A 260,293-nucleotide genomic window follows, 5' to 3' on the forward strand; every position below is an offset into this window, starting at 1 on the left:
CTCTTGGCCCGTTATTCTCTAGTTTCACTGGGGTGTAAAACTGCCCTCTCCACTCGATCGGAAGTTCCTTGAGGCCAGGAGCTGTCCCTGTTTTTTAACAGTGAAGAGATGGAAGATCAGGAAGTTCTTGTCCAAGTGGACACCAGCCATCCCTGTAGTTAAGATGGACCTGTTTGTAATTCATGTGGTGATTCTTGTCATGGAAACTAGACAATGGAAAATTTTCATTCTCCTTTAACTAAATAATGCCAAGGTTGTTGTTGTGCAAGGAGTGGGTCAAAGTCATATTAACAGAGGAAATACCCTTTCTTCAAATATCATGAGACTGTGTTGCCACTGGAAAATAGTAACCCTCGCTTGAAGTTGCTTATTTCCTCAGTAATGGATGGAAAAAACCTGCCACAGCTCTCACTGGTGGGAACCTGCACTGCGATCTGATCACCCACCAGCATCTTCACCTACTAGACTGAATCTCTCGGAGCTGACAAAGTTGGATGCAGGAAAAACCACAGTGCCAGTGGAAGCTGTAAATGTTGGAGTAAGTAGGAGGCACCATGAAAGGATTGAGGAGGGCACTAAATACGGGGGCAAAGAGATGGGCTTTCCCAAGAAAGAGTAAGGACACAGGACTGAGGGTGTGAAAGAAGGAACTGCAAGGGTAGGACAGGAGAGAGGAGTGGGGCACACTGAGGAGCAAGGTCAAGAGATGGGGTTAATCATAGAAGAATCCCTCCTTCTTAGAACCCAACTGCGCCATCTTCCCTGGAGTGGGACAGGATCACAGAATCAAGTAAGGAAAAGTCAGTTTCTGGTCCTTCTTCACTCAGCTTTTCTATGAGGTTCATTATCATTCTTTAGTAACAGAATGCACTCTCTTAACCCACCATTGGAGGTGAGTGTTGCTATGTGAGGGCTTGGGAGCCAGCCAGCAAGGGCCAGGGCTGACTCACTGAGCTAAGAAACACAAAAAGGAAACCCAACATCCATATGCTCCTGCCTTTGCTTCAATCAGAGAGAGCAAGAAATACCCTTGTGTGACTGAAAAGAAGGGGCCCTTCTCCTCTGGAGCCAAGTGATATCACTTAGACATGCTCTTGAACGTAATTGTTGGCACTTCATAAATAGCTGGTAAACAAAGACAAGCATGTCTGTTAGATTGTGTGGCACACTTTATCCACAGTCTCAGGAAGGTACAACTGTCTCTTCTGAGTGACCAGGCTCCTGCCACTCCCCCAGACCATGGCTGACTTACCAAGGAAATCACTGTGATCTCTGGGATGCGAGGCACAGCCTCCAGCCCTGCGTTTCTAATGCTAATTTGCACTTCCTTGGGCTGGGGTTGCCCTCAGTTCTGTGGGGATCTACCATAGATCCTTCTTTTTACAAGGTAGCTTGGGTGGGTTTCTGCTTCTTTGTACCAAAGGAGCACCATCGGGACCCAACGCTCACGGGAATGCTGACCCCAGGAAACGGAGGTGAGGTGGGTGGTCACCAAGACTCTCTGTCCCTCCCTTGAATCTGTACAGCCTTGCGAGCTTTGCTTTGGCCCACAGAATGTGGTGAAGTGATACTGTGAAAGTTCTTTCCTAGGTCTTAAGAAGCTTGCCAACTTCTTTTTTCACCCTTGGGGAGCTCTGAGCCATCGTGGAAAGATGTGCTGTATTCTGCCATGTATAATGTGTGGCCATATTTTTAGCCCAAACTTTCAGGAAAAAAAATTCTTTTTGTTTTAATTTTTAAAGTCAATTATTTATTTATGTATTTCTATTTAGAAACAAAACCATTTATCATATTCCAGGGTATTATTTTGCATATAGATATCATTATTGCTTTCTACAGTTACTTTGAACACATAAGCATAAATCAAAGAATTACAAACATTTATATAGATACAGAATTAGTACTACCCATGTATAATGCACACTCTTATTTTTTCCTAAAAAATTTGGGCTAAACGTGCATCTTATACACAGCAAAATATGGGTAATTTTCAGAACCCAGTGTAAAATGAGAAAGCAGGGCCCCTTGTTTAAAAACATCTCAAGGCAGTGGCCACAGAGCATCAATACAACCAGGGGCTCTTCTGGGTGTAGGGCCTGTGTGAGTGCACTTGGTGCCCTCCTTTGAAGCCGGCCCAGCTGGCCACGCTGATGGAGTGACCTCATGGGAAGAGAGATCCTGGCCAGGTTCTACACTTCCAGCCATCCCCACCTGGATGCTTGACCTGGGAGTAAAGCCCCCCTGGACTTCCAGCTCCAACTAAGCCTGCTGATGAGATAGATGCATGAGTGCAGGAATGGCTCTAGGTGAGGCCAACCCAGGCTGCAGAACCACGAGCAAATACCTGGTTGTTATTCCAGTAGAGCTCACTAAAGCACGGCAAATGGGCATAGTCCGCAGGGCCACTTAACTCGGGGCGGTTTGTGTACACAACAGGTGACTGAAACAGGAGGGAAGAATCCAGTGCCTGAACACCTGCTGTGCTCCTGGGCGCGCGCTGGTGCTCGGCCTGTGCTGGCTCAGCTGGTCTGCACAACTGCCTGCGCTGTGACTTCCATGTACAGGAAGCTCTCTGGGCGAGGGCCTGGCCCACTGCTCCACAGGCCGTGAGTGGCAGAGGCAGAATTTGAACCTGGGGCTGACAGATTCCATAACCTCTCTAGTATACCTATAATGAAACAAAGAAAGGTCCAGAGAAGGGGCATGGACTCTGGAGACTGTTGGGTGAGGGTCTAATGCAGCCTTTTTCTAGTTTCCTCACAAATTGCGATGGGCTGAAATGTCAGACAGGACAGCGATCACCATGTGAAAGGCCCCCAATGGGGCACCATCACAGCTCAGCTCTATCATTCTGTACTGCACCTCCTGTGATGGGGGTGGGGGGCAATGGAAGTGCCCTACAGTGGGGCTTACTCTGGCGTTCTGATAGGGAGGATGTGAAGAAAATTTGATGTGGTTAGCTAGGGGTAGACACTGCTTACTCATATGTGCGTTATCCCCCAACAAACCTCAGGCGTCCATGGTCACCCAGGAATGTGTCCCGCCAATGATCTTGCCCTCAGAAAGAACAAGTGTTGTTTTCAGCGTTAGACTAAGCCACAGTTAATTAAGAAGCCAAAACAGCTGGCCCTATGTGATGGCATCCAACAAAAAAAGACTTTCTATTTATATTAGAATTTTATCTGCGGAGCCCTCTTGAGTGTCATCAACGGGTGAGTGGGTGTGTAAGTAGGTGCCTTTCTGTCTGCCTGCAGGTCATGAACTCATCACGCTAGGTCAGCCATGAGCTCAAGGTTAAATGCTAAGTCAGCCTCAAGCAAAACAGTGACATTCCACAGCACAGAGGAGATGCTAGGCAAGACAGCAATGTGGACGATGAGTGCAGTTCCGGAATCCAAGGTACACTGTTGTTTTATTCTCAGGCCTCCCTTTTACAAATTAGGGATTGCAATGAACTAAATGTTTGGGGTCCCACCCCCCAAATTCTTATGTTGAAACCCTAGCCCCCAATGCGATTGTACTAAGAGGTGGAGCCTTTGGAAATTCATCAGTACAGGAGTGCAGAGCCCTCCTGAACGGGATTAGTGTCCTTGTGAAAGGGACCCCAGAGAGTGTTCTCACTCTCTTTGCATCATGTGAAGACACAGAGGGAAGGGGGCCAGCCAGCTTCAGCCTGGAAGAGGGTTCTCACCAGACACTGAATCTACCAGTGCCTTGATCTCAGACGTCCAGCCTCCAACCGTGGGAAGTAAACTTCTGTGGTTCATGAGCTGCCTGGTCTACAGTGCTCTGTCTTAGCATCCCAAACAGATAGAGGGAAACAGCGATGTTGGGCCAATTGGCAGGTTTTATAAGCCTCCGCCTCCTGCTTAGATGAGATGTGTGAGGGTGAGATAACACGGACACGTTCAGCACGGTGCCAGGCCTCAGACAGGGACCTAAGAAATGTCAGCTGTTGTTTTGTTTGATGAACTAAGGAACACATACACTCACTCTTTGGCTGCCCCCTACTTCTCCCCTCGTCCTTTCTCTAAAAGTGTGTGTGTGTGTGTGTGTGTGTGTGTGTGTGTGTGTGTGTGTGTGTGTGTGTGATTCCTGCCTTCTCTCCACTCTCCGTCACCCGCCGCTTTGTTGCTGCCTCTTGCTGCCTGTTTCCCCGGTTCTCTCTGTCCCCAAGTTTCTTCTCCTTCTTCCTCTGAATTGGGGTTGACATGGGAGAGGTCAGAGAGGACAAAAGGCAGAGAGACATCAGTGTCCAGGTGACAGTGCAGCTCTCTGGAGCTGCATTGCCCATCTCTGAGGGTACCATTTCCCCAGGACTCCAAACAGAAGAGACTTCAGCAATCTGACGATGTCCAACCCCCCCCCTTTTTCATGGGTAAGGAAACTAAACCATGGAGAGGCACTTACATGGCCTCCCCACAGAGCTGGCCAAGGCTGAGCAATGATCCAGGCCTCTCCAATTCCCAGCCAATAGAAGGAAAGGCCGACCCCATGCTTCCAGCTCGCCCGGGGTCCCCTGTCTCCCAGAGCACCTTCTTTCTTGCTCGGCTGTGGAAATAGCAAATGTACCATCTGTGCATACTTATGTGCTCATCTTCCTGGATGAACAGCGATATTATAAACAATAACCATTACCTGTTTTTCCTGCAAGCTTACTATTTTCTAAGGAGTGCCTTAAGTACCAATTTCTTTAATGGATGTTTTTCTTTTTGTGTTTTCTTTTAACTTGCAGCATTGGAATTAATGTCTGACTTCTAAGCCAAATTGAGCAAAAGCAAAAAATACAAATCTGTTTTCTAAAGTTTTATTGCCCCCAACTTAGTTTTGTTATATGGCAAAAAAAATAGCTTTCCCATGGCAAAGGATGGGCCGGCCATCGCCGGTTACCAAAATGAGGGACGTGGCTTGGACTCAGACGGGTCTGCAGGGCCGCCACAGTGGCAGCAGGGAGCAAGTCACAAGGAAAGACCCTGAAGCCCTGGTTGAACCAGAAAAAGCCAGTTTCCTTAAGCACAGACATCAACAAGTCAGGGAGCCAGGTACCCAGAGACATTACTAAAAACATCGGCACTGCCTTAGTCAGCCAGAGCTGCCATAACAAATGCATAGGCTCGTTATCTGACCAATCTGGAGCCCGGGGAGTGTACGACCAAGGTCCTGGATGACTCAGCTCCCAGGGAGATGTCTCTCTCTGGCTCCTAGATGGCCGACTTCTTACCGCGTGCTCAAATGGCCTTTCCTCAGTGTGTTCCTACAGAAAAGGAGTAAGATCTCTCCTCTTACAAGGCCATTAATTCCATGATTAGTGGGATTAGCCCACCCTTGTGACCACACCTAACCCTAACTACCTCCCAAAGGCCCCATTTCTCAATGCCATCATGTTGGACATCGGGGTTTCAGCATGAGAGTGATGGGGACACAAACATTCAGTCTCTGACACCAACCCTGATCACAGATGTGCAAACCCAAAGCTCACTCTCTCCTGTTACCACAAGGTCACACACCTGTCACCAAAATACACCAAGGGATCATCTTACAAAAAAGGGAGGAGTAGCCAGTTACCTTAAAACAAGAAACCGAAACAACTCTTGAAACCAAAAATTTCCTAATGACAGAGACTAAGATCTGGTTAATATTGGTCAGTGCAGCGAAAGCCAAGGAGGATTGGAGGCATCTGCAGGAAACAAATCAGCCACATTTACTTCGTACACCACACGTAGTTTGATAAGTTTTTACCCTGTTACATGAAAGGAACAAATCACCTGTGACTCTACTATCCTATCCACTGCATCTTTCGGGTATTTCTTGTCTGCTTGTTTTACCTATGCCTGATTATTTTAAATAGCTGCAACACATCTCCATGTAATTTTATATGGTACTCTTTGTAAAATTCATCACGATCGCTTTTGTCATGCTGCTCTGTGGTCTTCCTAATCATCAACATTACTGGCGGCATAAACTGTCAGTCTAAACCCTTGCAGCTGCAAGCAGCATAAAGCCAACTCCAACTACCTCAGGACAAGAGGCAAACACTGGAATTGCTGACGGAACTACAAGAACCAGGCGGCCCTGGACTCCTAAGTGCTGGGAGCCAGAGGCTTGTGTCACCGGAGTTCTTACTACTCATTCTCCTTCTGGGCTTCTCCGCACGATGGGGGCCATGCCACCTGCAACTGTGGGGTCAGTTATACAACCCTCCACCAAGAAGGGAGGGCAAAGTCTTTCCAACAGAGAAATGTCAAGGAAGGCCTTTGACCTGGGTCATGTGTCCGTCGTGGATCAATCACTGTGATGAAAAAAAGGGATATGGAGGCTCTTTCTGAGTTGATTTTCCAGTTTCTTAATGGGGAGGAGGGGAGGGTGGCATGTTAATAAACAGGGGTGATTCTGCAACGCAAACGGATTGAAACAGCTTATTGTTTTACATTTAGGTTGTATCTGATTCTTCCGCTGTTTGAAAAGATGCTGTTTCAATGATTTACATGCAGACTTCCTCTTCTTTGGGATTTTTTACTGACGAGAGAAGGGAACCTCTGTGTATTGGTTGCCACTGTGCCAGGAGGCCAGCTGCATTGGGCACCTTCCCAGTAGCCGTGCTGCACAGCAGGTAAGGAGAGGCCAAGGGGGTTAGATGGCTCCCTTGAGGTGGTTTGGTGACAGTGACTTGAAAATGTGCATCTTAATGAAGATCAATGGGTCACCGCAAATACTTCTGAAAGAATATAAGAAAAGCTGCATAGGATAAAAACATTAGATTTCGGGGGGGGGGGGCTGCAGATGAAGGAGAAAAGAAGAATCCTAATAGTTTTTCCCTCTTCCCACTGTGGCAGTTTTCTTCTCACGCTAGCAGCCTGGGATCTTCCTGACCTCTGGCTCGCCCACAAGAAGCTCATGATGACATTGTTTTCAGAAGCCGATACTGTATCCTCCTGTCTCTACTTGCAAGAAAATAACTGGGCTCCCAGTAAGTACGGTTGGTGTTAACAGTGATTTATGATGTACCCAGTTCTCCAGATGGCTCTTCACATACAGATTATTTTTCCTGAAAACAGAAAAATACAGCACTTTTTTCTCATCAGGTTATAACAGGTCTACAATCCACTCCGTCAAAACTAGAACCAAAAGCTTTGAAAGAGTTCCCTCAAGACAGAGAGGAACACAAAAAACACATTCCAGCTGGTAAATAATTGCTGGGCTTGCATTCCTGTGCATTCAGGCACAAGCTGACTTCTGTACAGCATAAAACTGTGAAAATGTCTAGGTTTAATGGGGCGTTATGAGATAAGATCTAGTTAGATCGATCCTATCCTCAGATCACATCCTTCTGCGGTGCTGGTACAGCCTGGGACTCTCAACTTACCCAGAATCAGATGAGCTCGACAGACATCAGATTCCAAGATGCCTGACAAAGTTCAGTCGTAAGTACGAAAGGTTAGACAGACACATGCAGCCAGGATTCCACAAGAGTGAAGACAAGTATTTGCCAAGGTCATTTCCGGATGACCACAGTTGCAAAGTCAAATGTGGTTCTCAGTTCCCTGTCTTCTTCCTGAAGAACAGGTTAGAAAATGTTCCTAAAAGCCTGTATGAATCTTGTGCTGGAATGCCTGGGAGTGGAAACGGTATTCAGCAATCACCAATGAGCTACCAAAAGGATTTAAAGTAGTTAACCTATAGTAGGTTAATTTCAGCTGGTGGCTTTAAGTTATGATCTTCATTCAGGAAGAATTCTTTTAGTCAAAGCTTTCCACCAAGGGAACCAACTTCCCAGCACTGACACCACAGGTCAGGAGGCTTCCACTACAAATAAAGAGCAGAGATTTATGAAGGGGTCTCAGGGTCTGCAAACCACGAACACAGCCAAGCGATGTACCCAGAGTGTTCCAAAGCAGAAAGAAAAGCGAAGAGGTCTTGTACATTCTTGAGAAGAAGCATGCTTCGCCTCTGGATTGGTCTGAGATAATCCATAGTCTCCCGGGTGTGCAGGGTCTTGGATAATGGTTGTCAGGTGACCTGGACACATGACCATTCTTTCCTAAGATGCCTTCGGGGAGTGAGCAGAGGGTTTTCTGTAGAATGGATAACTGGGGAGTTAAAAAGCTTAAGTTCCCAAGCTAGTTAAAGACAAAATAGAATGATTTCCTCATGCCTCAGCAACTCAAGTTTAGTAATTTAGCAGCTTGACTACAGTGACTCCATTTTATTTTTTCGTCTGCTCTCCATTCTTCATAAGCTGCCTCTGGAAGCATAGGCAAGAGGGCGAGTATTGGAGATGTTGTGGGGAAGACCCAAGAGCTTGGGCAGCTGGACTTACATTTTGGCTCACAGGCTCAAATGCCTTTAGGGGACAGGCAGATAAATTGTATAAAATATTAAGGCATTAGGAAGTAAATTAAACTGCAAAGGACTGAACAGGCACGTCCCACCTATAGGCACCCAGACTTAATATTTAAAAAATCAAGGACTGGCCTGGCCAAAAAAATAAAATAAAATAAAACAACCCCATCTCTGCAGGATTTGGCCTGTGGACCAAGAGAACATTTTGCCACTTCTGTACTAAAATACCCTTAAGCCTTCTTTGACTTCTGGGTTCTGTGATGTACATGGATATAATGTACTCTTATCTCTGAAGACCCAAATACTTGTGTTAACCTTTGTGGTAGGAGGAGGCAGGGTATGAAATATAAAAGGTGATCTCCATCCTCTAGAAACTCAAAAGTATCTTTAAACATGATATGCTCATACAAAGTCTACTAACAATGCTTGGCAAAAATCATATCAAGGCCTGAATTCACGCAGAAGAAGCTCTGCTAACTCACATCTAGATTAGTCCACAGAGACCTGCAGAATAGGCAAGGCTTAATTTGGGCTGAAAAGAATTAGCGACATTGAGATAAATGGATAGTAGACTTGTCAGATGGTGAGAATGATAAAAGAAGAAAAAAGCCAGAAGGTAGTGGGGAGAAGAAAGGTCCTTGGATCCTTGTAAGAGACCTCACAACCTTTTCCCCAGACTCTGGAACTGGCTTCCCATCACTCACTCTGTTCTGAGCCTGCATCCTGCAGCTCCTCAGCCTCCAGCCTCCCTCTTACCTGGAGCCGAAGCTTTTCCTAGTACCCCAGCTCCCCAGTTCCTCTAGCGGGGCCCCACCACCTGCAGGCAGAGCCCTTAGAGCTCCCCTTCTGTCGATTGCTCCACCCTAATCCTGTTTGCAGACTCATCAACAGGCTGCAGATCAGCCACCTCTGGGACGTTTACCTGCACTATGGCAAATTAATTCCATTTTCACGTGAGTAGGGTAATTCTATTTTTTCACTGATGAGCACAAAGTGAGGAAGCAGAACCCATACTCAGAATTTAAATTTGCCTTTGAAACTGCTTGTTTGTAGCATGCACTTAGTGGCGTAGCAGTTGTCATCCGTGGCTGACAGTGACTCACTACTCACAAGGTGCCAAAGTCTGAGCTGAGTTCAGGGCGCACACGCCTGCACTCGCCTCCTCATAACAACCTTTAAGGTGGGGCCCGTGATTATTCCCTCTTTAGTGGTGAATACACAGAGGCTCAGGGGGGTAAAATAAGGTGCCCCCCAGTCATATAATCAATGAGGGGCGCAGATTCAAACCCAAGTCTTCTGGCTACCATCAGCGATTGCACGAGGCCACCTCCTGTCACTGTGCCTTTCCTGTGAGTGAGCCAACCCACACTCCACAGCTCAGGGCCGCTGCTGGCCAGGCATATGATGTCAGCGTGCCTCAGCTCCCCCAGAAGCACCCATTGGACATGTAAATTTCTATGTTTTCATACAAATAAAATTGTATGAAATTTCATACAATTCACTACAAGAGCAGTCATTTGCTCTTCAGATAGTTTCACATTCTGACTACATTACAGTCACCTGTAGCATTTAAAAACTATTCAGCCACCACAGATGCCTTCCCTCCAGCCCCTAGAGACTCCGCTGGACTTGGGTTTGAATCAGACACTGGTGTCCCTGAAGTTGTCCCCTGGTGACCCTGTTGTGCAGGGCACAGGCAGTGAATAGTGGTTGAGAGCCAGGGCTTGGGATCCAATTTCTGTAACCATGAGCCAGTTATGGTGCCTGGGGGGCCTCAGTTTTCTCCCCTGTCAAATAGGAATCACAGCAGTGTATGCTTTGTTTTATTGTATTTATCCTCACCTGAGAACACGCCTATTGATTTTAGAGAGAAGGAAGGGAGGGAGAGAAAGCATCAATGTATGAGAGAATCATCTATTGCTTGCCTCTCCTAAGTGTCCGACCTGGTACCAAACCAACAACCTAGACATATGCCCTGACTAGGAATCAAACTCACAACTTTTCAGTTTATGGGATGACCCTCCAGTGGAACCGCACCAGCCAGGGCATAAGTGTACACTCCAGAGGGCTGATATGAGGATCAGATGAAATGGGGAAAAATGGTACTCAGTGCTGTTAAGTCTCCGGGCCTACCCCTACAGGCTTCCTTGATCCCTAATGAGACTGAAGTTTATAGTTTCTCGTGCAAATACTCCACTGGTTGCATAAGAAAATGCATTTTTCCTATTTTCCACGCAGGTCTCCTGACCACAGCACAGAGAAAGGGGCTGGGCAGGCTCTCAAACTTGTTAGCTCTTTGGGAGGTGAAAGGCAAGTGCTTTTGAGTGGCAGACAGCTGACATACAGGTGCGAAGTGACTGGGTAAATGCTCTGCGGAGTGCCAAAATCAGGGGCGATGCCAGAGAAAGTTCTCTCAAGTTCACTAAAAACAACAGCGGCTGTGCAGCAACATGGTGCCAGCCCCACAGATCCATCTGTGCCCATCTGGAGCAGGTAGGGTGTCAGTTTGCACCCCTGGGAGCTGCACCTTCAGTCTGCAGAACCAGGTCAGTGGCTGCTTACTGCTTCTGCCCCAGGTGAGCTGAGAGAAGCCACTTCCCTCCCATTGGAAGCCAAGGGTTTCAAGGACACTGGCCTTGACTGTGAGTGGGGCCTGCCAACCACATTCGGACTTGTTAGAAGCCGACAGTAGTTAAAACTTCCGCCTCACAGACAGACAAGGCAGAAACCCCTGCAAGCCCAGCTCTGCCTCAGACTAGCGGTACTGCCTTCATTTGCATCTCGGAGGCAGTGTGCTCACCTGTGAAAGGTGGACACGATTATCCTCCTTTTGAGGTTGTTGTGAAGATGAAAAGAACAAGGGACACAGCGCTCAGCACAGTGCCTCCACTCTCAGCACTCTGGATACGTCCACTTTTGTCCGATGTCGTCATTCTTCAGTCAAGCGAGAAGAGCCTAAAGCCCTGTCTCTCACTGTGCCCTGGAAAATCAGTTAAACTAGAGCTATACAGCTCACTCCAGTGCATTACCTCATCCCTCTTTGGGGCCCATAGTCACGAGCATTGGGAGTCAAGTTTGAAAGCCACAGTGAGAAGTGAGATAAAGGGTGTACAATGACCAAAACTAAAGGTGGAGGATTTGTTTCTGGTTCGTTCTCAGGGAGCATGGGGCCGATGGCTTGCTGAGGGGCACACGGAAAGGTGATGCAGGACTCCTCCCACATCTCCAGCCAGCCTGCCACGGGTCCCCACCTCGGTGCCTGTGCTTTGGACAAAATTGACTTTGTCCAAGTCTCCTGGGTGTGCACACGGTACTCGGGCCTGGCCGGCCTGAGCGTCACATTGTGTCTGACCCAGTGACAGGTTCAGCAATGGGCATGTGACCCTACAGAGCCAAAGAGATACAAGAAAAATCTGTTTTTAAATGGCTTTATTGCGGCAGAGCATATACCATAAAATTACCTTTTCAAGTATACAATTCAATGATTTTTTTTTAGTATATTTACAGAGCAATTATCACAACAGTCTGGTTTTAGAAGATTGCCACAACCCCCAAAAGATGTTTCACACCCATTTGTGGTAACAAGGAGACTTTAGCTGAGGAGCTGGGAAAGATTCCCGCATTCCTTCTGGCTGGGCCTCTGCAGTGATGTTGGAAAGAGCCTGGAGCCACGAGGGGCCACGTGGAGAACTGAGACTGAAACAGTAACTGCAGAAGGAGGATCCAGGAGGTAGAGAAAACGAGTCCTGAAGTCAAGAGTGGAGACTCTGATCAAACCAGACCTGAAGCCTGTGCTTCCCTTGGACTTTTCAGCTGCAGGGGCTAAGAAGTTCCCTTGTGTCTTAAGCCAGTTTGACGTGGGGCTTTCAATCTCCTGCTACAGGAATAATTTCAGACTCTAATGAGTCTGATGCCTTGCTGAAACCTTTGTGAACTGAGTTGACAAAGGCCCATGTTCAGATCTGTTGTAATTACAGAATTATTTTACACACGGCCATAGAGCCGTTTAACAAATGAGAATTCAGCCCTGCTGGGAAAATTGCTTTCCCAGGACACATGGCAGCATCTGAACAAAGCCTCCGCTCTGTGTACTGCTGGATTCGATCTCGTCTCTCTGCCTCCAGTTATCATCATCATCATTGCCATTATCTCTCATAAGATGTTTAATATGAAACAGACCTTATTTAAGTATTTTGCAAACATTAAGTCACATAATCTTTACAACCAACCACTCTACGGGTAACTTCTGTTATTATTCCCATTTTACAGATGAGAAAACTGAAGTCTAGAGAGACTAAGCAACTTGTCCAAGGTCTTATAGCTTAGCACAGCGGGGCAGGACTTGGACGCGGGTCCACCGTCCGCAGGGGCCATGTAAATGGCCTTCCTGTAAATTCTCACCAACGTCACGGCAGCTTTTAATCCCCATTGCGCTGGTCTTTTATTCAGAGGCACTGCCTTTCTCTGAACTTTTAGTTCATTATAAAAATAGAAAACAAGCAAAAGCCCCAAACATATTCAATAGTCTCTTCAATAACATAAAACAGTTTTTAATCTAGCCAATTTCCAGGAGTCATAAACTCTCATGGTTTTTACGGCTTTGTCCTGCGCTTCTCAACACACAGTGCAGATAAGGATGATTCATGGCAAAAGCCTTGTTTTATGCCTTCTCGTCATGGAGCACTAGGGGAGGGCTCTGCCTTTTTCATTTTAATTACTATTTAATGACATAGTGGTTGGTATTGAATATTATAATTTTATATGAAACTTTACATTTCATATCAGTCAACTGACAAAAAAAGTTAAAGACCTAGAATTTAAGAAACCACTTATTGAAACAAAATATACACATAATAAAAGTAAAATAAACGCTTTCTCTGATACTTTGAAATCACACGAGAAATGCACAATGCTTTGGAAGCTCTGAAATGCTACATGAATGTAACATACCATATTCTTCAACATTTTGACATACATTGTCTCAGCTGAGCCTTAGCTAAATTGTGTGGTTGGATGGGGATTATCTGGTGAAGAAACGTTGGTATTTTTAACAGCAGTTCTGTGGAAGGCTTTTATTCTTATGTAGGGGAGTGAAATTTATTTTCATGTAGGAGTATCTTGGTCCTTTAGAAAATTCAGCTGGTAGGCGCTGGCCAGTTCGATTCCCCATGGGGCATATACCTGGGTTTCCCTCCAGGCCCCCAGCTGGGGTCTGCAAGAGGCAACCGATCACTGCATCTCTCACACACTGGCGTTTCTCTTCCTCTCATCTCCCTCCCTTCCTGTCTCTCTAGACATAAAGAAATAAAGTCTTTGAAAAAAATTCAGCTGGTGGTGTATGTAGGATGATTGGGGGTGGAGGGTTGTAGAGAAGAACCATTGAGAAGGCTGCTTTCACAAATACCTCAAATATGTATGTTTTATAAGTACAGGGTCCAGCAAAAGTAACACCGGCTTGAGTGTGGTTGGTAGAGTAATAATGTGGGTATAATAATTTATAGTTTTAATGTGAACATTTCACCTACAATGTCATATGGTGATATGTTACATAATTACATGCTTACGGTTTTTTAATGAAAGATTTTGTAATAAAAAAGGGGTGTTATTTGCGCTAGACCCTGTATGTCGAGTTCTGACGCAGTCTTTGAGACTGACTTGGATCCTGGGGGGCAACAGAACTTCGTTTGGAGTTCTAAGCCCTCGTTAGAATGAACAGGTCATCAACAGGACACCTGAGAGCCTTAAGCAGAAGGGAGAGGTAGATAAGTGGAAAACTGGGGGATGCGTGTGCTGGGGTGGGAGTGTGGATTGGAGGTACTGAGGTGGAACCTGGGCAGATTATCCTGGGCAATTCTGCCCAGTCTTCCAATGATGGAGGTGGGCTAGAGCCTGGCTTCCAAACCCTCCCCCAGCGACCCCTTACTGCTGAAGGCAGCCCAGTACCCACAAGGGGCTGGGGTACAGACTTCGGCAACTTAATTTTTAATTCTTCCTTTTTTGTTGTTGTTTCTTTTTGTGTTGTAGCAGTTTTATTTTTTAAATTAGTGTGGAATTTGCATTTCAGTGTGCATGTAGCTTGTATTTGACTTCCTGATGAAGGGAGTGCCTGCCTTGGGGACTCACGAAAATTTGACAAGAAGTCAGCATTTTGTCCTTCAGATCTCAAGCCCCATTTCCCCAAACTCTCATTTCCAGGTTCCTTCCAAGGCCTTGCGTAATTATTCCATATTCATCCTGTACACAAAACAGTCCAGTGTGCCCACCGGCTTCCTAGGAACACAGTGCTAACTAGCTAATCTGCTCTGTGAATCCCGACAAATATGGGGGCACCCTGCGGACGGTTTGTGGGTGACTCGTGTGCATTTTGATGGAGGTGTTTTCTGCCCTCGGTGGAATGCCCTCACACGGTCCCCTGTGGCAGGAATGTGAAACCTGAGAGGAGGGGGCAGAGCTGCTGGGGAGGGAGGCTTTGCAGCAGGCCCGGTAGTGTAGTGCCGGGCTGGTCACAGCAGGCTTCTTCCACCTTCACTGCCCTTTCCTGCAGGGGGAGGAAGAAAAGAGACAGGCTAAAATTTTCATTCATCCTCAGATTATTTTATTCCAACTTGGAAAGAGAAATCCTGGACTTGAGCCCTGTTTCCACCACTTACGAGTAGTTTGAGCTTGGCTGTGTGAGCTGATCTCAGTTACTCCAGCTGCAAAGGGCAGTTACAGTAACATCTTCTCTGTCTCCTGTGCGGGAGAGAGGGTTATTGGGAGAACACAGAAGTCAGGTCACATGGGAAATGCTTCTCATTTGCTGTGTAAAGAATGGAATGCCAGTAGTGACCGCCACTCTCATTGGAGGTCAGGATTCTAATATAGCTCTCTGTGGACATGTCGAACTTTGGTGTTATGGGTACCAGAGAGCCTCAAACAGTATTAAGTGCATTATTCTAAGAATGGCATGGCTTCTGACACTGTATTTTGCAAACCACTGTAAATTTGCAAAAGACTGTAAATTTAAAGATAATACAATGCTGCATTGGCTTGTGTGGCTCAGTAAATTGAACACAGGCCTTGGAACCGAAAGGTCGCTGGTTTGATTCCTGGTCAGGGCACATGCCTGGGGTGCCAGCCAGGTCCCTGGTTGGGGGGGGGGGCATGCGAGAGGCAACTGATCGATGCATCTTTTGCACAATGATGTTTCTCTCCTTTCTTTCCCCTCTCTCTAAATGTAAATAAATAAATTTGTTAAAAAAGATAATAGAATGCTAAAAGGGAAGTGTTCTGGAAAATTGAGGACCTATGGTTGGCAAAGAGGTATTTTTTTTTTTAAAGTACTGGGCTACGGACTAGGAGACTTGATCTCTAGTCCCTCCTCTGTCAGTGACCTTGAGCCAGTGTGGCACCGTTCTGGGCCTCTCTTCCCCCGATCTGTGAAATAAGGGTGCTTGACCCACTGTTTCTTCACAGGGATGAACTGGGGAGTCACCAGGGAAGATACCCAAAGGCAGAACTTTATTTTGTTTTTCTCGCTGTGTTTCCAAAGTATATGAAAGCAGTAGACACGGGGTAGGTACTCAATAAATATATATTTGTAATGAATGAATCAGACATTTTGAACATGCATAGGCCTGGCTCCACCCCTGAATCCTCGTGCAGTGCGGGGTAGAAGCTGTACCTGTTCTGAAGAAGCCCTCTGGGTCATTTTGCCAAGCACCCCTGGCTCAGAACCACTACACTCAAGAAACCCCTAAGGTTCCTTACATGTGAAGTGGTCAGATTTAGCAGATAAAAATACAAGACATTTGAATTTCAGATAAACAATGCAAACTTGTAGTATAAATATGTAGCATGCAATATTTGGTTGTTGCAACTTACAGGATTAGGTAAGGCTACCGCTTAGGCTGAGGGTTAGGGCCAGAGAGCGCACTGTGACACTGGCCCAGACTTGGGAGTCGGGCAGATAGACTTGGGTTGAGTCTCTGCCCTGATTGTGTTCTTGACAAATGGCTTAGCTTCACTGGACTTCATAACTACAGTATCTGTCCTATATAATTGCTAGAAGTGTTAGAGATAACACAGGTATGATGGCTAGCACGTATCTAACAAAGTTTAGGTGTTATTACTGAAGTCAATACATTAAGTTGTTTTAAAGAAAAAACCTTAATATTGATGAGACCTTTATTGAATGGACTGTTCACTCATAAACTGGCCTTCCGAAATGACCAAGCTTATAGTTAATATTCCAGGTAGACTTGGAAAGTTAGACTGATGGCTGACCTTCCGTCTAACAATACCTCTGTGCCCGGGGAACAAAGCAAACCGAGCAGTAGTGGATTATACAGGATAAATAAAGAGAGGAAGTTCTTTCATTTCACTCCTTATGAAATGTCATTTGCTGAAGTTCCTTTCTCTAATGTCAAAGGTAAATATTTGTTCAGGTTTTGTAGGGTCACTCTACAGAGGGGTAGGCCATTACTTGGGCAATGGAAGTACTTCAGTTCTGACCTAGCTTATTTCTTTTCTAGGTTAAAAGCATCTTTTGTTTCTACAGTTTTTGTTGTTTTTAGAAATTTCTAATACATCTTCTCTGGTTAAAAAATAAACACATATGCCAACAAATGTGGAATGCTCATTTAAAAAAACCAATTCTCTCTAGACACATGTATTTGGACAAATATCTCTAGATAATTTCATTATCAAATTTAAAGAGGTATGGCTGGAAAGTAAATTGACCATTAAATTTTCAGCTGAGTTCATCTGGTTGTCAGCTACACGCATTAAGCTCCCTCCTGTCATTACATTGTTTGTCTGACACGTCGTATTTGTTGTGGAGCCTATATTGTATAGCAGAGACTGTCGAAGGGCTAGGGATCCCCAGTGAATGAAATAAACCCAACTCCTTGCCTTTGCAGAGCTTGTGTTCAGGGTAGACAGAGACATGAAAGCATACTAAATGAGTGCATCCTGTAGCACATGGGCAAAGGAGAACGAGCGATGGAGCATGGGAGTGAGTGATGGTGGCGGCGTCGCATTACGGTAAATGGTGGGCCTCTTGGGGAGGGTGACCTCTGAGGAGAGGAGGTGATGGAAGGAGCCGTGCTGATGCTGAGGGCGAGAAGAGGAATGTTCAGCACACATGACCTAAGGCAGGAGCCGTCTGGAGTGTTCCGAGAGCTGCAAGGAAGGCAGTGTAGCTGGGGCAAAAAGAGGGAAGAGCAGAGAAGGGGGAGAGAAGACAGGTTAACCAGTGTAGTCTTAATCATGATAAAGGCCTCAGGAATTTAACCTCCAATTTTTACTCTTTATTTGTTTACTCCGTGACTGCTAGGAAATTCTGAATTACTTCCTAGGAATGATGGTCCTGTATTTGTAAACCGTGAGTAGGTTAGAGATGTTTCACAAAAATATGACTAGAGGGAATCAGTATAGCTTAGTGATGATATATGTGCTTTAAACAATCTGAGTCCATAGTCTGACTTACTGTGCCCCTGAGCAAGCCACTTAACCTCCCTGTGCTTCAAGTTCTTCCTCTGTGAAACGAAGCAACCACAGTGCCTCCTTTGCAATTGTGAGTCGTAGGAGAGGGTCCACGGAAATTATTTAGCATAGTGCTTGGCACATTGAAAGTACTAAGGAAATATGTTCATTTTTACAAAGCATAATTAGGGGGATTACGTGTTTTTGAAATATCTATTTCAGTATATATCTGAAATGTGTATTTAATAACTAAAACATGCTTTTGAGCAAAAAAAGTCCTATTATTGTTATTAATAATTGTGGTAGCCAGCCTCTAAGATGATTCCCCAGTGATCCCTGTCTCTGAGTATCAATCCCTAGCCCTTCTTTAGTCTCCCACATTGTCCCAGGATCTATGAGACCATACAATATAGCAGAAATGATGGTAGGTCACTTTTGAGATTAGGTTATAAAAGCCCAGGCTGGTGTGGTTCAGTGGATTGAGTGCTGACCTGTGAACCAAAGGGTTGCCAGTTTGATTCCTAGTCAGGGAACATGCCTGGGTTTTGGACTAGGTCCCCAGTAGGGGGCATAGGAGAGGCAACTACACATTGGTCTTTCTCTCTCCTTTCCCCCCTCTCTCTCTATAAACAAACAAACAAACAAACAAACAAACAAACAACATCTTTAAAAAATAAATAAAAGACATTGTAGCTATCATTTTGGCTGTTCTCTCTCTCTCATTACTTGCTTTGGGGGAAGCCAGCTGCCTTACCAACAGCAACCCTGCCAAGAGGCCCTCTATGGAGCAGGTGTGAACTAAGGCCCTCTGCCCATACCCGTGTGAGTCACAGCCTTCTTGGAAGTGCACCCACAGCTCTGGACAAGGCTTCAATGACAGTAGCCTTCATTGACATTGTGACTACGGCTTCATGCGACACCCTGTTAGATAGATAAAAGATGGACCACACAGAATGGGGAGCCCTCCTAAGGCACACAGACTAGAACAGCGGGCAAACATGTGCGTTGGTCAGATAAGCAAACTGCCCTTGAGCCAGCCTGAGATGGTGAGTGCAAAGGAGCTGGGTGCACTTATTGGTTAAGATAATAGTAATAATAGTTTTCTAGAATTCTGTATGTTTCCTGCCATTCCTAGGAATGACAGTAGACAATAAAATCCTATATGTAACTGCCTTGGCTCCAAGTCTCAAAGCTGAATTTCAGAGAGGCTGCTGACCTGAACTAAAGCCATTGGCCCCAAACCCTGCGTCTGCCTCCTCCTCTTTCACTGTTCTTCTCCACCGCTTTAGCTGTGCTTTATCAGGCTGTGCAATTGTGCCTGGAAAAGAAAAGTTGCCTAAGCCCTTCTTTGTTGGAATTTAACACTATGTTACACATACCAGGTCTCCTTTGAATACGCGTTTGGTAAAAGGCTCTGATGTGACCAGATCAGGGAATCCTTGTTTCTCTACCTTGGTCAATCCTGGTGCTCGACCTTGGACTTTACCCACCCACCATCCTGATAAGTTTTGAGGACCGCTAGGTAAACAAGCTATCTTTAACATTTAAAAAATAACTAATGATTAAATGGAGCTACACTTAACTGTATCGAGGAACATTAAATGTGACTAATTCTAAAACCGCATCAGGCTCATGCCCATCAGTTTATTGAACTAGATGAAGTCCTGCCATTGGAGAGAACAGTCAACAACACTTCTTTAGTGACAAGACTGAGGTTATACTGACATCATTGCTCCTTACCAGGTTTCAACTGTGATAATCTAATTGTCATTGAACACGGGGCAGCCTCAGGGCCCCACCACTCTGGAAGACTCCCCAACCCTTTAGCTTCACTCAGAGAGCCTTCATTTTTATCTCCCATTAAACATTTCTTTGACAAAAAGACTCTGAGGCTCAAAGGCAGCTCAGTTATATGAAAATTACTGGGTTGGAGGATGGTCATATGAAGTCAAAGTTAAAAGGTCACCAGATCAAGGTTTCCTTGCCAAGGAAGAAAAAAGCTTCAGTGACAATGACTCAGTGCAAACTTATCACCAAAATTTTTTAAAGAAGGCTATGCATATGCCATCCCAGATGGAGGTGACTGGTGCCAAGTTCCGACTCTGCACTCCGGCCGCCTGCCTTTGAGTCCTGCCTCTGCTGCTTCCCACAGTGTCTGCCTGCAGGTATTTCAACCTGCCCAAACCGCCATCTTTCATTTTACAAACTGTGGATAGTAACCATGCCTACCTCACAGGAGAAGAAAGAGCTCAATAAGTGTTTTCCATTATTAAAATTACAGTTTAAACCATAATAATACTTTGTATCTTCCTTAGGCCAAAGTTAATTTTGTATGTGTGTTAATTCCCCTAAGAGACAAGTAGCTTCTTGGGATTCCTCATGTCCTTTATAAAGCTGAACCTAGTGTTTTGGGCACAGTAGGTCCGCAATAAGTATTTGTTAAATAAGTAAGTGTTCTATATATAGTTGTTCTGCAGGGACAGGCTTGTACACCTAATCCCTCCACTTAGCTTCCCAGAAGAATGCCCTATACCTTTTGAATCCTCTATGAATATTTTATAATAGTAACAATGACATAAAGAAGATCCTAATTGTGAATAAAGATTACTCTTAGCTCAAACTTCATGAACTAGGGTCATGTCCTTTAGCAACACATAAAATGTATTCCAACAGGGCTCCAGCTTAGCAAACTGAACACTTACTTGCAACATAACTAAAGCAAATGAATCAATGCATCCTTTACCTTCCAAAGCGTTAGTTCCAGGAACCATAAGGGTGAGACTATTGTGTTATAGGTTGAAATAAATTAGGTCCTCTTTTTTTTCTAGACTGAGATAATTACCTTATGTGTTTTCTGACACCGGCAGCAACTGGTTTTGGCGTCCATTTCCTAAGCTGAGTAGGGCCACATGATGTCATTGGGGCAATCTCAAATAAATAAATAATCTATTAAAAAAGGGCCCCAGGAAATTTGCTATGATCTTAACGGTCGCTATACCTAGGAGATGGAGCCATAAGTGATTGGCTCCACTGTAAGTTATTTTTTCTTTATCCTCTTAAATATTTTCCCAAAGTTTTTTTTTTCTTATAATGGGCATGTATTGCTCTTATAGTCTGAAAAACTATTGTGTTAGCTTATAACATCAGTGTTAGCTTATGTTATAATGTAAATATATATATATGATTATAAAATTAACATGTTTCAAAGGACACTATCATGAAAGTGAAAAGACAATTCACAGAATAGAGGAAAAATTTACAAATCATATATCAAACAAAGGACTAGTATCTCTTATCAGATTTAAGTAAAGACCTCTTACAACTCAATGATAAAAATTTTTAAATGGGCAAGGGGTTGAATAGACAGTTCTTCAAAGGAGATATACAGATGGCCAATAAAAATATGAAAAGATGCTCAACATCATTAGTCACCATGGAAATGCAAATTAAAACCAGAAGATATCACTTCATACCTACTAAATATAAATGATCAAAAAGATTAGAGTAACAACCGTTGTCAAGGGCTCGGATAAATTAGGACCTTCACAATGAGAATGTAAAATAGTACAGGCACTTTGAAAATTTTTCAGTTCCTCAAAAAGTTAGAGAGTTACCACTGAGCCAAGAAATTCTACTCCTAGCCCTGGCTGGTGTAGCTCAGTAGATTGAGAGCGGACCTGCGAACCAGACAATCGCGGTTCGATTCCCAGTCAGGGCACATACCGGGGTTGCAGGCCAGTTCCCACAGGGGATGCACAAGAGGCAACCATACTTTGATGTTTCTCTCCCTTTCTCCTTCCCTTCCCTTCTAAAGATAAATAAATTAAATTTTAAAAAAATAAAAAAAAAGAAATTCTACTCCTAGATATACACTCAAGAGAAATGAAAACAAATATTTACACAAAAACTTGTACATGAATGTTCATAGCAGCATTGTCCATAAGAGCCCCAAAGTAGGAACGACCTAAAATGTCCATCAATGTATAAATGGATAAATAATGGTATTATCTGTACAATGGAATATTACTCAGCTATAAAAAAGAATGAAGTACTGATACATGCTATAGCATGGATGGACCATGCAAATATTATTTTAAATTTAAGAAGCCAGACCCAAAGTCTGCCCTCTGTATGAAATGTCCGGAACAGGCACATGCATGGAGAAAGAAAGTAGATCCCCGGTTGTCTGGGGCTAAGCGTGGGGAGGGGGTGCTGGGGGGCAACTGCAATGGGTTTTTTACTGGAATGATGAAAGTGTTCTGGACTTAGTCACGAGGGTTGCGTAACTTTGTGAATGATGCAAAGTCAGTGAAATATACCCTTTAAGAATACACTTGTGGTATATGAATTGTATACCAATAGAAAAGTGATGAAAAGTGAAGATATTCAAATATAAATCCAGTAAAAATTCAGAATCTGCCACACGTGATTAGACCTGCCAACTTTTGAGGGTGTATGAAATAAATGCTTACTAATAATAAGGAAGGAGAAATAAAGGGTGCGGGCACTTTGTGTAAGCAGGAGGCCCCCTCATTTTCATTCCCCACTCATCACCTTGGGAAGAAGGCTTTTTTAAAAGTAGAATCATAGATATTTGGGGTGGGGTGTATTTTAGAGAAAACCTACTGAATCCATGTACCTATTATACAGACGAACAGACTGAGGCCCAGAAGGAAGAGTTTATTTACTGTTGCCCAGTGAGCTGGCAAAGGACCTAAGACTAAAAGTAACATTTCCCGTCCCCAGTATCTTTGAGTTGCCCTTCGCCTGTCCCCTTAACAGGCAGGGACCATCAGTTTCAGGAATTTGCATGTCTTTTGCCATCAACAAGTGGAAGAGCGCTGATTTCCCCATCTTCCCCTCCCTCAGAGGCCAGCATTTCAACTTGTGAGGTTCGATGGCTCTTCACTTTAATCTATTTGCAAAAAATACTGTGACGTGTGCAAGGTCCTGCTGAGTTGCGCTGTGAAGGAGCTCTTAAGAAAATCAGTAATTAAAGAGCTGGCATTAATGTTTTTTGTTTTAGTAATACTTGGTTTTTGTCGGTCCTCCTGTCCTGTTTATTGAAACTGTCTTCGGATTGAAAGACTCAAGTCACAGCTTCTTAACCCTTACTCAGTCTCTCCCGCGCCCACTGAAATTGCTCCGAATCCAGTGTCCTAGTTCAGTCCTCAGTTCCCGAGGCAGGCACCGCGTTTTCTTTGGAGTTCCCCAAACATCTGCGCCCTTCTGGACACGCACTTTTTCCTTTCAACGGAGAACTCTGTTCTGAGGCCAAGCAGAAGCGGACGCACGGAGACATAAGGCCGGTCCAGGGAACAGCAGGAGGTTTTTAGCCGCCTCTCAGAGACTCTCTGGCTCAGGCACCTGCAGCGAACGAGACTCCTGCACGCTCCGGAATCCATCTCTCAGCCCGGACCAGAAAACAGGCTGGCAGCACAGTGCGAATTCTTAGCGGAGTGGAAGGAGGCGGCAGTAAAAAGGCACTAGACGGGAGCGTCGGCTTGCCACCCCTGCGGCGCCCAGGGTCAGAGATAATAGATCCGAATTAAGGCAAGTTTCACTGGGGGTGGGGGGGTGGCGGGGTCGTGAGGGCGCAGGAAGAGGTAGGGGGGATGGGCTATTTCCCTCCGCTGTGGGGAAAAATAAACACACGTGGGCAGAAGGAACGTGCCGGGGCGGGTTCCAGCGGTGCGGTGGCCGGAAGGCCGGGCGCGGCCGGGAGGTGCGCTAAGGTGCTCGTGGGCGCCGCGGGCTTGGGGCCGCGCGCAGGCGCAGTGAGGCCCGCGCCGGCCGGTCTCCGGGTACAAAGAAGCGCCGCGGAGAGCCCGGTGCCCAGGAGGTTTAAGGGGCCGCCTGGGGTTGCCTCCCGACCGCTGCGGGACGCTGCCGCAGTCACTTCCCATCCGGCGTCGGAAGCTTACTAGTCTCCCCCAACTTTGCTTCGCCTTAGTTGCGGGGCCCTGGTAAATACCCTGCGTTTCGGAGTTTAATTCTGGCGCTGGCCAGCCGGGGCCGGCTCCGCCCCCTCCGCTCCGCCCCTCCTCCGAGTCCCGGACCCCGGCGGAGCCGGCCAGCCGCCCTCCCGGCGCGGCAGGTTGGGGAGAGCGCCTGGAGGTGAGTGGAGCAGTGGTCTGCACGGCGCTGTTTTCACCTGCGGGGTGGGCGCGGGGGCCTCGGGGCTCCGATCTCTGCCCGGGGCCGGCCTCAGCCCAGCCAGGCAAACTTGGCGCGCGCCGGGGCGCACGCCGGGGGTGCTGGAGCGGAGAGGCAGCCCAGAGGACTCCCTAGCCCTCCGTCCCCTCGGCAGCTCCGGAGCGGGACTTAGGGACGGAGTCATCCCTGTGTGGCGCGTGCACTGCAGCCGCAGGGCTCGGCCTGTGTGGAAAGGTAGCGCCGCGCGCCGGGCTCCGGGCAGCCGGGAAGTCCTGCCCCGGGCCAGGGCGCACTGCACTTTGGTACCTCCAGGCCCTTTAATCAGCTCGGGATGGGGCGAGAGATTCTCTGAGACGTCTCCCCGCGAGTTCTCGACCACAAGAGGGACTGGCGGTCGACCCCGTTATTATTCTGTCCCAGAGCAGCAGGTGGCCTGGAGTCGCCCTCAGCTGACTCAGAGATTACTCGGGTCGGGGGTTGGCGGGGCCGGGAAGTGGGGGAGGGGTGTGGGAACTTTTGGCCTCCAGTCTCACGGAACCCGGTCTGAACAGCGTGGGCTTCTGGAGCATCCGCACGCAGCAAGTCGAGGGAAGGGGCAAGTGTCCTTAAGCGGACTTGGTCCCTTGAACGCCCACCTCTAACATGCCACTTAGGCAAACGCGCAGGGAATGCTGCGCTCAGGGCAGCTACCTCCTGCCCTTGACCGTTCATCCCCTCCACCTGGATCCCTGTGGAGTTTTCAGAGGCAGCTTTTCGCGGTGAGTCCTGCAGGTCAGCTAGAACTGCGCTGCACTGGGGGACTTGGTGAGGGCTTTGGCCGAGTTAGCGTGAAAAACAATCTATGGCGTCCCCCAGCGCTCGCTCTGTGCACGTCGTCTCCACGGAGGTTCATCTTGTATTCAGTGTTAATGAAATAGTATGTCAGAACGAGGGTGCTAGACTAATAGGAAGGTTAATGATCCAGATCTATAATTGTGCAGTTTCTTGCCTTACCTTCATCCACCGCCCCCCCCCCCCCCCCCCCATCGCACCTCTGAGCTGGATTGAAATCAGGGCCGGTTTTCTTTTTTCATTCATGAGTTTATTCAGCTTGGTTTTAATTTTTTAATTAACTTTTTTAGTTTTATTAATTTTAGAATAGAGAGACATTGTATAATCCCTGACCGTGATGAACCCCCAGCCTTGGTTATCTGGTCCTTCTAATCAGTGGAGCTCCCCACCAGGGCTCAACTTGAACTTTAGGTGGTGTCTAGCATTTTACCTGGTGGTTGTTTGTTTCTTCTAGCTTCTTGTAAAAAAGTTGGTTGTTGGGCACTCTTCCAACTTTAATTTATTTAAAAAGTGAAATAATAAGCATGCCATACATTTGCCCTTTTAAAGTGTTATAATTCAGTGGCTTTTATCATATTCATGAAGTTATGCAGTCGTCCTTACTACCTAATTCCAGATGCTTTCCCAAAGCTGCCCTGTACCCATTACCTGTCCCCGGTTAGTAGTCATCCTCCCTTCCCCCTCCCCCAGCCTAGTACTCCCCCATTTTAAGGTGAAGTTTTCCCAAGATAGAGATGAAGAAAACTAAGCAATTATTAACTTCAAGCCTTTTCCACCCAGTAGATTTTGGGAAAGAAAGGTGCTGCTACTGAGGCAGTGGAAGAATAATTAAGTATGGGCAGTCCTATGGCAGGATGAAAATGGCCAAGGGTGAAAGAGAAGCCCCATCCTTGGCCAGTTTAATCTTCATACACAAATTAGGAATGTGATTCATCCTCCTAGGATACAGGGGTGCATTGGGACACTCTTTTTGCTCTCTAGATTTGCCGAGTCCACAGATTATTCTAGTTGAAGTTCTGCCTCAGCAAGAGTGTTTCGAAGGGGGGGGGGTATTTGCCTTTGCATTGTGGAGGATGAAGTTAGGAAAAAAAGGGCTGAGGATTTAAAAAATAGTTTTGTTTTAAATCATCCACAGTGGCCCACAGAAAGAAATTACAAGCCAATGGCCACTAAAATCTATACATTCAAGACTTAGGTTCATTTTGTGAGTCTCAACATCTGCTCACAGATAGTCACATGAACTAAACTGCTCGTGCATTAATCCCCTAGTCCAGCAGGGAGGAGGATGGGAAAGGGTCTAGTTGGAGGGAATTAAAGGAATTGGGGAAGAGGTGGGGAATGGCTGAAAGGGGAGCGTTCCTGGGAGCTGAGGTCTGTTAAAACAGAATAGCTGCAGGATGAGGGATTCAGAAGCAGCAAAAGGGATTTCAGTGAAAAATTTACAGATAATTTGTTGGATTATTTGTGCATGTTTTTTAAATCACATTTTAGTGAGTAGAATTGAAACTAGGTAAATTGTGCAACAACCGCTGCATTTCTCTTCTGCTCTCCAATCAAATGAAGAAGCCAACTTGGTTGCAAAGTTACAGGAAACTTTATGCCTCTTGTGTGGGTAGCGTGGCTTATGCCATCTTTTCTTTTTAAGTAGTTAAAAAATTGAACTATAACATACAATATGACAGATTTTTACAAAATGAGTATAAACTTACAACCAGCACCAAGACCAAGAAACAGAACATTGCCTTATTGCAGAAGGCCCCGCCTGCTCTTTTCCCATCATTCCCTCTCCCCGAGGGCTAGTCTAACCATAGATTAGTTTTGCCTGTTTTCTGCTCTGCATACACAGGATCAGTGGGCTGGTGGAGTGTGAGTGAATCTTGTTTCTTTTTCTCAACATCGCTTGTGAGATTTATCCAGAATGTTGCACGTGGCTGTAGTTCAGTCGTTATCATTGCTGGTCAGTATTCCGTTGTGTAATTACACCTGGATTTGTTCATCCATTCTAGGGTTGATGGGCATTTGACTCCTTTCGGAATTTTGTCAGTGGTGAATTGTGCGACTATGAACGTTCTAGTACATCTTGGTGCACGTGTGCATGTTTGTATTGGGTATGTACTTGGCAGTGAATTGCTAAGTTCTAAACTAGTGTTTAGGTTAGAGGATACCGCTAAACAGATTGCAGAGTAACTGTACAGTTTATACTTCTACCAGCAATGTATGAGGTCTCTGTCCTATTCTTTTATTAAATTTCAAAAGCAGCAGACTTACAGAGAATTTGGCAGGTGGGCAAAAGGTGACCCATGTTAACCCATCTTAGCAGACCGATTATTTCTGTTGTGTTCGATTCTAGTACTTTTCCATGCCTGTTTATATTTTTATGAAGCCGTAATCCTAATATTCAATTTTGAGTCTTGTTTACATCTTGGTACTGTTTAAAAAATATTTATTTATTTTTAGAGAAGGGGAAGGAAGGGAGAAAGACAGGGACACATCAATGTGGGAGAGAAACATCGATTGGCTGCTTCTTGCATGCCCTGAACTGGGGACCTGGACTGCCACCCAGACATGTGCCCTGACTGGGAATTAAACCAGTGACCTTTCAAACTGGTGACCTTCCGGTTTCTGGGACGATGCCCACCCCCCACTGAGCCATGTCAGTCAGGACTTGACACTATGTCTTAAAGTTGCTCTTGTGCCCATGACTGTTTAATTCCTACAGTCCCACGGCTATGTTTCCTTTTAATCTCCCCAACATTGGAAATGTGTTAAATTCTGTAGTTTTACTGGTATACAGGGTGGGACCAAAAACAGTCATACAGCTGTGAGTATGTGAACTGGCTTTTCTTGTATTATTTATTAATTGTTGTATTTCCACAGGAATAATGGTAAACCTACTTTTGCCCCACCCTGTGTATTGCTGTAGGAGTCATCTTTGTCCCTGTGGTTTTTCCACTTCTTTCCACTACTTTATAAACTAGAGACTTTCCTTTTGAGGAATCTGGATCCTTATTGTTAAACCGTTTCCTGCACAATCAAGTTGTCCACGAATCTATTATAGAATTCATTAAAGAAATCTTAAATTGTCAATATGTTACTTGCAAAAGGTGTCTCATTAGTTTAACTTGCAAATTCTCAAAATAATGGTGAGGTTGGCCATGATATCTTCTTGATAAATAGCATAAATGTGACTTTTGTTGTAATTTGACTTACCAATCATGTAATGTTTTTCTTTATAGGTTACTTCTTTGCACAGCTACTGAGCTAGGAGCTTTAGGGAATATAAAAGGGATCATACCATTGAGTAGTTTATGGTTTAGAAATTCTGTATAAAAATTAACAGTACCTCCTAGGCAGAATTCGCATATGAGACAAAGGAGTGTTTAGTTCAGTTAACAGATACTGAGTGTTTATATGAGTTCTGAGTCACTAACGAGGTCTTTTTTGCCTGGTTGGTTACAGTTGGCTTCCATAAGTAATAAGACTTGAGGTGAACTTTAAAAGGGTCTTTAGAAAGTGACTAGGGGGTAGGTATTTCTGAAGAAGAAAAGACCACTGAGCTGTCTCAAGGGGGAAGATTAAGGTCTACAGACCACTCTGGATAATGGGGTTGGTTGATGCTGTTCCCTTACCATTCTTTGTCTGGAAGATACTGAAAATAAGCAAACTAATATAAAGCTGGAAAAATGTTTTAAGCAAAGAGCCTTCCAGAGTTCATAGTAAGTGGGGAGACAGATACAGGGTTGTGGCAGGTGTCAGAAGGATGAAAATAGCTGATATAAATGGCTTATTCTGAAAATGTAGGGGATGGAGAAATTAGTGCTCGGTGGAGAGATTTGGGTGGTATTTAGGGACACTGGGCCTTGAGACCTGTACAGGTGGAGATGAAATGGCGTTGGTGTTTAGGTAGTAGCTCTGAAGAAGCAGGGTAGTCCAGCAGGGCTTGACATACAGTACGTGTCAGTCACCTGCTTGGATATCCAGGTGAATGGCAGTTTGAGATTGTACCCTTACTCCGTGGCTTGTGACTGCTGATCTTTGTTGAAATGTAGCTCTGGACCCGGACTTACTAGTTTGAATCTAAGTCCTGCCACTTGATGTGTGATCTTGGTATAGTTACTGAACCTCTGTACGTCTCATCTTCCCATCTCTAAAATGGGCACAATAAAATCACCCCCCTCGTGGGAATGTTGTGAGGATTAAATGAATTAAAACACATGGAGTACTTAGAAGACTGACTGATATACAATATGTGCTAAATCTGTTTGTTGTTGTTTCTTTAATTTTTAATTTTTTAAAGATTTTATTTATTTATTTTTAGAGAGGAAGGGAAGGAGAGAAGGAGAGAAATATCAGTGTATGGTTGCCTCTCGTGAGTCCCCTGTTGGAAACTGGCCTGCAGCCCAGGCATGTGCCTTCCTCATTGGGAATTGAACTGCGATTGTGTGGTTCGCAGGCCCGTGCTCAATCCACTGAGCTACACCAGCCAGGGTGTTTCTTTAATTTTTAAAATTTCTTTTCCCCAGCTTTATTGAGGTATACCTGACAAATAAAATTGTATATTTGAAGTGTACATCATGATGATTCGATGTGTGTGTACATTGTGAAAGAATTGCTCTCATCTAGTTAACACATCACCACTATACATATTTTTTGTGTTAGGACACTTAAGTTCTACTTCCTTAGCTAATTTCAGTTATACAGTACACGTTATTGAATTTCTGAAGTCCTGTCCGTACATTGTAGGAATGCAGTAAACAAGGAAGGGTTTAAAATGCAAACCCATACCTGTCACTCTTCTCTGATCCCAGTTCAGAGTATAGTGTCTTTTCGGGTATCTTACCTGATGACTGTGTATTTACTTTAGTTCTTCTGGTGGTTATCATTAAACAAACTACCTTGAAATTTCGTGGCTTAAACGATCATTTCATGGTATTCTGGCTTCTGTGGGTCTGGGATCCAGGTGGGGCTCAGTAGGGTGCTTCTGCTCCGTGTGATGTTAGGTGGGGTCTCTGCGGCACTAAACTGGTGAATGGGCTGGTCTGCGGGTCCGAGAAGGCTGTGCTCCCAGGTTGTGTGCCTTGGCGGGGGATGGCTGGAAGGCTGGGCTCAGTGTTGTCTGTTGACCAGAGCCCGTACATGTGATAATTTAAGCACAGTGGCCCTGGATGGTCATACCACTTGCGTGGCCAGCGGGTTTCCTCCATGTACAGTCATGTTCCATGTAACGATGGGGATACGTGCGTCACCGGGTGATTTCATTGTTTGAACATCAAAGAGTGCACTTACCCGAACCTAGATGGTATGTCCTACTACACACCTGGGCCACACCTGGGCAGTCTGGCTACTGCTCCTGGACTACGAACACCTGCGCAGCGTGTTGCTGTACAAACCATGAGATTAAACCAAGCACCAGAGCAAGTGACGCAATCCAGGCAGAAAGTGAAGGCAGGAGGCCGCTGCGGGTCGACAGGGCGTAGTTGGGAAGACCACCCAAATCGTGGAGGGCAATCTGCTTCTCCCCAGATTCACTCATGAGAACGTTAACCTCATCTCAGAACACCCCTCGTGTTGACACATACCCTTACCTCAAGCTGCGAGCTTACCTCATGGGAGCCAGCTGGAAATTTCATGGCCTTTTATGACCTCGCCTCCGAGTAACGTGACTTCCCTTTTACTGTTGTAATGAGCAGTCAGGGAGCCTGCTCAGACTCAAGGGGAGGGACACAGACCTGCCACTCGACGGGACGAGTGTCAGAGAATTTGCAGCCTTCATTTTAAACTGTCACTGTCCATACTACTTGATTTCACAAATTTGACCGTAGCTTTTAACTCCCTGCTAAGGAAGAAGGGAATTGATATTGCCTCTTATTTCTCTTCTCTTGCCTCTGCTTCCCAGTATGCTCTTATTTTTATCTTACTATCTTTAGTCCTCTTTTTGTTAGCTACCTTTATAATTTTAAGTAAAGCATTTTATACCCGACAGGGCCCTGGAGAGGTGGAAAACCGGGGTTTATTGCGGCGCGTGTGTGTATGGTGGGGGCAACGGAGGAGAACACAGAGCTGTCCCGAATGGGGGAGCTGCTGGCGAGGCTCTTACTACAACAGTCCAGGCCTTGGGCGAGGGAATTGCCTGTGAGCCTGCGCTCTGCACGAGTGAGCAAGCGAGAGTAGCACTTAATCCAGCAGTGTTTATTTCCCCCTTTGGCTTTTAAACTCAGATACTTGCTGCCTTTTTCCTTTCTTGGGCTTTTCATTTAAAGTATGGATGCTGGAAGCAAATGATATTCTCGAAGAATCTTAAAACAAGTAACCTGTTTGAAATAAATATTCCCGTGCTTTATTCATTACAGAAGCAATCAGTTGATTGGAAACAGTTCTATATTTCAAAGTGTCAGGAAGCCCGAACGTCTGTTGTTGGTTTTTTTTTAATTTATCTAGTTAATGGAATTGAGCAGTGGGGCTTAGTTTAACTCCCAGAAGACACACTAACCCCTTTTAATAATTATCTGATGCCCTGAGAAGCACACAAGGACCTCTGTTATCGTTGGGTTGTATGTGTATTTTTTGAGAGACAGTTTATTTGGTAACAAGGTGTAAAAAAGGAATTCTCAATTCCTTTTCTCTCTTCTGGTGACTACTGCGAGAGTCAAGTGGACAGCAACGTACAAGAATTCCCTTGCAGTTCCTTGGGTTTTTTTTTTTTTTTGAGTTTTCAAATCTGTTTTTAATTTTATGAATGAAGAGTCATATTATGCTTAAAAATACATAGGAAGTTTTCCAGCATACAAACAAAAGGAAGCAAAGAGACACAATGAAGGAATGCCACAAAGAGGCTCAGAGATAACTTAAAATTTCTTCTTAAAACATTATCAAAATGTGTAAGCAATGTGTATGTCCATACATATAAAACTCCTAGAATAATGGAAGAAGCAGAATTCAGACAACTTCCTCACTGTTTACTCAGAGTTCCTGTGAACCTTTACTTTCCATATTCCTTGTTTTAAAAAAAGATTTTATTTGTTTATTTTTAGAGAGCAGGGAAGGGAGGGAGAGAGGAAGGGAGAGAAACATCCACATGCTAGAGAAATATTGATCTGTTGCCTCTCACACCACCCCCTACCAGCTGGGGACCTGGCCCAGAACCCAGGCATGTGCCCTGACCAGGAATCGAACCAGTGACCTTTTGGTTTGCAGACAGTGCCCAACCCACTGAGCCACACCAGTCAGGGCTACCTTCCATACTCCATGTTTCAAATGATCCAAGAAAAATGTCAAGGTATTATAGACTTAACACCTTTAGGTCAATTATTTATAGACAAAGTTTAAACTTACATTTGATTGTTCCAGCATGGAAAGGTAGATAAAAACTCATTGTTTTGAACTCACATGTTGAGGACCTATAGCATCTGGCAAGTCCATGTTCTTTCGTAGAAATGCGAAGGGGGATGGCGGTGGGGGGAAGGGGGAAAGGAGGGGGAGGGTCTGGTCAAGGAACACGTATAAAGGACCCATGGACGTGGACATCAGGGTGGGGACTGACTGTGGGGGTTGGAGTGGGTGGGGCAGGGGGTGGGAATTGGGACAGCTGTAATACAACAACAACAAAATAAAATACAATGAGAAAGAAATGCAAACGTGCCTGAGTTCTATGACTTGAAGTTATCATTTTCTAGACAGAAGTGCCAGCCGTTGTGCTTTCCCGTGTATCAGCAGTTGCTACGTTTTCTTTCTTCGGGTTTCATGGAAGGAAACAGTAGCACTTCTTTGATTTCATTGGTGTCTGTGAGAAACAAGGTGACTCGGTGCACGCTCGTGCCCCAGCCACTGTGGGGGGCAGCCCTTGACATCTGTGAACATGGCCTCATCATCGCCAGCGGCCTTGGCTTGTTCTTCAGAAAGCTACCGCATGGGGTCATTCAGCTCCTGTAGGCATTGCATATTTCCTTCTTCACGACAAACAGTTCAAAGGACTCAGTCAGGCCCTCTTCACAATGACACCATTTGGCCAAAGGGCTCATTATCTGGGGTTGATCCCAGATTAATGTGGGATTGATGTTGGTCACTTCCAAGCTTATTAAGGAGCCTGGCTGTGGTCCCAGGGGTAGGGCATTCAGTGGCTTACACCACACAGATATCATCAAGAATTTTGTTTATTTCTTCAGTTTCAAAGAGTTAGTTTCTGGGAGCTTCTCCCCGAGGGCTTTCTCAAGGTCTTCTGTCATGGTGACTGTCCAGAAGGGTAGGGTGAAGTCACTCTCCTAGGCTTGGCCTTCCTGGCCCTCTGGATGGTAGGTGACCTTGTAACAGCCTGTCATGTGCTACACCATTCCTGAGATCATCTTCTCCGTGATTTCTGTGAGATCACTGTAGTCCATGTAGACCTTATAGAGCTCACAGATGGTGAACTCAGGATTGTGAATCGTCAATTTCTTCATCCAGAACTGGCGTTCGATTTCCTAACCCAGACAGTGCCACCAACCACCAGCATCTTATGGTAGTGTTCTGGAGCAATTGTATACACTCAGGCCCAGCTCATGGTGGTGGGTGCTGGGAGGCCTGGCCATGCCCCTCTGGGACTGCACTCATCACAGGATGATGATATGCAGGGATCCCAGTTCTTCCAAGAACCTTCTTATAAATGTGATGATCTCGGAATGGAGGAGAACATTTTGACTCACAGGCTCATTCAGGATCAAGTCTAAGTGTCTCTGATGATGTGTGTTTACATACATTGCATATTGTAGATAAAACTTCTTTTAATTTATACAGTTTTTGGCTTGATTAGAAGGCAAAGAATGTAAATTTTTGATATTTGTGTTACATTTTTGGTTAAATTTGTTCAGATCTCGTTTGAGTTATTCGGACTGCTTTACCCTTTGACCTTGGGGAAAGGTCACGGGGTAACCATGAGAAAGTAATTAGAGCAAAAGTAGAAATTAAACTTGAATTCATTCATTTTCTCCTCCGATCCCTTCTTTCATATTCTTAATAGAGCTGCTTGTTTCTATTAAAAACTGATTAAAAGAGGCCCTTTTGGGGGGCTGCGATTGCTCATATTGTCATGATGCTACCACTCACTTTTCTGCCAAATACTCCTTCATGTCCTTTCCCCAAAATGCCGTGGACCCAAGCTTGCTCATCTTCGTCTGCCCCCTTCCACTCACTGCTCTCGCCCAAGGGCTGTCCTTCTGTGTTAGAGATTGCTGTGGCAGTTTCCGGACTCTGTGTGTGGAGTCGCGGGCTGCGCACTCTCCTGCGTTTGGCTTCTCCGACTCCCACGTTATGTTGGTGAGAAAGACGCGCTGCAGTCTGTTCATTCCCATCACCACATTGTACTCCTTGGTGAGAATGTTCCGCTCTTTATCCATCCTACTGGAGATGCACCTTGGGATGTTTCCAGTTGTGGGCCGATGTGGACGGCGCTGTCATGAACACGTGTGTGCGTTTTCTGGTGAAGACATGCAGACATCGATGTCGGAAATGTATTCAGTAGTGGGATTGTTGGGCCACACGGTGCAGCTGCAGCAGAGTCTGCCAGAGAGGCTGTATTAATATATATTCCCAACAGCGGCGTGTGGGTTCCAGCGGCTCCATGTTCTAGCTGGTACATGTTATTATCTGTTGTCTTACTTTAGCCAGTTGGGTAAATGTGAGTCACTGAATTCTTCAGACTAATGAAAATGAGCACCTCAGAAAAAGGTTTATACATTTTACTTTATAGCGTAGTGAAATAGAAAAGCGAGACCAGTTAGGGAATTCATCTGGAGACTTTATATCCATTTTTAAATTGGTCTAGCTTTTCTATTTCTCCATGCTATAAAATTCACTCTTCATGGTTTTTTGTCTTTTAATTTGGTGGGAGATGCATCTCAGGAGATTTACTAATGGAACTGAAAAGAGCAGAGTTTATGAGCAAACCCTACCGGTTGTGAGAGTCGGTTCTCTGTGTTTGAAGACTGCTCCTGCTGTCTCTTTCAACTTTCCCACCTTGTTAAATCAGTCTGTTGGTTTTTTTTGCCCTTCACTGTGATATTTTTAGGAGGGAATTGGTCTGAGTCATGCTCTGTTGTTGGCCAGGAATTAAATTCCCACATAAACATGTACAAGAAAATTTGAGTTCTTGGTGCATAATTTTTAAAAGGAGAAAAAGAAGGAGGTTTGTCATCACAGGGATGAGGGGCAGACTGAGGCTGCAGCGGCAGTCCTGAACGTTTCTGCCGTTTCTGAAATGTGATTTTATGAAACTTAGTAACATATGATTTGGTGTGCTTGAGTTTGTTCGGATTGATTTCCTGTTGGCCCTTTGAGAGTTCACCCTTCAGCTTCTGTTTATAGCACTTATTTTATCTTCTCAATTGTTTTTCTCCCAAGGACTGCGTGCTTCTTTAAGAATGCAGTCCAGTTTAGTGCTGATTCTGGATACCTGTTCCATCTTCCCTTAAATGTTATCAGGGGTGTTGCTGATCAAGGGTCAGACACCGTGGGTTTTAAATACCTTTAAGGTACTTGTGGGGCCCCTTGGTGGCAAGGTTAAATGCTGGATGGCGTACTGAAGGTGTCTTTGGAGGATCTGGGCTTCTGACCTTGACGACCCAATAAGCTTTCTCTGCCTCCAGAACCACCGCACCTTGATCTCCTGTCGGCATCATAATTCAGAAGCGGGAGGAGAGTCTGCTGAATCCCCATCAAGGAGAGGAGTTCGGGAGAGACATTCCTGAAGTTTATTTACTACAGCTGAAGGTTTCTTAGCTCCACGGGGGTTTAGTGACAATTTGGAGAAACAGTTCAGATAGGTACTGATATGAAAGTTTTGTCCATTCAAAACACTTTTTTAAATATTGAGGGAACTTACGGTCCTATGAACTGTCTAGTGTTCTAGTAAGTTTTCATTGGCGGGAAGAAAAGGGGAGCAGCTGTGGCTCTGGGGTGGGATCTGAGGCTTGTCCGCAGCTCTGGGACTGACGGGGTGGGGGGTACCCTGCAGAGACCGGAGGCGCAGCAGGGGCTTTTTACGGAGTGGCCGGGTGGGAGTGGCCGGGTGGGAGGCGGGTGGGAGGGGAGTGACTAGGTTGTGCTTCGAGGGATTAAAAAGTAGACATTGAATGAACATGTGTGACTTCATCAGTAGCATACTAAAGCTGCCACATCTGCACGAAGGCACCGATTCAGTTACCGATTCGTCAGGTACCGTAGCGGTGCAGGTGCCCACTGCGTGGTGACCTGTCCTGCGGGTGATCAGGAATTCCATGCTTCTGACAGCTGAAGTTTAGACATTTGGTTAAGAAGAGATTTGACCCGACCTGCCAGGTACGTGTCTGGGGCGGGTGCTTGTTCCCCACCAGTCGTCTCCGGTCACACCTTTTTGTGTGTGGACTTACAGCCATGAGGGGACTGTAACTTAGCCTCCCCAAACTCAGTGGGTCCTTTTTTTTTTTTTTTAAGGAAACTTTTAATCATTTTTTAGGCTAATAAAGAAAGAAAACTGTTTCTTTTGGGGGACGGGGCGAGGGTGGGGGGTGTGAAGTGTGGGAGTTCTTTTAGCCGGTCTTGGGAAACAAATTTGGATGCTCACGGACACCGGGACACCTAATCGGAAGGCCTTTGTTCTCCCGCTGTGGGAATTCCGGGTGCTCACACAGCTTTTTCACGCCTTCCCGATAACCCAAGCCTCTGTCACTCAGAAACAGTGCCACGGTGTCCGGGCTCAGGCCTCTTGTTACTGGGAGGGATGTGCCAGCGGTGCGCCTCTTGAAGTCAGGAATGAGCAGGAAGGCCTTTAGCACTCTCGGTCCATAACAACTCAGTGAAGTATTTGCTTTAGTACAATAGAAAAAACTGTCACTTTTCCCTGCTCTGTCAACTTTCCTTGCAAAAGGGAGGAAATACTGTTGAAGGGACTTGAAGTTTATGTGGTTTATCGACCATTTTCTTGCAGAGAGTGTTGTGAACCCGTGGCCTCACACCCAATCTCACCACATACCTGTGTTCGCCTGTTTACCTGGTCAGCGTCCTCACTCACACGGGACGTCTGGGTCTGATGAAGCCTGGCTCCGGGCCAGATCAGGGCGCCCAGTCCAGGGAAACTGCTGGCTCCTGAGCATCTCTTTTCTTTTCTTGACCCTCATTGACTCAGAAGAGCTTTTTCTTTTCCATTTCTTCCCCATGTTTGCCTTTGTTTTTAGTCTGGTCATTTTGAAGGGAGGAGGTTCAATATAGGGCAGTGGTTAGACTCGGGTTCTAGACTTGGAACTCTGTTGCTTCCTGCCAGGCATGTTTCTCGTGCCTCCGTTTGTCTGAAAAGAAACAATGTCACGAAACCATTGTGTTTGTATCTCGTGTGCGCATGAGGTGGAGTGGGACGAGCAGGGAGTGAAGATAAAGAAACACTCGGGATGTAGTATTTCCCGACCATGAAACTCCCTGGGAAGTTTTAAGAGCTGCCTTTTCTCTTGTAGCCAGAGGAGCAGAGGGAGGGCCGTGATCTCAGGGAGCGCACAGTGGATGTGGGAAGAACCCTGGGAGCACATGAAAGGGCCAAGGCCAGCTCAGGGACCTGGGGCCCAGGGGAGACCCCAGCTCCTTGACGTACCACCAACCTTCCCTCTCTTCAAGAGGATCCGTGAGGCAGTAGATGTGTGAGCCTCACCCACAGGTTGTTGAAATCTGCTCACTCCAAGAGAAGCTCCTCCTGCTGCCTCAGGCCAAGGGAACTTTCACTGGTCGTTTAGAACAGTGAGATGGTAATTGCTGGGAAGTCGTTGAGGTGTTAGGTACTTGTCTGTGGGGAACATCTCTTGTGAGGGTGGCTATGGGACTCTTAAGGGCTGGTGTGGCCAACCATGCACCATTCATAACAATGTTTCCAGGGTATAATGCGTAAATGCGGTTGATCAACTGGGCACACTGCTGGCTGTTATGTTGGTGCGTCCTTGTATCCGAAGCTTTGGGGGAGTGAGGATAGTGTCATTATATTTACCGTGTAGGGCTTATGCAAAGGCCGGGGCCCATAGAGTGAACTTTCCTTAAATCAGTGACTGTATAGACCAAGAGGACTGGGTCTATTTCTCAAGGCAACATGCATTCTATTGCCTATTTTCGAGTTCATTGCAATTAAGAACTTTCATTCAGCAGTACAAATTAAGAGTGAAAAGGCAAATCACTGAGTAGAATGTATTTGTCATCCGCGTATCCAACAAACAACTTGTGCAGAATCTGTACAGAACAGCTACAAATCAGTAAAAACCAAAAAAAAAATCTAATTTTAAAAAGAGAAAGTCATCAGGAAAATGCAAACTAAAAACTACTCTAAAACACCAATATATACTCACACAAATGGCTAAAATTAACAAAAAAAACCATAACCAAACATTAATGGGTATATAGAAAAGTTCCAACTCACACACACTGGAAGTGTACGCCGATTTAACTTTGGGCACCTGTTTGGACTAATCCGTGAAGCTGAACAGGTGCATGTAGCTCACATCCCAGTGCGTACCCTCCTAGATGTGCGTGCCCAGCAGGGACGAGTGCGCATGTACAAGAATGTCATAATGGAACAACAGAAACAATCCGAATGCCCACGAATGGGTAAGTACGTAAATTGTGGTACGATTATCTAATGAAACACCAAATGGCAATAAAAAAGAACAGATTACTGCCACACAGAACAACACGATGAATTGAGTAAAGAGGCGAGAGACAAGCACACATGTGTGATTTCATTTATATGAAGCCAAAAAGAGGCAAAAACTAAGCAGCGGTGACAAGTCCGAGCAGGGCAGGCGGTGGCACAAGGGCTGCTGTGACCAGGAGGGACGTGGGGCCTCCCGGGTCCTGCTGACGCGCCGACTTTGATCTGGTTGCTGATGACATGGATGTGTTCATTTAAAACTTCATCATGACAGATACTTGAGATTCATGTATTTTATTGTATTATGTTATTCTTTAATTCAGAGAGTTTATTAAGATCAAGCATAAAATAAATAAACCAGTAAGGCTTACTGGCTGAAAAAAAAACCCATTTAGACTGGCTTAGACAAATTAGCATCAACAATAAGGAATTTGTTGGAAGGAACCCATGAAATCCAAGACCACAGCAGCCCAGCCAGTCCTCCTGGGTATTTGGGGAGTTAGGGCCTAAGTTGTGATTTCTTCGGGGCCCGTGCGGTATCGTGTCTGCACCATTCCTTGGCTTTTCTCTGGAGACCATCTTTCTCTGCTTCAGCTCACATTGGGTAGAAAACGGCAGCCCAGCCCTGCCTTACCCTGACTTCCCATTTCAAGCCCATCTCCTTTTCTTATTATAATTGGCTCTTTCTAGTCCTTTCTCCCTCTCTGTTCCTTGGCTCGGCCTATGCTTCCCTTTCCACGGTGATTCAGCCAGCTGTGGCAGGGAGGCCAGGATCATGTAGAAAACGAAGCAGCCAAAGTTAAGGACAGGTGGGTTTTTCCAGAGCCGGAAATGTGTGTGAGAGAAAAAACGGTTGCCACCTTAGCACATGTTCTCCTGCTGAATGTCTGCTTCCTCCCATTTTCCCAGCTGGTATGGGGAGCAGGGGCCGAAGGAAAGTCCCCAGAAATACTTTGATCCCTTCCAACCAAATCAGATTCTCAGGTCTACTGCCAAACAGGACAGACACCCCTGCAGCTCGACCTAAGACTCTCCTCGAGTTCTGGTTTTACCAGGATCAACCAGAAATTTGTCTTTCAGAGGGAGCTGTAATTACCTTGTACCATTTTGGGATTATGACAGAATTGCCAAAATATGTGATGGTGTCACACGTTCTGGGTATTTACTTTGTTACAAATTGTAGGAAATACTGTTCCTAACTCGATGGAAATTTTGTAGTGCAGATAGCCTTTCTGATACTTATTATGGGCTTGCAGAGTCTTGTGGAGATTGGGCTTCAGATTCATGACTTTTCAGGGCAGAGTATAGCATTATGTCCCTCCCCATCTCTTGGGAAAACTGTAGATTTACAGTTTTCAAGGTCTGTAAACCTTGACTTAGTTTTTGCCTGTATGGGATTTCTTAGCATTGCTCTTGACCTTTGACTGGGCACCTTTTCATTGCTCCTTTTTTTCATATGTTTCCTACCAATTAAAACAGATTCTCACCACAGCCCCTGGGTGTGGCACCCTTTCAGCTTAGCCCTAGTAAGTTTCTAAGTTTCTCTGGACTTACAGCTCGTCAAGACCTCATCACAAATTGGCAAGTCGTGATGCTGAATATTTTTCCTTCAGAAATTAAGTTTTAAATGAACTTATGTTTTTTTATCAGAGTGGCTATGAAAGGAGTCTTATCTCTGGGCATTGTTTTTCTTCAACTTCTAGGAAAAAATTGAGAGTTCTAGTAATTTTTATCAAGTTCTGTTTTAATCAATCATTTGAAAAGCCATTTGTATCAGATCTTACTGGTAAGATTTCCAGGCAGGGACTGATACTAAAAAGCTAAAGTGAACCTACACTTTTTGTGGAATGGTTTCTACTTCCCATAAAATCCCAGACAATTACATTTCCTTGTTTTGCTAGGAGACTGCTGTGCAGGTGGAGTTTATAACCTTGATTCTTGTTCTGTTCCCCCTATCAGTTAGAGATTAATTAATTACAAGACTGTGGAAGGGTGAGCTGTTGAACTTTATCATCTTTGAACCTACCATTGTTCTCACGAAGGTCTTCTAAAGGTCAGTAACTTAAGTTTTCCCCTTCCCCCCAGACACACCATTTATAAGACAAAAACTTCAATTAGAAAAAATCCCATGCTATTTTCAGTTTATTATATTTGCTATGTAGATGGCTAGCCTGAAAATTTCCTGGCAGTAAGACCTATATGTCCATTTACCTTACTTAGGCTGCCCTAGGCGTTTATCAATCATTCCACTGAGCATTAAAGCATTTTCAAAAATAAAGTGTTGGTTTTATTTTTCAGCTTGGATGCTCAGTGGCTTAAAACAACGTATTTTAATTTCTCGTTCACTTTACATGACAGCTGTGGCTCTGCTTCAAGGGTGGCCTTGACTCTGGAGCCAGGCTGAATGGGTCACCCTCGTCTGGGACATAACCTCATGGCAGTAAGAAGGGGCAAGAAGGGAAGTGACCAGTCCCCGAAGCAAGTCACGTGGCTAGGCCCACCAGCAGTGAAGTGGGGAAGCAGGATTGACGCTTACAGGTGCAGACACTTCTTCCCAGGAGACTGGGAGGAGTAATCCTCTTACGGGGAGGGCAGCAAACAACTGAAGCAACAAACTAATCTGCCACAACTCGGACTGTATGTAATTCAGAGAGGTTTAATGGCCCGTATGCCGAGGCAGAAACAGTTTTTAGAATTGATTAAGTCTGTATTTCAGGGTTTATTTGGGAAAGGTTATGCTTCAGAAATCTGCCTCAATACGGAGAACGAGGTCTAATTTTTGTATAGAGGACTGATTAATTTTGTATGATCTGGAAAACTGTACCCACAGTTTGGTAACTTTCCACTCATTGTTTCTCAAAGGTGTGGGTCTGTATCTTAATTAAGAAATTACTCATTGCATTCATGACTTTTAGTTTATGATTTTTCATGTATCACTGCTATCTCATTGGTCATTGTTTTTTTTTAATTCCTTGATTAATACGGTCTTGGCCTCCAATTAAAGGCAGATGGTTCTGTTAAGAGACTGGTAGAGAAATGGGGGCTTTTGTTGAAAATAAAAGTTATTAGGGCCTAGTAAGTATGTTCTGGTATTTTTCTTTCAAAAGTGAAATTACTGAGCTATTGCTAATATCCTCACTGGGAAACTTCTGCTTTATCTTTTAAAAAGTAAAAGATCAGAATCTTTTAAGAAGGATAGCAAATTATAATTATACCTCCTGTGAGGTGTAGTACTTCAGTGCCTGGCTCGGTCTTTCACCATCCACATGTTGGGTAGATTGAGGACTCTTTTTTATTTTTTGGTGGGAAGGGGTCTTGGCCATTTCTACGGGTTTGCCCTCACAACTCTGTACGTGAATTGGGGGTTATCTGTTTAGTCAGGAGTCTGGGATAGGTTCTGTATTTTTACGTGACTTGTGACGTTTCTGCCTGGCTGCCTTTCTGTAGGCGGACCAACCCTTGCTTGGCGATGCCACGTGCTGCGCTCTCAGTTCTTTCTGGGTGCCGGACCCGCCCCAGCTATTAGAGAAAACTTGTGTTGGAGAAATAGTGTCAATTCATAAAATTCTGAAGGATTTTACGCACGAATTCCATCAGAATACTGGGTACCTGGAACGCTGTACTTCCTTTTCCCTCTCATCTCTTCTCGAGTCAGTACATGTGAGGTCCTCAGCTTACACCATCGAGGGTAGGACACAGGAGGAGAAAGAGTCACAGGACACTCACAGCTCAGGGCCCCTGTCCTGGCTCTCAGCAGCCGTCTTTGTGAAGAATCATTAGAAAAGTCGCTGTCGGCCTCAATAACAGGCAGTGCTGGGACATTTCTTGAGAAAATATTTGATTGAGTGAAGAATGTGAATCTTGTAAGAAATTGTGATAGCTGTATCTGGCCAAATTTATATCTCACTGCTAAACAGCCATGCTGAACTTTATGATAGTCTTTTTTGCTTACCTAATTTAGGTCTCATTTACTATTCATTGTATTTTCCCTTGTTCAGCATTTAATAATTGTTTCTGTTTTTAAAATTAAGGTAAATAGAGTTCAATTTAGTTTTAAACACTTGCCTGAAACCCTTTTTGGAGCAAGGTTAGATATAAGTACATATATTGCGCTTACTTGGTATGTTTGAAAATTGTAAGAAGGTCCTGTTTTTATGAAGTGCAGAGAGAGAAATACAGAGAATGAGTACCACATCTCACTCCTTCACGTGCTCTCCTTACCTCCTTTGTCGCGTGCTCAGGGCCACACTGGGGTCTCCATCCCTTGTGTTCAGGGCAAGAGACTCTTTCTGAGCCCTTGTACTAATGAGGAAGGGACTACGTACTCACTTTTGGATTTGGAGCTGGTATTTCCCAGTGAGCTGCTTTGGCATCAAACCCAGCTTACTCTACAAACTCATGTGCTTCTTGGATGAGCAGTGCATACCTGCCTGTGCTCTCCTGCCCTCCAGCCTTTGACCTGCCCTGGCTTTCCCTTTACTACCCTCCCTTGGTGCTGACAGCTTGTGGCAATCAAGCCAGAGTTGACCAGAAGCTAAACTTCTGAACCATTGTGCAGTAGCTTCCCACAGAAGCATCTTCCCTGAACTTTGACTTGTGGCTGTTCCTTTTGCTCTTATTGATGGATAATATGAAGCGTGACCATGTTAACTTTTTCTGTACCTGCTGGCTTTCCTCCTTGCTCGCTGGCATCTGCTTCTCAGCTTCCTTTGTTGGCTCTCCATCTCCTTGGCTTTTGGAGGGACCTCAGGTCTCAGTCCTTGATTTTTTTCTTTTCTGTAGACACTCCCTCGGCAACCTCATCCCATCTCAGGGCTTTAGTTATTTTCGGTTCAGTTCTGGTTGTTCTCATTTATTTCTCCAGCCCTGATGACTCTTTCCCTACCTCCATGTCTGCATATCCAACTTCCTTCTCGTACCTCCATCTGAGTGTCTGACAGCCACCTCAAACTTGACATGACCAAAGCAGTTCATGGTTTCCCCCGTCTCATTCTCTCCAGGGTTCCCTGTCTTCATGGATGGAAAACCCAAAAACTGTGTAGTCATCTTCACTCTCCTTCCTCTCACACTCCACCTCCAGTCTGTTAGCAAACCCTGTTGACCACGCCTTAGGAATGTATCCAGAATCTGTGCCCCCTCCCCCCCATTGCTGTCCCACCCAGATTACTGCAGTAGCCTCATAATTGGTTTCCCCTCCTATGCCCTTGCAGTTCATTCTCAGCAATGATCCCTTAGAAACTTGGTGGCCCGTGGTGACTTGAAGTCACATGGTGGAGCTTCTCTGCTCAGACCCTCTGCTGGCTTCCTGTTTCCATAAGAGGAAAAGTTTTTACTGTGAACTCCGTGGTTTTCTTGACCTGGTCCCTTAGTTACTGTCTTAACTTCCTGTCTCCACCCCCTCCCACGCTTCCCGCTCCTGTGTGTGGCCTCCTTGCTCTTCCTCACATGTGCCTGCGTGCTTTCCCCGAGGGCCTTGGCACTGGCTGCTGCTCTGCCCGAAGCAGTCTTCTCATCCCTGGGCGTGAGCGTGCTCAGTCCTTGCTGAGGCGTCATCGGCGCAGTACCTTACAATTCATAATTATAAGCTGCCTTCCGCTACTTCTGAACTCCCTTATCTAGCCTGCCCTTTACTTCTGTCCTGGAGCATAATTATACAGTTTAATTTACCTATTGTGTTTAACGTCCATCAACCCCAGTAGACTGTGGGCTTCCCGGGCCCTTCACCTGGTTCATACCTTTGTCTGGTTTGTTGGCAGATACTCACCAAGTTGCTAGGGCAGAGCCTGGGAAGATAGAAGGCACTTAATAGATATTTATTTTGGAATGAACTGCTCATAAGGATTCACCATGCCTTCAGAATCCCTCACGTCAGGAAGTGTGTTATGTTTTAGTTCACTGTTAGGACAACATTTATTTCCCTGATGAACAAGGACATTTTATCCCCCCCTCCCATCATCAAAGTTGTAATAAGTCACATTCTCATTTCTGCTTTGGCTGCCATGGTGCCAGAAATTATTTTATGCCCAGTTGTGATTGTGACTCTGCTTCAATATGTAGGTAAACTAATACAGCCCCTCCCTCCTTTCCCCTTACCCCAGCCCTCTCTTGATGAAAACTTGTTCTGCAGTTATTTCCATTTATTTTTTTGACAATAGCTGGGACTTGTATTGTTAAACTTTAAAAGTAACCTTGGAACAGAATGGTGTATAGGAATTCAAAACCACTCTCCAAAGAGAAGTAGCTTATTAAAGAGATTTGTTGGTCTTACTGGGTACAGCCAAGTGTGACCGTGGAGTGGTCAGAGCTCTGAGTTCTCGGAGCCCACAGTGGGTGGAGGTCTCATATCGGTGTCCAGATGGAATCCTTATCCGACTCGTGTCCAGACTCGTGGTTTTGGGTGTTCCAGGCCCTCCCAGGGGTGCTCCTGTAACAAACACCCCGTTAGCTCAGTCTTGATGTAGCACATGATATTACCATCATGGCTGACAGTGACTGCATACTGGGTTGCCAAAAGTATGCAGAAAGTCCGCTGTTCTCTTATTCTGTACAGTTAGTGAGGCGATGTCTGTGTCCCCAACCCACACGTGGTAGCAGTAGGTCAGCACCAGCGGCAGCAGACCTAGCAGCCGTAGGCTGTTTGTAGGTACTGTCCGAAGTACGGCTTTTACCATCATGCCATCCCATTAGCCCGTCATTGACTCTCAGGTATGAAAAACCTTACCATTGTTTTTATGTGTTTCTATACTTTAAAAAATCTAGTGGTTCTACAGCATTTGTAAACAAAGACAGTAGCTTCTGCCCCACCTCTCCCAGTCTGATTCCTTCCAAGTAACTGCTTATAAATCGTTTATCTTGTAATGTTGTCAAACTATAAGAAAAGGCTGATATTTGACTGGCTTCGACCTGTGGAAATGCAATGTTTTAAGAAAACATGCTCATAATTGTCATTTCTTGATTTAAAAAAATCCAAATTTGGATAGTTACTGTGTCCGTACGCTGGAAGATGAGAATAGAACTCTCGACTCTTCTCCTAACACTCTTCTCAGATTCTTCTGGTGTACAGTTTTTCGTTTGATTGGGATAGAAAATTTTTATTGTTGTGACTATGAAAGTAATTCACAGCTGAGACATGTAATTTGAAGATTTTCTTCCTCATAAGCTCATTCTCACCCGGAGTTAATAATTTTGTATATTAGCCTTACATGCCTTTCAGTGGCTCACCCTCAAATTGAAGCCTAACCCCTAAAACCTCAGGTGGTAATTAATCTGCTGGACCAGTTCCCAGAGGCATCCCTTTTGAAGTGTCTTCCTCAGTGCAGAGATGCTCTTCATTTCTCTTTCCTGGATCCTGTGGCGTCATCTTTCCTCGTGGTCTCTCATGGTCTCTCACCTTGGTAGAGAGCATTGACCAGCAGCTCCTGAGAGAGGCTACGTGGGATACATGTTTTTGAGATTTGGCATCTTTAAAATGTCTCCACTGTCCTCCTCAATAGTTAGGGAAGTACACACTTTCAGGTTGGACATCCTTTCCCTCTACGAATTGGAAAAGATTGCTCCCTAACACTTCCCTTCACTTTAAAAGCTTTTAGGGTCTTTTTTTTGTCCCAAGGCTTCTGATTGAGCTATGTTCATTGATTTTTCTGGGCACAGAGTGGCCTTCCTAATCTAGAAATTTATGTTTTTTTAGTTATTGGAAAATCTCTTGGATCTCTGACACTTTCTCTCCTTTCTTTTGAATGAATTCCTGTTTTCACCTTTCTGGAATACTCCTCTGATGTCCTTACCTTTTTCTCTTATATTTTCTAGGTTGTGGCCTTTTTATTCTGTTTTATGGTGAATTTCTTTAGCTTTACTTACAGTTGTTTTGCTGAATTAAAAGTAATCTTCAGATGGATAATACATGGCTCAAATTGAAAATATTTTAAAAGGCAAAATAGAAAGCCTCCCATTTCCTGCTACAAGCTCCCATATTCCCTCCTCAGAGGCAGTTGGTGCTCCTCTTTCCAAAGGGATGCTCTGTTCTTGTGTAAAAGGTGTGTGCGCATTATCGCATTCTTGCCTCTTTAAAATCGCCAATAATAACATACTTTACATATTGTTATGCACCCTGCTTTTTTTAATGTCACTGTACTTCTTGAGATTCCCCTATGCAGGTACAGTTTTTACTTTTTATTTATATTTTTAAACATAGGAGCACAGTGTTTCTTTTTACAGATATTCCATATTTTGTTGAATCCATTTCCTCTTGACTTTACTGTTTGCAGCAGTACTGCCAGGGGAAACCTTGCTCACACATTATTTTGCTCACATGTGGTAAAATCCTAAATATGGAATTACCGGGTGAAGGGCACTGTGCCTTTGTTCTTGTGATAGCTGTCACCCCAAATGTCCTCCATACTCTGAGCAGCAAGGCACAAACGTACCTGTCACTCCGCGTCCTTGCCAGCATGGGATGTTAGGAAACTTTCATCTTTGCCAATCTGATAAGTAAAAAATGGTATCTCGTGTGGTTTTAATTTGCATTTCTCGCAGGAGGTTGAGCATCTTTTCATGAATCTGTAAGAGCCTTTCAGTGAGCTGCTGGGCTATTAGTTATCAAGTTCTGTCACTTTATATATAAGGAAATAAGCCCTTATCTATGTTGAGAATTGGAGTTGTTCCCAGCTCATTGTTCAGCTTTTGACTTAGATTATGTTGTATTTCTCCATGTAGACAAATTAATCAGCTGCTTTTATTTTTTAATCTTCACCTGAGGACTTTTTTTTTCATTGCTCTTTAGAGAAGAAGGGAGAGAGAGAAACATAGATGTGAGAGAGAAGCATCGATTGGTTGCCTCCCCTACGCTCCTGGACCTGGTATTGCACACACCTGCACAGGAGACCAAACCTGCAGCCTAGGTATGTGCCCTGACCAGGAATTGAACCTGCAACCTTTTGGTTATGGGATGACACCCCAACCAACTGAGCCACATTGAACTATGGCTATCAGCTGCTTATTTTAAGGTCTTTGAATTTAATGCCATAAGGGAAGAAGGTCTTCCCCACTCTAAAGTTATTTTTTTAATTGTCCAGAGCTTCTGATACTTTTTTGGTTTCAATTTTTATATTTAAATTATTAATCCATCTTAATTTTAGTAAGTAGGGAAATCAGTTTACTTTTTAAAAGATGGCTACTGGTTCTCTCAACCATTTATTTAATAATTCATTTGTCCTTTATGATTGGAAAGGCCACCTTTATCATATGCCAAATCCCACAGGCTTGTGTTTCCATTTCTTGACTTCTCTGCTGTGTCGATCTGCCTATCTGTTCATGTTTTAAATGTAATACTATTCTAGTTGTTAAGGATTTTCTACATATTTTACTATTAGTGAGGATCAGGTTTTCATTTTATTGTTGATGTTGATACTAACCACAAGTTTCACAGTGACATTTAAAAATGAGTCATTCAAAATTTAAAGAAAACCAATCAGCATTTTATGTAATTCAAAAGAAGTACACTGACCTAGGTTGGCACAGGTCAGAGTTTTCTAACTCCAGGCTTACTCGCCACTAAGGGGCAAACAAGATGCAGAAACAGAGGTAAGAAGTACTTACTCATTCACTTTGGGGATCAAGATTGGCTCACAAATCAGAACATTAGACCTTGAGGGAGGAGAAAAAGTAAAGGAGGTCGATAATTGCAAAGTAAAGCTCTGAAGTTCGAGCGCTGGAAGAAGAGACTTGATTGCGGGAGACTCTGAGTCATCAGCGACGCAGCTCTTGGCTCCTTCTCAGGTGATGAAAACATCAGTAGTCAGCTGGAGGGCAGTGGCACTGGTGGTTTTCCCTCTGTGAAAAGCCTTTGTCTGCGCGAAAAAAGAGACTGCAGTGAACCGCAGACCATTTCCTTCTGAACCATGACAGCCTGCTGGCATCTCCTCAGTGTATTCCTCTGACATGGCCCACGAAGTGGACAAAACAGTTGCTACTGCTGTGTGTGTGTGTGTGTCTGAGAGCCAGACTGTTGCATGTGGCAGTGTGACGCCAGAGAGAGAAGAGAACCTGTCTCAATGCCCACTGAGCTGTTGTGCCTCCTGTGTATGCTCACAGGTGAGTCATGTTTGGAAATGGCTTTTCCCTGAAAGTAATGAATTTGCACTTACCTGCCAAAGGCCATGCCTGCAAAGTCCCATTAAATTGGGGGTTAAGGCTTTAACATATAAATGGAAGGGGGGATGAAACTATTCAGTCTATAACAAGATTGTGAAATAATGGATGGGAGACCTGGCCTGGTGGTTCAGTTGGTTGGAGCGTCATCTCACGCGCCAAAAGATCACAGGTTTGTTGCCTGATTGGTGCGCAAACCTAGGTTGAGGGCTCGATCCCCGGTGGGGGTGCATACAGAGGCAGCTAATCCATGTTTCTCTCTCTCTCTGTCAAATCACTCTCTCTCCCCTCACCCTTTCTCTTTCTCTAAGGCTCAGTGAACATATCCCTGGGCGAAGATGAAAAAGAATAACAAAATAATGGGTGGGCTACTCTGAGCCCCTGTGGTCAGTGCTCTCCCCTGAAGCCTCTGAAGGGACTCTGGCCCCACTTAGGCATATAGTGCCTACAGACCGAAAAGTAACTTAGGGCAGAGCATTAACCTTTTATTAGGAGCTTTGGGCCTAAAACTTGTGTTTAACGTCTTCCCAGTGGTGCCTAGAATAAATTCAAGACTTTTCAGTGATTTATTTTAATTTTTAAGGTTTTATCTATTTTTAGAGAGAGGGGTAGGAAGGGAGAAAGAGAGGGAGAGAAGCATCAGTCAGTTGCCTCTCACACCTCCCTAAAGAGGGACCTGTGCCCTGAATGAGAATCAAACTGGCAACCCTTCGGTTCGCAGGCCCGCGTTCAGTCCACTGAGCCACACCAGCTGGGGTGTTGCAGTAATTTATTTTAAAGGGTGCTGTGATCTCATTTCCTTTTGTAAGGGAGAGGTTTAAAGAAAGAAGCATCCATATGAATGTTACCAGAAGTTTTTTGTTGCTGTTTTCATTTTAACTGTTTTAATGTTCAATTCCGTGGTGTTAAGTACATCTACATTGTCGTACAACCACCCATCTCTAGAAGTTTTACATCTTCCCGAACAGAAACTCAGCACCCATTAAAAACTGTCCCCATTTCCCCCTCCCTCTATTGCCCTCTGGCAAGCACTATTCCACTTTGTCTAATTGTTTTACTTTTAGGTTTGGATATATGATAGTCAGAAGCTAAACCTATGTTCATTTGAAATCTTCATTGGCTCCTTGGCTTGGGTATACAGCTTGCTTGTTAAGCCTGGATCTAAATGCAGGCTTACTCACTGGTTTTGGGACATCTTGGAAGAAAGTAAAATTGCCTGAGTTTAGAATAAAGAAACACACTTCCAGATTTCTGGAGTGGACCAGAGATTTCCTTACCAACAGTGGCATCTCCGTCAACCATGTTTTTCTTATCTCTTGGCCAGAAAACAAAACCGGAGGTTGTGGTATAATAAGCCTTGTGTACACAGCTGCAGGAGGGAGCCGGGAGGTGGCTGTGTTCTGAGGCCTGGTCGCTCGCTGAAAATAATGGGGCCTCTGGCCCCATGCAGTTGCTGGTCACAACAGTTTTGGAACTGGATTCTGTCCTGTAGCGATGGTGACCCTTTGAAGAGAAAGGCACTTGTGAATATTCACATTGCTTTGAAACTGGCTCCAGGAAGATACTGGGGGTTACTGCTAGTCAGACGCAGAACCGCGTGTGCGAGGCTTTCATGTGCTGGAGCAAAAGTTGCTGAAAAAAGGAAGTAATCATTAATTTTGCCAGTGAAATTTGTTGCACTCCCAGAGCAATTTGGAGGAGTCATAGCTGTTATTAAAACCTGTTGGTAATCATGGTACCTCCTAAAAGTGCATCAGAGGTTAAGAGCGTGAATTTGGGTTCAGGAACGTTCAGGTATATCAGTTTGACCTTCGGGTGTGTTGTTTATCCTTGGTAAGCCCTGGTTTCCTCATCTGAGGAATGAACACTGAGTCCGTTTGTTACTGGGTTCTTTCTGGGAAATAATAATGCACTGGATCAAATAATGCATAATCATAATGCATTTAAAGTGTAGGGCACAGTCCAAGTACTTCATATAGGCAACCTCTTATGCCCCTGGATGAGGCACATAAAACAGAAAATTTTATACCATACACATTTTTATCATTCGAAAACACTGTTAAGATTTTCCAATCCTGAAGTAGTTAACTTACTTGAATCCCAATAGTTTTAAGTGGATCACATTCAGATGTCTGGACCATCCTGGCTGAGACTGAACACTGACTGGTGAGGAGTCGGGGGTAGCCAGCTGGTTCTGCCAGCCCAGTCAGGCAACCCTGGGTGGCATTTCTAGTTCCTGGTACAGTGAGTGAGGCACGTGCCGAGGTCACGTGGGCTTCGGACAGTTCCTACCCATTAAGTTGTTTTCCTCTTCAAAAAGTAGGCAGGAATTTGTTTTCAGTAGCTAAGTTCATTATCTGTCTCCAAGCCATACACCTCCCTTTTCCATGTTTATGAAAAGCAGAACAGAATTGCTAAGTGCTCACATCATCATGCTTTTAGAAGGATCTGGAGAATCACTAGCTGACACTCCCAGATTCTACAGATTTGGGTTGAGATAAGGAGGATAAAAGTTCTCCAGTACCTTTTAGCAGCACTCTGCTTTTTTATTCACAGGGGTTAGCACGGGGCTGCAGCAGAGGGAGAGGGGGAAGGAGTGGGCATAGGTAAGGTCCAGTTCTGTTGTCCTGTGCACCCCAAAAATACATCTGCTCTGATAACTGCCTATCTGGGTTTACTTGGAAAGGGCGTTCAGTAATATACAGTGGGCGTGTGAAGAATGAGCCATAAGACCTACCCAACTGATGGAAATTTAGAAAATGTAATGCAGAAATGTACGTTTTCCCAGCTTGTGAATCCAAAACAATGGGGTTGTTGGAAGAACTTTTGGGACTTGTTCTTTTTTTTTGAAAGCATTATTGTTTTCAGTGGGTACATGTGCTTTGGTCATAAAAATTTGTGCTTTAATCACATTGCTGGGAGGGGTGGGGGAGCCACAGATTTTACTCCAGCAGAAAGTAATGTGAGATGTGTTGTGTTCTTAGCAGGCACGAGGAGATTTTTTTCATTTTAATATGATGAAGAGAGAAAATACAGCTCTTAAGCAGAAAATGCTGACTGTGTTGGCAGACATGTGTGTTTTATAAACACACTAGCAGAGAATGATTTAATTCTTCACCACTTGGTTTCATCTTAGCCATTGCTAAGGTGATTCCCTCCCCCACCCCAACCCTGCTCCCTGCTCTCTTAGGCAGCAGCCTGCTGGCTGACATTTAACTGTTGACTGTTAATCCTGAGGAATGAACCACTGTAATTTATGGTCAAGGGTACAGATGTCAAGAGATAGACATGATACTCAGATGCTTCTTAGTGCCCTTTTTCTGCCCCATAATGTCTTCTCCCAGAAACCTCGTGAAAGCACCAAAACTAAACAAGTTTTACAACAGAGGAGAAAAACCTCTCATTCTTCTTAAGTAGAAAATTCTATGAATTTCTGTAAAATTTAGCTTTGCCTTGCCTGTGCAGGAACAATCGTAGTCTTTTAATTTTTTGATGTGTATTCTAATTCCATGGATGGAGAAGGGTGGAGGCGGGGGGAGAGGGAAGGCTGAGGTAGGGTGCCAGGCTGGAGAATTGATGTCTTTCTTTGAGGATGCCCCCAGCGCCCCCTCCTGCTGGCTTCTGGACCGTGGGACCCAGCGCATCACTTCCTGTCCAAGTTGGCACTGACAGCGGCCCAGTATCTCTGCCCAGTGTTCTCAAAATGCAGCTGGCAGGTTTCCAGCAATAGAGTCACCCAGAGAAACAACTTGTCCTCCTTTTTTTCTTTCTCTGAAGCCTCGGGCAGCCTCCGCAGGCCTCAGTCCATCCGTCCCTTGCATTTTGGAATAGCCCCATCAAGTCCCCAAGCCTTGCCGTAGATTTAAGTAGCAGTGGCTTCCTGAACATGCCCCCAGCTTGTTCTGTTGCCTTCTTTTACACCCAGGCCCCGAGTCTCCCTAGAGAAGACTCAGAAAATGCTTTCTTGTGGGAGAAAGGAAGGACAGATCCCTCTTCAGTCATTTCCCCTCTAGACTAGGGCAGAAAAAAAGCTTGCATTTGTGAGTGCCTGTGTCTGAGGTGCTGCAAGGCTTGCCGTGCGCGACCTCATTAATGCCCATGACCCCGTGAGAGGGGTGCTGGGATCATTCCCAAGGGTGGTTCAGAAAGGCTGCCTGCCCCAGGTCACGTGCAGGGATGCAGTGGCTGCATTCCAGAGACAGCGGCTTTGCTCATCGTCAAGAGTGGTGGATTGCACCATAAAGCTGGGGGGCAGAGTTGCGCCCCTGAGTTGTCAGGCTCTTCCCCCGCTTCGGAGCTTTACCTTCTCGGTTCACAGTAGTATGGTAGAATGGAAGCGTTTGTGTCCTGTGCTCTTGGTGGTTTCAGTATTCTCCAAGGTAGTAGGTATTTTCCTTACCATGCTCTTCACTTCCTTCTGAGTCCTCCCGAGCAGTCCTCAGTGGCCATGTGTCTGTTAACAGTTCTCTTCAAGGCAGTCTAGACTTTCCCATCCTCCTCCTCAAAGTCTTCCAGGCTCCACCCACTCTCTAGTCCAGAGCCACTTCCATAGTACTTGGTATTTGTTACAGCTGTGTCCCACTTACAGGTACCAAAATCTGTATTTTTTAAATCCCTTCTACAAGGCTGACATGTGTAATGCTTAAAATAACACAAATGTGTTATCTTTCAGTTCTGTAGGTCAGAGGTTAACACAGGACTCACGGGTCAAATGCAGGGGTGGGTAGGGCTGGTTCTAGGAGGTAACCCCTTTTCCTCCTTGCTCCCAGCTTCAAGAGGCCACCTGTGTCCCATGGCCCTTGGCTCTGTTCCTCCATCTTCAAAGCGACCAATGACAAGTTGAGTCCCTTTCATGCTTCGGATTTCTCCTACTGCTTCTTCTGTCATCCATCCCTCTCAGCTTTTAAGGATTCATATAATTATATTGGACCCATCGCATAACCCAGTGAATTGGCTCATCTCAAAGACCCCTAACCTTAATCACGTCTTCAGAGTCCTTTTGCCATGTAACGTTACGTGCTCATAGGACTGGAAAGTGGGACTGGGACATCTTGGGGGTGGCATGTGTATCTGCCAGCCTGCGTACGTCACTCTGCCATTTACAAGGTAAGGTATAAATGCACAGCAAAGTTGGTCTCTGGTCTTCCTTGGCAGCCAGGATTCCTATAGGCCAAGCACGCGGTTTCTGATGCCACGAGCATTTCGTTCAGGGCTCATCTGTTCAATCTGGCCGGCCGCGCATACCTTGCAGGACAGGTGCGAAGTGAGCAAGAGCTGTGGGAAGACTGAAAGCCCCTCCTTCCCTCTTTTAGTGAAAACAAGCCGTAGAAGCTAGGAGGCCACTTGGGTTGTGACTCTCTGACTCACTGTGAAATTAAGAAATAAAACTAAAAGAGCAGCAAAAACCTTTTATAATGGGTATATATACTAGTGCCGGGATGTAAAACTGACCCACTTCCTAAAAGGGGCTTTCTCCCTTGAACACAAAGCGAAGCTGCATTGTAGGTTGGGCTTTTTTTTTTTCCCTGGGGGAATTAGACTCCTTCATAGCATTTGCTGTGTTACTGAGTCGGGTCCCTCTGGCGAGGTGGGCAGCCCCTCCTCTGCTCACCACCTGGAATTCGATGTGGGTTCCTCTCCAACAGCTGGTGAGCCTGCAGGGCCCTTACAAGTTAAATCTTGTCTCAGGAAATAATTTGCTAGAAGATCAAAGCATGACTGGGGTAAATTAATTTTTCAACAAACCACGGGTCTGGGAGAATGTAAACCTTGTCTCTTAAGTGCAGCTGATGTCCTTGATGATCAAGGAATTTGGGGGGCTCTTTTTTCTAAGATTGTAATTCTGCATTTGATTGCTTCATGTCTTAATATGTTGAAAAGGAACTCTGAAAACTTGTGCCTAAGATAAAGCCCTGAAATAGCCAGTCAGTTCCATGTATCAGCACCTCTCTCATTCGGAGTAACGGGGCTCTAAGGGCTTTGTGGGGGAGGGGTGATTTTTGCCCCCTCCCCCGTGGGCATTTGGTAGCGTCTAAGACATTTGGGGTTGTCATGACCAGGGGAGGGGTGCTGCTGAACACCCGCACGACAGTTACGCAGCCAACAGTGCCCAGGCTGAGCAGCCTTTTGAGGAACCGTTTTCTGTGTTTCCCTAACTTAGATGTGTCTTTCACACTGCACATGGGGTTAATTTCTCTGAGGATCCGTTTCTCTTTGTGTCACTCGTCACAGCATCTTGCCTTTCTTTGGCTCAGACCTTTACCACGCAAACGCCTTGTTAAGGATCCATCCTCTTCCTTGCGTCAGAGCAGAGCTCTGAGGGCAGCACTGACAGCAGCCCATGGCCACGTCCGCACGTCTGCCAGTCTCTGCCTTCTTACAGCTGAAATGGAGGTGACAAAGCACCTGGTTCCGGGTGATTGTATTAAAGAGACATGGCATTGCTAAGGGTCCCGGATGTAGTAAGTACTTAGTAAATTCCTTCTTTGCCCAGGAAACTGGTTGGAAGACCATATGCTAAGTCCCAGGGGTCTAGTAAACTTTTCCCCCAATCTGTTTATTAGTATTTCTATTCAATTGTATCTACTTTGAGAACTGTTGGGGACCGCTCTGCCAGGTTTCAGGAATTATAACCACCACCCCCCATGGCTAAGGATGAGTGAGTGCCCTCCAGAATGCGAGCCACAGGAGACAAAGCTTGTCTCTGGTAGCAAATGCTACCTCAGTTTCCTCTCCCTGCCCCCAAAGCATGGTCAGAAGTCAATGACGGGTAAGACTCCTCCAGAGAGAGGGGCAACCTAAGTCAGACTCAGTCACTTGGGAGGCCGTCATGGAAGACTCGGGGGGCTGCAACAAAGAAGCTTGAGTCCCCATATCCTTTGGGAGAAGTGCTTCCTGGCTGTAATCCATTTAAGCTTGAAAACCTGATGGGGGGCGGGCAGCTCCTTGCCTTGCTAGAGTGGATCCAGATTCGGGGAAATCTGGCATAAGAAAGAATTCCTAAAAAATCTTGTGAAACCTGCTTTGATAAGAGTGCTTTCATTCATATGATAAGGGTCTGAGCAGGAAATGAGTATGTCTTCCAAAGTTTCTACACACTCCCTTCCTGACAGACTGTGACTCAGACTAAGCCCTCAGATCTCTTTGAAATGTTATCTACTATTTGATCCTTGCTGCCCAGTATTCCTGTGTATTAGAACCCAATAAAAGTCCCTGGAGGAAGGGGCTCCAGGCCTTTTTCCTCTGAGAAACTGGCCACCTCTCCTCCCTAAGCAGATCATGTCTTGGTAGTGTTTACTTTCATCCGTGGCGGACAGTGGGGGTGGGGGGGAGGACTTGAGGGCAAAGTTGCCCGCACAGAGAACACTGAAGTTTGAAGAACTCCTGGCCTGCTTGCCCTTTCGGGGAGGGTGAGTCAGCCCCGCTCTCCATGACTGGGAGTTCTCCTGCCCCCAGAGTGGCTGTTCCACACCGTACTGTTGGCGCCCCCGGCAGGCTGGCAGGAGAGAGACGGCTGACAAGGTTTTCACTTGAAAAAACACAATAAATCCAAAGGATTGAAAAAGTAGTTGATTGTTGCAAAATTTAACATTTCTCTGGTTAATTTCTGTGCCTGTCACTCGCCCTTCACCACCTTCAAATTTAAGTCCAAATCCTTTTTTAGAAGGAGTCCCGAGATTATCTGTACTTTATCCTGATAATTTCTGAATTTTACATCTCCTAACTACTGGTTTTCTAATGTGCATCTGTAGACATACTGCTTGGTAAGTACAACATTTCGTGTTGTTATTTTCTCTCCTTGATGTTTTTCTTGAAAACTCGTTCATGTTAGGTGTGTTTTGATTCCCCCGTGGTACCTGGTGCACAGGGACGCTCTCTAGGCACTGGTGTTTGCTGTTGATGATGAACGATCATTTGGGATAAACAGTTAGTTAGAGGATCAGCTAACACTGGACAGAGAATTAAGTAAGGCTGAAGCTGATGGGTGGGGAGAGGAGCATGTGTCCTTGGGCAGTCGGGCAGGTCAACAGAGTGAGTGCTCTGAAGGGGAGGTGCAGGCTGCTGTGGGCACGTAGTGCAGGGACCATTCGTGGGAGGTGGGGGTCAGAGAAGTTGACGCTGAAACCTATTGGGTGAGGTGGACTTAGCCAGGTGACCTGCCAGATTTGGGGAAGAGGCCAAGGGGGAAGAGGAGAGCATCCTGTGTTTAGAACCAAAGAGAGTTTGGTGTATGACTTCAAATTGGAGGGTGGAGTCGGGCATGGAGGAGGTGTAAGTGTGAGGGGGTAATATCATAAAGGGCTTGGCGAACTGTGTTAATAAATTTATTTTTTATCTATTGACTTTTAGAGAGAGAAACATTGATTTGTTGTTGTACTTATTTATGCACTAATTGATTGACTCCTTTATGTGCCCTGGCTGGGCATTGAACCCACAATGCTGGTGTATTGGGGTGATGCTCGAATTAATTGAGCTACCCGGTCAATGTCAAGTTAATACATTTCAGACTTTATCATAAAGGCGGTAGGAAATCACTGGAGAGTTTTAAGCTGGTGAGTGATAGAATTAGATGTGCAGGTTGGAGAGTTCCCTCCCTCCGGCTTGGGGATGTGAGGATGGCGTGAGGATGGAGGTACCTACGGTAATACCCCAGTGAAAGAACCCACAGATTGGGCTAGAGCAGGGGCCACAGTGCTGGAGAAGGGCGGGCAGAGTAGAGCTTCAGGATAGGGTCTCTGTGAGCCGACTGGCTGGGGAGAGGGACACGTCACTTGTGGTGCCCAGGTTTCTGGGAGGCCCAGCCGCCGCTCAGTGAGAGGAAGCCTGGGAGGATTTGCAGGGAGGATGACGAGCTTAGTTTTGGACTGACTGAGTTCTAGGGTCTGTGGGATGTCAAAAGGGAAGTGTGCATTTAAAGTTCAGAAAAGAGGTGGATTCTAAACCCTCCATTGAGGTGGGTTCTGTGAGTCTCCCCCACCTTGATGGTTATGGCAGCTGTGAGGTAATGAGCCCACCAAGCTGGGGTGTGTAGAGGGGGGAAAGAGGTCTTAGGGTGCAACCCTGAAGAGCAGCCAGCAGAGGAGGCCGAGGAGGGTCAGCCACAGAGATCAGAGGAAACCTGCAAGTGTGTATTTCAAAGAGGGAACAGGTACCAGTGTCTAGTCCTATGGAGCTATGAGAATTGAGTCACATCTGGGGATTTGACAGCAAGAACAGTTCCAGGGGCTTGATGGCTGCTGGGCCCAGAGCAGAGGGGGCAGGTGACCCGGATGTGAGGATGGTGCTTCTGCTGGCCCCTGTGGCCCTTCAGGGGCCTCGGAAGAAGGCGCGCTCCCTCTGGGCAGGCACAGCCCCTGGGGATGTCTTGGTGGGTGGACCAGGGATGAGACTGCAGCTCCCACACGTCACCCCTTCAATGGTGCTTTTGTTTAGTTGCACACGGCACCCCCCATGCAGGTTGGCCTGCGGTATTCAATCCAGGACAATTTTGCTCCACCCTACCCCCAGGCTGGAGACATTTGGCTCTGTCTGGAGATGTTTTGGTGGTTACAGCTGCATCGGGGAGTGTGAGTGTTACTATCACCTAGTGGGCAGAGACTAGAGATGCCGCCGAATACTTTCCAGCCTACAGAAGAGCCCACATCAAAGAATTATCCAGCCCTAAATGTCAGTTGTGCAGAGGCTGAGAAACCGTGGTGGCGTAGGCGAACCTTTCAGGATCTTGGTCTGTGAAGAGGAGGGAAGCGAGGGTGGAAGCCAAAGGTGGTCCTGGCCAGAGTGTTCCTAGGTGCTTTGCTGCAGTTTCACTTACGCCAGTTTGCATCTTGCCTCCTCACCTACCACTAATTCTTATTCATCAGGTTGTGGTTCTTCAACTCTTTATTCTTCGGTAGCCATTTTTACTGTCCCCTACCCCCCTGGAAATGCTATCATGCAAGGCAAGCCTGTGTCCTCATTTCTCTTTCTGGGCTCTTTGTATAGCATCTGCATTTTAATACCGTTGGTCAGGAAATTCTGTTTTGGCTACCAAGAGACAACAAGGCTTGGCTAATCTAAAGTAGCCCATAATTCAGGGTCGGGTTGACAAGGCTTTAAAGCATGGTCAGTCAGCTCCCGGACTGTCAGGCTTGGAAAGGGACAGGAGGTATTCCTGTCTTTGGAAGCGAGCCTTGCCTCTGGCTTTGGGAAGAAAAGAGTATGGACGGTTCTCACCAGATAGGGTTGCAGCAGCTCTCCCAGCATTTTGGGAACAAATCAACTGATTATCTCAACAGTGTTGGAGCTGTGTTCCCAGATCTGTTGTTGTCCGAAACATTTGGGGCTGGCCGATGAGGAGGAGGAGGAGAATTAATTAGCAGCGCCTTCTCCGGGTGTCCTTTTTCAGCCTTCTCAAATTGCAGTACGGGAGTCCCTCAGACATGCTGGCTGTTCATTTGGTAACCTGTGTATCACCTGGGACAAAAGGCTGGTGGCTGAATTTGGTGATCCCTCTCACGTGAAGCGGACAGTGTCCTGGGTCCAATGAACGAGAAAACTTGCTGTAATGTATTGTCAGTGGGGAAGCACTTGAATGTACACAACAGCTTTGGACAGTTCTGGGTAAGTTTGAAGGGCAAAGTTGCATTTTCTGTTTCCAAAAATATTTTGCCCTGGAACAGTGGGTAAATCTGAACTCCTTGGACGAATGAAAACAAGCTTAATAGTAAGTTTTGGCTCCAGACAAGGAGAATGTGCGGGCTAAGAATGGGAAGTGTCTGCACTTTAAAGTGACGGTAGTGGAGATGGATTAAAACGAGCCGCTGGCCACATTGAATATGAGATTCGCCTTGGTTGTGGGCATGTTTTCTGAATAAATTGGAATGTTGTTTCCTACATCAAAAGGCTGGGGTTGGAATCCTGGTCAGGGCACATACCGAGGCTGTGCATTTGATCCCCCTCCTTCCGTCTCTAAAATTAATAGGCGTATCTTTGGGCGAGGATTAAAAAAAAGATAGAGCCGATGACAAGAATACTCCTTGCACATGGCAAGTGCCATTATACAAGTGCTATGAGAGCGTCTTGTCTATCTGTGGACATACAGCCTAACCGCAGCCCTGCAAAACAGTCAGACACACTGTAGCTTTCAAGTGTCTGTGGTGGACTAGAGAAAGTGGTGGTGTGCAAGAAGCAGGAAGCTTCGGGCTTGAAGAACGTCGATGTAAAATGTGATTTCCAGTTATGGCGAAGTCTTTGATCATATAGTTAAGAAAGAGCTTGAAATCATCTCACATTTTCAGATTTTTCCCTAATCAGGACTGTGGGAAATATTGATACACACTTATACTGTTTTTAAAGTGCTCCCTACTATGAAATTCATAATCTTTCTTCATGACTACAATAGCATAGAGTTATCTATAGTTAAGAAAACTATTTTTCATTTGTCTTTTGGTTTGGCCAAAACCTTATATTATGTGTATTAAAAATTCATTATGATACTTTCTTGAGGAAAGAATATTTTTAATGGATAAGTAACTAAGATAATTTTTATACCTTCATAATATCATTAGTCATCTTAAACCGTATCACAAGTCCCCAGTGAAAGTGATTATTAAAGGTTTTTCTCACTTTAAGCAACCCAAAGAAGATATCTGGGAAAGAATCCAGACTCCTTTCTGAGCGTCATTTTAGTTTTTAACTGAGGAGGGCTTTCTAACGGTTTGTCAGTGATCTGTGGGGGACCCCTGACTTTGTGATCGCTGCAGACGAACTTGGCACTTCCTCAGCAGCACACACGGATGCACCTGTTTGCTTTCTAGTACTATTTTAATAGCAAATAGCAGAGATATTTGCTAAGAATCTTTAAAAAAAGAATGCAGACAAATTTATATTTATTTGAACAGATAGTCACATGTAGGTGAAAAAATCCAGTGTGTATAGATAGTATGAGGAAATGTTTATAAACCAACATCTCCCCAACCAACTCATCATGTATATTTATTTACATGAAAGTTATTTACATGTCTTTGTTTGTATAGAAAAAAATATAAAATGTTATACCAAAATGTTACCAGTGGTAGAGTTTCTTTTGGAATTGTAATAATTTAATTTAAATTTTTCTGATCAGGATTTTAGAACATTTTGTAATAATCATGTTATATTTATGCAATGAAAAATAAGATAGAGGGGAAAGGTACATGTAAATATTATATAAATGGCAGGAGTTTTATAGTCTGGTTACAGACTGTACATTCTGTGCATGAAATTATAGATGAGATCATGTAAAATTAATATTTTTGTCTCAAATCCAACACTCACTGCAAAGAAGTTTTCTTTTTCCACTCATTCATAGGAAAACAGAAGGGAAAATTCACATATGCGAGTATTTCACTTTTCTTCTCTCTGCTTTTATTTCTTCCTGTCTCTTATTTGATAGTTCTTCTCCCAGGCCTCTTGTTCCAAAGCCTTCTAGAGGGAGTGGAGAATGTCCCACCGAAGCCCGTCTGCGAGATCTGCCCCCTGACCCCTCCTGCAGCGGGTGTGACTGCAGGTCACTCGCCCCCCTGATGCCCCACACAGCCCTGTGGGAGGGAAGGCTGCACTTAGTGAACAGTGGTCCTGCCTCTGTCTGGAGTTGACTTGGTTTAGTTTAAGGGCCTTCAGTTTATCAGTGAAGAGAATTGCCAAGGAGTCCTTCATGGCAGAATCAAACTAATCTGACAGGATAGCTCCGTGGTGTTTCAGGACAGGCTCTGCTTCATGTTTAGCAGGTTTTGTTCCTTTAGATAAAAGACTAGGCAGTCCTTAGAAAGGACTGTTTTTCCTCCCTTTTCCTCTTCCAGTTCAGACAGCTGTCTCAGCACAGAGCTTGATCTGGGCAGCAACCTGGCTTCCACAAGCCCCTTGCTGCGTTGTGGGGGTGTGAGAAAGCGGCCACCCTATTCTTCTGCCTCAGCCACCTGGCTCCTTTGTTTCTTTCGCCTCCTCTGTTCTCTAGGGTACAAGCGGCAGTGACTCCATGACTCCATGACACAGGAACTCGGAAGCTGGTGACTAAATCCCCAAGCAGGTGGCTGCCTATTGTCTGTCTGGAGGAAGTGAGCGGGGACTGCTTTCATCTTCTGATAGCTTCTGGAGGGCAGAATGATCCGTAATTGGGGTTGGGGGCCTGCTTACACATACACCCAGTCCCGGGGTCAGAAAGTGCCCCAGGGAAGGCCTCCTTGCTGGGTTTCATCGTCTCTGTACCTAGCTCTGAGGCCTTTCTGAGCAAGGCCTTGCTTTCTGATAGGAGCCTGTCTGGATGTCAGCAGTCTTAGTAACACCGCCTGGGATTGCAGGTATTCAGAACAGAGTTCCGATTTGAGAGAAAAAAAATTGCAGGTGGAATTAATAAGCAGATTTCCTCTGTGGTAGATTGACCTCGAGGTTGCTATTTTTAGTACCTTTTTAGATACTGGTAATTCTAAAGAGAAGTTCCGGTCTTTAACTGGGTTCTGTGGTAGCCATTGGGGTGTTTGTTAGCGAGAACACTCATTGTTTAACAGCGTGGTGCCAGCCACCTGTTCCTCCCACATCTGTACATCCAGCTGACTGCAGATCTCTAACAATACGCTTTTTCAGGCTGAGCATCAAGAACAGACAGGTCGTCTTCTCAAAACACCATTGTTAGAAAGTAACCCGGAACCTTGATCAGATTAAATTTTCTCGGAAGTGGGAGGCAGTGGCTGTAAGCCTGGGAAGATAGGCAAGCATCCTGCTCTGGGTCTCTAGGTTTGTGAGAGTAGGGGCTTAATTATTGAAAAAGACCCAGCAGTCAACCATTCCACTTTGTCCAATTTCTTTTCCATTTTCTTTATCCATTCTGTCCCTGACATGTCTATCTTTTTACTTATTTTTTAACCCTCTTCCCCTTTGTGCAGACTCCAGGGTAATTTCCTGCCATATGTTTAAAGGTTTCTCGAAGAGAATGCAGCTCTAGGAGTCTTGTTCAATCCAGCCCCTCTCATTTTGCCATGTCACGAAGTCTCACATTTTGAGAGAAGCTGAGTGGGCAGGAAAGCTGGAGAAGGGATGAGGGGCCAGGGCAGCAAGGAAAACTGGAAATGCATGAGGACCATGGCGTGAAGGGGAATGAATGGCTGTGCGTGGTTAGTACGGCGTGTGGGGCTCAGTGTAACCAGAATTGTGGTAAGGAAACCGTGAAGCCTCTCCTTCTCCCCAGGGACTTCCCCAGGTTGTATGTAATGAAGGTGGCTCCATAAGGTGAGGATGGAGGCAAGTTGGAATGGGGTGGGGGAAGGAAAACATACGTTTGCATATTTACCTCTTTTATGCAGAAGGACTAGATATGGGAGAAATGGTCATTACCCATAATGCTATTAAATACCAGATTTGGTACACTAGCTGATTTGATTTTATAAGCACAAGTCCCAGAATTTTGAATCTGAAGTTAAGCTGTCTGTTTAAACTCAGAAGGCCCCAAGTTGTTTTTCAGCTTTTACCAGATTGTGTCTTCAGAAACCAGAAAAAAAAAGTTTAAAGAATTTACTTGCATGTCTGAAAACCTGACTGATCCAAAAGTGCGTTTACCTGAAGCACAAATAGAATTGGCTGGCAAAGGTAGATGTTCAGAGGGGTGGAACAGCATGTGCCAAGGCCCTGAGGCAGAAACCAGGCTTTCTATCCTGCTTGAGGAGCAGATTTGGATCCTTCGACCTAGGAGAATGGGCAGGACAAAAGTGGGAGCAGGAAGGACAATTAGGAAGCTGTGGGACTTGCCCTAGGTCGGTGCGTAGGTGGATGGCCAGGCCAGGACTCAACCCAGGTCTGCAGAAAGATGAGGCATCATCTCGGTGTTTGTTAAACAGCGTAATGTTAAAACAGTAATGATGTTCGTGTTAACCCAGGTTCTTAACTGACAGGTTTCTTTCGACGTGGCTTATCAAACTTTTAATTCTAATATAAAATGTGTATTAAATTATCAGCTGTAAAAAGGGAGGGAATAATATTCATTTCAGTGAGCCAGCAGAAACTTGAAGTTTTGCCTGCCTTCTTCTCCAGCCTTGCCAAAACATAATTTCTTGAGTTCATCCAATCACATTCTTGACTAATCTGCGCAAGTCTATACTATGCCTTGGCTTTCCCCCACAGAACAGCTTTGAGATCCTTTGAATAAACGATTTGAAATGTTTTCTCTGGATCAGGGCATTTGTGGTAAGATATTGTGTACACTGCTTTTATTGTGTTGCAGAATGAGCCGTTTTTCAATCCTGGGATCCTTTGTTGGGAATTAATGTGGCTGTAATTTTGTCACCTTTAAAAAAATTATTTATGTGGTGCTCTTCTATAGAAAGTAATTTAGATGTTTACAGCCTTTCTTTTCTAGAGACTTAAGCATGTTCAGAAGTATTTAAAATCGAATGGTTTTGTTAGCTCATGAACTTACTATTGTGGATTGAAGGCTACTTTGTACTAGCAGTATGCTTTTTTTAAAAAATAATTTTTATTAATTGATCTTTAGAGAGGAAGGGAAGGAGAGAGGGAGAGAAACATCAGTGTATGGTTGCTTCTGATACATCCCCTGCTGGGAACTGGCCTGCAACTCAGGCATGTGCCCTGACGGGGAATCGAACTGCGATCTCTTGGTTCGCAGGCCTGTGCTCAATCCACTGAGCTACACCAGCCAGGGCTAGCAGTGTGCTTTTTAAAAAATTAATTTTTATTGCAGTCGACATACAGTATTAGTTTCTGGTGCACAACATAGTGATTAGGTATTTATGTACCTTGCGAAATGGTCACCCCAGTAACTCCAGGACCCACCTGACACCGTGCATAGTTATTACAACATTATTGACTGTATTCCTCATGCAGCACTTTACATCGCTGTGCCTGGTTTTATAACTGCCAATTTGTGCTTTTTAATCCCTTCACCTTTTTGATCCATCCCTCAGCCCTCCCCATTTGTAGATATCAATTTGTTCTACGTATCTATGAGTTTGTTTCTTTATTTTATTTGTTTAGACTTCACATATAAGTGAAATTGTATGGTTTTTGTCTTTGTCTGGCTTATTTCACTTAACACAATACTCTGTAGACCTGTCCATGTGCTCACAGATGGTAGCTTTCATTTTTTTATGACTAATATACCATTGTATATATGTACCACCACTTTTTCATCCATTCGTCTGTTAACGAACACTCAGGTTGTTTTCCTGTCTTGACTATAGAGTAAATACGGCTGCAGTGAACATAGGGGTGCCAGTGCCTTTTTGAATTAGTGTTTTGGATTTCCTCAGATGAATATCCAGAGTGGGATTGCTGGGTCATACAGTACGTTCTCAGCGTCTTTGATTTTCATGACTTCCCTCTGCTTGTAATCGAGCAGAGTGGGCCTGTGTATGTGGCACATTGATGCATGAGCCAGTGGTTAGTGTTGGAAGAAGCAGGTTTTTGTTTACAGGGGTGAAACCTTAGAGGTGCTAAGAGCACTGCAGCTTGGAGCCCTGTTTTCACGGGACCCAGCACTTCCCTTGCTCCCCAGCAGGCTGTCAGCCAGAAACAACCCCAGCAGTTCCCCAGCTCCTTATCTGAAGCTGCCTGTGCAAACAGTTCTCTGGTCCCTCTGGAACATACCCTTCCTTGTGGGCTTCAAAGTCACCATCTTCTCGCGGCAGCTCTCTCCGTCAGGATCCGGGGCGTGTTGTCCTCAGCCTCCGTGTGCTAGTCCAGGAAAGCATGTGCCGTGTTGCACCGGATCATGGTGGAGTCCAGGAAGGCACAAGTCCCATGACAGTGGCATCTCCATGTGTCCCAAGAGCCCAGACAGAGTCTGTGTCTGCGAGGCAGCGGGTCTTGCCAGGCCGAGTCCTTGTGGCTGCAGAGTCAGCTGGGGTGGGCAGGATCAGAGCAGCAGCATGCCGTTCCGTCCCTTACCGCCCCGGGCCGCCCGGCCCAATCCTGACTACAGTGTGCCCAGCTGCTACATCATGGCTCCTTCTCCTCTATGCTCACTCCACCCACAGGGCTCCTCTCTCACTACCAGCCGCATGGCTGAATTCCCTTCCTTATGGTTCCTTCCAGCTCCTTCCTCATGGCCCCTCTTCCTCCCTCCCTTTCCTCACTCTGCCCGCATGGCTTGCCTCCATGGTGGACCAGCTTTCCTACAAATGGCCTAGTTGCTACATCATGGCTGTTCTACCTCACGGCTGCCCACCCTTCTTTTAACTCCTGAGCCAGAGCTTCCAGCGCGACCTCATACTCAGCTCCTTCCACATTGAGCTACATTTGCCAGTTGCCCCATATGTTCTAGCTTCTTTTGGCTGCCATCTTTAGTTGGGGCAAGAGTTCCCATGACACAGGCTTCTGGGCAGGGGATTCACCTCCCCTGGCTATGTTACAAGTCCCTGAATACTTTCTGAAAGTCATGTCCTCCAAAGGCAGTAGCACAGCTATTTAGGTACCAACTAGCCATAGTTTTGCAAAGTATCTTATGCGCCATATTGTCCGCTTGCCCTCCCCCCAGCACAGGGCTATGGGGGTTTTCTGGGGATCCCCCCCACACTGTACCCCATTTCACGCTAAAGGTTGTGTTATGATCTCTGTGATTTCTCTTGTTTGATTTTGCTTTCATTGCCTTTGCTTTTGATACCAGATCTAAAAAAATCATCACCAAGAACGATGGATGTTGAGGAGCTACTGCCTATGTTTTCCTCCAGCAGTTGATTGTACTGTAATTTTCACTTTACATTTGGGAAAACTGAGGCTTCAGGTGGACAAGTGAGTTTTCCAAGGTGGGGAGTGACAGACCTGCCACTCGAACTCAGGTCTTCTCAGGGTCCCTGTTCTCCTGTCCCATGCAGTTCTGCCTTCAGGGTCGTTTCTTCTGGGCAGTTGTTGGTGGTCATTTAAGATGCTCAGGAATGGTGTGATAGGGGATTGAATAAATTTTAGCATTATAATGAAATATAATTTTTATAAACCATTATAAGGATTTTGTTCTAGAGACCATGTATGTGAAAAATAGAAGCTAATTGCCAACTTTCACATCAGTCAGTCTCTTAGCCTGAACTTGAGATAAATTAAAAATTTCCCTTTATTTGAGTTTACTTTCATGGGAATATTGGAAGATCAGTAAACTATTCTTCATGGGTTTAATGTAAATTAAATCTAAATATAATGCCAACCTTAATGAATGATCACTTAAAAAATATCATATGTAGCTCTGGTTCTCAAACTGGAATGTTCATTGGAACCCCCAGGACTCTGTTAAAACAAATTGCAGGACTCTACCTCTGAACTTTGTGATTCAAGAGGTCTGGAAATGGTCTGAGAATTCACATTTCTGACAAGTTCCCAGGTGCTGCTGCTGGTCTGGGGACTGCGCTTCGAGAATCACTGATATGGGGGCAGTGGTAAGTGCTAGTGAAATAAGTGCTACTGATGAGTGGGCCAATAGCTAGTCCCTGAGAAGAGCATTTCCCAGTCTCAAACTGTATCCACAGCCCAAAGCAGAATGGAGCCCTGATGTCCACCAGGGTAAGGGCTGGGACAGAGGGACATGAGGGACAGAGGCTCCAGGGAACCATTTTCAGTATCGGGCACACAGAGGGGTCACCCTCCCCACCGTGTACATGTCAGCACGTGACTTAGATGTATCAGGTGTGCACATTGTGTAACCCTCGGCCCCCCTCCCCGCCCCGTGATTAAACTCTTCTCCTTCGCTAGGTGTGTGACAAGACAGTTGCCCACACTGCTAAATTAAGTGAACCAAATGGGTAAACATCAGTCATTAATCAGAAGCCAATCAGTTAGAATATTAATTCTAGCGAGTTTGTTATGTAAATAGTCCTTCCTGGGGATGTTTCGGTGCCAGAAGCTTTGTCGGGTTTCTCCTTGTCTCCTTGCTGTGCCTGTTAACTGCAACAATCTGAAAGTTTAAGATTCCAATTTGGCTGGAAGTGAAATCTTAAGTAAGCCTTAAGAAATTCTTTCAGATTGGATGTGTCCTGACTTGTACTGGAATATGAAATATTTCACTTAACAAGATCTGTAGGTTCCCAGTGTGTAAATGATTTTGAAAATATGTTTCTCAAAATATGATTAGGAAAAATTCCCTTGATGTGCTAAAATTACCCTTTAGTGGTGATAAAGATGCTGACAAACCTTTCTATTTAAAAAATGCAAAACACAATTTTTAACCTTCATTATGTTATAACATCATTACCTTGTTTGTAAACAAACATTGCTGGCCATATTTGAAGTAATCATTAAACTTTTCCAGAGCTGTACCTCAAACAACTTTAGTCTTACTGCTCTAATTAAAATATTCCTGCAGAGTTGATGAGGGTTAAGTTGCAATTTTTATTTCTTCTTTCTTGAGGGTCTGTGTTGATTTAGTTAGGTGGGGAAGAAACAAAAACTTGTAACTGAGCATTTTAAGTCTTATTTTGCTAGAATAATGAACCTCAGAAAAACTGAGACAGTATTTGTTATTGAGCTTCTGTTGTGTAACTTTTTCTGTTTTCATGAGTGAACATGAATTGCTTATATAAAGAGTTCCCTTGTTTGTGTGTATGTGTATGCTTCTGCTGCAGAGAGCGCAGTTCAGTGTGCCTTTCGTGGTTCGCGGTGGAGCATGTGCGAAGCCTGGTTGCTGAGATGTGCTTGCCTCTCGGAGTGTGGGTTGAGTCTTAGGCTCTAGGGCAGGGGCGTCAAACTCATTTTCACAGGGGGCCACATCAGCCTCGCGGTTACCTTCAAAGGGCCGAGTGTAATTTTCGGACTGTGTACATGTAACTACCCTTAACAGTTAAGTGAGAGCTCGGCACTGCCGCTGGGTAGAAACAAGGTGCTGGGCCAGATAAAACAGGGTGGAGGGCCAGGGCCTTGTGTTTGCCACCTGTGCTCTAGGGGTTACCTGGCCAGTTGTCGAGTCCCAGGGCTTCCAGTTACTGGATGTGACCCTAACAATATCATTAAACCGTGAAATCTCAGTTTCTGCATCTGTAAAAGGGGCATTAAAAATAGGTAGTATCATGCATGTGGTTGCAGAGTGCCTGGCTTAGTAAGTAATCTGAACGTTAGCTGTCATTCTAATAAATTGCATGGGTATGTTCATTTTCTCTTTGCGAGGGAAACAAGGATTCTGCATGTGTCGCGCTGTGGGGATGACAACCAGGAGACAAGTACTTGGTTTCCCAGTGTCATCTACCTTATATGCTATTGTAGGTCTATTTCATTTTGGTCTCTTTGATGGAATAAAATATAAACTTATACCCCAGCTCATTTTAAACTTACAGTGTACTTATGAAGGTGCTACAGTGTAAAAAGGTGCTAGTGAAACTAAGGTTTGGGAAATTACATAAATCAGATAGAATGCCTATAAGCCGCCCCCTCCTTTACTGTCCACAGTACTTCCTAATTGTGTATTGGATCAAGAGAAATTATTCCTTAGCTCAGATAGTCACGTTCTGTGTTCAGGAACACAGGTTCATAATGAACTTCCATGGAATTCTACCCAAAGAAATTCTTTGCATTCCAAAGTCCCTTTGCACTCTGAGAGATACCAGCCTTCCCCATCTCCTCAAAATCTTTCATGGAATCATAAAAATTTCCGTAGAAATCTGTGTCTGCCTTCTTTCTTGGCTCAGGCACAGCAAACTTACAGAAAGCTGCACACCCCAGGGTACAACGATGGCTCCGACAACATGAAATTGCAGACGCTCGGCCACACGGCCATGCAGCCAGGGTTGTGCCACAGTCCTGGAGACAGGTGCTTACAGTCTCCTCAACACTGACGTCCTTCCCCATGGAGAAACAGGCCAGGTTTTCCTTTTTTAATAGCTGGTTTTTTTTTTTCATTACACCATTGATCCAAAGTGGGATTTTAAAATCTAATGCCTTGTTCCATTGAGATAGTTGAGTCATTCAGCCAGTTACTCTCCCTACTCACATTAAGCTCTTAGCTAGTTCTCTCTAGCTGGTGCCCTGTTTCATGAGTTTCCATCACAGTTTTGGTTTGATTTATTTTTCCACTTTCATGGGCTAGAATTTTAATTTAATTCTTTCCGTTGAATGGGTTCCTCCCTTGTTCCAAACTCTGCTGTAGCCTCAGCTAATGTGATGAGTGTAGGGACCTCGCTTTCATTCTCATTGGAACAAACCATCCGCAAAAAGACACTTCGGAGACAACTACAGAAATTTCAATATGGCTGAGTTCTCAGTGATGGAGCAAATTACAGTTAATTTTGTTAGGGTTTGATAATGACGTGGTTATTTTAAAAAGCAATGTCCTCATCCATTATGAATGCACATGGAAGTTATTATGGGTGAAAAGGGGCTGTCGTCTTGGTTTTGCTCTAAGATAGTCCAGCAAAAGTAAAACAGAACGAGAAAGGAAAGGGGGAATAAGTGGAAAAGATTTCCAAAATATGAATAATTGTTGAAGTTCAGTGATGGGTACATTGGATTCATTGTAGTATTTTCTCCACTTTTGTGTATATTTGTTGTTTTCCATAATAAAGGGTTTAAACACTGAAAGGAAAAATGAAAATATAGTTTCAGGATCCTACCAGGTGTTTCCAAAGGCACCTTGAATGTTACTGAGGAAATATGTCCATGTCATCTTAAAGGTTGAAGGCAGGGACTTTGGGGCAGGTGGCTGCTAAAAAATGAGTTTCAAACAAGTTGGGAAAAATGTAGGTGTGACCTCATGGCCACAGACTCTAACATACAAGACTGTTGATGAAAGTGATGTGATCCCTGGGGCAGGAAGAGCAGGGGAAGGAAGGCCAAGAGGTCACTGAGCCCCCAGGGACTGCCCGGGGTGCTCTGTCCTGTAAAGAAACCTGTGCTGAAGGCGGTGGGAATGTCAGGGAACCAAAGTGCAGAAGGCTGGTCAGGTGCTGAGAGAGGAAGCAGGGGCCAGCGCTAGGACGGGCCAGCACCTGTGAAAAGGCCAGAGGAACCATTTACAAGGGCCTCAAGGTGGAGAACAGCAAGAAAGGATTGATCCAGGACTTGGTTGTTCTGTAATATGGGAGATCCAGTGGTAGCAAAACTGCGTGTTTTAAGACATATGGGGAATATAGAAAAATTGAGAGGAAACTCCATGTCTCCTCACTGTTAACGCAGTCAATTTGCATTATTTGTGGTAGTTTATGTTCTGTAAAGTTACATGAGCACTGAATTAGTGAATACTGAATCATTGCTTCCAGGGATTTAAAAACAAAACAAGCTTAGGTTCCTGTGAGCGTCTGGTCATACTATTTTGCCAGCCCGTCAAATACATACCCTTGTTTAATGTGTGTTTCTGTTTAAAGATTCCTCAATTAGTATGTATTATTGACTCGTTAACAATCAACTCAGGCCCCTCAGCACTATAACTCACGCCCGAGCGAAGCTCACCTAACACACCTGTGTTCTCTGTGGGGCACATCTAGCCTTTTTGCACTCAGGAACATTAGACAGTGTTTCAGCACTATGGGAGCTCCTTTAAGCAACAAAATTACCAAGAAAAAGCACACAAACGCACACCATTAAAAGGAGTATGAGGGCTAAAACAAGAAGGCAGCCCTGATTGGTGTAGCTCAGTGGGATAGGCATCCTACGACAAACCTAAAGCCTGCCGGTTCGATTTAGTCAGGGCATCTGCCTGGGTTGCCGGCCAGGTCTTGCGAGAGCCACTGTTTGTGTTTGCACATCAGTGTTTCTTCTCTTCATCTCTTTTTCCCACCCTTCCCCTTTCTAAAAATAAATAAATAAAATCTTTAAAATAAGAAGGCAGAGTGTTGCCTTGTTTGACCCCAGCCAGGAATGTGTGTGGAGAGTGACTAGTATTTCCCTGCTCTGCACAGGTCCATGGACGACCATTAATACTGATTTTGGAGTTACAAATGAATTTTGGTGAGTAGGCCAACTTGCAAATACAGACTCCATGGTTAATGAGGATCTGCTGTATCTTTAACAAGCCTTTTTTTGGTAACTTCCCCATGGCTGTTGAATATTTTGTCCAGAGATTTATCAGCTTCTTGTAAATTACCCAGTCTGCTCTTGCGGCCATTTAAAATTTCTTGCAAATATTTTTACAGTGGTTATTTCTTAAAATTAATTATATAGTCAACACCATTATTCATTAGTGTGATTTTTTTCATTTTCTCTCTAAGTTTAGAAAACTCAAGGATGATGATTTTTAATTAGGAAAGGCAAAACAAATGTAGGGAAAAGTGGGTGGATGCCTAGCCTGAGGTAGGTGATCCGAGTACACAGGTACTTGAATTTGAGTGTCCAGGCCCGGTTTAATCATACCTCAGGATACTTAAAATCCTTGCTAGAAGTAATCCATTTGAAAATGCTTTGTAAACTTAAAAACACTGTCAAAAGTATAAGGGCATACTATTTTATGATTTGTAGGCTTCTGTTGACAATCTTGGAGGACGGGAGAAAGACCAAAAAGACTGAAAGTACAAGCAGGTGTTCTTCAGAAATTGAAAACATTTTAATCTTCTGAAATAGAAAATGGTAGATTTTCCAAGTCTGGCCCAGAAAGCTTTAGGTGATTCCCTAGCAAAACCGAAGCCTTCCTAGGCTAGATATGTTTGTGACTGTTGCCCACGTGCCCTATTTTTACCTTCATTGCCGCCCTTCACACGTGCTGTGGTCCAGCCAGCCAGAGCCATCCCCCCTGCAGGGCAGGGCTTCCTGTCCCTGGAACTTTCTTAAAGCAGTTTTACCGTGTGTTGTAGTTATGTGAATACGTATCAGCTCTCTCCTTCCTGGAAGATAAGCCTCTGTCTGACTCATTGTTTTGTTGCTCATACACCCAGCTCAGGGTCTTCTAGATAGTAAGTGTGAAACCATCTTGGGACGGACTGAGTAGCGGGAAGAAGGGATGGTTTGTGATTATGTAGGAACGGCAGTGGTGGTAAGGAGTCAGCATGGGTTGTCCAAGGACAAGCCTTCTTGAAATTCACTTTGTTTCTTTTTTAAATCAGTTATTAGTGAAGAGTTTGAGTTCATTTCATTGTTGCAGATATCAGAATCAAACCAGGTGTCTGTTTTTTAGGACCCTTTTGTGGATACACTGAGAAAATATGGACTAGATTGTAATAAGATACAGTCTTATTACAGTAAGATAGGTGTGTTGCAGGTTGATAACTATTTACTGCCTTACCAGTGCTATTCCCATTTTTCCATTAAAGGAGAGTTTATACTTATTTTTTGGAGAGTGTGGTGGGGTGGAAGGTGCAGGAGTGGATCGTGGACAGGTGTGTGGGGGGACTTGAGAAGCATAACCAGCCCCTAAATGTCTTTGAAAGTCTCATGTGTTTGCACAAATATGACTTTACTTTGTGTTTTATCTATAACATACCCGTATTTGTTTTAATATAAAATATTTAAAATTATCATAAAATAAAATGGTTTTGAGTATCCCTTCTAAAACAACTAGTTGAGAAAACGGTCGTAGATAAAGAACAGTGGATCAAGTTTGTGTCTGTCCCAGTGATATGGGGGAAGGAGGCTAACCAAATGGATGTCGGAAGTCAGGACAGAAAAAGGCTTCCAAACTTGAAGGTGAGCAGCATGAGCAAATACACAATTAAGCTCTACTGCGTGCAACTTCCTTATTCCTAATCTAGGAATATAAAAAGTAGTGTGTTTGTGGAATGGGGAGACCTGGGTCTGTAGCAGCTCATATTGAAAAGATGAAGGCTTTAGCCGCCTGGTCAACCCAGTCGGCATCTCCGGCAGCATTGCCGCCACAGTGGTCAGATCAAGGAGGTGATCGTCCTGTTGTTTTCCATCTGGGCCAGGCTGCCTCTGAGGGAGGGCTTACTTTTAATGCTGAGCTCTACATTTTAAGAGGGCAAACCAGGGAGGTAAGTGGACTAGCAACTATGTCCTACCAGGAATAGTTGAGAGGCCTTTGGGTGGAAAGGAGAGCAAACATTTCTCAGCTTCAGGGGGCGGATTTGGAACTTCCACCCAGAAGAACATTCTTTTCTATGCCAGTTGATTCAAGATTTTGGTCTGTGTATACACATAAAATGACGATCATATATACTATTTAGTAATTGGTTTTATGCACCAAAAGTAACAAGCACCATTTCATGTTGATATTTATGGATTTATATCATCATTTCTAATGGCTGCGTGGCCTTTCATGTTGAGAATGTGCACTTGTTTTGTTCAGACCATCCCTTACAGGTAGTCATTTGGGCTGTTTCCAAGTTCTCAATGCCGTCAGCAACACCGCAGTGAACTTTTCTGAAATACCTTCAATTCCATGTGCTTGTCAAGTTATTTGTTTAGGATAAATTCTCAGGAATGGAATGAGTAGGTCAAAGTTAATCCTTTTTAAAATTATTTATTTTTAGATAGAGGAAAAGGGAAAGAGAAAGAGAGGGGGAGAAACATAGCTGTGAGAGAGAAACATCAATTGGTTGCCCTTCATATAGGCCATGACTGGGAATCGAACTGGTGCCCTTTCACCTTGTGATTCAGTGCCCAACTGAGCCACACCGGTCAGGGCTAAAACTTCTTGTTTTTTTTTAAGGGCATTTACATGTACTGCTAAACTGCCTTAGCAGTGGAGCCGGATGTATTGAAGAATTTGCATTACCCCAAAGCAGACGGGTTGTAGGAGGGATTTTGGCCTTGGTTGTGTATTGGACAGTGATCCGAGGTCCCTTCAGGAGTGTCACCACCACTCCTACTTACGTGGGACCAGGGGGTTATCTCAGGTTTCAGCGTTGGCACGTCAGTGATACTGTTGTAGACAAGTAATTGTTAAGAGTCTGTAGGAAAAATAATGCAGAGCCTCTCTGCATCTGAAGCACTGTAGAGAGATCGGACTGATGGTTGCTGGAGGCGAGGGGTGGAGGGGCTGGGTGAAAAAGGTGAAGGAGTTTGGTGGCAGTGGTCCCTGGGGTATGAGGGATGGCGCAGGGAATGCGGTCGGTAATATTGTAGTAACTGTGTGTGGTGCCAGGTGGCGCTAGAGTTACCGCAGGGATCTCTTCTACGTCATATAAATGTCTAACCGCTATGCTGTGCACCTGAAACTGAGGTAAAATTGTCCTGAATGTCAACTGTAATTGAAAAATAAAATTAAACATTTTAAACATAAATAACTGATTTTTTTAAAACACTGTAGAAGTCAACTAGTGAAGGAAGGCATACCTTGGGTTGCCACTCAGTGCTGTCAGGTCAGGTTGCATGTGTCAGAGAAGTCACAGCAGGTCAGGCCCTGGTAGCTCAGTTGGTTGGAGTGTCGTCCCGATACACCAGGGTTATGGGTCCGAACTGTGGTCAAGGCACATACAGGAAGCCACCAATGAATGAATAAATAAGTGGAACACCAAGCAAATGCCGCACGCTCCCCCCCCCCTTTTCTCTCTCTAAAAAAAAAATCAGTATATAATTTTTTTAATTAAAAAATTAAACTGTGTGTAGTTCAAGAAAAAGAAATAGTGAAGGGTCATTCAGTCCTGGGATTACATGTCAGGTAACAACTGGCAAATGAGCCATTTTATAACATACAAGTAGAGCTTTCCCAATCTGCGTAAGTAAATTGCATTTTCTGCACACTACCAGATCTGGGTAAACCCTTGCTTCTGGGGAGGGCAGGGACAGGCAAAACGCTGCTCTGGAACGTGTTTCTGGAATGTGTTTCTAATAGCGCAGCGTGATTTACCATGTGTTTTATCCTACGGACCCAAGGCCTCGCCCTACTGAGATGAGGTGGCGCATCCAAATCGCCAGGGCTGTGGATTCCAGCTTTGCTGCTGGGCGAAGCCACGCGATCTCACAAGCCCTAACCTGTAAAATGAGATCAGTCTTTACCAATAATCAATACTTCTCAAAGAGTTATTGTCAGATAAAACGCTATGCAGGATAGTGCTTTATAATCTGCCAAATGCTGTACGAACATTGGCCGTCACTGTCAGCTCCTGGACTTTCAGTCTTCAATCTTTCCGATGGGTGAAGGAGCTAGGAAGCTTCATCAGGGGAGAAACTGGGTCCGATTTGTGTTCTCAATGTTTGGTGCATAGTTGCAACTCAATAAATATTTGCTAAGTGAATGCAAGAAAACATTTGTGTGATATTGGCTGATCTTGTGTGGAACATTTCTTCCCTTGAAAATGTGTGCCTCTCATCTTTGTGTAGTAAGGACTGTTACTCATGTCTTACAAATGGGGAAACCATCACTCTGATGGCAAGTGCGTGCATTTTCAGGTAATTTCTAATCAGGTGCTTTCTTGGATTGTTTGAGAGAAGATAAAACAAGCTTGTGGACTGGAGCTCTGCTGTGTATAGCTCTGATGAAATATTTTGTCAGACTTTATTATTTGCTGACCATTATAGAAAATAATTCCATTTGTTTCTTCTCTGCTCTCACCAAAGTCTCTGTTGCCAGGAAGCTAATTCTGCTATTTATGTCCCTGATATGGCAACTTTGTATTTCTGTTCTTTGTACATTGTGTTTGGTCCTAAACTGTGACTGTTCTATTAACTGAGAACTCTGAATGGCCGTTGTGTAACTGGAGTGATAACTCGGTCTGTCAATTCCACTCACTGTGTTTGAGAATAAACGTGCTGTTATTTCTGGTGGGACTTCTCTCATTGCCACTAATAATATGATATTGGAGAGATAAGCCTATGAACAAACCTCATAAGTGCTTTCATTGTTGAAACAAGCAGTCTTTCATTGTAGGATCACGTGATTATATATATATTTTCTGTATTTTCAAAGAGGAGGTAGAACCATGAATATCTTATCCCTAGGGTTTTAGGTAAGAGGTGTCAGTGAAATTAAGTCCAGAATTATGTGCACGTATATGTGTGCTTTGCTCGGCAGAGGTTCCATATTTTTTTCAGAGCCTCAAACTAGTAGTCCGTAGTTCAGAAATGTTTAGGGACCACTGACTGGCAAATTCAGTTCAACCCTGGTAGGTTGCGTGATGAGTAGTGGCCAGGCGTCACTAGAAAGTGCTGTTAAGTAGCTAGACTGGTACAGAGCACTCATTGGTGCTGAGCAAGTGTTTGTTGGAGACCTGATAAAAAGTACTGTATCTGTAACACATCATGGTCCGCGACCTCCTAAAGACAGGTCTGTGTTTCACTCTGTTCCATGGCATCCTGGCTTCTCACCTCTGCCTCCCTGGGTAGCACACTGTGCACTCTCTGCTTACACTGTGTTGAGCAGACCTCCCCATTTACACAACGCAGTCTGAGCACGTGTCCTCAACATAGTCACACCCAGCAAGTAATATACCCATGCATGTCTGTGTTGAGGATATGCACTCACATTGTTTTATACTGATAATGTAAAGTGCATATAGTAGCAATGTTAAAAGGATGAAAAGCATGTTTCAAAGTGGATGGATAAACACGGTGACTTTGTATTAACATTAGCTAGTATTCAAAAAAAGGCACAATCTATACTTATTTCTGTTCATTCCTACTGTTTTCCTTCTCATTTCTGGGCTTGCACCCACTTCTGTTTTTTTTGTGGCTCCTCTCCTACCTCCTAACACTAGAAAAACTACCTCCTAGTTTTTTGCAGGTGCCCTCATTATTAAGCATTCTCTACACTTAATTCAAATTCTTGAGACTCAGGATCTCATTGATCTGGTTCACCTTATGCCAGGTCAACTCATGTCACTCTCTTTGATAAACAGTGTTGTTTTGGCTTCTCTTGGAAAGTCACTGGTCCCCACAGGTGGCTGGGACAAGTGTGAGACAGAGTCACTTGGCGCAAACATAGCTGCTCGGGTAGCAAGGAGTGTGGATGGGACAGCTCTGTGGAGAAGGGGCCTAGTGAGGCTGGAGTGATGACTGTCCTCACCCTGCACATGTTTGTGGGTGTAGAAGGGACACCAAATCTGACTTCCTTTGTTTTTCCTTTGCATGCATATATCCTTTTAAAGACCACTAGGCAGCCCCGACTGGGTGATTCAGTTAGTTGGAGCACCATCCTGTACACCAAAAGGTTGCAGGTTTGATTCCTGGTCAGGCACATAACTGGGTTGCGGGTTCAGTCCCCTGTTGGGGTGTGTAAGGGAGCCAACCAGTCAATGGTTCTCCCTCTCTCTGCCTGTCTCTCTCCCCCTCCCCCTCCTCCCCTCCCCGTCTCTAAAAAAATCAATAAAACATGTACTGGAGTGAGGATTAAAAAACCACTAAGCATATTAAGCAGAGTTTTGGTAATTTAAATAAACCAGAGAGCTGGAGACCCTTTAGCTCTTCCGCACCCATTCACCTTTCCTATCTCATTACTCCTGGGGAGAAAATGGTAGCAGGGCCGTCTTTAAAGACTTAACACGTAGTTATTGCAGTGGAAAGAATGGTTTCATGTTTGCTCCCATCCAGCCTTGTGCAGATGGGTTTAAAGATTTCTTGTGCAGAACACAACTCCTTTAAGTCCCTTCTGCGTAGAGTGGAGCCAACAAGGAATGCTCCTGCAGCACTTCCTAATTTGGACGTGCCGTATGAAGGAGGCACGTGTTGAGACTGCTAAAGCTGTTCATGCGTCCATGGGAGTGTTGTCCTTTGAAAAGCATCCTCTAAGTCCCTTGTAGAACTTCGGTGCAGTATTGGCACCATTTAAAGCCCGTTGGGCACCTGGAGCAGTGTGTGAACTTGTCGGTAAGACCTTCTCATCTGAGTACGTTCCTGTAGTGCTAGAACTTTAAGTGGCCATGTGTGTTGAAGTTAGGGTTAATTTTTAAAATTTGGCTCCAGGCTCTTCAGCGAGAACAGAATTTATAGTGTTCTAAAGAGAAAGAACATTTTACTGAGTGCCTAAGTTCAGCACTTGGCATTTTTTGTTTGATTTAATCTTCATGCTCCTGTGAGGTAACTCTGATGATCCCCACTTTACAGAGAGGAAGACAAAGCCCGGAAGTCGTGATGGACGGAGGCGCAGAGCAGTCAGTCCGGTGTGGGGCGGAGGGTGGCGCTGGGTGGCGGCAGCTCCCGTGTCTCCTAGCGAGCGGCGGGCCAGACGCGGTGGCAGGCTTTTTAGACGTCCGTTTCCACCACGTCTAAGCTTGAGAAGTTTTGAAGTCACTCATCTAAGACAGTTTTTAGACCAAGAACAAACACTGTTAAAATGTTGATGTATTTCCTTCCAATTATTTACACATTTTTATATAAACTTAAAACTACATAACCAGGTTTCACAATTTTATTAACCAAGTATTTCCTCACCTTAATAAACTTCATAAATGTTTAGTGTCTGCATAACAATTTAATAACAATTTAAATTTCTGACTTTTAGAAACAGTCTGACTTTTATAATAGTTGGGCATTGAATGTACTTATATCCAGATGTGTGTTTTATTTTTAAACATTGTTTTCTTAGTGTGTATTAGTAGAAGTAAAATTATGGGGTCAGAGGTTAACATTTGTTTTTAAAACTGTAACCACTTTAAAGGCCCTTGATGCATTTTGCCAATTTGATTTCTTTTAAAAATGGGGCCGGTGTTTACCCCCACAGTGGTATGTGAGTGCCCTCGCCCTGCGCCCCACCCCTCTGGGGGGATGGAGGGCTCTGGCCCTCCCACACGCAGCTGCAGGGCTCCCTCCCGGACGGCTCCCCCCTGTGGGCTGTTGGTGCGACAAGGTGGTGTCGTGTGTCCTCTCCGCAAGAAAGGGCATTGTTACCCAGGCAAACAGTGACACCTGACACAGCTACGCGCTCGCCAGAGCCAGAGCAGACCTTCACCAGAGGCTGTGGCAGTGGAGAAGTTACACAATGTTTTCTTTGCAGCACATGTCAGTGGATTTCTTCTAAAGTTAGAGCTCTGCTTAGATGAAAATTCTGAACATCCACACTGGAAAAATATAATAAAATAAAAAGCCTTAGTCAGCAATGCCTTGCTTGTTAAGATTTAATAAAGGAGATCACACCTCGTTGAAGAAGGCATGTTGCTTTTTTTTCTTTTTAATAGGTAAGATAATAGCCATGCTTCACTTTTAAATTAAAAAAAATTTTTTTTAAAAAGAAAGAACAGCCCTGGCTGGTGTAGCTCAGTAGATTGAGCATGGGCTTGCAATCCAAAGGATTGCTGGTTCGATTCCCAATCAAGGCACATGCCTGGGTTTCGGGCCTGGTCCCCAGTAAGGGGCTTCTGAGAGGCAACCATACATTGATGTTTCTCTCCCTGTCTTTCTCCTTCCCGTCCCCTCTCAAAAAATAAATAAATAAAAATCTAAAAAAAAAAAAAAGAAAGAAAGATAAAAAACGGGGAAAAAAAAGAAAGAACACATTTCTTATAGGGAAACATTCACCGAGATATGCTGTCTGGTCACCATACTTGGAGCTCATGCAAATTTACATCATAAACTTACATAGTTCCACTTTTTTTATTTTTATTTATTTTTTAAGATTTTATTTATTTATCTTTAGAGGGGAAGGGAAGGAGAGAGGGAGAGAAACATCAATGTATGGTTGCCTTTCATGCGTCCCCTGCTGGGAATTGGCCTGCAGGGAACCGGTCTGCAACCCAGGCATGTGCCCTGACTGGGAATCGAACCGTGATTGTCTGGTTCGCAGGCCCATGCTCAATCCACTGAGCTACACCAGCCAGGGCTCAACATAGTTCCACTTTTTTGAATGAAGGCTGAAATGCAGTTGGAGCATAGAACCTCAGCTGAGAAATTGACACCTAAAGTAAGATGTTTCTTAATTTATCAGAAAAATTAAAGGCAATTTGTCTAAAAAGCAGTACACGGATTAGAGAAGAAACAATGGGTTTATAGGACAGTGCTTGATAAGTATTTGGTAAGGACTCAGATTGTGGTCCTCAGCTTCTTGGCTCATAAAATCAAGTCCTGAACTCACTCTGAGACACTCTCCCCCATTTACCTGTGGGTGCAGGCACAGCGCACCTTGGGAGCACATGTGTTTGCGTTCCACCCAGGAGGTCGCTGGGAGGGCATGTCCGTTTTTCTTTTGTCAGGCATTTCATTTTAAAACAAGTTGAAACTGGAAAGTCAATGTTTTCCCTCCACTTATACATCTCTAGCTTGTGTTTGCAATAAATAGTGATTACAAGTACATATTATATATATATATATATAATTTTTAAAGAACATACATGTTAAGCAAGAATTTTTAATACGTAAGTGCATTCTCCACCTCAGTATGTTTTTAAAATATATTTTACTGTTGATGCTATTACAGTTGTCTTAATTTTTCCCTCTTTACCCTGCCACCATTACCCCCATCCCCTCCATCAGTACCCACCCCTTAGTTCATGTCCATGGGTCATGCATGTAAGTTCTTCGGCTGCTTCTTTTCCCACACTTTCTTAACCTCCCCTTGTCTATTTTGTACCTACCAATTATGCCTCTTAATCCCTGCAACTTTTCTCCCATTTACCGCCTCCCCCTCCCAACTGATAACCCTTTAAATGATCTCCATATCTGTGATTCTGCTCTGCATGTTTGCTTAGTTTGTTTTTAGATTCAGTTGTCGATAGTTGTGAATTTGTTGCCATTTTAATGTTTATAGTTTTGATATTCTTTTTCATATAATAATGGCTTGGTGATGATGAACTCCTTTAACTTGACCTTATCTGGGAAGCACTTTATCTGCCCTTCCATTCTAAATGATACTTGGCTAGATAGAATAATCTTGGTTGTAGGTCTTTGCTTTTTATCACTTTGAATACTTCTTGCTAATTCCTTCCTACCTGTAGTTTCTTTTGAGAATCAGCTGACAGTCTTACGGGAACCTCTTTGTAGGTAACTCTTTGCTTTTCTCTTGCTGCTTTTATGGTTCTCTCTTTATCTTTAACCTTTGGCATTTTAATTATGATGTTTCTTGGTATGACCCTGTTTGTGTATCTTGTTTGGGATTCTCTGTATTTCCTGGACTTGTATGTGTATTTCCTTCACCAAATTAGGGACGTTTTCTTTCATTATTTTTTCTTTAAATTAAATTTTATTTAGTTACTTTTCCAGTACATTTTTTAAATCTGTTTCTCCCATCCCAGCCCCCCCCATCCCGTGCCCCCCACCTTCCTCCCATTCCCCCCACCCCCCCGGTCCTCATCCCTGTGTCTTTCATACTTGTTCCTCAAAATCCCTCACCTTTTTCCCCTTAAATTCCCTTCCCTCTCCCCTCTGGTCGCTGCCCACTTGTTCTCTATTTCAGTGTCTTTGTTTTTATTCTGTTTGCTTATTTGTTTTATTCTTTAGCTTCACCTGTCAAAGGTGAGATCATATGGTATTTGTCCTTCAATGCCTGGCCTATTTCACTCAGCATAATGCTTTCCAGTTCCATCCATGTTGTTGCAAAAGGTAGTAGCTCCTTCTTTCTCTCTGCTGCATAGAATTCCAATTGTGTATATGTACCATAGTTTTTTGATCCATTCATTTACTGATGGGCACCTAGGTTGCTTCCAACTCTTGGCTATTGTAAATTGTGCTGCTATGAACATTGTGGTGCATAGGTTCTTTGAAATTGATGTTTTAGGATTCTTGGGGTATAATCCTAGCAGTGGAATTGCTGGGTCAAAAGGCAGGTCAATTTTTATTTTTCTGAGAAAATTCCATACTGTTTTCCATAATGGTTGTACCAGTCTGCAATCCCACCAACAGTGAACTAAGGTCCCCTTTTCCCCACAACCTCTCCAACATTTGTTGTTTGTTGCTTTGTCTATTATAGCCATCCTGACTGGTGTAAAGTGGTATCTCATTGTGGTTTTAATTTGCATCTCTCTGATAGCTAACGATATTGAGCATCTCTTCATGTGACTCTGGATATTCTTCATTATTTTTTCAAATAAGTTTTCAATATCTTGTTCTTCCTCGTTTCCTTCTGGCACCCCTGCGATTTAGATGTTGGTATATTTGAAGATGTCTCAGAAGGTTCATTTAGCCTATCTTCATTTTTTAAATACTTTTTCCTTCTTAGTGTTCTGTTTGAATGGTCTTTTCTTCCTTATGTTCCATACCGTTGATTTGATTCCCAAATCATCCCTTCCACTGTTGAAAAATTTCTCCTTGTTTCATTCAATGTAGCCTTCATTTCTGCCTGGGTCTTTTTTATGCTGTGGAAGTACCCAGTGATTTCCTTGAGCATCCTGATAACCAACGTTTTGAACTCTGCCTCTGATAGGTTGCTTATCTCTATTTTGTTTAGTTCTTTTTCTGGAGTTTTGTTCCGTTCTTTCATTTGGGCCATATTTCTTTGTTTCCTCATTTTGGCAGCCTCCCTGTCTTTGTTTCTGTGTATTAGGTAGAGCTGCTTTGACTCCCTGTCTTAATAGTGTGACCACTGCAGGAAAGCACACCTGTAAGTTGTATTGAGCGGAGCCTTAGGTAATCTCCAGGGTGGGGCAACCCATGTTACCACTCTGGCTCTGTGTGTGGGAGCGCTCAGAGAGGGGGCAGTGCCGCTGCCTAGCCTCTGGAGTTTTGCCTGGGAGGAAGCTGTCTTCCAGCTCTCGCCCTGATGCCAGTCCCTTCAGTTTCTGCCCTTCCCCCTCTGTGCCACTGGTGCCTTGCCAGCTGTTGCCCTGGTGCTGAATCCCAGAGGGAGTGAAAGTTCTGGCTCTGTCATAGACCCATTAAGAGGAGTGTCCTAAGAATCCTGCAGTTTCTCTTGCCCGTCAATCCCCACTGGTTTTTACAGCCAGAAGTTATGGGGATTCATCTTCCTGGCACTGGAATCCTGGGCCTGGTGGTCTGGTCTGGGGCTGGGACCACTTGTTCCTGAGGTATCCCTCTCTGTCTTTATCCACCGCACATGAATGTGGAGCCGCCCTTTCTGCTGCCTCTCTGAGCCTCTCCACATTCCCACCCTCCTTTCCATCTGGATGAATGTTCTTTAAATCCTTGGTTGTCAGACTTCCATACAGCTCAGTTTTCTGACTCTTGTGCATGATATTTGCTTTGTAGTCTAGTTGTAATTTTTGCTGTAGTTGTTTGAGGACATGAGGCATGTTTATCTATGCCTCCATCTTGACTGGAAGTCTGCCTTGCTATGTTACTTAACTGATGTAACAGAGGCTGTTTCCAGTAGAATGATCTTCTTATCATTCTTACTACTAGAGGATTTCTGAAATATGATTTTTTCTTGATCTGGGACATGGTAAGGTTGTTGTATCAAGTGTCAGATCTCTGTAGAACTTGCTTTTTCATCCTCTTCCATCTTGTCAGACATTACCACAGTATGCGAGGTTGGTCCAGAAGGTATCCATTTTAATATTCATAGTTGTATAACGTGAAAAATTACATAGCCATGTAATGTAAAAAAGAGATGCTTTTTAAAAGATTTTATTTCTTTAGAGGGGAAGGGAAGGAGAGAAGGAGAGAAATATCAATGTATGGGTGCCTCTCGTGCGTCCCCTGCTGGGAACTGGCCTGCAACCCAGGCATGTGCCCCGACTGGGAATCGAACTGCCATCCTTTGATTCGCAGGCCCGCACTCAGTCCACTGAGCTACACCAGCCAGGGCAAAAAAAGAGACACTTATTGAAGAAGAAACAAGATATAAGAAACATTGTACACAGGACAGTGATGCCTCAGTCCCCTTAAAGTAGGCACCTTGGGGCCTCACACAGCTCTCCCAGTTGCCATCAGCTGCCCTGTCGTATTTTCTTTAATCTCATTGATGGTCTGAAATCTCTTCCCTTTCAAAGATGATTTTAGTTTTGAGAAAAGCCAGAAGTTGCAAGGCACCAGAGCTGGACGGTAGCAGGGCTGAGTCACCTGGGTGATTTGAAGTTTCACCGATAAACTCTGCATGAGATGTGATGCATGACAGGCGCGTTGTCCTGGTGAAGTTGCCAATCACCAGCTGCCCATAGCAGCGGCCTTCTAAATTAACCAAAGAGCTTGTGCAAAGAAATGTTCAAGCTTAACGCAAAATGTGATTCAGATTCATTGCTCTTCACTCAGTCACTGTGAATGCGACAGCCACACAGTACACATCCTCACTCAGTGGTTGTACTGTGACTAGTACAGTGAAGTCGTCCTTATGCACACATGGGCATTCCAGTCCACTCTCCTTGGCTTCCAGGTTACATCAATATTGTACAAACTGTTCCTGTTCCATTAACAATGGCTGGACTTTTTCCTCATACAGTAAAGATTAGATTTAACAGGAAGGTATTGTTGTTTCCAGCATGTTTTTAAGGTTTTACTTATAGAGGAGAAGGGAGGGATAACAAGAGGCAGAGAAACATCAATTGGTTGCCTCTTGTTGTGCCCTGACTGGGGTCAAACCCAATCTCAGGCATGTGCCCAGACCGGGAATTGAACTAGCAGCCTTTCACTTCGTGGGATGACTTCCAGCCAACTGACCCACACTGGTCAGGGCTCCAGCATATTCTGAGACAAATATGTGAGCCGTGCAGATTTGCATTACTGGCAGGGTGGAGGGGTCTGTCCCGCAGAATCCGTGATGCTGACATGCTGTTGCTGTCATTGGTCACGTTCTTCCTCTGTGACCTAATGAATTAATGCCATTACCAAAGGCAGCCTCTGCAATGAAAATATAAAAGACAATTTGCCAATGTGGAGGGCCTGGATCAGTAAATTAAAATTGCTGCCTTACCAGTCTCTAAATCTGTTTAATAAATAAAAGTCAGGACTTTTTATTTATTTTTTAAAGCTAGAAGTATGTGAGTCACTGCCAGTGAGAAAAGAAGGGTGTTGGGGGTGACAGGGATTCCAGAGTTCAAAGGTATTGTTTAGTTCTTATTTTGAAAATAAGAAAGAAAATATGAAAATGGTTAACAGTGTTTTTTAGCTCACTCCTCTTCCCTGAGATCGATTGATGTTTGCTTCAGAAATGCTGAATGAAAAGACAGGAATTAATTCCTTGTAAGAATGGTTGATGCAGAAAGGTCAGCCTTCCTCCGTTACAAAGTAATGAGAACACACTCTTTGAGAATGTTTGGGAATATCAGCCTGAGTTCACAGTGGATGAACGATGCACTTTTTGCCTTTGTAACTGAAGCTGGCTTCCATGAGATGCTCAGAGGAGAAAGCTGGGAGTTGCTTGAGGGGTCAGGCAGGAGGCTTAATGGGACTGTGCCCATCCACCTCGGCTCAGTGCTTGAAGGGCATTTGCCACGGTGACCTGGGTTTGCCTTGATAGTGGAAGGAGTCATCTTGTTCAGCAGAAGTGGGAATCACTGATGCATCACTAGCATCGTCTGCCCTCAGCCCTTGGGCTGCAGTAATTTGAGTGGCTCACCTCAAACCTGCTCCTCTTTTAGGGAAGGCGATGGAAGTTCTGTGCCTATAACATTCCATAAAGCCTAAGGAGCAGGAGGATGGTGACCGGGCAGGGCACCAGCTGTCTGTGCTGAAATACCAGAGCCTGGGCTCTGATAATTAATGAGAGAGCATTTCCTTGGCATACTTTACAGCTTGACCCAGTTGACTGGGGCATCCTGGGGAAACCGGCCTCAATTCCCTCTCTTTTTCAGTTCCATTCTCTTCTTGCTAGAATGAAATGTGACATTTATATGGTTGTTAATATTGACATGAGCACCTGTGCCATCCCATTCTCAAAAGGGAAGGAGCCTTTGTTTTGTAATTCATTATTGAAAATACTACTACTGTCTTTTAAAAGTGTGTATGTTTTTTCAATTGAAACCTGTGTGTATTTTATTCTGTCTTTATGCACACAGTAGAATTTGGTTGAATACATCTTTTTCACAAGAAGAATCAAATGCATCTTTTCACATTATTTATAATTTTGAGAAGGCTAACACTTGCTGGGCTTTATCTTTTGTTTAAGTTGAAAATTTTCTCCCATCTTGCCTGGTAAATGAGAGGCCTCTGGTACTTGTTTTAAAAGTTGCATATCATTTTGATTAAGGAAGTCAACAATATTCTAAAAGACAAGGTGGCAACTTATTACTTGGTAGCATCTTTAAAATTACAAAGTAATATGCTTTAATTAGAGTTACAGTGTTACAGATGCAGGTATTTTCAGTTTACGTGTGGAAAGTGAAAACACAGAGAAAGTTAGCACAGCACTTGCCTGAGGTAAGTCACATGGTTGATAACAAAAGCCACATTCTTAGTCTTGTACTAAGAGGCTTCTGTATTGTGCAATAAATTAATTAGAGAAGATGGTATTCTAGATAATTGCAAAGAATATGCCTAATGAATGGTTCTCAGACTGCCGTACCTGGGCCAGCATCATCCATCATCTGAAAGCTTGTTAGCAACTTAAATTGTTAGGCCTAATTCCGTACCCAGAAGTACGGAATTAGGCTAGGGAGCACGGCAATTTATGTTTTAAAACACGCCTTCCACACATATGTGTGACGCTCTCTAAAGTCTGCTCCATGCTGCCTTCCCACAATTGTTTATGCAGTTTCAGGGCTTTGGGGTGCTGAGGCGACACAAGTAGGCAGCAGTGGGGCAGCCTCCTCAGGGGACCCCAGAACCTGAGTTTTCGAGGTGCAGAGAGAAGATCTTGATAAGGAGGCAGGAGAGGAACTAATATTTGAGTTGCCTGCGCTCTGCCGGGAACTGTGTCTGGCTTTGCACAGGTCTCCTGCCTTCAGGCCTCTCCCCAGTTACGTGTGTGCCGTTAGTGCGCTCCTCCTGCCTCGTGGGCAGTTCATCCTTTTTTACTGCAGTCTCAGCACCAACAACAGTCTCTGCCCTTTGCTCTGCTTCTTTGATAGTCACTGACAGTTGATACTCCATTTCATTTTGGGAGCTGTCCTTGGCCCCTGGGGCATAATCTGTGTTTGACAGCTAGGAAGCTTCCTCAAACTAGGAAGCTTCCTGCTAAACTTGGGGCTTCTTCCTAGAAGAGCAGTTTTGTTTCTGGCATGTGGGAGAGTGGGCGAGGGAGGTTGTCTTTGTTGGAAAGCATTACATTCTCCTACACCTAAGGCGAGATGGTAGGTGAACAACTGGGGAATGAATATGCAAACTAACATGAAGATGGTATCTTCTCCTAAGGAGCTCCTGCTCACCTTTCGAATTCATGTCTCTGTCTGCGTGGTTCTCAAAGTGTGGTCCCCTGATCACCAGCAGCAGAAACATTAGAAGTGCACATTCTCAGGCCCCACTCCAGACTTCCTGAACCGGAAACTCCGAGGCCAGGAATATGTGCCTTAATAAGCCCCTGAGATGATTGTAATTTGTGCCAACATTTTAGAACCAGTGCCTTTGGGCATGAGGAGTATGTGTGAGTGCCTGTGTGTGTTTTCACAGTCCCTTTTATAAATAACTATCTGGAAAAGTAAAGATACTTCTCATTTAAATTTTGACGCTCATGATGGCATCTTCCAGAGCCCCTGACCGAGCACTGACCGACTGCTGACCATCCTGCTAGAACGTCATTTCCTCACTCAGGCTACAGCGAGGGGCCTCTGCCGCCTCATCCCAGGCCCCCCTGGATGTGGTCACTTCTGCTACGGGGAACGGAACTGGGAGAAGCACTGGAAAATGCAGAACTTTCTGCCCTGGGGCCAACAGTTGAAAGGGTAGAACTGAGCCAAATGGTAACCCTATCAGAGAGGAATTTTCACTTTCTGATCTGATATGATCATTAAAAAAACAAAACAAAACAGTGACCTTTGTTTTCTTTGCTTTAAATGGAAATAGCCTTCCTACTTTATATATCTAGATATCAAGTAAGGAAGTGTTCTTTATTCCCTTCATAGTCTCTCAAGTGTAACTTTTTTTCTTTTTTGGCTTTTGCCATGCAGTTGAGGGGGGGAATACTGAGTTTAGCAGTGTAGTTTACATGACCAACAGTCAGTCAGATTTGTCTGAATGACTGATCCTAAAGGAGAAAAGCTCTTTTCTTGAGTCCTGTATACAAATTTAAAAAACTTTAATATACTTATTTCTGTTTTCCCTGGGAACCATATTAGTTTAAGAGTATATGTCATTGTTGATTTTTTTCCAAAAACATACAAGATGTATAAATCTAGCTGCTTATACGCTGTTACAGCATTAGTGCAGGTTATTAAGGAAAAATTAAGTGAGACAATTGGAAATGTCCATTACCAAGTTGGACCGTTTTTTTTCCATTTTAAGAAATGGTACCAGGGTGTTCATGGGGGAAATGACTCCAGACCTTACGATTATCTGTCAGAAAACTGACAGCTCTCCACACACCTGTTTTCTTCCTGTATAATAGTTCACTTTTTTTTTTTTGAAACATAGGCCTAACCTATCTAAAGAGTCCCTCTTTAGGATCACAAGCCTACCCACTGGGCGGGACTGAGAGCAGAGCGCTCTGACTCTCTGGGTGTTACTGTTACTTTGTGATTGAATACGTTGTCTGCAGCTGAAACCAGGAGTAAAGGGGGTGCAGCTTGTACGCTGCATGAATTCTAGAAAATGCTGTCTGGGCAACCAGCACGTTTACGGAGGACCCGCGGACGCCCCTTCATCTAGAATTTCAGTACAAGCAGTACATAAAATATTTATACAGCGCAGCGCTGCCTCACCCCCGACGAAAGCTTGGGTTCAGGTGTATAGTGTTACTACTACTACAGACGTCGCTGAAGTGGAAGCTGCTGAAGAACCTCTCAGGGTATTTGGAGTGTTCGAAAGTCAAGTACCTGGCACGGGGTTAAGTTTGTAGTGACTGATCCAGTGGCCCTGGTTCCTAAACATAAATATTTATCTGGTTGCCAGAATGACACCTAACAGTAAAGACACGTCACGGCTGGGGGGGGGGGAGGAAGAGAGTTTACTAATGTGAAACTTAAAAGAATGGGCTGGTGCAGAAGGGAGGAAGAATGAGGAGGTGTTTTTATTGAGCTGTTCAGTCAGCAAACGTCCGGGTAGAGAAGAACCAGCACAAACTTTTTGGCTTCCTAACCACAGTTCATTTTGTTTCTTTTGTTTATGAAATTTAGCAGGGATGAGATTGGTTCATAGGAACCTACAGGTGTTGGGTGTACATTTCTACGACATATGATCTGTATGTTGCATTGTGTTTGGTCTCTGTTCATCTCCAATTTGCTCTTCTAGTTTCTCCCTTAATCCCCTGCAACTACACCCTGTACCAGCCCTATGGAAAATTGACCTCAGGCATCACCAGTGACCTTACTAACTGTTAAGTCCAGTGTCCTCTGCTCGGTCCCCTTCCACGGCATTTGACTTCACTCATCGTTTCTGAGCTACTGTCTTTGGATTATTTCCCTCCTGTTACCACCCCCATCCCATGTGTTCATCTCCTTTCAGCTGTCACCACATCTTCTCATTTCCCTTAGAATTTTTCCTTAGTCTTGGGGCATCAGCCGTCTTTTTAGAGGCAGAGACTAGGAAGCAGTCTTTTCCCACTGGGACACATCCTTGTTGCTGGGAGTTGGGTCATACATTTTTTAAACTCTAATGTTGTCCATGCTGAAAAGTGAGAAACTAACATGAAATAATCAGCAGAGTCTCTTTCCAGCTGGACAACTAAGGGCAGTAAACACAAAACAGCGGGCAGTACAGTTCACCCCACCATGCGAGAGCTACATTGTCGGAAAGGTGCGCCCGGCCAGGACCGAGGGCTGGAGCCGCCGGGAGGGGAGGAGAAGCTGTACTGGGCATGGGGAGCGATGGGTGTGAAGGGAGAGTCTGTCGACTCACTGATTAGAACAGAGGGTATTTGGTGGGTATTGGAAGAGGATAAGATAAAGTAGATTTAGACTACGGAAGAACGTGAATGTTAGTGGAGGAGTTCACGTGTTTTGATGTATTACCCCCGTGGATAAGGAAATAACAGGATGCTAGACTTGGAAATGAGAACAGGGAGCTTCGGAGTTGGAGGTGATCCTACCAGCGGGGGTGGGAATAGATGTTTGTTCAGTAGTCATTCCTGACCTGACAAGATCTCATAGTTTTTATTCTTGCAGCGACCTTAAGGGCAGATGGTATTATTCTCATTTTATATATAACTCAGAGTTCTGAGGAAATATAATTTGTCTAAGTTTTGCTGAGTGCCTGGGCCAGGATCCAAGGCCAGGGATATCTGACTTCAAAGCACAGTGAGGATGGAGAACACTGAAACCAGTTCTTCATTTTGTAGTAAAGAGACATAGACCAGGAGAGAGGGGACCCGTTCGAGGTTATACAGGTAATAAGATGAAAGCAGTTAGTTTTCCTGCAAGAGAGAGCGGACAGGTGGCGATCTGCAGAGAGATCAGCTTCGAGCCTGCTGTGATAAACAGGCAGGGGTGTGGAAGAATTTGGTGAGGGTGGGGGGTTGGAGTGAAAAAGAAGAGGTCAAGAGTGGTAGGACATACAAGGGCAAGTTGTGGTGGACTGACCTTGGAATGAAGGATGATGGAGACGGGGAGGATGACTTGAAAATAATCCCCCGGGACTGCCATTACAGAGATCTTCAGTGGAGCTAGTTTTAAGAGAAAGGCTGGCCACATGTTCGTTAATGGAGTGGTCTGACAGAAATGAGAGATATTCACAGATAAAAATTGATGGTGTTCATGAGCTTCTGAGGTACGAATGAAGAGCAGCAATGGGAGTGAAGGTGAAAGGCTGGGAGGGGCCAGCCCTTTTCCTTGACTTGATGGGGAGAGATGTACCCCAAGAGCCAGCAACTAGCTTTTCCCTAAAGCAATGGAGACCTGGGTCTCATGACATTCCAGGTTCCCTTCTGCTCCGGCCTGCCCCTTCCGCCCCAGCAGGAAAACGACTTAACTGCACTTGGGTCCCTGCACTGCATGGCTGTCTTTCGTAATTGAGTCCTCTTTCCTGCAGGTCTCGAGCCTGGAAGAGAATGTTTCTCCATCACATTTCCCTCAACGAGATTCCTCTGTCTTTCAGAATGATCGTCATAGTACTGGGTAGACGGCTGAACTGCTGAATTACTTCCATCTGCTGACCCCACTAGGAGATTGTCCGTGGAGTTGAAGTATTTATTGCAGTAATTTCTGGCCATACATAATTGAGGTAAGGTATACTTTTTTCCATATGCCTATCATGAAGTTAGCATATCTCTGTCTTTTAAGTTTGCTTTTTAAGAGACATTAATCTATTTCTTCCCTACCCTTTGTGCACCAGTAGTCCCTCAGAATGCTCCTAATTGGCAAATGTATATACGGGTGCAGAAAAGACATTTATAGGATGAAATATGAGCAAGCTGTTTGACTCTGTAAAGTGGAAAATGTATTACTCTTCATATTAAGTCAATAAAGCACCCCATTTCCATAAACACAATATGCATGGAGTGGATTGTGCTAGAGCAAATCAATAGATTGAAAGGAGTATTATTAAGGCTACTTGAAAAGAATGGAGACACTTAAATATTAATGCATAACTGGCTTTATTCAAGTAAAGAAAACCTAGGAAATGCTGAGACTTTAAAAGGCAAACTCTGGTGCTCCATATCCAGAGATCATCAGTGTTGAAACGTCCTGCCTTATCGGCAGTGTTTGTAGTGATGTGTGTGTTGTGTGGGTTCATTTGCCAGGGGTTTTCAAATGAGCGGCACCACCAGCCTGTTGGTGCCAGACTCTGTGCCAAGCATTTTACAAACACAAAGTCATTAATTCTCACTCCCCTGTGAGGACGGTGCGTTTTGTATCCATGTGTCAGCATAACAAAACTGGGCTTCAGAGAAATTACATGACTCAGCCGTACGCACACAGCTGGTGAGCCCACTCAGAACTCGAGGTAGTCAGAGACCAAAGCCTGTACCAAGGGCATTCTTCGCACACTTCTTTTCCTTAACAAAATGCTAATTTTCTTTTTGCTGTACCATCATTTTAAATGACTTCACCGTGTTCACTTACATGGGAGTGCCGTGGTTTCTCTACCTTATCTCCTTTTGTAGGACATTTGTTTTTCTGTATTTGCTTTTAGAAATAACAGTGCAGTGAACATCTTTTGTGCACATGCACGATTCACCTTGGTCAGATGACTACAAGCGGCATTGCTGCGTCAGTGGGAATGTGGGACTTTACTGTTCAGGTTTTGATACACGCTGCTAATTGTCTTCTCAGAAGGTTGTAGTGGTGTATAGTCTCATTAGCAGCATATGCAAGTACCTGACACCCCTCAGCCCTCAGCAACATTGGTAATTAGCAATTAAAAAACATTTCAGGTGCCCTTTTGTTTGCCTTTTAAAAAGATTCCAGGTGTCCTTGTTCAGGTGCATATTCTTGCCTCTCATACTCCAGAGCTGTGGCCTTCTGACTGGTTCCTTTCTGTCCACTCTGTAATTCACTTTGTCACAAGAGGAATTGCAGGACAGTGGATAAAAGAAAGCATGGGCTCTAGAGCTGAGCTCAAACCATGGCTGTACTACTCTGCCTCCATTTTTCCATCAATAACATGATAATATAATCAAACCTCCCTCATAGAGGTTCTAGGTGATAGCTGATGTAAAGTACTTTAGATAGAGCCTGATTCTTGGTACACGCTCATTTGTCGTTAGCTGCTGCGATCGTCTTCCAAAAGTCCATGCTCATATAATTACGAAAACCAAAGGTTATGCTTGTTTTGAATGAAATATGATTACCAAATTTATAGAAACTAAAGTGCTGACAGTGTAGTATTGTTTGTGTTAACACAGTAGCCCCCCTGAAGGTCACAGATATCCATCCCTGCCTGAGTTGATGCTGAGAGGTCAAGGGTAATGAGGAAACAGTCATAGCAGGAATAACTAGAATGTTAAAGTGCTTTATAAAATCATAGAACATTTTCAGATGCATTGTCGTACCTGATGCTCACAGCACAGCTGTGGGGGAGGTGGAGCAGCTGTTACTAACCTCGTTTCACAGAGGAGGAGGTTGACTGGGAGGAATTCAGCGACTTGCTCATGTGAGGCCACAGAAATGGGCAGTGGCAGAGCGGGGTGTGCACTCGAGGCTCTCTGTCCACCAGTCCACACTCTTGATGCTTCACGACAGTGGTGATGAACTGAGGTGGCCCAGGGGTAGATTCCCACGTCTAGAAGTCTGATCTTTTCCACATAGGCCACAAGGAAGCAAGAATGCCTCAGTGCTGTTCCTCAGAATCTGCTCTTCACATAGCAGAGTGGTCTGTTTGATACGAAGTCCTATCTTGGCACACCCCTGCCTGAGCCGGCATGGCATTCTCCGTACCGTGGTTGGCAAGGCCGGGTGTGATTGGCCTTTGCCTGCTCTCCAGCCTCACTTCTGTCTCTCACTCTAGAACACTGTGTTCCATCCCCACTGGCCTCCTTCCAATTCAAGGAGCGTGCCAACCTCTTTCTTGCCCCCAGGGTTCTGCAGGTACTGTTCCTCTGCTTGGAATGTGTGCCTGTCTGCATGCGTGCACACTTGTGCTCACACACCTCTCTCATGGCTGGCTCCTTCTCTTTCGGGGAGGCAGCTCTCTGGAGCAGGCTGCTCAGGTCCACTCAGCTTCCCCTTTTACTAGCTCTGTATCCTTGGGTAGATTACTGCACCTCTACCTCCCTGTAACATAAGAATCATCATGCTAAGAGTACCTGTTCCAGAGCTCTTGGGAGGGCTAAGTGGGTTAATTCATGCAAAGCTCTTAGAAAACCACCCTGAGCAAAGAAGTGCACGCCCGTGGTTAGCTGTTACCAAGATCATCACTTTTTAGGCATCAGCTTCAATCTCACCTCAGTCAGAGTGCCATGAACGCTGCTTATTCTCTCCAATATTCTCTCCCTTACAATCCTGCTCTTCCCCCCCCCAAGCATGTATTAGTATGCAGTTATTTTTATTTCATCTTTCTGTTTTCCCCTCTAGCCTGTGATTCTGTCGGAACAGGGGCTGTGTCTGTATTGTCCATAGCGAGGCCTCAGCTGCTTAGCTTGTAGTGTTTCTGGAATGAATGAACGAATATCAACATCACCAACCACAGGGTTGCATAGAAATTCTACCTGCGTTTTCTTACTGTAGTTCGATGGTTTCATTTCACGTTATAACATATTTCATCTTCATGAAACTTGGTCTGAGGTGTGATTTGCAATGTGAATGAAAACTAATTTTTTTTCAGAATGAGTAGCTGGTTGCAGTTTTTGTAATTTCTTTTAAAGAAAGCTCCAATCCAAATTATAGTCCTTTGGAACTCTGATCTTTGTTAGTTTTTCTGTCCTTGGGTAATTCTTTAGCAAAAAGCCAGTGGAGAAAGCCCTCATCTAGTTGAGTCAGATTTTTCATGAGCGTGCTCACCCAATGCCAGGAAGATGCCCCGGGGCTCCCCTACCACAGTCCGGCATCTAGGGGGAAGACTTGATGTTACTATGTAGGGACTTTTTCCATTTGCTCAGTGTTAATTCTGCAAAACCAGCTAGATATTTTAGACAGTCTTGTTTTAGATATTCTGTCTGCCCTTTTCCAAAAATTACTGAGCCCCAACTGATGTGGCTTAGTGCGTTGGGTGTTGGCTATAAACCTAAAGGTCCCAGGTTCCATTCCTCCTCAGGACCCATGTGTGGGTTGCAGGCCAGGTCCCTAGTTAGAGGGTCTGTGAGAGGCAACCAATTGATGTTTTTCTAGCATGTTGATGTGTCTCTCTTTCTCTTTCCTTTCCCCTCTCTCTAAAAATAAATAAATAAAAATCTTTACACTCTTTTTTTTTAATCCATACCCAAGGGCATGTTTTTATTGTTTGAGGTGTGGGGGCAGGGGAAGAGAGAGAGAGAGAGAGAAGGAAAGAGAGAGAGAAATAGTGATTGCCTTCTTGTAGGTGCCCTGAATAGGGATCAAACCTGCAACCTGAGTATGTGCCCTGACCTGGAATCGAACTTGCAACCTTTTGGTTACTGGACAATGCTTCAGCCAACTGAGCCATACCAGCTAGGGCCTAAATAAAAATCTTTGATAAACAATCGAAACCTAGAAACTCAACATTCCAATGACTACATTACTTTTCCTTAATTACTTATTGCATTTTGATGAGGGACAAAGGCTGTGGCACAGACCATGTATTGTAGTTTGGAAAAATTGTTTCCATATTTTCTATATTGTTATATAACCATTCTTTTCCACATTTTAACTTTAGAAATTAAAACTAATGACAAAAATAATATTCATTATTTGACACACTCAAGCCATAAAAGATTTATACAGAAAAAAAGGTGACTCTTGCGTCCCACTTTCTGGTCCACCTCTTAATATAATCACTGCTGAGTTTATTGTATATTCTTATAGACTTTTCTGTGCTTAGTCAATATACAGGGTGGGGCAAAAGTAGGTTTATAGTTGTGAGTGTGCGAAATACAGTTTATTCTTGGATTAATGCTTACTAATTATTATAGTATTTTCTATGTGAACAACCGTAAACCTACTTTTACCCCACCCTGTCTTAGATCTTCACACACACACACACACACACACACACACATGCATGCTTTTTTGGGACAGTGTCATAGATGCACTTTATTATACACATCAGTGGGCTTTGAGAATACTTGAAGCCTTTGCTTTCTAGCTGGCAGCATCATAGGTCACTAAGTGGTCATTTCCCAGGGCTTTACACACCAAGTTTTGCTTAGTTTGTTTGAAGCACTGCGTGTAATCTTCCAGAGGGCAGGGACTCAGGCACAATCGGGAATGTGGAATAATCTGATGATTTTCTTCACTACAGAGGAAGAAACGAAGACTTGAAAGTGGAGCCAGTGGAATGGGAATGAAGGAAATTCTAAGTTCATGAGGGTGTACATTTGGTGAACTGTGTTTCACTGGGTTACATAATAAGTAGTCTGGTTTCCAGGGTGGCAGATGGGGTGCTGACAGGTTATAAAGTTTTTTATAACTTTCTCTCTTATCATTCTCTTCTCCCTTTTTGTTATTGTTGTCATTGGTCCCTGAGACCAGAAGGTCAAGTTTGGGATGGAGTAGGGAGGAGGGCGGTGACTCCCTGGGCTGTGCCCTTCACACTGGTGTGAGAAAGCCCTCAGCCTGCCACCTGGTTTCTGATCTATGGTGCTGCATTCCCAGAGAACTAACTGTAAGGGTTTCTGGAAGTGACTGGGGCTCTGGACTTTGCAGAATTGCACTTGTCAGGGTTTTTCACAATGCCCACCTCATTACACCAGAGAGGCAAGTTTCATTGCCTAAGGGGACGATTTATGGCAGTGGGCTTATCTCCTGGTTTAGCTCTTTATGTTTTCTGCCTCTTAATAAAATGTGAAGTCACAAAGCAATTAAATAGTAGTGTAGTTTTCCCACAGAAGGCAGGGAAAGGCTAACCAAAGGCAAAGGCTAACGTGATTGACAGAGGCTGGCTGGAGATTTACATTGAGAATAACTCGTTCTTCAAAACTTTCTTCATTTTCTTGTGGGAATTATGGGGTAAATCATACACCAGGAGGATGGATGATTAAAAATTCAGGAGTTATGATTTGTTTTTGACTTTGTAAGTCTCTAAATCCTCCACCTGAGCACAGAGTTCTCATTTCAAGAACTTGATGAAATGATGAGAACTATCCCCGCCACGGGTTGAAGTGAAGCAGAAATACTTTAAAAATCTTAAATTGTTAATAAGCTTGGGATTATTTATATTTTGTAAAATGTCTTAAGATTCAATGAAATGAAGTAGAGAATTCACGAGTGATTTTTTTCCCCTTTAAACTCCGATTCACAGATGTAGATTATTTTTCAGTAGTCAAAAATATTGAATGGGATTTCAATGGTTAGCTTGTAGAATTTTAAAAATAGCATTAGTAATTTTTAATAATGACATTTAACATGAAGAAAAATTAGAAAAAATTGAACATAAAAATTTAGAGAGTTAAGATTCTCTGTCCCTCTTCTTCCAGCCTCCTTAAATATAAAATAAATTCTTTTGGTTTAGCCACCCTGTACTCATGATGACCTAGTTATTCCAATCAAGAGAATTAAAAAATTCTCTTAATAGGTAAGTTCTATATGTCATTTTTTCTTACTACAGAAACACTTTCACTTCAAGAAGAGTTGAAAGGCGGCCTCTCAAAGTTCTTCTGTTTGTTCCCTAGTAATCACTTTGAAATGGTGAAAAAGCTTAAATTAAAACGTGGGTGGTGGCACCATTGAGAGAAGGATTAACTAATAGTTAATTTATGTGACCCAGAAAGTAAGTGGCTAAGAGGACGCTGCTTTTCCAGCCTGGCGCCCGGAACGCACTCTGAAGGGGAGACCTAATGCCTTAGCAGGAGCTCCGCTCGCTACTCTCAACTGGGCCGTGACCAAAAGAACAAGAACTAGAGGATGAACTGCAGAGCCATTCTGCTGCTCTTTAGGATATGCTTCCAGATAGACTGACTAGTCGTGAGATTTGTGCTAAGCAAATAGAAAAAAAAATGTTCATTTCTAGAGGTTGGTAAAATGATAGTGAACAGCATTTATACTGAATCAGGAAATCTTTTTCAGGTCCCTACTCAGGGGGACCTGAGCCATACACATATCCCTGTGTATGAGCCATGGCTCAGTTTCCTCACCTGTGAAGGCTTCTTTGAATGCCCCACCTGTGTTGGGCTTCCTTGAATGCCCCACCTGTGTTGGGCTTCCTTGAATGCCATTGTTTCTAGATTGTTTGTCTAGAGGGGAGTGTAAAGGCAGCCAGGCTGTCTGTCCTCTCAGCCGTCACCCTAGGCTGTTTCTCAGGGAGTGGGTCCTTCTGCGGCCCTGGGGCCAGTCCTCATCTACAGGCCCTAGTTTCCGATGTGTTCTTTTTCCCTGGCAAGAGTCCTTTATCCAGAGTACCCTACAGGGAGGCATCTGCGTGCCCGGGACACTTGTCTGCACTGGTACCACTGCCTCCCTCTTGCGTGGTAAAATAACTCAGTGAGGGATTGGAGTTTTGCTCTTAACCTAGAATATATTATTTCTTTTTAATACTATCTATCTATGATGAGATGAAATGTACATTATAAAAATTAACGGTATAAAAATGAATGGTTCAGAAGCACTTCATACATTCACAGTGTTGAGCAGCTGCCACCTCTGTCTGGTCCCAAAACATTTTTATTTTCTCCCCAGAAAACCTTGTATCCACTAAGCACCAGTAATTTCTGTTCCCTCCTCCTACAGCCCCTGGCAACCACTGATCTGCTTGTGGCTCTCTGAATTCACAGTTCTTGCTGTCTCATCTACTGTAAGTGAGATAATATACTGTGTAACTTTTTGTTTCTGGCTTCCTTTACTTGGCATGTTGTTGCACGTGTTAGACATTTTATGACTGAATAATACTCTGTTGTATAGATAATGCCACAATTTCCTTGTTCGTTCATCCATTTGGGCCTTTTCTACCTTTTGGTAGAAAATACTGTACACTCATGCTGTGAACATGAGTGTAGAGTATTTGAGTCCTTGTTTTCAATTCTTCTGGGTATGTGTCTCGAGGTGGAATTGCTGGGTCGTATGGCAATTCTATTTAACTTTTTCGAGAAGCTGCCAACTATTTTCCATAGCAATGGAACCATTTACATTCCTACCATCAATGCATAAGGGTTCCAATTTCTCCACATTCTTGCAAATGCTTCTTATTTCACCTTTAAAAAAAATTATATCCATCCTTGTGAGTATGCAGTAGTATTTCATTGTGATTTTGATTTGCACTTCCTTCCTGACTGATAATGTTGATCACTTTTTCATTTGCTTATTGGCTTATTGGCCATTTTTATATGTTCTTTGGAGAAATAACTATTCAAGTCCTTTGCTTATATTTTAATTTAATTTTCTGTCCCTTGTCATTGATTTGTTTCTCCCATTCTTTAGGTTGTCTTTTCACTTTTTTTTTAAGTACAATTTTTAAAAAGATTTTATTTATTTATTTTTTAGGGAGGGGAAGGGAGAGATAAAGAGAGGGAGGGAAACATCAGTGTGTTGGTGCCTCTCGTGCCCTCTGCTGGGGACCTCACCCACAACCCAGGCATGTGCCCTGACTGGGAATAGAACCAGTGACCCTTTGGTTCACAGGCCAGCACTCTGTCCCCTGAGCCACAGCAGCCAGGGCAGTCTTTTCACTTTTTTAATAATTTCTTTTGATGCACAAAAGTTTTTTTTATTTTATGAGGTTCAGGTGATCTATTTTTTGTTTGTTTTTGCTCATGCTTTTGCTGTCACACCTAAGAATCCATCACTGTGAACCTAAAGTCGGGAGGACTTACCACTATATTTCTCTTCAGAATTTCATATACAGGGTGGGGCAAAAGGAAGTTTACAGTTGTTAATATGGAAAATAATACAATAATTTATAAATGATAATATAAGAATAAACAGTGTTTTGCATACTCACAACTGTAAACCTCCTGTTGCCCCACACTTTATTTAGTTTGTTCATCTATTTTGAATTAATTTTTCATATTATACGGGGTAGGAGTCTAACTTCATTCTTTTGTATGTGAGTATTCATCCTAGCACCATTTATTGAAGAGCCTGTCTTTCCTTGTTACATGGTCTTTCTACCCTTTCCTACAACATCATGTGGTCCTGTATGGGAGGGTTTACTTCTGGACTCTTAGTACTATTTCATTGGTCTCTATGTCCATTCTTGTGCCAGTACTATACTCTTGCAATTACTGTAGCTTTGTGGTAAGTTTCAAAATTAGGAAATGTGAGTTCTCCAGCTTTGTTCCCTTCTAGTGATCATTTTAGCTGTTCAGAGTCCATTGCGGTTTCATATGGACTCAAGGATCATGTTTCCATTTATGCAAAAAAGACTCGGAATCTTCATGGGAATATCCCTGAATCTCTTAGATACCGTATTTTGTCATGTATAATGTTTATTTTTTTACCCAAATTTTTAAGAGAAAATAGGAGACACATTATACACGGGTGGTATCTGAAATACCTTGTGTCTGTTCTTGTGTTTTGTAATTATTTGTTACATAAAATTTCTTGTACCATGATATGTTAAAAAAATAAATGCTGTCATTCCTTTATAACATAAAAAACAAGCATCTAAATAAAAATAAATAACATGGGGGAAAATGGGACAGCTGTAATAGCAAAATCAACAAAATATATTAAAAATAACAAATTGAATTAAAAATTAAAACAAAAGACTTTCTTCTTTTGAAAGTTTGGGCCAAACATGTGGGTACACATTACATACAGGAGTGCATTATACATGGCAAAATACATATGGTAGTATTGCCATCTTAACAATATTAAGATTTCCAACCATGAACAGGGCTGCCTTTCCATTTATTCAGGTGTCACTTAATTTCTTTCAGCAATGTGTTGTAGTCATCAGTGTATAGGTGCTGTGCCTTTTTTCATTAAATTTATTCTTAGGTATTTTATTCTTTGGATGCAATTTTAAGTGGAATTGTTTTCTTGATTTCCTTTTTAGATTGTTTATTCCTAGTGTATAGAAACACAACTATCTACTCATTATTTTTAATTTTGTTAAAATTTAAAATTAAAATAGTAGTCACCACTGGTTGTTTAGAAAGCAGTAAGAAAGAACTCCACTACCCTTTCAAATGTTTCCTAGTATGGTCTCAGTTAAGTTTGATATATATCCTTTTATGTATTTCCTATGCATATATGTACAAACACATTTTCTTCCTTTGAGTAGAATCATAATATACTTAGTCTGTATTTAACTTGTTTATTTTTTACTTCATTATAGATTATGAATACCTTTCTGTTTGAGTACATCTAGAATTACCTTATTTCTCTTAACTGCTGCAGATTGTACAGATGTACTATACTTTGAGGTGGTTTTTTTTTTTAATGAGCGTTAGTTTTTGGCTTTTTGCTGTTATAAACAATGCAACAATGAACAGTCTTGTTCCTACATCAGTGTATGCTTGTGTATTTCTTTAAGGTAGTTTTCTGTAGGTAGAATTGCTAAAGCAGAAAATATACATATATTACCTATTGATGGACAGCAAGAGACCTTATTTTGTTTTGTTTTGTTTTGAACTGCCTATTTAATACAGTCGTAGATGGTAGCCACTCTTACCAAAGAACATCACAGTGAGGAATTAAATGCTCGGAAGAAGTGGATAAAAGGGGGTGTGTCTAACCCTTTTTATTCTCATACAGTGTGGTGGCACATGTAATAATCTAAGTAGAATGCAATAACATTTTTGGGGGGTATGTTTATGAGCTGTGTAAACAAGGTGTTTTTAATGCATTGCACTGTTAGATGAAAGAGACTAGTAGCACATGTGTGCCTCTTGGGTTTTCTCTCTCTCCCCCTCTGTGCAACCCAGCCCTCCCCACCCCACCCCACCACTGACCTGTCCTTCATTACCTCCCCCATCCTCATTGCTGTAGTCATTCCTAAGTAGCTTTGGATTTTGTGCCATAAGATCTTTTGCTTATGGACAGATTCTGGGAATACCCAGTGTTCCAATCCAGTACTATCATTGTTTTATTGCTGAAACTGGTCCAGAGTGGTGCATTGAGGCTTCCTTGAGCTTGGCCTCAGTACCTTTTCATTTTGGTCCTATTTCATTGGTCCCATCCTTTCTCATTTCATTGGTCCCATCCTTTCTCATTTCGTGGCACCCCCAGATATTTCAGGCTCCTCTTGTATTTTTCTAGTGATAGCCCTGAAACCAGTCATGTCCTCAAGCACCCTAGATGCTTTTATTGGAGAAGGGTGTTTAGAAACCAGTGTCTGTGTGTTAGGTGTGTACATTGCAAGTGGGGTGCCATTGCTTCTGTCTTCCACCAGTTTTAAAGTGAGCTCTTCCCTGTGAACACGGGTGTAGTGGAGCTGCAAGTTGCTCTTGACGCTGCTAGGGAGTCAGTGATTTTGATTAGCTCACTTGCTGATTGTTAAAAACCAGTGCACATCGGGAGGCCTGGAGACAAGTAAGGATTTTGACTACAAATGGAGTGGGTTAACTTTTTGTGGAAAAGTGCTTTTATATTGACAGGATTAGGTTAGCCCTCAGAGATCCCTAACATTCCTATATTTTTGACTCTAATTTTTAGTCCATTCCATCTTTTAAGGTCATCTTCTACCATTATTTGTTATAGAAGGTAGAAATCTGATGAATACCTGTTAGACTGTTTTTCTCAGTGGCTAAGTACAGATTGATCATTCTGTAATAAACTAATTTCACTTTTGCATAAGTCATATAGCATAAAACTTATGATAAATTATTTATATCCTTATAATTTTATTTATGTGGTCTTACAGAGGATTGATAAAAAATTTATATTACTTATCAGCACCGAGGGCCTCTTTTCCTTGGAGATTCAATGTAATTTTTTTGACTGCTGCTTTTAATTCTTGCAGAGTAAATCTTGCCTAATGAAATTAGTGTGTGACTGTTTTTTCCTCTGTAGTTTTCCATATCTCAACTTTTTTGGTCAGCAGTTTCTGTGATAATTAATTATGAAGTTAAGGCATTCTATGTGTGATTGGTAGGATTATAATAGTTGCAAAGCATATTCGTCTGCAGTGAAAATGATGTTCCCAAGCGTTTTGTTCTATTTCAAAACTCATTCTCAGGTCTTACTACCTGTTTCTTATAAACAGAGACAGAGTCTCTTGTGCCTCTTTTAAAATATAGATGGAAGAGCAGTTTTATATCAGAATTTCAAGGGCATTTCAAGGCATTTCCAAGGGCATTTTGTAAGGAATCTCCATGTGCCTGCCATCCTGGCACCTTTGATTTGGGAGTGGGGTGAAGTGCAGTGTGGTACAAACCACGGCTGGCAAATAAAGCTTGGTATTGTCGTGTTCAGAAAATATGGCTGGCTGATTCTGACCTTTAACTGTCTAAATTATCTGTACCAGCACTAGAAGACCTTGAAGACCTTGACATTGTTTTGATAAGTATTCATTGTATGATTACTCAGAAGAATTTACTAAGGACAGCTTTGTGTGTCTTGCACTGAATTTAAAAATTACAGTGTGAAGAGTGGTTCCTGGTGCCTATTGATTCTCATTATGTAGAGAGACACCACATTAACATTTAGTATTTCTTTACTCTTCATACTTCTTAAATCAATCATTGTCCTTTCTACCTTTCCCTAGTTCTAGAACAGAAACCCATTTTACTTATTAATAAGTATTAATGTGTGTCCTATTATTAATTAAAGAATAAATGCACTTATTTACATTTTTTAAAGTTCCCAAATTATTTTGAACTTACCGTGCTTGATTTTTTAAATTAAGTAAGAAGAGGTTGGAGAGGCAGGCAGAGTATGAATGGCTGTTGATTCCAGCAAAGAGCTGCCTCATCCTGTAGCATCTTGACTCTGGAGTACAGCTCACCGAGGCATTAGTGTCTAAGGTTAATGTTAGAGCTGATGTTCCGAGCACCAACATACTGTTCTCTATTCTCATTCTTTGTTCCATTTCTTTCCCGGAGATAAGGTTAGTGATGATGGTGATGCTAATAATAACCATTTATTGAATAGGCACTATATTCCAGGCCTTGTATCGGATAGTTCACAAAAAACAATCTAATTCAGTCCTATTAGAAACCTTTTAATGTTTTAGAAATGGGAGTCCACGCTTGAAAGGTTAAATGACTTACCTAAGATTACACAGCTAGTAGGCAGAACATGGTTTGGATTTTGTTCAAGGTCAGTGTTCATTCCATATGATAAACCGTGGCTGTCCTCAGGTCACGAAGATGAGAATGCTTCATGCTTGCCTTTCCTTCAAAGTATTTTTACATTTGTAAAATACTTCAGAATATTTTTTAATGATTTTAAAATGTTAGTTTTTTGGGGGGGGGGTTCAGCCATTCTTAAGCTCTTGGTTTCTAGCTGTAAAATACTAGATAGGAGGCAAGGTAATTTTGCTCTCATGTAGTAAAATCATCACTTTCCTTAAAGCTGAATGCTACTTTTCTCTTGGACTGTCTTACTTTCTGTGAGTGGAAACTTCAGACTTTGGGCTGATGGGGCTAATGGTATGTAATGTTTAATGACAGAGAGAATAAAGCACTAAACATGACAGTATGTAGACTGTAAACATGAGTCAGTTGTAACACCTTTGACCATCATTGTGAATGCCCCGGACTTCCCCCACCCTGTACCCAGTAATGTTGCGTGGAGTTTGGGTTTAGAAAGCCCATCAAAATGATGCAGTCAGGAATGTTTCTGGGATAAACGCAAAACCCTCCTCCAATAGCTCTTCCATTTATCCTTCATAAACCTCTAAGGTGTGAGTTTCTGTTTGTACTGTGATCCTGACAAGATCTTCCTTTGAAAGAAGGGAGTCTTGAGAAAAGGAGGAGAGTGGATTTTCATCTGGGATATAATGAAAAACCTGCCTTACAGGTTCTAGACAAGTGGGGTCATAGGTTTTGGGCTTAAGATATAAAATGGGTTTTGCTGTGATTTGGGATGATTGGAGACTTAAAGGAGCCAACCACCTTACATAGTCTGAAAGCTCCCTTCTTGGGCTGAGAAGAGAAACAGTAGAGATCAAGTGCACAGCAATCACAAATAACTTAAAGGCTGAAAGATGCTATTTGCCTCTTGAGTTTAAGTATTAAAAAGTCACATGATATAGTGTTAGTGATGCTTAGATTATGAGACAGAAAACTAATTGTCAGAGTATTTTGTATTTACTGTATGTGACCCTGAGGTGCATAACAGAACTACCCCTTACAAGTAATCTTTTAGAGAAAGTTCTTATTAACTTAGAGAAAGTACTGTATTAACAGACTGTGTTGGCAAGAAAAAGTTGTTCCTGGTCTGTTTTTGGTTGGTGCTGGGAAGTATCTTATTATCACGTTGTATCTTAAATCACACCTAAAGAAATGACTAGAAAATGAAGTAGCAGGAAAAAAGTTGTTATAATCAAATATATGTTATTTGTAGACTCTTATAATTTGGGGGGAATTGACATAGGTAGAATTTACTGCAGCCTGAAGTCGGATACATTATGGCATGGGGTTCATCTTTTATCATTAGCATTTCCTTGTTGTAGAACATTTGGATTCATTGACCCCAGTGCAAGTTGAGACTCGAGTGTTCATGGGAGGAGCGTGAGTTCTGCCCTCCTTTCCGTGTGTGGGTATCAGGAGGGGGAGGCCCCAGATCATGGTCAGTTATAGAATGACAGAGACCGTCTCCCTCCGCCCGCTTTTGGTTCTTATCCTTTCCTCTTCGGTTTGTTGGCGCTCTTTGCTTGGCCTAACTCTCCTATTCATTGAATCCATTTCTCTTAACAAAACCCAGGGGTACAGAGGTCAGCTTTGAGGGTAAGCTTTTTGTGTATGACTTGGTTCGATGGTTTCAGATTGGGTATGTTTCAATCAGGTACGAATAGCGAGTAAAGCTTCTCTGAGTCTGTTTTTGAGATACAGACTTAAAACAATGCTGCATTAAAGCTCTTAAGAGGATTCCCAGCCATTAGTCATTGGAGATGCCTTTTGACGATTTCTGAGGTAGTAAAAGTATTTTGACTAAATATTCGATGCAGGAAAATTTTAGTTGAGTATCATGTGATGCTATGAATGTAAGCTAAAAATGCTAATTAATGTCGTTTATTTAATTCCAAACTGCCTTGTTAATGTGCACCAGAAATTTTAAAAAATGGGGCCAGGGTTCATATGCTGTTTGTGTATTTTTCCTTATAGTATTATTTTATATGACTGTCTTCATAAATAGTCAGAAGTCCTATAATGGTCATTTTTTATTAGGAGTAAAATTTAATCAGATAAAAATTTTACCCAGGAAGTGAATGGATGGTCCAGGCTAGCAATTGAGCATAGTGATGGGGGAAAGAGGGGACAGTGAAGGGGACTTCCCTGATGTCCCCTCTCCCTCAGTGCTTTGTCATAGGGGGAAGCGAACAGCTTACTCGAGGGCCCCTGTGCCCAGAATGGTATGCAGATGTGGCTTGTAAGTGAATGAATATCTGGTAAGAATTATTTTATTGTGGGTAGCCAGGGGTGTCCAACCTGTGGCCTGTGGGCAATACGCAGCCCAGGATGGCTGTGAATGAGGCCCAACACAAAATCGTAAATTTACTTTAAACTTTATGAAATTTTTTTTTGTGACTACCTGTCACCATGTATGTAATGTGTGGCCTAAGCCCACTCTTCTATTGCACTATGGCGCAGAGACGCCTAAAGGGTGGACGGCCCCTGGTAGGTTATGACCAGGATGGCAAAGAGAAATGTAATAGTATTAACTTGTTTCTGTAGCTCCGATGGCATTTGCGGGGCGCGCCTGTCCCACTTGTCTTGACTCTTCCTGGTAGAGTGGCTGATGATTAAACAAGCTTTACTATGTGGTAAAAATTCTGGTTCTGGGTTTTAACCATTCCGGTAATCTTATCAACTTAGTATGAGTATGTTTTCCTCTCTAATAGACCACAAGGGGAAAAACAAAAACAAAAATCAAACAAAACAATCCCTCAAAACAAAAAGGAAATAAAAGACTGCTCTTCCCCCAGGTGTAACTTTGAATTCTATATAATAGAATATATGTTTTAAATATACTGAATATATTATGTATAAAAATAAAAGGGGTCATATGTAAGGCATTGCTTTCATACGAGCACTGCAGCTGAAAAGGAGGACCGGAACCAATGAGCTTCTAGAAAACAAAGTCCCTGCTTCCAGGGGATTAACTTTCTAGCAGTTGGATGAGATAAGGCAGGCTGATGAGTGGGCTGTAAAAACGAAGAAGAAACTGGTGAGATGTAAGTTGGTGTCCACTCAGATTTTTATTTTGCTTTATGCCCAGGGTAAACATTGGGGCTAAGATTTAAGTTTTAATTTTTATGAGTTTTTATGGGACATTCTTTAATACTGGGTTTTAGACTAATAGTAAATGATACCTTCTTTCATATTCTCAATTGTTTTTCATGCTGCTGTGCCATTCAGAATGGCACTAAGGTTAAATCTGGCGTATCCCAAGCCATTGGAAACAGATGGTTAAGTCAGCTACACACAGGCTCGATTGGGTGCCTCTCCTGTGGGCTTGTCGGCTCTTGTACAGATTCCTGCTTCCACCCAGTTCCAGGATCAGCCGCACAGACCTGCCTCACCCCAGTCCCGCAGGGCCAGCCTGTTTTCTTCATCCAGCCCAGAGGCAGAGTTCTGGAAGCATTTCCTTCCAGGGCTGTAGGAACCTCTAACTTCCCCCTTTCCTTCTTCTCTTGACTTGCTGTGCTGGGAGGAAATACCATGGCAGGGTGATTTTAGGCAAAACATGACTGAAATGGATGTGCTGTTGACTTTAGCTTGATCTCAGGGAAGCACCCTAACAGTCCTCTTTCATGGTCCTGGCCCCCTTACCCAGTCGTCTGTAGTGTAACGTTTGTTTTCTCGTCAGAGATCTGTGGGGGGGGTGGGGCGGGGAGGGGGAGGTGAAATACTATGGAATCTTTGAGGGAAAGAGCATAAAGATTTTAAAGTTGTAGCAATAATGACTTCATTGGATGAGTATCACATTCTACATGACAGTAGACCAGTTCTTCTTTATTAATATTTGTGTATTCTCTGAAAACCTGTAAGAACTATTTTGTCTTTAAAAAATCTCTACTGACCAATGTTTTAAGAGAAAAATATCATTGCTTTAGTGCATGTGAGATGAGAATGGTTAACCTGAGGGCGTCCGCACGCAGGCACTGTCAAGAGAGTTCAAGTTGAAAAGAGTGGGCTGTATCTGCAGTTTCTACTTCAGGAGTAGTGCACTCATCACCCAGGCTGATTTGGTCAGTCTGTCTTTCCTCAGGCCAATGGATGCAGACTTTACAAACTGTTTCTAAAAGGTTGTCGGTTTTTCGGGTGTGACTGTTGAACCACACCTGAGAGGCTGGCTAGATGAAGCCAACTCATAAAGTTACCTAAGAGCCTCCACCCCTGTTGATGGTCCAGATTGTCTCCAAGGGAGGTGGACTAAGCCGGTGTAGAGACTTTGACTTGGATAAGGCAGTGGTGGTAATGCATAATGGGTGCATTCATACACAGCACTTCAATACAGCATTTTCTTGGACGGAAGCATGGGAAATAGCACAGGGGCACTCACTCATGCTTCTTGTTAGCTTTCTGGGTCACTGGTGGCTGCCTTGCCCAGCTATGCTCTGGGACTTGAGCCTTTGTAAGATCATTTAAAATCCTTATGTTCTGCCCTGGCCCTTGTGGCTCAGTTGGTTGGAGCGTTGTCCTGTGTACCATAAGTTTGTGAGTTCAATTCCCAGTCAGGGCACATACCTAGGTTGCCAGTATGATCCCAGTGGGGGAGCCCATGGGAGGCAGCCAATCAGTGTTTTTCTTTCTCTGTCCTCTGCCTTTTCTTCTCTCTCTAAAGGAAAAAAGAAAGAAAAAGATAAAAAAGAAATCCTTATGTTCTGAGAACTCAAAGGAAAAAAAACCTTGACTTCTAATTCTTTAGAAAGTTGGTCGAAACAATATTTTTTTTTAAAAAGGCTGTCCAGCTGTATAAATAGTTGGCTTTGACTAGAATAAATTTACCACATTATGAAACTGATAATTGTGGTGAAGTTACTATGACAGTGTTTTAATTTGGAAAGTACTTTGGTAAGTTTATAGTTTATAAGTTAAATGGGTTTGTTCATATATTCTTAGGGAATTCCTTAAACTTGGGGTTGATACCACAAGTCCTTTTAGAATAGATATAATAGACATTGATTACCAGACCATTTTTAGTCTTTTAATACACTGGAACTTGTTTTATTTCCTTTAGTGGACTAAATTAAAATTTAGGAAAGCTTATAAATTCCTCCCCAAAAAGTAAACTCTAAATAGAGAAGAAGTAGGTCAATATCTTAATTTGGAACCATGGTAAAATTAATTTTTGGCAGGAGCAAGTATTTGATATTGATTTGTTAATGAGAATCAGTAAAACATTTAAATTGTATGTAAATTCTACCACTCTACCACTTTTTCATCTTTTTTATATACTTTGGCTATATTTTACTTAGGTGGTATACTTTTTATTTGGAATACTACTTTTACTTTAGTTATCACAATTTTCCACTCATTTTCAAAAAGCCATTACAGTGATAGTAATAAGTAATATTTAGTCACACTAATGTCCCATAATCTATAAACCATCTTTCTCATGTTTAAAATGTAGATTGCCTCTAATTTTTTGCTACTTCAGACATCATTGTAGTGAAATCTTTAGGCCATAATAAATTATTTCCTTGGTATTATTAATTCACAAGAATAACTAGGTCAGAGGTATGAACATGTTTTGATTTGGAGAGTTTAATCAAAGACTCTAGATTATAAAAATAATACATAATCATCCTAATAAATTAGAATGGAATGGAAATATACAAAGTAGAACTTAAAATTTTCTGTGGGACCTCAGCCCCGCTCCCCAGTGGGGGCAAAGTTCGTGTAGGAGGAGGAAAGAGGGTTCTGAGCATGAAGTGGAAGTGGTTACGGCGAACTAGGTAGTTAAAAAATAGAACGAAGTACTGGTTTACTTGTATGATTTTAAAAATGGAATCTAAGCAACTCCTTCTTTGGACAAGACGAGAAGTATCCAGTGTTGCTTTACCAGCAGCTGGTTTGACAAAGTGCAGTTTCCTGTGTCAGATACTGTTAAATGGTTGGTATCTGTGCCCCCTTGACTCTGATTAAGAGATGGCTGGAACCGGCAGGCCCCAGCTTTCCTGGCTTTAAAGGGCACTGGGGACTCCTTGTAGATAAAAGAAGAATTGTGTATTCCAGGCCCTGGCGTGATGACCAGACTTGGAAAGCTGGGAGGGTCCCTGGAGGCAGCCCAAGTGTGCTAAGGGGTGAATAGGCTGCATTTCTGTGACCTGAATGTCTTTGAAATTTGATTTCATCTTCTAGACCCATGACAAAAATCAAGTTTGTGGTCTTTCCTATTTTTGTGGGAATTGTGGCTGAATGAAGGGGAAAAGCCAACACATAAGACTGCTCTTTATAAGTGTGTTAATTTCCTCCTGGAGCCTGTAGAAGAATAATGCAATGTTGTTCTCCCATTTGGCTGTTTCATTAAATTGTTTTGAATTATTCGTCTCAAAAAGTAGGTGTCTCCTATGTCCTGTATGTGCTCACTTTGCTACTCTGGCCTGAGTATGATTAGGTTGCCTTATCTCTATCCCCCTTCCTCAAGAGGAGGTGGACCTGCCATGCATGTAGTGTGGGGGCTTTTAGAGATGTTAACTATCAGTCCCCAGAATTCCATTTCCTACTTTGGGCTCCAGTCCACAGTTTTCTACCTATAAAAACAACAGTCCTGGCTTGTTGTGGTTCAGTGGATTGAGCACTGGCCTATGAACCAAAGGGTTGCTGGTTCAATTCCTGTTCAGGTCACATGCCTGAGTTGTGGGCCAGGTATTTGTGGGAACATGAGAGGCAACCAATCAGTGTGTCTCTCACCCATTGATGTTTCTCTCCCTCTCTCCCTCCCTTCCCCTCTCTAAAAGTAAATAAATAAAATCTTTTTTTTAAATAAAACATACGAATTAGGGAATCTTTTGGTACAGTTGCCACTGAGCCAAGAGTCCTGCTATCTGGGCTAAATTCCTCATTGACTGCATTGGTTTCCATTTTTTAAGTTGCATGTCTAGACTTACCTCCAAGATTTTGTCTAGGACCTAGATAGGAAGACGGTGGAGGCCTCAAGTGATGGCTGAAATTGGAATAAGAAGCACAAGACCTGTGTTCCCTGTCTGCCATACTTTTCAGACATGACCCAGCTCTTGCTCCCTGCACAGAAGCTGGGTCCCTAACAAAGAAGCCACTGAGAAGCTATGCTTCACTTCACTTTTTAATAAAATGGAGTGTCTATTTCATTAGACAGCAGTGCGTCTAAAGTTCAGAAGCTTAGATACTGATTCTCTGACCTTCAGGTGATAACATCATTTAATTTCCCAGGCATTAAATAAAAACCAATATTTAATACATTTGTAGGAATAGAAGGACTGCAGCAAAGACTAGAATTTTATAAATACATTAGATGTTTATGTGAAAGATGTTGCATTTTTCAGACGTCCCCCTGTTTCCTCAGAGCAGTAAACAGTAATGGCTGCTCTCATAGATAAGCTGCTCCACTGTGCTGGGCAGTAGTTGTATATTCAGGCTTCACGTCACTATCGTCTCTGCAAACCACCTTTTATTTGACTGCAGAGTCTCGCTGTACTGCTTCCCAGTAAGAGTGCATTCTCCTGAAATTAGAAGAACCTGAATAAAAGCTATAGGCCCTCAGATTTTTAGGTACTAATTTAGTAACAGGGTCTGTTGGCACAAGCCTTCTGTTTATCATATTATTACAAGTGCAGTAATAGAAATGAAAGCTACTTTAATGAAAAAGGAACCCAGGAATGAGATTATTAAAAATAACTAAATACATTCTAAATGTAAATATAAATACCATGTATTTCCTATTTAGTATCAGGTAAATATCTAAAACTATTTATCCTGAATTCTGGTCTCAGAGGAAAAGGTGATTGTTACAAAGAAGATACTTAAGGTGATATTATCAGGCCCATTTTAAAAACAATGAGATGCTTTAGAACAATACTTTAGTCTTTTTTATTTTAAATCAGAGATGTCTGTGGGTTGTTTTTTTTGTTGTTGTTGGTAATCCATTTATATTATACACCCTTATCCTCTACTCTGCCTTTGTTTTTATCATTGGAGTTTCCAGTAGCTTGTCTAGGCCAATGTGACCAATGAAGGCGGGAAAGCAGGGGGTGCCTGTGTAGATCCCGAGCAGAACTAGAATGCGCACTGTTGTGCTGGAGGCAGTTGAACTCCTCAACAGAAGGGTGCACGGGGCTGGCCCTGAGGAGGTAGGCCACTGACCTCCTGCTTCAGAGGAGGAGGTAGGCCACCGCCCATCCCCCCCAGGCCCCTGTGGCTCAGCAGGCCCCACTCACTCGCCTCCTGGGCCTTTGCGATAGCTTATGTTTGAAGTCATGTTTCAGCTGTCTTCATCACCTTGACCATTTAACTTATGTGTGCACATGGCTGTAAAAATATGATGTTTTAAAATAAAATCTGCTCTTATTTACAAAGTTGAACATACATATTATCTCCCACCCCAACCCATCCACACTTCCCACACTCCATTTTGCTAATAAGAAACTATGAGGGTTTTTTTGTCTTTGTGCTTCTGGCAGTTCAGAGCCAGGTGTTGTGACTCGGGTGTAGGGTTGAGAATATAATTTTTAGAATCTGAGTTTTTAAAATAGCCAATTACTGGGATAAGAAAGGGAGTTCTGGTATGAAGTCTGAGGTCCCAGTGCTGAACTCTCACTGGGCGTCATTAGCTGCCCAGCAGGGATTGGACGCTGTGCAGGTGGGACCTACCGGCAAGCGCAGTGGGTGCGAACGTGGTGACGGGGTGGCCAGCGTTGGCCTGCGTGTTTCTTGGGGAAGAGAGAGGAGAGCCTTTGGGGTTTTGGTCAGCTTCATGCCTGTTGCCTTAGCAGTTTATACTCTGCCTTTAAACAAGCTGATATATGATCTTTTAACCATATAAAATTTATAATTTAAAAGCAGATCATTTATCTAGAAATGGGACAAAGTGTAAAAACAATGCAACACGGAGTTTTTGTGGGATGGGAAGCGAGGAGGTGGTCCCTTCAGCAGGGGCAGCGGCAGGCGTTTGACCAGGCCTCTTCGGAGGCCATCCTGGAGTAAGGCAGCAATTGTAAGTGACGTCGTGTCTCTGATGATGACAGCAATTTCAGCTGCTGTGTAGACCATTAGCAGTTCTGCTGATGAGGAGTTAACAGGAGGAAGGGGGCCCGAAGAGGCAGCTAAGGCAGGAGTCACCGTGGACTGTGATTCGTCTTCCAGTGCTGAGGTTACACGATCAGGGTCCCAGCTGGAGCATCATACAATCACAGCAGTGGATTTTGTTTATGTGTGCCCAGCCTTGTGCCAGGGGATCACGAATTTATGGTGGCTTAAAAGGTTATACAAAGTAAAACTAAAAGTCAGCAGGCGAGGATATCGTGGGCAACAGCAAGAAGAGGGAGTGAGGGCAGAAGAGAGACAGCGTGTGTTGCGGAAAGTCTTGTAAATACACTGGAAATAGAGCACGGATTGGCTCCCTGCTCTCTAGCTGTCACAGCAAAGGGAGTTGTGGCCAGGTACGTAGTTCACGGGCATTTAGGATTCCGTACGCTAGTTGCTCAGGGAAGGCACAAGGACCCACGCAGGACACAGGGAGCATGTGGGCCCTGCGTCAGCGCTGCACCAGTAGTAAGCACAGCTGTAGCAGTCATCCGCTGGTCTGCAACCCTGTCCTGCTTCTTTTTAGTTACCAATTACACAGAACAGTGCATAGACTGCACACTTACTATCAGTAACATTTTTCCTCTTCTCCATGTGAGATAAGTGATACTTAAAATGAAATTAAGAACAGGACACTCACTGAACTTCCCAAACTCTGCTTTTGAAATTGTGGGCCCATAACTCTTCAATTTCTGTGACTTTCTGGTGTAAGAAGGACTATATTCACTAGATGGCAGTGTCAACAGCCTTTTTAGAAGTTAAAAAGGATCATGAATCTAAGTACTGAACTTTTGGAAAAGTAGGAAAACCATTTAATTAAACATATAGGATCTCATTTCTACACCCTCCACGAAAGCGAATTTTCCGTTTCCTCCTCCCTTTTTCTTTCGGGGCCAGGGAGGAGGTGCTGGACACAGTGGCTGCAGTCCTGTCTGGTGGCCCTTTCACACGGAGCAAGTGTCCTCAGCTCCCCTGCGTGCCAGAGGCAGCGGGGATTCCGGCCACCTCTCTTCGCTGCTGAAGGGCAGGAGTTACTGACGAAAGTTTTGGGACCAGCTGTGGGATAATGGTGTATTGTCCATTGGGGGATGTGGGATGGGGTGCAAGCATGTTTAATAAGTGGGGGTAATTTATAGACCCTCCGCGTTTGTTCACCAGGAAATGAAGTGGTTTATTTCTGTTATAAAAATCTTTTGCCCTTTCCACCTTTGAGGAGAGATTATATATTGTTGCATAGGTTTTTTTAAATGAAAAGGTTAAATTTATTTTTAAATGATAATGGTATAAAATTAAGGGCACTGACTGACTTTCAGGGTTTCTGTAGTGTACCTTGGGTAGCACATGAGAAGTCATAGAAAAACTGATCTCGGCCCCGTTCCTCCCGGCACTGAGAGCAGTGCCGCTGGTGCTCCGAGGGGGAGGGCCCTCCCCTGTGGGGACCTGGCTGCCTGTCCGGCTCCCGCTCACTTCTCAGTGTCCAGGGCCCCTCCGTCGTTGTGACTGCCCAGTAACACAGTTTCCAAGGTCTCCTTGGAGGGTGGTAGAGGGGGCAGTGGTGTCCAGAGTTGGGGGCTGCTGGGACGAGGGCTTTGGTGTAGGTAAAGGAGCTGGTGGGGTTTAGTGGGGGCACAGTCTTAACAGAGTGTACACTAGTAACTTTAATAAGTCACAACCAGAGCCCTAATACCTTAAACTTCTCCCTTGCATTAACTTATGGGTTGTGATTTCCATTAAGTCTACATAAACACTTTTTTACATAGTACAAACTTATACCTATATAATTTTAGAGTATACTCCTCATTTAACATTATCAAATACTTTTTCTCGTACTCCTTACTATTCTCCTGTTAGTCCACACGTCATGTCCAAACAGTCTTCCCCACCTTGCTTTTTCCTCCCCTTTCCAAACAACTTTCTTAAACAGTTACAACCATTTATTTTTTATATGAGTTTTAGTATTTTCTTGATCTATAAAGTATCTTTTTGTATTTTAATTGAAATTATTGATATACAAATGACCTGGCGTTGAATTGTATTCTCTGCTATTTCACTCCACCTGGCATAATATGTTCTCTTTTTGCTCAAGTTCCCTTTTCTTCTCCCTTAAAATACTATTTGGTGGAAGGAAGCCCTGCCTTTGTTCTCTGACCTTAAGGATGGTTTGCATGCCCATGTGCTATTCACGTTCAGATCGTGCTAGTTGAGGAATAATTTGTTTCCTTTCTGTCCCCCCACCCCCATCTACTAGACTGAAAACGCCACTGGAGCTTAAGGTCTGGGCCTTAGAAGTTCTGTTTGCTCCTCTGGTCCCTAACAGCGTGCCTGTCTGTAGTGTAGCCTCTTGGTAAAGCCTAGGTTGTTCCGTTTACTTTCCCTGGTTGGTCTTTGCTTTCATACAGTTAACATCAGCTTCTAGATACAGGTTAAGTCACGATACAGTATGTCCAAGACGTTAGGAGCAAATTTTATAACTTGCCTTTGGTATCTAAGGACAGAAGGTGGGGGTGGAAGGGATCCCAAGTGGCACCTGACCTAACAAAAGATCCATGAGCAATGAAAGAGAGATAGGGAAGACAGCTGCTGAATCCAGGTGGAAGAATGCCGGCCTGCTTCGGGCCTTGGTGTGCCGCTGTCCAAAGGCAGTGCCAGCTGATAGTCCATGTTGTGCACCTGCGTTGATGCCGTTTGCCTGCCCAGACAAGCCTCTTCTGGCTCAAAAGCCCAAGGAAAGTCTCTCATGTTAAGAAGCGGCAAGGACTCTTCTGCACCCATCATTCCAATGTTATCTCTCCACCCTGCACCAGCCTAGCACACCCGCCTCGCCCTCCACTGATGGCCAATAAGGAGATGCTGTTTAATGTTCAAGGGTTCAGTCAACAAGATGAAATTTCAGAGTTTAGGTAACCTTGGGGACTTGTTTGAGTTACCAGGCTTTTACTTTTATCCAGGCCCCAGAACTAACTGCCTAATTGCAAGATGTGTCCATGGAACTAAAGTGAAGCGGTTTTGGCAATCACTTTGGTGACTCCTCAGGGGCCAGTTGATACTCTGTCCGTGTCAGGAGCAACTGGATTAGAGATGCCAGATCTTTTGCTGACTGTTACACTAGGCACGTTACATGTTGATTAAATTGCTAGGAAGCTGCATAGCTCAGATCTTTTACTTTACAAAACCTTTATTTTGTTTGCCCCTTCTCCAAGCTGTCATTTAACCTAAAAGCTGGTTGTTTCCACACCCTGTAAGGAAATATTAGATTTATCTTTGATTAATACCTACCAAACTTTACCATTGAATACTTCCTACAATTTCTCCATCCACCCAACCAACTATCCAAGCTTTATTAAGTGCCCTATATGACATTCAATATCAGTCAAGATAGTAATTATACTACATGACCCCAAATCTCAGTGGCTCTCAAAAGAAAGATTGATTTCACAGCTGTCCTGCACGTGCCTTGTGGGTCAGCTACAGCTCTGCTCTGTATTGACCTCAGTCCATTGACAGAGCAGCTCTGTCTGCCTCATTGCTATTCCTCAGAGCAGAGGAGGAAAAGAGGAGAAGGCGAAGTTCATGCTAGCAGTTTGAGCTTCCTCCTGGAACTGGTACAGGGTCACCACCCAGAGCAAATACTGTGGCCATACTTGAGTTCAGCACAGCTGGGATATATAATTCCTCCTTGGGAAGGGACCCGACATTTTGATGAATGGTGATGTAAACTACCATATGTCTAAAAATGTAATTCCCACCCTGGAAGACCTTCATATTCTGAGAGAGTAGTTTTTGTTCAGTTTTCAAAATACAGTACCGTAAGTGAGTGGTGAGTCAGGTTGAGTTTTTACCCCCACTCTTGTAAGATTAATATACTATTATGTTTAATAAAGCACATTAGAGTCATGATATATTTGAGCTATCTTGAAAGCTATTTTGCTGTGGTTTAATTTACAGTCAGGAGTGGCTTCATTTAACAATTTGTATTCTACAACTGTCACTTGTTGGCTTTGCTGTTAAACATTTATTTTTCAAAATCAGACATGGTTTTTGTCTTCAAAAGCTAAATGGAATCAGTTGAGGGAAAGGATTAGGGAGAAGGAGTGAGGGATGGCAAATGTCTAATATCCTGGGTTTTATTTCCTTAGGGACCACCCCCCCCCTCAATAAATGTCAGCACTTGCTCATATGGGTATATCTGTTTAGTTTTAAAAGTTACTTTTGCTCTTGGCCAGAAGCCAGGCAGGCAGGAAGAGCCCAGTGTCTTTGTTACAGCTACTGGAAGGTGATAAGGAGCCAACTGCTCTTCTTTCGTCTGGCTGGGGTTGGGGGACGGGCACTAGCAGAATGGGCTGGTTGGAAAAATTGCTTCCTGGCCTGACTTTTTCCCACCATCAGCTTAGGCCAATCGGCCCGAGCTCTGCACCTATCTTTTTTGGCAGAAACTCAGATCAGCAGGCCGGCTCCTGACGCATACCTATATGTACTTTCAATTGGTTATTCTGTTTTCCTCTCTTCTACTCAAGTTTCTCTCCGGAGGAGGCTGCTCTTAAGACTTATCACTTGTCAAAAAGAAAACACATATTTATAGAATGGAGTATCTACGGAAAGAGGGTGTGGGCAGAGTGGAGGAAGAAATGAATCCTGGCTGTTGTCAGCCAACAGCATTTATGGAGCTGCCCTCCGGACGCCAAGCGTGGTGTGGGCAGTCGTCAGAGAAACACGTTTGGCCTCATCTGCCTTCTATTTTCCACCCGGCCCACAAGACTTCGTCCTGAAGATTGTTCCTACCAGTGCTACCTGTGAAGTTCAGCTTCCTTTGGATAAAGAATAATACTTCTGAGAATAAAATAGATCTAGACCCCGTGCGGTGTAAAACTTTGGCGTTCGTTGAGAATGGTGGAGTGTTTTTGGTTCCAGATCACATTTTTAATGGAAGAAACAGATACTGTCTCTTTGTCAAAATATTTATCAGGCTTTTTTTTTTACACTGAGTGCAATATTTTAAAAAACATGCTCACTCCTAGGCACCTAATTCACTGCTTCACACACACAGTAGGCCTCCATGAAATAACTTTAAATGACAGTTACTGATAGAGGTTGCTTAATTTAAAACAGACTCCCCGGTCACAGCCACCCAGTTTGTCACCTGGGAAGGGATGCTGTGATTCAGCAGGAGTGACGCTGGTACACAGCTGGGCGGGGAGGCAGCCTGTTATCTTTTGGCTCCTACCAGTTCCTATCTGCCTTGAGGCACCATGGGCTCCACCCTATGATCCCAAGAAGAATCTGACTTTAACAAGTTTGAAAAACTTCACCTGCCACCTTAAAATAGAGAATAAACTTGTTGAAGAAGAGAAGTAGAGAATGACCAACTTTTGCCTGTTCAGTCACATTGTGACTTACAGTATTTTTAAGTGTAGACTTAACATTTTCAGAACTTACATTTGCTGTGTTGGTGGAAATCCACAGCCCCCTTAGGAGAAAAAAATGGCCATATGTAAAATGCAGGGCTCTCGCTTTTTGAAGAAATGTTTATCCTGGTCAGTTAGAAGCCCCTCTTTTAGGGCTGAATCTAAGTTCTTTCTTCAGAGTCAATCCTTGTGTCAAAAGAGTAGGGGAGACTTACAGTGTTCTTGAATTTGGGGGGTTGGGTGAGTATTTTATCCATGCCTCAAGAATAGTTTTTCTAAATGTTATTTTTCAAGCCATACATGGAGGTATAGCGATACATCATCTCGTTTATCTAGTTGGGTGGAAGGTGAGAGAAGAAGGTAGGTTGAAATGGAGACTTTGGCATCAGCGATGAGCTGGTAACAGAGCAGCTTCCTTGGGACAGGTAGCTACACATCACTTTCCCTTTACGTATCAGCATATTTGGTTTGGGCCAGTTGCTTTAAATTTTGAAAATGTGTATTTACACAAAGAGCTGAGATTAGTTCAGGATAGCTAAATCTGCCATTCTTTTAGAATCAAATAAGCTACTGTATAATTATCATAGCTTTGCAGCATTCAGCGAGGGACAGAGTAGGTAATGATATTTGATGATCTGCAAGTAAATTTGCCTTTAATTTATGGGGTGCCCACGGAATACGGAATGCAGATTTCCTGGAGTCAGTCTTACTGTAATTTTCATTTACAGTATATTCCCATGTTAAAATTCATTAAAACATTAGCCATTTGCTATAATTTTAAAATACCTTAGACAGAACCTTCCTCGGGTGGTGGAGTTTTTCCAAATATATGTAGCTGGTTTAAATTCTTTGGTTGTATTCTCAGTCATGTGGTTCAGGTCTAGGCAGGCCGGAAGGCTTGATTCAGGCACTAATGTCTTCTGAAATGCTCTTACAGGCCATTACTCAGTGTCGTTAACCACAGCCCATTCCTTTCCCGCCCTTTCTTGGAATGGGACATTAACTCTTGAACCACCCACCTCCGAAAACCTTCTCGGGCCAAGTGAGCCACAAGTAATTCTTTGCAAGAAAGGAAAAGATTTTTAATTAAACAAGGGGACAGAGTAGAATTAGGGATATAAGTGTCGAAGGAATGAGAAGTGGCATTTCTTTCTTCAGTGACTACAGCCTTGTGAACAATTTCGCTCTTGAATATCGGGCACCAGTTTGCTAATTGAATTGATCAGATTCCAAATTGAAATTAGTCATCACTTGATTTACCAGAGTTAAGCCTCTTGGGTCAAATCCTCTCATTTGTATTCTCCTATCTGTTCTATCTGAATCCCTGTTTAAGGGCCAAACTGCCAAAATGCCCAATACCAGACAGCTAAGGTATTTGATTCACACCCTCCTCTTTTCAGGCTTCTCACCTGAAGTCCACTAAGAATTTTTCCTCTGGGCCTCATCTGGCAGGGTGACTGAACGTTGACAGCTATCAGGTAACGTGTTAGCAGGCTGGAAATTTCCAAGTCATAACAAAAAAAAAAGAGTCTGACTCCACACAGGAATTTCTGATCACTTGGCCTATTATCCTGAGAAAAACGAAAACAAGACTTAAAGGCCTTAGACCTCAGTTATGTTGTACAGATGCATCTACTCTGTTCTTACAACGTTTTTGAGGAATTTCAATTCTAGGCAATTAGAGATGAAAAATCTAAAACTCTATGATAATCTATCACTTTCTTCCCCATGACTAACAGACATTCTTCCAGCCAGACCTGGTTTCTCTCCACCGTCAAGAGCATCGGTTGTCCTTTTCTCTGCTAAACAGTTCCTTCTACAAGCACAGCTCAAATCTCACTCTCCAGCCCACGTCTGCTCACTCCCTTGCTCCCACACCTAATATGGCATCTTGCTGTTGACCTTCACATATGGGCTGTGCCCTCACCTGTGGAGGGGATGTAGTGCAGACATGGGGGATGAAGAAACACAGATGCTCTGCCAGATGACTTCAGTTTGTCCTGGGAACCTCTGCTGTTGCTTAGACCTTTTGGGAAGAAAGAGAGAAAGCAAACCTAAAAACTGCCTTAGGAAACTTCTGACAAGAATAAATGATAGGCATTCACTGAACATCCTCTGCGTGCTTGGTACCATATATATATATATATAATTTCATGTTTTATTGTCATTCTTGTGACATTGGGAAGCCTCAGAAACTACACATCCCAAGTCTCAAGCCAACTAGTGGCAGAGCTGAGAATTTGTCCCAGACCGCCAGGCTGCAGAACCCGGGACTGGTCCTGCAGGGACTCCTTGAACTGCCGCAGTTCTGTCACTCAGACATTTTAGCAAACCTAGTTTAAACCCATGTACCCACGGACCCTGGAGCACCGTTTTCAGTAGCATGAGATTCTTAATTGATCTAGAACCTATTTTGTTCATTTTTTTCTTTTACTCAAAGTCAGCATTTTAAAAATAAAACAATTGGTTTGGTAAAAAGAATGCATGTACTTGTTAACAAATTTCATTAATATAGAAAAATAGGGGAAGATTAAAATCATTCTGGAATGCCATCAAACTGTTGAAAGGTTATTTGTTGAATGGTTATTTCTGGACAGCCTACTCTCTCACCCATGCATTATGCAAGTGTAAGAGTCTGTATAAAATTTTATATTTTAAAGCATTGTATAGATCAAAGTATTAGATTTCTCCATCGTCTTCTGAGGTTAAAAAAATAAGAATACATCTTTAAATAAAGAGGTAAGCAGTTTGCCCCGGTTCAGATACCTAGTTATTCAGAGATTCCTGTTGACAGAGCTCAGACCACATACCTGGGGTCTTTGGGCATGCTACCCACTGCTTGGCAGCCTGGTGGCCTGTGCGTAACTTGCTTATTATGAAAGGGGGAGAGAGAATATGAAGCCTACATGCTGCTCACACGAATGCTGAATTGTATTTTTCCCCACAGATAGGATTTTAAATTTGTCACTATTAAAATGTCTGAATTTTGAACATATTCTTGGACTGGGGGCTCATACTCATCAGCTCATTCAACTTTAGCACCTGTCTCATCCCTAGTGGCTTTTCCAGAACTGCTGCCATCCCCATGAATCTCTATCTGGAATCAGCTTGTTGACCACTTCTTTCAAGTCAGTTGTCTGGGCCTCTTGGGTCCTGATTTCAGTTCTTCCAGAGTTGGCAGACCTGCTGGTGCTGAGCATAAGAGGCCTTCTGAATCTGAGTGCTGTGTTTTTTAGTAAAACCAACACAGAATAGATGAAACGAATAACCATTGGAAGTCTTGACGTCTACATGAGCTTCAATCGTGGTCTGCCATTCTTGACCATGGAGCACATTTTGTCATGGGGAAGATCCACGCCATGGAAATTAGGCCGTTTTCACCCTGAACATCCTCAGAAATTCGTTTGAGTTTTTTAAATGCAGCTTCATCATTCTGCAGATGAGCTAGGCTCACTTCAAAGCACAAGCCTTGAGACCGTCAGATACAGTTTTGGTTCCTTGAATTCTCATGACTAGTGGGTTTTCCATATTTCTTATATTGAACATAGCTGATGCTTTCACACATACCGATCTTTCTTACAAAATAGATCAACCACTGTCTTCCTGGCTCCCTTTTTGCCGCCTTTCATAGGCGTTTGTTCTTGCCGCCGCCCTGGTGCTGCTCAGAGAGCCGAAGGCAGAATCGTGATTTTCAAAGACTGAAATTTACTCATTTTTTTATGTGAAGTTCATTTTTCACTAAAATTTTGTTTAAACTTTTTAAAGTTTCTAGATACAGTTTGCTTTTAAAGCCTTTGTTGTCCTGCTGTGTCAAGGGAGTTTACAAAGTGTGGAAAGAAGAAGGGAGGGGGGACAAGGGAGTAGTCTAAGTTGGGTGTGTTGAGGAATACCTGAAACGTTAGGTTTATTAGGAGTTGATGACTGTGCTTTCAGTCTCTATAAAAGACTTCCCCTGCAGTGAAAAGAAGCTAGTCATCTGTCTATCTCATCATCTCATGCCCCTCTCGGCTCTGTGTGCTGGGGCGCTGCTCCAAGTGTGGGGAAAGCCAGCTACAAGGATAAGTAAGGCATTGGATCCTTTCCTGAAAGAAGCTTAAAATCCATGGGGAGCAATGATCAATGTATAAATCATTATTTAAGTCTCAAATGAATTTAGTATGTACCTGGAGAGCTGCCTGGAGGCCTCCTAAAAGTTCCATTAACAAACAACAGACCAGTGTCTCTTTTAAAATGCAACTCAAAACAAAAAAAACTTCTTACCAAGCCACCAGTGAGAGCCCATCTCTAAGTGGAAGTCCAGGGGTACCCGTCCACACAGACCTTGGTTTAAAGCTTAAATCCTGACCTGCACTTTATGCCCTTGAGCAGGCTATTCAACTTTTATATTTCTTAATTTCCCAATTATGAAATGGTGACGGGGCCTAAGATGAATATCTAAGAAACTGGTGTCTGTAAGGTGTCCTGGGGTGGGAAGGGTGCCACTCAGGGGTACGCAGTTAGGGTCGTTAAGGTCCAGGGCAGACCCTGCAACCCCACAGAGGTGTCTCTCCTTTGGCAGCTGACGTCTGCAGTTTAGAAAAAAAAAAGCCAGATTTCCTCCTGGAGGACAAGCCCACTGTCATGGGAAAGATTTGTTTAAGCGTTTTTAAAGTATATTTTCCTAAGTCTTTATCAAGTGGGGCCCCCAGATAAGGACTCTTAAGGATTTAGCTTTAGGCCGTTGGTTGAAAATAGGAAACTTTTAAACCTTTAAGAACTGGAGTCCAACAAAAATGCTGGCTGACAGCCTGACTGAGATGCCATAAACCTCGTTTCCAAGTTTCCCAGAAAAATTGCTTATTACTGGGAGAAGCTCAGACCTTCATGTTTTTGTTTTTCTTCTCTCTAAATCCACAGGAAACTTGGAAGCTGGGCCTTTTGATATTATTCATTGTTAAATGTTGTATATTTTTACAATGCCTACTTCTATAAGGAATGTCTAGAAAAGACCAGAAGTTGAGATTGTTTAATCAGTTTTTTTAAATTAGTGTTTTTTGACAGGACTCTGCCTGTACCTGGTTTGTTAACTCAAGAAACATCCTGAAATAGTTGCACAAACAAGTGATCAGAATAAAATGAATGGAAAGAGGCGTCAGGTCTCTTTGGCCAGGCATACACCTGTGCTTTAGAATGATCAGTCTCCTGAGTCTCTTGGCTCAGGGAGATACTTGGATACTTGATTGTATACTTGAAGACTGTGAGAATTTGGCCCTCTTTCTAGACTGCTCATATATTCCACCACTTGGTTCATTTTCCAGGTTTACCCACTCTCCATTGTTCCAAATTACCCTTTTCCTCCCGAGCCCCTGACACCCACCCTTGAATTGCTTCGGAAACATTCCTATATCCAATTCAGGTTTCTGGAGCTCCCCTTTAATTCCATACATTCTGTGTGAGTACATCAGTGTTTCCCAGTCTCTGCCCAACTTGTTCCTTTTACTGTTCTGGTAGCCATTTTTTTGTGTGTTTATTTTTCATTCTTATTTATTTGATTTGTTCTTTCCTTAGCACCCATACTCCATTCCCAGCCAGAAAGCACAGTGGGCAGCAGAGAATGAACAGCGGTGTACTATTCCCTGGGTACCGCCGTCATTAAATATCTAAAATCATGAAGTGTGGGATACAGCTTATGCCTTAGATCATCCTCCCCTGGTCTTCAGTTTTTGAATGAGTCCCCCAGAGTCCTGTGGTAGAAGAGGACAGAACCTGGGTAACCCCAAGTCTCTGTTTCCTTCTCATCTTCTTAAACCTCAGACCCCCTCAGAGTACTCAGGACCACTCCGGTTGGAAGTGGAAATCTTCATCCTGACCCTGGTTCTCACTCTCAGCCTAGGACTGCCTCTCTCTTCCCAGTTCAAGCATGTTCCTTGGCAATGACCTTCTTTCCCTTTAATTGATCTCTTTTAATAAGCTTGACCAGCAGATGCCAGGATATTGCAAGAAATCTAGACATTGATTTCTTCTCCCAAAGATGCCTTTTGATGATGCTGAGGGTCTTTTGGGCCAGTAGTGAACCTGCGACTCACCCCCCCCTCACAGGTTGAAGTTGACATTTTGAAGTTGCCTGTCTTCTATCCTGCTTGATTTCCACTGTAAAATCACCTCTTGGAGTCTGCCTTCAGTCTGTCACTGTGAAAACCTCATGTCATCCCAGCTAGTATTTTGATTTGTTGTAGGTGTGATGAGTTTCAGGAAGACCAGGTCGGGGATAGCCTCTTGGGTGCACTTGCTTGAGCATAAATACCTTGTGTTCCAGACTGGTGTTTTTGTTTTTTCTCCCCCTTCTATTTTCAGCAGTAGAAACAACCAGCTCGCAGGAATTTAGGGCTGAGGCCAGAAGTTAGCAGTATTTATTTATTCCCTTAATAAGGACATAGTAAGTGCCTGTTTATGCACAGCCTGTTGCTAAATGAAAACTACGAACACACAAAAAATAGAAAACAGGATCTGACTAAAGGAGCCCTTCTGAATCTTTATCTCAAGAATAATTAGTATCCTTTTTTATTGGCACAGTGCTTTTGTAGTATACAAAAAATACTTTTAAATTACAGTTGCTTTTTTTTTTCATTTCCCCAGTAATCCTAAAGAAGGTATTTTCTGCATTTTATTGATGGAGAATTGAAGCTGGGAGAAGTCCTTTGCTGCTTCTTGAAGCCAGAAGAACACGTGGACAGAAGCTTAGCCCTAGGCCCAGCCTACTTGGCCAGACCTGTTCCTGGCCGCGGAGTGGTGGCCACCCTCCTGCCCTTCTGTGTGCTTTCCCTCCCTGCCGTGTGTTACCTGTGCATCCTGTCCTCCTTTTTGGACTTCGTGTTCTGTCTTGACCTCTTCCTGGTTTGGGTGTTTTCAGCTCCAGACCCTAAACCACTCCCAGGATGCTACTCATGGTGGGCGACGGTCTCTGTATTTCTGTTTCCAGGTGCACGTATTTTGATGCATTAACCTTTGGGATGTATTTTATTGTTGCTGTTGAAGTTCACTTCTTCCAGAGAGTTTGCTTCTGTGGTTCGTGGGCCACTTCCAAACCGAGACCATGATTTGCAGTTCCTGCCTGAGGGCATCGGGACCACCCTGGTGGTGAGAATTCAAAAAGCAAACCCACCCCAGGACTGTCTTATGATTCAGACCTTCAGGGAAGGTTTCCTCATCCCTCCACCCAGTTCCAAGGGCTCCTGGCCATCCTTTTCTGCGTGGCCTGGCTTATTTCTTTGTGGCCTTTTGGTGCCCCAGCTTCATGTGGGGCTCGCTGTTCAGCCCCTGATCTCGGGTGCTTTTGCTTTCTCAGTGATACACAAAACCTGTCCATCTTGCCCTGGCTGGGTGGTTCAGTTTGTTGGAGTGTCATTCATGCACCAAAGGGTTGCAGGTTCACTCCCTGGTCAGGGTGCATACAGGAGGCAACCGATCTCTCTCTCCCCCCCTCCCTCTCTTCCTCTCAAATCAGTAAAGATATCCTTAGGTGAGAATACTTTTTTAAACTGTCCATCTTGTGATAATGGTATCTCAGAGTTGATGAAACATGACTGTATGTGGTCAGAGTAGCTCTGGATGGCTGTTCGTGTTGCCTTAGTCAGCACTTAAGGGAGCAAGTGGGTGTTCCTTGCTCCCCCCGCCCCAGCCCTGCCCCAGGCTGAGGCTTGCTCACCTGTGAAGACATTCACTTTCCCTCCCTGCACTTTCCTGGCAGCTGCCTGACTTGGCTTCTTGCTGTTTGCACACATGTGACAGAAAATAACAATGTTAACAAATATTTCTACATGTAATAGAGAAACAAGCCATAAAAAATAATCATTTGCCATCTGCTCAGATGATTCGCTAGGAAAAACAGTGACATTTTCTGATTCACTAACTTAACTATTCTTGTTCCTCCTGGAAGGTACATCATAGACAAACAAATCATAAATATCCAGGCACAGGTCCTGAGAGAAAATGCATTGGTCTGTGAAGCAAACATGAATCAGAAAGAATATCTGCTGAATAAGAAAGAACACCCGATTCTCTCTTCTTCCAGCGCAGGCCCGGAACAGCTACACAGTACGCACCCTACTTTACACAGGTGCAGCCTACAGTGAGAACACGCAGATGACGCGCCTCCCATGTGTCTCTAGAGAGAACGAGTATCACCGAGAGGGAGGGGAACTGGGCTGATGGACTCCCGGGTGGGAGAGGACGGGAGTGGAAAGTGCTGTATGCAGCAGGCACGAATAACAACTTCCTGAGTGCCTGCTGTATGTCAGTCAGTGCACTGGGCACTTTGCATACATCAGCTCATCTGTTAGCGGAGGCTGAGTGTTTATTTTAACAATGAAGGGAATAAAAGGTAATAATTAATTGAAAGCAGAGACAGGTTTCAGGAGGAAGATGATAAGCGGGAACTGAGGCCGCAGGAAGCTGGGTCGAGGCCCGACTGTTGAATGTTGCCTGATGAAAAGGCAAACCCAGGGCGTGACTGGCCATGGGAACAAACATCCTGCGATCAGCAGCCCCAGGAGTGATGGCATCTGGTGTTGTTTCTGCTCAGTGTTAGTGCGTCTGCATGCCACCCACAAATATTTTCTTACTCCTTTGCTTTGAAACAAAGGGCGTGAATTCACACGCTGAGGTAGAAGCAGATTAAATACACCATACAGTTTATGCTCAGTGAATGTAATTATCAATGAGAGTCATCGGTCTGCACAAAAATGGCTGTAACAGCCCCCCAGGATCCACGGGGCTTCCCCCTGGGCGCCTTAACTGGAAGAGTCCCATGGGCTTCACAGTATTCCACCCCAAGATTCAAGACTTCTCCTTTCCTTTGTCTTGAAGCATTGTGGACTGTTCTCTTCTTGGGCTCTTGGAGGACTATCAGCTCCTTTCTCGGGCTCAGCTGTCCCACACTGCCCTGCTCCTTGCCTCCAGCTCCAGCCTGGCCGGCCCTCCCTCTTTCTGGCCCCACCACTCCTATGCCCCTTGTCTAGGCAAGTCAATTTCCTCGCTTCAGCCAGAGCAGTAATTCCGAAAAACTAACCCAATCCTGTGGCTTAAGCTTAGGTGATTTTCATTGACTCCTACTGCTTTCAGAAGAAAATCCAAATTCCTTGGCTTGGCTCACAAAGGCCTTAGCCACCCAGCCTTGGCAGATTTATTTTCCCACAACCTCCTCTTCCATCCCCATCCTGTGGGCTCTTCCTGCCTGTGCATCTGCCGCAGGTCGTCTTTGAACTACACTTCCTCCCGCTCAGGGCCAACTTACTCATCTTTAAAACTAGTGATGTCCTCTGATAACCTTTTTCCGCATCCCAGTTTGTAATATCTACCCCCCCCCATGTTTCTGTAGCTCTCAGCTCACATCTGTAGGAGAGTATTTAACATACAGTTAAAGCACAGTGTGTCCGAGAAACTTCCCTCCATCACTCTGCTCTGTGAGTGTGGAGGCTGTGCCACTGACTCCTGGCTCCCAAGGATGAGCCCGTATCTAGCCCTTAATAGTCACTTAATAAAGATCCGATTGAAAAGAAAGAGCTGTTTGACCTTCAAATTAAGGACAATTAGTCATTGATCAGGTTTTAGAAAGTAGCAATGAAATGCTGTTAAAGTCAGATTTCACGTTTTCCTTTAACATCAGATATCAGCAACCAGCTTTTCTAGATTTTCTTGGCCAAAAGTGTTGCTGAAATTCCTTACTTCCAGATCTTGATCTCTGGGATGATACATTCACAGCATGTGATTATTTGTTGGGTTAATTATGTTTTACCTCGGGATTCTAAGAGAAGGGGTTAAAGGAATCAATGGTTTAGTAATGGTGTTGTTAATCTTAAAAGGGGAGTTGAGTGGGAAATACTTTAAAAACTGGTTAGAGAAGATAATTATTGGGAGCATGGAGAAGATAATTATTAGGAGCATGGCTTATTCAATGTACTGGAGCTGGTGTGGATGGAGATATCATGTAAAATAAAGCAGCTTGTGTGGGTTTGGGGTTTTTTAGCTACTTTCCTGTGTAGGTTTAGCACCTTTGGGACACAGGGCAGAGCCTCTCTTTTGGGTGGGGCTTTAAAATTCTGTGGCTTCACATTGTCTGGGGGGTGGTGAGGAGGGACATTTCCATTCGGATGAGCTGCTTGAGTGTTTAATTTTGAATTGATTGGCGCAGGGAGCTTGCCTGGGGCCTCATCATAAAGATGGTGAGGCTCCGGCCGGGTAGCACAGTTGGTTTTACCGTTTTCCGTATAACACCAAGGTTGCGGTTCAGTCTGTGGTCAGGGCACATGTAAGAAGCAACCAATAAATTTTTAAAAAAAACATAATGAAAGTGAGTGTTTTAGCAAAGCAGACAGGCCAAGGTGACCCAGCTCTTTCCCTCGTATGTTATGAGCTTCTGCACTTTCTGCCCCATCGTGACTTTTTTATGCACTTGTTTTTAGTGTCCCGTAAGACAATTAGGGAATTAAAGATTTTATGGGCTAGTAAGTAATAACTTTTTCCTGCTATTCAGGTTACTACCGACAGCACCCTCTCACGCACAAGACTCCTACTTCAGAAAGTCTCTTTGCCCGTAGTACAAAACCCAGATTGCTGAACCGGCCTGTGGGCCCTCAAGGATAAAGTCCAGCTCTCGTTCACAGCTTTGGTGCAAGTATGGATAGTCATAGGTGGGTGCAAGCAAAAACCCAGGAACACCCCCAAATCAAATTGCTTTATATAAAAAGGAAGGGTCATCTTTTTTCATAACAGAAGCCCCAGGAATAGCTGTTGAAGTTGATTCAGTGACATAATTATATCATCAGAAGCCCAGCTGGTTGTCTCACTCCACTCTGCTCTGCACCACTGTCTGCTGGCGTGCTGTCTGCATGGTGGCAGGATGGCTGCAGAAGTGCCGAGGTCACGGCCAGGCGGCATGGTGTGTCTCTCTCAGGAGGGAGGGAGCCTTTCCCAGAAGCTCCCGAGAGAACATCTTTATGTCACTGACTAGAATTGAATCACGTGTCTTTTCCTAAACCAGTCACTAGCTAGGGGAAGAGGTTACTATGGTAACAGACCTCAGTGGAACAGAAGTGGGGAGTCAACTGTTAGGGCCAGACTGCTACTTCCCATTGCATATTCCACCTTCCCTTCCCTTCCCCTGCCATTCCGGCCTGTCCGTGGTGGCCCTAGAAAGCCTTGTGCCTGCCTGCCACCATTCTGTCCCTCCAGACCCAACCCTCCCTCCATCCTCACCCCCAGTCCTCACCCAAGTTCCCTCTGCTTCACAGAACTGCCCTTGTCCACCTCTGTTCTGCTCTTTTGGCACCTGTGCAATGGTCTCCAACTACAGTCTGAGGTCCTTGGGGCATGAATGTGCTTCTCTCTGCCCCCTGGTGTCCTTTTCAGAGAACTGCAGGCCCTGAATGACTCATGTAGACCTTTCCTCAAAATGTAACCCTCAGAGGAAATGTTCTTACTTTTTATTCATAATAAACCCGTTGAAGACTACAGCCAGTTCTTAAAATAGAATATCTATTCCCTCTATACTCAGTAAAGAATTCCATATAAGTAGAACAGGACAATATAAAAGCATTCACATTTATTAATATTCTCAGTCACATCCTGTTTACAAGGACTCACAAACTCAGTTTCTGCATGGTACATGTAGGCTTTAGATGGTCTTAGTTTTACTGTTTGTCCAATATTCTCAAACAGAAATTCTCAGTGCTCACTGTACATCAGAATTATTGGAGGAGCTGTTTAAAAATAATACACATATTCTAGCATCATTTTCAAAGACTCAGTGTCAAGTGATCTGGTGCAGGGCCTAGTCTGTTCTCATGAAACGGGACCTAGGGCTTCCCCCAGAGACTGTGATGGGCAGCCACGGTTGAGAACTCTGGTTTTAGCTCTCCATATGCCAATCCCTACTTGGTGAGGATTATCAGAATTATTTTAAACTTCTCAGGATTCTTGTCCTCATTGTCTTACTGTTTCTCATCATTTGCATGCCAAACTATGCGAGATAGGTGCTCATTTCTGGTGTGTTTAGTACCCGCCTTCCCCTTCCCCCCTCCCACCCGGACGGTACCATCTCTTCGTTTTCCTTCTGCCCCACGGCACTCGGGGCAGTGTTGAGGGTGTCACGGAGGCCCAGTCATTTCCATCAGCGGAGTAGTTTTGCCCGGATCCGGAACATTGCTGCTCAGCTCCCTACTGGCTGTGCCTCCTGTTCCGTCCGCCCTTAATCAAACGCCCCCCCTTCCCTTAGGCCCAGAAAGCCACCCTCCCTTAGAGTCCGGACCGAGCCACTTCACACTTGCCCAGTGTTTGCTAGTCCCCTGTTTAAACCTTTGCATGTCTCAGGAATGTTTCATCTGGAACTTTATTTAATCCAGTTATGTGCCCCCCTTTCTACTTTTTTCAGCTCCTCCAATGACTCCGTAATTTCACTTTTATTAGAAAAAATAAACCTATTTTGGTTAATCGGAGTAGTTGTCCCCTGAACCCCATTGTTTTTTCAAGTCTGCTATTCCCAGGTCTTCTGTTTTCTTTAGACACTAACAAATACGGTTATTTTCTCTACACAGTAATGATGTGAACGCTTTGTTTGAGGCTTTGTTGAATGTTCTTTTGTCTTTTCTGCTTTTCTTCATATAGGATAACACTTTCTCTGTGTAGAAAACGCAGGGCAGGGTGGTACCTATTGAACCCATTTCATGTGGTTAAATACTTACTTCATTATGACTAGTGATGACTGATACTTGCTGTCATAAGTAGAGTTTCCTACAGCAGTGGTTCGTAAATTTTATAATGCATCGGACTCACCGGGCATCTTATTTAAGGGCCCTACCCCAAGGAGTTGCTGACTCAGTAAGTCTGGGGTGAGGTTTGAAGGTTTGCATTTCTATTAAGCTCCCTAGTGATGGTAACATTTCTTATGTAGGGACCACACTGGGAGAACCACTGCCCTATGGGGCCAAGAGACCGCCCAGGAATGTTTTCTGGTTAAATGTTTAATGTCATAATATTTAGGGTTTTTTAGATAATGCTTTGTAGATGACACTTTCTAATGGAGGGTACTCAGAGTATGTCATATGGGACCCATAATATATTATAGATTTAAAAAGGAACTTTTAAATTAGATAGGAACACATTTCCTGTGTGAGATAAGAAATTACCTTAAACGTAAAAAGAGTTAATATTGTGCCCTGGTTGGTGTGGTTGAGTGGATTGAGCACTGGACTGAGAAGCAAAGGGTCGCTGTTTCGATTCCCTGTCAGGGCACATGTCTGGGTTGCAGGCCAGGTCCCCAGTAAGGGGTGTGCAAGAGGCAACCACACATTGATGTTTCTCTCCCTCTGTTTGTTTCTTCCTCCTTCCCCCCCACCTCTAAAGATTAAAATCTTTTTTAAAAAGTTAATATTGTTCATAACAAAAATCTGGAGAGCAGCTTTTGGGGGCTAATGATGAAATGACTCAACGCTATCATTAGAGTCTTACCACCATTTCACTCAGCTCTTCACCATGTGCTGGTGTGTCCTCAGATTTGCTCTGTATGGTGACCAAACGGCTGCAGAAGTGGCGGCCATCGCATCCAGATTACATGCAAGTACACACTAGTCTGTATCCTAGTTTATGGAGCAGAGTACTGTTGGGGACACTGAAATGAAAAACCCAGAGGTTCTTATCAAAGGCAGATTAAGGGATGAGCACAGCAGTCACTGACGGGCGAGTTCGTTCAGCTGCGTGGTCATCACCATTAGTGGTGGAGACGACATGGCTCATCCAAGAGGTGTGCTGTTGTGGTTCTTTCTCCGCCTACACGGTAATTATGTGGGGCTTTTGATCAACTTCTTAAACCTCTTAGTACTTGGAGGGTACACCATGGAATCTTCCTGTTCTAGTGATTCTTTTGGCAGAGCAATATGGGGAAGAAAAACATCAATACTGTAGCATGTCTGGAGCCCCAGCCCATCCAACATGACTACATGAGACTGCGGGCGAACCCACCATGTGTGTCAGAGGCCGGTGGCACACAGGCCTCTGCCGAATGCGAGTGGGCGGTGGGTTCACTCACTGGGCCCCCTGCTCCTGCTGCGTCCCTTACCTGCGGGTCTGTAAAGCCTTCTCAGCTGAAGTCACACCTGCACCATATGACCCACTTCTGTTTTCTTCTCTCCTGCACCTTTCTTGAGATTTGCTCTCAACTACCACCATGCATTTCAAGAAGGTAACTATAGTTTGGCCTGTTCTGCTGTGTTAGGAATATTCTGGTTTTGTTTGGGATGAGCTTATAAACAGAGTCTCGCAGACATATTTCCTGACCATTGGCACTCCGATATGTTGGCACCAGCTCTATAAAGTGTCCTGATGTGTCTTGTCAGCTGGAGGCAAAGTGTTTGGCAGAGAACATGTTGATTCTTCACTCCCAGTTTCTGGGCAAGATTTAACTTGTTCATTCTTTCAAGATGGATTGACCTTGTTTTTTGTAAGCTTGTTGAATTTGACTTCTGCCATCGAAGAAGGACTTGGTTCCTTTTAATTCTCTGCTGTAGATTCCTATAATCCTCAAATCAGAATGAGTATTGAAATTTTTGCTCCGACCCTTTCATGGGATGATTCTCTGTTCTCTGCCATCCAGTTTGACTGCCACTGCCAGGAACAGATAGAAGAGGGGACGCAACTGTGTCCACCATGTAGGGGCAATTTACTCCTTTTAAGCAAATGGATTTGACTACGTATATTTTTGTGTATTGTAATGCATGCACCTAGACATTGTGAAATACATACTATATAAAAAGCTCTACCTCAGCATAAGTTCTACGTTCCTTCAGGAGTCCCATAAAAGCACTCTTAGGAGGCACTTCCCCCCGCCACAGATCCGATGGTAAAACTTGGTTTCATCAGGCTGCAAGGGATGTCTCCAAGCTCTCATTTTCCTTGAGCTGGGATCGCCGCCACTCTATTTTACTTAAATGTACACCTCCCTTATAATTTTCTCTTATTCTTACTGTTGGCAGGAATCGTTCTCTCTAGAGTCCGCCTTCTTTCTGTACGCAGGTTCGATCTTGGATGATTTTTCCAAGCTGTGGCCCTCCTTTCTGCCTTTTGTGTGTGTATCTGTCTGTCTCAGGCTCTAGGCGGAAGGTCTCCAGATCTCACTGCACACAGTTTCATTTTGGAGTAACTCCACACCTGAGTTAGGGACCCTGAGCTCTCTCATCCCCAGTCCTGTGCTTTGTGAAATATAAGACCCTCGGCCACTCAGCTATAGCTTAACTGTTCACGCAGGTGAAGTTCATTTGAATGGAAATTCCTCTCTGGGACACACATCAGCAGTTTAGGTTGTCTTCCTGTGCAGCAGTGAAATTTTAAAAGGGAGTGGTCAGTTTTGGTGTCAGTGTTTTAATAGATGTTGCCCCGAGCTGTGCTGATAGCCCGCAGCCACTCGCTGGTTGCCACCAGCAATACTTGAAGCCTGAACAATGTAGTCCTGTGGGGAGAAAGCCCTGCAATGGTGAGAAATTCAGCTGTAAGAAACCAGGCTCCCCCTGGAAGTGATAATTAATGCAATTAGATGTGTGCAGTATGTTTAGAGGTAGCCCAGGCATGTGTGTGTACACTCTGTCTTTATCAGATAAACAAATGAAAGTCTTTCACCTAATTGTTTCCTGTGTGAGAATCCACCTCATCACATGTTGGCTTTGGTCATGGGAAGCAAAGTGGAATATCCATCATGGTAATTCCCTTTTTGTTTAGTACTCCTTCCATCCGTTCCGAGAGGTGATGGGTTTGTGTTGTGAAATGGCTACTAAGACCATCACCACCGCTCTCATTAACACGCAAATGGGGTAGCGGAAGGGTGTTCTGAACATTGGGATTTCAAAGAAATTTAAGGCTTATGGCAGCACTTAATGAACTTGGAACAGAGCCACCTCAAGCCACCTCACTTGCGCTTTACCAAGGTAGTGAGAGAGAATAGCGTTTCTCTTTGAGGGTAGCATGCACAGACCTATTTCTTTCTCTCTCACCTTAATAAGCAGACATTTTTACAGCAATGTCTCTGAGTTAATTTACATTGGGGGAAACTGAAAACTAGAAGGAAGAGGGTAGAGTTTAGTGGCCAGGTGTTTGATTTCACCAACCTTGGTAGTGTGTAAGTTTATTTTTGTAAATTTCCTACCCAATTTTGATTTCACGGACGCACCCAGTCCCAAGGACAGAGAGGTGGTTTGTGTTTGCATGAATGGCCAGCTGGTAGGATTCACCGTCTCTGAGAGGGAGAAAACTCCAGCTGCACAGAACTCGTGTGTGTGTGTGAATTCTAAGTTGAAATTTATTTGAATGTCTAAAGAGAAATTAACTTCTCTATGTCCTTTACAGTAAATAGGTACTTGTCATCTTTTTTTCCCGTTCCATCTGATGAGCTCCTACTATAGATGGAAGAAAGAAAGTTAGTGCTTCCTTTTGGTATTTTGAGACTTTTATTTCTGTGCCTTTGCCTGGCAGCCTGTTCTCGCTGTTCAGCCAGTGTTGACCTGAGGGCTGAGGGTAAGTGTCCTTCGTGTTCCAGAACATCTTTTTGTTGCATGTTTACTTGAAAAAATCTATCTCCTTTTCTCCTACTTTAGCTCCATACTTAATATATCTGAACCTTTTTATAAAAAATAAAAGAAGAAAGCGTATGTGGAGACATGAAAATAGTGAAGGCAAGGCCATTTTTAAGCATCTGGTTAGATCACAAGTTGGAAAGCTCTGACACTTTAACAAGCATTTTGAACCATGGATGTGTTGGGGCCGGGGTGACAGTCCTGGGTCTCTATCCTTCTCTGGAATCCCTTGGAGATAGATTTGTGTGTCTGTACATATTTGGGTTTTCTGATGAAAATGTCCTTTACATTCGTAAGTTTTTCAAAGCCACTGCCTTATAATATCTTTTTGTTCACTCACTTTTACTGTAGTTGTTTTTGTTTGAGGGGGCTTTCAATATTTTCTGTAGTTTTAAGATCTGCCTTTTACTATTTAAAAACAACTTTCCGTATTAAGTCTTTAAATGTTTCTTCTGCTGAATAAAATCTCTTTGGCAATATATATTTTTTGTTTGTTTAATTTATTTCCACTCAAAATTTTGGCCCAAATTCTAGGGGGCTTCTCCCAAGAGAATTTGGTTTAAAAGCAAAGGATTTTTTAACATAGATGAGCCAGATTTAGCTTTGATTTGTTTTGCATGTAGGAAAATGTATGTTCTGGTACAGTGTGTGCTGTGTTGCTGTACAGAGCGTGTATCGTTCTTTCCCATGGTTGCATTGCTTCTTCCTCATGCCGTGTCTGTGGCAAAAGCCACTCGTTTTTTTAAACCTCTGAAACAGAGGGAACAGAAGTAGAATAGGTCCTGACCTGTTAGGTTGGGAGAATGAGCTGTATTGTCCTCTGGGAAAGCAGCTAAACAATGCAGAGATTTTGAGATCAGTGTGGTCAGATGGTTGCCATCAAGATGAGGACCTACGGTTTTATTGTATTTGCAACTAAAGAAGCATCCATTACTACTACGCTGGGTAAAAAGGAGCTAAGTTCTATTCTGCTGTTTTTAGGAGTTTTAAGAATTAGCCTCTAAGTTAATTAACAATGAAGTAAGAGATTATGTTTTATTGTATTTATTTATTTTTCAACATGTTTATTTTTTAAAATATTTTATTTATCTTTATAGAGGGGAGGGGAGGGAGAAAGAGAGGGAGAGAGACATCAATGTGTGGTTGCTTCTCACACGCACACCCCCTACTGGGGACCTGTCCTGCAACCCTTGTACGTGCCCTGACTGGCAATCGGACCCACGACCCTTTGGTTCTCAGGCTGGTACTGAGTCTACTGAGCCACACCAGCCAGGGTAAAATAGATTTTTCCTTAATGACCTGGCCTGATTATGGTTCTGGGGAGTAGGAACGAAGGTCTCTTTTGTAACTACTTCTGGTGGGCTAGGGTGTGGAGCTGTCCCTGCCTGTGGGTCTGGGTGTAAGTCATTAAGGAGAAGAGGGTGGAATTGAACAGCCCGGAAGGCTGGAGCTGTGGCTGGAGTTTGTGGAGGAAATCTCCAAGAGCCTGGGCACTCTGTTCAATGAAGGATGAGATATTTGAGGAGACAAGGCCTAAAAACTAGAATTTTAAAAAAGGCTAGCAGAGGTAGAAAAACCAGGAGCAGATATTGGCCTTAAAGTGTCCTAAAGGGCCAAAGACACAGAATAGAAGGGAAATTCTGTATGGCCGACACTGCATCAGTAGTTCTCAATAATTCAAAGTCAAAGGATGAAAGAAAAAATGAAGCATTAGCTTGCAAGAAAACCTGAAAAATCTAGGATTCAATCAGTTTGTGGGTAACAATTGGACATTCTGATTTCCATTGAAATATAATTTCTCTCCCTAAAATCACCCTTATTTTATTAAAGAGACTGCATTTAAGGCCACTTTCAATTTGGCCTGATTATTTGCATGAACACAAGAATAGTAATTGATCATATAGGCTCTTTCAAATCTGCTCTGCTGAAGTTTTACAAGGAACCTCAGACTGAGCTTTAGCCAGCCTCTCGGCAAAGAAGCCAAGCCACACAGTTGCTCTCTAGTTTTGCCCGCAGCACCAATAAGTTTCGGTGCATTCCTCAAGTTCTTGAAGTCCCTGAAATGTCTTGAGATTCCTTTCTGGCTATCTTTAGTAACCAATATATTGAACCCAATTTAAGCTTCCTTTAATAAGTTAGGTCTGTTGTTGTCTGTCAGTACAATTATTGTATCATGCGGTAGTAAATGTCCCTAGGAACTGTACGGTGCGTACGGCTCTCTGCCCTCACATTTCTGCTTTTTTAATCATGATTTTTTAATGTCTTCCCTTGCAGTCAGAATTTTCCTTTGAGTTCCAGGCTCTCTAAATCCCACAATGTAATCCGACCAGAGGTATTGGTCAGGGGTTGGGGGGGGCGGTGAGGTGAGAAGCCTGAACAATCAAATTGACTAGAACCACATGTGAAAGAAGAGTGACTTAGCCATGGGTTTAGTGTTTCTGTATACGCTAAGTCTATAAATATTATTTTTGATAGTTTATCTGTTTATTTGATCATTTTCTGTTCTCATTAGTGATCCAAACAGAGTGGCTAGACAAGTAAATAGTCAGTAGATGTTATTATCACATAATGATATTTTGAATATTTCTTGGCATTATAGACAAGTATGTTGCATTCTGCTTTTATTACATTGATGAAATATGAGATGAGCAGTCACAGAAGCTTCAGTTTAATGGGACTGTTACTTTTTACCTCTTTGGATTTTTTCTGCCTTTTCATGCAACTTGATGAATTCATTATCCCTGTTTATCTTTGGCACTGGTCAGGTCTCAAATTAATGAAAACTACAGAAAACAGGTATCGCTTTTTTAGGGTCCATACTCTTTTCCCATTAAATATGTATTTAATCCCCAAACTTTTGTTTTAGTATAACATTTTTAGATTTTGAATGAGCCGGCTGGACGCAGTTTAGATGATCCTAATTTTGTCGGCAACGTCCAAAGCACCGTGGTCTGGAGCCAGTCGAACCCGTGCCTTCTTCTCCCCATCAGGCCTGATCAGGTGTCGACCTTGGCCACATCAGTGTCCTACAGCCTCTTCACAGCCTGTTTCATCTGGTGCTGGTTGGCCTCGAGGTCCACAGTGAACACAAGTGTGTTGTTGTCTTCCATCTTCTTCATGGCTGACTCGGTAGTCGGGGGAACTTGATGGTGGCGTAGTGGTCAAGCTTGTTTCTCCTGGGGGCGCTCTTCTGAGGATACTGAGGCGCCTTCAGATCTCGGTGTCTTAGTCCTCCAGAGGGTGGGTGACGTGCGGATCTTTTTTTTTTTGTGGCTGTGGACGCCTTTTAGCACCGCTTGCTTTGCCTTCAAAGCCTTGGCTTCGGCTTCGGCTTCGGGACGGGCAGGGGCGCAGCCTGGCTGAAACGGGAGGAGCAGCTTCAGAGCTGACACCCAAGTCTCAGCTCAGCCGCTGTCCTTTCTGGTCGTTCACTCTGCAGGGATGCCCGGCCAGCCAGCGGTGTGCCTCCCAGGCCCCAGCACACTCCTTCCTTCTTTGCTCTGGGTGCCATCTTCGTGAAAAGGCTAATTCCTAAACTTAAAAAAAATCATTCTGGTTTGCTTTAAGTGGGTGATCATGAGGCGAAAACAGTCACTGTAGTTGTCTGCACCTGCGGTGTCAAATGAGGAGACGCCCCCTAAGGGAACGGTCAAGAGTAGTAGTAGTTTTGGTGTGATCCCATGAAGTGATCCAAGCTATTGTTTCCTTGTTGACTCAGAACAAATTCTGAAGAAGGCACCTAGCAGCCTCAAGTTTTCTTCAGACTCACACACACATAACAGGACGTGAATTCCAGACCCAATCCAAGGCCCTCCTTGGGCAGTTTGGGCAAAGTGTTTTTTACAGAGCTGTTGTTGAAGTCCAAGGAAATCAGGTCTAAAACTCAAGGATCTCAGGTGATCTAGAACATTCCAACCTCCTGCTTTTGTATGCACCTGGCACGGCTGATCTGCCCATCAGAGACCTCCATTCCTGATGTTCCTTCTCCTTTATACTGTGCTAACTACTAGTAGTGGTACATTCCTTGTTTCTTTTATCTTCCTCTAATTAGATTATCTCGATATATATTTTTAAATTCCCTATATATGGTTTGCCTTCACTGGGCTGTAAAGTGAGAACATACTGGGTTAGCCAAAAAGTGCATGTGTTTTTTTCCCATAAAATAAAAGACACATTTTACATTCTTACCAATAACTTTATTGTTGGGTATTTTGAGTGTGTCCGCTATCTCCTGCTATTGGCTCGTAGGTGGTAGAGGCCGGGGGTGCTACTGAACACCCAGGTGTGTGAAAGATGTCTTAGGCACCTTCCAGTGCATAAGACAGCCCCCCTGCAAAGAATTATTTGGCCAGAATGACAGTAGTGCCAAGAAACTTCTCAAACCACTTTTGATAGGCTTGATTAGTCACAGTACTTTCTCTATGTACTTCTCAAGTCTTCTTTTGTGTTTCAGTTGTGTTTTTACCTTGCTTAAAATATATGAAACATTTCACCAAAATCTTGCATATATTCTTCCATCTTCAATATTAAAATGGCTGCACAAAAATTCACCAGTTTTGGTAAGTTACTTTTTTAAAGATTCTACTTATTTATTTTTAGACAGAGGGGAAGGGAGAGAGAAAGAGAAACATCAGCGTGTGGTTGCTTCTCGCATGCCCTCCCCACCAGGGGCCTGGCCCACAGCCTGGGCATGTGCCCTGACTGGGAATTAAACCAGCAACCCTTTGGTTCGCAGGCCAGTGCTCAATCCACTGAGCTACACCAGCCAGGGCTGATAAGTTATTTTAAATGCACACTGATATGACAGCTGTCACAATACAATCTAACAAAATTGTTTCAAATGAAGTTAAAGACAACTAAGCACTAGTAGAGCCATCATCTGGAAAAACCAAATGAACTTTTTGGCCAACTCAGTGCACACAGGAATAGAAATATACCAGTTCTTTTTCTTACGAAATTAATGCATTCATTCAAAAGTAGCTTTAATTAGTAAATTAAAAATAATTTTGAACATTGGCCACCCGAGGCTATGAGTGCTAGATACTCAGAAAACTAGAACTCACTGCACTTCTGACGCCTGGGGGTGGGGGAGCGGGATGCTGGGAAGGAAGGTCCGGGTCGGGATGTGCCGTCTCAGGTACGTGCCCAGTACAGCTCGCTTCTCTGAACTTGGGTCTCATCCATTATTGGAGAAAGTGTCTCTGGAAGCTGTTGTGACACGTGGCTAACATAATGAGTGTGAAACACTGTGAAATTGTAAAACAGTGGACGTGACTGTTGTATTATTTGGTTTAAAATAGAAGGTAGGAGAATTTTTATTCTGAACTCATGTAGATAATCCAGTTATAAGACAGTGGGTAAGGGCAAACGATGCACTTTAATGTTGGATACAACACCCAGGGGAATGTTCGAGATGGTATTAAACAATTTCATTGGCATTTATGCTAAATGGTGATGACATTGGGAATAACACAGACACATTTGACATTGCTCTCAGCCTTTCTTCATACCCACAGTACATTTTTATTAGATCTCATTAATAAGAATGTATTGAGTTTCCTGGCATTGGGTTATCTATCTAAATGCCTGTGTTTACAGTTGGTTTCTAGAGTGTCTTTATAAAGTAGTCTCTCAGTGTTTCTCTTTATTATTAGTCCCTTCCCTCACCCTTTCTTCTGTTCTTTAAAGGCAGGGAGGTTACATATGTCCCAGTTTATCTGAGGCAGTCCTGGTATATGCTTGCCGTCCCGACATCCCATCTGTTTAGCACTTTAACACTCAAAGTGTCCTGGTTTGGGCAATAAGGTATATGGTCACCCTGGCTTTTGGCATAAAATAAAATAAAAGAGGAGCCAGCAAATTAGTGGAATTGGAAAGCTCTGCGGTAACTGACCTCAGCCACTGAACTGACTGGTACAGAGTGTGGACTCGGTCCAACGATGCCCTGGAATGCAGCTCACAGATTTGAGTCCACGGTGCGGATTGTCAGTGCGCATCGCAGCAGGTCTCCTCCTGAGCCGTTGAGACTGCATCATGTGTTTGTTCACTCTGGCTCAGCACAGTAGCGTTGACACTTCAGCAGTTTTCACTCTGGCAGGGCTTGTTGGAGCTTGAAGGCTGACATTCCTTCCCATTTTTTTTTTAATCCCTCACCCGAGGACATGCTTATTGATTTGAGGGAGAGGGGGAGGGAGGGAGAGAAATGTCAGTTGGTTGCTTCTTGTACATGCCCCTACTAGGGACTGAACCCACAACCAAGATATGTGCCCTAACCGGGAATTGAACCCACAACTTCTTGGTTTGTGGAATAATGCCCAACCAACTGAGCCACAATGGCCAGGGCCTGACATTCCTTCTTAAAGGCTCATCAGGGTTTTCATTCAGTGTGAGCATATGCATTAGCATGCTGTCCATCCTTTTTTTCCACCCTCTTTCACTCATGGCAGCCAACCAGTGGGGGATGTAAAACATGTCCATGGCCCCCTCTCCACCTGTGCAGCTCTGGTGGTGAGACTCAAGGGGATGAGCAAGATGCAGCTTAGATGGACCCGCCTACATTGAAGCATCTCTGCCATCGCCTCCTCCGTTTTCAGAATGAGAAGACAGAAGTGGAATGTCCAAAAAGGAGAGAAAAATTCTGCAAGGAGAAAGGTGCTACTTTGTGTGTCGGCCTGCAATCCCCAATAGAACAGAATGAAATGGTTTCTTCCTGCCGGCGTTAATATGAAAACTCTATCAAGATCAAGGGGATATTTGACTGTTTAAGTGTGTGCAATCTTAGTATTTTCATAGCAGGGCAGTTTGAAAAAAGTGTCAGTGCAGCTTCTGCTTGGTTAAGAGCGAATGCGTCCATCGGCCTCTGTCTACAGACAGCTGCATTGGAGTTGGGGCTGGTCTCCGTGCTTATGGGCTCTAAAGAAATGATTTGGGTCTGTAAAGTGAGAGTGGAAGGCGAGAAAAGAAAAATCGGTGGAATGGCTCATTTTACTGCTGTCCCCATTTTACTTTTCCAGAGAGGCAAGCGTGGTATAAAGATCTCTGTTGAAAGAGTGCTTTTCACACTTTAACACGGGGCTCTCGTTGAAACGCAGATGCGGAGATGGTAGGCCTGCGCTGGGGGCCTGAGGCTCCACGTTTCTGAGCAGCTCCTGTGCTGGGAGACCAAGCGCCACCCGGGGAGTGGGGGGTTGTCCGGAGCAGCGTGCGTGTCTGCTGCCTCTGACTCCGGGTGTCACTGTTGCGCCACAGGCAAGTTAGAGGGACACCTCTGAGACTCATCGCGGTCAGGAGCCCTTTTAGTGAGAGGTTAAGGCTGCTTTTCTGTCCATTAAGGGCTCTAAGGGGTGGGGAGATTAAGGGACTAAATAGGAAACTCGAGGAAATTCAGAAAAGGGCATTTTATTCCCTTCTGCTTCCATCATAGGAAAAAAAGCTGCTGTGTACCAGAATTCTGGCTGTTCAGTCCCCGTTTTATCAGAAAATGTCCTCATCTACAAAAGAAGGATTTGAATGTGGATGGTTTTAAGAACCCTTTAGGTTGTTAAAGCATGGCAACTGAGAGTTTCATGGTCATGCAACATTAAATAGGACATATTTATGTCTTTAGTCTAGGAATGTGGTTTTATTTCCGTAAGGCCACCTCCAAGACAAGTGTGTGTTAGTATACAGTGCTCGGCAAAAGCAGGCTGGCGGTTGTTTGTACAGAAAAAGTGTGTTTCGTATACTTACGACTATAAACTTACTTTTGCCCGTCCCAGTATATAAGCTTGGTATTTTCCCCATATTCCTGTTTCTCTTTCTTAAAAAAAAAAAAAAAAAACTTAGAAGGGGAACAAAGTTTTGCCACTCCAAACTATATGCCTTTTGGGATGTTGATTTTTAAGCTGGCTGTTAAACAAGAAGCTGAGAATGAACCTCTGGCTCTCACTCTCTACCTGCCCAGAGGAATCCAAATAGAAGAGCCTGTTTAAAGTGAGGGAGCATCACTTCAGCGCCATATTAGCAACCGAGTGTGGCAGATGGGGACCAGTCTCACAAAGCCTGTTGGTTCTGCTTTTCCCTGTGTCCCATTGTTTCTGGGTGGCCCAGCAAGAATTCACTTACTGCATGTTTGCTTTCTTACCTACCTGTGAATTGCCTGCTTTTGCTTTGAAATTCTAGACCCCTGCTCCCCTTCCCTTTGTCCAAAAACACATATGAACCTCGACTTCCCAGTGCTTCTTGGGTCTCGTATTCCTATGGCACCCTGGCATGAATATCCAAAATGCATTTTGGACATTTTCTTCGGTGAATCTTGGTCATGCTAATTTGATTATTTGCCCAGCTAGAAGAACTTAGAAGGTGTGAGGAACATTATTTTTTTGACCCCCACAGTTTCATAGCTTCAAAGAATTTTTTAAATCTAATCTGTAGTTCACTGTATTAATTTCTGCTGTCATACCACTAATTTAAGGAATCTGCCGAGCAGTGGCAGCAAGAGCTAGGAAAGTTTATTAGCACTTACTCTAAGCTTCTGCTCGTTTTAGGGGGTATTTGTGTGTGATGTCTCTTTTGAGAGGATACTGGAGTGCTTGTTTCAAAAGGTACCTGAGGTCGAACTGTGGGTGCTCCCTAAGGGTGGTCTCCCAACACAGTGACCACTTCGGTCTAGGACGGAGGTCTGGAACTTACTCACACCTCTGTTCTGACCAAGTGGTTACACATCCAGCCCTATATAGTCTAGTGGGTAATGGAGTCATCTAAGTCAGTCAAGAATTCCTCATTCTCAGGCTTCTGGATGAGAAAATGAAAGTTTTTCTATAAATTTACCCCCAGAGAAAATGTTTATATCATAGACAGGAGTTGGGTTTTATAAAATAGAAATTACTCTTAGCCAAGGATGAAGAGTAGACACAGAATCCCATGTTGAATTCAAACTGAATGAAAACGTATTGATTGCATACAGAGAGATTTCCATGCTTTGTCTTGAGGGTGTGTTTGCTGCGCTAGAAGCAGTGAACTTGGGCATGGATTCCAGTTGCACTGGCCTGCCCCAGTGGTTTAGGTGAGTTCCAGTTGGTGCCTTCCTGCAGGGCGACCTGACGGTATCCATCAGACTGTATAGACTCGGCCTCCTTCTCTCACAGATGTGCTTCTTGGAATTGATCCAGAGCAAGTTATTGGACAAGTACAAGAAGCTCTATGTGGGAGTATGTTCTCAAAGTGTTGGTGATGTGAAAAACTTGGAAATAACCTAAATATTCAATAATAAAGGAAGGTCAAATATGGTATAAGTATGAAAGGGGACACTATGCAGGCATTAAAAAGAAAAGATATTTGTATTATCTTAGAAAGGTGGCTCTAATAATGTTAGGAGTTATTAATTAACAGCATTCGAAAAATATGTGTGCTTATGGGTCTATAAAAACAGGGAAGAATTGGAAACTAAATACCAAAATGTTGATAATGGGGGAATTATAGCTGAATGTTCACTTTCTCTCAACACTTTTATCATTGAAAACTTGGTACTGTTACATTGAGGAGGGAGATCTGATCATTTGAATGGGGCCGGGAAAAAGCAGCCGTCCGGTTGAGCTGGGTAAGCAGCCATCCGGTTGAGCTGGGTTGGAGGAGAAACCACAGCCCCTGTTTCAGAGTCTCTTCTGTGCTGACTGGTCATTTCCAGGAGGAGCTTCCAGAGGCAGCGGGGACCTGTGAGGCAAGACCTGTGTCCTGTTGACTCATGACCAGTCTTACTTTCTTTGTCAGTGTGGGCCCTAGGGAGTCTTGGGTTCCCTTTGGGCCCAGGACTTAGGCAAGTGGGATCACGGAACGCCTGCCAATCCTGGAAGTGTCATTAGGGCTGTCCCACTCCAGCTGTGAGGAATTGGAGGCCTGGAGCATTTAAGTAACTTTCCCAGAGAGCTGGAGATAGTTCAAAGCCAAGTTGAAATGAAAACATGGTTCCCAGGTTGCTTTGCTTTACCCAGACCTCTGATGTTGTGGATGAGCCCCTAGTTGTAATAAGCAGCCTGTAATGCCAGAGAAAAACGTTTCTAGGTAGGGGAATTCATTTTCTCTCACATCTTTGAATATTATGTTGTTAGGCCTTTTGACCTGATCTTTTTTTAGTGAAGTATGTGGAAATCCAGAGGCTCTTGGCTTCCCTAGGGTCTTGGCCTCTTTTGAACATCTAGCAAAGGCAGCAGAACTCTCCCTCAAACAGTGTGTTTCCTGAAAACCACAAAACCTTGCATATGATTTTTGCAGGTTTTGAGAACCTTCTGGAATCCGTCCCTAATTTGTAAAGGTTTTTTTGTCTTGCGTTCCTCAAGTGTTCAAGTAGTTCTCTTGCATTTGGAAGAGTGGAACTATGAACTGGTTTTCATGCCTTTGTGGTAAATACGTTCCTTGCCAAAGCAATAGTCTGGAAAGAAAGAAGGGAAAGACGGGCGTGGGAAGGTGCGCACCTCACCATGGTAGTGTGCGCTTCGTTCCTGTTGCTATCAGAGCGTCTTTCCAATTAACGTCCATTTTTAGGATATCTTTACAATGCCCACCATTCTGGCATCTTGGCAGTGTGCTCAACTCTGTTCTAGCTACATGAATGCTTGATGATTATATCCAAAGGCTCCAGCGTTTCCCAAAGACCAGGCCTACCCCTTCCATAAGACAGACACAGGCCAAGGCCCCAGACGAGGATGCCTTTCTTCACGCTTCTCACCAAAAACCAGGTGTTTGAGTAAGAGCAAGTAGTTTCCACTTTAACAGTGGAAAGGGTTTGTAAGGGTTTGGAAAGTGGACTGGTGCCATGCCTTTCACGTCAGCGGGAAGACTTGTGAGCACACACTGACAGCGGCCCACCAGCGGGGCTTCTGATTCAGTGGTCCATGGGGCGGAGTGGGGGCCCAAGAATAGTTTTTCTAACAAGTTCCCAGGTGGCGTGACACTGCTGGTCCAGGGCTGTGCTTGGAGAAAGAGCAACCTGGAGGCAGTGTATTTTCCAGACTTACAGCAGGGGCCCCTTGGGGATGTGTGTTGAAGACACAGGTTTCAGCTCCATGCCAGACTCATCGAATCAGAATCTCTGGGGAAAAAGTCTCGGGATGCTGTGTGACTGGATTTGGGGAAACATTATTGCTGTTGTGTGGACCACCCATGAGACAGTAGAAGTCATTTACTTACTGCTCTAAACCACAGTCTCCTTACCCATTGCATACTTTGACCCTAGGGACCCCTCTGTCCCTGGAAGTATATTTTTTCACTTCACCCTCATTTTATAATGAATTTTAAACCATTGTTCTGAAACATACTTTAAAAAAATTTTCAGGTGCCAAATTATTGTGCAAAAGAGATACCAAGAATGCCTGCCTTCTGAGAACTAGTTTCTGACAAATTATTGCTGAGTGTTTTTTTTATAAGCACAGTCAGTGTGTGCGTGTGTGTGTGTGTGTGTGTATTAGAGAGAGAGTGAAGGAGGGAATGTGAATATGGAAGGGAGGGAGGGAAGAAGGAAATGTGCACTTCTAGCAAGTTCCAGATAAAGGTGATGTGCCAGTTTAGGGACCACATTTGGGAAACTGCTGGAATAGACCAATGACTGTCAAACATAGTGCATTAGAATCTCCTGGGGGGCTTTAAAAATACTTCTGCCCGAGTCCCACCCAACAGAGTGATTTAATTGGTCTGGGATGGGGTTTGGGCATTAACTTCAATGGTCGGCCAAGGTTGTGAACCACTGCTGTGGGTCCGGCAGCGTAGAGGGTACCTGGTTAGGAAGCGTAACGCCTATTGAGGCAAACAGGGCTAAACCAGTACCTCTCAAGCTTCACTGTGTATGATCACTGGGCATCTTGTTAACTTGAAGATTCTGATTCGGTAGGTCTGGGGTGGGACCCAAGATTCTGCCTTTTAAACAAGTCAAGCAGATGCTGCTGCTACGGCCTAGGTACCAGGCTTTGAATAGCAAGGTGTTTGGAAGGTGTTAACAAACACATTTCAGTGCCTGTCAACACAGTTTCTTTATTTATTTTTAAACTGCAGAACAAATAAGAGCAATGTCAATGAGATGTCAACTACATTAAACTGGAAATAATAGCTGTTTTGCCATTCATGAACATTTACCTTCCCTTGATGGCTACAATTTTTTTGTTTTTGCTTCTTCCTACCCACTACCTACAGTTTTAACATGTTTGTGAATTAATTTTATTTTAGCGTGATACACATAGACTACAAGGCCTCTCCCCGCCCCACCTCTCTACCTAGAGCCTAACGTTTACTCAGAGTTGGGATCTTGCCTTCCAGCTTCCTCATGGCCGCAGACTCAGCCCGTTAGATGTTGCCACCCAGGAGGCCAAATGTTGAGCAATACCCCAAGGCCCTCACTTCAGGAGCTGAGGCGCTGGCTCTAGTGCTGTCCGTTTGCACATGCTGGCAGCCAGCCTTCTTGGGACATGACTTCAGCCCATGTTTCTGGCTCGAGCCCAACCTCTCTTCCTGGCGTGGGGGTGAAGCTTTTTCTCTGGCAGGTTCCATCCTCCAGCACTTTCCTGGTGTGGCGGAGTTGAGGCATTATTGTCAGAAGGGGGAATGAAAAGTAAGGCAAGGGAGAGGCAGGACCCCAGGTGAGGAGGAAGAGATCGAAGTTTTAGCTGCTGTGTTAGCTTCCCCACCCCCTACCCCCCACCCCCTGGCCTGTTGCATTTCCCAGCTGAACTAGACAGAAGTATTAGATGACTGACAGCATTTGAACTTGGTGTGAATTACCCCAGGGGTCCTCCATGCCCATGCTGACCAGGGGACAGGGCTCTCCCAACTGGGTGTGGAGACCAAAACATTCCCCCAGTGCAATGGGACACTCATAGGAAACACAGATTTTAGTCATTTCCTCTTTTTAAATGAAATCTTTGTGGCAGATGCCAACGCCCGCACTGGAAGCCCAGGCCCTGAAATTGGCCCGCCGAGCAAGGGTAGCAGATCAGCACAACTTTTGTGGAGTCATGAAAGCAGTGTGCTTGTCCTGGGGTTGGGGGGGGGGGCCTGTGACAGCGAGAAAAGCACAGACTGTTCTGAGTCTCCTGTATTAAAAAGGGAGAAGCTTAAGTGAGATTTATTTTAACTAAAGGAAAGCAACATTCAGGATTTGCTTGAACAGAGCTTGTATGGCATGTGAAGGGCAACTTGAACTTAAGTATGGTTGGGACATAGTAGAAACTAGTTCGGCCTCTTTAAAATCTCTGGATTCAGTTTCTGGTATCAGCTTTTCCTGTAACTTTTTCCAGTTGCAGTCTGTATGCTGTATTGATCGCTCATTTTGACATTTGGGGAACTTTTGCTAGGCAGCAAATTATAAAATAGCTCCTGGGCTGGGTACTTGACCTCTTTTAAGTTTCTCTTAAGTAAGTAGGAACTTGCAGGTTCTGGGGAAGTGGAAGACCATCTGGGAGGTTTCTATTTAGGTGTGACTGGGCCTTTCAGCTGTAAACAGTGGAAGGCAAAAGTTTTTTAAGTCTAAGGGCTGGGGCTGTCTCGCGGGTGAAATCTCTATGTGAAATCTGAATAACCCACTCCTGGAATGTCCAGTGTCCTTTCCCTGTGATTGTGTAAAATAAAGAAGCCCCGGCCCACCTCTCCTTAAAGATGGTAGGAAGCCTAAGCAAAATACTTAGAAATAGGATTATTTATTTTATGTTACCCATTGGCTTTAAAACTCTCAACGACTTGACTTTGCACTTAGAATAAAGCCCATTCTCCCTCCTCTGGCCAGCAGGCCCAGGAACTGTATAAAGTGGCCTCCGCTCCCCTCGCCTCTCAGCCCAGGGCACCCTTTGCATCTCTTAACAAACTCAGCCCTGGATGCAGGGAGCTACGCCCTGCCCCGGAGCCCTCAGACCATCCTTTTATGGGAAAGAAGGGTTTTAATTTTGGTGAAGACCACCTGATCAGTTTTTTACTTTTATTGGTCTTTGTTTTGGTGTTATGTCTAGAACTGGAGAACCAGAATTGGAGAGCTCTGTTTTCTTCTAAAAGTTTTATAGTTTTTTGTTCTACATTCAAGACTATGACTCATTTTGAATTAATTTTTGTATGAGGTGAAAGGTTAAGATCGAGTAGGATTATTTTGCCTATACATGGACAGTTGCTTTTAAAAAAAAGCAATCTTTTAAAAATATATAGCACCATATATTTTTAAGATTTTTACTTATTAGAGAGAGGGGGAGGGAGGGAGAAAGAAACGTAGAGAAACATTGACATGTAAGAGAGAAACATCAATCTGTTGCCTGTTGCGTGCCCCTACAGGGGACCGAACCCACAGCCCAGGCATATGCCCTGATTGGGAGTCAAATCGGCAACCTTTTGCTTTACAGGATGATGCCCAACCAACTGGAGCCACACCAGCCAGGGCTGTAGCATCATTTTTAGGAAAAGACTTTCCTTCGTTTATTGAGCTTTTTTATATGCCATTGTGGAAGATCGAGTGGAAGCCTGGTGAAGGTCTGCTTCTGAGCTCCGTTCTGTTCCCTGGACCGTCCTGACCGCCCGCACTCCCACAGCTCGGACCCAGGTATTTCCCAGGTCTCGCCTTCAGTGCCGTTTCCTAGGGAGGCCTGTGAAGATCACCTGTTCCCATTCGTCTCCGTGTCCTCAGCTTCAGTCCTGAGGAGTTTAGCCTCCATTATCCTCATTCAACACCTGCTTTTTCCCTCTCATGGTATTTAGCATGATTTGCTAAAAGCTTATCGGCCTGTGTGTATGTATGTAATTCCTGCCTGTAAGCTCCAAGAAAGGTGGGCTGAGTCTGTTTTATCACTGCAGTGCCCAGCAGGGTCCCTGTTACATGCTGAGCGCCCAACCAGTATCTTTTGAATAAATTAATTGGAAAAAAGCTAAGTCTTCTTGGGTGACATTATCTGAATCACTGGGTATCATTTTCATAAAATCAGAGGGCATTCCTGGTTCTTGGCACTGTATGACTTACTTTTTTCCAATTAACCCATTAATATTTAAAGGCAGTGGTTTTGAGAACCTGTGGCCCTTGTCGAAGTTGCCTGGTGGGCCTTTTAAATGGCACAGTGCTGGGCCCCGTCCCCAGAGCTCAGAATTTGCATTTCTAACATGTTCCCAAAAGATCTTCCTGACGTTGCTGGTCAGGTCACCACACTGTGAGAGCTACCCTTTGAAGATTATGATGATTATGTGAGAGCTACTCTTTTACTTAGTGATAGTTCCAGGTGCACTTGAACTTGTTAACAGTATTAATCAGTTTAAGAGTAATCACTGAAAAGAAAGAAAAGAGTAATCTCAAAGAATGTAATGAATCCAGTCCCAGAGGAGTTAAAGAGAAAATGTTTGCTCTAGTAGTAAATAATAAGAACTGCACATTTTAAATAATAAATAGGAAATGAACAATAGCCATTTAAACTACACTGAATTAATTCTCTTACATTTTAGTTCTTTAATATTTGAACAGGCAAAAGCACTGATATTTTAACTCATAAACTACTACTACAAGGAAGGCTTGCTAAGTAAGATTAAGACTTCACTAGTGTGGACAAATTTATAAAATCAAAGATTAGCTTCTGATGTGATATGTTTTCCCTGAGCCCTTTAGAGATGAACCAAAGCAAGTCAATAAAGACTATTTCATGTGCTTATACTGAGTCATAAAAATTACTTTCCAGTGAAGGAACAAAAAAATGTAAAGGTGGCAAAGTTTTGTAAAAGCTTCAATAATTCTACTTTCATCTGTCTTTCCTCCAGTATGTTCCCCCTTTTCTTTTGCAGAAGAGCAGCTAGTTTTCAGTCTAGGTTGTTATGATCTGATAAACTTTCATCACACAGAATTCCCTGGAAAGCAAATCTGCCAGCATCAATGCTTTTTAAGTGTTTGGGAGGGTGGGTGGGGCCAGCAGCCCCCCAGAGCAGAGCCGGTGCAGGGCTCCGAAGCACTGCAGGCTGTGAGATGGTTTTAGCCCCTGCGTTGGCAGCGTTGCCCTTATGCACACTCTTGGAGAGATCCGATGCACTTCCACGGCATGGAGTGCATGTGGGTGGGCAGGCAGAACCTGTGGGAGGGCTGGACACGCCCTGCCCACTTTTGTGCTCTCGGAGGCAGATCTTCACCTGGGAAGTCTTTTCTAATAAGGCAGAAAAGATAAGCAAGGAACTGACTTCTAGTACCGCTAATCTGAGAGGCACACTGTGACCTAAATTATCATAGGACACAAAGCACAGATCTCCTGGGGTTCTTTTGGGAAAGGAATGAGGTGGGTGTCTGCTTTGTTCATTGTTGTGACCTCAGTGCCAAAAACGGTACCTGGCATATCATGGGCTCTCTCACTCGTTAATTGAATGAACGAATTTATTTACTGTTGTTTCTTCCATATTTTCTCTTTATTGTCTGCATTTTAACTTGTTCCAGTGGTATAAGTACTTCCTCCAGCCTCTTAAATATGTTACTCCAGGGAATAAGCTTGAAAATACAACAACAGACGCAGCATAAAACTTCTCTAATGGGCAAAACCCAACCGTTTTCATACAATATAAATGAAAGCAGGTGTTCAGGTAAACTTGTAATTCAGATCTTGACTGATCGTTGAAATTTCTCTTGAGCTATATATATCCCACCCATACCAAAAAATCAAAGATTAGGAAAAGTACCTACTATATTTGAGGAGGCCAAGCGGAGTTGGGTCATAATTAGGTAATCTAGTTACAAAATAACCAAGAGCTGGTTAATATTACCCCATAATTCTTGTAGTGGAAGCCAATATTCAAAATCACCAGAAGATAATCTGATGATGAACTGTGACCAGCATTTGCACTCAAAACATGCTTTTAATTAAATTCTTGACAGAAATATGTAGACAATCACAGATGGTATATAATAAATTAGAGAGGCTTTTGAATGCCCCTTTGAAAGACTGACTTAATTTAAAGAAATAAATGAACTCTGTTTTTCTCTATTAGGGTAAAACTGTGTGTGTGGGTGGGTGGATTTCAGTGTGGTTTTCTGTAGAACCTGCTCCCTTCAGATTTCTCTTGAGCACCAGGTCTCCTGCTGCCATCTTTCTCTCAGGCAATCCATTCCTCACGACCCATCCCTCGGGGAGCAGGCCGTGCTCCAGCCACAGCACTGCGCGGATGTGCGTGCACTTTCGCTTCTGCCTTTGCACGTGCTGGTCCTTCGGCCTACAAGGATCTTCATCTTTCTCACCCTGCAAAAGACTCATTTACCTTTTACCGCTTAGACCTAGTGGTCTCCTGTGCATACATTTTTTGGCCACCCCCGTTCTTTTTGTCAGAGTTCAGACCACCTTACTGTGGATTGGAATTGAGCTGTGTGTACTGTACATGGCTGTCCTAGGCTTTCTCCTTTTATTGTGTCTCCATCCACTCCCAGCGCTAGTGTGTGGACTTGTGGGAATGGTTCAATGCTTCAGTTTATTTTATATCTCAAAAAAAGATGGCCGGCACACATTCTGGAATGGTACAGATCTTTAACACATGTTAAGGTAATCGAAATATACATAGTCAAGTAATCAACTGACAGAAGTGGGCTCAGGTGGTAACATTAGGACTGTGAATTAATAAATTATTTTTGTGTGTTCTTTTCCAGATTTTAGGTAAAACTATTTGTATTGCTTCCTTAATTTTATTGAGTGAAGAAATAAAATGGTATGGTATAAAAGAGATTCTAGAACTTTCACATCAAGACTGCTGTTTCCCCTGTCATAACTGTATTGCCTTCATTCTCTCCATTTGTGAAACTCCTATAATTCTGCTGAGAGCCTCCCACCTCTCCTCAGTGGTGGAACACTTTTTCAATTGAAAAAGTCCAATACTTAATTTTTTGAAACAGTCAAATAACGTTCTTAGCAGAGTGTAAGGAACAAAGCTTAGAAGAGAGTGTGCTGGTTAAATACTGAGACATTTCCTGTGTGTCTGTCATATTAGTGCCTCTTCAGGCTCTTAAACATGTAACCTCAAGGGATGAAGTTGGAAATACAATTGCTTTAAGAACAATATTACATAAAATGTTGAAACTTTCTGAAAGAGATTTGGGCAGTCAGCCTATGCATCCCTGGGGTGACCACCTTGAAACGGACCGCACTCACTGGTGCTTCTCACTTAGAGCAGTGGTGCCACGGCTTTCACCGCCCCCGCCCCCCCCAACTCCCGGGGCTGCAGCCTGAGCTGGGGGGCTGCCTCAGCTCTGAATGCAGCTGTCACTCACTGGCTGTGTGACCTCAGCAAGTTCTAAACCTCCCCACGCCTCAGTCTCCTGCCTATAAAATGGGGAAAGGGGATTTTAATACTTAATAGGGTTGTCCTGAGTTTTCAATAAGGTAATACCTAAGGGCCTTAAAAAGTAAGTGCCTTGCACGTAACGTAATTTCGCCAATTCTAAGATACACGTATTTCACATTTTAACATTTCTGAAATGAAGATGCATCTTATAATTCATGTAATTTTTTTAAAAGCATCTTACCACCATTTAGTTAACAATACTTTTCTTTTTTACTTAAATAATCATGCACGTGAAAGCAGGTTGTTTGAGGTTTTAATAACTGATAGTAGCCAGGGCTCCATCAGAGGTCACTGCCATCAGCCTTGTCATCAGCATCATTGTCTCGTTCTAACCAAGACAGCGGCATTTGGTTGGCTGCCGGTACCAGCCAGTTCAGCTTTATGTGTTTGCTTTTATTGATGTGTTTTTTGACAAGATCTACTGAGCTGTTTTTTATATTTGTATTAAACTAATGGAAAGTATTTAGGGTTAATTCATATAATGTCTGCACTATTCTCTGCACTACACTTGGGAAGCTAGCATGTTTTTCAATGCAGATCAGTCTCTTGAAATAAATAGAGAAGACAAATTCTTTCTTTTCTCTATTGATGTGTTTCCCTAAATCCTTTGGAAGAATTGCTCTTTCTTAGTAAGCAGAACTAAGCCGCCATTGTACCACTTAAGATTTACTGGTTTGCAGGTCTTCTCTGAGGGAGCAAAGAAGCAGTTTATTGATCAGTAACAGAGAATGGATCGTGGCCAAACCTCTTCTGGTTTATACAATACACTGGCATAAGAATCTCCACGTCATTAAGAAGACTGAGTCCTTCCAATTTGAGGACACCTGTCAGGCATGAACAATAACTGGGAAAAATCGATACACAATATAAGACTTGTTTTGCACGAACACTGCCAGGATCCATGCCCAGTGATAGGGGTGTCTTGTTATTTTACCACCGATTCTCTTCCTAGTTTTAGGCTCCCCCTCATTTTGATTTTTATTGTTCAGTTTGCAGGAGGGTGGGAGAGACAAAACTGAGTCTGAAGTAAAGATCTTCTGCTGGGTGGGAGGGATTCAATAACGAGAAAGAACCTTGGATCAAAGTCTGTTAAGCTTGACTAGGAAGATTCTGGGCACACCTCCACGCAGATACCTTGACAGATACTTCATGCGCCCATAGCACATGTAGCTTGTTTCTTCTTGCCTTCGGCTTGCCCTCCAGAGGTTAAACCGTGGTATTTACGCACCATTATGAAGCAAGAGCACAAACACACCAGGCTAGAAAGGGGCTAGTAAACGGGGATTTTTGCCTAGGTTTTTGATGCTGTTGGCTTTTAAAAGTATTACTCGTTGAGTGATTCCAGAAGCTGGGCTTCTCTCCTTTGCCCTCTCATCTCCCCATTCCCCCTCCCTCAGTCCTCCCAGTGCCCATTTGTTTCTTTTCTTTTTTACATGTATAGTCATTCCTGTTCTTGGAGACAATGCTCACTCTTTCCCTGAAGCCTACTTTTGATTCAGCTAGCTCTGCCTTGTGCACAGAGGTTATTGCCTTCCAAGTTCAATGCCCTGGACCTGAACCAGCACCCCTTTCCAACAGAAGCTCAGGGATTGCCACACAGTCGGAGAGATTAGAGCTATCCTGCCCTCCTGTGTGCTGCCGGACAAACTGGGAACCAGCGAGGATCGGGGAGGCCTTCCGTGGAAGGTGAAGCATTGGGTCTCTGCCTGTGAGCTGAGCAGTAGGCACAGCAGCTGGAAGAGCCCTGCAGGGAAGCACGCCTGTCAGAAGCAGGCAGCGGAAGAACCGACCCTTACGGTCTGCACTGAGTTGCTTTCGCAGTAGCTAGCTCTGAACCATGGTACGGACCCATTCAAACAGTGAGGAAAACGTCACAAGCTAAGCAGCAAGAAATTTTCACCCTATGTGATCAAAGTGATCAGCCATTTCCTCTTCTTCCTTTTTATTTACTTATATTTCTGACCTCTTAGCATCTCCATGAGTGGGATCTGATAGTTTCCTTTTGCATAGCATTTTAAAAATACTTTTCTTTAATGGCTGCTAAAGCAAATAAGACCAAAAACAGGAAGTATCTAATTTTTTACATAATTATTATTATTAAAGTAGCAAAGGAGCTAAAATCATAATTGCACATCCCTCGGGCAACCACAATGTACATTTTGGTGTATTTACTTCTAGTTGTTTTAAATGTCTAAATAGGTCATTACATATTTTTAACAAAATTAGGTTTACGATAGAATAGTTTTTTTAATCAGTGTACTTGGAGTAGTTTTCTGTATTATTAAAAACTTGGGAATGATTCTGGTGGCTGCACTGGATACCGGCGTGTAGGATACATTGACATTTTAGCATTCTGCTGCTGTCAGGAAGCCGCGGAGAGTTTTGAATGGACACTTCCTTGGGATTTGCCAGGTTCAGCTTCTTCTGAGTTTGTGGGTCTGAAGTTAGAATTTGGACACCGGGGAAATGGAATTTCTCTCTCTCTGTCATGGCTTGCTTTTGCAAAGGTTGGAGCAATGTTTGTTTCCTATTCTTGTTTTTTTTAATTTGTTTTCAATTTTGTGATTGTGACATAAGTCATGTTATAGTAACCTCAGTTAACTTTTCAACAGAGAATCAGTATAAAATAAGGAGTATGTTGCCCAGCACACACCCTAACATTTCACAACCGTGCCGTTTGACATTTATCCAACAGGACAGTTGTTGGGGAATGGTAAAGACTTTTTCGTTTCTAAGAGGGAGACTAACTCGATTAGATTTGTGTTTTACATGAAAGACTTGAGATATCTCAAAAGAATTCCACAAAGTTAATCTTTTTTAAAAATGTGAACATTTGGTGTAACAACTGTTTTCAGATTGAAATCACATGCACGAAATTACTGAACCAATATTTGGAAGGGAGGGTAAGCTTAAAAACCAAGTTCATGCAGTGCTACAGAATGATACTCATTAGGTGGTCATTTGTGTTTGAAGACCACCTTCCTAAAAAGTCCCGTTTCTGGATAACCGATTTTGTTTTCCGTAGAGTATCACATCCAGAGACCTGCTCTAGGCACTTGTCTGCTGGTGCGCCAGCGTTTGGATTTGCTTCTCTCCGTTAGCAGTCACCTTTGTAAACAGAAGTCTAAGATTTAGCGGTGTACGTGTTTTTAAATGATCCATTTTGATGGGGCTCTCTATTGTTTCAGGTTGAATGCGCTTGGGAAGTTGATGCATAAACTTTGCATGACTCCTCGCTGCCTTCTGGATCTGCTGTCGGGTTCAAGCCAGCATGGCTCACACCACAGCGGTTATCGGCTGTGCGTCAGGTAACTGCGTTCTGGAGTGTGTGTGTCAGTGTGTGTCTCTGCATAAACTAATCTCATTCCTCTTTCAGTACATGGATGGATAATGCCAAGTCGCCTAGATAACTAGCATTTCAAAGCCATTTTCTGTTCATTAAAGTGGGGGGTTTGTGTTGTTTTGTTTTTTAATCTCTTAGAGAATTTCCTTTTATCTTTTGAGTCTTCATGTACAGAAATCAGTTAGGTAAATTATTACCTGAGTCAATTCTATTGAAGTGTTGAAAGATAAATGTAAAGTCCTGAGTGCTGATGCAAGTATAATGCATACTCCCCTGGCACTTCTGTATGAGGGATTGAGGAATGAGAGAGGAAATGAGTTTGGCCACCTAAAACCAATTCCTAGTATCTGCTCCCAGGCAGTTTTGTTCGATGTTGCTACACAAAGGGAAAGGCAGTCAGGGAGAGAGGGTGTATTCTGTGAAGTGACTTTCTGAGGCTGGAATACGCGACAAACCATATTATGAGTCATGACGGCTTGCACTGCATTTCTTATTTCGGTTGTGTTAGAGACCTATGTAGTTTTCATATCTGTTCCAATATTACGTGCGTGAAATTTGGGGGAAATTGATAGAATTGATGAATGCAGTATGTAAACCGTGGGAAAGGGGGGGGAGCACTTCCGAAGCTAAGAGCATTGGGAGAGACCTGTGAAGTGGGCACACCCAGCCGCGTGTGGGACTTTTCTTTTAAAAAGCAGGCTTTGTTTTTATAGTTGGCACATAAGATTATATTAGTCTCAGGTGGACAACACAGTGATTCGACATTTACATATCTTAAGATGTGCTCACCACACTCTCCAGTAACCATCTGTCACTCAGCAAATTTATCACACTGTTATCAACTGCATCCCCCTTCACCTTTTTCCCTCACATCCCCACTCCCCTCCTCGCTGGCAACCGTCAGTTTGTTCTTTGTTTCTATGAGTCTGTTTTTGTTTTTGTTTTTAAAAAATTCCACACGTGAGTGAAATCATGTGATACTTGTCTTCCTTGGTCTGACTTCACTTAGTATGATAATACCCTCTGGGTCCACCCATGTTGTTGCAAGTAGCCACAACAAACAAAAGAGGATTTCATTCTCTTTTATTGATGGATAATATTCCACTGTATGTATGTGGGTGTATATGTATGTTGTATCTTCATTATCCATTCATCTATTGACGGATACCTCAGTTGCTTCCACACCTTGGCTATTGTAAATGTAATGAACGTAGGGGAACATAGACCTGTTTGAATTAGTGTTTTCCTTTTTTTGAGGATGAATACCCAGAAGTGGAATTGCTAGGTTATATGGTACTTCTATTGCAGTTTTTTGAGGAATCCCCATACTGTTATCTATGGTAGCTGCTTCAGTTTCTGGTTCCATCAACACTGCACACCCTCACCAACACTTGTTCTTTGTTGGCTTTTTAGTAATACCTGTTCTGACTGGTATAAGGTATCTTGTGATTTTTATTTGTATTTTCCTGATGATTAGTGATATTGATCATCTTTCATTTGTCTGTTGGCCATCTCTGTGCCTTTGGAGAAATGTCTCTTCAGGTTTTCTGCCCATTTTTTGATCCCATTGTTCATTTTTTTTGTTATTTAGTTCTGTGAGTTCCTTGTATACTTTGGATACCAACCTCTGATCAGATACATCATTTGTGAGTATCTCCTCACATCCATCAGGGTTTGGTTGGTTTTGTTGGTTTCCTTTGCTTTGCAGAAGCTGTCTGTTTTCTTCTGGGAGTTTTATGGTTTTAGGTCTTGCATTTCAGTCCTTGGTTTGTTTTGAGTTTCAGTTTTGATATGGGGTACATGTAATGAGGGGGGACCCAAAAAATGGAATTTACTTATAAAATTGTGTGTTTATTTTTACCTGTTTAAACTTCAGTCACCTTCACAGCACTCTCTATTTGATGCAGTACACCTATCGAGACTTTTTTCCACTGCTCAAAACAGGTTTTGAACTAATCAATTTTGATGCCTTTTAGTGCTTTTGCTGTTTTTGTTTCACCTCTTCTACATTGGCAAAATGTTTCCCTTTGAGAACTTTTATCATCTGGGGAAACAAAAAACAATCACTGGGGTAAATAGGGAGGATCACGGGTGTCAGGCTGGTTTTGGTCAAAAAACACCAAATACCCAGTGCATTTTGGGCAGGTGCGCTCATAAGTCACTCATCATGAAACGGGCAGATGCACTGAAAGAATCTTCCAGAAAAATTTCACTGAAGCCAAACAGCCTCTCACAACAACATCAGCTCGTACGCTGATGCAGACGGGTTCCTAGAACACTCACCTAGTGGGGGAAGCCTGTACTACAAGGGGCTCACCCTCCAGAAGATAATTTGGGGGGTTTTGGGAGTCTCACTTCGTATGTGACTTTTTATCCCAGCAATCCCAGCTGCAAGGTTCTGCTCTGGCAAGAATACGATAGTTTGCCAAAGACCAAACCCAAATAAACTCAGTTTTTTATTTCTTCCATTCTTTTGCTTGTCCTTTTTACTGCCCAACTTATTAGGACTTTTCTAAATTCTGCTCAGGACAATACCTAACATCTGATGGACATTTACTGTGTACTGTGGTGCCCAATGTGCTTTACCTGCATTATCATAATCATAATCTTCACAGTGATTTTGAGATTACACTGTTATCGTCACCACCAGCACGACCGTCCCCGTGTGGCAGCGCAGAGTACGTGTTTCTCTAGGGAAATACTTGATAAGGAAGGAGACTGAAAGAAACATTGTGAAATTTCTTGAGAGTTGTGGGCGAGTTTCACTCAATCCTGTGATGCTGTGACCTCCCTGCCTTTCCTGCCCTCTCTTCCATTCACACACACGGAGGAAGCCGGGCTGGGAGCTGCTGGGGCCTCAGACCTCGACCCTCTGGGGTCTCGGCCAAGATCTGTCTTCAAGGGTTTGTATATCTACCCTGTTCGTCCCCAATTCCTTTTATAACTTGACTGTTCCGGAGTGTGTCTTTTCTCTTTGCCCCTGAAGTCTGATAATCTGGCTCTAACCTCTCTTCCTCACCTGTATCCTACCTGTCGGGTCTGGGTGCTGAGTTTGAATGCAAAGGAAAGCTCTCTAATTTGTCACTTCTGGGTTTCAGGGTATGGATTATTAATGTATGCAGGTATCTGGACCAAATGAGGGAAGGCTTTCTGTTTATTTTAGCCACCATGACCTCTCTGAGCCTGTAAGCAAATCTGATTAGAGGCTCAGTCATACACAATTAATGGCACACGTGTATAGATACCTAAACATAAATGCATTATGTCTACATATACATGCAAGTATATGTACATATATATGATAGTATAGAACATAAAGTGTGGACATGTAGTATTGTCTAAAAAAATAAAAGCAAGAATAACTGATAATACTGTCACCGAGAAATAAATGTTTTGCTTATTTTGCAATAGTATTTAAATTGTATATATTTCACATAGCTGAGATTGTGCTCATAAAAATAATTTTAACTTTTTTTTAAAAGTCAAGTTCAGACAATGTACAGGTATATGCTGGTTACAAATATACTATTTCAAAATGTAATTAGCACAGCCTTTACAGGTCCCAGATAAGAAGGGATAAGGGAGGGCTTTGGGGCAGCTAATGAATGCTGGATATTAGTCTTTCCAGCATGGGGAAAAGATAAATTATTTGGGTAGTTTAGGAATTTTAAATGTGGAGTAAATGATGTTTTTTCTAATTTTCCAAAGATAAAGTACACTGTTAAATACACTGTTTAAAACTGTACTTCCCTAGATGCGTTATGCCCAAAGGGGGCCTCTCCCCCCTCCCCTGAATCATCGCTGCCGTGGGCTCCGCAGATGGTCAGGAGAAGTCTCTGGTGAAGCTGGGGTCAGAGCATTGGCAAGAGAAGCGCAAGAGGCAGTAATCGTGGTTTCAGGAATAAAATAAAAGCAAAAGTAGAGCAGCCAAAAACAACAGCACCTGGCCACACCGTGCCCTTGGCCGCAGACACCGTCTGAGGACGATCACCCCACGTTCACGGCCCAGGTTAGAGTTTAAATCGGGAAAGGGGCAAGTCACAAGCCTTGTATACTCTGGTTCCCCAGTGAGTCCTTCAGTTAGATCGGATGAAAGGTGCTGATTTGCAAATAAGAGCAGCTAGTTAATCCTGTGCTTTGTAAAGTTTATTACGATGGATTTCAGACATAGAGAATGCGTGAAGGTTATGTATATAAGCACCGCATACCTACTACCTAGCCCAAGAAATAAACCATACATGGAAAATGTCACTGAGACCTGAGCGAGCCAGGCAGTGTTCCAGGCACAGGGACAGGGCAGTGAAGCAGGTGGGCAGAAGTCCCCGCCCCCCGGAGTCCTGCCTTCCAGTGGAAGCGAAGGTCTCCCGTGGACGGAGTCTCCAGATCGAATGGAGGGCATGTTTGTACTTTAAAAGTATTTTTGCTTACCCGAAATTCAAATTTAACTGTGTGTCCTCTTTTTATTTGCTAACCCTGGCAACCTGCCGCCTCCTGCTTCTCTCTGTGCACCCTGTCAGTACGGGACACTTGTCAGTGTCACCTCTTTTCACCCGCTCCTTCATCTGACTTCTGAAGACTGGCACAGTTTCTTAGTGATTTAAACAAGTTTACCATGGTGTTTCTAAGAGTATCCTGATATTACTTGTTAATGTCATGAATATGAGTGTCATAAATTGATCATGTCTGTTTTCTTTTCTTGTAGCTCATTGCCAGTAAATGGGGGTCAGTGGTTAGGTAAACGACCACATTTCTGTGGAGTTTAGGGATGTGGACACAACTCTTTCCAAGTTTCTGAATCATGTTGTAAACTAGGTGCACTGATTGATACCTCTCTAAACACTAATTAATGTTGTGAAACTTTAATTACAGCTTAGAATCTCTTGAGAAGCCAAATAATAAGTAGCTTATTTGTCAGATGAAGATAATAATATCTGTCCTATCTTCTTCACAGGACTGTTGTGAGAAAAAAATAAAACAAGTGTCATAAAGAAAACACGTGTTAAGATGTGAGGCGTTGGTCTGAGGTCAGCGCACATCATTGTCCTTTTCCTGCTCTCTCTGCTGTGCACTCCTGACCTGATGAACACCACACAGGTGCCATCGTGCCAGGCCCTGGGAGATACGGCAGTGCTGGGGCAAGTGCTGTCCTGAGTGTCACAGTTAAATGAAATAGATAGATGAGCATTATGGAGCAACTTCAGTGCCCGCCAACACCTTCTTTATGTTTGCTAATACTTGCCTTTGCTATTTTATTTCAGTTTTTTCTTGTTATTTCTCTTTCACAGCCTGAATATATATATATATGTATGTACCTATACATATACATGTGTGTATATACACATATATAGTTATATCTTCCAGACAGATACATAATTTACTTATTAAAGTCCTTATTGAACTGCATTAAAATGTGGCCATCATTTTAAATTAATGAAATACACTTCATAAAACCCTTGTGACCCTAGTCCGTTGTTGGCTCCAGGTTTTGTCGCCAGGCTGATGTTAAATAAAGGTACAAAGGCCACTGATGCCCCTGGTCGGTCAGACAGAGCCAGAGACTCCTGGCAGAGCAGGTGGAGCGCTGCAGCGCGGTGCGGCCCACTCTCGGTTGTGTAAATATTTTTTCTGGGCAAGAGCATTTCTCAAACAGAGCTCTGAGCCCACTGCGGTGACCCTGACAGCAGGAATTGCGTGCTGTTTGTCAAGTACAAGACCAGTTTGCACTGACTGGTCTGGCTGGAGCCAACCTGCTGTTTTCTGAGACCATCTGTAAAGAAAGTCCCGGAGCACAGCAGAGGTGATGTGTTCTCAGTGGTGAGTCTCAGACTTGTCGTCTGCATCAGCATTAGTTCAAGGGCACAGGGTGAGCTGATTAGAAACCAGGGCTGCTTTTCTTTGTGGGTGCCCGTCATGGCCCTCCAGGGTCTCCTGATTCCGTTTGCAAAGGGAGTAAGTGTGTGCTCATACTTGTGCTTTGCGTTCTCCCGTACATGGTGTGTTCAGTGATGTATCAGGAGGGCTGGCAGGGTAGAACACAAGCTGGAAGGGCTAGAGGAGGGGTCTTTTTGATTTTCCCTGTGCCCTACTTTCAGATGACAAAAACTGTTTGTCCAGCTCACACAGTTAATGGCTAAGCCAGACGTTCAACATGGAGAGCCTTTTTTTCTTTGTTTAAGGCACCCTGTTGATATTAAAAATCAGAAGTGTGATATCTGTGAAGTTATGATTAAACAAATCAAGGGAAAGTATGTAGTTTCAGAAAATTTATAAAATCCAAAGTTAGAGTGGTTAATAAAATGTCCGTCATGATAGGTGTTACATTGGCAGCTATTTTTTCTTTGTGTGCATTATTTTGTAGAGACAAATTAATAAACATGGCTAATACTTTTAATGCATTTAGAGTACCATGCAGTTTTATCCTATTATTTGATGTTTTTAAAAATTGAATTTGATTGGATTATACATTTCAACATTAAAAGAAATTGTTAGTTTATTGAAGGCTAATTTTACAATGAAGTTTATACATGAAATAATTTATTTTCTTATGGTGATGGTATATGAGAAGATACCTGTATTTTTTTAAGAAGTAGCTAAGTTATATTGGAATTTCACAGCTGTTGAAATGCCCACAAGTACTAGACCGTGGGCTTCCGAGTCCTGTCTGTCTGGTTGAACAAATCCCCAGTCCCCTCAGAGGTACTGAAGGGTCCCTGCCTGGCTGGGGCCTGGCTGTTTACAAGGCTCAGGTCTTAACCCAAGCTGTAGCCAGCTTTGCCTTGTAAGGTTTCTTGCTCCAGACCTTGAGTGAGTTGTAATGGGTTAAGCATTGGATTTCAGACAGGCGATTAGCTATCCCGCTAAGGGAAGGAAGGATGACTTATCTCCCAGTGAGTACCAGAAAGATGCCCTTGGGTTGGAGACTTCTGCCCACATGGCTTTGTGGGTACCAACAAGAAAGAAAAAACACAAAATTAAAGCCCAGTACAGAGATTGGTTATTAAGGACTTGAGCTGTTACTGTGGTTCTGAGACCTCACAGTGAGGCAAAGGGTGGAAATGGCCCTTCCGACCAGGATTTGCATGTGCTGTGCCCTGCTCACCCACAGACTTCCCGTCGTGAGTATTGGCGTTGGTTTCTGATTATGCACTTCCTCTCTTTCTTGAAGGAGTTGGGTGGGCTAGCTCAGCCCATCACGAGTATCGCTCAATTAGCTTCCTTTTCCAGAGTTTGCCTTCTTCCTGTGTGCTTGGTAATTCCAGTTTATCTCCTTTGTGTGGTTTCTGAGAAAGGTTTGTATGGGCTCGGAAAATGAGTGACTAAAGCCGTCAGTCTCTGCTTTGGAGTCCTTTCCTATTAAAAAACTGTTTGTTTTGATCTGCCATGAAAAGTATTAGCCTGGTTCTCATCCACAGGAGTCGTAAATTCTTGCTCTTTTTTGGCAACAGATTTTAATTAAAATTACATTGAGTAGGCTTCTCTAACAAAAACCTCAAGGAAGACCCAATCAAGAAATCAGACTTAATAAGAGCCATTCAAACACTTCTAGAAATTCTCACTCAAAAAAAAATGGATGTTTCCATTTTTCCTCTCTTGGCTTCTCTGCTGGATATTTTTGGAGTGAGCTGTAACTGCTTTACTCATTTCCATATGCTTGAGGAAAAGTATGCTGGCGTGTTAGAGGCTCAGCCTGCTTCTGCTTTTTGATTGCAGTTCATTGTGAAGCCTGAGAACGAGAAGGTTGAAACTGTGCAGCCCACTTGTATTGGTATATATAACCTTAGTGATCTCTCAACTTAAAAATAAGTATGACGCTATTTGGAGAATTAAAAAAAAACAGTGACTAGATTTCTAATCCTAGCAGTTTTGGGAGCAAGCCATGGCTGAAAATTCGGATTAAATGTTATTATATAATATTCAGAAGGCCTTTCCAAGCAACAGATAGAAAAGCAGAACTATAGACATGAGGGAGAACCAGGCCAAGGGACAAATGGTTGGGTTCATATTTGTTCTCATGCTGAAAGTTAAATGTTCGTGCCACTCTTACCCCGTCTTGTGGGTGATGAACCAGATTTGAGTGGTCGGTCTGTGCTGTTTCTCCCAGCTGGGTCAAAGGTTGTGAACAAGGTCACAGTTTGACCATGTGAACCTTTATTTAAAGGAGCTGATACCAGAGTAATAGTTTATGGACTTCATTAGCTATTCATAGTCACACTTACCAAGTTTATTTTAGGTTCTTTTTGATGATTTTGTTTAATTGGAAAAGTTTTTTCTCTGAGGGATCTTTTGTATTTTGGACATGATTTTTATTGGATAGAATCAAGAGATAGTCATGTGATTTTCTAAATTTAGTCCCATAATGTTTGGTTTAGTTGATAAATCCCATCAGCTTTGCAAATGCTCTTATGAAAACATTGGTTCAGCTTGTCCTGCCAGACTTTCCCATCCCTGCCCATTTTTCTGAGGGCTTCTCTCTCACATCGGGTGTGCATTGCGCCAAGACACTTTTAGTGTTTCTGTCCAGTGGGCACATTTAAGAGTCTCCTGGAAGAAAAAAGGGGAGAATAATCCCAGAGTACAATATAAAAGAGGGAGACAAATGTGATATTTCTAATTATTCATAATCCAGCTGCTTAATATCTTTAAAACCTAGTCGTGTACGTCAACTCTTACACTTTTATAACTAAAATCCCAAAAAGCTCACGCTGTCTGCTCTCAGTGTCCCCCTCATCCAATTCTGCATGCCTACCAGGTACACGGCTCATTATTTCCTCTTCCCCAGCATAGAGTGGCTGGGATGCTTCATTCACACAGGAACACACCAGGGAAATGTTTTCTGAGGCAGCCTGTTTGGTGTGTTCCCCTCCAACCAGAGGACAAAGACTGATTTGTCTTCCACTGACCTGGTAGAGGAGGCAGAATACCTGCCGGCTTATGCAGCCTGTGCCCGCACCGGGACTCCACCTCTTCCAGGAGTGAATCAGACCAGATGATGCACTGGTTTTTACAGCACACCGGGGTGGAGGCCTGGAAGTCTCTAGGCCGGGAGGGGAGGAGGGAATGGTTCGCATGTCAATCCATTCCAGCAATGCAGCCTACAGGAAAAATTGCAAAACACCGAAGTCCTGTGCCACCAGATTTTTCCATTAGCACTACGCTTTCCACAGCTTCCAAGTCTGTTCCAGGGACGGCTGTTTGGCCGTGTGAGGGGAAACAGTCACAGCACATCACAGGCTCTGCCAGCTTGTCCCGTAAGGAGTCCCAGCAGGCCCCGAGCACTGCCTTCTACCCTCCCTGGCATCTCTCTCCCTCTCTCTCTCTCTCTCTCTCTCTCTCACACACACACACACACACACACACACAAGCTGTGGATCCTCTGAGGGGTGCATGGACGGATGCTCTCTGGGCACTGGAAAACAGCTGCTGGGACTGACGCTGTCTCAGGATACTGATCTTAAGTGAAGAAACCTAAGACCAGAAAATCTTCAGAAAGGTAAAAAAGTGGGCTTAGAGCTGGGGGGGCTTTCCTCTGGGGTGTTATTCTTTAATGTTCTGTCCTCTGGACACTTGGCTGATTAAAAAAAAAGTAACCGTTCCAAATAGTGGTGAATTTAAATCAGGGTGTCGTTTTGGGGACTCCCAGAAGGAGTGATTCATAACTCAGTAGAAATACGTGAATTCAGCCAGTTCATTCATTCAGTAGCTCACTTTTAAATGGTCGCACAGACATGTATTTGGCAGAAAGGCAGCTGTTTTCCTTTTTTGTAAAATGGACCAACTCTCAGGTCCTGTGAAAGTTGGTCTTTCTTTGCCTTATTCCCACTACTCTGTGGTTCTGTTTGTTAAGGTGGCTGGCAAGGTTAAGGGTCACTCAGCTTTCTATACGTTTGTTATTTTTTTCTGTCTCTGCAAACATTTTATCTTTCACTAACTTTAATCTGTTCCCTTAACTCTGAGATGTTGTTTTTTGGCCCTATTTTGATAGAATTCAGAGTCTATTTCTGTTTTTTCAATCCTGATGCTTGCAGAAATCGGGATGGGCCTTCCTAGCTCTCTCTGATAGCAAGACACTAGCTCTCTCCCAAGAGTTAGGAAAAGAGTGGGGTCTTCCATACCACCCCCTTCCCAGCTGCTGTTCCCTGGCCCACTCTGCTGTGTTCTCCTCTTAGTGGCTCTGTTTAAAGCACTGTTCCCTTCATCTGGAAGTCTTTCCCATGTCTATTAAATAAGTCCTCTTACCCTTCAGGTCCTACTTCCTCTCTCACCCCTTTTAACAAGTGTGACTCCTCCTCTTCATTATTCCTAGAGAGCTTTGTATCCTGTTAAACACTTGCCATCATTTGCTTTTAGTTAAGAGTTGTAGTTGTGCGTCTCACTAATGCGTAAGCTTTAGGTCTAAGGAGGCCAGGCTGCACGTCATCGTCATGTTGGTACACCCATTGCCACTTGCTTAGTGCTCAACAGAGAGGAAACGTGCTCAGTGTTCAACGGTGCAGCACCCCGACTCTGCACTGGCACCATGCTGGTCCCCGATGCAGAGCACACCAGGGGCACAGTGCCTGCCTGGGAATCTGAGGGATGGAAGTGAGCCCTGCCAGCTGCCAATTTTGTACTGTGAACGCCCTCTGGAGCGTTCTCCCCGCCTGCTCTCCTGGACATTTTTTTCTGGAGGAACAGGTGGCTTCCACTTTGTCACACACACTTGCTTCCTTCCTCTTCTTACCTCTGACTAAATGGAAGTTGTAGTATCTGCTTTCTCTCTATCACATGCTCCGTGTGGGCTCCACATGATACTGTCTGTTACATGCTTTGGGTTTCAGGAAGAGGTGACCAGATACAATGTGGTTGTCCAGGGACGGTATTGTCACAAGTCATTTGGAAAGTTCTTTCTAGCTCCCATGGCCTCTTTTTTTTTTTTTTTTCGGCGCCATTGGTCCCTGGCCTATTATCTAGCCTGGTTTGGAGGGTGGTTGAAACTGGGTGAGAGCCCGAGTTGGTGACGTCTCAGGCGAGAGTGTGGCCAGTTGGCCTGCCTTCCTTCTCTCCCACAGTTTTCTTGGGACCATCTCTGTAGCCTGAGCACCCCTTGCAGACAGGAGGAAACTGCTTGTTATCAGTCACTGTTTACAGCTTTGTAGTCTTTGTGGTAATCTGATTAAAACTTTTAATTCCCTAATTTGGCTTCGCGCTCCAAGTCATTTTGTCATTTGCCTTGTGAAATGTTGACTTCAGATCTTGGTTGAAAACATATACTGTATGATGGCCTCTTGTTTAAATTTGGTAAAAGTAATAATCCTAGGGCAACCTTTTCTGTCTTTTGAAAAGAAAGCTGAATGTATGGAGATCCGTTGTGACTCCAATATTAAGGCTTAAATATGTTGGGGGAAATGCGCTTTGTTTAGTCAGGTATAATGAAGACAGGGGTTTTGTTCTGGCTTCCTAAGATAGCCCCATCATCCTTAGCATCCTCTCCCGAATTTCACCTTCCTGAACAGAGTCACACACCTCCGCTGGGGCCCACACCCTCCTCGTGTTGACTGTGGCCTCTCCTTGGAAGAAAAACCTGAGCATTGTTTTAGGAGTGGATTCTTCTAAGCCAGTTGTGCACAGGAGGAGTCCTCTTCCAACACCCAACACTGTACACACCTAACAGGACAAGAAAGAGCTGGGAGCCCTTGCGGGACCTGCCCCCGTAATCCCCTGCAAGTCCAGTCAGCCCCTTGGGCTCTGATGGATGTGGGTGGAGAGGCAGGTGGCGACATGGACAGGAACTGCGCCCACTTTTCTCTCTCCCTGTGGTCGCCTTGGACGCCCAGCTTTTGGTGCCGCACCCAGTACAAGTCTGAGAGGAGATAAGTAGCATGATAAGGCACTTGAACTCTGTAGGGGTTGGGGAGGAGTCTCAAATACAGCAGAAATAACTCAGGCCCTCTTTAAAAGTGGCAGTAGAGCATCCTGCTTTCAGTCCGTTCTTTTTGTGATGAGTATGCACCGGTCGGGGGTCTGCACTTTAAGTTCACCTGTGAAAGAAATGGTGGTGGGGACCCTGGGCTGTTGCTTTGGTTTTTGCCTGTGTCTTTATTTTTTAAATGAGACATCTGAGTAGTAAAAGAACCAAATTTAAAACATGAGATTAAGTTAATATGCACCAGGATTAAAATTGTTTCTCTAATTTGTGTTACAGTTCGTTCCAGCAAGGACTCTCGGAATCTAAAATGAAAAGAAGTTGGTCACTTAGTGGGAAAAGGAGAGGGACAGGGACAGGAATGAAATCAGATCCCGAATGAGTATCATAAAGTCCTTGCTGGGTGGGTGCCCCCGAGGTGCCCCGCTGCAGCCTGGGAGTGTGTTTTGGTCAACTGACTCAAAGTTTTGTTTTATTTTGAATTAATTGCCAAAAATTTTATAAATATGTCATTTCATATAAAAATACCAATTTCTTCAACCTCTCCTCTTTCTTAAGTATTTTATTGTTTGTGTCTTCAGCTTCTCTTGAAAAGTCCAAAGATCTGTCCCCTCACTGGGTGTTTATTTCTGTCTGGCCACAGCCCACTGGAGAGGACAAGTATTCTGGCCTCCCCCCTGCAGATTCCCTCTTTTCAAGTACTGGCCTGGACTCCAAAGGTATCTGAACTTGTGACCCAGAAGATATTTGATTTGCCTAAAGGGCTGCCCCCAGTTTGGCTCTCAGCTTCCTTGAAGCTTAAAGGAAGAACACATTTTGAGCTGCAGATTTTGCTTGTTTTCAAGCCCAGGTTCTCACCCCAGGCTGTGGCCTAGACTCATTCAGGGAGCTTCTAAAATCGCTGATGCCTCTGGCCCCACTCCAGGAAATTCTGACTCACTGGGGTTGGGCTGGGGGGGGGTGTGACTCAGCACTTTTAGAAGCAGGCCCAGGCGGTGGGGTCGTGTGGCAGGGTTGAGAATTTGTGGCATCGAGCTGCTTGCTCTGGGAGGTTCCAGCCTTGGCACCTTTACCTTGAACAGCAAAGGTGATGTTAGTCCCCTCACCCCTCTGGGCCAGTGTCCTGCTGCTGCTGTTAAATGTGGACCTGGACTCAGAGTCCTTGACATTTTCATAGAGCTCTTTTAAAGAAAACACTCAAAGTTAAGTTGACTGAATTTAACTGGGCTTTAGTGGAGATGAAAAAGACAAAGCTCCTGTAAGTCTGGAGAGGTGTAAGGTGTGTGCACAGATCGGAAGAGAGGGAAAATCAAGCTGCTCTGAGAGCCTGGGTGGAAGAGTTGGCTGCGAGGATAAGAGACGACTTCAGACAGAACCAGTCTTTTAGCTGGGCCTTGCAAACTGGAAGACTTTTGTCTGAGAAGTCTTGCTGTGGGGTGTACATCAGAAGGGAAAGGAATGGTATAAGCAAAAGCATTGAAACAGCAGTGCTCTCTCTCTTCCCCACCCATCAGGAATATCTGCTCCCTTCCCCTTCCCCAGCTTTCTTTGCCCTCTAAGCGCTACAGGAAAGAATGTGCCCGGCATGTGGCTTTTCAGTGCTGTGTAGTGTCAGTATAGCAGTCGAGTAGGCGGCGGCAGCAGAGTAGCAGTATGGATGACGTGAGCTGCAGCTGCGAACTGTCAGTAATCATACCTACCTCAGGGTTGTTGAGCAGAGTAAATGAGTTCATGTATGTAATGATGCACTTGGAACAGTGCGGTCCTGAAGAACTATGCACAGTGGATGGTGGAGAAAGATGGGGGCAAAGGAGGCAAGGAGGCTGTTGCGAGACTGGTAGCCTGGGTGCATGTGTGCTGTGTCTCTGAGACTGGGTAGGATGTTAAGAATCAAGGAGAGGGCCCTGGCTGGTGTGGCTCAATTGGTTGGAGCACTGTGCCCTTACTGAAAGGTTGCAGTTTCCATTCCTGGTCAGGGCACAAACCGAGGTTGCAGGTTTGATATCCCCTGTCTGGGGCTTGTGTGGTCATGGCATATATGGGAGGCAAGCAGTCAATGCTTCTCTCTCACATCGATGTTTCTCTCTCTAGAAGCAATGGGAAAATGTCTTTGGGTGAGGATTTTTTTAAAAAAAAGAAAGAAATGAAGAGGGGGAGGAGGAAGGTAAATTCTGGGCATGTCAGGATATATGCATCTTAAGATGTCCAGAATGTAATTCATTGTTACAGTCACTACCCCATTTAACTCAGGCCCTCTGGAGAAAAAGTCCTGGTCCAGTAATCCTGTTGAGTAAGCACTGAGGAAGAAGGGGGTCAGATGTGCTCGGTTGCAGTCTCGGAACTCCACGGCCACCACCCAGCGGAGGCTGTCAGTGCGCTCAGCCAGCCCGGGAACACAAGTCTTTTGTCCCCAGTCCATTGTCCTTCTCACTGGGAGTCACCGTTCTGCCAGCCATCCACCTAGCGGAAGCAAAACCTTGGGTTCATCTTCATCCTCCCTGACTGCATTTGGCTTCTTGTTGTGTACATACATAAATTAAGAGAGAGGGAAGGCAGACAGGTGTGTCTTTCTCCTTACAGTGGGAACCTTAGTGACTGACAGTTTCCAGGCTGAAGGAGCTCCTGTTGTTAATTCTCCTCCCATCCCAACCTTTGTCATTCCCTCCATAAAAGGCCAAGGCTTTTACTGGCACACAATGACTTTTTCTGCTAGACCTCTCCTTCACAGACTCAGGCATACAAGACAGTTACCTTCGACTGGTTTATAGGATTAAGCTCTATTCTTAACAGAACACAATATAATATAAAATAAAAACTTAGCAGGGTTTTTCTTTGCAGGATTAAGAAACATGACATTCTCCTGCTTTCCTCAGTTTAATTCTTAAAATTTAATTCTTAAAATTTTATTCTTTTGATATTAATACCTAGTACGGAGTATAATAATGTAACTAAATAATACCAGAATTTTCCTAAAGTAGAGAGGAGCAGATTTCTCTGTTAAAAGTAAATGATAAAACAAGCCCAAAGGAATTTGAAGGATGATGGATGTTTTCTGCAGCTGGATTATGGTGTCAGATGCACAGCTTTACTAAAACTCATCAAACCGTATACTTTAAATGGGTGAATTTTTATGATATGTAAATATCTCACCTGGCTGGCGTGGCTCAGTGGATTGGGAGCCAGCCAGCAAACCAAAGGGTTGCCAGTTCGATTCCCAGTCAGGGCACACGGCTGGGTCCCCAGTGAGGGGCGCGTAAGAAGCAACCACACATCGATATTTCTCTCCCTCTCTCTCCTTCCTTTCCCCTCTGTCTAAAAATAAATAAATAAAATCTTTTTTTTAAATCTCAGTAAAGTTTTTTAAGTCTCCTCCAAAAGATAAAAATAGGCCTAACTCAAATCTCTTCTCTAATGTTGATGTTATTGGGTAAAATAATTTGGAATTCTTCGGACCCTATATCTCAAAGTATCTGGCTCTTTGTTCTTAGTTTGTTATTTCCCTTTGAATCAGGTTATTTATTTGGTGTAAAACAAACCTAAATGAGTCCCACATCATCATTTAAAAGTTTCATCTTTGTAGTTTCGCACAGAAAAGTGTCCGTCCCAAAGATAGCAACTTAAGGTATCCGGCCACCGGATGTCCAGTGGGAGAACGGAATGAGAAGGTACATGGAGTGACATTGGACGGGGGAGGGGTGCAGACACTGACATCAGCCAGTCGCACTAGGCAAATGCAGTGGATTTCTGTAAACTTCGTCTCTCTCTGCATAGCTGTCCCCTGTTTTGAACTTCACAAAGCCAGCCATTTAGAGTCATCCCTAATCTTTGTTGATCTCTGCTTTATTGTTTGGAACTGGCTTTGCTTGTTTGTCCTGTGGAGAGAGTGAAGTAAATCTCGTTCCTCTAGACTCACATTTACCCAGTGATCTTAAGCACAGGTGATGAACAGTTTAAAAGAAAGTTTTCTTTTTCTTTCTCTTTCTTACTTTTTTTTCAAGGTGGTGAACCGAAATCATTAGAGGGACATAGCATTCTTACTAACTTTTTTTACACCAAAACAAAAGTGTGCTCAAAGGTATCATCACCCTAAAACAGAATGCATTCGTTTGGGAACTGATTCTGTCTTAGAAAGTCACATGACCTAATTTGGATAAAATGTGTAAGGGAATATTTTTAAAAAGGGAGAGAGAGAGAGAGAGAAAGTTTGGATCTGTGGTTTACAAATGGGAGTGTTTTTAGCCTTCAAATTGCATGTTGCATGAAATAAGAATACACTAAAAAACACCAAGAAAAGGAACCACTCGCCTTCAGCCCAGCCTGGGTTCAGCATAACACTGAATCATTTCCTTCATAAGAAGGCTGCCGAGTTAGAGCTCAAATTATAACAGTGAGCCTTTCTCAGCCCTCGAAGGTTTGAGGGGAGGAAATAAGTCAGCAGGAAGAATAAGGAAACTTTGCTACCTTTCTATAAGTCTTCCTAGAATTAGCAGATTTACAGCTGCTTGTCTAGGTTTGCATTTCTTGTTAGTGTAGCTTTAAAAGTCAGAGGGGGCGTGGGAGAAGTCTGTCTTCATCTCTTGTTTTTCAAGATCCTCGCTAGCAGTTTTGTTCCTTGGTAGTTTTTGCTGTCTCACTGACGCCGCGAGTCCTGGGATTAAACCCCGTGGCCAGCAGGCTGCTAGTTGGTCAGGAAATTCCAAATGGGTATAAATAAATTCTCTGCAGCAGCTCCCGGGCTCTTTGCCTGCTCCTGTGTGTAGTCCCTTTAATGCCGAGGGAAGTGTGCCTGAGATTTGGCTTCCTGCTGGCTGAAAATCACAGTTATTTTGTTTCTGGGTGGGTAAGTAAGAAAGCCCCAAAGAAGAAAAATAGAGGATAGTGTGACGTTCCTGGTGGGGGCTGGTAAAATATAAACTGAAGCTTTGCGTGTTATGTAAAATATTGGCTTTCATTACGAGTTGGAAAGGAGAATTCAGTACTTGATTTTCGGGTCAGTAAAAATTCCAGATTTAACTGTGCCTTCAACATAGAGACACCATTGTTATAGGAGTTGTATGTATACACTGAGGTTTGGGTTTTTGAGTTTGTGGTTTAATGAAATTCCAGAATTTCCTTTTTTGTTGCTAAATCCCATTTTGGCCACTTGTTTTCAGCTCAGTTTTTCTAATAAGGGACTGCTCAGTGTGCTTGAATGCTGGTTTCTTTTTCTTAGATAAACAATATAAAGCAAAAGAAGGGCTGAGAATCATAAAATTACTTCAGCCTCCCTCCACACCCCCCACACATTTTTTTTCTGTTGTGTTAGAAAAGCCCTTCCTGTCCCAAAGTGTCCTATTTATGCTCAGAGCAGCATGTTATTTTTGAAGAAAGTTTGGAGAACAGCATTTAGTTCCTGAGCTAGTTCTCTCAAGTGTGTGCATGAAAACATAGGCTATATTTCAGCAATAATTTTAAAAATTGGACCGTGGGCATGGGAGAGCAGCTCTGCCCCAGCTGGTGAGGGGCTGGCGGAGAGGTTGTGGCATTGTGGCCATTTCAGGCAGACTTTGGGTAAAGAGTCCCTGCATCCTGTGACTGACACCGAACGCTGGAGAAGAGGGCCGTTGTGTGAACTTCACAATGAACTCTACAATGTCAAGGGTCTCCTTAATACAGTGCGCCCTCTATGAAGGCATAGCCCCTTCCATTCCCAGGAGCAATAACCCTTTCCACTTTCTTCCTTCTTGACTGCTTACCTAGAACTTGCTTCTGGAGCAAGTTCTTGAGACACGCCCAGAGTAGAACTGATGATACAGCAAAGGGAAGCTGCATTTGGGGACTGTTAGGTGGTGCCATTTGTAATGGTGCAACCGGAAAGGTGCTGCCAAATGACATGGGAAGAGGGCAGGGCCATGGGCTCTGCCACCTGATCATCTGGCCTGACAGCTTCTGCAATTAACTTCCTTCTTCACTTGCTCACATAGCATGTGATGTTATGAAATTTGGGGTAACATATAGGTAGTCCAAGAGTCAGAAGCCGGAAGCAACCTTTAGAAACCACTGAGTCCCACCAACCCCCTCATTTCACGCATACAAACCTTGTTGCTGCGTCAGGTGATTCCCGATCCCTACAGCTCATTGCATGTCTGTGAACATAGTTATAGCTCCTGCTCTTGTGTTATGAAAAGAATTATACCTCCCCCCAGTTTGGGTGAGCCATTCCGAGTGACTGCACGGGAAGGTGTTCGGTGCATCTGACGTGCGCACAGTGTGTCAGAGTGCTTTCCTCTCGTGACTTAGGCAGAGATAATGAATGAGGTTGTTCAGAGTAACCAGTGTGTACCTTTGTCCTCGTATTGTAAGAATGAAATATTTTAACTTGGCCATAATATACTTTTAAAGGTTGGAGGATGTTTGGCTACTTTTACTTTGTTTTATTTTACCTCCTTCCTCTGCATAATGGATGCTGGCGAAGGGCTCCCTCCGCACCTAATGGGCACCAGCGCCCCACTGGCCTGAGCCCTGGGGTGTACACAGGTACACAAGCACATTCTCCTGCAGGGCCCGGCCAGCATCTCCCTCAACCACTCTGGGAAGCGGGAACCAATTTAGACCTCAAGATAAAAGACATAGAACTGTACTTGAACAACAATTAAATTTAAAAAAAAACTTAAAAAAAAGATTTTAGCAAACTGAAACCCTACAGGTGGGAAGCAGGGGCCAGGCAGGGTGGAGGAGGGGAGCTCTGGTTGATGTCAGGGATGCCAGGGCTGTATGTTCTATCGAACTACAGAGGATGCTCCAATGACAGCAGACAGTAGGCATCGTTTTCAGGGGTCCACAGCCACACTGTGAAGCAGGTCATCATTTTTCCAGATTGGGATAGAATCTCTTGCCAGCTTCAAACTCAGGCAGTGGGGGCCTAGAGTGCCTGATTTTGATTGATCATTATATCTGTTTCTCCATCATACGTATTAGTTGGTACATGGGGTTTTTCATTTCAAAAAATATTGACTATGCTGCATGCCAAGCACCATGCTGTACATCGAGGGGTAGAAAAAAATATGACTTGGTTCCTGCCCGCAAAGGTACCTATAGTCTGTTAGGGGAAGGCAGTCCTGTGCCTACTAACTGTGTAACACATGTTGGTAAGTGTAGGCCGTGTTTTAGGCCGTGAAGGGAAGGAGGGGCCCGGTTCTTCCCAGGACAGGGCGGTTGGAGGTAAGTGAAGACCTTACAGAGGCTGGGGTGTTTAGGTTGGGCCCTTTCGGCTGATACAGCTAATTCTGATAGAAGAGGCGAGGGAAGGGCGTGTGTGCTGGTGGAGGAAACAGAGTGGGAAAAGGCAGATGGGCTTGAAAGTTGCTCCCGTAGGTTGAGGTTCAGGGTGGGGAGGAAACTGGGAAGTGCTGGATTGGGGCTAAATTCTTGAAGACTTTTAATGCCACAGAAAGGACACCTTAGACTTCGTTCTCTCTCTCTAATGGGGCTCCTGGCACATTAATCTGCAAGACTAACAATTGGGAAGCGCTACAAGTTTCCAGGGATACCTCAAACAAATGTAAAATTCCTCAAAGAATATGTCATACAGGAGAGCAAAGACAGCAGCCCCTGTTTTAAAAAAGAAAAACTGCTTTATGTACATATGAGCAACAGTAGCACATTGGCACATTGGCAGAGGCACCGAGGCCACAAGTGAAGGGGTTTATATACAGGGTGGGGCAAAAGTAGACTTGTAAGTTGTTCGTATGGATGTGTACACACACACAATGATTAAAATTGTTATTTTGATGTTCAGACTATCCCAGATTGGAGCAGTGGGAGCTCCAGAGAGAGTTTCTCAGCCACATGGACACCAGACACGGTCTTTCAATAGCTAACGTGATGTGTGTGCACTGACATGTATTGATATGTGTGTGTGTATTATATGTGTATGTGAACCTGCAGACACATACACATAGGTGAGCAAAAGTAGGTTAAATTACCAGCCATCATCACCTTAAAGATAAATCATAATGAAATAAGAATAAGAAGTAATATTATAATTAATAAGTAATCAAGAATAAACTGTTTCATGACTCACAACTGTAAACCTACCTTTGCCCACCCTGTACGTATGTATGTATGTGTGTGTGTTTGTATAAAATTAGTTTTGAAATAATTTGAAGCAATTTAGAGGATGTTTGTGAAGGAACTCTCTCTCACACCTCTTTCACCTGGATTCAGATTCCCCGGTGGTTAACGTCTGCCACATTGGCTCTGTCGTTTCTGCATCTGTGTGTGCATACATGCGTGTGCGATGCACCCATCCTGTGGGGGACAGTCCTCGGCCCCCATGGTCCCGTCCTGCAGTGTGTCGGGCAGCACCCATCCACGCGTCCAGGCTCCGGCCGTGCTTCCTGGGCAGGATCACCACAGAAACGCCGCCGGGCTCTTCCCAGAGCGTGACCTCAGAGGCCAATGGCCTCGGTCACCTGGTCCAGGTGATTGTCTGTCAGCTCTCTGCACTGTGGAGTCGCTCTGTTTCCCTGTGTGATTGACAAGGGAGGTATTCCAAGGCCATACCAGTGTCCTCTTCCTAAATAGGAATTCTCTCCCACTAGCCTCAGCATCCTCTGACAACTCCTACATGAATCAGCCACTGTTATACTGGTCATTAAACAGTGACTTTTCTCTCCATAATTCCTTTATTAACTGGCAGGCACAGTACTGTGTCTGTTTTCTGTAACATTATAGATTCAAGATACCTACTTTACTCATTGGATTGTAATCTGTTACTATTAGGTCGATGCTCAGATTATCCCAGATTTGAACAGTGAGAGCCCCAAAGAGAGTTTCTGAGCCAACTAGACTCCTGTTTTGTTTTGTTTTGAAAGGTATTTATAAGGGAAGGAGAAAGAGACACAGGAGCATCGATGTGTGGTTGCCTCTTGCGTGCCCTCTAATGGGGACCAGGCCTGCAACCCAGGCATGTGCCCTGAGAGGGGATCAAACCAGCGACCCTTTGGTTTGCAGGCCAACACTCAATCCACTAGGCCACAGCAGCCAGGGCCTGACATTCTTAAACAGTTAATGTGATGTGTGCATGACAGTTGAGAATAAAAGCCGGTAGGCAGCATGTGTTATCTGAGTTCCGGATCAGGTGTGCACCTCAGGCACTCAGGGTCACCTGCAGCAGGGTCCTTGTCAGTGCCTCTAAAGGCAAGCTGACCTGAAAGTCCCAGGGACCACCTAGTGCGTAGAAGTCTTTACTCTTCCGAATACATTGCCTACATTCCCCCAGACCCTGTCCTCTGTCTTTATAGCCTTCCCTGTCGGTTGACTCAGCCCCTGGCCAGGTGTGGGGAGAGAAGGGACCGGGGCCATGAGCACTAAGGCTTGGCAGTAGCATTCTGCCCATCTTTCTCTCCTTCCTCCAAGAGACACTTTCTGGCAGCCCGATCAGTGCTGTCTCTGCTGCACAGACGTCTTCGGTCCCTGCTATTCCCATCTCATTTCCAACATGAAGCAAGTTTGCGCTCTGCCCCTCAACATGCTAAATCAGCGCCTGCGTTCCCTAAAGTGCCGCCTCGTCTTTCTTCCTGCCCTCCCCGGTGCCACGCTTGTCCCTGCCTGGTTAGACTTATTATACTTTTATGCCCTTCAGAAAAGGAAATCTCATCATTTTTCTCGCAGCGAGTTATCCATTGGTTTAAAGAAAAGTGTTTTCTTTTTTGTTAGCCGAAAGGGGTCCTGGACAGAGCCCCAAAGGACGAATCCGAAGGCCTGCTTCTGGTCTCCAGCTCAGCCCTGAGAAGCCCGGCTGGGTCAGGCCTTCTCAGCTTCCTCTTCAGTATTTTGGGGAAGGTGTAGACCGCAGGGTGTCCCAGACTTAGTCAGGTGGTGGCTTTGACTCTATGGTTATCATAGATAGAACTCAGGTGGTGCAGGGAAATTTGTGATACCTAGAGAAAACTCATGGGGACTTGAACTACTCATGGAAAACCCAATGGAGGGCACTAGAGGGAATTTTAATACATACTCCAGCACATAGCTCCAGTAGTTTTATTAAAACGCAAATGTGATCATTTCACTCTGTTGCTAAGAGATCTTTAATGGCTACTCAATGCACTTGAGGACCAAAACCTGACTTGGGGGCCCTGTGTGATGGGGGCTTTGTCCCCTCTCCGCATCACCTTGGGTTTTCTTTTCTTTTTTAAAAAAATATTTTATTGATTGATTTTTTTTTTTTTAGAGAGAAGGGAAGGGAAAGAGAAAGAGAGGGAGAGAATCATCAGTATGTGGTTGTCTCTCATGTGTCCCCTGTTGGGAACCTGGCCTGTGCCTTGACTGGGAATCGAATCTGCAACCCTTTGGTTCACAGGTCTGTGCTCAATCCACTGAGCTACACCAGCCATGGTGGGTTTTCTTTATTATCATGAAAAGCCCCCTTTTCAGTTCTTAAAAGTGGCAGGTTTGTTATGCTGTTTTCTTGGCCTAGAATTTCTTATACACTCATCTCCCTACCAAACACCGCCCCACACACTTCGGCCCCTGGACTCCTGAAATACAGCACTGGCAGGAGACTCCCTGCGCCAGCCCAGTAGGGCCCCCGCTCGTTCTAGCATACCTCCTGTCTTTAGCTTTCACAGCACTTCATCACAGTTGTTACTTATTTCCGCATCCGCTTGTCTTCCTCCTCCTATAGTTCGCAAGTTTGTCCAGGCGGGCTCTGTGTCCCATTTGCCTGCCTTCCAGCAGTGTTTGGCGCATGGTGGTTACTTAATAAATATTTGCTGAGTGAAAGAATAAAACCATCTTGCACTCTGATGATTGCTTCTTCCATCCCCACAGAGGGTCAGCATCCCCTCTGTGGGTTGTGGGAATGGGTAGCCTTAGGTTGTGGAGACAGTGGAGGGGTCCGGAAAGTGCACAGGTCCAGGTCTGTGGGGACGGGTTAAAGAAGCAGAGATATGATCAGCTGTGAGAGGAAATCTAAAGACTTAGGGGGAGGAGCTCCAGTGGAGTTAGGGAGAGGTACAGACAGGAGAGACAATGTGTAACTTCGCCATGTAAGCAAACCCTGCAGTTCTGTATCATGTGACCTGTCAACTGGCCCGGCACTTCCTGTGAACTTCTGGCATCCACTTTTACTTTCCTCACTATTGTCTTTTTTTTTTTACAAAGCATTTAGGTGGCTGTTTGAAACACCTGCAACCTGACAAAAGGTCCAGGTGAGATCGGGTAGGTAGTATAAGCTCCATGGAACAGGGACACAGCTTCACACAGCAGACCCTCACACCCAGTAGGTGCTCATCGTTGGCCTGAATGACTGGATGGGTCTGTTGGCTGGGTGGGGTAGAGAGCAGGTTTAAAAGTCCTCTCTGGTACATGAAAGAGCTAGAGAACAATCTCACCTGCCATGTATTATTCTAAAGCACAATGGTGAACACTTACATGGTTCTCCTTTTTATTATGTGTTCTCTAACAAGTGGTGTTTCTCACGTAGATTTGGCACAAGGAAGCTCCTCGGGTCTAAAAGTCTTAATGCTAACAGTGCCGTCAGGGGACCTTTCCTGTTAAACCAGTTCGCAGGGACCTGTTCCGTCTCTCTGTCTTCTCTATCCCACTGGTCCGTGTCTACAGAAGTTGATTTGCTAACTCGGTTACTTTCACACTGTGAGTAATTAACTCCGTGGGAACTTACCTTTCTCACCCAGTTCGTCCTACTGTTTTTTTCTCCCCTGCTTCTCAGCCTTAGCTGATTTGGAATCGTTCTGTTTCAAACAGCAGGATGCGCCCGGTCTCCTGGTTTTAAATATGGGGACCTGTGATAATTATGTGATTCCCAGGGACTTCCTCAGCTCTTTAAGCCAAGTCCTCTTGCTTTTTGTGAGAGGAGAGTGCACTTACGGGGTTTAGCAAAGTTCTGCAGTTTCTACAGTCAGAATATCTGGGCAAGAAAAACACATAACGAGTGTGTGGAAGTTGTGGCACATGGTGTAATGGTTTTTCCTGGCGCCGGTAGTCAGTGGTAATTGGGCCTAGAGTGCACAGCAGTGAAGCCAGCACAAAGAAGTCATTGTATCCTAATTAATACGTCAAATAATAATAACAAAGTCTTGTCCATTTGAAAGTCCACCAGGATACATTATTCCAGAAACTTACAGCGTTTCTGCTCAGATTAAAGAATGGCTCATTGCGGTAGAGTGTGTAGAAAGTATTTAGGGTTTTCATACTCAGGAAGTGGCATTTTTATCACCCTGTCACTTGAGGATGATGTTCTGGTCACACGGAGAAGTAGAAGACCTGAAGTCCACAACTTACGTGGTCAGATTCTCGATTGCTGTATGTGAATTTTCTCACTCTGCTCACTGTCTTTAGCGTGGGCGTTCTCAGCTGAGACATTTCAGACTGGGTAATTCATGGTGGGGGCGTGGAGCAGGGGGGCGGGGGGGCTGCCCTTGGTGTTGCGGGATGTTTACAGCAGCATCCCTGGCCTCTGCCCACTAGATGTCAGTAGCAGCCCCCTTCTAGTTGTGACTAGAAATGTCTCCAAACTCTGTCCCATGTCCCTGGGGGGCAAACAGGTGTGACTCCCACTAGCAGGTTAGTACTCTGACCAGTATCCACTGTCTGTCTTATCTTGTACTTCCCAGCCAGTGCATTAATTTTTGTATATTGTTTGGATAGTAAGGTTTGTTTCCTTGAAAAGTTACAATTGTGTAATACTTTACGAACTTAAATGATAGGACTATTGAAATATTCATATCTCCATTTCATTTTGTTACTGTAAAAAAATTGCAAGGACATTTCAAATTGTTCTTGAGTCCATAAACTGAACCACTCTCACAGGTACAGCAAGTTTTACCAGGTGGTAGATATATGAATAAAGAATAGAATTGCCATCAGTTTGGTGATTTCCACTTCTTTCTGCACACATGGGAATTTGGTCTGCACATCAAGAGTTGTCTCTAGTTGGTACTGGGTGTTTGGTTACCGCAAATTCAGACTGTAAAGACTGGGTTGGGAGAGAGAAGGGGCAAGAGGGACTCTGAGACCCTTGGTATGTAGGAGCAGTCCTTTCGATGAGGCTGATCCCAGAGGCCCACCGTCAGCAGCCAGTCCACTTACTTGGACACACTGGTGTAGATTCTGGTGAATGTACCTCTTTGCTTCACTTCTGCCTTGCATTGTATCAGAGTTTCTTTTCCCGTGCACCACACCCCTCACTAGCCGAGAGCCTTGTGCGAGTGGTGACGTAGCCCATTTGGTTCATGCTGTGTCCCCGGCTCCTAGAACAGTGCCTGGTAAAGAGAGAGCGAGGGGGATGAAGGAGGGGGGACAACTAAGATTGCTTCTCTATCAACAGCAATTATAAACACAAGTTGAAAGTATAAATGAAATTATTTGGTCCTCATTTCATACTTGGGCATTATAACACTCTAACTTGCATTTAATCTCTTTGTTTACCTCAGTCTAATCCGAACAGCTATCAAGATGATCTTCATTGATGCCTTTTAGTCCCCAGCACAGGGCTGCATGTGCACTGCTGTAACAGTGACTAAGTGGACAGAACTCCCCGGTGCAGCCCCCAGATCTGGGGGCCTCTTCTCTAGCAGTTACCCGCTGTCTTCTTCCTGTGTCTCAGAGCTGCACCAACAGGCTGTGCTCTGGCTCTTCTCCACCACTTACCTCTCCTTCCCTTTTTCTGTCATCACTTACTTACCTGGTCTTCAGAACACAAGTCCTGGTTAACTCAATTACATTTCGATCACTCGTTCACATACTATCACATTGTTCTTGTTGATAATGTGCCTTTGTAACTCATCTCAATTAGTGTTGTGTTTAAGGTGTTTGGCATTTATCTGCCAGTTAGACTGTACCCCATTTTATTTCTTATAAATCCTTCCTCCTACTCTTTCTACTGAATAGGCCCATTTTCTGCACCCAATTAAGCTTTCAGTAAATGCTATATAATGAAGGTAGAGGTTGTGCCAGGCACAGTCTCCACCACTGGATTTCCAGACATTCAAAAAATTCTTGTAAACACCAGGGGCAGCCGTCTGATTCCAGTAGGTTTAGTGGGAAGCTGTTACTTTCAGGATTCTGGCTGCAGACAGAGCCAGTGGTTTGTGACTGTGTACGAGCAGGCACAGCTCTGTGTTGGTCCCCAAAAATGGCTTTTAGTAAGTTAAGAGCCCCCTTATCACCCACTTAGCCATTTTTTATACTGTTGGGTTTTTTACACACCTGTAATTATTGTTGAATTAATCACACTTTGTAATTAAAAAAGTTTTATTGTAACATTGCCCCAGTTTACTATTTATTTTCTTTTTTTCACAATCTGCTCTTTTTTCTTTTTTGTTTTTTTTTCTTTTCGGGGGGGGGAGTGGAGACATGGAATTGAGTTTAACTCCAAATAACAGAGACCCAAAATGTAGAATAGCTACACAAAATAGAAGTTACTCTTTCACATAAAAATTAAAGAGGTAAACTTTCCTGAAGTAGCATAGCAGCTTTGATCCACAAAGATCTTAGAGACCCAGGTCCATCCAGCACATTGCTCTTCTAGCCCCATGTATGAACTCATGGTCCAGAATAGCAGCTAAAGTTCCAGTCATCACATCTGCATTCCAGGTAGCAGGATGGAGGAAGGATCAAAGAAGAAAGGTGGTCATACACCTATTCCTGTGTCTTTTAAGGGAGGTTTTGGTAGTTGCTACGTGACATTTCTGCTTATGGCCATACTAACAGCAACGGAGGCTGGGTAAATATAGTCTCTATATTTGCCCAGCTAAACATAGGAGTTCTGCTGGTGTGGAGGATGGGATAACAGACAAGGCAGGACATCTAGCTGTCCACCACAGCTGCCTCATTCATCCATCTCCAAACAAATTTTCTTAAAGTTTCTTTCAGTTCATCTCTCTTGCTTTCCAAATACTGACTTCTTGTGAGCGTATATTTAAAGGACAAATACCCATGTTATAGAAATTTATGAAATATAAATATCAACATTAAAAGCACCCATAATTCTACAACCTAAAGATAACCACTGAAATAGCATCACGCAGGAGTTGTCCTTAACACTAATTAATATACAGCAAGCAACAACTGTTTGTAGAGCATTAAGATGGGTTTTTTTAAAGCTCGTTGTGCTATACTATATTCAGGAAATATTTTTAAACATCTACTTTGTTCCCGGCATCTTGTTAATTGATATGTATGGTTGGAAGAGGGAAACAATGAAGGATGTTTTTAATATGAAATTTGTTTTCCTCAAGGTAGTTCCAGTCTAGCCTAGGGAGATAAGACTATGTACATGAGAAGCTGGGAAATCAATCAGTCAGGGCCCCGTTAGTGCCGTATTTGTGTTGATGTACACAATGGTACAGTAGAAATGAGATACAAAAAGTAACAATGACATTGGATATCTTTAATCGGAGAACTGTCCGTACTGTGAAGGGCTGTTTGTAAAAAATCACACCTTGAGAACACAGCTTGCCTTTCAGCTGCTGGAGCATGAAACTTGAATTACAAAGCCTTAGGATAGTCCAGGTCAAGCAGGACTAGCAAATCATTGAACGTGGTAAAATTTCCACGTCCACCTGACTCCCAGATTTTGGAGTCCAGGGTCCATGTGAGGGGTAATTTGTCATGACTGTGCCTTTTGTAAACTGCAGAAATATGTGACAGTTAACATTTACTGAAAAATGTGATGTATTTCATTGTGTTTTAAATCTTGATGTTAAAGTAGTACATTTGAAAGTTTTTTGGAGGAAAACGGTTAAAAACCTTTCATATTTTTTTAAAGATTTTTTAATTCATTTATCTTTAGAGGGGGAAGGGAAGGAGGGAGGGAGAGAAATATCAATGTATGGTTGCCTCTTGTGCGTCCCCTGCTGGTAACTGGCCTGCAACCCAGGCATATGCCCTGACTGAGAATCGAACTGCGATCCTTTGGTTTGCAGGCCCGCGCTCAATCCACTGAGCTTCACCAGCCAGGGCCAAAAACCTTTCATATTGAAAATTGAAAATGCCAAAATGGGGAAAGTAATTATGTTAAGAAACAGAAAAACCTAGGAGTCACAACGAAATACTAACAGTTGCCACTAGATGGTGAGATGAGTGACTTTTTTCTTGCTTAAATAGTCTCTACGTGACTTTCATTTTTTAAGAAATATATACTACTTTAGTAACTGAAAAGAGATGTTTAAAATTTCTTTTGAAAGAAACTGTTGCCAATAGCAAAAGCTGAGCTGAGATTCATATGAAAGGATAGCTGCCTGTCACTGGTGAAGCGCCAGATGCTGAGACGGGTCCCTGGGCGCTCTGGAACCGCTGGGTGCTGCTGGCGACTTGGAGAGCCTGCAGAGAACAGTGGGGCCGATTGTGCCGGCCGTGCTCAGGTGACTGAGGGCTGAGGCTGCTTAGTTTCCACACAAGAACACAAACTCTTTCATGAAGAAGTGACTGGGCCAGCAGACAGAGCCTCTCTGTGGACATGGTTAAATTGCTGGCTTGATTTTTACTTGCGGCGGCGCTGGAACGAAGCGCACACATTTTCAAAAGATCCCGGTTTCCTGTTTTCTTTAAGAAAGCAGGGAATGCCGAACAGCTGAGTGTGCTGGGGGTGGTGTCACCGAAGGCGGAGGGAGACTTCATTGGTGAGCACCCGGCCTATGGTATTTGCGCGTGGTGCGGCTCAGTTTATGCGAATGTTGATCCTCCTTGCCTTACGGGGTGAAGAGCCGGGGCTTCTGAACGGCAGAGCCCGGCGTGCGGTACTGCGGGGCGGGCCGGCCGGGAGCCTGGTAGGTGTGCGGAGAGCGCGCGCGGGGTGGGGGGGGGGGGGGCACGGGCGGAGCTGCGTGCGGGGCCTTGTCCCCGGGGCCGAAGACCCCGCTGGCCCGCAGGGTCCGGAGCTGCCTGGTTTAGAATCCCTGCTGGTGGTGTCGGTGAGGTCTGTCTGTCGGCTGTCTGACACCCGAGCCTGCAGTTTCTCTTTGTGGAATTCCAAAGAGCGCTAGAAACAAGTCTGGCCGCATATTTGGAGTGACTGTGTTGTCCATGTGGTGTTAAAAAAAAAGGGAAAGACGGGAAGAAGCGGTCTGCCTGCCTGAGCCCACATTTCCAGGCGCAGGCGCTCTTCCTCAGCTCGCCCTTACTTTGGCTAAAAAATGTTGGGTGCCGTGTGCCCCTCTTTCAAAGAGAAGTCTTTCCCCACATGTTGCAGAACTGCAATCTAGTGCCCGAATTCCAATAGCTGCAACAATCTAATAACGTTTTCAAGCAGGACATGAAAAACACACAAGCCTTTTAACTCTTCTGCTTGGCGATCTTTTGGTACTTTTCTTTCCAACATTTCAGAGGAATGAGGGCTAACGTAGGCAAAAAAAAAAATTCTAAGAGCTTTCACGTTATCAGGTATAAATGTGCAGCGGTGTTGGGTCTGGGAAGGGCTGGCTGACAACCCACATTGCTGAAACTACTTGGACCTTGACAGCCATCAGGTGGTGTTTTATACCCAAGGCCTGTGTTTTTACTCGTTACTTTTGGGTCCTTTCCATAGCTCTAAAAATGCAGAGCTCTCTTTGTGATTCTAGGAAAACACATTACTTTATCCTACTATTTAAACAAACAAAAATGGTCTTGCTTTTCAGTTTGAAATGCATAGCTTAGGTCAGCAGCAGTGTCTGTGCCCTGAAAGGTTCTTGTGTTTCCTTTTCTAAATGTTTGGTTTAGACAGAAGTAGCATTTACTAAGTACCACATGATCCAGTATTTGGATAGAGGTTTGCCCCTATTTCCATTCTCCTTTGCATCTGTCTGCATACAGTACAGCTACAAAACAAGGTATTCTTGGGATAGTGAATGTTTTATCCAAAAGAGATCATAGTGGAGAAAACTTTTTTTTCTCATTCACACAGGTTTGTTTTTTGTTTTGTTTTGTTTTTTTAATTTAAACCGGAAGACACAAAGTAGAGTTGAAATGTGTCCTCTGTTCTTGCATCCTTGCTTCTGGAGTTAATCACTCACTCAGCATCCTGTGCCCTGGTGTTCTCAGCAAGGGAAAAGTCGAAGCCAGCTGTGATCTTGTGGAGGGGATCAAGCACTGGGACCCCTTGGCCACTATTTAGAAAGGCTGCACAATTTTGCAGGAGGTGGCAGAACTCACGTCCCAGGCTTAGAATAATTGACTTGGCCAGTTATTCTAAGGTGTTTTGTTTTGCTTTGCTTTACTTTTTGTGCCCCAGAGTACACTTTATAAAATAGGGGTCTTAATGACTGCTATCAAGGGACTGTAGACAACGAAAGAAATTATCTACTTGAAATGCTTTTAAGCCCTGGCTGGTATGGCTCAGCTGGTTGGTTGGAGCGTCACCTGGTAACCGAAAGGTTGTGGGTTCAGTCCCTGGTCCAGTCACAGAAGAATTTTTGGTCTGGGCGGGTATGGGAGGCAACCAGTTGATGTTTCTGTCCACATCAGTGCCTCTCTCTCTTTCCCTTCCTCTCTCTCTCCAAAAACCAATGGAAAAACAAACTTGGGTGAGGATTTGAAAAAAAAGAAAGAAAATGTTTTTAAATCATTTAATGCATTCTTGAAAAAAAATACCAAGCTATTTAGCCCTGGTCAGTTGGTTGCAGCATTGTCCTGCACACCAAAAGGTTGCGGTTCAATTCCTGGTCAGGGCACATACCTAGGTTGTGGGTTCGATCCCTGGTCATGGCATGTACAAGAGGCAAGTGATCGATGTTTCTCACATCGATGGCCCCCCCTCCCACTCCAAATCAATAAATATATCCTTGTGTGAGGGCATAAAAATAATATATTTAGTAAGGACTTGCTTTGTGCTTGGCTTTTTAAAATCATTAACTCATTACATTCTTTCAACAACTTCATGAGTGAAATGCTTGTATTTTCATACTTTACTCTGGGGGAGACTTAAATTCCTCAAGGTTTATTAACTCATCCACCCAACTCTTAAGTTATAAACCCAGGATTAGAACATAGGTCTGTCAACTCAAATCATGCTGGCTGGCCACACTGCAACATACATATTTATTAGCTTTTGGTACTATAACATAACATTAAAGTATTATCTTCTCTCTCTCCCTCAGGAAAAGCAGATGATGTTCTAAACGGGGACCATGACAAGGAACAGAGAGATCCTTATTTTGTGGAAACTCCCTATGGTTATCAACTAGACTTAGATTTTCTCAAATACGTGGATGACATACAGAAAGGAAACACCATCAAGAAACTGAACATTCAGAAGAGGCGGAAGCCATCCGTGCCATGCCCAGAGAGCACTGCCACACCTGGCCAGCAAGGTCTGTGGACTTCCACTGAGTCTCTGTCATCTTCCAATAGCGATGACAACAAGCAGTGCCCGAGCTTTCTCCTAGCCAGAGGCCAAGTTACATCAACTCCAGTCCCAAGGCTACCTGCCCCTCTGGAGCTCTCGCCCACCTTTCTTACCATCCCAGAAAGCCGACAGCTACCACCACCCTCACCACAACTCCCAAAGCACAACCTTCATGTCACCAAGACACTGATGGAGACGCGGAGGAGATTGGAACAGGAGAGAATCACCATGCAGGCGACACCAGGTGACCTCCGAAGGCCCAGGCTGGCCAGTTTTGGAGGCCTGGGCTCCACGGGCTCTCTCTCCTCTTTTATGGCTTCTGGAAACCACAATCCTGCTATGTACCAGCTTCAGAATGGATACCAGGGCAATGGGGACTATAGTAGCTACGCCCCACCCGCCGCCACCACTTCTTCCATGGGGAGCTCTCTCCGCCACAGCCCCTTGAGCTCAGGGATCTCCACTCCAGTGACCAACGTGAGCCCTATGCACCTGCAGCACATCCGGGAGCAGATGGCCATTGCCCTGAAACGCCTGAAGGAGCTTGAGGAACAGGTACGAACCATCCCTGTGCTCCAGGTAAAGATCGCTGTCTTGCAAGAGGAGAAAAGGCAGTTGGCCTCACAGCTGAAGAACCAGAGAGCTGCATCTCAGAATGATGTCTGTGGTGTGAGGAAGCGGTCTTACAGTGCTGGGAACACGTCCCAGCTGGAAGAGCTCTCCAGGGTCCGGAGAGGTGACGGGGAGTTATACATTGAATATGAAGCAGAAGAGATAGAGAGCGTAGAGCAGAGCACACAGAGGATCAAAGAGTTCCGGCAGCTCACAGCAGACATGCAGGCCCTGGAGCAGAAAATCCAGGGCAGCAGCTCGGAGGCCTCCTTGGAGCTCAGGGAGAATGGGGAGTGTCGGCCTCAAGAGTGGCGGTCTGTGGCTGTGGGCACCAGTGAGAACATGCATGACATTGTCATGTACCACAGAGGCTCCAGGGCCTTCAAGGATGTTGCCGTAGGGACAGTCATTGAGACGAGGAGTTCTGGGGTCGGTGTGACAGAGGCCATGCTCGGGGTGACTACCGAAGCTGACAAAGAAATCGAGCTGCAACAGCAGACCATAGAAGCCTTAAAGGAAAAGATCTACCGCCTGGAAGTACAGCTTAAGGAGACCACCCACGACCGAGAGATGACTAAACTCAAGCAAGAGCTACAGGCAGCTGGATCCAGGAAAAAAGTTGACAAAGCCACAATGGCCCAGCCACTGGTTTTCAGCAAGATGGTGGAGGCAGTGGTGCAGACGAGAGACCAGATGGTTGGCGGTCATGTGGACGTAGTTGACTCGTGTGTTGGGACCTCTGTGCAAACAAGCAGCCTAGGCGTCTCTTGCCAGCCCAGTTGGGAGAATAAAGTCGTGGGGCCGGAGCTGCCCATGAATTGGTGGATTGTTAAAGAAAGGGTGGAAATGCGTGACCAGTGCGCTGGAAGGTCTGTGGAGATGTGTGATAAGAGTGTGGGTGTGGAAGTCAGCGTCTGTGAAACAGGCAGCAACACGGAAGAGTCTGTGAAAGACCTGACCCTCCTCAAGACCAACCTGAATCTCAAAGAAGTGCGATCCATTGGTTGCGGAGATTGTTCTGTGGATGTGATGGTCTGCTCCGCAAAGGAGTGCGTCTCCCGGAGCGTGAGCACCGACGCTGTCGGCCAGGTGGAAGCTGCTGTCATGGCAGTGCCTCAGACCACAAGCCAGCACACCAGCACGGTTTTGGAGCAGGCGAACCAGTCCACCAACACCGAGACGGCCACCCTTGTGGAATCCTGCACCAACACTTCCCTCAGCACTTTGGACAAGCAGACCAGCACCGAGACTGTGGAAATGCGGACGGTGGCTGTAGGAGAAGGCCGCGTCAAGGACATCAATTCTTCCACCAAGACACGGTCCGTCGCAGTTGGAACAGTGCTTTCTGGCACTTCTGGGTTTGACAGGCCTTCAGCTGTGAAGACCAAAGAGTCAGGTGTGGGACAGATAAATATTAATGACAACTACCTGGTTGGTCTCAAAATGAGGACCATAGCATGTGGACCTCCCCAGTTGGCTGTGGGGCTGACAGCCAGCAGGAGGAGCGTCGGTGTCGGGGATGAGCCCGTAGGAGAGTTCCCGGAGAGCCCCCAGCCGCAGGCTCCGTCTGCAATGATGACTGGTTTGGATCACTACATTGAGCGCGTCCAGAAGCTGCTGGCGGAACAGCAGACGCTGCTGGCCGAAAACTATAGTGAACTGGCAGAAGCTTTTGGGGAACCTCACTCACAGATTGGCTCTCTCAACTCGCAGCTCATCAGCACCCTATCTTCACTCAATTCTGTCATGAAGTCTGCAAGCACCGAAGAGCTGAGGAACCCTGACTTCCCCAAACTGGGTCTGGGTACTCTGGCAGGTAGGTAGCAACCTGAGGCACCTGGCGATGGGGAAGGGTGGGGACGGTGTATTTCTAGTACATAAGGGTTTTTTAAATGGTGGGACCGTTTTTTGGAATCATGGAAAAAGGTTTAGGATGGTAATTGGTAGAATGGAAACCAAGATTTAAACTCGTGATCAGGGGGGAAAAAAAAGTGATCTGATTTGCTGTTTCTCATCATCTGGTAGCTTGTCTGGCCTCGGCTGAGCACTAAGGCTGGAGGGAAAGCAAACTAATGTGGGCTCGCCAGGGGGCTGTTTCCTGGGGCTGTGGGTTCGACACAGTGTCTTCTAGTTATTTATTTGCTTGCTCATTTAATTTAGGCAGGCATGAAAATCCTTCACATTGGTAATCACAATACTAGTACATTATCCATAAAAAATACTGGTGTAAAATGTTTTCAGGTAACACTTTTATGAGGGAGGGCAGACTCCATTAATTCATTTATGAATTCACCAAATAACGATTGAATCCCTGCTCTGTTTCAAGCATAGGTACAGGCTCCTGTCCATACATTTTGGTTGGGGGCACAGGCAGTAAACAGTAGACTTGAACCGTGTCAGGTGGTGACATGTGCTGTGAAGAAAGAAACTCCAGTTACGGGAGCAGTGAGTGGTGGGAGTGGGGGTGGGGTGCGTGGAGATGCAGTGGTCCGGGCGGCCTCTCTGGTACGGGGCCCCTGCGCCAGAACTCAGAGAAAGGCAGCCTTTCTCACTGTTTATTCTGGCAGGTGCTCACATTTTGTCTTCCTCACCCTTGCCCTTATTCATTGGGATTCCAACCCCTGATTTTTTTTAATTGAAGTTAATAATTGAGAAATTCCCATGGGAGATTTTATGACATAGATCCTCTCCTTGCAAGTGTCACTGAAGGGACTTCCTTTGTTACCAGCTGTGTGTGTCTGTAAGAGTGTGCGGCGTCATCCTCGCACTGGGTTCACGCCTGGCTCCCCAGGTCTCACGAGCCAGCCTGACCTGGGAAACAAAGTCACACTTTCCTGCGTGTCATTGTAAAATGCACACGAGAAGGGCACCCGTCCTGGAGGTGGTCGGTGCGTCAGTCACCGGCCCGTGGGGCCCGCAGGGTAGCCTTCACTGTTGGTGGCGGTCATACCAGTAGCGTGCTGACTGTGTTCTCCTTTGTTGCCGTGCTGGGCTGTAATGTGCGGTTTGGGAGGCTGCTGCAGACACACTGTCCACTCTGACCAAAGGCTACGTGTAAAACGGTTGTGAACGCTTCAGACCATCTGAATAATGTGCAGCACATTTCATTGTAATGCGAGAATGTGCAGTGTTATAAGCTGAAATGTAAGTAAGCCATTAACCAAAATTTTAGTCTTTCTGTTTCCCTTTATAGCCCAAAGGGTAGAGGTTGAAATGGACCAAAAATGTCTTTTCTATCTTCCTAGGTTGCACTTTCAATACTGAATTAAAATTAGCTTGTAGTAACTGTGCCGTGGAACAGATAGTTTGCTGTAGAAGAAAAAAATCGACGTGACCAGGACAGCTGAAACGTGGGATTTTTGCCATTTAGAGTCAAAGGAGTCTAATAAATGTTCAGGGGAGTCATTTCAGAATAAAGAGGATTAAGTTGATATGTGGTCTTAAATAACTAATAATATGTCTGTTTGTACTTCTTTTTAAAAATCATGATGTCAGATGTCAAAGTCAAAATAAAACCCTTAAATACCTCCAGACACACAGATGGTCCAGTAGATCATCCTCTATAAAAGCGTTTTCCTGCCAGCCTTCCTCCCTCCCCAAACTGGGGTTTCCATTTCACATTCTTGCCAAAAATATTCAGCTGAAGCATTGCAGTAATCTGCCTGACACCCTGAACAGCCAGAGCAGGGAGAAAGTTTTGTCTGGCCGTGTTACAGTGGGTTTTGGTCTATTTCCAGTCACGCTGACATTCCACTCGTCTCTGTTGAGGTCTGACCCTGCAAATGAACACCTAATTAATCAGCTGAAATGCACAAGAGCTATAGCACTCGTGAGCGAAGGTATAAATATCTTTAACAGCACGTTCTTGGTCATAGTGGCAGCTCCCTCTCGGAGCACAAGCGCACCCTGAAAGTATTTTTGTAATTCACCTTGCATTTGTATTTTAAACATTTTGTTTTTAAAGTTCTAATGAGGAAGGAATTCAGTTAAGGTATTAAGTTTTTGTTGTCTAGTGTTTGTTATAGGAACTGAAAATGAAAGCAGCTTCATCTGTGGTCTAGAGAGATTCTCAGTACCTGCAAGCCATGAAGATTAAAGGTGTGTCAGAATGCATGGTGACTTACTGTGAACACCATACAATAGAGAATATTGCTCATGCACAGTATTTCATGCATTTCGGTACCAGAGGGCATCCAGGAGTATAGAAAGGTATTCATTTCAAACTTTTTTCTCCAAACAATGGGGAATTTGAGTTTGACATCTACCAAGAAGATCATATAAATGATCACATATGTCAGCCTTTAGTTGAAAGAAGTTAAGGTTGGGCTCCAAAGCCAGACGTTCTAGGTTCAAGTTTTTTCTCTGCCACGAGGACAGGTTTCCTTTGTTCCCTCACAGGGTCGAAATGAGATTTAGCGACTTAACCAGAGTGAAGCCTTTGGAACAGTCTGCGGCACAGAGTAGAAATGTTCGAGAAGTGCTGGCTGTGATTGCTGTTGCTATGTTTAGTACTTCCAGAAATGGGAATGTGGACACAGAACTAGTTGCCAAACAGAAAGTGTACAGATGGCCTTTTGTTTTCAATCAAAATTTTATCTTCATAATTCTGGCTGGCCGTCACCTCCTTCCCCTAATTATTATGCCTCCCCAACAAACAATTTTATCAAGATAAAAATGTATAGATAAAAATTGGAAAACACAGATTGACTAAAATAAATTTTCACTTTAGGCTCATTCAGAATTTGCACGAAAGCTCAAAACAAAGCCAAAACTAAGTATATTAGTGTCCACTTTAGAAAATTCTCTTAAATTTGCCAGTGGTTTAAGATTTAAGGGTGTCACTTTGAGGTATGCATTATTGTACCTAAGCTACTCTTCACTCTCTTAAAATCACTGTGCGTGCTCATAACAAATTAGCATCTGGAAGAGCATAAAATAAAGAGTGACAGCCTCTTCCCCACACCCTCATGCGGTAACCTCATGTGTGCTTGGTGTGTATAAGTATGTGTGCGAGCAGGGCTATATTTTAGAGACACTTTATTAAGCAAAAGTTGAACCGTATATGTTCTCGGCATTTTTCACATAAAGCATTTTTCTAAGAGTCAGAGACAGTGTTATGGTTTCAGTGCGCTGGACTCTGCCAGTGTCTAGGATGTGCTGTAAAGTACTTTTCAAATTCCTGGTAGTTGAAGTTTTGTTACACACCTATTTGGAATTACATTAAGAGGAAATAAGTTTCTGTTCTCACAGACAACCTTAGGGGAAAAAAATGTTTATATCTCCTGCAAATAATTGAATTGTTTTGGTTTGAGGAGTGGGTTTTTTTTTCCCCCTTTCCCTCCAGAAGAGGAAAGAAGAAGAAAATTCTAGACAAATGACTTGCCGTTATAAATGCTCTAAATATATATATGACTGTCTCTGAGGAAACACAAACAAAACTACCTAAAATGGCAGAACTTAACTGCCTGACACATGATTTATAGGAAATTCATCTGTCATACTCAGAGAAATGGCATTTTGAATCAGCTTCCGTGTTTGCACTGTTAGTTGTCTTGGGATTGGTAAAAAGTTTATGAGCTTGAAGTCATTCCCATAATTGTGAAAGCAATTTTGTAGATGGACATGTGAGCCAAAGCACAAGTGGGGAAATACATCATTACAAAAGACCGTTTCCCGTTAGCTTTCTCCTGGTTCAAGTGACTGCCATTGACTTGTCTTGATACATATTTTTTATCCCGATTTTCTTTTAGAAAATGCTTCCAGAGTGTCAGAGTAAGCCAAACAAAACACTTGTGGAGCCCTGCAGTGCCCACTGCCATGATGTAGTTAGGGCCGGGCCTGCTGCCCTGGAGGGCTGACTTCAGTCCTGGCTGCGCAGGACCTGGGGCATCACTCAGAGAGGGAGAATCTCGGCTACCATGTTCTCCTGTGTAACGAGGAAGGTGGATTCTGTTTTTCTTGGTTGGGGCCCTTTCCGAAGAATCTTTCTATAAAAGTAGCTCTTTACCAGGCTGCCCATCAGGTTCTGATGGGGAACTTTTCCAAAATTCGTGGGTTTCCTGCTGCCATCCGCCACCACCAACCACCCCGTAGGCGCATCCCAGATCCTATTCCAGGGAAATATTGTTGGAATAGACGGCCTTAGAGTGAGTCTTCTTAACCTGGGGTCCGTAGCTTCGTGAACACTTTTGTGTTTGGAATTTCTATGAAGAAAGCGTGTAATTTTCATCAGAGTCTCAAAGGGGATACCTGAGAAGGATCAAAATTTCAAATCTGTTTCAGGCTTTGAGAAACAGCACTTCCGCCCTGAGGAAAATCTTTTACCAAGTTTAAAATCTGGTCACTACCTCTGTGAGCCCTTTAGTTGACACTTACTTGAAAATCTCCTTTTTAAATGGAGGCTTTATCATGTTGGTGGGTATTAGTGAAATGCACGGGCATCCTGGGGAAAAGGTGCAGGTTTACTTTGACGCTTATGCTCTGAATGGATCCTAAATGTGCAGTTCATTTCTGGCTAAAGTGTAGAGACTGGTAGTTTTTGAGAACTGAAGTGGCTTTGAGTTCCTGGACGTCCATTCATAAATGACAAAGGGAATTGTTGAGTGTGGATGATGGCTATGGCTCTTTATTCTCCTTCTAAAATAAGTCGTTCATATCTCAGTAAAGCTGTTTCGAGTCTGCTTTGTGTACCCTTCTCTGTTCAAGTGCATTGACAGCTATGCAAAGTGTGGTACTACAGCAAAGATAGGAAATTGTACCTTGAACTTGGGAAGCCAAGACATAGAGCAGAAATAGGAATGACAACCTATTGTTGTATACGTTAGCCACCAAGTAATGTGCAAATGGAAAGTGCTCCAAGGACTTCAGCTGGAATCCATCCCTCTGAGGTCAAGGGAAAAGATGAGCTTAGGGAGCAGAGGAGGACTTTAGCCGCATCTAAAGAACACGGCGCATCTGTGCAACCCAGGTTCAGTTAATGCAGCGTGTCAGTGTGGGGTTTTGGGTTGTCTAGGGATGGTGTGTAATTAAGTGTGGGTGGGGTTATGGTGAGGAAGAATTTTATTCTTAATCTACTCTAGCATTTTATTTTCTAACTACCCACTTTTAGATACATTCATAGCAGCTGTTTGGCATTTTCCCAGGAAAAATATTAAAATGGCCCCAGGAAATTATTAAATTGCAGCTCTGAACATCTCACCGTTTACATGTTGGTGACCACACGTACTGGCATCCAGGCAGTGCCGGAGAGGTGGTCCTGGACATAGAAAGGGTTGTCCTTTCTCCATCCAAGCCATGAACAGGGCCAAAAACGGTGAATTCATGCTCCAAGTCTTCATAGAAGAACCAGTTGTAGTATTGCAGATCTCTGAAAAGTGAACTCTTTTTGGGAACATACCTAAATCATTGAATGGCCTCCATAATGATTCAGAAATTCCAGTCTTTCTTCTTCTTGACGAGTAAGCTGGATGTTCTTTAAACATCTCATCATACCGTGTAGCTCAGAATTAGCTCGCTGACATGGGTAACTTGTCGACCACACTGCTCCTAATTGAGTTTTCAGTCAGCATTTAACACTATAAATAAAAATATGAGTTAGTGTGCTGGAAGAGTCAGAATGTGTGAACATAGCAACTTTTAAAATCTATTTTAATACCGTTTAAAAATCAACTTTTAACAAATTTAGAAACACATCACTTTAAACCGACAACTAATATCCATTCTAGGTGAGTAAATGTCTCAGGAGACTGGGGAAGGTGATTTCTTTAAAACTCCTCTAGTTCTATTTTTAATTGAATTACATTCTTATCAAGTCATTTGCTTTTAATATTTTTAAGGATATTAAAAGTGTTTTCAAGTTACTTATTTTTCATTAGCTTTACCTTAGTTATTATAATTATCCAAACATTAATTAATTACTAAATATAGTTGAGAATTAGAATGATGGCTTCGAAGTTTTTCCTGTTTTCCAGACCACTGAGATCTCTGTTGCTGTCTTTCAGTCATCGCTAATCTGGTCAAGTCACAAAATGAGGCCCCTGTGTTACCAGCATTTACGGCAACACTGAGTTCCCTCCTGACCAGACTGCCCAGTTGCCCGCTCCCTCCCTGTTCACTAACTCCAGTGGCGTCTGCGAAGACCAGTGCCACCTGGTGGGAGTTTTGAGCACCTAGGCCAGAGTGCCAGGATCCTGAAGGTGGTTTATGTTACTCCTGTTGTTTTCCTGTTTTTGAGTAGTAGTCACCGTTTGTCATGGGCCTGGTAACTAAATCACCAGTAATTTCTAAAAATTTACCTGTTCCAAGTTGATGGATTGAAACTAGCAGTCACATTTTATTTTTATACAGGTTAATTTAATTCAGTGGTTCTGTCCTGGGAGCTCATTAGAATCATTTGGGGAGCTGTTTAAAAAAAATAACAACTAATATTTGGTCCCGCTTGTATATGGTTCGTCACACCTGTATTTTTAAAAGCTCCACCTCCAACTCAGGTGATTTTGAAGGGTGGCCGAGGTTGGTGCCATCTGAAAAGCATTTTCTGGCAATAAAGGTGAAAATGCCCTCTGGTTTCAGTGAATGAGAGGTGTTTAACATTCAGTGTTGTTCTTTGCCTTGCTGGTTGCCCTAAACTGAATCCCCATCACTTTCAGTGGAATTACAGAGGCACTTATTAAAGGCTTCCTTTTCCCTGCCATTGTTCTGAGCACCGAAGAGGACCCTAGATAAGAGCTTGGCGTGACGGGACTCAAGGAGCTTACGTTCTCCAGGAGGCTCACGTGAAACGGAGGGTAGGATGTAATATCTTGGTCAGGACAATGGGGGGGGGAAGAGATCTCAGTGGAATCACGTCATAGGAAAAACTATAGAGGAATGAGAATTGGTGCCAAGGCTTGATTAGGGTGTGGGTAGACTTCAAGTGGCAAAGGTAGCTGAGATTCTAGGCCTGTAGAACAATCTAGTAAAGAAGGCCACCAAAGTGGGAGTAATTATATTACGAGACCACTCTTAATGACTGGATGGTAGTAGTTGAGGAGGAAAAAATCCCACAGGCAAGAAGAATCTGTCCACATTCATCAAGAAGGACCCTGAAATGCCTGCTTGAGGGGCTGGGCCTTGATTGGAGCTTCGCAAAGTCCTAGTTTACAAAAGTGAGCCGTGGTGAAGAGAAGTGGCTGCTTCTGGGTGGGGAGCTGTCTGGAAAGGTTGCAGGGGGAACGTGGGTTTATTGGGTTGTTAGAAAGGTTCTGCACCTTAGTTAGGGAGGTGTTTACACAAGTATTTACCCAAACTCAGCAACTCTACACTTAAAATCTTTTCATTTTAGTGTATATAAAGTCTGCCTGGAGGCCAAATGCTGTTTGTTTGGCATTTGGGAACCTTTGAGAGATTTTAGGAACATCAGCATATGCTCCAAGACAGGCCATTTGTATGGAAAAGCCCCTAGCTAGAATCTACTTGTAGCCACTTGTAGGCTTGGGTGGGCCTACAAGTTGGGTGGGACAGGGTCTCAGGAATCACCAGAACGAGTTAACAGTGTGAGCCAGGTTAATAGAGACTCAGATATGGTGCTTCCTGCCCGCTCTGTACTGGGAGGGCTCAGCAAAGGAACAATGGCCCCTGCCAGCACTTCTGTCCGGGAGAAAGCTGTCCTTCTGACCCTCCCCGCCCCCAAATCAGACCGTTCAGTTTCTCCCTGGATGTCCCTGGTGCCTTTCCAGCTGCTGCTCCAGCACTGAATGAACACAGGGATTTCTTATACTATTACCTACTTTTGTGTTGGCTTAATGTTTCAATAATAATAAAAAACTACTAATGTATTTTAAAAAATTATTGTTTTTGAATGTGAAAATGCTTAGTGAAGGGTATCTCTATAAAGTGTTCTGGCACTGGGGATTAACTACTGAGACTTTTTTGAGGTTGCTGTAGTACTTTCAAAGTAATGATGATGCTCTGAGGAATGAAGATAAATGCCATTTAGTTTAGTTGGCTTAACATAAGTCATAGGCATGTTAGACATCTTATATTTGCCATGGGGGGGGGGCAGGCACTTCAGGTCATGGGGCATTAAATGCTACTTGGAGAACTGCAGTCAGTATTGTGTGTGTGCATGTGTGTGTTGTGGAGGGAGGTGGATGTGTGAAGGAATCATCTCGGGAGCCCCCTGTGTCTCCAGAAACAGAGGTGCCAGTGCGGTGCTATTAATTAGTAGACAAAGTGTTGTTCGCAGAGTTGCAGAGTGTGAGTCTGCTGCCACCCCAGCCTCTGGCAAGTCACAGAACCTCCCTGGCCTTCAGAGTTCTTAGCTTGGAAAAACAAGAATTAAAATTTCGTTGAATCCTAACCCCTCACATGAACCCTTTCCTTTCCTGCACCCCCTTTATTAATTACAGTGTCACTGTTTTAAACTAGCAGTTTCCAAAGTGGAACAACAACATTGAAGTCTCTTGTGAATGGGTCAGTGGGAGAGGGCAGAAATGCCAAGGTCTATGGAATGATTTTTCTGGCAGCAAGTTCCTGGGCATCTGCATTTTAACAACTATCCCGGATGAGTCTATGAGCAGTGTAGTTTGAACAGAACGGTTTTATAGGCTATCACGGTTCTTTTTCCTCTGATTGCCTTGGGATGCAGTCAGTACTTAAATTTCTTCAAAGGACTTAAGGGGTTTCAAACTTTAAAGAATGTTGGGATTTAATTCTCATATGACATTGTGGGTAGATTTCAGTATTGTATTTGTATTAGTAATTTAGAAAATGATAGAGACACAAATAAGAAAAAAATGACAAAACCTGGAATTCTTCAGCCTTACGAAATCATGTTAAACAGTTTTGTTTTGCACATCCTTCCAGACTTTTTTGAATATGTGTACATAGAAACATAATTATTTACCAAAATATGTTTGTTTTCTTTATACTCTTTTATGGCCTACTTTAAAAACTCACCAACACATTATGCTCGTCTTTCCGTGTTGATGAGTGTGTCCGCCCACGTCACAACTGGAGCAGCTGCGTGCAGTCCTGTGCGCACACGGACCAGCGGTGGTGTCACCGGCATCTCACCGGCGCTCTGCGTACCCGCCTCTTTTTATTGTTTCACCAGGGAAATAGCAGATACTTCTTCTAGATGTTTTGTACGTCTGCAGCATAACGTTTCTAGAAATCAAATTGCTAAGCCAAAGAATTTTTCATTCGTTTTATAAAAGTGATTTTGAGCACAGCGAATCAATATTTACTATAGGAAAAAATGGCAAATACAGGGAAAAGTGAAAATCCCCATAGTTTTCAGATTACTTTCCATTTTTGTGTGTAAATATATTAATGTGTTTTAATAGGATTATACCATACAGAGAATTTTAGTACCTGCTTTCATCGTTGAACCATATATTGTAAACAACTTTCCACGTCAGCCTTATTGAAAATTCTGTGGCATACCTACATGCTTTTATTGTATAATGTTTCATCCAGTTTTTCTGCTTCAAATATTAAGTACCTAACATGCAAAAACAATCCAGTAGGTGTGGTAAGAGAAGCAAAGTTGATTAGAACTGTTCAGTGCCCTTAAAATATTTACAGACTAGATGGGGCTCTAACGCAGCCAAACAGATCATCAGTGCCTCGTTTTATAGGTCCTGCAAGTGGGTAGGAAAGATGCGCTGGGGGATTTCAGAGAAAGGCAAGTTATTTTTGGTGAGGGAGGCGAGGGAAGGCTCAGAAGAGGAAGTGACAGGAGGGTTTGAGCACGCGGAGTGGGGGAAGAAGGAGCATGCCAGGTGGGAGAAGAGCGTATGGGAAGTAGTTCCATCTCCTGGGATGCAGGCCCATCCCTAAAGCACCACAGGCGTAGAAGGAAATAAATTCAGAGAGGTGAGTTGGCGCCAGGTTGCAGTGATTTAGAGTGTCTGGCTAAGCAGTGTGGACTATTCCTGAGTGGTGGGGGGCTTTTTTGGTTTCATTTCAGTTGGGGTGAGGGTGGGATTTGGGCTGAGCGGGAGTGTCCCTTTGCAGCAGTGTGTGGGGAGGGAGGAGGGGCACCGTCAGGATGTGATGCTGGCCGCCCAGAATAAGGCTAGGTGTAGCAGCCAGAGCAGAGAGAATGACAAGCTTTGGCAGACCCACATATGGTGATAAAGGAAAAGAGTAAGAGTCGAGAAGGCCTTGGGGGGGCGGTTTGCGTTTTGGTGGCTTGGATAGTACTTCCATTTGTACAGAAAGAAATCGTGGGGTAAAGCACTTGAGAAAATGATGAGCTGCAAGAATTTTTTTTTTAATTGTTTAGCCCATTTTTTGTTGTTGTTCCAGAATCACATAGTTCTACACCCTTCTCCTCCTTGACAGGAAATAATTTGGAATACGCCTGTAAGTGCGGAGGCCTGCAGTCAGGAGGACCATCAAATGCTCCGACTTCCCGACAAGGACGAGAGCTGGGGTTCACAGAAGGGGAGCCCGTCGGCAGCCAGGACAGCTTCCCCGCTCAGGAGAGCACGCTGTCTGCGGTGAACCTGACAGACGACCAGATAGCCGCCGGCCTCTACGGTAACTGCTCACTCACTGTCCCTCCCAGCGTCCGGATTCCAGGGCCAGCACTGCCCACATTCCATGTGACGTCAGTGTCCCTGTACGCTGACCCGGGGGTGTGGTATGTGGTTTTTAGGAAGGTAGACCTAGGGTAGTTTTAAGATTACTAAAGCAAAAACTGTGCAATACCCTTAAGAAAACTTACCTGATTTTATGAATTATGAAATAATTTTAAACAGCGTTTCATTCTTTGATAATCTAGAAGGCATGCATCATTCCCAGGTTATTTTTACTGAAATATAATAATAATCTTTATTTTAATGCCTAAATGGCTTTTGAAAATCAAATGAGACACATCACTTTATAACAGTAAAACTGACACAGACTCTAGTTGTCACTACTTTTGCTGTGTCTAAAAGTGCTAATGGTTTGTATTTTCCATTCAAAATGTTATTGATGGAGCTTTGAATTATTTTCTTTGCATGCACACAAGTTTCCAGTGATTTTGTACGGCTTCTTATGTATACATGTGAAAGTGTATATTTACATAAATTAAGGAAAATAATAAATGTACATGAGGAAAGATTACCTATTTACTTATATGGATATGTGTTATATTAATTTTGATCACCTTGATTTACTCTGTTTTTACAGTATGTACAAATAATGAAAGTACGCTGAAGTCCATCATGAAGAAGAAAGATGGCAACAAAGATTCAAATGGAGCGAAAAAGAATCTTCAGTTCGTTGGCATTAATGGAGGGTAAGGACAGGGTGGTGGTGCTGGCACTTACACGGTCTGTCTCTCTCCCTTGCCTCCTGCCTACTCCAGTTGTATTTAAAGGTGCCTGGCTGGGGGTGCTGCCCCATCTCAGTGGTGGAAGAGTCCCTCCTCAGAAAGGTGCATTTGGGCTCCTCTCCTCTTCTCTCCTTGCTCTCCTTAAGGATATGTCACTCTTGAAAGGACACCTGAAGAAGCTGAGCCATTTACATCTCATCTCTGGTCTGAAAAAATAGTCTTCAACGAGAGCAGCAGGTTTCCCGCACTGTTGGACCACTTGTACTTACCCGTGCGAGAACTCAGAAACAAACAGAAAGAGACCGAGAGCACCACTCCATGGCCAGTGGCATTCGTCCACTCCTTCAGAGGGGTCCTGGGGCTCGGCTCTCCGCGTCCCCAAACTGAGCGGGAGGGCCTTTCCCCTGAAGAGCAGTGCTTGCTTTCCCAATAGAATGTTTATTAGTTATTTGTTCCTTCTCTTCTAGTTGCCATAGCTAAATAACTGAGCCTGTTCGCCCCCTGGCAGTTAAATCAAAGCCAGTTAAACTATGAATCAGTACATAGGCTCGAGAAGAAAGCAGTAGTACAAAGTTATTTGAGATAATATTTGGGTGGCGCAGCCCAGGAGGTTAGGAGGACATATACTAGAGAAACTGTCGGTTACTGTGTAATCTGTGTACGTTGGCACTGGGAGATTAATGGAGGAAAAAGGAAGAATAAAATGGGGGGAAGAAGGAACAGGAAAAATGAACAGCTACAGACTTGGTTTTAATATGATAAATTTTTTTTTATTTATACTAAACTAGAGGTACTCTTCCTATATATAGTACTCTTTTTTTCTGCACATGGTATATGAAACCCATTGGCAATCCAGTTTATCCCTCTCAAGTCAGAACCCATTCAAAACCACCCAGCTTTTAAACAGACTTTACTTTGAACTTCCCGGTACAGGGTCTGAAAATACTGGTGAAATTTCTGAAGTCAGTCTTCAGCTTTCTCTTCATAGAAATTTCTGTCGCTGGGTCTTTATGGGCATGCCTTGCATCTCCTGAACTCCCAATTGCCACCTAGGTATGAAACAACTTCAAGTGATGATTCCAGCTCAGATGAAAGCTCTTCTTCCGAGTCAGATGACGAATGTGATGTCATTGAGTATCCTCCTGAAGAAGAGGAGGAAGAGGAGGATGAAGACACTCGGGGAATGGCGGAAGGGCACCATGCAGTTAATATGGAAGGTTGCAAGTCCGCCAGGGTGGAAGATGAAATGCAGGTTCAAGAATGTGAACCTGAGAAGGTGGAAATCAGAGAGAGGTGTGGTACATTTCCCTCCCCTCCCCCAACCCCCCCTACATCTAATGTACTTCAGCGATAGAATTGGCCATTTAGGAGATTGTGCCATTCTGTGCATTTGTTTGGTCTTTCCATTCTCCAGAGGAAAGCTAAACTTTATCTGTTCCTCAGAGATGCCTACATCTTGTCGTGGTACTAACAAGTACAAGTGCAGAGCAGTTGGTAACTCGTACATCTCTTGCAGTAGCAAAAAGAAAGGCTTGATATGTCCAGCCACCTTCGTGCCCTTTAACTATTCGTTATCTGAGTGTAGGTGTGGAGCCACCGTCCGCAGAACCATGAAGTGCCTCTGAGGTTCTCATTATTTCACCAGCTCACCTTGTATTTAAAAGTATGGTAGAACTTTTGGCGACCAGCACATTTCTTCTACAGTTTTAGATTTTACTGTTAGTCATTTATCTTGGTACAGTTTGTCAGTACTGTCATTACAGGGTCATTGGGCGTGAGAGGGACAGTTTTTTGGCCTCAGCCAAAAATCACATTGACTGTAAAGATGATATAATTCGTCACACGCCTCTTTTTTGTTGCTCGTTGAGCACTGGGGAACCCTGTAAGAGAGGATTTGGGAACATCATAAACAGCAGCTGAAATATCAAATGAAAAGTCTGGTTGGCTGAAACAGGTACCTAAAAATGTAGTAAACTTCAAAAACTATTAGAAAATTTAAAATCAATGTTTATAAAACAGGAAAGAATGGACAGAAGGGACTTTCAATATGGGTTTTTACTCTGTGAGTAATAAATGGAACGTTTTAGAACACCTTACTCTTTAATTTGGCAAATGCAAGTGTAACTGCCTTAACACAAGGTAAGTAATTTTAGTTTATATTTCCAAGTATTTTCAAATGACTCAATGTCTTGTCATCTGTTTTGTTAGCAGCCTTATTGAGATATAATTTACATATCACATGTCATCTGATTTTTAAGTTTATATTTTCACGTGGGTTCAGCCTACACGGCCTGGGTCACCCGATGTGAGTTCCGACCTGTGGCTTACTGGCCAGCCTAGTGGGCGTGTGGTGCTTCTGACCTCTTCAACTCCTTAAGAATAAAAAATACTTTTTAAGAACTTAGAACAAAAGGGATGAAAAAAATCTCCAAATGTTATTTCATAATAATGCTGTAAAGGTCAAACTAGTGAAGCCAGAAGCTACCTTCATGAGAAGACGTGAGCTCTGGCTGGAAGCACCAGCACTGTGTGATGGCATCAGCCCTTGGCTGCCGAGAGACACCTGGACTGCCTCCAGGCAGGCACCTGTACTACCATGACCTTGACTCGGTGTGGGGCCTCTTGTCTTTTAAAGCATTACAGAGTTTGAGATGAAAATGCCTTTCCTTTTGTGGCCAATCATGAGCTTCTTTCTTTTGTTCTTCCCCCTTTCAGGTATGAATTAAGTGAAAAGATGTTGTCTGCATGCAACTTACTGAAAAATAACATAAATGACCCCAGAGCTTTGACCAGCAAGGATATGGTGAGTCTGGCCTACAGTGCAGTCCCCTGTCTGTGCAAAAATGCCCAAGTGGATGCCATTGTCAAGGCAGCTGTAACCTGCCCTTGGCCTGCTATCGCTGGCACGCCTTCCTGCAGACTATTTCTAGCACGTGTGGGCAGAGTGAGCATTGTGCTGCCCCACTCACTGGGTCACACGGTGGACCTTTTCCTCCGCCCAACCTCAGATCTCCTTCTCTACCCTGTACTTTTCTCAGGGGTGGTGCATCTGTGAGGCATATACTTGTACATGGAAGGGAGGGCTAATTGCAGTCATTCATCACCTTTCTGTGTGTTCTGCTTCTACTTACAAAACCTTGTGATCCAGGGAGCAGAATCCCAGGATTTTATCTTTCTGAGTTAGCATATGTTTTGTTTTGTTTTGTTTTGTTTTAAACCTATCTGGGCCACGGTCAGCATTCCTTTGAATTATGAAACTGCATATTATGTTCCGATGCGGAATGCAGGCTGCCACTATTTTTAAACCTAGAAATAACTGCACTTGTCATCTTCTCACAGTTTGAGAGATTCAGAAGCAAATAGCCAAGAGGCCGATGGTTGCCATAGTAAGCGTGATGGCACAACATCGGACAGATAAACATTTCTGTGGCAGTGGCGAATCGGCCCCATTGCCAAGTCTGTCGCTGTCTCATGCATTGGCGAAGTTTTGACGTGCGGCTTCTTTCATAGGTCAGACCAGCTCTCTGGTTGGCAGCTCTATTCAGTGCATTAAGAAATGTAGGGTTTTTGTGTGTTATTTTAGGTAGTAGTGTGCATTTGAATCTGCATTTTAGCAGTAGACTTAATATGAAGTTTTATGCTGGTTAACTTAAGTCAGCAGCTAATGAGAAACTTGATTTCTAAGGCTTACAATATTATGGAGTTATAAAACCAAAATGTTACACCAAGAAGGGATTTAAGGAGTTCTCTAACCCCGGAGAGGCAGCTAGGTTTCCTCTTGCACTACCAACACAGTCTGAAGAAGAATCGGTGGTGTCTGTCCCAGGTGTGAGAAGAGCGTGTGTGTCTGGGCCCAGCAGGTCGTTCTCTCTGGTTTATCCTGCTGAAACTGAGGCCCTAAAGACTACAAGTCTTGTCTAGGGTGTCAGCTACTAGTTAGTGCTGGGACTAGATTATACCTGTCTTGAGTACTGGTCCATGCGGTTTTGTTTTTAGTCCCAACTAAATTATATTATCCTATTATATGGTATCTTTTTTAAAAAAGTGGTGTCATCTCATACTTGTTTACATTGCTACAGAAACTTAAATTTATCAGAACCCACTGAGTCTTGACATTCAGTTTCGTGTGCTGAAGAAGGAGCGTGGCAGGGATCTTTAAAGAAGGAAATACTCCGTGAGGTTCCTGGCCTAGGTGGGCCATAGAACCGCTTGCTGAACTCCATCCATGATAAACTGAATGCTGGTCTATACCTTGGTCACAAAGAGCAAAACCATGAAACATCACTACAATGTTAATATTTCCCACTAGGTTTAAACTGAACTGAAAACTGGTGCTTTCAGGCTCCAGATTTTATAGCTATAATATACCTTTTCTTTAATAATTCTCAAAACACTACTTTCTGTGGTCTTCAGGGGGGACTTGACATTTCTACGACCCCAGACTGCCAGACATTGTCAGGCACACATTCTGGGATCAGAATATTTGTGTTTAATGAATATCCATTTAGTGAAAAAAGTGCTCAGAGTGCTGTGCTGGGAAAAGTAATGGACAGTGTCAGGGCTGTGTAACCCTTACAGGACACTGGCTGCTTAGCAGTAAGAGTCATGACAACCAGATGACATGATTTTCCTTCCTTCCATGGAATGCCAAAGAAATAGAAATCTGTAGCTATAAAAGAGAGAGCAGAAGAAATGAAAAAAATAGGTGTATTCTTTCTTGGCCAGGACCCTTTCCATGAGTGCCCAAAACATGTGGATGGGCCGAAACTAACAGTAATCAGTACCAAGAAGATGGACATGGAAGCTCCACAATCCAGAACTTTCCATAGGAAGAGGGTGTCTTGGGTTCTGGGTACACAGGCGTTCCACACCCTTTTTTGATTTATTTTTAATCTTATAAAGAGCAAGCAAAGCACAAATGAATGGTACACATATAAAAAAGAGCCCATGAAAAGTATTGTAGTTACCCTCATCACTAGCACTGGCTGTGCCCAATCGACCTTGAACTTCATGTGGTGCAGGTTTGACCTGATCAGCCATGCAACTCATGCCACGTTCATGTGTTCACACCCTAAGAGGAGGTGAGTGGGGCTGATGAGCAAATGCAGGTGATCTTACTGGGAAATGTCCATTTGTCTCAGATCTGCTTTTTCCCCTCCTCTCTGGCTGAGCATTTGTATTTAACATTGGAGTGGGGATTAAACGGCTACATTTTCATGGTCTCCCAGCCCAGTGCTGTGGTCATCGATGTTGGAGAAGTTGAGGTCAGTCAGGCTAGGAAGGAAGCAGCATAATTAAGTGTGGGTTAAGTAAGTTTTCTGTCCCAGTTAAAGTGAGACCAAAGTAACTACATAATTTTAATAGTTCAGTAATAAATAGAACCAGGCCTAAGAGTTTTGCATGTATTGCCTCATTTGTTCTCACCGTAAACACTGTGAAGGAATGCTATTTTTATTGTCCTCATTTTGCAGATGAAGAAACTGAGGCACAGAATAACTGTTTTTCCCAGGGTCTTAAACAGCTCATAAGTAGCAGAGCCAGATTTTGAACTCTTGTACAGTGTGTCTGTGGCCTCTTTTATAGAAGTCAGAATATGTTTGTGGTTTAAAATCAGGAAAGATGTTCCAGTTTGGAATTTGAGGCTTCCCTTAGCACTCTGGGTTTCGTTAGTTGTTTCTGCAAGCCAGTTCTAACTGCATATACTTTGACTATAAAAGGCTTGGTTTCTTGGGCTTTCAGCTAAGTTTCAGAAAGTCTATAAATAGAAGAACTCAGAGGGAAGGTGGGGACTGGATGAAAGGAGGTGAAGGGATGAGCCAGAGAACGTGTATGCATAACTCGTAGACACAGGCAACAGTGTGGTGATGGCCGGGAGTGGGGGGCGGTGGGAGGGCGGCGGGGGCTGGGTGGAGGTGGGCAAAGGGGGGAAATGGGGACATCGGTAACAGAGCCAGAAATAAAAATAAACTAAAAAAAGAGGAACTAATAGCGCTCACTTGGTGTCTTGGCAGAGGTTCTGTCTGAACACCCTCCAGCACGAGTGGTTCCGTGTGTCTAGCCAGAAGTCGGCCGTCCCGGCCATGGTCGGGGACTACATAGCCGCCTTCACGGCCATCTCCCCCGACGTCCTGCGTCACATCATCAACATGGCCGATGGCAACGGCAACACGGCCCTTCACTACAGTGTGTCTCACTCCAACTTTGAGATCGTGAAGCTGCTCTTGGATGCTGGTACGTTGGCTGTCCCAGTCTGTTCTCTAAGAGCCCTTGGGTCATGACTCTTCTCAGAGAAGCTGGTTGATCTGCTCCTCGATTCCGTAACTGTCCTCCATTGCTTTTCCACAGGATGTGGCAAGGTCGTCATCCTTGTCTCATCGTAGGAGGACTGATGTTTCAACAAAGCTGGGTGACACAGATTCCAGATCTGTTTTGAAAGGACATTGGGGGCTCTTCTTGCTGCACTTGTGCTGCCTTTAGCGAGGTGTATCCCCGGGAATGACATGACGCACATTCCCTCCGCAGTTGAAGCACACAGGCCTGGTGGGCTGGCTGTGTGGAGGCAGCGTGCTGTGTGGGGCCAGCGTCTCGGCTTTGAGGTCCATGGGCAGCGTGGTAGGCCCTGGCTCCACGACCTCCGTCCAGGGGTCTCAGCGGGGTGTGTGGTTAGTCAAGGTGGGGACCCAGCAAAGGCACCGGCACAGATTATGGTGGAGTCATCCCCACTTCCGCCAAATGCACCCTAAGTGTTGTTCTTGTATCTGAACCATAGCAATGAGAATTGTGGGAATTCTTGTTTGTAATTGGAACTTGTCGTCCCAGAATATTGCCAGTGGATGTGTTGCGGATGGAGCGAGGGGGTGCTGCAGAGAAGGGTCTCTGAGAAATTCTGAGCTCTCGGCTGACCCAAGTGGAGCCGCCCAGTGGCCCACGTAGTTCCCACATCATTTTTACTTATCCGTGAAATACCGGTTTTTACTTCTCATATGTGACTGCCACGGAATTCACAGTGCCTCGGTCTAATTAGTGAAAACACAGCGTGGATGTCTGATGTGGCGTACGCTGTCAAGTTGTCCGGGTTTCTTTCCCATACTGCTTCTTGACCCAACGGTCCGCTTTTTCCTTCTGTTTTATGGGTGTTGCATTAATGCAGAGAAGCATCCGAGCAGATTGGCTCATTTTTTTCTAGTTTGCTTGCTCCCAGTGCAGGGGCCATGTTAGGATAAAAAGGCCTCCATCTTTCAGGAAGGAGCTCCAAGCCTCCCTTCCCTTCATACAGTCCAGACTCTGCACAGAGCTGGTGATACCGTCAGACCAAGTTCTGGTTTAAACAGAGACGTGGACAGGATCCAGGAAAGCAAAACGATAAGATTTCAGGATTACTCCTGAAAGGAACGCGTAACCTGTCCTTGGAAAATACATGTGGGCAAGATAGTTTGGTAAATTAAATGATTTCCATTAATTCCATGATTAGATTGCTTTGGTCAATCACTTTTCCTGACTGACTTTTTACCGCTCACCATTATAGGCTGAGACTGTGGCCCCACTGAGGTGTCTGTGAATCTAAGATACACAGTGTCTGTGGAGCATGAACGTCACAGACGCCGAGGCGCCTCAGAGAGCACGTCTGCTCACCCGCTTCCCCGTCACACGCTTTCCCTTTTCTACAGTACAAAACACGCCCTGTAGCAAATGCCGTGTGTCCCCGGGGTACAGTTGTTTTAGACCTTGAGGGACGTTTTCGCGGGGCCTTCTCTCTCCACTCCGTACGATGGAAACAGCCTAAACAGTTCAACTGTATTTGGTCACGTGTGAAAGTGTCTTTTCTGCACCCTCCATCCCTTTCATTTTATTAGAAGGTGCCGAAGCAATTAAAAAACACTGGAGAATAATTTCACCCCAGAAGACCTCATAAGAATTATAGGAGCAGGAAAGGTCTGGTTTACAGGGTCTGTTGGACCCAGGCAGTTTCTTAGGGGACTTCACTCTCTCTGCTCCCAGACGAGTTTTCCTGACGAGTTTACTTTCAGGTGGTTGAAATTCTGCTTCTAAGGGCCTTGGACAAGTCAGATTGATAAACCTGGGGTCCCAGAGTGAGTCGTGGTTTTTTAAGGGGGCAATGCCTTATTCAGAGTTCCAAACATAAGACTTCACAGATCTTTTTCACTTGTAGCTCTCACTGCTTTCTTTACTCCAAAACAAAGGTTTCCTAATCACAGGTTAATGTCAGTTCCCACATTATTGTTCATTCTTCACAGAAGCTATTACCCCCACCAGTGACTAACAAGACATGCTTGAAAGCTCACCATTGCTTCAGACCTCATGAAATACCCCCAACAAGTTTTTGTTTGATATAAAAACTCCTCTCACATTTCTGTCCAATCCATTCTCGGACTTTGACCACCTGAGGCCGTTTCATTGGACTCTTCCAAACGCCCTGTCTTCAGTGCACGTTAGGAGATGGCTTCTTCCTAAAAAGAAGGAAAACCCTGTCTCTGCAGATGTGTGTAACGTGGACCACCAGAACAAGGCGGGGTACACCCCCATCATGCTGGCAGCCCTCGCTGCCGTGGAAGCAGAGAAGGACATGCGGGTTGTGGAAGAACTCTTCGGCTGCGGGGACGTGAACGCCAAAGCCAGCCAGGTGAGCACTGTCTTCCACGGCCGCTCATGTTCATGCTTGCTGACGTGGCCCTGACGTGCTCCGGTCCCCACACTGCACCTCCCGCCACTGAGCACTTGCTCGCCAGCCTGGCCCCAGGTCCAGGCCGCCTGTCCGGGATGACCAAGCACACTCATGAAACACTGACTTAAACTTCCCATGGGAAACCTCTTTGTCCCTTGCCTTGTGGTGCCTCTGTTTGGAGTAGTGTGTCCATAAACTTGAGGTCAGCTTGCATGCAAGTGACTGGGAGTCCCCAGCATCTACCAGGTGACAAGTGTCTTCACGTCCGGTACTGAATGCCTCTGGTTCAGATGTGTTTGTAGTTTGACTTGATTAACCGTCTTCTGACTTTCCAGCTCCTTCATATAATGAGACAGAGCCTCCAAGCTAAAGGGAAAAACTGACTCATTACGTTGTGACCTAACTTGTTAACTTATCTCATTGCTCATGAGAAGCTGGTTGCCCCATGCCTCCCACCAGCTGCCCCCAAGTGATTGCACGTCCACTTCCCTCCTCTGACATCATGCTCCCTCCTCCCCCGCCCCGCAGCACGGCCCCACTGTAGGCCACACCCTGCCAGCCTGGTATGTACTTTCGAAGTTCACTGTCATTTCTTGCTGCAGGCAGGACAGACAGCCCTCATGCTAGCGGTCAGTCATGGGCGGATAGACATGGTGAAGGGCCTGCTGGCCTGTGGTGCTGATGTCAACATCCAGGACGATGAGGGCTCCACCGCCCTGATGTGTGCCAGCGAGCACGGGCACGTGGAGATCGTCAAGCTGCTGCTGGCCCAGCCGGGCTGCAATGGCCACCTGGAAGACAACGTAAGCCATCTCCATTGGGCCCGCATGCCAGGCGACTGCAGGGACTCCCAGGAGGGCGCTGGGAGTGCTGCTCAGCAAGGGGGAGAGAATGTGTCCTCCTTGATCCTCCTTGGGGATTCACGTTGCTATCTGTGGCCACCTTGCTTCATGGCCCAGCTTGGCGGCACTTACTGTGTGCCAACTAACGCTCCACTACCTACAGCCAAAGGCAGAAAGATAAATAGGCCTCACCCCCAAATTCATTAAGGGAGGAAGGTGATGGGCATGTACAGGCATCACATATTAAAGGGGAAGAAACAGATTTGCAGTAGAGAATCAGAGTCGGTGTAGGAACATGTGTATCCGCTGAGAGGACTAGGCCCTGATCCATTTGGAAGTCTGGATTTGAAAGTCTAGCCATACAAACTGGCATTATTGGGTGACTAGAACCATTATTACTCCAGTGAAGGACTTTCCCACGCAAGTGAAATTAAGGGAGGGTGCCCTTCACTGGGGCCCATCGAAGTGATGTTCCGTCAGCTCGGGGATCTGGACCACCGTGGCCTCCTTAGGCGCATCTCCCCGCTCCTGCTCGGGCCGTTCCCACATCTGCACTTTCCCGTCCCCTGCCAGGCCCTGCACCGTCCCCCTTACAGATAACCCCCTGACCGGGAAACATCCTGAGGACGGCTGCTCCTCCGATGTCTGCAGGCCAAGGAGGAGCAGCACTGGTAGGGGAAGCACAGGAACTGACATTTGGGGGGTGACAGTGTTGAAAGTTTATCTCTGTGAAGTACAGGTTTGGACCAGAGCTTCCTTTAACTCAAAAGAGCAAAAAGTTACAGGGAAAACATCCTCCTGTGCAGTAAAGGTCAGGTTCCCCCGGGGCAGGTGCTCAGTGGCACGAAGGGCCAAGGCCTCCTGCAGCAGCAGAGGCCCCACGGAGCCCGAGCTGCAGTCGGACCACGCGCCGTCCCTCACGCAGGAGCACAGGGAGCGGTCCCAGCCCTCTTCCCTCCAGAACAGTTATTTTCCTGTATCTTGCGTTCACTTGTTTGGCTTTTTCTTCTACTCCTTCTCAGCAGAGAACATCTTCTGTATATTAGTAAAAAGAGGTCCAGGAGCCACAGTGACTTCCCGTCACCTCAGCTGTCTACTTCCTCATCCTTGAAGCAGCAGGAGGGCAGCTGGCCTCCCAGAATCCACAGTGGGAGGGAGGGACCATAGCGTTCCAGCCACATGCAAACTGTTTTCTGCGGCCAGCAACCTGAAGGGAATCCTTATTCCAAGACGATGCAGCAAATTGTGCTGTGTTTTGGCCTTGATGCTCCTTTATATTTCTCCAAATCACTGCAGTTTAATGGAAACCTAACATTTCATTGACCATTTTTCCTTCCCATGTTTAGTGTTTCCCTCATACTTCCATACGATACATTTCTGCAAGCCAGCAGGACTTGGTGCTTCCCCACTGAGGTCACCCGAAGTGCCCCCCCAGGGGTGGTTAGGGATGCAGGGTCAGCTCTCTCTCCCCACAGGAGGAAAGTGGAGGTCTTGGCATGTTGCAGGATGTCAAAACATACACCATGGTACAGGCCTGCTCATTTGTAATTGTAAGAAAAAAAGAAACTGAAATATGCTTCTGCCCCTGTCATCTCCTGCTGTCCCCTGTTCATGGGCAGCCTGCACTTACTAACCACTGTGAGGCCAAGACAGAGGAAAAGGGGCGATTGGCCACTTGACTGCGATTTCCTGGGGTGGGGGTGCTGCGCCTCATCATTCACGCTTGTGTCTGCAGGGCATGGCACATAGAGGTCCAGGAAAGTTCCCGGAAGGACTGAACAAATGGCGAGACCTAGGGTCCATATCAATTACGGGAGGGTATTCTGTTTTGTTACCTTTTGGCTGTCTGGAAACTTGAGAAACCCAACACGGCTTGTTCCTTTCACCTTAAGGATGGCAGCACCGCGCTCTCGATCGCTCTGGAGGCAGGGCACAAGGACATCGCCGTTCTCCTGTACGCCCACGTCAACTTCGCCAAAGCCCCATCTCCGGTCAGTGTTGTGCACTTGGCACCACTCTGGCGGGCCCCCTTCCTCGGCGTTGATGGGAGGCACGGGTTCTGTGATGATTCTGAAAATGGGAATTTTAGTCTGGAGCACAAGAGTCCCTCACTCTTACCCCACCCGGAAGGCCACGAGTGCTAACAGCGCAGCACAGGCTTGGACCCTTGTCCTCAGAAGACAGACACTGGCACATCCTCACATGAAGGGCTTATTCTGGGCGGAATTATTCAGATGGCATATCCTGAGCCCTGAATACATATTGCTGTGTTCCGGGCATTTTTCCTAATACAGATCGTGTGAGTAGCAACCTGTGGTCCCACTAGCACACGTAGTAAGAAGAGGCCAGGGAGCCACAGTGACTTCCAGTCACCTCAGCTGTCTACTTCCTTATCCTCGAAGCAGCAGGAGTGCATGCAGCTGGCCTCCCAAAATCCACAGTGGGAGGGAGGGACCATAGCATTCCAGCCACATGCAAATTGTTTTCTGTGGCCAGCAACCTAAAGGGAATCCTTACTCCAAGATGACGCAGCAAACAAATTGCGGCAGCAGGAAGTTGAGTTCCCAGGACAGCTGATGTGGCCCTGCTGAGCTCCGTGGGCTCCTGAGCGCCTCCTCCTGGGAGATCTGTGTTCTGTGGTCCAGCTCTCCTAGCTCTGGCTCACTGGCGGTTGTCAGCTGTGATGCACCAAGTTCCTATGTCAGAGAGGACAGATCTGCCTGAGGTCACTTACTAACCCCCAGTTTTTGCCTTTCCTGGTCTCCAGGGCACCCCCAGGCTTGGAAGGAAGACATCTCCGGGTCCCACCCACCGAGGTTCCTTTGATTGAGGCTGTTCAAGTAGCCGTCCATTAACATGCCACCATTAAGCTGCTAACTGATCCTGTTGGGGTGACAGGTACTGAATGTATACATACCGTGCCTGAGCTCACCAGCAAACAATGCGTAAAGCCAAGGACCGAAGGCTGGGGCTGTCACAGTGGAGGCTGAGCCAGCGAGGGATTGCCAGCGGGTGCACACCGCCTCCGTTCTGGCCACCTTCCGTCTGTGCGGGGCGCACGTGACCCCAGTCACTGTTGCGGTTGAGTCTCTGCTCCTTTATGTATGTTTGTAGGAAGCTGTAACCGGACCTGATCGGGCAACCTCTGTTCCTTCTGCCCACCGCCCCCACTGCCGCCACCACTGCCGAGAAGTGTCAGGTTCTCGTGGGCATGGTGTTTTAAATTTCCCCACAAGCATTTGTATGTACTGATGTGGAACCATGGGAAAGCTCTTCAAAAATTCCATTTCAGGATGGTTTTGTTGATTTTTCTTCTGCCTTTATTATTTTAAAATATATAAGTTGAGATGACTTTGGTCATCAGCAACTTGGACCTGGGCTGGTAGGTTTCTGGGTTAAAATTAAAAGATGAAACTCTAAAATAACACTACAAAAAAAAATCTTTTCAGTTTTATCTGGGTGGATGTATTATATGACTTTATATAAAAGTATCTATATAAAATTGACACAGTATTTTCAACTTTTATATTCCATGGTAATAAAAGATATGAAGAACTACAGGTAACCGTACCATGTTTTTATTAATAATTGCACAGCTCGCTATCTAACGACAAAGGTTGAATCATGTTAGAGGAATTGGCGATATATCTGCCTCTAGAGAAACATAGTGTCGTTCTCCATATATTTATGGGTTCCGTCGCACCATGTCACATTTACTTTGGTCTTACATGTATTTAAATGTTTGAAGTGCCTTAGATTCTTGCCATATTTTCAAAATAAAATTTTATTAAGCTCTTCGCTTGTCCCTGCTTCGTCTCTAACAGCTGTCTGCCCCGATCCCATTGACTTGCAGCAGGCACAGCACAGGCTGGTGGGCGGATTGCGCAGGGAGGCCGAGTGCCCCGTCCCCTGGTCCTGCACCCCGACAAGAGGAGCCGTCTGAGAGCGCCGCCGAGCCGCTGCTCGTTGTTACTCAGGTTGCATGTCACGTCACGGGCCTGAAATGTAAGACCTCCTTAGGCAAACCGTTCGTCAGACAGGTGTCTCCAAGGGGAGCGAGTGAGCTAACTCCTCTCACGCGCAGAAGCACTAGACCTTGATTCTAGTTTTGAGTGCAGCTGCTTGGAGCCCGTAACTATGAGGAAAGAGAGAAGAAGCTAGACAGACCTTTTTATTTCAGACCGCTGTTGGCCCTGCAGCGCCTGTTTTCAGGTCCTTTTTAAAAAGTAAAGGAGATCAAGTCCATCTCATTAAAATGGAGAAGCACAGTGGCCAGAGTGAATACCCGGTGGGAGCTGCTGCTGGTGCATTTTTAACCCAGGTCATTTGTGAGAGCCGGTGCGCTGGAAAAATATCACGGAGGCTTTTCTTAAACCTTTCTTCCTTTTCTTTCTTCCTCTCCTTCCTTCCTTTCACTTATTCATTACCAAGCTCAAGAAAAGGCCAGAGACTAGATTTTCCCAGCAGGGGTCGTGTCAGCACAGGGCTTGCAGTGGAAAGGCTACAATTTTCATGAGCTCAGCCATTTGCACCTTTTAGAGAAAAATTTGGTCAGCACCGTGAAGAGCATTGCTGGCAATTCAGGCCGTCTCAGGGCGGTAACACACGCACTCTTCTTGCCGGGGCCTCTGCAGAGGAAGGGCCATCCTCTTCCATGAGCCGTGAAAACGAGGTCACAGCCTCCTGGAGTCACGAGCACCTCTTTCCCTCCTGGGACAGATCTGCCAGCTCTGGGATTTGGGCTAAACTTTGGTTTAGATAGTGAGTTATTCAAGGCCAAGTTCCATCAGATCTGAATAAGCACAATTAAAGCAGAAGAGGGTGTAGGAAGAAGAATGGGCCTGAGAGTTTTCTGCCCCTTAACTCCACGAGCTGCCTTTTGACCAAGGAGGGCTGTATCTTACATGTGTGTGGTTTGGGGAATTTTCTCTGTTCCATTTGAGAAAGGAAATATTGTACATGCTAGAGAAAATGAATTCCGACACCTGAGTTCTGCATTTCAGATTTCTTGTGTTAAATTCTGCAAAAGAAAATGAGTGTGTTTATCATGGAATGAGGTCTTATTCAATACACATCTAACTTCTGGGTTGCGTGTGCTCCCTTGTGCCTTGTTTGCTGTGCTAACGCTGGGCACATAGCATGTTTTTATCTTGGGATCTTGGCACACTGTGTAGACCAGCCTGATTCTCCCAGTGGCAAATTCTCCCAGCTGTGATTTTTTGAGGCAGAAATCTTTAAAGGAATTTGCTGTGGGACACTTGGGCAAGGTCCCCAAAAGAGACCAAACAGAGGGCTGGAGACTCCCGATTTTATTTTCCAGCTTCAGTGAGGAGAAGCCTAAACCTCTGAGTGACAGAGTCAGTTTTCCAGACACTCTCCTCCTGGAAAGTAAGAAGAAGCTGAAGGTCAGCACCTGCCCCAAGACAAAGTAGTAGAGCAATTGGGACTTGGGACTTTAAAGAAACACTGACACCTTGTCCTGCTGTTAGGACCGAATGGTCCTAGAGCCCATCCTCATCACAGGGGGGGGCCTTGCTTCTGGAGAAAGTTACCCGGAACCCACTCTCGAGTTCTAGTCCCCAAAATAAACGACATGGCGGGTCCCTACCTGTAATTTTCCAGGACTCCGATGGGAATAATTTTATCCCTGACGTGTGACACTGAAATACTGCAGATGGGTGGTAATGCTTGCAGACAGAATCAAGTAAGAAAACTGAATTTTCTCCTCAAGGGAAATAACGAGCAGAGTGACCATTATTTTCTTTAAATGCTCATGGGTCCTTTGCAGGAGAAGCCCAGCTGCACGCAGAGATATTTTTGTTTTTGTGGTGCTGCGTGTGAGCTTCCCCCCTCACAGCGTGCATCGGCATTTCCTGAGAGCTGGTGAAAATGCACGTTCTGGGCCCTACCCTGCAGGTTCTGCTGCTTTAGGTCCGGGGCTCTGCGTAGTTAAGGAGCAACCCTGGTGTTTCTCAGTGGGACCTTCTCAATACTCCTGAATTGTGAGACTCGACCCTTACACATTCTTTTCTAAACAAGGTAAGTGGGGCGGGGAGAGCTATAACCAAAAAGAAAACATTGTGTTTTGTGTTTTATCTTTGATGAGTAAGGAGCTAGTCTGGTCTCTGGGTGGCGTTTGTCCATGCCCAGTGGCATTTCTAGCAGGCGGGGCGCCTGGCTGCCCAGACCCATGTCCTTCCTGTGTGTGGGGGGAAGGGAGGTGGGCGTGGCTCAGTACGTGGTGGCAGTGGCCGCACAGGCAGACAGTTCCGGAGGTCTCTTCCTAAGTTAATCTTTTCCTTCCCCACATCCCTGTGAAGCAGGACTTCCTGCACAGGAAGAAGGCCGTGACCCATTCCTTTGGCTTTGGAATAAAGACAGTTTTCTATTTTCTTTTTTTACTGAAAGCACGATTTTTTTTTAAAAGCCCTGGCTTTAACCGGGGACTGTCTAATTCTACTTTGTGCCATAAGGAAATTACTAATCATATGTTAACTCCATTTTTATTTAGCATGGCTGTAATTTAGAAGCCAGCTGATCATAAAAATATATTTAAAGTACATCTTGCTGAACATTATTACCACAAAAGGATGTGGCAGAATCCTTGGCCACAGTGTCCCAGAGCTGCCCACACTCACACTCCCGCCAGAGTCACTGGCCATTTCCTGTGGGGAGGGAGTCGGAGGTCACAGTGGCTCTTCAAGTGTGAAGGATGGAATTAGCATTTCTAATGATGTCCCAAGACACCTGTCCTGAATCCTGGCAGGGATTTGGTAAAGACGCTGGAAAGCAAAACACCGTGTTTTATGGGTGCGTGCCTGTGCAGATCTGTCTGGTTTTCAAGGGCATTTGGGGAGGAGCTGACATTTTAGGAAACTGGTTGCCCACTATCTCTCCATCAAGACCTTTGATCATTTAGCAGGCAAGAAAATGGGAACTGTATTTCTAATTTTCAGATCATGGAAGCTGCATAGAAATATTCCTAAAACCAAGTGCCAGTCTCGTAGTTGGGCCAACATCAATGTTACACTTGTTCCTCATTCCCCAGCCCAGAAAGATCCAGTTAACCCGGCCCTGGACCTCCCTGAAAGGACGCAGCCGTATGAAGGGAAGAAAGAGAAACACGTGAGCTGCAGGTGGGCAGGAGGTGCCGTGCTGCCCATGGTATCAGCTCAACACCGTGTGAAGATTGGCTGGAGACCAAGTGGCAGCTGGGCGGACCACTTACTTGTCATGCCAAGCAGCGAAGAGATTCTGGCTATGATCCCATCTGCTCTGTTACCACATACTGAATGTGCTTAAACAAACAGGTATGAAAGAATATTCATTAATTCGGTCGCGTCCCTGAGATTAGAGAGCTCTGACCCAACCCTGCCCAAATGTGTTTCTCCCACTCCTCCTGAAAAGCCAGTCTTCCTGCAGGAAGCTCACTAAGATCAGCTGTTGTGCTTGGGTTGGTAACAGCACCTGCCGGGACTGGGAAGTTCTGGTGCCTGGCTGATGTGTGCTAGCTGGATGAATGACTGAAACAGTAGTCGAAGTATGGTGTTGGAGGTCAGGAGAGAGTGTTACTATTAAGGGAGGGGAAAGAGGGGGTTTTTTAAAAGATTTTATGTATTTATTTTTAGAGAAGGAAAGGGAGAGAGAATGGGAGAGAAACATCAATGTGTGGTTGCCTCTGGCACACCCCCTACAGGGGACCTGGCCCACAACCCAGGCATGTGCCCTGAGTGTCAATCAAACCTGCGACCCTTTGGTTCACAGGCCAGCAGCACTCAATCCATTGACCCATACCAGCCAGGACTTAACTTTTTTTTTATATAAAAAAATGAAAAAATTTGGTCAGAAAAGACCTGGGGAGGCAAGTTAAGTTTTGTTGATTTGAAGGTCAATGGGAACAGAGAGAGTGAATATAAAACCGAGAGTGTTGGCCTTGCCATTTCTTTACTGTCAACACAGAGCTTGGCTTATGATGGCCATCGTGGCCCCTGCATAACCTTGGTAGTCTTCATTCAGGCTGTTCTCCCATTCTCCAATTCTCCTTCTGGGTACTACTTGTCCACTTTTTAATTTTTGGTTTATTGATTTGAGAGAGAGAGAAAAACATCAATTTGTTGTTCCACTTATTTATGCATTCATTGATTGCTTCTTATATATACCATGGCCAGAGATTGAACCTGCAACCTTGGTGTATCAGGATGACACTCTTAACCAACTGAGCTACCTGGCCAGGGCTCTCTACCTGCCTACTTGTGAAGTTAGGCCTGGCCACGTGACTTACTTTGTCAAGAGACATTAGTGGACATGACACGAGTCAATTCCAGGGAGGGGTTTTAAACGCTGGTGTGCAGCCCACTCTCACGGTGCCCCTGGAAGCAAGTGTTGGGATGGCCTTTCCATCAGCCTGGTTCCTGAGGGGCCGTGAAGTGGAGTGCCCTTGTGAATTTGTGTTACAGGTACATTAGGAGCAAGAAATACACCTTTGTCATGATAAGTCGGGGAGGTAGGCAGTGATTTGTGAAAACCACGGCATAGCTTGGGCTTTCTTTATTGGTATAGAAATTGGTTCTAGGCAGTGGGCGCTGCTGTAACCAAATGAATGGCTTGGTGATTCACAGCCAGTGAGGACACTGGCGTCGAGAACTCAGTGCCAGAACACAGAGAAATATTTGAGTGGTGCTTTTCCTAATTTCCCTGAGAATGGTATGTGTCAGTGCCACGGCAGATGCACAGGAGAGAGGTTAACACGTTACATAGACGGCTTAAGTCAGGAAGGACTAAATCTCTTTGGGAAGCAGAGCCATTTCCTATGTACCGTGTGAGGCAGATTGCAGCTCAGAAACTTGTAGTTCTCAAACTTAAACTCACCTCATAATCCCCCCGGGGGCTGTGACAACACAGATTGCTGGGTCCCACCCCAGAGTTTCTGACTCAGTGGGCCTGGGAAGAGGCCCAAAAATGGGCATTTCCAACAGGTTCCCGGGCGCAGTGCTGAAGCTTCTGGTCCAGAGAACACTGCCCAAGGGGAAGGAGTATTAAACATTATAAGTGGACTTACCTTATCGCAACCACAGGTATCTACAGGCTAGGCATCCTTGGTGTCTGATTCTACATGGGCTTTTATTTGTTTGCACTTCCCAGTGACTAAGCCTTACAGTTAGCCAGTTTTCTGTGGACCTTTTGCTCCCTAATTTAAAAACTGGATTTGAGACCCTGGCTGGTGTGGCTCAGTGGATTGAGCACCAGACTGTGAACCAAAGGGTCACTGGTTTGGTTCCCAGTCAGGGCACATGCCTTAGTTGCAGGCCAGGTCCCTGGTAGGCGGCACTCAAGAGACCACCACACATCGATGTTTCTCTCCTTCTCTTTCTCCCTCCCTTCCGCTCTCTAAAAATAAATAAATAAAATCTTTTAAAATATATAAATAAATAAATAAAACTGAATTTTATAAAGATGCAGTTGTTTAATGGCAAGTCTTTCTACAGCTCATACAATAATACATCAAGTGTTTATAATCCTGTATGTATACAGAATTGGGTTTTAGAACTTGGCCAGAGGACGTGACTTGAATCATAGCCATTGTGTAAGAAAAATGACCTACATATTACACTTGGAAAGAAAGAAAATCTTTATTTATGCTAATCCCACTGAGTCTCTCGTGTCGGCTCACGCTCTCAACGCTCATTTAAGCCGCGGTCCAGTGCAAACCCCAGCGAGGCAGAGAGGAAAGGGCGCACTGCAGCGCGACTATCTCAGCTGCTGCCTCTGAATCCCCTCTCTGTGCTCCTGTCGGGCCAGCAGGCAGAGGCACACAGTGGTTTCCCTTTACAGAGCCAGGACAGCGGCCACTCTGGATGCTCACGCCCAGGTCCTGGAGACAGAGGCATTCACAGTGGAAGCTCCACAGGGGCCCATGGCGCCAGGAACCAACTCGAGGGATCTCCTGCCTGAACGTATGGAGTGTATGTGCCTCTGGGGTCAGAGACTGAATTGAGATGAATAATAAGAGGGTGAAAAAAATCAGTGTTTCACTGGGAAACTGGAGGCAACTTGTTTATATCTTCCCCCAACTATAAATTCACCGCTGACAGACAAGACTCACTTCCAGCAAGTACACTTGCTGACACTGACTGACAGCAGGCCTTGGGTGACCAGAGAACGGTAATGAAGTTCTTCCACGCGCTTCATTCAATCACTGTCAGGATACGTGACCAAACATACAGTCGACTAGCCAGGAGCTTGGTGACTAGCATAAAAAACCCTGCTGTATGATCTGGTCAGTGCTGCACTTAAAAAGGTGGAACAGTGTGGGAGCGACTTCCCTTGCAAGTCCCCTCGGTGCCACGGACACTCGTGAATGAATAAATATAACCCAGACATGATGAGATCTGCTTGGGGAGGAAGGAAGAGTGGGCTGTGGCCAGTTTCTCAGGGGAGACAAAGGCCAGCAGTGGCCAGTTTCTCTGAGGAGAAAAAGGCCCCGAGCGCCCTCTTCTATAGCCTTTTATTGGGTTGAAATACACAGGAATGCAGGGCGGCAAGTATCAAACAGTGGATAACATTTCAAAGAGATCTGAAGGCTTCAGAGTCTGAGTCAGCGTCTGTCTGGAAGAGAGTTGCAGAAACCTTGGGAGACATACCCATTTCCTCTCGGACCCTTATCATAAGAATGAAAGCACTGTTAGCAGACCAGATTTCACAGGTTTATTAGGAAGTCTTTGTGATGCCAGATTTTTCCCCAGGACACACTCTAGCAAGGCAAGGAGCTGTACTTCTTCCCAACAGATATTCAGGCTTAAGAGGATTAGAGCCAGGAAGCGCCTCTCCCAGGAGACATGGGGACTCGGGCTATGTCAAAGCTGGGGGGCGAGAGTCCATTGCTCTTTGTTGCAGCCCCCCCCCCCCCGTCCTTCCATGAAGGCCTCCCAAGTGATCGAATCTGGCTTAGGTTGCCCCCCACTGTGAGGGATCTTACCCGTCATTGACTTCCGACCAAGCTCTGGGGGCAGGGAGAAGAACTGAGGCAGCGTTTGCTACCAGAGACAAGCTTTGTCTCCTGCGGCTGGCATTCCAAAGGTCGTTTTTTGCCCTTAGCCACAAGGGGTGGAGATACAATTCCTAAAACTAGGCAGAGCGGTCTACTACAGAACAGAATGCTTTTATTTACCTTCATGTGTCAGAGCTTAGTGACTCCAGCTTGAAGGGCCAGTAATCCCGTGATTGCTAGAGCACAACAGACTTTGACTCATGAACATGTTTCACTAGATTCTTATCTGTGCTTCTGATCCACATTGGAATTAGGGAAGCCAGATACTGCCATCACCCACCAAGGAGCTCTGTAAAGATGACCTTTCAATGATCTGTACACGCACTGACCTCTACATGTACAGGACTTTTTCCAGATGCCAACATGAGCAACATTAACTGGTGCAAACAACCCGCCCCCCAGTCTGGGTAGAGAAGTCCCGTATTATCCGAAGTCAATGGAAATATAAGTAGGCGTCACTTTTCTTGGCTTTGCTTCTCCCACCTATGTGCGTTTGATGCCTAGTAAAAAGTGACTTTCAATTCTTGTGCTCATTCTCTGGTTTCTACCACAATATTAAATGCATCTAGAGTTGAAGACCAGTAGAAGATATTAAGCTCTCAGCTCCAAGCAATGCAAGTGAAGAAAAGTCTGCTGGAATTCATTTTATTTGAAGGTGAAAGTTGCTTCTAATAATTTCTTTAAGGCGTGCGTCATTCTCTGATGTCTGAGTGGGCGTGTCTGTTAACTGCAGCCACAATAATGCTGTGTAACACACAGCCCTGAAGGCCTCAGTGACTTACAACAAGCATTTATTACTCACCTGTCTGGGTGGTCAGTGAGGCAGCTCTGCTGACCTTGACCCGTCTCACTCCCAGCCGTTAGCTGTTATAGGCTGGCTTTGATTAGGGACCTGAGGCAATTCAGCTCAATTCCACATGATTGGTCTCGCATCCGAATAGCCCAAGTGCATTTTCATGGCTATAACAGACACAAGAAGAACAAGTGGACAGGCTCCTTGAGACTTAGGCCTAACACTGGCACCTCATCATTTCCATGCCATTCTATTGGCCCGAGCAAGTCCCAAGGCCAACCAGGATTCAAGGAGATTGGGAAGCCCTGCCTCTTTAGTGAGAAGAATTGTCAAGCCACGAGCCAGAGTGTTTGGCTATAAACACAAGGTTTGGGGCACTATGCAATAAACGCATCAGAATGAGGTCCTCCCCCAGCAGTAGTTCTAACCAGGATTTTGGAGGGTATGCAAGAGCCATATTTCCATTAGCCTTAAATACCTGTGGGAAAGGGTATAGATAGTTACATCTGATAGGTACATCTTGCGGAGCCTTTTCCAAGGTGGAGGCCTTAACTGTTGCCATGGGGTGGCCCTAACTAGAGTTTCAGCCATGAAGTACCCCGTGATGGTGAACTTCAGCAGTGGACAGAAAATGACATCCTGGAGGTCATGAGGGTGGTAGGCCAAAGCAGCTGGGAGAGGGACCTTACCATAAGAGTCTGGAGAGCGAGTTTCAAGTGCTCTGTTCAAGGAGCATCAGGGTGAGGTGCACTGAGTGAGGAGCCCGATTTCTCCAGCCTGCCTCGCTGAGGAGCCTCCGCCAGAAGGCAGAGAGCAGGGGAACTGGGTCTGCACAGCCTGGGCTCCTGACGGAATCAAAGGGGGGCACTGGCAGGAGTTGTGCTGGAATCCCCTTCAGCTCCTAGCTCGGGAGCATGATTTTCACCGCAGGCTGTTCCTGTGGCCCACAGGAAGGGGCTCCAGGGTCATTTCTGAATTCTTGTCCACGACATTGCTCTGAGGCAGTCTCACCAGCTCAGTCTGGCTCTCTGTCCTGGGGGCAGTTACTAGGGTTTTCTGCACAGTAAGGCGGAGGCTACAAGGTGTTTATGACAAGTCTCAATGTAGTTGGTCACACATCTGAAGGACAAAAAGGGATCAGCTGAGTTCTGTGCTGCTTCAGGAGGAAGAGTCTGAGCACTGAACCAAAAATCCAGCAACCAGCACACAACACTACACTTAAATCATTACCCTGAGAGACAATGAATCAGGAAAAGTTTGTTCAAATAAATCGACTAAAGAGATGTTTGTTCAACTAAATAAATTTTGATCAGAGCCTCTGGTCCCTCTGTGGGGGCCTTGTTAAGAGGTGTGGGAGCTTGCATGGGCATCCTAAGGTCCCCACTAGCACTGAGAGCACTTCATCCAAGCACTTTGACAGTTTACTTGATTCCTCTGTGCAGCCTTACCTATCAGCTCCCCCTAGCGGCCAGTAGTGGACACACCCAAGCATGAGCCAGTCTTCAAATAATAGTGTTTCTTCAAGCAAGAATTCATGGGGTTACAGAAATCAATGTAATGTTATCTCCACTAATCCCACTGTGCTGTAGTGTTGAGGCAGAAAACTGGGCAGATGGTTGTCAGCAAGACCCCTACACACCTTAGTCCTCAGTGGCAACAGATCCCATAGAGAGTGATGACTCTGAATTAAATTATAAGGGAAACTCAGAAAGTTATTTGAAAATGTAAGTGTAACCTCAGTTCACCAAACAGAGAAAGGCCAGTCGTCTTGTTTTTCTTTTAGGAGACAAGTTTGAGAAATAAAATGTTATCTACAGACACTCCATGCATCTACAAGAGTTTTTTTTTAATTGAATAAACCAGAAATCTAAGACTGTACCACACATAGTAATGGTGTCATTTCACAAAACTGTGCACATGTGTCTGGGCCACAAGCTAAGATATATTTGTCAGTAAATAGAGTAGAAATTTAAAAAGTTTGCAAAACGCAAAACCAGAGCATCATGCAACCAGGCCCTTTGTACTTTTAGTCCCTCGTGGCAAGAAATGCTGGACCATCATCTTCAAACACCCATTTTGACTAATCCCGAGTCCAGCACTTGCAGGAGGGGGTGGAACAGAAGCAGGGGAAGATACGGTTTCTGGTGGCTGAGGGGTCAAGACAGTTGACAAATGGCCACATACACGTGAAAAACAGCCGTAGTGTCCATTGTCGTGCAGCAGGCGCCTGAGAAAGGACAGGGCGGGCAGAGCCATGGGTAGGCAGGAGAGCGGTGGGGACAGAAATGGGGCTCGGGGCCTGGGAAGAATGGTCCCAAGCCGTGTCCTGAAGGAAAACAAGGGCGTGGAAGTGCTGGAGGAAATGGAGGCTGGAGCTGCAAAGGACTCTCAGGCTAATGTCATCACCAGCTCTTTTTTTTTTTTTTTTTTCAGGTAAACCATGTTTATAGCCTCATAAATGCTTCAAAGGTGGTAGCACCTTTCTCTTTCAAGTTAGCTTATTTTTCCCTCTTTTAACTTCTCATTTTAATTTTTGTATTGTGATAAAATATATATATATAACATGAAGTTTGCCATTTTAACTATTTCAAGTGTACAATTTAGGGCGTTAAATACATGCACATTGTTGAGTAACCATCTCCACCATCCATGTCCAGAACTCTTTCACTGGCTGTCACGGAAATGCTTACCGTGAAGCATCATCTACCCATTTCCCACTCCCCCACCCCCCGACAGCCTCAGTTTTACTTTTGGTCTCTGAACTTACCTCTCTGGGTATCTCATATAACTGAAATCATGCAATGTTTGTTCTTTTCTGTCTGGTTTATCTCACTTAGCATGATATTGTCAAGGTTCATCCATATTATAGCATGTGTCAGAATTTCTTTTTTGATGACTGAACATATGCATTGTATGTATATGCTGTATTTTCTTTTTATTAAGCCCTGGGATTTATTTTTTTAATAATATATTTTATTGATTATGCAATTACAGTTGTCCCAGTTCCCCTCTTCATTCCCTCCACCCTGCACACCCCTCCCACCCACATCCCCCCTTTAGTTCATGTCCATGTGTCGTAAGTTCTTTATCTTCTACATTTCCCACACTACTCATGCCCTCCCTCTGTCTAGTTTCTCCCCACCATCTATGCTACTTATTCTCTGTACCTTCTTCCCCTCTCTCCTCCTCCCACTCCCCTATTGCTAACGTTCCATGTGATCTCCATTTCTGTGGCTCCACTCTTGATTTAGCTGTCCTCTTAGTTTGCTTTTGTTTTAGGTGTGGTTGTTAATAACTGTGAGTTTGCCGTCCTTTCACTGTTCATCTTTTTTATCTTCTTTTTCTTAGATAAGTCCCTTTAACATTTCATATAATAAGGGATTGGTGATGATGAACTCCTTGAACTTGATCTTATCTGAGAAGCGTTTATCTGCCCTTCCATTCTAAATGAAAGCTTTGCTGGATAGAGCAATCTTGGATATAGGTCCTTGCCTTTCATGACTTGGAATACTTTTTCCAACTCCTTCTTGCCTGCAAGGTCTCCTTTGAGAAATCAGCTGAGAGTCTGATGGGAAGTCCTTTGTAGGTGACTGTCCCCTTATCTCTTGCTGCTTCTAGAATTCTCTCCTTCATTTTAATCTTGGCTAATATAATTATGATGTGCCTTGGTGTGTTCCTTCTTCATTCCAACTTCTTTGGGACTCTCTGAGCTTCCTGGATTTCCTGGAGGTTTATTGCCTTTGCCAGATTGGGGAAGTTCTCCTTTATTATTTGTTCAAATAAGTTTTCCACTTGTTGCTGTTCCTCTTCCCCTTCTGGTACCCCTAAAATTCAGATGTTGGAGCATTTAAAGATGTCCTGAAGGTTCCCAAGCCTCTCCTCATTTTTTGAATTCTTGTTTCCTCATTCTTTTCTGTTTGGTTGTTTCTTTCTTCCTTCTGGTCCATTCCATTGATTTAAGTCCCAGTTTTCTTTCCATCGCTATTGGTTTCCTGTACATTTTCCTTCATTTCACTTAGTGTAGCCTTCATTTTTCATCTGATTTGTGACCAAAATCAACCAGTTCTGTGAGCATCCTGATCATCAGTGTTTTGAACTGTGCATCTGATAAGTTGGCTATCTCTTGGTCACTTACAAGTATTGGCTCTGGGGCTTTGATTTGTTCTTCTGTTTGAGCCATTATTTTTTGGTCAGGTCGTGCCTGTTATGTATGAAGGGCAGAGCTTTAGATGTTCACCAGGGCGGGGCAACCCATTTGTTGGGTTGTGAAGCTGTATGTGGAGGTGGTGTCAGAGGGAACAATGGCGCTTGCTCCACTTTCTCTCAGATTTCAGTCCCTTGTGCCACTTCCCACAAGCAAATTGGGCCCTTCTGATGCTGGTTCCCAGGTAGGTGGGCTTGTGTACATTCTAGGACCCTGTGGGTTTCTCCAACAAACTCTCCTCTAAGGCTGGGAATGTCTTAAGGCACCTCAACCCCCACAAGTGTTTTCAATCAGTGCTTTTAGGCTTTATTTCCCATTGCTGGGGCCCTGGGTTGTGCAGTCTGTCTCGCTGCCTGTTTTGTCTGGTTTATCTACATGAGTGAATGTGTGACCATGGTCAGCCAACCGCCTTGTGCACCTCACTAGGTCTGCTCGTTTCCTCCCTGAGCCCAGGATCTGTTAGCCCTGTGCCGCCTGCATGCCTGGGTCTGCCAACCACCACTTTTTCCTGCTGGGACCCCTCTCCACTGGCCGCCAATTCTGTCCCTCTTACTGGTCTGGATGAATGGTTCATTGTCAGACTTCCATACAGTTCAATTTTCTGTTTGTTCTGGTTGTGTTTTTGTTTCTAAATCTTTGTTGACCTTAATTTTGGTTGTGCGAGGAGGCATAGTATTTCCACATACACCTCCATCTTGGCCCGAAGTCCTGTATATGCTATATTTTCTTTATACATCTATAGAGAACACTTGGGTTGGTATCAGCACCTCATATTAAAATGAAGGAGATAGACCCAAGATGGTGGAGGAGTAGGTGGAAGTTACACTCACCTCCTCCCAGAACCAAACTAGAAGTACAAGTAAATTGTAGAGAAATCATTCGGAATAATCAACTGAACATTAGCTAGAGAGAAGCCTTATAGCCAAGGACATACACAAGAAACACCATTACCACAAGGAGACTGGTAGGGATTGTAGAGGCACAAGAGAGTTGGCTGGGCTTCTATGGGCAACAGCTAAAGCTCTGGAGGGTTATTTCAGTGGCCAGGGGTTCCCCCTGAGAAGTGTGGGGTCTAGACCTAAAGCTGGGCCCGCAAGCCTACAGCACCAGAACTGGGAAAGGAGCCCAAATAACATCAAGCCATGAAAAAGAGTGGGGCTTCTATCTGCCAGGGAGAGACAGCTAGAGATGCAGAAAGCCTCTTAAAGGGCCAATGCACAAAATTCCATTTGTAGCCACTTACCCTGGGCTCTGGCAGAGAGAGGGCAGAGTGGACTACAGGCACATGAAGAGAGTCTAGGGCTGGTGGTTCTGAGGGGAGAACTGAAGGAATAGCCATCAGGATCCCTGTGCTAAGTCACTCCCCATCCTGGAACTCTGTCTTAGGCAGAGCACACCCCTCCAAGTGGCATCAGCCCAAGGGGAAGCAATAGCCCCACCCACAGAAATTACTCTGCCCCACCGTGTGAGGCTGAAGCCTGCCAGCTGAGTATAGCTTGAGGCTATATCAGTGATTAAGTTTAACAACTAAGGTGGATCTCTGAGAGCTTTGAAACTTTAACTGACCCTCCTCTGGGCCTGATGCTGGTAAAAGCCGACCATGGTGCACAGCCCAGTTCTTTCTGCACACACCCAGACCCAGCAGAGGGAGCCAGGAGCTGTGCATCACTGATATCACCAAGCAGATTGCCCACGGCCAGGCCAGTCACAGGCAGGGTTTATTTTAGGCCTGCACCAGGGTCTTTGCAGATCTACCAAATACATAGAAACAGATGCAAAGAGGCAGACCAATGGGAAGACAAAGAAACAGACTCCAAATTAAAAAAAAAAAAGAGAGAGAGAATCCAACAGAAGAAGAACTGGATGAAATGGAGGCAAGCAATTTATCAGATAGAGAGTTTAGATTAATGATTATAAGGATACTCAACAACATGAAAAAAGACATAAAAACCATAAAAAAAGGACTACTCAGAAATAAATAATGCAATATCTGAAATAAATAATGCACTGGAAAGAATAAACAGTAGGTTAGATGAAGCAGAAGATCAAACCAGCTATTTGAAAGACAAGGTAGGAAAAAATAGTGCAGTAAAAAAAAAAAAAGAATTAGAATAAGGGGAACTTAAGAAACTTTTGAGACAACAAGAAGCGTAAAAACATCCACATCACAGGAATACCAGAGGAAAAGAGAGTGAGCAAGGAATTGAGAACCAATTTGAAGAAAAAATGACCAAAAAGTTCCCTAATCTGGTGAAACAAAAAGACACACAGGTCCAGGAAGTGCAGAGAGTCCCAAACAAATGGACCCAAAGAAATCTGTACCAGGACATATCATAATTGAAATGGCAAAGCTTAAAGACAAGGAGAGAATCCAAAAAGCCACAAAAGAAAAGCAGGTAGTTACCTGTAAGAAATCTCCAAATAGACTGTCATCTGATTTCACAACAGAAACATTTCAGGCCAGAATGGATTGTCATGAAATGTTCAAGGTGATGAAAAGCAAGGACCTACAACCTAGATGACTCTATTCAGCAAAGCTATGATTTAGAATGGAAGGGCAGATAATGCGCCTCCCAGGCAAAGTAAAACTAAAGGAGTTCACCATCACCTAGTTCATCCCTTTTCCAAAGGGAGTGTTTTGCCATTGCATAATTGGGGAGAGGCGGGGGATACAAATAGCTGATCTTCCCAGTTCACTGGTTTCCAGATCAAAAGCAGTCACACTCCAGGTGGACAAGACGGCATCTCATTCACTGAAGTATAGATTGTCATGAGATCCTGAACTTTTTGCTCACCACTAAAACTGGATCAGACTTTGGGCTCCAAGGGGAATGGGAGATGAGTACATTTGCGTACAGAGGGAGGGTGAACTGAATTCTGAGTTACCAGATGGACAGACTATCGCAGCTTTGGTACTGTTCACCTAGTGTTCTGATTCTCTCCTGACCTGTTACACAGTAAGATTGCACTCCTGCCCCCATCTTTGTAGCTGGAAGGCACTGAGTGACAAGTTCAGTTCTTTGCCTTTTGTTTTCTGGCACACGTGTTACCAAGAAAGTGGTCTGTGGATCAACATTTCAGAAACTACAAATACGATTTTCAATTAAACAGTCAAAAGAAAGAAAGAAAAAGGAAAGAAAGAGAGAGAGAAAGACAGAGAAAAGAAAAGAGAAAAGAAAAGAAAAAAAACACGTAAAGGGATTGTTAGTCTAATAAAGGCCTGGAGCAGATGGGAGATGCTATTAAGAGAAAGATGCTGTTTGGTAACCTGTGAAGACCAAAGTGGCTCTCTTTGGTCTTCGCAGTTGGTGACAGGCTGAGGACTGGTGGACTGGCATGCTTTGGTTCATTTACCTGCTCCGTATCACTGTCTCTAGCCCATCACCGACTCTAGGAACTTGCATGGAGATTACAGAGCAATCGAGTGAATATCGTAGTGTGTTCTTGGGCATGACATTATGAATGAGGCTTTGTGTTTTGCATAACATGTGTCTGCTGGCACTAACTCACTAACTCCAGTTCAGCACAGAACCACAGATCTGGCAGGCTTTCCTGGAGGAAAAGGTCCACTAGAAGGATCCATTGGACAACATTCAGACGTACTAAATTAGGTTGATCCAAACCTGCCACAGAAACATTTTCATAGGGTTTTCTAGGACCCAGGGATTCACCATTGTATAGCCATTCTGATGGGATGCAAAAGGTCAGGGGAGAAGGGTTTCAAGACAGTGGTGATGGCTTCATAGTTACCAAGGGTCCCAAAGGAATTAGGCACAGTAGATGAATCTGCCAAGTCACCACTTCGACCCAAAAAGGCAACAACACTCTCTTCAAGGTACCCTGGCACCTTGGGGAGGTGCCCTGGTTTCTTCCATGGAACTCAGAAAGGTCTTTGTAATCAGGAAGCTGAAAACCTTAGCAGAGGCCAGCGAGGGGCAGCTGGCTTTCTGGGTAGGCACACTTCTTCCATTCCAGTGAAATCAGCGGCCTGGACTGTAAGCTTGATTTATTCTAAAAAAATGAGAAGTGCTTGGCTATTCATCCCTGTGTTTCTCTAATCACACTCTGTTGTTGTCAAGTCCATCTTCTTTTAGTTGGGACTTTTCTGTCCCTGCAAATGTCGGCCTCTCCTTTGGCCACTCTAGCTTACATTCAGACACGGATCTTCTTCCAAATGGGATTTCACCACTCAGTGGTACTCAGTAGGAAGGTGCCAAGCAAATAAATGAATCATGAGTGTTGGAGACCAGGCAGGCTGTCATGGTAGGGACAGCAGCTCCATGGCCTCTGCATATACCCTACAGGTCAGGGCACAGGGGACCACAGATGTGGCGGGTGCCTCGGCACCACACTGGGTGTTGATGGCTTTTCACTGGGTCTCCGTTAAGGAGCACTGCATGCAGTGAAGGAGCCTCATGGCACAGTGCTGCTCTGATGCCTGTGGGTCACAGCAAAAGTGGCCAAGGTGCTCCAGCTACGCTGAAATACTTCTCTGAGTCCAAGAACAATGCATGCATTTTCTATCATCCTCCGTAATTTCCTCTCATGCGTAATACACTAATAAGGTATCAGCTACAGATCATTTTTTCAAAACTCTAAGTCTTCTTCTCCTAAGCTCATTCATGCTTAAATTTCCAAGAGAGCAGGAGGCTTTAGCTGATGGCAAGGAATAAGGCCCACCCAATACAGTGCAGTCTCCACAAAGTGGCTACTAGGTTAGTTTGCTAGGGCTGCTGTAACAAATTGCTGCACTCTGGGTATCTTAAAACAACAGAAATTTATTTTCTCACTGTTCTGGAGGCTAGACGTCCAAAATCAAGGTGTTGGCAGGGTTGTGCTCTTTCTCTGAAGACTCGAGGGGAGGATACTTCCTGATTCTTCTAGCTTGGTGGTTGCCAGCAGTCCATGGCTTATAGACACATCACTCCAGTCTCTGTCTTCACCCAGCTGTCTTCTCCATGAGTGTCTGTGCGAGCATCTCCTGCTGCATATAAGGACACCAGTCACTGAGTTAGGGCCCTCCCAGGGTGGCAGAGCCTTCAGGTTAAAGCCACGGCACAGGGATGATTTGGGGCACAGCACTGCTGGCCCGTTTGCAATTCACTTCACTTCCTTGACTCACTAATCTCTCACTTTAACTTGACTAATTACATCTACAAATGCCCTATTTCCAAACAAGGTCACATTCTGATGTTTTACATGAGCATAAATTTGGGGGAACATTAGTCAACCTAGGACAGTGAGTAAACCCAGGAATGGAAGTCTTTCTGCCTGGGAGCTGGGGGCCTGTCCCAAGGGCCTGAGTAGTTCCTTCTCCCAAGCACACCTCTGCCTTAGCTCCTATTCTGCCACTGGGGAACTGTACCAGTGGGCCAGGCCTTACACAGTTTTACCTGCAGGAGCTCAGCACATTGCCACCGAGATCTCGGGACACCGTACCGTCACCATCATGTTTGGAGAAAGAGGACACTGAAGGTGCTGAGAAGGGAAGCGAATCGTACCTGGCCACCTCTGCCCTGCGTCTTCAGCCCAGACCCTCTGCTGCTCTCAGGGGTGGAATCGTTCATCAGAGCAATTAGGTCTGGACAAGGTTTGCTTTTGTCTGTTTATTTCATTTTTTGTATTTCCAAGGAATGCAAAACTACATTACATGGAGAACTACTATATCAATATCCAAATATTTTCCATAATAAAAATATTTGAAAAGTGACTTAATCATGATAATTCAAACAACCCTCTAGCAATGAGGAAACAAAAGCCTAGCTGAGAAAACAGCATGAATCTCTTCAAATTGGTTTTGTACAGCTCATTTAAACCACGTCCCAGGGTTAGACACCCTGGTGCTATGAGTTGGGTCTTTAGCAGAAGCGGTGAGCATCATGTTAGGAAGGCACCAGACCTGCCTTTTCCTTGATCATGAGAAGAGCCAGGTTGCCGTCTTGGAGGAAGCCTGGAAGAAGCAACAGTCCTCCTGGCCCAGTGACATCCTTTCTACCTGAGCATCTGAGACGTCCCTTCCGCGGGGTGCCCCCGCCCGCTGTGACTGTGACACTGATCCTCGTTGCTAGAGACACTGAACAGCCAGACACTGCAGAGGAACCACACAGTCTAACAGCACCTCTCGCCCCTGCGGGGTAACCCATAGCTTCCTTCTGCACTCTAGTGACATTGGCACTGCGGCCTGGGACCACCTACAGCCACTTAGTCATTCTTTCACAATTTTCCTGAGGGCCTACTAGGCACCAGGTAGGGAAGGTATGGATATGCCAGGGTGACTCCACCCTGTCCCTGCCCTGACTGGGGATTGAACCTGCCACCCCAGCATGTACCCTGACTGGGGATTGAACTGGCAAACTTTTGGTTCATGGGACGTCACTCCAACCTAGACACACCAGCCAGGGAAGGAAATTATTTTCTTTAAACCAAAGGCCACCTCTGTTGTTCTTCTGTAACAGTTGCAGTGAGCCCAGACTATACGTGAGTTAATGCTCCCTGAACCTTGGAGGAAGTCTGGATGGCGGGCAATGGCCGGATGGAGTCCCCAGGACTGGGGTTCCTGTGGGTGTGGTCTGTCTTGTGTGGGGACAGGGCCGGGCGACCATTTGCTGCCTTCCTCTGCTCTAATGTGCAGTCACTGGGCATCCACAGGGACACCATCTTAATGGCAGGTACAGAGGTCGGCTCTCCCAACATCCATTTCAATCACCTCCAGCTTATTCCTCTTCTGTAACCCGGAAACCTAAATTACATTTCTTCATGTCCTTTGCGGACAGGGCGCTAGCATGCAATGAGGTTCTGGTTCTGCCTGGGGGATGACTTACAGCTGGTTGGCAGATGCACCAGTTCTTCTGGGGTGGCTGTGGCAGGGTTTCGGGTACCCCATCCCTACATTCCCAGGTGCTGAAGAATTGGAAGCAGCAGCCCTGTTCTGCTGGAATCGTACTAAGCCAGTGGTTTTCAAACTTCACTGTCTATCAGCATTACCTGAAGACCTGGAAAAGCACAGGTTGCTGGGCCTCATCCATAGTGTTTCTCATTCCATGGGTCTGTGGTAGGACCTGAGAATTTGCATACCAAACACCTGGATGATGCTAAAGCTGCTGGTCTGAGAACACACCTTGAGAGCCACTCCTTTAAGGTCTCATTCATTCTTTTCTGGCTGCACTATTTTTTGCTGCACTTTTCCTACATATAACTTCCAAGGCTGTGTGGTCTTCCTGGAGACTGTCAATCAGTTAATACCCTGTGGTTAAGGCCTTTTTCCTGATACTAGCTTGAAGTGAATTCTGTTGTCTGCAGCTAAGAACCTTGATCCCTACAAGGTCCTTGGTCACATTTACCAATACTCTAAACATTCTTATAGTTCTCTACTAAATCCTCCCCATCTCTTTGCTGGGATCTCCATTGTCACTTCTCTATCCTGGCCCTATTTCCTTTTTTTAAAAAATTGATTTGAGAGAGAGAAATGTTGATTGGTTGTTCCACAAATACATGCATTCTTTGGTTGATTCTTGTGTGTGCCCTGACCGGGAATCCAACTCTCAACCTTGGCATATCAGGATGACACTTGAACCATCTAAGCAACCCGGCCAGGGCCCTGGCCCTGTGTGTTACAGTAGTCACATGAGTCACGCTGACACCTACTAAACAACTGCCCCAGGGTCTGCAGCATTCCCAGCCTCCCACCTTCTCCAAAAATAATCCAACCAGGAATGTCTGCTGGAGAACAGGGTTAGGGGCTGTTGTTACAAAGGCAAAAATGTGTCTTGAATTTAGCACTGAAACTGAAGTCCCCACAGAAAATAAAGTTGTAAGAAAGTCTTTATATCTACCCAAAGAGAAAAAAGTCATGCTTCAGGCTGTTTTTTAAAGCTTTGATCCTTTTTTGTTTGTTTTTAGTGAAGTATCTTAATGTGAGATCTAAAATTAAAAACAACCCAAAAGAGCCCTCTTTGAAAGTTATGAGAGTGGGTAAGATTGATAAAATGGCATCTTGCTAGACATGTCTATTTTAAAAAAATGCTTAAAAGATATTATTTACCCAATGAACCATAGGGCTCAAAAAAAAAAAAAAAACCACCTCACAATAATAACAGTCCCTCAGGTAAATGCCGTTTCCGACAGTTTTTTAAATGTGTATCATTTACTTGATAAAGCATAGCAGCCTACCCGGAGAGGAGTTATGGTCTGCTGCATAAATAGGCATCTGGACAGCTTTAAAAATGCATACTCTTTACACCCAAGTGCCGGGTGAAAATCTCCATGGAAACTGCTTATTATGAGCAAAGAGCAACCGCTTTTCAAAACCAAGAGGTGATCGGGATAAATGGTGTCTTTCAAACTTTTCTTCTTCAAGAGCTACATAAACATCTACTTATCACTCATCGAAATGGTCCCTAGCAGCTTCAGGTCCTGGGTTGAGAGAGAGGGTGTGTGAACTGGTCCTCCCTGAGCTCAGACTACTCGGTGTCCTCACCCTCATCTGAGCACCAGAAGGACCTGGAAGCCTGTCCAGGCCCCGCCCCAGACAGGCTGGGAGACAGAGTGTTCTAAAAGCTCCACAGGTGATTCTGATGTGCAGTCGGGGTTGAAAACTTCCATGATGGATAAAGAATCTGAAGCCCAGAGAGGCCAAGTGACTTGCTTACGATCACACAGCAAGCCTGGGAAGAACCCAGGTATCTGGATCATAGGCTTCACTTTTTTTTTAACCCCTTGTATTTGTACAGTTCTTACAGGGTATTCTTTTCACAACTCTGCTGTAAGAGTTAGAAACCTTTTTTAAAAATATATTTTCTTGATCATGCTATTACAGTTGTCCCATTTCCCCCCGCCCCTTCATTCCTCTCCACCCTGCATACCCCCTCCCACCCACATTCCCCCCTTTAGTTCATGTCCATGGGCCATACATATAAGTTCTTTGGCTTCTACATTTCCTACACTATTCTCCCCCTGTCTATTTTCTACCTACAATTTATGATACTTATTCTCTATACATTTTCCCCTTCTCTCCCCTTCCCACTCCCCTGCTGATAACCCTACATGAGATCTCCATTTCTGTGATTCTGTTCCTGTTGTAATTGTTTGCTTAGGTTTTTTTTAGGCTTGGTTGTTAATAGCTGTGAGTTTGTTGTCATTTTACTGTTCATGTTTTTCATCTTCTTTTTCTTAGATAAGTCCCTTTAACATTTCATATAGTAAGGGGTTGGTGATGACGAACTCGTTTAAGTTGACCTTATCTGGGAAGCACTTTATCTGTCCTCCCATTCTAAATGATAGCTTTGCTGGATAGAGTAATCTTGGATGCAGGTCATGCCTTTCATGACTTTGAATACTTCTTTCCAGCCCCTTCTTGCCTGCAAGGTTCCTTTTGAGAAATCAGCTGATAGTCTCATGGGAACTCCTTTGTAGATAACTGTCTCTTTTTCTGTTGCTGCTTTTAAGATTCTCTCCTCACCTTTAATCTTGGGAAATTTAATGATGATGTACCTTGGTGTGTTCCTCCTTGAGTTTAACTTCTTTGGGACTCTCTGAAAGTCTTTTTCCTTTGCCAGATTGGGGAAGTTTTCCTCCATTATTTGTTCAAATAAGTTTTCAACTTCTTCCTGCTGTTCTCCTCTGGCAGCCCTATGATTCAGATGTTGGAATGTTTACAGTTGTCCTGGAGGTTCCTAAGCCTCTCCTCATTTTTTTGAATTCTTGTTTCTTCATTCTGTTCTGGTTGAATATTTACTTCTTCCTTCTGCTCCAAACTATTGATCTGAGTCCTGTTTTCCTCCCCTTCACTGTTGGTTCTCTTTATTTCACTTGTTATAGCCTTAACTCTTTCCTCTATTTTGTTACCATACTCAACCAATTCTGTGAGGATCCTGATTACCAGTGTTTTGAACTGTGCATCTGATAGGTTGGCTATCTCTTCATTGCTTAGTTGTATTTTTTTCTGAAGCTTTGATCTGTTCTTTCATTTGGGCCATATTTTTTTTTTGTCTCGGTGCACCTGTTACGTTAAATGGCAGAGCCTCAGGTGTTCACCAGGGAGGGGCAACACACATTACTATGTGGTGGCACTGGATGTGGGGGAGGGGTCTGAGACAGAACAGTGCCACTTGCTCCACTCTCTGCCAGTTTTCATTCACTTCCTCCACTACCCACAGTCAAATAGGGCCCTCTGGTGCTGATTCATGGGTGGGCAGGCTTGTGTACATTCTAGGACCTGTGGGTCTCTCCAACAAACTCTTCTGTGAGGCTTTGAGTTCCCTGCTGCTGCCACAACCCACACAGGTGTTTTCTCTCAGAGGTTTGGGGCTTTATTTCCCTGTGCTGGAACCCTGGGTTGCAGGTATGTCTCACTCCCCAGTTGTTTTTCCTGGTTTATCTGCTCATGAATATGGGACTGCCCAGTCCACCAGCCACTGCCTTGCCTGCCCCGACCCTCCAGTTGTTGCTTTGCTACAAGTCCTCTCCACCTGGCTGCCAGTCTCCACCCCTCCTACCGGTCTGGATGAATGTTTCTTCTTTAACTGCTTGGTTGTTGGACTTCTATACAGTTGGGTTTTCTTTCAGTTCTGGTTATTTGTTTTAAATTTGTTGTTGTCCTTCTTTTGGTTGTGTGAGGAGGCAAAGTGTGTCTACCCAGCTTGGCCGGAAGTCCCCTAGGTTTCACTTTTAACTGCTACTCCACACTAATTCCTTTCCTTTCAGCATTGTCTTTGGCTTTATTTTTAATGTGATTTCATGCTTTCTTATGTCTACATTTAAAGTATATAATAGTGTGCAGTAATTATACAATTACTTTACTAAACATTTAGAGAACACAAAGGGAAAAATACATTTCCATTCTCCAGGCATCCATTCAATCAGTATTTTTGTACTAATTGTACTAGATTCCCTTAGATTCCATTTCCTTCTCCCTATATTTTCCCTATTTGTAAATATGAATTTATACGTTTATATACTTTACAATTTTATACTCCAAGTATTCTACCTCACTATAAAGTCTCTCTTGGTTTTATATTGCAGTTGGCCCTTGAACAATGAGAGGGTTAGGGGTGCTGACTCACTGCATAGTCAAAAATCCACTTATAACTTTGGACTCTGCTAAAACTTAGTTGTCTCTTAGTTTCCATGGGGACTGGTTTGAGGACCCCTCACAGATACCACAGTCTGTGGATGGTCGTCTCCTTTATAAAACATCACAAAACAATGCATCCCGTCATCCCACCGCCTCTGTAGACTCTCCTCCTCAGATCAAAAACTGTTTCGGTATTTACTGAAAACAATGCATGTATGAGTGGACCTGTGCAATTCAAACTCATGTTGTTCAAGGGTCAACTGTAATTTTTAAAGTAATATATGTTCCCTGGCCAGGTATCTCAGTTGGTCAGAGTGTCATCACAATACACCAAAGTTATGAGTTCAATCCCTGGTCAGGGTATATACAAGAAGCAACCGATGAATGCATAAATAAGTGGAACAACAAATCAATGTTTCTCTCTCTTTTTTCCCTTCCCCTCTCTCAAATCAATAAATAAAAAATTTTAAAGTAATAATATGTTCACTAAGAATTTCAAGGAATATAAATATGCATAGGATGGAAAATGGAAGGCCTTAAACCCTCCCCATTCCAATTTCTAGAGAAATCTTTTTTCTGTACACATTCTAAAAATGGGACTGTATGATGGGTGCAGTTCTGCAACTTGCTCTTTTTTTTTCTTTTTCTACTTAAAAGAAATGCTTTGGGCATCTTTCCAGGTCGGTACATAATCTACCTCATTCATACTATTCTATGGAATGAATATTCCAAAATTCACTTAACCAATCTCCAACTGAAATACTTAAAAGCCTTTTGTATCAAACACAGATAAATATACAAACAAACAACTAAGCAAGTGAATATCTGGGCTTCCCAACTCAGGCTACTATCCAGCCTGGCTGGCACTCCGAGGGGCACCTCCCAGTGCCAGGGCCCCAGTGCACACACTGTGCTCTGAAGATAGAGGGCTGGGGAGGACCCCTGTCACTGACGCCTAGACTGTGGAAAAGGAAAGGAAAAAAAAGCAACCCGCAAGGAGTGACTCTGATAATCCGCCTCATATCCAAGGCAACTCAAAGAACAGGGAGGCCAGGCCCAGGATGCTCCTGATCTACATGTGCTTTCAGAAATCCCTAAAGCCGCCGTAGTTCAAGGACTTCATAGTCCTTTCCACAGTTCAAGGACTTCAAAGAGCAGGCTAACCTTTGTTTCCTGGGCTCTGCCTTCTGCTAACAGCTCAGGGAGAGGAGGCAAAATGTACATAGAGACATTCAGCTATAGCAACACAGGTGATTTGGGTTTTGGTTTTTGCTTTTTTTTTTGAACATCAAGGAAGAAAGAAAACAGAAATTTGTTGCCAAAAGAGTGAATTTTACAGAAAGCAATTTAGCCATGTTTCAAGAGTCTTAAAACTGCTGTTGAACCTTTGACTCAGAGATGCTACTCCTAGCCAACCTGACCCAAGAAAAGAATCGGATTTGTGCTGAAGTGGTAAGATCCCAGGCGCTGGAGGTGTGTGACTTCAGATGTGTTGCCCTGAGTGCCTGTTCCCTCATCTCTAAAGTGGGAATAATACCTGCACCTCCTCACTGGGCTTTCATGAAGACGGAATCAATGAACCAACATAAGCCAGGTAGAAAAAGACCTAGAAAGATTTGTAAATGCTGGCTAGTAATATTTGTAACAGCAAAGATTGATGGGGAACAGGTTAAATAAATCGTGGAATAACATATAGCTATGAAAAATCACCAAGGACTAATGCTCACAACATAATTTTAATTGAGAAAAACAGAATAAAAATAACTTACATAAAGCATGACACCAATTACATGCAATTATATCAAAATATTAGATGTCTAACAGTAGGATTATGAGCATTTCATATTTTTGCACATCTTATGAGGTTTTCTACAATAAGCATCAATGACTTTTATAAACAGGAATGAGAATATATGTTTTGCAGGGGAATCAAGACAAAGAATGAAATCTCTAACAGTGGAATTTTAGGCAACATCAACACAATGGACAAAGCTGTTTAGTAACCTGGAAGGAAAATGGTTCCCTGATGCCCCTCAAATCAAATTCTGTTGATCAGTAGGCTGGCTCAGCTCAAAACCACAAATGTCTCAAAATGAAAAAAATCCTTATCTCCTGAGAGGTATAGATCTTGATCAAATAGAAATTAATAAACCAAATTGGAGGTGACATGGAAGACGACTGTAGGAAGGGCTAGTTCATGTAAGAGTTTTACTATCTGTAGTATGATATAGGTCCTTAATGAGCCTTTAGGGTATCAAGAAGGAGTCCCTGGGAATCTTGCCAATTCCTTAGGGCAAGAAAAAGACCATTGTCTTCGAAGATCCACACGGGCCTGACTTTCCGCCCACTGTGGGTAGGAGAAAGGGAAACCGAGTGTCCTCTCCAAGTTCAGAGGCGGCCATCTATGCTGGGAGAGAGAAACGATTATAATTTACATGGTCTGAGCCCAGCTGATATACAAAAAGTGCTTCATAATTAAAAAGTTATTCATTCCCTCCCATGCAGTGGCCTTATCCCAGAAAGTAACGGGTCAACTGTATCCAATGAGGGATTACAGGTAATAAATAAAAAAGTAGCCATTAATTGTGCACTCTGATTTAAGAGCCTGGGCCGCCTGGGTCATGCTTGAGTGGCTTATCAAATTCAGCTCTGTTATGACTGTCTTGTATTTCAAATGATGCTTATGCTCACGTCTAAATGCATTTGTATCACAAGGCTTTTTAGATATAAAAGAATTTAAATGTATAGATTGTTTTAGGATTATGTTTTTACATCGTGAGGCAAAAATGTTGAAAATAGCAGTTTAATGAGTCATGCAAAGCGGTGCAGTATTCAAAGTCACCGATTCAATTATTTTTCCCCTCCAAAGGCCATGCGTGGCAGAGTAATGTGGTTGTTTTTCTAAATGCCATGGTTCTAACTTGCCTTTTTGTAATTCTTGGTAATTCCTTTGCTTTCTGAAAAACAAAGGCATTCCAGAGGCCAAAACGTGAGGCGGTCTGATAACCAAAATCATTTTCGGAGCCAAATGAGGGGAAGAAAACACCCCGAGCTGCAGAAATGGACCCGGGGACTCGAGCCGCAGCACGCATGATGAAGCCGCCCCTTCCTGAACTGCCGCCAGAGCAGAAGGTGGAGGCGGGTGCAGGAAAGCGCTCTTACTGACCATGTTGGCCACCTTGGCCAGAGACCTGTGAAGGTGCCCTCGACAGCCCAACAGACAATGAACGCCAAGTCTAATTTTCACAGTGCACTAATTATTTTGTTTGCAGTCCTCCATGTTTTCACCTCCAGGCCATAATTTTACCTGCCAACTTGTGTAAATAGTCTTTAATAGGACAAGAACTTTAAAAGGTTATACTGTACTTGATTTTGTGCTGAGACTCTGCATTTTCTTGTTGAGGCCTCAGAAAAGAGACTTTGCTATTTAAGCCAAGCGTCAGTCTCCCCCAAGGGTCACCTCCTTGTAGCGCTTTTGGGAAGGGAAGGGTGGTTCTATCTGTTGCTCCCAGCTGTGCTTTCTTCCACCCACATGTGAGTAGGCCAGAAGGAATATGAGTGCCCTCCTGCTGCCCACCTCTCATTTCCCTCACTAACCTCACTGCACATGATTACACAGTGATGGGCTGGGGACAACTATAGGAAATGACAACTTAGGAGAGAAGCATTTTAAATTGAACAAGGACATGATTTTCCCTATAATGCAAGGGAATAGCTTTTAAGGAAGAAAAGGAACAAAATTAAAAATCATGCTGTCACCCTTGTGGCCCAGTTGGCTGGAGCGTCATCCCATAACCAAAAGGTGCAGGTTTGATCCCCAGTCGGGGCACCTACCTAGGTAGCACATTCAGTCCCTAATCCAGGTGCACACGGGAAGCAACTGATCGATGTTTCTCTCTTACATCAATGTTTCTCTGTCTGTCTGTCTGTATCTCTTTCTCCCTTCCTCTCTAACATTAATAAAGCATGTTCTTGGGCGAGGATAAAACAATCATTATCCTGTACTGTACTACACAGAAGTGAGAACATGAAAGACCTATGAAGATACAAAGAATTAACCAGATGCTTAAATTTGGTCCTTAGCTTCTTTTGACAGCGTTTTGTGAGGTAGCAGAATTTGTCTACAACACCTATGGTGGGGTCGGGCAAGACCACTAGAGGTCTCCAGAAACCCCACAGGCTTTAACAGATGGATTTTAGGAAACCTTTGTCATTTTTAGGTTGGCAATTTGTAGCACTCAGTTCCACAGCCACAAATTGGTCTGATAGAAATATCATGTATCTGTAGGTTTAATGAGGGTTTTTATACATTTTAAAGGGATAATCACATTGTTTTTAGACTCCCTAACTCATTAGATAACCAGCAGGCCCAGGTATTGCATTCTTTTGCTGAACTGCATACACAGAACCACGAAGTGGGTAACTTAAACAACAGAAATGTATTGTCTCCCAGTGCCAAAGGCTGGGAGTTCAAGTTCAAGAGAGGACACACAGAGGTGAGGTTGTTTCCTTCTGAGGGCTGTGAGGGAAGGGTCTGTCCTGTGCTTTTTCTTTATCTTCTGGTGGTTTGCTTGCAGTCTTTGCTGTATCCAAGCCTAGTCCTGAACCGCATCCTGTCTGCAAACCTTAAGAAGAGCAGATCTATCTTAAGTAACTCAACTCACCAACAACTAAACCCAATAACAATCAAGTAACTTGTTTAAAAGGAGATACCTTTGCAATAAGAACATATTGCCACCCAGGATATTTGTTAAGAGGATATGCCCTTTATAGGCAAAATAGCTAGTTATTAAAGATCTACCTGATGGAATTTTATATATTGATTTTAAGTGAAGGCTTTGAAGTCTGTAATGACATGAGGAAAAGTATATTAACAGCATCATAGGGAGAAATTCGGATGGCGAATGCGTTCTTACAAATGTATACACAGTGATGAACAGAAAAAGCCTCACGCTCTTGCCCAGGCCAGCATGATCTGGTCCCCGCCTGACTCTCAGACCACATCTCTCTCTCCTTGTCCCACACGATGCTCCGGCCACCCAGCGCCTCTTCCGATTCCTCACACAGACGAGTTTTTGCAGGGGCTTTGCACATGCTCTTCTCACTGTCTGGGACGCTCTTTTCCTCTCTTCACTTGCTAGCTCCTTCCTGACAGACAACTCAAGTCGTGGCACAATATCACCACCTTGTGGGGCTTTCCCTGAGCACCTGATCTAAAGAAGAGATGTCATGTATCCTTATTACCTGTTCAGTTTTCCCCCCAGTGCCGGTGACAGGCTGAGGTTATCCTTATTTCACCTACTCATTCGCTGTTTTTCTTGTGTACATAATGATATCAAGAGCTTTGCTTATCACTTACTATTAGAACCCCAGATTTCAGAATAGACATCGGTCAGGTAATGTCTGTCCTATGAATGAATGAAAACATGCATAAGAAAAAGAAAAGCAATGCATCAAATCTCCAGGACTTTCTACTGGGGTTAGGGTGATTTCTTTTTCCTTCTTTAAAAATTTTTTGTGTGTTTTCCATAATATTCTGTTTTATAATGAAAACACTTTTTGAAAATCACTTACCTTTCAGCCCTGGCTGCTGTGTCTCAGCTGGTTGGAGCATCATTCTGTAACAGTAAGGCTGAGGCTTCCATCCTCGGTACAGGCATGTAAGGGAGGCAACCAATCGATGCTTCTCTCTCACACTGATGTTTCTGTCTCTCACTTCCTCTCTCTCTAAAAGCAAGAGAAATATGTCCTCTGGTGAAGATAAAAATTATTTATCTTCCAAAATGCCCAAGTGGACAGAAAAGGGACAGTCCTATTGTATACTCTGAACTGATACATTCATAATGTGTTCCCTTAGTAAACCAACTCCACAGACCCCAAAGAAAGTAAGAACACTTGTATCTGCTTGGGGATCTTTTAGATCAAATAGAAAGAGACACTGCTCATACTAAATCTTGCAAGAGTATTCTATTTTTAATATTTCATCTGAAAAATAATATAATGCAAATTAGTTTCAGAAGGGTCACCTCCATGTAAATAGAGTTTCGGTAAATACCATGGGCTTATACTTGCATTTGGCTTGCTGGAAAGAACTTACTGTAGTTATTACATCAGTTGTTATTAGCCTGCTTTGATTTCTTTAAAAATTGAACTTCCTATTAAAAAAATCTAACATCGCATAAGATTTCTAGTCACTCCGTTAGTGAAACAGGCAGCATATATTCGGAAACAGGGATGGTAAGTGCGCACAGAATGCCCGAGAATCCTGGGGAAACGGGGATAAGAAAAAATATACTTTAATCGTTCAGTGGGTCTTTGACAAGGATTTTCCTGGTTCTGTAGTTAAATAAGGGGAGTGAGAAGGAAAGAAAAAGTGTTTCCGAATATCAAAAAGAGAAAATGATGAATGGAAGTCCCTCCAAATGAATGGCCTGTTTATGCCACTTACTGGGTTGCTGTTGCACCGGTTAGTCACGCCCTGGTTTTGGGACAGATGGGTCCCCACCCCTGAGAGTCTACAAATCCTCCACTCTCTTTAATCCCCAGTTGGCTGACAGGTAGCCTCCCTCCCTCCCTCCCTCCCTCCCTCCCTTCCTTTCTTCCTTCAGATGTTCACTGGACATGAGTTCTAGCTGTTAGTAAAAAGGACCTTCTGAAAATCAAGTCTTCTATAATAACTTTCTCAAGGCTCCTCCTCTGCAAACTCCTACTTGACCCCGCCCCCCAAGGTGAGTCCTTCCGGTTGACAGCAAACCTCATCCTCGTGTTGTGCAGGCTGGTGTACTTGTCTCCTCCCTCGCTTCTTTATGTGAACCTGGAGTATGATAAGGATGGCAGTCATTGAGGTCAATTTTGTTCAAGGGCTATAAGTCATTTAATCCTCACAAGAACCCTGTAAGCAGATATTATCCCTATTTCCTAAATGAGGAAACTAAGGCACAGAGAAGTTAAGTAACTTGTTCAAGGCCACCAAGGTTGGAAGTGACAGGCAGTCTAGCCCCATGGCCTGTACCCTTTGCTGCTATTCTATCAGCCGCCTGAGGAACACTGAAGTGTCTTGTGTGCTTCATTTATGAACCTGGCCTGGGGTTCACCTACTACAGAGGGCCACTGTGTTAGGTCTTAGCCTGCCTTCCAGGTCCCCTATCCTCTCCACCCCACTGTGCTTTCTGTCTTTCTGGCCTCTGTGGGAGGCATCAATGGGCCCCCTCTCCCTCCAGCCTCAGTTTGGACATGATCAATGGGAAGAACTCGTACCACCTGTGAGGGCAGGAGAACGGTGAGAAGTTTGTCTTTCCTTGGTGTTTCTCCCTGTTGGGTGACAAGAGACTGGCTTTGGGTCTCTGCTGAAGGCACAGCCCCTGCTACCCTCGCCACCCTCTCCAGTGCTTCAGCAACTCTCTCAGGTTCCCATCGTCATGATCATCCTCCCTTGCTCTTTCAGGGTTGGGGTGGTAGTGGCTCTCACTCACTCCAGCCCCGAGGTGCTACATCATCCCATGTTGGTTTCCGAGTCCTCCTCACACCTCTGTAAATTGTCCCTTTACTCAATTCTCCTGCATTTCCCACTTGAGAATGACACCCACTTCTTGGTCAGTGCCCTAAGTCACCTACTGAAATTCCTCCCACCTGTGGAATCTCTATTCGGTCTTGTGGTTGATGGTTTGGGGTCTCCAGGTCTTCTTTGTTGAAAGGCGAATGCTAGAAGTTCCAAACCAATAATAACAACTGTTTATCAGATTGCTTCCCATCCTGGCCCCAAACAAGTAAGTTCTGGAGTGAGGAATGGAAACAAGGGAGAATAAACCAGGAGGGGAAGAACAGGAGAGAGGGAGATGATGTGCTCCTAAGGACAACATGGGAGAAGGCTTTCAGTTGGGGTGGTTACAGCTGGGGCACCAGAGGGGACGGATAAACGTGAGAGCCACTGCTCTGCTGCTCACAAGCTGGGAGCACTTATCTTCTCAGAATTCATTTAAAGAACCTCCTACTTCATAAAAGGTGAGGAGTAACCATACATGCTTCATAAGGGTGTTATGAGGATTAGATGAATAACGCAAGCATGTCACTTCTTGCAGCACTGGCCAAGGGTTCTCCGGTCATTAGGACTATGGGATGTTTCAGGGAAGCACCATGTATGTTCAGCGTCTCATGAGTTCACCCGAAACCGTGTACTTTGTGATCAGTGAGCTATGGAAAGGTCCACGGAGGGAAAGTAAGTGCCGACTGGAAGGCAGGGAGCTCTGAAGTCAGGAAGTCCTGGGTTCCAATCTTCATTCTATCGATTCAGAGTTACGTAACCTTGGGCAAATCTTACTTAAACTTTCCGTGTCTCAGTTTCCTTCTCCACAGTGATTATACTCACCCCACAACATTATTTTGAGGGTCAAATGATAGCGAATGACTATCACTCTATTTTCCTCCTTTTATGTGAAGATGATTTGGGACAAATATGTTGCTGAGAGAGTGAATGACAGGGAGAGAGAGGGGTTGAGAGGAAGAGAGATACAGGGACAGAGAGAAAGAGGGAGGGAGAGAAATAGATTTATTTTAAGGAAGTGGCTAATGCAACTGTGGGGGTTGGTGAGTCTGAAATCTCCGCAGATCGGGCACTTCACAGGACGCCCGTTAGAGCTTTTAGACAGAAGCCCTTCTTGGGGAAACCTGGTTTGCTCTTATGGCCCTCGATGGACTGGGTGGGCTCCACATTCGTTAAGGAGGGCAATCTACTTAAAGTCAACCAACTGGGAACATTAATTACCTTCACAAAACACTTCCTCAGCAACATCTAGACTAGACTTTGGTCAAACAACTGGACACCTTAGCTTAGCCAAGTGCGCACATAAAATCAACCAGCGCAGTAACCATTGGGGTTTCATTTAGGTTGAGTGTGGTCCTTTAAAGACCACAGGCGATGTGGCTCTGGGATGTGCGTGTGTTCACGTGCTCTGTTTCTGCTTCTCCTTTAGCAGATGCATGTTCAGCAGGAGGAAAGGCGAAAACTGGTTCTCGGACGACAAAAAATTGTAGATTTTTTTAGAGTTCGTAGTCCTCCCGACTCAAACCCTATCTGAGGAACATCTTATTCATGAATATTTCATTTCTCCTATTAGGAAGAAATTAAATTAAATGATATATTATACTATTTACATTATATAATTTAACTTTATTTAAGCTTAATAAATTGGTTTACATTTATTCCCTGAAAATATTCTCCTTAGGAGGCGATGGTGAAAGAAAAGGGGAGGGACGCCGCTCCCGGCCCTTTTTGGAGCCTCCTGAGGCATCTCTAGCAACACAAGGAAAGACCCAACACAGCGCTTTTTATTGATTTGGTTGCTTTCAAGCCTTTTTGCTGTTCCATCTTTAATTTTATGAGTTATGAGAGGGATTCGTATTCTTTGACTTGGCCAGTCTTTACAAAAACGGTGTCCATTAAGTCGTAGTAACTCAGTATTAAAAGGAATTTCCATAGAAATTTGTTCCGTTGTCAATAGCTGTCGCACTAACATCGCGTTTCTCAATTTCTGACAGCCACACCTGCCACTCCACAGCGGCGCCTCAGCCCGGGCCGCCAGAGGAACCCTGATCGCAGCCCTGATGAAACAGGTCGCACTTGTGACCGTGCCTTACAGTTACAGCTGTGGCCAGGACCTCTTCCTCCGGAGCTCCTGTCCTATTCAAAATGTCACTTATGTCAAGAAACCGTTAGCCCTTTCTGTTAGCGTCAAATATGCTGCCACGCTGCTGCCTGAAATCAATCTGCTGTTTTCTGGGGAACTTGCAAAGTTCCATTTGAACATGAGCTACTTAAACAACCAGAGCACAGCCCCCAACTCCATCCATTTTGAAATTCTGTGACAGGGCAGGTGCCTTGACAACGTAAAGCCTTGGTTCCCTCATCCTGAAAACTGGAACATGATGCAGCCTGCCCCCTTCAGGAAAACACTCAGCCACAAAGTGCCACCGATATCAGGTCTTATTATAATGAAACAAAAGTGCCAGTGGTTTCTGCAGATCGGTGTATTGCTAACAAGAAGCTGCATTCACGCTGTTCCCTCTGGCTGCTGCTGTCTGCACCCTCTCAGCCTGACCGCCTGAGTCATCCTCCAGAGAGTCTCTTGATCCCCCAGCCCTGAGAGCCCCTGTCATAATCTGTCACCACACCCTTTAGCAGACTTTCATTTGCAACACCCCTCACGATCTATATACATACACTGGTTCCCACGATTATTGGTACAGTGGAAGCTCTGGAGAGCCGGTTCCTCACCGACCCTATTCACACCTGTAGCCTTCAGGTCCTGCACAGGGCCCAGCACTCAGTTCCACAAATGTAACATCCTAAAAGTGAATGAACGTGGCTGTCCCCGCCAAGATGCGTCTCCAAAATTTGGAGAGGACGGTTGGGGCTTGTTTTCTCTTATTAATTTTCCCTAAAGGACTCTTTTTTTCTAAAAAAAAAAAAAAAAAAAAAAAGAGAGAAATAAAAAACTTCTGCCACCCACAATGAGACTCAAGGATGCTCAAGAACCTGCCCCCCACATGATAAATCGCAAAGGTTGGGGCAGGGCTGACGTAAGCTCCTTTCTTGAACTCCAGTGACTTGCCTTCTGACAGCCCCAGCTCTCCCTGGGGAACCCGCCCTGGGCATGGCTTTCCTGAGCACCCCCCTTGCTCTTGAACCTTGGTGCTCATCCATTGCTCCCCTCTTCCCCATGAGAACTCCCTATCAGGCACTGCTTCCCTATGGAGAACAAATCTGGCGTTCATCCGAGATTAAAATATGATACACAGATCCATTTTCACAGGCTAATATGTTTTCCCTTGTGAATAGCACATTCACACAACTGTTATTTGTGACTAAGCACCTATCTTCTGTGTAATGATACTGTGTTAGGTATGGAGGAAAATGCAAAGGCTGATTACGATATGGTTCTCGACTGACCTCCATTTCCAAAAATAAATGCAGGATAGATACTTTGAGCAACTTCTCACAACAGAATACTTATTATTCTGAAAAAAATATTATAAATATCCTTTCAATTTATAGCTGACAAAAATTAAGGGAGCAAGAAAGGGGTCTAGTTTATTTGGGGGGGCACGTATCTGTCCAGTTTTCCCAGCACCATTTATCTGAGAGACGGTCTTTACCCCACTGTATGTTCTTGCCTCCTTCTTTATAAGAAGTATGGGACCATAGAAGTATGGGATTGTTTCCGAGTGCTCCAGTCTGTTCCACTGATCCGTGTGTCTGTTTTCATGCCAGTGCTATGCTGAGCTGATTACTATGACCTGGTATAGTTTGATATCAAGCAGCACAATCCTTCCAACTTTGTTCTTCTTTCTCAAGGTTGCTTCGGCTATTTGGGGTCTTTTGTGGTTCCATATAAATTTTAGGATTATTCTAATTCTGTGAGATACGCCATTGGTGTTTTGATAGGGATTGCATTGAATCTATAGATTTAACAGGTAGTATGGACATTTCCCCAGGGGCAAAAAAACAAAAACAAAAATAAAAAAACCCAAGAAGTTAAAAAACTGAGGGTAAGAGGATGGATTCTTGGGTACTGTGGTGGGGGCTGTTCCTGTCTTAGTGGCCCAGGGGCGTGGCTTTTTAAAAACCCTCACAGGGCCAGGACACAAGACTTCTGGCTGTCCCTTAAAACTAAGCTGTAATTGATGCCCCAACCCTAACAGAAAGCTGGGACTTTTCAAAGGATATACCTGAGCCCTGACCAATATGGCTCAGTTGGTTGGGCATCATCCCACAAACTGAAAGGTAGCCAGTTCGATTCCTGATCAGGACACATGCCAGGATTGTGGGTTCAATCCTGGTCGGGGCGTGTACAAGAGGCAACTGATCACTGTTTCTCACATCAGTGTTTCTCTCCCTCTCTTTCTCTCTCCCTTTCCCTCTCTCTAAAAATTAATTAACAAAGTCTTTTTAAAAAAGGATATACCTGAAAGGAAGTGTGGGCCAGAAAAATCACACCCCTTGACCAAGATGATAGGGAGGCTTGCTTGCCTGGGCCTTGGTTTTGGGTTCAGGAAGTGGATGTGAGGAAATACCTTCTAGGAGAATTTGTAACCACAAACTGTCCTCACAGAGGTTTGGAGTTGGAATTTATTCCCTGGGAGGGCTGGGAACCTCTGCACAGATATGATATCAAGAGGTGGTTCGGACGATTAACACCCTTGGGGGTGTCTGGAAGGTTGCCTTTTCCACAGAGAAAGCCCCACAGACCATGAGCCCAAAGGCCCAGATTTCAAAACACATGCAAAAATAAAACATGATCTCAGCCATCTTGGAGTTCATGATCTTTTAGAAAGATAAGGCACATACTCAGAGAAACGTCACGCTGAGACCAAGATCACCAAGCATGTTGCAGAGTAATTGCTTTACCCTCAACAAATGACTCTGCAAGGCAAACATTCCAGGTACCATAGAGAGCAGTGAAGAAAACTCTTGTACAGGTGCACCTTTTCTAGGCTCCTAATCATCACTTAAGACTTGTCGATCCCGCAGCCAGCTCCCAGCAAGAAGCTGAGACTCAGGAGGCTTGTGCTCGCACAGGCAGACACGGCTCACTGGAATTTTGGGCAGATGCTTAAGTGTCACCCACGGAGGAGTGGTCGAGAGTGGGCTCCCAGTTCAGATGACCTCAGTTACAGTCCTTACTTTACCACCTCACTCAGCCTCTCTGAGCCTCAGTTTCCCAATTTTTTAGGTAATGATAGTAACAGGGTTTACTTCACAGGTGTGGTGTGAGGATGGAGTGATATTCGTTCATGAAAAGAATTCAGCCATGTGCCTAGTACCGAGTGTTCAATTAATCTTAACTATTATTATTGTCATTATAAATTGATAACCAAATTTAAGTGATTTCTCATGAAATACATACTCAAATACCTCAAAAAGCATTCAGAAAGCTACTTCTAAAAGTCACATCGATACATAAAATCATGCCTACTACAGCGAACAACTTAGCCTCCCTTCTCCAACTGTATGAAGCATGTCTTCCCTCGGGCCAGGCAAAGAGTCCTTAGCTATAAAACTCTTTTTTTTAAATTAATTTTATTTATTTATCTTTAGAGGGGAAGGGAAGGAGAGAGGGAGAGAAACATTGATGTATGGTTGCTTCTCGTGAGTCCCCCGCTGGGAACTGGCCTGCAACCCAGGCATGTGCCCTGACTGGGAATTGAACCGAGATCGTGTGGTTCGCAGGCCCATGCTCAATCCACTGAGCTACACCAGCCAGGGCCTAGCTATAACACTCTTAAAGCAAACACTCTAAAAGCAAACCCACAACAGAAAAACAATTGATAATTTCAACTTGACCAAAATTCAAAACTTTCATGCTTCCAAAGACACCATTAAGAAAATGAAAAGAACTCAGAGACTGAATGAGAATATTTGCATATCATGTGTTTGATAAAGGACTTGTACCCAGAGTAAGGACTCTTAAAACTCATTAATAAAAAGACAACCCCATTCAAAATGAGCAAATTAGTTGAATAGGTATTTTTCCAGAGATGATGAAAGCATAATTAAGAAGCACATAAAAGGATACTCAACATGATCAGTCCTTAGGGAAATGCAAATTAAAGTCACAGTGAGCTACACTTCACAACCACTAGTGTTGATCTAAAGAAGAGGCTTCTCCCTCATGTTCCCTGGGCAAGTCTGCCTCCTTCCTTCTAAGTGTTTACTTCCCTTGATATTTTAAAAAATCAACACATATTGGCATATATTAATTATATTACTTATGTTATATTGTAGTTTCAGGTGTACAATATAATGAGTCAAAATTTGTTTATAACGTGAAATGATCACCACAATAGATCTAGTTAACACTCATTACTTCACACAGTTACGTGGTTTTTTTCTTGTGTTCCATTCCTTAAAAAGAAAAAAAATTCCCCGTGGGTGTATTGCCTTCTTTCCCCTGCGCCCACCCTGGGAAGCACTAGCGCTAGTGTATGGCACTCTGAGCAGGTGACTGTCCCCTGGCGACCCTTCCTCCTTGCCTCCTCTCTCCCTGCCTTGGCCATTGTCTCCAGTTGGAAATGGGCCTTTCTAGCTGACAGGACCATATTTGTTTCCCTGCTCATCTTTAATCTTTTTTTTATAGTTTACTTTCAATTTAATTCTGTATTTGTTTCAGGTATATAGTTTAGTGGTTGAACAATCATATTTTACATAGTGATCCCCTCCATATGTCTAGTACCCAACTGGCACCACACGTAGTTATCACAGTATTACTGACTATATTCCCTGTGCTGTACTTCACATCCCCATGAATGGGGTGTAACTACCAATTCGTACTTGTTAATCCCTTCACCTCTCTCACCCAGTCCTCCAACCCCTCACCCCCTGGCCACCACCAGTCAGCTCTCTGTGTCCATGAGTCTGTTTCAATTATATATTTTTCTTTAGATTCCACATATCCAGAGGATTAAAAAAAGCTGTGGTATATATATGTACAACAGAATGTTACTCAGCCATAAAAAAGAATGAGTATTTGTGAATAGCATGGATGGACTTGAAGGGTATTATGCTCAGTGAACTAGTCAGAGAAAGACAAATATTGTATGATTCCACTTATATGCTTCCTGTACTTGACTGCCACACGCCAGGCACTTGTGCTGAGCTCAGGAGAGACGGTGGTGAATTAACCTGTGGGCTTTCTCAGGGCTTCCGCCGAAGGTGAAAAATGCAGGAGCCAACTTTGCAGGTAAGAATGTTGAACATCCTCAGGGTTTGTCTGTTTTTGCCTTCTTCTGGATTTCCTGCATAAAACTTTTCCTCTCTTTGGGATTGATATGATCCTTTGCCAATTTTTCCTTTTCAAACTCCCCTATTTATTTTCCCTAGTTTCCTATTCACTGCTTCCTTACTCTCATGAATTATATTTAAAGTCCTCTGCTTTTTTCTCCACATGCAAAGAGTCCAGATTTAAATATTGAAAAAAAATGGGTAGAGATAGTCAAAAGCTATAAACTTCCAGTTATAAAATAAATGTCCTGGTTATGTAATGTACAACATGATGACTACAGTTAACAATATTGCATATTTGAAAATTGCTAAGAGAGTAGAACTTAAAATTCTTACCACCAGAAAAAATAGTGTAACTGTGTGTGGTGATGGGCGTTAACTAGACCTATTGTGATTATTTCACAATATACACACATATCTAATCATTGTTATACACTTGAAACTAATATTATATGTCCCAATAAAAATTAAGTTTAATTTATATTTAAAGCCTAAAAAAATGGGCTGATGCAACCTTGTTTAGCTTTCAGCTTCTGCTACAGAATGGTAAAGTGGGCTAAGCTATCTCATTTTTAATCCAGCTACAGAGCCAGCTGACATTTTGACCTCACTGATGGGGCCTATGTTTGGATGCCTTACCCAACAAATTACCTGGCAGCAAGTAGAAAATATCCTTGCACTTAGTTCACCAGAAGGGTGGTCCGCTTTGTCCCATCTGCAGTGAGAATTTAGAGTGCATTCCAACGAGAATTTTTCAGTCCGTGCAGTAGCCCTGGGGTGTGCAACCAGGAGGCTCAAGCTGGAGGAGAGCAGACCTTCCAAAGAGCAGCGTGTGCACTGTGCTAGCGCAGCACCTTCCTGCCAAGTACACTGGTGCTTGAACCTTTCAGAATGAAACATTAAGATACTGACCATGCAATTTGCAAAACCATCTAAGTTGTTTGTGAGCCAGCCATTTTTTCCCAATCAAAGAGTTAAATTTAGAAGGAAAAAAAAACCCTTCAAATGTAATTGCTGGGAGGGGGCTGAGAGAGCCTTCCGGAGTGCTATAAGTGGTCTGTATTTTTATTGCAATGGCTAGTATATGAAAATGTAAAAGTTCATGGAGCATAGCACAGGATTTTTGTACTTTATGTTTGTTACACTTCAAATGAAAAATTTTGAAAGAGAGATGGATGGTGGTGAGTATATTCACAACAGTGTGAATATACTTAATGCCACTGAAGTGTACACATAAAATGGTCAAAATGGTACACTTTATGCATCCTTCACCACAATAAAAAATTACAATGCACATGCTTGAGTGCAGCTCACTATTATATATTAAAAGATACTAATGAACCTTAATGATTGCAGAGTTGTCCTTATGAGTAGGTAGAAAACCACCTCTCTGGCTGGAGAATTTACCTCGAATCTACATTTATTTTCCCAAGTTGCTTCCTTCCCAAGGTCTATAATCTCTCCTAGAAAATGGAATAGGATCTGCAAGCACGGCTCCTGACTGCGCCTTCTGTGACCCTGACCCAACCCACACACTCTCTCCCGTGCATGCATGCACTTTCAGGGTTGGGGGAAGCTGAACAAAGGCTTCAGGTTCAAGGGGAGGGCAGGGTGCAGAGCAGGGCAGAGAGGAGGGCAGAGCCTCAGCCAGGATCTTTGCTGTCCTCTTATCTCTGGCTTCCCCTCACCCCTCCTCCCCCAGCTGGGGCAGGAGGCAAACTGTAGACATTTAGATGAGAAAGGGACCCTAGGTCATCAAGTTCTACCTCCTTTTTAAATTTCATATTATTGTATTTCTTAATGAGGCAGCAAAGCACAGAGGGTGAGGGGATTTTCCAAGGTCACACAGCCAGCTGGAGGCTGAGCCAGGACTTAAGTTCAGGCCCTTTGTTGCTCATTCCTCTATTAGACCTGCAAGTGGAGTGCAGTCCTTTCTGTTCCCTACTTGTAGGTCCTTCTGTCTCTTCCACCTCTACCTTACCTTCCTTCCAGGGCATTTTAAAAATAACCACCTTATTGAGACATAATTCATTTGTCATAAAATTTGCCCATCTCAAGTGTGCAGTCCAATGTTTCTTGGCACATCAAGAGTATGCCAAATCAACCACCTCAATTCTAAAACATTTTTATCACCCTCCCAAGAAAACCCTGTATCCATTAGCAGTCACTCCTCATACCCACCCGCCATATCCCAGCCCTTGGAAACCATGAACCTACATAGAGTTACCTTTCCTACATGTATTGTATAAATGGAGTCATACAAGATGTATGATTGGCTTTTGTGATTGGCTTCTTTTACTTCAAATAATGTTTTTGAGGTTCATGTTGTAGCCCTGCAGGTCATTAAATTGTGGTTCTTGTCCCACTAGGTGGAATGAAAGGGTGGAGGGAAGACTGAGGGAGAGAATTCTGAGGGTCACAGCACAGCAACACAATGAAATGAAGGTGAGAAGTGATTCCCTCCTTGGTACCACATGCCTAGGCAGGCTATTTATATTCATTATCTCATTTCATTCAATCTTCATATCCCTAGAGAATCACTACCCCCAATTCAGATGTAAAACCTAAAGAGGAATTCAGTCATTTTTCAAAGGAATACAGAACAAGGATAGGAAATCAAGTCTGTCGGCCCCAAAGCCAGTCTTTCACTGCCCCAGGCCACCTCTGGGGATGTCAGGTTCTGAGGGTGGGTTTTTACATCCATGGCGGGGGTGACTCCTGGCCAGTGGAGTGGTGGTCACCGCCATAAATCTCAAAAAGTGTAAAACCTCGTCGCCTCTGTGGAGGTGAGCTGAGTGACGGGAGACAGTGGTGGGAAAACACTTCATCTTTGAGATGATCGAATCTTTAAATTTTTGAACCATGTGACTCTATTAGTTATTCAAAAGTAAATGTATATTTTAAAATGTACGCATTCATTCCACAAACATTAATGAGCCGCCCGAGTCTAACAAGTGCCGGACAGGACAAAACAGAAAGATGGCAAAGACTCTCTCGGAAACACCCCTTTATTTCTGAGTGTCCGAAAGACCAGCTCAAAGGCCAGCTCCTCAGACACCGGTCACCACTCCCTTAGAAGAATCATCATCATCTTTCCTTTCTGCTTTTCTAGAGCATCTACAGTCTGTATCACACTTAATTGGTTACCTCTTCCTTTGTTTTGTTGGCTGTAGCTCTAAGAGAGCTCAATGCATATAAATCACCCTAATTAAGTTGCTGCCACCATTCACACAAATGTCTGAGATAGTCCCAGGGCCCAAGGAACATCTCACTTCACTCCCCCTGCTCACTCGTCCCCACTGCATCTCTCTGAGGAAAAGAGTTGAGCAACTTGACCTTTCTCGAATGAGGTTAATAATGTGAGCCTGGGTCCACCTGCTACCGTCCTCCCTTTTTCAGATAGGGAAATCACTAGACCTCTTTGTACCACAGAATTTCCATCTATAAAGTGGGGACAATGACAGGACTGTTGTGATAATTAGATAAAGTAATACAGAAAGCACTTCCAACAGCGGTAGGCACAGAGAATGCTTTACGTGAACTCTGTTAAGTACTGCTGTTATCTTTAGTATCTTCCCCACCCCGCCCACCTGCCAACCCCTGCCTCTCATGTATAGCCAAACTTAACTTTTCTTTAATTTCTGGAATACAACATACACTTGCATGCACCCAAAACCTTTATCTTCCTATTTGGCTGTAGTATTATAGATGTTCTTTCTTGTCTTCCAGCCTGTCTTCTAAGCCTGGGTGCTCCTCATAATTCTCCATTTTTTTCCTTAACATACTTCCAGCGGAACACTTCGTTTACACAGCCGTCTGCCCTGGCAAACCTGAGCTCTGCCAGACCAAGCCTATGTCATGTTCATCTACTAACCCGCCAGGCAGCTGGGCCTGGAGGGAGGTGCGGAGGCTGAGGGGCAAAGGCGGGACCATTTTAGACCCAGCCTTTGGGTGTACCTCCAAATGCATTACTCCATTTTGATGTATCTTTTTTTTAAATCATGCTAGGAGCCTCAAAAAAATGGAAGTGTGCAGCAGGGGTCCTCACAATTTTTAAAGGGCCAGGTAGCAAACATGTTCCGCTTTGCGGGCCAGATGGCCTCTCTCACAACTCCTGAACTCTGCCTTTGCATCTCCAAAGCAGCGAGCTGCGAACATCAAGGAATGGGCATTCCAATAAAACTTTTGGTCTTTATTTATGAACTCCAGCATTTGACTTTTATATAATTTTCATTTGTGAAAATAATAATAATACCTTAGATTTTCTTTCAACTGTTTAAAAATGTAAAACCCATTCTGAGTCTGCAGCCCGACAGGAACTGTGACGGGTCGGACTTGGCTTCCAGGGCTGCAGCAGGAGCACTCCGGGTCCGCGGGGTCTTTTTTCTACTTCTAAGAGACCTTGGGGAAATGGTGTTTCCAAGAAACCTTAAACGTAGGGTCAACATATTTAGCAAATAAAGATACAGAACACCCAGTTAAGCTTGAATTTCAGTAAACAAGGAGTAATCTGTTTTTAGTATGCCGCATACAGCATTAGTTATGCCGTATACAACATTTATGTGCCATGTGGAACAGCTACTTCACCAGATGTACGGATTTTACCCCCACCCTCTGCCCCCAGGACGCTACCACCCCAACACCACTGTGCTAGGGCCACCCACCCCACATAAGAACTCATTGGCCATACTTCCAGGTGGAGATCGTTGTGAGCTTCCAGAAGGCCAGAAGACTTTACCTGTCCATCACTGCAAAGGGGGCGGGTTTTCCAGAAGGCTATCTGGCCTGACAGGGGGCGAGGAGCTGGCTCCTTGCTGGTCCCAGATGGTTGTGGCAAGTTGGCGCCAGTCACGTGCACAGAACGCAGTGGCGGGCTGTGGCCGCTGTGTAAAGATGGCCGCTGGCGGGGGGGGGTGGGGGTGGGGGTGGGGGTGGGGGTGGGGGGGGTGGGGGTGGGGTGGGGTGGTGGGGCAACCTAGCTGCAAACTGGGAGAGCCCCAGCCAAGATCCTTTCTCCTCGGGTTCCCAGGAAGAATAGTTTACAGTTTGCAAGCCAGACTGTGTTGATTCTTGACACTGTGATTATTTTCTTGTTGCTTTTCCCTGTTTTAGTAATATTTGTAAATCATAATAATAATTAAAAATCCTCTAGGCTTATCTCCATAAAAATTCCCTGGAAGCAAAGAAAAGCTCTGTGTTCCTCCTGATCCCGTTAAAGCTTCCAGTACAGACCGGGGAGAGCAGCAAGGACAGAAGAGAGGTGGAGGAAACAGACACCCCACGGGTGGAGATTTCAGGGACAGAGTCAAGGATGCGTGTAAACCCCTTTCCTGAGACTGCCCCAGTCCCCTCTTGGAAGATCTCATTGTAGTTTGGATCAGTTTACCACCCCTTCATGATTTGGTTCATTAACCCAAACACTACTTTTCTGAAAGCTTGCTTCTTCCAGGAAACCCTCCTGTCTACTCTAGTCCTCAGTGTTTTTCCTTTTCTAAACTCCTTGGTAAATGATGTCACCTTTCATTTGGCAATGAATCCTTCATTAACTGGAGATTTCTTTTGAACTGAACTCTTACTGGTGTTTTCTATGGTGAAATAGTTTATTTGTCTTGTTTTTTAAGGGCCAGGAACAGTCTTTATAGTACTCCCAAAGTCCTGTTTGGTTAAGGGTGGTTTTTTGACCCCTTCAAATCCCAGCAACCAACTCTGACAATAATCATATAATCAACTCAAGTATAGAAATGTACATGTGAATATAATTTTTTTCTCATTTTATAGTTGCCAGTTCTAAAACAATCTGTGTTAATAATTACAATGGGTATAGTTAGTCTAATTCTTGGCATCAATACCACAGTCACCCTCACTGTTTTGCTTCTTGGCTCATCTTTCTTTCTTTTGGAATTAACTGAACTTTTGTTTTTATAATATATCTCTAAAACTAAGTGTAGTTTTCTTCTATTCTTTGGTAAAGAAAGAACCAAATTGACAAGGCCTTTTTTGGCCAGAAAAAAAAAACCTTAGTAAAATACATAACAGCCAATATTTATGTGTCGACAAAGGGTTTCAATTTTTAAACTTTGAATGAGCCACATAATATTAATCTTACCAGTCCCACCTCTCTACCTCATATAAACAGTCTATGGTAAAAATACAGGCATACTTACATTATTATTAGCACTGCTAATCTATCTGTTTGTCTTGCTTTTTAATTTTGTTAGCAAACCAAGATATCAGCAAGAGAGTGGCTATTGAACCCAATGGGAGATGTGTCTGAGCACCTTTGTTGATATACATTTTAACTTCCAATTTATCTGAAACACTTAAAGGAAATTTTATTTCAGGATTTGTTTTCATTGGTTCATCTGGTCTCTTAAGTCTTTATAGAAGAAGGCACAAGAAAACTTCTTGAGAGAGCTTCAATTTACCAGACAATTAATTTGTTCAGAAGGTACTCAAGCAAGTAGATTATCCAATATTTTAAGTAATTATTTTTACTTATAAATGGTCAGTTAAAATAATGCATTTGTACATTAGAATCTAAAATAGCAACTTGACATTTGTTTGCTCTTCATAAATATCAAACAGTAAAGCTATGTAGTTACTTTTTCTCCATCAAATTTAACTTTGTAAAAATAAAAACTTCTAAATCAGATTTTTCTTGAAATTTTAAGCAATCAATCCTATAAGAAAAATGCATGATGGTAAACTATTTCTTTTTCTTTAGATTAATGGAAAAGGGTCAGTATGCTGCTGATAATTTCTAACAGCAGTTAATACTGAAAAGTCATCTACAATTATCTTTAAAATACATTTTAAAATTTCTCTAGATTATGAGTGCATTTTCTCTAGATTACTTCACTTAACCTATAGTATATTCATTGGTTTTTCTAAATAATGTAAGCTTTCCCCTTTAAATATCAAAACTTTCACATTTTGATAATTTTTATTGGGAAATAGAATATTTAACTCTTACTGAACAGAGAGGAAG

At 44.2% G+C, this 260,293-nt stretch overlaps 1 protein-coding gene, 2 long non-coding RNA genes and 1 pseudogene across 6 annotated transcripts; 3 read left to right on the forward strand and 1 right to left on the reverse strand.

Moving 5' to 3' along the window:
* Positions 1 to 3,265: 3,265 nt before the first annotated feature.
* Positions 3,266 to 13,017, forward strand: LOC128626059 (uncharacterized). The gene is made up of 4 exons (XR_008389943.1): positions 3,266 to 3,399; positions 6,435 to 6,610; positions 6,834 to 6,967; positions 11,837 to 13,017. It is a non-coding gene; the product is annotated as an uncharacterized LOC128626059 (long non-coding RNA).
* Positions 13,018 to 23,621: 10,604 nt separating this feature from the next.
* KANK1 (KN motif and ankyrin repeat domains 1) lies at positions 23,622 to 215,210 on the forward strand. Of its 4 annotated transcripts, XM_053656238.1 has the most exons (15): positions 23,622 to 23,922; positions 47,202 to 47,319; positions 91,328 to 91,453; positions 98,512 to 98,575; positions 156,585 to 156,704; positions 187,721 to 190,396; positions 200,911 to 201,108; positions 201,745 to 201,853; positions 202,943 to 203,182; positions 204,605 to 204,692; positions 207,901 to 208,120; positions 210,388 to 210,530; positions 211,175 to 211,375; positions 213,307 to 213,405; positions 214,182 to 215,210. In XM_053656238.1, the coding sequence occupies exons 5-15, from the start codon at positions 156,668 to 156,670 to the stop codon at positions 214,242 to 214,244; spliced, it is 4,074 nt and encodes a 1,357-aa protein (XP_053512213.1). In that variant the 5' UTR covers positions 23,622 to 23,922; positions 47,202 to 47,319; positions 91,328 to 91,453; positions 98,512 to 98,575; positions 156,585 to 156,667; the 3' UTR covers positions 214,245 to 215,210. The 4 variants fall into 4 exon arrangements, with proteins under 4 accessions (XP_053512213.1, XP_053512215.1, XP_053512214.1 ...); XM_053656240.1 differs by lacking the exon at positions 202,943 to 203,182; XM_053656239.1 differs by lacking the exon at positions 98,512 to 98,575.
* LOC119063982 (lysine--tRNA ligase-like) lies at positions 32,462 to 33,524 on the reverse strand (annotated as a pseudogene).
* LOC128626023 (uncharacterized) lies at positions 163,863 to 169,181 on the forward strand. The gene is made up of 2 exons (XR_008389908.1): positions 163,863 to 166,229; positions 168,921 to 169,181. It is a non-coding gene; the product is annotated as an uncharacterized LOC128626023 (long non-coding RNA).
* Positions 215,211 to 260,293: the final 45,083 nt, after the last annotated feature.

This window comes from Artibeus jamaicensis, unplaced genomic scaffold, assembly GCF_021234435.1.
Source record: "Artibeus jamaicensis isolate MK-2021 breed Jamaican fruit bat unplaced genomic scaffold, CSHL_Jam_final scaffold_1964, whole genome shotgun sequence".
In the NCBI taxonomy this organism is placed as follows: domain Eukaryota; kingdom Metazoa; phylum Chordata; class Mammalia; order Chiroptera; family Phyllostomidae; genus Artibeus; species Artibeus jamaicensis.

Bases quoted from the DNA above. Each gene is read 5' to 3' on its own strand.
- KANK1 (XM_053656238.1), top strand. From the start codon at position 156,668: ATGGCTCACACCACAGCGGTTATCGGCTGTGCGTCAG. The intron at 201,854-202,942 runs GTAAGGACAGGG...ATTGCCACCTAG, and splicing joins TTCGTTGGCATTAATGGAGG to GTATGAAACAACTTCAAGTG. The intron at 213,406-214,181 runs GTCAGTGTTGTG...CCTGGTCTCCAG, and splicing joins TCGCCAAAGCCCCATCTCCG to GGCACCCCCAGGCTTGGAAG.